This window comes from Trachurus trachurus (assembly GCF_905171665.1).
Source record: "Trachurus trachurus genome assembly, chromosome: 20".
Classification (NCBI taxonomy): domain Eukaryota; kingdom Metazoa; phylum Chordata; class Actinopteri; order Carangiformes; family Carangidae; genus Trachurus; species Trachurus trachurus.
In genome coordinates, this window is record NC_139911.1 from 15,096,589 (window position 1) to 15,356,650 (window position 260,062).

Sequence of the window (260,062 nt, forward strand, 5' to 3'; positions counted from 1 at the left end):
GCTGCATCATAACTGCATAGACGTTCATAAAAAATCAAACCGCTTTGAAATCGGACAAAAACTGAGCAAGTTGTGGGCATTATAGCAGAACATGCAGCAGAGGCTCAATGCTCTGAAGGAGAGAGTTGCCCGTTCCAAGATGGCCGCCGTACTGGCTACGCCGTGTCATTGGGAAACAGCTGTGGGTGAGTCATCTAGTTCTTATATATATCTATGTGGATCAGAGCTGGATACGTCCTCCACTCCTGTGGGGTTTCCTGATTGGTCGTTTCATACTACAGCACTTGTGACGTACGCGGAAATAGCCGTACCCGGCCACGAGCAGCTAAATGTGAGTAGCAGACGCCTGTCGAGTCCATAATATGAACAATATGGGCAGAATAAACGCTGTCATCAGACCAAACCTGTACGGTTATTTAAACAGTGCATTTATTACATTTTAATGTAAGAAGCCGATGAGTTGAACGGGACTAATGGTCGGCGATACGACCGGATGTTCATTAAGTATCACAACTTGTGATACTTAATGAACATCGATGGACAAGGTCCATCCATCGAGATTATTCTGGGGAAACGACCCCAACACAAAACAAATCCTGGTATCTCAATACCTGCAATGTGTTATAATGAATTCACAAAGAGCCAGTGCTCGACGACAGTCATAAAAACAAAGGGAGGTTCGCTCTTTATCTCTCATTTACTACAGTGCTCCCATTGCATTTGATGTTTTTAACAGCACACTAGTATTTATTTATGCTGCTTTACACTCTATGCTTTATACTCATAAAGTAAGTGTGTTTAATGTATATGTGCTAGCAATTGTAGCAATTACCACACAAATAGCAGATCGCATTACATACAATAGAAATGATAACATGACTTTTAAAAACTTTTAATTGTAAGTGGGTTGGAGGAATTTTGTTTGTCTTTCTGACCGGAGGTTTTTCTTTGTACAGATTGAAGCAGGTTCAACATGTCCGTTTTTCCAAGGATTTCTCTAAGGCCTGAAGTGACTGAACATCTTAAGAGTGTCTTCCTAAACAAGGAGGTAAGACTTTGTGTGTTCCTTGCTCATTTCTGGAAAACAAGAAATCTCTCATCAAATTAAACACTGCCTTCTCCTTCAATTGTAAAAAAAATATATAACTTTTATGGCATCGCTAAGATTTTTAGAATCATGAGCACAAACTTTCAAATATCTACTGAATTTCACATCTTGTATTTTGTGCAAATTTTCACCCCACACAGAAGCCTAGTCTACCAATACTGTATACGTGCCCTTGGTGCTCTCAGTAGGAGCTGTAACTTTAGCTGTTTATTTATTCTGTTTAATATGGGGGAATTAATAATTTGTACCCTTTTTAAGATAACATATTCCTCGATGGTGAGATACACAGTGTTGCAGCAGCCAAGTGGACAGAAAAAAATAGAAGAGCATCAATTAAATATAAATAAATAAATAAGTAAAAATAAAAAATAAGTACAACAACAATAAAAACAGTGGTAAGAATAAAATAAAACAAATTGTAACATTATGTGCCGGATTAATATTGGCTCTTTTGCATAAGATGTCAGTGCTACTGTGCATATTTTGATATTTTGTGTTACATGTGTAATGTTTTTATAGATAGATAGATAGATAGATAGATAGATAGATAGATAGATAGATAGATAGATAGATAGATAGATATAACTTTTCATCCCCAAAAGGAAATTCAGTTGTCCAGTAGCTCATAAAAACAACAATCAACACAACGTTGTGTAAAATATGTTAAAATAAGTGCATAAGTAGAGTTTAACTCAAAAATTAAAATAAAAAATGTCCACGCCACATTTTGGTCCTGTTGTTGTTGCAGAGGTGATGTGTGTGTGTGTGTGTGTGTGTGACTGAATTCACCACAGACCTTTAGTGGGTCCAGCCTCCTGTCCAGCACTGAGCCAGCTAAAATTAATTAACTGATCTTAATTTCATTCCCTGTTGCATTTGTTGCCTTCAGGTGTTGGCTGCAGTGGGTCACCAGGAGGCAGAAAGTCGTTTCCACAGGCTGCTCACATGTCTCTCACACCCGCCCTCATGTACGTGTGTCCGGGCCAGCACCCACCTCGCCTCGCTGGAGGAGATCAGACGCAAGTTAGGAGAGGAGCTGAAAAAGGTTGGGAGCAAAAGAAAATTGATCTGACTGGATTCGTTGTTGCTGTTTGTGGTCGGCCAAGTTGTGATCAGTACGTTATTGCTGTTGTTGTTGTTGAAGCAGCAGATGTGCGGCTCATCAGCAGAGGAGCGCTCCCTTCAGATTCTCCCACACCCACGAATCCCAGATGTGCTTCTTCTTCCCGTCGACGGGCCGAGGTATGTGAGGAACGCTGCATCGACGTCACAAGGATCTGAATCTGATGAATGTATCCTAACACACTTGGCCTTTAATCACAACCTCTGGCCAACAGCTGGGCAGATGTTTCCCATGACCAAACCCATGTGGGATGTCACATAAAAAAAATAACAGAGACATTTGGAGAGCAGAGATGCACACTTCAAGTTCAACTTTTTTTTTCAATTCACTTACAGAAAATTTTAGTAGCAGCACAATAAATATGTGTTTGAGTCAGGTACATGGCTTTAAATAGATTTTTCAGGAACTACAGGTAAACTGAAGGTCATGTTATGTGTCTGAGGACAGTTCTTCATGACTCTTGTGGTCATTCGGTGTTGGAGCTGGGATCAGTCTATCAGCATCTGGAGTGCACGGTGCAGTTCACACAGAGATGACGCCCAGAGACAGTGATTTAGAGGTGATAGATCTCTTCCTCTTTCTCCCCTCAGACCCGTGAAGCAGCTCAGCTCCGAGGTGGTGGTCGGGGCGCAGTGTGGCAACGCCGTACTCAGAGGAGCTCACGTTTTCGCTCCGGGGATCCTCGCCAGCCCCAAGTGTAAGAGTCGTTCGTTCTGTTATTATCTCATAGTGTGGGGAATGTGCAGGTCACAGCTTACACAACCTACTCCTAAAACTATAGGGATTAGGGCAATGGGCCCATTTGCCAAAATGTTGAACTATCCCTGTTTATGACTCAATAACACAGCAGTTTAACCCTCTTTCTTTTTGTTGATCAGATATGAAAGCGGGAGATGTAGTTTCTGTCTTCTCTGACTTGGAGGGAAAGTGCACCCGAGGAGCCACGAGCTTCCAGGGGAAGAGGGTGTTTGTGGGAAATGGAGTCGCTGAAATGGACCGGTCCCATATCTTCTGCACAGATGAGCCTCCCAAGTATGTAGAAGTACATTTTTTGTAATATATGTAGAGTGCAGTCTACCATGGTGTTGTAGCCTACTTAGTCATGAGCTTCAGTGTGATATAAACAGGAAAGTGAAGATCATTGTGTGATACAGAACTCTGCCCAGATAGTTCATCACAGTCGCTCTTAGTCTTAAAAGACAACTCTGTAGACGCGCACCAGGTACAGAAGTTCACGATTTAATTTCTTGATATAGTGACTGCATGTTTAATAACAAGATAAATGTGCATAGTTAATTGTGTAGTTTAAAATTCAGAAATCAGTAAAACTAAGTTGCTGTTTTTTTGATTTTCTTTTTAGAGGTGTCGGCATTCGGATGATGGAACCACTTTACCAGAGTCCGTCCTTCGATGGCGTTCTTCCTGACCTGGCTTTCCTGCAGGTATTTCTTCTATTATGACCTATAAGTAGAATACTGTAATTAGATACATTAGTGTCAGAATGATGAACAGGTTCGCTGACAAATGCTAATGTCAGACTTTTATTAAATTGTGCTGTAGCTTTTAGGACCAATCAGATCAGGGAACAAAAAAACATGTTCAAGTAACGCTCGACGCTCGATGTCTGCAGAACCTCCCCTCTGTGGTGGTGGGACACGTGCTGGGGCCTCGTCCCGGAGAGCGCATCCTGGATATGTGCGCGGCCCCCGGAGGGAAGACCTGCCACATCGCGGCTGTCATGGGGGATCAGGTACCACCGCCCGTCTTAATGAGTCTGCTGTTGGTGTTCGATGCTGTTGCTCCTTCATTTACAGAGGAGTTTTGTCAACAGAGATGAACATACGGTTTTATAATTTCTTTTTTTTTAAAGTAAATTTTTGGGGCTTTTTAGGACAGCTGTAGAGAGACAGGGAATGGGGAGACAGAGAGGGGGAATGACATGCAGCAAAGGGCCACTGGTGGAATCGAATAGGGGCTGCTGCGGCGAGGAATATAACCTCATACTTACATACAAAAACAAAAAACTACGGAAGAGCATTGGGGCCAAAAACTGAGATTTTTTTCTTTTTTTTTAAGATTGAAGAGATTTAACAGTTAAAAGTCAGAAATCATTTCGGAGATAAAAACTCTCTCAGAATCATGTTGACGTTATAATAAACCCAACAGACTTTACATTCAGACACCACCAACAGGTAGCATCTCCACAACTTCTAAAGTCAAGAGACATTGTGTCCCACAGTCCTTTCATTTCTTTTACAGAAACACTTCTGTTGTGTTATATATAGCCAACTTGATAAAGTTGTTTTCTGAATTTGCAGCACATTTGTTTCTTTGCATGTGTTTTCTTAAGTTGCTGTTGTAGAGATTGAGCATCTGTCTCCCACAGGGCGAAGTCGTGGCCTTGGACAGGATCCGAAATAAGATCGATCGGATTCGTCAAAACGCAGAAATGCTGCGTCTGCGGAGCATCAGAGCTTATTGTTTCAACAGCACTCGGGCTGTGAGCAGCGAGCCGGCAGACACAACTGAAGGTAGAGGAGGCGGCTGTGAATGTGTATGCGTGTGTGTGTGTGTGATCAATCCCAGGACTCAGCAGAGAGAGATGACAACACACATCACCTCTGCCTCTGTTCACACCAGCAGGACCTCCGTTCCCTCCTGAGAGCTTCGACAGGGTCTTGCTGGACGCCCCCTGCAGCGGACTGGGACAGAGACCCAACATGGCCAGCACCTGGAGCCTCAAGGAGATCTGCTCCTACCAGCCTCTGCAGCGCAAGTTACTTCATGCTGTAGGTTTGAAATCTGACATGACATCGGTGATGACTCCCTCCGGCCTGTGGGTGGCGGCATTTGACAGTTAAAGTCACATCTGAAACGGAAAATCCAACATATCTAAATGATATTTACAGAAGTTTTTTTTTTCCAGACTAACTTTACTCCTGACATTTTGATTTAGACAAAGGATGTTTTGTATAATTCTGCACTTATTCTGAATGCTGAAAAAAAACATGACTGTTTGTATTTTATTTTAGAAAAACAACTAATATCGTCTAAAATATGTTTTTATGGGACATGTTTCTCATATTTATGGCTGCTTTTTGTGTCATATGCACATAAATGTACTCTCAAAAGAGAAAAGCATGAGGATTGCGTTTCAGGGGGTGATTTTTTTTCTTTTTCTTTTTTTTGGCTTTAAGTATGGCTACTGGATGGATTACCACAGGGAGATTAGAGTCCAGTGCAGAGGACATAATTTATCCCAGTGAAACACAGTCCTCCATCAGCCTCCACCAGCATGTCCTCAAGGTTATTCAGCATGAATAAGAAGAAGAGGAGGAAGTAGGAGAGCCTCTGTGTGGAAGATATGTGTAGCAGTGCTCGTCTCCAACACACATTGCACTTAAACCTGCAGTAACTGATTTTCTCGGCTACTTGAGGGCAGCAGAGGCGAGATTTATGCTTTACAGGGAGAAGCGTTTTCTGTTTTTTTCAAAATCAGATTTGGAGGATGAGGACTGACTGGTTGGTTTGGCAATGGTAACATATGATTAACTTCCCGGAGTGTTTCTGTGGCGGCTTCCGGAAAAACAGCAGCAGTGAGTGTGCAGTGGGATTTTTAGAGCAGTGAGGATGAAGGGCGAGGAAAGATTGAGGTGATAATTGTCTGTAGATAAAAATGTCTTCATGAGTTGATGACACAAATGCATGAACAGGAGACGGTGTGTGTGTGTGTGTGTGTGGTTTGCAGGCGGTGCGGTTGCTAAAGAAAGGCGGCGTCCTGGTGTACAGCACCTGCACGGTGACTCTGGCGGAGAACGAGGAGCAGGTAGCCTGGGCCCTCAACACCTTTCCCTGTCTCACGCTTCAGCCACAGGTACCAATCACAACACACACAACACACAAAGAGACGTAAAAGAAACCTCAGCCCGACACTTCACGACGCTTCACTGTTGTCGTCTTTTCTCAAGGAGCCCCACGTCGGAGCAGAAGGCATGCTGGGGGCCGGCCTGTCACCTGAGCAGCTGCGCCTCCTCCAGAGGTTCAGTCCCGAGCTGATCTGGGACCAGACGGAGACGGCGGCGGCTCCCCTCCCCTGCCGAGCCGACAGGGACACCATCGGCTTCTTTATTGCCAAGTTCCTGAAAAACTGACCGGAGGGCTTGTTTTCTCTCACAGGCCTCACACGAGGCCGCAGACGGGAACAGTCGTGTTTATATTACGACACTCTGTGTGCTTTGACGGACCAGTGTTGACAAAGACGCTCGCTGCGCCGTTTACAGCATCTGCCTCCCAACAGCTGCTCTCTAAAACTGCGGGCCATATAGGGATAAGCTCTATAAACACCGAGGGCAGAGAGAGAGAGGGAGAGAGAGAGAGAGGGAGGGAGGGAGAAGGAGGGAGGGAGGGGGGCACGTGGGGATGGAGACTGAATGAGTATTGGCAAATGCAGCAGTGCAAGCGTTGCCATGACAACAGTGACGACACAGCTGCCATGGTGACAGTGGATTCGCCGGATCCGAGAGCGCGGATCAGGAAGTAGCGTGAGGAAAGAGGTCACGAGAGGTATTAACAATTTAGTGTCTTTTAGCGGCGGACGAGTCGAGCGGGACGTTTAATTAGTGTTTCTGTGCTCGTGTGTGAATCACTGCCGTCACCAGAGGGAGGCCACTCACACCTCTGCAACATGAAAACACAGGTCAAAGAAGTTTTTTTTTGTCTGTTTAGTCATAAAGATATTGGTCGAAAAACACTTTACAATACTCAGTAATTTAAACGTGTCTAAACTAACGTGTCAAAACAGTTTGATGCTTCTAAGCATCATATAAAAGGTTTATAACTCTCTAGATAGTTAAGTTATTATCATATTATAATGTATTTGATTTAATTTGTATCATCCTAAATAAATATAAGAACATTTAAATATGGTTTGTCAATGTGGAGCCAATTTAGAAACACATATATACATGAATATTGTATTAGTTACTATAAAATTTTAATTTAATCTAAAAAGTAACTAATAACTACAACTGTGAATTTCTCAGAAGTATAAAATACCAAGTGCAGGTCCCACAAAATGAAGAAATGGTGATATCTCCTATGAAGTTATTATTTATATTTCTATAACTGTTTTATTTTGATGTACTAATTAATGCTCAAATACTATTTATAGGACTACATCTACATTATCATGTTATAAATCCTTTATTGTTTATATAGTGCTTATGAATGCTAAATCAGACTTGACATGTAACCACTAATTTATTCAGTGCAATTTTAATTGTGTGTCCATTAAATTTGCACACAGTGTAATTTATAGATTGGTGCCTCCAGTGCACAAACATCTGGCCCGTTGGTCCGACTGCCTCGCTGTGTTTTCAGGACTTTAACTGTGACCTCGGCTCAGTGCCTCTTCCTGGGATTCTTATCAGTCCATCCACACATCTGTCTGGACCTGCACCTTTACTGGCTGCATTTGTGCCGTGTATTGTACGTTTCCTGTTTGGAGTGTTGCACTGAGGATTAAAATGGCTGCTCTACACTCTGCAGCGCTCGATGTTTACACAATTTCTTTTCTCTCCCCCCCGTTTAGCAACATTACAATTCTAAGATTAAAGCAGCTGCAGACTGGGAGTGATCGTCTATTTTGGAGGCATCTGTGTGTGGAGAAACAGCTTCCCGTTTTAGAAACATCCCCTCAGTACTGTCACTGCTGTCGATGTTGTCATGACGATTTAGGAGGCGGGCCGGTGAATCTACCTCAATTTTTCAGTAGAGTTTCAGAAGACTATTTATAGACACAGTTTCCCTCCTCTATCTGGGTCTACTGACAAAGCACACATCAGATTCCTCTCCCCTCACAGCAGTTCGTAGTCGCCAACTTTATTCTTTATATTTATGCATTATGTACATACACATGTACACTGTTAAAAAATCTGTAGTGCTACAAATGTAGCATAGAAATGGGAGTTTTCATAGTTACAATTGTCAGGCAAAACCAAAGAAAGTGAGGGGATGGGGTCAGTGGATTTGTAAACAGAGGGGCTTGGACTCAATTTTAGCTCAATCCTTTGTATTAGGCAGGGGAGTGAGAAAATGACAAAAATACAGAAGATTCACCAACTTTCTCGGGTTGACATTTGGAATTGTTTGAATTTTGTTTTTGTAAATGTATCTTTAAATTTTTATTTTTTTCCCGTGAGGAACATACTGAAGAAATATCCCAAAATGAACATTCTGTATATTATGAAGTGAGAATTAAAGTGGGAGATAAACAACATTCATTAGAAAAGGGGGGTCGGACTTAATAAAAGATGAACCGTTGTGGAGTTTTGGTAGTAAACCTACAGTAAGTTGCGATGTCATATCAAATTGCTTTTACATGAAACCAATGTGAATCAGTAAAAGTGCAGAATAAAGGGTGTATCAATGTTATAAAATGTTTCTGGACCCATACAAAGAGAACAGTACTGCATGTCAAAGAGGGAGCTATTGTAGAAGTTGTTTGTCTTGTAAGGCATGACTAAGGTGCACCTCCAAGGAGGCATAAATATGGCAGAACCAAATCTAAAACCAGGGACGCGGAATTTAAAAAAAAAAGGGGAACTAAGCAAAAAAAGATGAACATGTAATTAATGGAGTCGTGTGGCAGTTTGGGAAATACATATATAAGCTCAGTTGTTGAAGATTAATACCACTCTAAGATCCGTCTGTTCAACATGAAGCGACAGTGAGCAGCCAGTTTGCACAAGTTAGCTGAATTTGTCTCCTATCTAAAACCTATTTCATTTTTTTTGACAGTTTTTTTTAACAAAAAGATACAAAGTGTCAATTAGAGCTTTGGGCGCTGGTAAGTTTATTTCACCTTCAGACAGAGTCATAGTTTCCTCTGTTTCCAGTCAAAGCTAAGCAAAGCGAACCGGCTACTAGAGTTAGCTTCATTTCTACCAAACAGACGTGGAGTGGCATCGATCTTCTCATTTAGACACAGTTCGATGCAGTGAGTTCTGCCTCTGTGAAGGTTATAATATTCAGTTTTTGTTGAAACTGTTTTAGAGAGGTGTTTTTTTTCAAATGTACAGTATATACAGAGCACATACAGAGATGTTTCTGTTATTTAGCCTGCTCTCAATGATACACGAGAACAGACTAAATAATAGAGACACATGTCAGAGTAACACAATACAACCCAACAGCACCACAAATTCAACAGGAGTTGAATCAACACCTCTTGTAAAACAGTTCAAACACAAACTGAACTGAACGAGCTTCATGAAGGACGGAGCTACTTCAGGACTATTGTACTAGTTTCTTTCATGTGCTTATATTCAGTCTACTTCCCAAACTGCCAAACTATTTTTTTCTTAAGAAAAGACCTCTGCAAATACAGCATCAAACTAACTTGGTTAGTCGACTTAGCAGTCAACTCTAGCAGTAGTCTGAAGGAACATATTATTCAAGTGGTTGCAAGCAAAACAAAAACAAAACAATAATAATAAAAATAAAATAAAAAATGCTAATCACAGAAAGCACAGCTCAGTACAGAAAAAAAATTCTGCTTTTGTGTCATGCTTTATCAAACACAGGTTTAAAATATGCATATTTGAGAATATCCATGCATATCCACACATAAACAACGTCTATGCATAGATACACACATACATATATTTATATATTTATATTTGTATCTATGTAATCAAAATCCTGCCATTGAAAAAAGATGCAACAGCATTTACAAAGGAAGTGTACATAAATAGGATGCTGTGGTTTCAGGGTATAGCAGCACAATGGGAGAACAGACTGGAAGAGTCCACATGAGCTTCAGGAGGGATTTGGTCGGTCACTGGTGGATGTAGGAGTCTCTGACCCACTCCCCTGCGTCGCCCCTCTTTTTGGGAGCCACCTCCCCCTCTCGGTCCCTGTCTCTGTCCCGGTCGTAGTAGTGGTGGTGGTCACGTGTCGGCCGGTGGTGGTGGTGAGAGCGCTGCTTGTTGCGTTCGTTATGGTCCTGCTCGCGCTCTTTGGAGCGGTGGTGTCCCGTGCCGTGGCCGGCCTCCTCGGCCGCGCCGCGGTGATGGTGGTGGTGGTGATGGTGGTTGTGGTCCCGGTGGGGCAGCGGCTCGTAGCGCTGTTGCTGCTGGGGGTGCCCCTCCCCTAGATCCTCGTCTTCCTCCTCCTCCTCCTCCTCGTCTTCCTCCTCCTCCTCCTCCTCCTCCTCCTCCTCTTCTTCCTCCTCCTCCTCCTCCCGGTGGAGGAGCTGAGTGCGCGGCTCAATATAAGCCGAGTCCTTGCTCTCTCGGCTCTCTCTGCTTTCCCGGCTCTCGGGGGTCTCTGAGTCCAAAGTCTCCTGCCGCGAGAGGCCCCTGGCTCGGCTGCTGTGGTGGTGGTGGTGGTGGTGGTGGTTGTGGTGCTCAGTCCTGGTGGAAGACGACCGGTGGTGGATGTGCTGGGCTCTCCGGGAGGACTCGGTCCTCGGGGGCTTCTCCTCCTCGTTGGCCTCCCCCTCGGCCTCTGCGTCGGCGGCGGCCTGGTCCTGGCTCTGGTGGTGGTGGTGGTGGTGGTGATGATGGTGCTGCTGGTGATCCTCTCTGGAGCCCTGTCTCTCCACCAACGCCTTGTCTCCCTTCTGCTCTGCACCGCTGCCCTGAGATCAGTAAACACACATCAGTCAGTAGGTGACACGAACCAAGAACAATACACTACAAGCTCACAAAAGATTTTTTAAAAACCATGCAGACTAATATCCACTTCACTCTCGGTGGTTCAGGTGCATGTATGTTTGATTTTCCAGATGTGAACCACCTTTTTATTTTGATGCATATTGTACATACACAATTGCACTCACACAAACACTTCAAAACATGAAATGTCACACTCCACTGCACACACACAATGCTCCACTGACTGTTGCCTGTGGTCCTGCAGGGGGCAAACCTTATGTCAAAGGTCTCACCACACTAGCAACCACTGCCAAGCTCACTCCTGCTCCTCATCAATATCAGGGATTTCCTCATTTTCAGTCTTACAGTTCCCATTCTGACGGCAGCGGATGGAGAGAGGGCGGAGGTGAGGGATCACACAGCATCTTCACTCTCATGGGTGACATTAGGTGAAAAGACCAGTAGCTAATGTTGGGTAATATGTAAATACTAAATCACACCACAAACATGACAATCTGTCCTGCGTGATGCGTTATAAAATACACACGTGATAGTAAGAAATGCAGATTAACAGACTTCCTGTCCACTTCCTGTCTGACTGTATCTTTAAGTGTCTGCCATTATTCACCATTGTCCTCTGCGACACCTTGGACCTGTTGTTGGTGGTAATTCAGCTTTATGTAATTCACTTCAGTTGCTGTATAATGATGTTACTCCTCTCAGTCTCTGTGTGTCTGTATGTTTGATCCCACTTACTTTTCATTATGAGGAACTTAAATAAGACCAACAAAGCATCTCAGTGAGTCATGTATTTGCAGAAGCTGCAGGATGTCCTCATTAATCAAGCATGTCCCTGCGAGCTCTGATAAACCCTCCACATGTTTCCTTCCTTAATGAAGACTACAACACACACTATTGAATCCTGAGCTGAAATCTATCGCTTCCCGTGCTGTCCATCTAGGTAACCTCTGTTGGCCCAGTATCTGCTCGGTGCTCGGCGCTCATACCTGCACACCAGAGACCAAGGCCGGGTTGGAGGGCAGGGTGGCTGTGGGCAGCTTCGTTAGCAGTGGGTTGGGGGGGTTGCAGCTGGTGGGGTGAGTGCTTTTCCAGTAGGCCTCCAGGTAATCAGCCATATGCTCACATGCATCCTCCAGCTGGTTCTCATCGAGGATGATGTCAAACATCTCCTGAGATAAGGACAGGGTGCAGTCAAAGTTAAATAAAACGGAAAGCAGACATGATGAGGTCAACGAGGCAAGATGTTGCTGCAGTGTCATTTCAGAATAAAAAGACCCTGCAACGACCTGGGACAGTTTTGGGAAACTTGCAAAGAAATAACATAAAAATTATCTGTGGAGAAATCATGATTTATATCCATGTACAAAATGTCAAAACTATGTGAGAAACAACACAGTGAATCAAACACTAAATAGCATTAGGCATCAATTCTGAGAAATCCCTACAGATAAGGACTGCTATTTGAATTAAATTAAGCCTGCTCTTTCACAAGCCTGGGGTGCTTGCTTCATTTTCTAAAATAATAACTGAGCAGATTAGGGAAGAACAGAAATAGACCAGGCAGGAATAATGAAGCTATGATCCCTCCAAAAAATAGAAAAAATAATAATCAGAAATCAGATACGTGTGAAACCCAGAGCCAAAACCATTTCTGAAGGACAAAACTACAGGTTATTTTAAATGCCGGATTCAAATCAGAGATGCTGTGAGTTCACCGTGGAGACTTACGGGAGGGCACTGAGCCAGTTTGTCAGCTGCCACCATCTGGACATTGAGGTGTTTGGCCTGAGACTTGCCTCTGGACTTGATGAGCCGCTGCAGCACCTGAAGGGAAATAAGAACAGAGGGCAACAAGACCATTCAGATCGTTTTGCAGACAAACCTAAATGAAAGCTTTGTGTGGACAATAATCAAGCCTGTGAAGACAAATCTTATCAACCTTATCCCACAGTAAAGTGTACTTTACTTGAGTGCTTCCACTTGACGGAAAAATTAAAATGTATACAACATTTCAGAGAGAATTACCGTATTGCATTTTTTCCTCTGTTACATGTATTTGACAAGTTATTTTTCAGATCGGGATTTCATGTAAAAAAAAAAATGAAATGGTATGTTTAAAAGCACAAAGCATTATTCTAGATTAAACCAGTGGTTGAGGAACATTTCCTCTTGAAACTTCTCAGTTTCATTTAAAATTATCCAGTAATACATATAAAGAATGACTCAAAAACAAAGGCTGAGTTTTGATAGAGAAATTGTTTTTTCCTTCATTGCAACCTCATTCATCATTTTACACACCCTCAGGTCTATCGTTCGAGCCTTTGGGAGGGACGCAGCCCTTAGGTTGGGTACCACTGGAATAAAGTAGATAAAACTAGCTCCATCTTCAGTTACAGCACGATTTACACTGATGTATTGGTATTAACAATCAATGATGTAATAATCTCCGATGTGTCATTGGGGCCAGTTTTCTTATACTTTTGATTCTTTAGGTGCAGGTAGATGACACACCTTTACTCTAATGAGTGTTCAGATGCAGGAATTATACAAAACAGATTTTTACATTGTATGATCTAACTACATCCACTGCTATCTATGGCTCTCTCTCTCTCTGTATATATATATATTTCACAACAGGTTTTTATCCCTTTAAAATGAACTGGTGTAATTGAGAGGACAGGCAGTGTAGAATAGCTAATTATATCAGACTTTGCGAGTGATTCACACTGCTGTCACTTTGATTTAAAACTGACTTCTCTGTAGCTATGCTGTTTATAATTTTTGTGTTGCCAAAATATCTGTGTTTTTTTCAATCGATCAATGAATCATGAGCCTTTTTTACGCATGTTGAAGGTCGCAGTGATGAATCAGTTCCCTCATGCTTCTGCTCGCTTTTTTTAAATGAGCAGCCACGTCTGACATGCCTTATTTAAAAATCACAGCCAGGGAGCAGCTCAGTTACAGGAAAACAACGAGAGCAGTGACAAGACACATCAACAAGGCAGATTCATAAACCAGTAAGGTTGACTCACGGCTGTGAGAGTGAAGGGAACATCGCTCCAATTGTTTTCGCTTGTCCTCATTTTTCACAGTGTACGCAACAGGACGTTTCCTGTTTTTAGTTTTCCTGCATTCATCACTGCATCAGATTCAGTGTGTCTCTCACCTTGGGGGAGGTGATCTTGACATAGACGATGATGGGGGCGAGGGAAGTCTTCCCCAGCTGTGACGGGTGGTTGATGGTGTCAGCGTCCAGAACCACCAGCTGTAAGGTCCGGGCCAGTTCGAAGATCCGCTCAATCTCACTCTGGACTTCAGCTGAAGAGAAAGGGAGAGTGGGGGTTGATAATAAAGCTTTGTCTTTGCTGTCGACTCCTACTGACTAACAGTCTGGACAAAGTTTCAATACTATCATCTTTTGTCTTTCAGTGGAAATGTACTGTATCATACCAAACAAAACAGTCGTTGTCCTGTGTTGGCATTTCTTAACTTCTTGTTAAGAAATGTTGTATGTTGTTCTTATAGATAAAGAAAATTAAATGAATCCAAATGGTTCAGGAACTATGATCAGCTGAGAAGATACTGACAACATTTTACTTTTGCCTAAATATAAAGCACAGCTTTCCCTCTGTATTTAGCGTGCACTTGCCATATCAGTGCAAATTGCAAAGCACAACCATCTCCACTTGGTTTGTACTGCAGCCTGTATGTTATATTAATTACTGTCCTATTTATTGGATATTTAATATTTAATTGTGAAGAACTTCTTGAAAAGTACCATATGAAGAAATCTTTATTTACTCAGTGGATGTGATTTGAATAATTTGACCGACTTGCATCAGTCGCTCAGTGCCTGGCTCCTTTCTGTCTGACTTAAATATTCAAAAGACTCCATTACTTTAGGGACAAGGGCTTGGATACTAACAGCTCTGAGATGAAACAGTGAGCCATGTTCTGGTACCTCTAACAAATGCTGACTGTTACATCACACAACCCCCACTCCGGCAGATGACGATTGTGACTGCGAAAACAATCCTACAAATATCACAGCAGGGCACAAATCCCAGTCTGCGAGAATCATGGCCAGGCTTCATGACTTCCCGTCACGACGAAGGCTAAAGTACGCTGATAACATGAAAACATTCCAACCTAAAAGCTCATCTAGACGACAAGTGAGTCACAAAGTCTCATTTTCCTTCTCAAATATGCCTGTGGGGAGAGATAATGTCACTTGTTTCCAATGCTGAATCTTTCCTGAAATTGTTTACTGCATCTTGAGGCAACAGAGGATTAAACAGCAACAAGCCAATGCCAGTTCTGATTGAAAATGTTCATCTGCATAATAAACAAACATGTAAACCTTGCTCTTTTTGGCAGACGTTTTTGGGGTGGAAGTGAAGATAAGTCTCCACAGAGCACAAAATTGAGAAGGATATTCTTTTCCACATCGAGTGTGCAAATAAATGACCAAACAGACTCCAAGTGGCTTTCACTTCCAATAATGATCTCTCTGAAGGTGGTGGGTTTAGTGTCCCTCTTGAGCTTTTCTTCTGGGACAGCAAATGGCAGAAGAGAGTGAGGTCACGTCACTGAGGTATAGAGCGGGTAATCATAAAAACTGACATATAATACACTTTTTCCATCCAGCCTGTGGTTTTCCTGGGGCCTCTTGCTCTGCTGCAGCCTCTGATGCTTATGGCGATACATAGCAAAGATTAGCCTTGTCACCTCTGTTTGACTCAGGAATCTGTTTCATTCTAATCACATCTAAACCCCAATCAAGCCCAGTCAAATCAGAGCGGTTCTTGAACTTGTTATCGTGCGTTTATGCTCTATCTTTCATTCCTAACAAAAGAAACTGACCAAGGCCACTCCGGGCCGCCGGGAGTTATTACCATTGTCAAGAGTTTCTTTAATCGCTTCCTTCCTTTTCCACATGAGCCGGTCTCCTTGAAAACATTATGAATCAAAACACCAGATGTTCCCAGGCACTGCGCTGATATCTAGCCCAAGCTTACCCAAGTTTGAGCGTGTGTTGGAGCGTTCAATGATGGCGTGCTTGCTGGGATTGTTCAAGACTGAGCGCTTGGCAAGAGAGATGTCCGCTGTGACGCGAGTGATTGATATTCTGAGACAAGAGACCAGAAAAATGTCAAGTTAACCTGATAGCATGGACTTCATCTGATGTAAGATATACATCTACTGTTGGTGGACATTGAGACAAAACACAAAGACGCAAAGAACTCAAAGTCAAACCAACATGAGAGCAGAGAGTGAGGGTTAAAACATAACAAAATACAGGCATAGATTTGTTGAAAGTCATGTAAACAGACCCATGCATGAATATTCTAATATCTAAAGTTACTCTTTTTCTACAGGTCTAGTGAATCATGTTTAGATGTTTTTACAGCACAGAGTATGTATCCTCTTTGTGATGGACAGTGGATTCTGATAAAAATGAACTCTAACATTATGAAATATATTGTAATTATAGAAGATTTCATGAGGGATTTGTTTAATCAATTTCATCATCAATTATGAAGAAAGTCAGACAACAAATTGTTGTCTTAATATAATTAATAAACTAAGAACAAATACTCACTGAATGTGTTCACATGATTTCCATTTAAAATCCATGTAAAAATAATACAGTGGTGGAGAATGCCGCAGGACACAAAACTAACACTAACAACACATAAAGACAAATAAAATGAAATGTATGTCCCACAATAAGGCTTCTCTACACACCAATCAACACATAAGTGCAGTGATATAACTCCTGTTCTCTGTGCACTGCACATTGATGATACATTCACCCTAAGCCTGACACATCGAACCTCTAACGACATTTGAAGAAGCAGATCAGGTTGAGGATTAATAGGAGATTGATGACAACATGAAGCCTGCATTAGTTAAAACCATGTCTTAAGGAAAGGGCTCAGAGGGGAATAAACAGTATCATCCACAGCTGCCAATGGTCTGAGTGGATTTTAGTGTTGTTTAACTTCATGGCCTTTCTGCTGTAGATGGGTGGATGTACTCAACATTGAGTAAGGAGAATCCTTCCCTGCTCTAGGGCCCACTATGGCCTATTAAGGACATGGAGAGGGACTATTTAAAGCAGCAGCACACATCTCCAGGCCAAACAAACTTGTTACACACTCCCTTGGCTAACCTCGGGGGACAGATAAATACCAGCCTATAGAGTCAGGCAGAGACGAAGAATGAGGAAGGAAGCAGGATGAGAGCTTGTATTTTAAAATGTCACGGGGAACTTACCTTCCCTCGAATCTGTGTTTCAAAAAGTCAAACAGTGCTTTTTGCATCATGTCTGTCACCTGTAGACAGACAATTCACGAGATAAAAAAAACAGTTAAAAGGTCATGCATGTTTTCAAATAAATTCCCAGATGTGTTGGAAATATCAAAGCTGACGCACCTCGTAGCCCTTCAGTGATGGTCCGACCAGAACCACGGGCCGCATGGAAGGCACAACATCGTACGGAGGAATGTGTTCCGTCTTTAGAGAGGAGAAGAAGAACAGTTGCACTCATTTATGGAGACAGAGTAAACACTCACCATCACAAATCACTCGAGGGGTTGGAACAACAATGAACTAGACAATTTAAAAGCACTGGAACATCGTGAACCATGAGATGGGACGTCTCAAGATTTGATTTGCGATAGATTTGTCGGCTATTTGTTTCACAATTTTTTAACATCAAAATTTCAAAGTGGGTTACACAGAAAATGGCAAAGTTTCATGAAGCTTATTTTTTTTCTCATTTCATGGTTCAGACGTCACTGGGTTAAGAGGGAACCATATAACAGGAAAGGTTAGTCTGAGAGGGGACAGAAGCTTCGGCTGAAAAACTCGGGAAATTAAGACACGTAAACTTGCTCACTACTGTCGGGACAAAGTGGGAGCTCAGCTCTTGTAACGCTCAGTTTTAAATGTTTTTCAAATGTAGTTTTGAAATTGTAGGCTAATGATCAAGAAAAAAGCCTAAACTTGATTTAAAAAAGAGTTAACCAAAAGGTTGACATATGTAAAATATAAATCATATTCAATATAAATCTCAACATCACACAACTAGCTTAGCTTATCTTGTACAGGAGGAAACAGCTAGCCTGCCAGTCTAAAGGTGAAAAAAACAACTAACTCTATAGCTCACTTATTAATGGTTTATATCTCACATTTAGTCCTCACAGAAGGCAAAGTGTAAAAGTGACAAGATAGAGGATTTTTATACTTGCAACTTCTGTTGCAAATAAGCAAATTTCCCCAAATTCTCCTATTAATTTAAATCTGACTTCGTGATACGATGTAATGTGCGGGAGCTAATATTACTTTCTCAATTAAAATTAATATTATTTTGGTTGTACTACATGCTCCAGCTTCATATTTACCGTACAGACATTAGAGCAGCATCAAGCGTCTCCACTTGGCAAGAAAGTAAATAAACAAATTACTTCAAAATCAAAAGACCTTTGTGAGGCAACTACAGCATTTTTTGATGAATTTTATATCCTGCTATATAGACACACACACATGTCCACAGGATAAAAAACCTTCGTCTTCAATAATTTAGTAAAGAGCCTACCTTTAAAACCCTTAATTACGCACTCTTGGGACATTCTCTGGGGAAGTGCATTTCTGTCTACATCTGACGTCAAAGCAGCGAATCTGACGCTGCTGTGTGTTTGGCAGAGCAGCATGTTTGAAGAGTGTGTGGATAAAACTAGCACACTGGTGGAACATGAAAGTATGTTTTACTGCAACAACACCAGTGCATGATATACAGTAAGTCGAAGCAGCGTTGGGGAGCGGACTGCTGTGCAGCAGAGGGCTGACTCCTTCCTCCCTTAACAACATGAAGACTGCAGCACGACTCACCACACATTATTGTTTTATTTTCATTGTCTCAATCGACACGTATTTCTCGCTCATGTTTAAGCTGCTCTCTCAGTCTGTGCCATTTTCATGATGAGTGTTTTAGTAGACTACGTGTTGTCTCTTGTTACTCTAACGTTTGCTGTCGTCACTGGGCTTCCCCTGGGACATTGTGGGAACTGATGCACACTACTGCTGACTAACATGAGGGTATTAATGGACAGTGCGGTTCCGCTAAAATGCTTTTGGTAGCCTTAGCTCAACCTTGGATTTTCGGTCGGTGTAATCATGGGAAACAATGCCTATATTGACGATATTATCATGTCAGCGTTTTATAATATTACATTGTCTGAAGTGAACTGACTGATGAACTGTTACAGCATTTTAAATCAGTTTGAGTATTTGTAAAATGGATTTTGCGTATATTTGCTATAAGCAAATATGTTTTGGTAATGGAAGAAATATTTCGTTGAATTTCATATGTTGACTCTTAAAATGCCCAGCCCTGTAGCAAAGAGCATTTACTCATATATGGAGGCTGAAAGGAATCATTTGAAAATTCAGGAAATTATGTATTCTTACAGGACGTTCGACAAGAAGACTGATATCCCCCCAGTCATATCTGCCCATTCAATGTAAAGTCACAGCTGCCATTTCTCTCTCTTTCTTTTCCCCACACGTTAAAAAAATTCCCTAAGCACTTCTAACCGTCGCTTATTCTCACATTATATCATGTTTATTTATTCATTTATTTATTTTCTATCTGTATAAAAAAAAAAACAAGTTTTATGTGCTTTATACGTTTGGGTGTTAAAGTCCTATATTTTTTGGTTGGTTCTTATATGGATGAAATAAAAGAAAAATAGCACTCATTAATCAGTCAGCTTTAAAGGTGCTTGTTTGTTACCTTTAGACAGACTTATAGACCTAGAGCCAGGCAAGCTGAACCTGTACTGTATTTATACCAAGATAAACTGACAGTCTCCCGACTTCAGGTTATTGAATGGGAGATCTGAGAGTGGTACCGGTCTTATCATTTCACTCTCATCAAGTGTATTTTCCAAAATATTCACTATGTATTTTGGTAAGAAGCTGAGGTCTCACTGAATCTGAATCACAAGTTCACTTACAAACACATAAACAATCACAAACACAACACAGAGGATTGCAGGAGGAGTGATTAGGGCGAGAGGTCAGGACAAAGCCGAGTCTCTGCTCAGGAATCACAGGTATTTTACAGTTCAGACAACGGAGGTCATCCCCAGACCCTGCTGTGCCAGCAACACAGCAGACCACAACTTACCGACTTCTGCTTCTGCTTAGCTGTGGTGAGATGGAAGAGGAGAAAGAGATAGGTTAAGAACAGGCATGCATGCTAATGGGTGGGTACACGCCGAGGGGGCACAAGGACAGTGGTGTAGACAAACAGGACGGGGGCGCTGAGTGAGGCCGAGCAGCTACAGGCATTTTAGTCATAGCCGAGCGGACGGACAGAGAAGAAGAGAGGGTGGGGTTGTACAGTTTACCTTCTTAAAGAAGGGCATTCGTTTCTCTTTTGCTAAGGGCGACATGACAGTGTTTGGACTGGCTTTAGGGGAGCGGAGGTTGACGGGAAGCTCATTGTCCTCGGGGTCTAAGCCTGTGGCGTCTATATCAATGGCTACGCACACAGACAGACAACAGCACCGTCACACAGTGGCAAACACAGGAGGTCACAGGTAACGGGTACACACTAAAAACACTAAAAAGTACAGTATGAAACAAATTAGACAAATAACAACTTCACTGCAAGTAAAAAATATGAAACATCAAAGTGTTGACTCTTACCTTCAGCTTAAATCAAATGGTTAAAAGATTGTTCAAAAGGATAAAGTATACTTATGAAGTGTGAAGCTGGTGTTGCAAGATTTGTCTCTGAAGCTACTTACCAGACGAAGGAGGAGTAGATTTCCGTGAGTTAGGAACCACTTCACCTAAACTAGAAGATGAGTTTGCTCCCAATTTACTGAAATAAGAAGGATTATTTCTTTTGTGAAATCAACAAAATCAAGCATTTAGCGGTATAAATTAATTTTAGATGATTTCACAGGGAAAGTTAAGGACTCTTGAGTCTACTTACCTGGAGTGGAACTTGCCCTGTTTGGCTCTCTGCTCCTGGAGGATACGAGTGTTTTCAAGCTTCACTGGACTGGGGATGAAACCGATTTCACAGCCTTCCTTCACCAAACGTCCTATCCACCAGTCATTGTTAAATTTCTGTACAAAATAGTCAAAAAATATTGATGTATCACCTTTAACGTCCCCCCTCTTCCCCTAATTCATCATCCTTGTTTCCCCTCAGCTTCTTTAAGGTGAGTATCACCTCACTTAACAGCCCACCTCTTTGACATGGAGGAAGTCTTTAGCCTCAAAGGAGATGGCCATGCCTGGCACAGGGACGTCATCATCGTGACTCGGGCTGTAGTTGACATTTGTGCGAACAGCAAATGCAACTGGTTTGGTCTGCCAGGAAAAACAGAGGAAGGAGCAGATGTAGATGAAAATGTCAAGATTGTGCAAAAGATACAAATGTTTGTTAAACAGCAACAGCGTCTAAGAAACCCAGACCGAAGCTTTCCTCAGAGTTACTATAAGAGAGCGGAGAGACTGGGTCTTTCAAATCTTTTTTTGTGCTCTCTCACTGAGCTGTGATTCTTTTCTCAATGCGAGGTGTAAAAATAACCCTGGGTGAGGGGTACAAGCTGGCTCTGACTCATCCAGACTTTAGTCTAGCTATCTCTCTCCATGACTGATGTGGCTGCTGCACGGTCTCTCTCCACCACAGGCTAAAACACAGACGCTTAACAATTCAGAATAATGCAACATGTTGGCGTCTGCAGCGATTACCACTTCCACCACACCGATAGTAAAACAGGACTCTTGTCTTGTGCTCACTTATGAGTAGCACAAACAGCACTCGTGTAAATGGTTCATAAATCAATCCCACAATCTTTACAATGGCCGGATCAATACTGGCCCTTCCTATCTCATCACTGCTGACCTTCCTCTTTGGGACAAACAGTCAGTCCATTGAGATAATGCATGCAGCTAATGAAATGTTTCCTGTACCTCCACAGGCCGTGATATAACCACCTAACACTGCAGACTGTCCACATGCTCTGTGAAATAGTCATTTTCTTTTCTTCCAGGCAGATATTTTTCTTGCACAAAGCAGGAGGAAATTTCATTTTCCCCATAGTAACACATTACATCTCAACAACAACAAAAAGCACGTCATGAAAAAATTTAATTGGAGAACCATATGCTCATGGAAAAACACTCCAAAGTAGATTTCTGGTCTTGTGTTGCTAAAGACTAAAATAGCCACATAAGACACGTCCCTTTAAGAATTACATAAAATGCTTTTGGACATAATCTTGGAGCCGGCTCGGCGGCAATGGCGGCAACAGTTGGCAACATGGTCATGCCCTCAACCAGATTACATTTGCTCTGCCTTTGACTCTGTGACAGGCATGACACAAGTCAACTGAAAGCCAAAAACGAATGCACAGGGATGTAGCTTAGAGTAATCTCCCGGCGTGTACTTGCACGCTAAATATTTACCTGCAGATGAAAGGGAGAATGACGAGGGGAAGGGTGTGTAATTCAGAGCTGGAAGCCAAACTGAAGCCACTAGATCAGAGCTTTGATGCTGTAACTTTGTTGGACCTGATACAAAATAAAAACCCTTTCAAAGTTCACTCCAAACTGTCATGTCGCCGTTTCATCAGAGCAGCCCTGCAATTTCCCCTAAGAAACCTAAAATGTGAGTGTACCAACAGAACGGCACAGTTTCAGCTCAGAGTCAGGAGTGCACATAAGGCACGAGAAAAAAAAAGTAAGATAAGGTGAATATTTTTCATGCAGCACTTTATCATTCACCTTTATCACTGAGCAGGAAAGTGTGATTGATTGGATTTGCTTGGATGTGAATCCTACTTGAAGCAGACAGCAAAGCTTAGTGAAACTTACTATTATGGGAATAAATCATCAGTGGGCTCTAGGAGGGGCTTTACAGATGATGAGCGTTCTCCTTCATTATGGCTTTCACTGTGTCCACTAATGCCTCATTGACATACAACAGGTGTGAAGTGACTATGATGAACTATAAGGGATTATGAAAATAATACATTAGTGAAATCCTCCTGGAATCGTTTTCCTCGTGTGGACAGCAATGTAAATATTCTGTGGAGTGATGACCGTAAACTATGTTGTGTGTGTGTGTGTGTGTCATCCAATCCAGTATGTGCAGTGCTGGGACCTGCAGAGGACAGAGCGTCCTTGGTGTTTGCATGCATTGAGTCACATGGCTGCATGAAGGTACGAAGGTCCATTAGGACACACTTCTACGTATGTGTGCTCTCTCGCTTGTCTCATGGACCGCTGCCTCTTTCCACCCTCCCAGCTGCTCCGCTCGCCTTTATCCATCACGGGCTGCCTGTCAGGTGATGCTCTCTGTAGGCTTAATGACTTTTTACAGACCTATAGGCAATCACACACACACACAAATCGTAACGTGCTACCTTATATCGCAGGTGACTGCAGGATACGTACATAATGGCACCGTTATGCTGCCGCGCAGTATCTCTACATCTTCTGACCAAGCCCATACCGCTCTGGCGCTTGTTACGTAACACACGCTTTCATTATGGATGCCATATTGACTGCAGCGAGCGAGGCAAAAAGACAGGGGGTGCAGGGTTAGAGGCTGGGGGGAGAAGCACGAGAAGAGGAAGATGAAAAGGAGGAAGGAAGAGAGATGGACAGGAGGAGAGAGGAAGGGGCAAAGGGAGGGGTGGGGGGGCAGAGAAGGAAGCAGAGGAGGAGACACATTCAAGGAGATAAGAGGCACACTAAGGAAAAGATGGAGATAACCAGCTCTAGAGAGGCCCTATCTGTAACTGGGAGCCCTGGGAGGCAGCGCTATGGACCGCAGCCAATTAACACCACACAACGCTCGTCACAATATCACATCGCACCATGCATATTTCATCAGATAATACCTCCCAGTCCTCCCTGTGCTTACAGTGACTGAGCGAACACCTGCCCTTGCTGTTGCTGATTTGCCATGTAACATGCCGCAGCCTCTCCATTAGCAGCACACACACTGTATCTCACGCTATAAATCAAGATTCCCACATTGTTTCACCTTGAATGTTGTGGATCGATTCGAAATTAATTCTCTGAGCTCTGGCCTTAAGCTGCACAGAGAGCCTGTAAAATGTATTATTATGCAGGGGAATCGTAACCTTCATTAATTTAACGTGGGAAGATATTTCTATAATTATCCAAGATTGCTTTAATAAAACGTAGGCATTCAGGCATACTGCACACTGATAAATGAAGACTGTTTATGTCTGTAACTAAACCATCGCAGTTTCTTTTAAGCCTGGAATTTATAGCTTGAGGATGTTTATGCTTTGTTTTCTATCACAGATTGTATAATATACTTAAATGTGAGTGCAATAATTCAGCAAGTCAGATCCCATCCTGTATCCATTGTCAGTGATGAGTTACAGCTTGTGAAAGTATCTAAATACAGTAGGTTTTTGTGTTGATTTTATGACCTTTGGACAAATGTTCCCCCGTCTCCAGTGTTTATGTCAAGGTAATTGGTGGCTTACTGTAGCCTCATGTTTAGCATGCAAACATGAGAGCACTATAGAGTTCTTATCTACGTCTACGGTGTAAGAAAGCAAATAAGAGCATTTGAAAAGATGTTATTATTTCTTCAAAGTCACCCTGAATCTACAGCCATAAACTGATCTTGAAACTAACTGAAAAGTAAATCAGTAAATACACTCATTTAAATATCAGAAAGCGCTGATCTGAATAAGACTACAGTCTAATGACACCAGTCTAGATGTGGCACTTATCATATTGCACAAATTAGTAGAATCATTTGCAACACTTTAATGCTGGGAAATGAGACAATAATAGACAAAACATTAAAAAAAAGATTTATAATCACAAAAAAAATGTACCCATTTAATCCACAATGGCCCACAATACTTTTAGTTTGCACTTATGAATGCACTTGGTAACTCCAATTCTTTTGGGAACAACTAAAAAAGAAGAAATAAATGTACCAGAGGCCAAATAAAATAGGCATCTTTTGGTGAATCCTTCCCTCACTGGTAAAGTCCCTCAACTTGCAACTGCCCCATTTGAAATGCAGGGTTTCGGTTAAAAATTAATGGTCCCTGAACCCGCGTCGAGATAACCCCTCATGACATCATTTGGTTTATTTTTTTTAGACTTGCCAACACCCCACAAAAAGACATTAACAACTGGCTGAGGGCTAAGTAGTGATGCCAATGTTTGGCTTACCTCATTTTGATGTGTAAAATTGGTGGATTGACCTAGTTAAAGTCAATTAGAGGCAACAGATGGCGTTTAGCATGTGTGTGTATATGTAAATACGTGTGAAGAAATATATTGTGCCAGTGAGACCAAGCATATCCTCATTACTTACAAATATCAGTGGTATGTTAGAGAAGTGGCGGTGAATTACTGCCCATAAACACTCACAGTCAGAGAGTCTTGCACTTCCTCTGACCCCAGCCTGCGCTCTCTCTGGTGGCCAGACCACTGAGAGGCTATTTTTTACTAGTCATCTGTCATGTAAAATGCCAGCGGGGGTTATCTACGCTAGGTTATCTATAAAGGCAACTTATCTTTTTAATTAGTGAGCCAGAGAGGGTGACTCTGGAAAATAACAACAACATAGATCTGCAGGAATGATCTGTCTTTGCCAGCTCTGAGCTACTCTGAGACAAAGTGCAGGAGGAAAATGTGTGCTAGAGCGGATGGAGAGCCAAACGCTTTGGCTCACAGCTAATGAGCAAACTAGCTGTTATAGACACTTAACACCCAGTGAAAGACAATAAACCAATTTTTCAGACACTTGCTTGAATTAATATGCAAAAAATAAAACACAATGAGTTATCCGACAAGCTGTAAAGCAGGAAGAGGGCAGAATGTGCGCCCAAGATAGCAGAATTATTTTGCACATCAAAGGCATAAATCTTTACAGTGCCAGCGATTTGAGTGATTTTGTGGAAGTGAGCTCTGATTGCAATTCCTGTCGCGCAGAGGCAAAGCCTGTTCTGCCGTGTGTGTGTTTGTTTATACGCTGCTAATTGTGGCCCAGAGCAGACCAGAGCAGCCGAGGCTTGGCTCTGATAAACAGTGACGCTGAGCCCTCCGAGGCCCTAACCTCTCACATCAGTGGCCCCTAACGGCCATTTCTTCATCTGAGAAACCGGCTGAAATCATCTCTAATATCCTGCTTCTAGTACAGGCACCTAGTCTGTCCTGCAGCAGTGTCCACCAATCTTTTCCCAGGTTAAATAAAAACATCAAATACAAGAATAATTTCAAAACCTTAGGCTAGGAGAGCTGAGCTGGGGAAACCTTTTCTCCAATGCCAGGTTACACAAACTTTACACAGAAGTATTCATTAGAGTATTATTCTCAATGCAACAATATGGAGACTATTTTCTGTGTCCTACTGAAATCTGACTAGTCCTCCCCAACCAGACTGAAAATACAGAAGCAAAGCGTCTTGTAATTGTAATAGATGAAGAAAAACATGTAGGCCCAAAAAAAGAAACCAAAAAGGAAGCAGACTTAGTTTTTCCTCTTCCAATAACAAACAGGCCAGTGTAAAGTTTACGTTAGTATTTGAGTGATGCCTGCCATCATTCATTCAAGCATAATAAACCAGTTTTCGTCTATACAAACATGTTTGTACTGATATACTTGTGGGGACCCACACTGACAAAATGCATCCTGTTGCCTGTGGCCCGAACCATCACTACTACACATCTCACCCCAAATCTTGACCTTCTACTTAATGCAACTTGCTTGTGACCTTGAAGTCTTCCTCTTTGCCTTATTGGGTGCATTTCTATGCTTCATTCTGATTATCAATATCAACTGCTGTAATCGATGGATAGTTTCACAACATAAACAAAACTGGAATCTGCTGCTAAAGACATTTTCATGGTGCAACAAGTGGTCATGAGCTACTGAAGGTAGCTCGAACTCTCAAACAAAAACTGAGTGACGGAATTTTTCATCTTCAAGGTCTAAAACTCAGACTGTTCTTTTGAACGCACTGCTGGACCACTCACACTGATCCTGACACACTCATGTTGGAGCCTAGAGACGCCATGTCTCAGCAGCCATCAAGTGGACGGAGTGAGCTTAGCAGTGTTGGGTGTATGATACCAACCTTGGCCTTGTCGAGCTGTGCCTGAGCCTGTCGCTCTGCCTCTCTGCGCACTGCCTCCTTATCCTCCTCCAGGGACACATCGGAGTCTGATGGACGGCTGGTGTAGGAGTCGGCCGAACCCTGAAGAGACACAAACAGCAACACTTAAGAAACACACAGACACACACATACTGAACCTTAACAATGTCCGTTTGGACACACACTTCAGTGGGATTCACAGCAGCTTGAACACACTGGAGAGAAGTGGTTTGCTTTTCATTACCCTGCACTCTTCAAAGAAATGTTCAACTTTGGAGGTTGTGCAACTTGTGGAAGGACACCCACACACACTGAAGTGTTAAACTCCGATCATCAAAGGAATCTCAGATGATTTCGTGAAATAATGAGCGCGATGGCTGCGCTCAATGAAATGAGCAAGCGTATAATTCTGCAATCAATCAAATCACTGTAACAACTTGAGGAAATCACAAGAGCTCTGGATTACAAATAATGGACACTTCCTCTTTTTCTGGTAAAGCATGCCAAAGGACACAAACTATCTTTCGTACGATCACATTACAGCAGCTCTTTTTCGATCCTTAGCTCTCTCTCTCTCTCTCAGCCGCTCGCCTGCAGATTTGTTGTGATCTTTCTGTGTCAAACTCTTGGGGAAATGTTGACGAACACCAGGTCCCAGTATGTCTCTGTGTCTCCAAACAATGAGCCTCTCTCTCTCTCACACACACACACACACACACACACACACACACCAGTGTACACCTGCGATTACTATGTTACACACACTCTTGTGTACATTGCATCGCAACACCTACACACATCTATTGTTAGATGCGACTCAAAAACACTCTACTCTACAAAGGCAGAAAAAAAAACTAAGAATGGGAAAAAAAACTTCATAGGTTGGGAATTGGTGCTCGCCTTTTGGGAAAGCTGCAGAGTTTGAGAATGAAACAACCGTGTTAGTTAATGAAATAAAACGTCCTGCGTATGTAATTACTTTGACATGTATTCATTCTGAATTTACTACATCTCAGTGTGTTATTCTTGTAGCTTCACCATCCCCAATTATGTTTTCTTCTGGACTCAAGATGGCAGTTACTGCTACTCTGCTATAATTGGTTGTAATCCCACCTTTAGTTATCATGTAAAAAACAAAAAACAACAACAAGAACAACAAAAACGACCTTATTTCTGTGTGATAACAGATACAATTCAGATTCTGAGTTCAAAATCAAAATCTACATAGCCTATTCAAAAGTAAAGGAACCAGCTCTGGGTTTAAACGCCGCAGCTTAAATGTAGAAGAAGAATTTCCCATTAACAAATGAGTTTCAAACAGACATTATGTTTAAAGGAAGGTTTGATCTTTATCCTTACCTGCACACTACTATGCCACCCACACAAGGTCTTTCATTCATCTCACTGCACCATTACACTGTGTTGTCTGAGTTAAAAATAGCCTCCCTCACTCCCTGCCTGATTAGAATTACCCAGCCATCACATACATACAAAGGAGGTTCATGCCTCTCCCTCCTCTACCTGACTTATGTTTGGAGATGACATAAGTGTTGTGTTACCATATATAACACAGGGTGTTTCTTTCATATTCATGGCTGATATGAACCATGTTTCTTGTCAATTGCCTCTGTCTCTCATTGTTTCTCTGCTTTGTAGGCCTACCTGATATGAATAACTCATTTGAAAGCAAGCTCATTAATTATCCATGGGCTGTTTTTGCTGTCATCACATTCAGAATTGTACTCATTCCCAAGTGGCTTTCAAAACATCTACAACTACTGTATGTGTAGTGTCTTTTTTTTTAATTCTTCAAACGCTGCTCGTAGTTAATATGCAGAGTTCCCACATGAGGATATAAATGTCCTAAATTGGCTGTTTATAGCGCATTAGCATCTGTTTTACGAGCTACATCTGGCCCTGGAGAAGCGCAGGTGAATATACCTGGACTGTTAGGATTACTCCATCGGGTCACAGCAAACGATGGGGCGTGATGAAGAGCACCATCTCAGTGGGTCACAGGGAGGTGATATGGAGCTCTGCCCAGAATCTGACAGCCATAACATTTAACAACGCTCGCAGCTTCTCGTCATCACCGGGAAATACACACAAACCGTGCTACTACTGATTCCCGACGAGAGACAGGCAGCACATGCACACGACAACATCAACTTTCACAGTGTAAACATACTTAAAAAATCTGCTTACACAGGCGTCGGAGCTCTTGACGCGACCTCCCTTGGCTCGTTTCAGCAAGCGGATCCAGGTGGCCTTCATGAGCCACACTGGTCATTCAGTGTCCTGAGCCACTGCCCCCCCCTGCTGCTGCTGCTGCTACAACAACTACAACCAACTGCACTGCTGTGGGCACCTTTGCACCAGCTCTGCAGTTCCCGTCACCGCTCTGGCTACAGGTACATTCAACACTGTGGCTACATGGACAGCTGGTCCCTGTTACACCTCGGCTGGAAATGCTACCGTCATTTCTCGATAAATAAATAGCTTTGGAGTCAGAGCTCCTTGTTTTGCTGCAGCTCCAGCTAGCCCTGCTGCTGTTTGTAGAGCCACAGCTCCTGCTCCTGCTGCTGCTGCTGCCGCTGCCAAAGATGGGGAATCCACAGGAGCTCTCTGCCCCGCGCATAATCTCAGCAGCTCTCTGCTCCGTCTGCCCCGGTCTCCTTGTGCACAGACCGCCGCTGCAGGTGCTGAGGCTGACTCCCAGGTCTGAGTCAGGTGGCAGCGACGCTTCTCATCCTCCCTTCTCAAGCTTTGGCTCCAGCCTTGCTCTCCTCCTCTGCTGTAGCCACCCCGTGCTGCTCCACAAGCGGTAACAGCAGTTTATCTACATGAGTCCTGGTGAGGCTGCCTGTGACCGACTCTCCTCCTGATGCTAATTAAGCTGCTGCTGCCGGTGCTGCCTCTCAGGTGCTGCGAGCTGCCTCTTTCCTCGCTGTCTGTGTCTCAGCCTGTCACTATTTGTTTCTGCACATCTCACAAGCTCCCTTGTGCTTCTTCACTGATTCTGCCTCTCTATCTCTGTCTCTACCCTCCCCTCCTTCTCCTCCTCCTCTGTCACTCCCCTCATTTTTTTCCCTCACTTACCCCCTCACAGTCAATCCATCTGCTCGTTGTGTCTCACTGATAAGTGCTGGGCGATGCGTGCGCTGGCGGATACTGATACTAAGTGTCAACTGTGCACACTGTTCTACATATAAACACAGTATTTTCATCTTGATATGGGTTGTTTGAAAAATAAGTGTCACAGCTTATCGTCCGCTGAGAGGTGAAGAGCATCACTTTACAGTAGAAAACCCTTAAGTCTAAATCGGCACACTTGCTTTCATCGTGCATGATATCAGTGCAGAAACTCATCATTATTCTCATTATCAATTCATGTAGTGGCTCTCAAGCCTTTCCTTTCATGCCTTCCTTTGGAAGCCAAAAATAATTCATGCCCCCTTACCGCTGCAAAGCTAAAACTGATTTTAATTATTATTATCTCTGGAGCACTAACTGGATGTTTCTTTTCGTTTGAGCTATGAAAAGGCTACTGGGATGCAAATTCAACTACTATAAGGTTTGCCCAACAAGCCACCCCACCCCTCCCTGTATCAATTTTTTTCAACTGATTGATTACCTAATTGAAAAAAATGTTGAGAAACTGAATAATGCATTTGTTTTCCAATCCAATCACTGTAAATTCTTACAATAGTAAAAATCTGTGAGTGTTTTGCGTTTTCTTTTAAAAGATTAATTCAGTTTTCTATCAAGTAACTAGTAGAGTAATTTACTATTACAGTCCGAATCACATGACACGACTTTCAGCATGGGGAAAAACCAAGGCGAGCAAATAAAAAATATGACAGCAGGGCTTCAATGATCAGGTGATTTCCAAGAGAAATGTTGAGATACAATCATTTAAGTCGCTTTCCAAGCAAAAAATGCAAAACATTACTGGAACCAACCAAGATCCTGAGGTGAAAGCTGCTCTAAATCCTTGCCTGTCGGATCAGTGGTAATTCACTACACATAAGTGGGGCATCTCAAAGCCACACAGGACAAATGATAATAATTACAGTCTCTAATTAAAAATTTCCCATCCTCATAAAAAGGACCAAATGGAGTTAAACCCTGTCGAAGGATTATTCAAAATGTCCTTTTCCTTTTTTTTTTTTTTTTTGCTCTGCTGACGCATCACGCTCCTTTGTCTGACCGGTCATGAGGTTGTGTGGGGTCAGAGGAGGAAGGGGTCGGCCTGTGGGAGCACTGGTTGAAATGGGCTGGTTGGTTTATGAGCACCAGTCACTCCCTGAGGAGCAGTAACTGTAGATCAAAGGATGACATGCTAATCAGCGGTGCTTATCATAACCAATCAATTACATGGCTCAATCTGCTAGGGGTCTTTTCAACAAGACACGTGAAGTTAAAAAATTACATATCTTACATGAAAGGAGAGAATAATGTGATTTTAGCTCATTAATACTAATTAGTCTGACGAGGAGGGCGATTACCTGAGGCAGATGTTTTGAATAGAGATGGATGGGAATGGTGGACAAGATAAAAATGGATCTTGCAAACATCAAATAAATAATCACCTGAGCTACAGCAGTAAATTAGAAGAAGAAGAAAATATTGACCAGCATGCACTGCTTGTTTTTGGGGAACATAGTGCAAGGGTCACATATGGCTCAATGAGGCGACTTGACACTCGCCTCCAGAGCCGGCAGGGCAGGGCACAGATGCTCATGGATCTACAGAGCCCAGAGAGGAGGTGGTGGAGCTGTGAAGGCTGAACTCTGACGGCAACATTGACAAAGACTCAGAGCGACAGAGGGAGAGCCTTCGGGTGCCTGACATGACCGACCTCTAGACCTGCTGCCACACTGATAGTGACAGCACTGTGTCACCCACACACACGCCACTAATAATAATCTAACAGCAGCACTATGATACTGCGTTGATCCGTGAGGGGACGTCCTTTTCTTTTCTTTTTTTTTTTCTTTTTTGCTCCACCCAGCAGAGTTCGAGTCACAGCTGTGTGTGAATCTGTTGTCTTGTCCAAAAGCACTTCAGCATGAGCCCAAAGGATGGTTCAATTCCTGCAGGGGTCCTTTACCTCAGAAATTCCTGGATAACCTTTAGTTACAGCCTTCAGCCATGCTAGTGGCATATGACTCCAGACTCCGGACTGTGGTTAAGCAAAGACAGATACATCTCAGCACAGTAGCCACCGGCTGGAGTGAGGTTTTTATACAGACATTCATCCTGTAAAGCAAACAAACCACTACTAAATGGAGATTTGGTCCAAATATTCATGGACCCTGGATGATGTATCTGATGTATGAGCCAAAACTGTCTAATGATAAGATGCTAAACAAAGAAAATATTGTTGAAGTCCTTTACAACATCTACACATGGAAATTACAGGAAGCAAAACAGACTTGGCTGAGACTGAGAAACATTTGTCGTTAAACCAAGTGAACAACAGTAGCCTATATTTGGGTATGAACAATGACACCAACAATATGATTAATTAAAAAACAATGCAGTGTTACAGTCAGATCCACCATCACAACCCCTACACCCTTTGCCTTATTGCCACACACTTTAAATCAGCTCCCTACTTCTTGCATTAGCGCCGAATGTTGGCATTGATCCTAAATTGGGTCTTGCAGAATTGCCCAGTAGTAATCCTACACTCTGGGGAAACTGGGCTGCAAATGCACAAATAACCTTGGAGAGACAGAGGTGGTGGTCTCCAGGCGCTGGTCAGAGAGAGATGGAGAAGGGGAAATGAAAGCGCACCGGTCTGCGGTCTCTATGTTGTTCTTATTGATTCATTTAGACAGAGGGTCTTGCTGTAAGACCACCAGTCAACTCTACATGCAACAGTGACACAGTGATCATTACATTATAACATTAACAGGCAGCGTGGCTTTTACCGCAGTGAAATAGGAGGATGTGGAGGATGCAACTGACAGAATCACTTATGGTGAATGAAGCAGTTACACCGGGGAATCTCTTCATGACCTGAAAGCTTCTTTTTCATTTTCAGCCACTATAGGAGCTATTCTCTCTATAGTATGTGTCCTCTATGAAAATGGAGAGATGTGGTCATGCAGAAAATAAAGGCTGTGCGTGTGAGCTATTAAGTGCTTTCTGACTCGGCCTTAGATCTTTACCCCAATTCTTACACATGTGTAGGTTTCCTTCTCTGTCCTGCGTCTTCACCTGAGCCACGCTGCATCACCCATGTCTCCACTAATGTCCCAGATCCTCGTAGTATCTCAAATGCTCTCTCGCTCTCTCTTCTCTCCCATTTGCACTTCATTTCACCTTGTTCCATGGCTTCTCATCCAACCCCTTACTCTGCTCCTTTCATCTCCCATCTCTCCGGGGATTCCCAGTGGCTTTGCCTTTCTTTCTTCCCTGTATGGCTTCGCTCGAGAGGGAGGGGGGGTGGGAGGTTGTGCATTTCAAACAGTAACATTTAGCACTTGGTAAAGGCTAAAATAGTGGAATTTTGATGTTTTCTTCGATCTTAAAATGATTGATTATTAACACATCCATGTGCAAACAGCAACTACAAACCACAGTAATCTTTGCTCATTTATCAAAACTACAGAAGAAATAAACAGCAGCCTGCAAGTGACTCACTGCCTGTTTTTGAAATCACTATTACTGTCCGTCATCATTGAAAACTGCAGTATTGCTATTTGCTAACGTACATTTTGCATCTACTATAGGTTTGTTAGGCGGAATTAGAGTACACCCCATTTTTTTCCATTGTTAAAATCTTACAGGCATAAGTTTCATGCAGGGAATTGGGGCAGACAGTAAATGCAGAGCACTATATAGTAATAGGGAGTTATTTCACACACAGCCTGTAACTCCTAGGCAACGTTACACTTCTTGTTTACATAACCCAAAGCATTACAAGAGCTTTAAGATCCCAAATGTCTCACAAACCAATGGAAACTAGAAGCGTAGACCTCCACTAAGCCCAGCATCATCGATGCCACATCCCTCCATCAAGTTCAGTGCAAAATGATTTGGTATTCCACTCACAAGTGTGAAAATATAACCTCCTTGGCAGAGGTTATAAAGACAATAGTAGTGTCTAAAACTGGTCTGAATAAATAAAAATAAACTTTACCTCTATACAGTATCTCTCTATATGCTGTAAAAGTGAATTATACTCATTTTCTTTTTTCTGATGGTAGTCTAACTTTTCCATCTGTCATTTTAAAGTGTATATTGAGTCACAAATGAAGTCCAAGTGATCAGTTTTGCAACTTGAGTCCAATTTATAAGCTCCACAGTGTTCCCATATGCCAATGCCTGTGAACAGCAAGCAACAGCATTCAATCCAAAACAGCCTTGGGTTAAAGGGTAGTTTGCAGTTTCTTAGCTTTAACCACCCGTAACCCCAACGTGAACTCTAAGACACTTTGAATGTTCATCTTAAAAATCAGGCTTCCGACAAATTTTGGGGAAAAAAAAACAGCCCAAATTCAGATGAACGTCAGCAGTGGGTTTAATGAGGCAGTGTGGTCAGACTGCACAAGTATACTTCACGTTCTGCATCATGATTGAAGAATGAAGATTATGGCTCGTGCCAAGTCATGTTCAGTTCTGGCTGACGGACTGGAGCTGACTGCAACGGGCTGACAATGGGCTGAGCAAGTGTGCTAGCAGTTTCAGGCTTTGGCATGACTCACTCTTGGCCAGAACCAAAGCCTCTTTTCCCAGCCATCTGTCCATCACTGCCACTTCACTCAGTGCAACACAAAGTCAATTAAATCATAGGTGCACAAACAGCGTCTCCTTCATCAAACAGAGACAATTGGAGCAGACATGACAGCCAAGAGTGAGAGATGTGTGACTGCTACGAGGGATGTTAGTAATATTTAACACAGAACAGAGGGCTAAGCACCGAGTGAGCAAGAAAGTGCAGGAGAAACAGACTGTCAGTGCATCTGCGAAAGAAAAAGGGAAAGAGAACGTGAGTCTGAGAGAAATGAGGAGATAGATGAAAAAAAGAAAAAAAGGGGGTGGGGGTGGGGTAATGATCCCTCTGGCATGGCAGAAGAGGGATTGGCCGCATGGACGTCAAGGTGACACCGACAGGCCTATGAAAAAAGTGTTTACCCAGCATTCCGTGTGCCAGTGCATTAGATAAGTGCATCATCCTGCCGAGGCGATGCACTCACTGGCTGTCAATCCCATGATCCCAGAGAGCACAGTGGCTAACTAGAAACTATAGAAACGAGCCACGTGGCGAAGGGACTTCAAACTATTATGTCTTTTAAATATGCCCAAATGAAAACAGTAAAAAAAAAAGAAGAAAAAGTTATAATGATTGCACAATGATTCTTAGAGATTTATCGTTTCTAGAAGCAATTAACTCGGCCCGTGGGTGTTTGAATTACTTATCTTGCTCAACAAACAACCTGTGTTACAGAGATATACACCTTGTAAAATATATAAACAAAGAACTGTTTATATATCAACTGTTTTAGCACCAAATCACAGGATCCTGTTTAGCAGTTTTAGACTCCTCCACCCAACCACCAACCTAGAGCTAAATGATTACTTTATTATTGAACTACTGTTAACACTTAAGCGCTAATGAAAAGGAAAAGGAAAAAGGAAGGACACTATTGGGACTAGTAAGGGCTGGGTCAATATAATAGCCTCTGCAGCCAACAGCATGTTCATCAATTACAAAGTGATTAAAATGGATGTATATATTATTGAGAATACATTCTGTTCTCCAGATATGAGAAACATTGAGAACTCTGAATGCTCGCATGTTAATGTTTAGCACCATCTCATTTAAAATCAATTTGAAAATAGATGTTAAAAATAGCTTAGTGATTTAAATTCATCCTGAAGGCCTCATGATGATCCATCCAGTGGTTCCAGTGACATTTCTCCCAACAAAACAAAAACAAACAGAGTGAACCTCATGGGGAAAAGAGGAAAAAGTAGGGGACCACCAAAGCTGATCAATACAATCATTTTCTGGGGTCTAAAAATGTAGAGATTTTGCAGAATTTCCACTTTCGCACAAACCATAGATGACTTTATGCTAAAATTAAGGACACTGTGAAACCAGCCCCATGCAACAGATTAAACCTTATCCGGCAGCGTTGTTTGCTCAGCTGTTCTGACTATGTGACTTACAAAGGAACATGCGTTGTTTGGATGTTTGCTTCATTTCAGCTACGCTGCTGCTGCTGCTGCGCCTCACAAAGCGTTGTTCAAATCCCTGCAACATCATGGCAAGACAGACGCACAATGACGGGACCTCCACGGCAGAAAATTATGTACTAATCCTTTTTTCTTTCAGTAAACACTACCTGCACCCAGCAGCACCACCAGCAGTCCCTGAAGGGCCGTGGCTCTCATTAACAGTGAATCCCACCACCACAGTGAGATTTTATTATTATTTTATCTAGCTGCTCCTTCCCTCTGAGGTCCCTTTGGAAGCACAGCACCATAATAGGATGATGGCTGATCAACGGGATACAGTAAGAAAGGCCCCCGGCTGCTCTGTGCTGCTATTTCGTGCTTGCGTCATCAATATTCTGGCAGTTTCCTGGTGTATGAAGCAGGCTGTGGATGATTGATGAGGACTGGTTAAGAGAGCAGAACGAGCTGCTAACCATCTCCAGCGGAGCAAAACGCACCATCCTACAAATGGGACTGTGCTCGGGTGAAATGATTTCAGCCTCATTTATTTTAGCTCATACGCTGATAAATTATTTGCTTTGGACCATTTTCTGGCCAAATTTGTGATTTATAAAAAAAAAAAAACTGAGCTTGTTGCCAAAGAGGAATGGGGAATTCCCAGATTTCAGTGATAAATAAAACAAACAACAACAAAAAAATCTCTCTCTCTAAAAATGTCCAGTTAGTTTCAAGTGTACTCTAAATATATCTGGTGGAAGAAAGGCCCACAACAGGTCAATTAAGGTTCAAGTGATGTGACCTAGGTGCTTAGATTTTCTACATCATGTCCAAAAAGGCACCAGGATGATACAAGTTACACAATGAAAATAAATAAAACAACACAACTGTATATTTTATGCTTGAGAGGGAACCACCAATGTATTGTTGCTCTCAAAGACGTGCGGGTTCTCAATTTCCCAAGTCCAAAGGTTTTTTTTAATGGTTTACTGAGCATAAAACTTGTTATAGTTTTCTCAAGTTGTTAAGAAGAAAAAATGTATCACCAAATTTGGTGATGCATGGTTTTCACAAGATAGCACAGGGTAGGGTCTAGTTTCTGTTGGGTTAGTATCCTTAATTCTTCATTAATGATGATACATTGTCATGTGTCACCTTCATTGTCGCAGTAATTTGATAAAACTGTGTGAGTGGCTGGACACTGTGTTTTCAGCCCTGATACATCGTAGTTGTACAATAGATGTTTAACTTGGTACAACACTTAGCACTTGTCACCCAGCTGAAAAACTTGGCCTGTGTTTTGTTCTGCGAATCTCCACAACACCACTTCATAATCAGTGTTATTATTAACACCGCTGTTCACACTTGACGGTGACAGATGCTCAAGTCAAACACACACTAAAAAGATACAGGAAGTGTTTGCTTGACGAGGTGAACTCAGCAAAATGGACGCGGCTCCAAGAGTTTAGCGGGTTTCGTCACATAAACACTTGTGGACAGATTCCTTACAAGTGCTTGTGTGTATGAGAGAGTAAATGAAGAGCAGCCAGCTACAGACGGAGCGAGGAGCAGCTCATCAGGTCGTTTCTCATCAGCTGCAAAGACACACAACAGCATCTGCCGATCGCACTATAGCACTGAATAATACATGCTCAAATTGCTTGAACTGATCTACTCTGCGTCATTCATGCAGTTTGTATTTCAGGCTGGTCTCAGGTTGACCCATTCACATAGTTTCGCCCTCTTTGTTTGCTTTTAAGTGGCTTTAAAGTTGCACATTACTCCACTCCGTCTGACAGTATCGTGTTGCATAGATTCTGTATCATCTTGTTCCAATTCTTCATTCAAGTTGTAGATGTTTACACAGAGTGGGAGATTGAAACCCAAGACGCACGATGATTTTCCTGGCTGTATACCACAAGACGCTGGTGCACGGTGCAGTCGCTTTATGCATATTTTCTCTGATATTACTAGCCAAATATTGACATTTTTTGAAAACCTTGGCATCTCCACAAACACGTAAATGAGGTCCTGTGGGTTGGAACCGTGTTCGTTGCATGGACGGCTCTTATCAAACTTGCTTTAGAGGCTGATTAGTGATTAATACGAGGGTGTGGCTGATGACAACCACTGATTACTATCACTAGGAAATATTTGGACTAAAGGTTTTCCCTACTATATCATTCACACACAGACAAAAACATGCACACAAGCAGAACAGGGAAGACAACAACAACAACAACAGCAACAACAGAAAAAGAGTGTGGAAGTTATGTAAAGAGGAAGTCAAAACTTGGAGAGTTTGGAAAAATGGAGATCTTCTGTTTGGCTCATGCGGCTACAACAAAAATTTAGCATTTGCTCCAGGGTTTTGTGCTCTCTGCTAGTCTGCATAAAACCAAACTCATCCTGGCTGTTTACTTTATTTCCCTCTCTCTGCCTGTTAGCCCGTGTCTCAGCGCTGCACTTCCAGCTCGTAGTGGTCGTGCAGCTGTGCTCACAAAGTCATACTAGACTCTCAAACGAGCCTCTTCGTCTCTAAACAGCACGCCGCGAAAGACTTACCGTCTGCGCTTTGAGAAAGACTCTGACTTACTAACTTTCCGGAAAAGTGACAAGGGGAGAAAATAGGAAGACTATGTTTACGCCCCTTTAAATCCTGCACTAATAACCTCCATTCTGCTGCAGCCCGAGTCCTTCCTCTTTGTTCAGAAGACAGACAGGGGAAGAGTGAGAAGTACTGCCGAGTTCGGCTCAGAAAAGTTAAAGGGGATATAGTTTGTGTTGCAGAAAGTATGTTTGTACAAACTTACCAGATCTGACTCCTCACTGCCGGAGTGATACATTTCTGCCCCACCGACTCTGTACTTTTCAGCCCGGCTGGGAGAAAAGTCTCCTCAGCTGCTGCCCATCTCCTCTCGGAGCACAGGAACTCCTGCCAGCCCGAGTGCTTCACTCCTACAAATCCCCTTGTCCCGGCTCGAGAGGGGAACGGCTTTGAACGAGTGGAGAAAGTTGGGAGCCGGAGGAGAGAAGTTCGCTCCTCTCAGCCCTTCTTTGGCCTATTTCAGTCCCTGAGAGGCAGAGAAAAGACGAGCGTCTTTCCCACGCTGGGAGAACACTCCTTTAGAGTGCCGCGACCGTCCTCCAGCCCCAAAAACAAGCCCCCCTGCCCCTCTCCCCTCTCCCCTCCCACACACACACACACATATGTACACTCTCTCGGTTTCACACACACACACACATACACACACACATACACACACATCCAGTTAGGAAGTAAGATCTCTGGCCAACAGGGCTGGCCTGAAAATTCCAGAAAGCACCAAAAGCAGCTGCTGAAGCTTTTTATGTCTGTGTGCGAGTGTGTGATCTGGGGAGTTTACATGTGTTCCACTTTGCCTTAAACTCACTCTATAGTCTCGGCACATGTTGCCGAGACCGAAAAAGTCAGGAAGTAATTATCTTCACTACATCAACGAAATGCCATATTTGCTTTCATCATCACTGCACTGGGACAAAAGCCGTTGGAACGAACTGTTTTGTCATTTGATGGTGTGTAATCATGCTTGTAATTAACTTTACATTCAAGAATACGACAATTTCTCAGTATAAGGAGGACGGAGAATACCTACTCTACAAACTCATTCAACTATATGACATGTAGGTCACATAAAACTCAGTTAAGTAATCTACTAACAGTTTTTAGTTGCTGGTGCAGCTGGTGGCTTCTGTAAAGCAGCACATTTACTTCAAAGACGACATCGCTTTATGATCTGACATCAGAAACACGGGAGCTGTGATGTGTGCTTTGTGATCATGCTGCTAATACGTCAGAGCTGATGAAGGCTGGGAAGTTGGATATTCAATTCAGACCGTAAAATATGAGTCAAAATTGCTTTCGGAAAGGCTCCACAGCTGAGTCATGAGTTCATGATATGAGACCATAACTAATAAAGAGGCGTTCCTGTAATAAAACAGGAGCAGTGACAGAGGAATGCAGATATGTCACTAGATAAACACACCAAGTGAACAGCACAGATGACAACTGAGTAAACAGCTCTGAGTTGTTGCTTTTTTTTGTGTGTGCGGTCTGTAAGATCATACAACGATCAAACTACAAGCTCGGTACAAGCTTTATGTGACATCCTGGTAAAGCCCAGATTTGTATTTTCAGCGGGGAGAAAATGTTTTCCGGGCAGCCAAGCCTAAATCATAGATTATATTGTTTTAGATCAGGGTTAACCCCTTTCTGAGGATTATCATCCAGGGCATGTGCCTGGCACGTGACAAACTGTGGGATAGTTATCCTAATCTCACCACGACAATGGTTCCAAGTACTGGTGCATCAGTTTGGAGCCGACAAAAGAAATTCTGCTGATGTAAAACGTAACTACTTATATTGTGACTTTTTGAGGGAAATAAGCAGAAGAGAAGCTCTTGGGACACACGAGTGAGAATGAACATTCAATCTGCTGGTTATTTTTTCAATTTATCGTTTGGTATATAAATGTTACAAATATCTAAAAATGTTATGTCTTGCTCATAACACTGTACTTGCAAACTTGTCATTTGAGACTTTCAAAATTAAGGGTGGGGGTGGGGGATTCATGATGTGGGCTGTTTCCGATTCATTGTACCAGTGAGGTGTATGTGAGATGTATGGACTGTCGACCAGTGTTGTGTTGTTGTGGTTATTGTGTTAATTAAAAAAAAAAAAAAAGGAAAAAGGCTCAAAAACATATTTGAGAAAAAAAAAGATAAAAGCCTGTAGCTTGTAAAAGTTGACATAGTTACATGTATTGTTTTGTCCGGAGCTTAGGAACACAAAAGAGAAGCAACCAACCGATCAAACAAACAGACACGAATGTCAACAGTGAAGTGAAGTGCATCCCAGGCCTTCCTCTGGTAACATGAGGTCAAGGTAAACGAAGGTGAAAACAGACTCTAATTAAACTCCGGCCCGGGGGCAAAAACCTCCGCATGCTGAGCGTGATGACAGTCGATCAGGAAGTGTGATCTGGTGTCTCTGATTTCTCACTAAAAATGACTTCTGCATGTGAAGTCTTCATCGTATACTGCCATAAAACTGATTACGATAATGATCAGGAAACATTTTGTAAAAGGAAAGTCAACTGTGACTTTAAGTTGCCGCTCAATTAAAATAATGTGCAAAATGACTGCATGTTTATTGATCCTGTGTGGCTCTAGTCATCCCTGCCAGGATTTTTATGCTGAGGTCACCCATAGTAAAGTTTATGTGTTTAATGTGTGTAATGGGTTTTTAGCTAAAAGCCTCTATGAGCATATTCTGCACACAATATGTTAAATTAACAAAACTAGATAAAGCTCTAGCCCAGATTAGCTGCTTTATTTTGTGTAATTACTATAATGTAATGATATAATAGCGTCCTTCACTGCTGACAGCAATTATCAGCTCTCTCTGAATGGCCTCTCCGAATGGGATTTGACAGATCAATGTCTCCTGGTTCTGCCAGCACTGGGAAATGAGTGCCGGCATTGCCTTTGGCTTATTGATCAGTGCACATACACACGATGACGTCAGCAGGCATTCACACTGACAGGCACACTAACGCCAAGGATAGCTTACAAAACCAGCATACAGTAATTGGACCATGAGGGTGAATCAATACAGCATCCCAATGTGTTTCACATTTGAAAAAAATACATGACATCGCCAACAGTTGTTTCCTCTCGGTGCCTAGATACAATTGCACTTGGGAGTCACCTTGTACAGTGTGAAGAGTGTGATGACTGCTTTTCTTTTTATACAAACAGTAAAATAGATGAGAGAGACCTAGAAGTAATACGATTCAAGAGCTCCACAAGCTGCAGCCTCGAAAATGACGATAAAACACCTCTCGAAAACCGTCTCAACAAGACTCTTGGAAGACTGCTGTATTGATTAGAGTAAGTTCAGCTTAGAGGGCTGAATGAACTGGTAAATATGTGAATATTGATCACCAAGCAGAGTTGTTTAAAGTATCTGTAATACTGCCTTTTGTCAATATTTAGAATCCTCTTAAAAAAAATACAGCCATGTACTATTTATCTTCCATCTCTAACAATTATTGTCTCATTAATCCATCAGTTTTTTTTCATTAACAATTTGGTCAATTAAATGTCAGAATATGGTAAAGCCCATCACATTTTACCAGAACTCAAGGTCTTGCTTGTTTTGTTTGACAACCTTCAAAAACCCAAAGTATTCAGTTAGTTGGAAACAAGTGGAAACTTGAAAAAAATGAAAATGTATTAATAGATTATTAGATTTGTTGTAAACAAGTCTTCTTTTAATCAACCACTTGCTTAATCAAGTAATTGCTCGGTGTCTAATACAATTTCAAATACAGTGCAGAGTCAAAGCAACCACTCTGAACCTGAACCACTGAACCATCCATAGCCTTCAGGAGACGGCCTCGCAGACTGACACTTCATTGTATATTGTCTACATCAACCCATTGTAGTGGTCAGATCAGTTACAGGATGCTCTCTCCAGCCACCAGGCCAGTCTATCTCCATATCAGGAGTGGAGTCAGTGGACACAGGTGTCCGCCAGTTTCATGCAAGTGCGACTCTGCAGTGGCCACCGCTCGCATTAAAGTAAACAGCCCAAAACAAACCCTCTCTACTCTGCCAAACACACTTTACAGTGATAAAGCACACAGGATCATGAGTTAATCTGCCTTACATCAATACAAAATCATAACACTGAGGACATCATAACAGAGGATGAACCAACAGCACAAACTCATGATAATTGATTGATTCTGACCTGAAGCATCTCGCCAACGACAGAAATAATATCCAGAGACATCAGATGTGTTTTTTTTCTGCCAAATGTGCAATTGTGACAGGCCATGGTTCATACAAACGATGTTATAGACATTCAGTAAAGCTAAAAAGATCACTAATGGGCTAAACTACACCACAATTAGATCACTGAGGGTCTGTCAGAAAGGCTCCTCCAAAGGGTGTTTTGCTTTGCCAAGAATGCTATTACACAAATGAAACTCCCCAAGACGACTTCAAGTGCTGGTGGATAAATCTTTCCCTATACAAAAAAAACAAGCAACCATCCAGAAGACTACCATTAAATAAATGCTTATTTTGTTACCTTCCTTCAAGCACAATTTAAAGAATGCACCACATGTGTTTAGATGTATCCCGTAAGTAACCTTTAACAACCTTTCTCTTAAAGACAAATGATAATAATACTTTCAATTACTTTGGATGGGAGTAAATGCCTGAATTGTACCGCTAATGGAGGTATTGAAACTCAATACGTTTTGTGGACTGGCTGAACTCGGGGAAAATACGTTTATTCACTTTCTTGCGGACAGAAACAGTAAGAAGACACTCCTGTCTTTATGATATACATGTAGCCAGCAGCCAATCAGATAAGTTTAGCATAGACTTCAAACAGAGGGAAACACAAAGCCTGGCTCTGTCCACAGGTAACAAAATCTGTGTTTCAGGACCTCCAAACCTCACTAATTAACATCAAAACAACTGGTAAGAGCTGGTCCATGCCAAGAAATAGTTCAGCACATAAACTGAGCAAAGCTAACCCTTTCTGCTGTTTACTGTCCTAATGCTAAGCTAACTAACTGTCTGCTGACCGTAGGCTCTCGACAAGAACAACAAAATGTAATATTCCTCTTTTTGAAAAACAGTGTATTTGCAAAGGCACTTGTAACAGAAAAAAGAAAAGAAAATAAGAAATTAAATGATTCCCCGCTCTACTGAAAGGTTGTAAATGCAAAGATTGCATCTAGAGCATGACTGTACTGATCCTGATGCGTGATATCCAGATCAGACAGGAGAATCCACGCCAGGCCTGATGTGACTGTGATTCACATCTAATGAAACCCCCCGGGGCCGGCAGCCAGCGTCTGACTGAGGTTACCTAGCTACAACACATGGCAGGCCACTTGAGCCTTTGGGACCATCTCTAATTACAGCCAACGAGAGAAAGGAAGGAGAGAGGTAAAACGAGGGAGAGAGTGATAAAGAAGAAATAAGAGAGATGGGGACAGAGGATGAGAGTGAGAGAGAAGCCCCAGCTGCTCTGTTTCCTGCTGCCTCTCTGAGCGACTCGAGAGTTCGACTGCTGTTTCCCTCACTCCACCAAAGGGCATCCCACTGGCATGTGTACCAAACCTGAGAATAGCACTGAACCTGCGCTCACATCATACACATGAGGCTAAAATGTCTCCGTATAACTGAGAACAGAGGGGTAAAGTCTGGAGTACACAGTAAAGCCTTATAGCCTTGTAATGTGTAACAGTTTAGGTTAAAAGTGGAACTAAAACTCACCCTTCCCAAGATGTGTTTAGTCCGTGGAGACAAAGAGAGCTTGTCAAGCATGCCCAAGGGAATGAAAATCATGAGCTCGGAGCTGCTGGACAGCGGGTGCATGCAAAGACTTGATGAATTCTGAAGCGCTGACATGGACAACAGTGTACGATGTTTGGCGGCTGGGATGCAGTGTGTCGTGCTAACTGAGTCACTTCACGCTCGCTGAGCACATCAACACATCGGCTGTCCCACATGGAGTCATTGGAAAAACTCTTCTGCTGACTGTTGTCATGCATGGGGTCAGGCAAACACAGGCAGAGGGCGATACACTCACACTGTGTATGCATACACACTTAAACAAGTACAGAGCACAGTAACTACCCCCGACCTTCATGGTGACACGAACAAACAACGGACGGCAGGTGGGTCAAGAGACAGACACAGATCGTCAGTCGCTCTTATCACATGAATGGTTTTGGCACAGAGTTGGGGCTCTACCATTTTAATTAGTTAGATGTAAATGATATCTGGCAATTTAGTGATTGGGGTTTAGGTTACACAGGCTCTTCTCTTTTGCCAACATACTGTACATAGACAACAAAAATAGACTGAAAGCCCAAATTTCAATCTCCACATTTCACTAAATCCTGAGAGAAACATTTGTCTACTCTGCAGACAAGCTGCTCACAAACTTGCTGTAAAATACTGCTGTAACTATAGCTACCAGAAAACACAACAACACTTCGTCCCAAAAGGTTTATCTCAGGGGAAGCAGGTTTTATCAGGTTTAAGTAAATAATTAATGCATATTAAAGAGGAACTATGCAGGATTTGTAGCTTAACTATGCAAAATTTTTACCTTAAACAGTTTTTGAGTAATTGTGACAGTTTAATAAATGGCTTAACTTGTTACGAGGGAGAATGGAGGCTCTCTGCCTTCCACATGCGTGTCACTTGTTGCGTCTCTTGGCTGAAAAACAACTTTCCAATGATTGAGGTCACCGCCCCAGTGTCCCAGCTCTGGACTCAAACGTGGGCACAAACACACCCCGTAACTCATAATCTCTTGTTTATGACAGATTAAACTACACAAATTGTAACATCATATATGATATAACATTATTTACCGCTCTATTGATTGATTTCTCACATAGCCAGGATGAGGGTTAGCAAAACAGTTGAAAAGCGACTTCCTCTTTAAATGACTTTAGCCAAATTCCCCAGTAAATGTTTTTTTTTTCCAGTTAAAAAACCATTACACGGTCTAAATTACCATAAATAAACACTGTTCTGATTTTTAGCCACTGTAGACACCATCTCTGAGTTTTAACCTAAGATCCATGATTTTGAACACATCAAATAAACAACATGTGCAAGTTGCAACTCCTTTTTTTGTGCGTATTTGGACTAAAAAGGCCACTTTGGTGTCCTGCTCTGACATCTCTGATGGTTTTCTAATTCAAACAGTTAAACTGTCTGTTTCTGTGAGACAATAATCCGCTGTGTCGTCACATGCTCATCTTTCTACTGTAGCCTGCTCTGTCTCTACAGGAGGGAGACAATGATCCATGCTGCACATAGTAACACCCACGGGGGCAATTGCTTGTGTCCACTTGATCCCCTGACTCACTTTGTAATGATTGCTTCTCTTGGTAAGGAGATTTAAATCTGCTTCAGCCTTTAAACCAATCCAGGATTTACAGTAGAAGAAATGACTGACATGAAAAGTGGTCAGGAGCTGTCAAAAGCTGTTGTCTATACCTTCAGTTGACCACACTCCAGTGAACGGGTTGCAGATCAAGAGGTCAACAGGACAAATCAGATACATCCCACTCCCACGTCCCAGTTGGTTAACAGAATTAGCAAATTTAATAATCTGACCTGAGGTGTCAGAGTCTTGAAGTAGCACATCAAAAACCTATGATAATTTCAACACTTTACATTAAGGCTCCTTTTGTGATGAGGATAGAAAAAAATAGACAGCACAAGATTAGGATAATGGGCTAAGAGTTGACAGTGAACATGTGCATGTGAACACTGGGACAAAGAATGAATGGGTGAAGGTTATTCAAGTCTTTTACACCTGGAATAAATCCCTAAAGAAGATACCAACCAGCAAAACGCATCCACATGTCAATATCCACTGTGCATGACAATCTGATCACCAGCTGTGATTATAATGAGAACAGCCAGGTAAACACTATTACCAAGGCCTTTGAGTAGGAATCTGTTAATTTGATGCGTCATAATTTGATTTGCGAAATTAAACCCTTTGTTAATTGTTAGTAATCTATAACAAATGAAGCAGAGAGGAACAAATGCTAATCAAGACATTTCAAGTAAATAATATTTGATATAGGCTCACAATTTAGCAAGCAACAGGTCACTGTTTCCCTTCTAATCTAAGAGCATATAAAAGCTACTACATAAACTGGTTATAAACCATCCATAACTCCTTTGTAAAGGGAGTCTTATTGTAAACTGGTGCCAAATGTTTCCATGAGTTTTGTTGCATTCAGATGATGCAGCAGTACATTTGTTTTTCTCCATTTCTTAATTGACAATTAGTGGTGGAAACGCATTAATAGACATAGTAATGCCCTTGCAGCTGTCTTGTTTTGTCCGTAAAATAGACCCAAATGTTAAGATATTAACTTTAAAATTATATATACGGCAGGGAAAAGCAGAAAATCTTCTCATCATTATGGCATTCTTCCCTTAAAGAAATAATCACATTTTCAGATGATTTACTAGAGCTTGTATTTTACGAGAAGGAAAATGCACTGAACACATTTGTCAAGCTTCACATGCGCACACACACACACACACACACACACACACACACACGCACACGCACACGCACACACACAGTGCATTTAAGTGAATAACGCTGAAGAGAGCACCTTTAAAACCTCTAAAATAAGACAAAAAAATCACTCCACTGCTGTTGAAGTAGAAGATATTAAAGGCATCAGATGTCAAAAGGAAACACTGTCCTACATTGTATAAAATGACATGGATTAAATCACTTCGCTACACTTGATCTAAAAACAGTTAAAAGACAGGATTTAGCTCCATGAACAGACTCTTTCAGTAGACCTGAGAGATAAAGATGACCCTGCAGATTGCCTCTCACCTGCAGAAAAGCTTTGTGAGCGCCAGAGCCTTTCCACAGAACTGAAATACAGATATAGACCGGCAGCGATCCACGAAACTAAGCTCTACTTATACGACATGCAATTCTAACGGTACGGGCCTATGTAAGCAGACCTCGCATACAGGATATACGGCGGGTTGTGACACTCTTGATGTCATCACAAACAAAACAGCACAGCACACAAGCAAACCACAGCCACAGTCGAGGCAGTCTGAACTGAGACAGGACGGCAAAAGCTTTCAGAAAAGAAGTCATTGCTACAACTAGTACAAGGGTAGAGACCTAAGCTGCTGATTTACACAGAAACACAAACAGGTTGTGTGTTGTTGTTTAGTTGTTTTTTTTACCTTTGGCTTCTTAGACATGCTCGTTCTCCCACAATGCCCAGGACACCTGTGTCGCCTCTCCGTTCCACAGCGACTGTAATGAATTATGCAAATCCCCTGGTTTTTGTTCAGAGTACCATGACCCAAGGGTGCAAGCAGCTGACGCTTGGCATAAAAAAAAAAAAAAAAAAAAAAAAAGCCAACCTCTTTGCCTCAGCTAAACAGGGATAACTCTGACTGCCTGACTGTGCTGCCTGGCCAGTTGCTGTTAAACACAACGGGTGTCACAGCGAAGGTGATATCTGGGAGAGAAGAAATTAGATGTAGTCATCCTCAAGAGCTCGTCTAACAGCAAGTGTCATGCCTCATGTGGAGAGAAGCCGGCTGAGGAGTCTCTCTCTGGCAGAACACACGCACGCCGACATGGGCACGAGCGGAGACGCGCACATAGTCGAGTGTTTAAGCTATACGGTGTCATGGTTAGCTCTGAAGTGTTTTTCTTCAGCCGGTCAGGCATTAAGCTTTAATTTGATAGTGTGACATCTGTTGCGTGGTCAAACAACTACATGACATTACGCACGGCACGGCAGACTGGAACACAACACACACACGCACGCACGCAAGCACACGTTAAAACTCAAGAGACAAGAATCAACAAATACTTGCTCCAGTGATACTAGAGAAAAGCTTTGGTGCTGATGTGATGCTGAGCTGCTGCGGCTGCAGTGGCAGAGCTGACCGCTGTAGTAAAACATGTGACCTCCTGCAGCTGTGCATCCGTAGCCAGACAGACAGTCAGACGGTAACAGCACCATCTGGAGTCCTAATCCGCCTGCCACTGCCCACCCCTGTGATTATGAATGTGACCCTCAAAGTCATTAGGCTTATTGGATAGATGAGTAGATACCTGGGATCAGTGCGTTGCAGAGTCACTTCGAAATGCACGAGAAAAGTCAAGAGTTTCTGCAGAAGAAATCAGTGTTGTTCATGTACTGTAGCATGTTGTGGGTGTGTGTGGGTTGAAGCGAGAACGGTGTACAGTACGTATTTCATGTTTCTAACTGTTGGCATGGCTTGGTATGGATCTGGTGACTCCACAGGGTTTTGATGACCCATGACCTTTCCTCTTGCACCACCACCAGGCCAAAATGTGCACCTGTAATAATAATAATACATGGATAAATCCACTGTGTGTGCTTTTCTCCACTTTCACCCAGATCACAGAGTTTCTCATCATATCATTGGCAGACTGCCCTCAAATTATCCTAATGGACTGCAAAGTTTATATTTGCATGAATGTGTGTGAGTTTGTTCTGGCCAAATTTAGCATATTTTGTGGGACCACATCTTGCAAGGCACTGTTAGCAAAAAAATAATTAGCGTGTTGTTTACTGAGCGCCCTAGAAACCACAAGAGCCAGCGTGGGTTAAGTGATCAAACACTGTTCAGTCTCAGGTGGCTTCACATTTTCTTACAAAAGTTCACCTTGAACACACCAGCCAAGCACAACTAAATACTCAATAGCCTGCCAAATACAGCGTGCAAAATTAAGTGGAAATATTATTTGCTAGGGCCAAGTAAAACATAGTCTATTCAGTATTCAATTCCCTGTCTAGATGCTTTGGTTGACATTTCCAGTTATCTAAGAACAGTACATCAAGTATACAGTAAGTCATGAAATAAAATGAGTGGGTGAACATACCAAGGTAACAACTGTTTGAACTGTTGAGACTTGCTCAGACGATTCTTGTCTGGCACATTAAATGTGACTGAGAAGCAGCACTGTGCCATTCAGCGCTGAGGTACTTTAAGGTACTTTAAGGCAGCTCTGTCTGCGCAGCAATGATCAGGTTCATTGTGAGGACAGAGAGCTGGGCTGCAGAGAGCAGCAGCATGACATATGCGCCATATGGGAGGGTTGAGGGGAAAGTGGAACAGCGTTTCCCTCCGGAGGAAAACACATAAGTACATCTCTATTTATGCACACATGCACACATACAATATACTGGACCAAAAAAATGCAACGTTATCAGTGTCAAACATGAATGCTTGTTTAGGAGAGAGCACAACATATGGTGTATATGGAGGAGACCCTCAGGTTCATCACACCATGACTGTGCCACTTGCACTTGACATACAGTAACTCCGCCAAGAGATTTCGCAAATTACATAACAACAGGGCTAAGCTGAGTGGCTGGAGGTCATGCGACTGCAGAATCAGTCAGAGAAAATGTTTGTTTTTTAACTCCACAGAAAGACAGAGTAGATTCAGTAGTAAACCACAACTCCATCACATCCTCTCCTCTCCTCCCTGCCCCACCCCCCTTTTCCCCAAGTAGCTGATTTCATCCTCGCAAAGCCACTCTCACTCTAATCTCCCCTGATCCGTCTGCACTGGCAAAGAATCAGATCTCAAACACACATGTTAAAAAACTTGTGACAACATCATGGTATGAAAAATACTGTTTACCTACTCTTAGTATTATTGCTACGCATTTTCCTGAGAGATTCAGCATTGAGTTTCCTACGTTTATAGTTTCACTTTATCACATCCGTCATGTTCTTGCAACAGAGGCAGAGTTGGCAGACTGATAACCAGATTTCATAAAGTGGGCATGTAGTAGCTTGTAGTTATATAATACCTAAATCTCTAAGCCTCTCTTTGGAATAACCACTGGGCACAGGAGCATCAAAAACCAATGAAAATATACTGTAATAGTCTCCACATAATCTGTTAAACCAGAAAGTCTTATCAATAGTGATGCACAAATGTTGCATTGCGTCACTGACGTCCAATGGTATTGAAGAGACCACAGAACAGAAAGTAAAAAAAAACAAAACAAAAACCCACATTTAGCAGTGGCAAGAAGTTGCACCAACACATACAGTACCACTTACCCATGAGACATTTTTATTCTTGGCTTGTTTGTTCATGGCAACAAGAGCAGGCTGGTAACGTGGTGAGAGGAGCCCCCTCCTCAGCAGTGTTCAGCCCCACAGCCTGTTGCGTGGGCAAGTCTGAGCGGGATCAGGGGTGACGGCCGGGGGCACGCCGCGCTCAGCCATAGGTCATCGTCTGCCGCGCAAACCTGCAAGCCCCAATTGCCTGCTCTGACTGAATCCAGCATATGTCAGGAGGATCAGATCACCGCTCCACACACACACACACACACACAGGAGGAAAACAACTGAGTTTTTTCAGGCTCCTTCACGTTGCCAACAAAAAAAAAAGAAGAAAAAAAAAGAAAAAGAGAGTCAAGATCATGTAAGTTTATCCAGAAAACTCTGAGGCTCTTCTCCCTGACAGCACAAAGTGACCTGATGGACTGATTATGTATTCACGCTCAGTATGAATATGAAACATCCCAGCAGGTTTAACCCCGCCCTGCTGAGCCGCAGCGCGCACCCAATCGCGGAGCAGATCTTTGTGGCCGGCTCCTGAGGGTGAGCTTAGAGAAGCATCAGGATGAATGTGCTGAGTCTCTGGAGGAGAGGACGGGCTCTCGGATGACGGGCAGGTCACCCCCCCCCCCCCCCCAAACAAAGGACAGGGAGGAGCACAGGAAGGTGTAGGCTACTTCCCCAGGTCTTCACCCTCCGAGGGTTCCTCCTCCATTCATCACCTTCCCTTCTTTCTGTTTTACCTCCTCTTACTTCCACCTACTCCCTACACCTCTCTCGGGGGTACATCTTCTCGCCCGGCTGGGTAGCTGTCGTCATGGCACCTGTTTGCTAAGAGACGAGCGACATGAGTAAGGAGATGCTCGGTGGAAATGGGACTCGGCCTGCCTCTTTTTTTTTTTTTTTCTTTCATCTTTTGTCAGTCAGAGGTGGCGTTGTTCTCTGATCCAGAATTAAATCCACTCTCTCTCTGGCAACAATTTATCCTCTTCTTTCCCTCTCACTCAGCTTCACCAGCCTTACTCACTTTTGTCTTCTCTTCAATTCTGTGACTCCGACAACTTCTCTCCCTGCCGGTGTCTGTTTACACAAGTCAATCCGGATTACTTGTAAAAGATCAGTGAGGAGTTTTAAAGCTATCCTTGCTGATTTGAGTGGCTGCACTTAAGTGGTATTGAGCCACACAGCAGCTGCAGATCTCTTGATCGGTGGCAGAAAAAACTTCAGACTGTACATTAACAACCTGAGGAAATTGTGCTTTTAACTGGAATAAAAAGGGGGATGTTTCGACTGATCTGACAACATAGAAAAAAAAACTCTTCCAGACAAACAAACACTTGCATTCTGCTGAAATACACATTTCCTCGGTTTTATGTTTGTTGTTTGTTTTTTTGCATTAACAAGTGGCATTACTTCAAATGGCCAATACTTTGGCAAACATACACACTATTATACACACTTCCAAACACATACATTTCAGGGCTGCACCTAATCATTATTTTCATTATCAATTAATCTAGTGGGTATTTTCTTGTTTAACTGCATAAGAAGTCCTGGTAATGACTTCAGTTTGTTCATTTTGTCGACCTAAATCATTAAGATAATCAACCCCCTGTTAAAACAGGACATTCGCCACACCAGAACCTCAACCCAGAGTCAGAGACAGTTGGCATCGATCAGGAAATGTATTATTAAAATAGCTGCTAATTTTCTGTGTATCATCTAATTGTTTGATGTCCAAACATAATCTCTCCATATAATCATATAATCTCTGAGCCTCGCTTAAAATTTGTAGTTGCATTTCATTGCTGCAATTTTTATTATTCAAATTGGCTGCTGAGCACCAGTCCATTTCAATCACTCAGACCAATATCGGGGTTGAGGAGTTGACGTTTTGAAGTAAGACTTTACACAGCTCCTGATCCATTTTTAACGTCTGTTGCTCTAATTAATTGTTTCTAGTATCCATATGGGCCGGCAGCCCCCCTCTGGTGCACAAGGTTGTCTGCATCTCTGTGCTGTTAATTGGCCTCAAAGAACATCTGCTCCTGCTTTAAGTGATGCTCGGTTTGGCCTGGGTGCCCTGGATGTCTGACGTCTGAGCACACGGCACCTTCCCCTCACTAATGATAGCATGATTGTCCATTTCTTTGCAGACTTATGTAAATTGTGACTGGGATGAAGTGACACCATGTACAGTCAGCACAAGTCAAGTGGAACAAAGATGAGGAGGAGGAGGAATGAAAATGAGTTATAACTCAAAATCAGCCTTAAAGAGGAAGTATGCAGGATTTGTAGCTAACTTTGTTACATTTTTACCTTAACTGAACAGCTTTGGAGTAATTGTGATGGTTTAATGAATGGCTTAGCTTGTGACAGGGAGAATGGAGGCTCTCTGCCTTCCACGTGTTTGTCACTTATTGTCTCCTGGCTGAAAAACAACTTTGCAAAATCGGGCCCGCCGCCCCGGTGTCCCAGCTCTCGACGCTGCGCACCGCAACACCAACGTGCCCTGTAACCCATAATCTCTTGTTTATGACAGATTAAACTACACAAATATACACATCGTAACATTGTATATGATATATAACTTTATCTACCGCTCTACTGATTGCTTTCTAGCCGGCTTTGTTGTAAACAAATGCACATGGCCAGGACGAGGGTTAGCAAAACAGCTGAAAAGCGACCGGACTTACATAGTTCCTCTTTAACCTAAAACTAACGTCTCATATAACAAATTCCTACAGCTCCACCAAGAAGACACATCAGACACACACTACACCATCGAGCCATGTGCTGTTTAGTGTGGTGTTACAATGCTAATACAGTATGTAATTACTATAGACTACCGGAAAATGGTTGAGCCTCATAAAATGAGTGACCACTGATAACAGGGATCCAGGCGATGACACGCTGGAGGAGAGACACAGCTAAAATTATCATTCATCACAGGGAACAAATTGCCTTATATGGATCTCAAACAGCAAGTTGTAAAACTGCATGTCTTGAAGATATGTCACACTGTGTATTTATTGACACGGTCTACACTGTAGCTCCACATTCATACAGATACATGCACTGTCTTCATTGGGCACCTAATGCTATAGACACAAAAAGGGAATAAGGAGGGAGACGTAAAGATCCATAGTAAGTCATGTAGTGATTCACTGTGGTCTGACATTACTGTATATAATGAAAACACCTTTCATCCATCATCTTCTACATGCTGTATATTTTGTAGGGAGTGAGCTGCATCTTCCTCCCCATGACTTCACCATTTCCAGACTAGTGAGAGTTTTAAAAACCAGACTGATGCAGCCCAGTTGTAACTGAATCAGGGTCAGTGCACACAGTGTCACTGACATCAGTGTTTCCAGGCTGGAGTGGAGCTATACTCTACATATCGCTCCACAGATATATATCACACTTTCCAGACCCACAGTGAGGTGATAGATTATGTAAAAGCAGTAAAAAAAAAAAAAAAAAATCCAACTAAATCCGAGACATTCCTACGGGCCTCTGTGGCCAATTAGCTGCTCAGTTTCCGGACATTTTCATATTCTCTGGAAACGTGAAAGAACGCATGACTGCTGCCAAGGAAACCCTGCTCCAGTCTGCTCTTTGCTGGTCTGACACTCCTCCCTGGGCGTGCATCCCAAGGCCTGGAAAACTCGGAATTCCAGGTCACACTTTTGTCATGGGAGATGAGCTCACCACTAGCACACAAAGCTCAGTGTTTTCTGAGAAAATTAGTCTTCAGTCATGTTCAAAAATGGACCACTTCTCATTCTTCATGTGGTCACTACACAAAATATCACAACATCCAGAAACGTGTGGGTCCACAGATATTAATGGCTTCAAATTGATACATCTATCTTAAAAAAATACTAGTGTTGATTTGTTCCCCCCTCTAGTGCCACCTTAAGATAAACACAACACACTTGGTAACTTTGATAATAATCTTTTCATCATCTCCACAACCTCCGCAACTAATCACATTTCTATCCATCTTTGATGAGTTATGTCGACATGCTAACACGTCAAACTACAACAATGAAATTATAAAGATTGCACTGTCTTAACTTCCGTATGTTAGAATTTTCTTCGTGAGGATGTTAGCAGGCTAAAGTTATGAGCTTTTTGTGGAGCAGCTAGTTGACTGTAAGCTTTTAGTCTGGTTTTTAATTGCAAGCAAAACTGCGTAGATTCTTCAACACTGTGCAGAACTAAATGCTTTAAATGTCACTGACAATTAGTTTCTTATAAAACCAGATGTTTATGGGCCATCTGCAAAATATAGAAAGACCTCTCTGTATTGCACTGGCTCTCTGACGTGTTACTTAACCGACTCGTGAAACTGACTGTGAGCTCACAGACAGTCCTGGCTGCTGCTGCTGCTGCTGCTCCATCATGGCAAATAGGAAAGCCTAGAAAACAAAGGGGAGAGGTGGGGGTATGGGGTATGGGGGGGTGGGGGGGTGGGGGGGTGGAGCGGGGCCTGCTGTCTTCAATTAGCTGAGTTTCCGTGGAGAGTGTCTGGGACTGGCTACTCAGCCTGTCAGACGGAGTCCCATCCGGCCGGGTCTCCGTGCTCCACATTCCATCCAGAGCGGAATTGTGTTCCGCCCCATTTCAGACGTAAAACGGCGGTTTGGTGCTCCATATTGGAAACATGTGAGAGGAGTGTCATAGAAAGAGTGGCGTGTCACGGCAGCTGGGGTCCTCTCAAGGTCAGCGCTGGATACAGATACTACTGGACGGTCCTTTGCTGGCCAAAAGCTCTGGCTGCAACTGAATCATTATATTAATTTCAGCATGCTTAGTTTGTGCACGCTCATTAAACACAAACACATGTTGCCAATGATACTCATTCTCAGTGAATGGTTTGTTTTCATGCAAACACCCTACACATGGGGCTTAGACGGTCCAGTGTGCAGTATCAACAGCTGGTTCTGCACTAATCCACTCATCAGTTAAATTAAAGCTTACTCAGTTGTACAGTCAATGTTGATGCAGCCTACTGCGGCGTGTGTCACACAAAACCAGATTGTGTAACCGAACACTGTGCAGTAGTCTGCACAGGACCACTAGTATTTTTCCTTCTCCGTAATATCTGGGATGAATTTTGTTCCAGTTCAGGAGCTGGATGCTTCGAAGTCCACATTTGTAGACAGAGTACGTCATAATGGGCCCACAAGTCTTGGTCCCATTTCAAAGGCTTTTCCAAAGAGGAGCAGCCTTCCCTTGGATGACTGAGGACACAACTGGTATATTACTTGCAGCACTCAGTATCACAAAATCCACTGATTGCCCCGCAGCTGTTTCATAGAACTTTCAGGTCAGGTCCTAATTAACTCCTAAAGCTGGTAAATAACATTTTTTCATGATGTGTAACCGCTGACTGACGTGTCTACACACCCTGACAAAAAAATCTGGACAGTCCAAGGGCATCTGAGCATTCATCCCATACCTTACCGCCCTAGGAATGCATCCAGCATTTTCGGGAATCAGCAAGCGTACCAACTTCACATGACTGGCCAGAGTGTCCAGGTGTGCCAAGATGAGATGTTTGGCAGGATATCAGCTTCTCAGTTTCTTTTCTCATTCTTCACACAACTAATCAGTGTGTGTGGAAATAAGCATTACAGTGTGAATGTTTCCCACGCAAGACTGTTTTAAAGTATGCACAATGTTTATCCTCCATAATCAAGGCAGACTGGCCAATCAGTAAAGCACAAACCTCTGCCAAGGCTAAAGATGCTCATTTTGCAATGCTAAGTGTTGCTGTAAAAATCCTTGAATGCAATTCTTTGACCAGAGCCACACCAAAATTTGTTGAGTTCTGCCCTGGCCCATGTCCCGTTTCTTCTCCAACTTCAGTGCTGTTAATCACATGGTCTTGCCATCGTGTGAGTTTTATGGGTAAATTTACCTCTGATCCAGTGGAGTATTCATCAGTTGTCTACCATGTATTGAGGTTGATTGTCAAAGCCAGGTGTTTTATCAACTTATCCTGGTTCCCACTGATATTTTCCACATTGCCACAAAGATTAACTTCACATCATGAGGACAGTTTCTTTTAAGCAAATGTCTCCTTTTGGTCTGTGTGAGGCAAAGCAGTGTAAACTCCAGTTCAACTGATGTACATTGGGCTGATGTAGGTTTTTTGTTTGTTTTTTTCCACCCAGGTTAATTAAAACTCTTAAGTGGCATGACATGATTTATATCATGATATACGTCAAGACTAGACAACTACAACTAATGATTATTTTGACAATGAATTTTCAGATTGTTTAGAAAATTATTATCATCAAAATCTAACAAGGCTGCAAATTTGCCCTTAAAATTACAGGAGTACAATGCAGTGACAATGTCACATAATGAGGATGGCCTCACACTATTCCACAGACAGACTTTTCCAAACTGACATATCACTTTTAGTCAGTCTCACTGAGCTCAATACATTTTGTCTGAACGTCCATCGAGCTTCTGTCTGGGATCTGGGGATGACTTCATAACTTATTTCAGACAGACGGAGAGAAAAAAACACACCTCATTAAAACTATTTCTGAGCCTTAAGGGTGTTAAAGCATTTTCTCTCTGCATGGAAATGGTGTGTTCATGTGATGAAGTGTGGGTGCTTGTGTGTGAGTGATAGTAGAAGTGTTACGTGGCCATCTAGTGGCAAAACTCAATTAGAGAGGATCCTCTTGATCTGCAGTACTGGACGACTGTGAATGAGGGGGGGGGGGAACTGCCTGAATTTGTGCACAGCTCTGCTGGAGAAAAATGAAACCTAGAAAGCAGAAACTGTCTCTTCATTTGAGCTATTCACAAGAGAGTCTCTAGAAACCAACCAGCTCAGTGACAGAACTGTAGATGTAAAAGACAATATAGAGGGGGGGGGGGGGACACATCATCAAATTTCCCACCTCAGAAGTCACATCTGTTTGCAGATAAACAACCACGAATTTGCTCTCGCTGCATTTCATTAACCTGAGCAGCCACAGTTGACTTACCATGTGATAAACAGCATCAGACACTAGCACAAAACACGACACATGAAATAAACCAGCAAAGCCCAATAAAATCGCGCTGTCAACAGAGTGTGTGCCTGCAGTATGAACCCAAGCATTCGCCAAAAATTACAACCTCAGCCCTGTGTCCAAACCCTGGAATAAATATGAAATAAAAGATTTATTGTGTCTGCATGCATGGCGAGAACAGAGCTCTGCAGAAAACTGTCAGGCCGGAGCAACTGAATATTTCAGCTAAATCCTGCAGCACTCAGGCAGGACTGGTACAGGATAGAGATCTCGCAGGGAACAGTGATCAACACTGAGCTGGCAGGCGTCCACTGACTGTTGACTTAAGTGCTTTTGAACCAACACTGATATTTTCAGTAAAGTTGTCCAAACAGAAGAAAGAAATGACATCTCAATTATTCATAAAAGTAAAAACCCGTCGTGAACCAATCATCATGAGGCACGTTAAGCTCATTAGTCTGCACATGCAGGGTGAGCGTTGCCTTCATCAGCTTCTCTTCATCTATCTCACGCACACACACATACACACACACACACTTTGTCCTCTGACCCCCTGTGATAAATCAGCAGACTCACATATGGAAGCTGTGCTCTCCGACGATGGCCCAGCCCACAGCACGGCATGAAGGGGACCAGGGCGGGGAGGAGCAGACGGCCGTCTCACAGACTCCCTGTCAGGCAGCAGCATCCACTCAGCCTCGGTCCATGCCCGTGCACTCGGCCCACAGGGGCGCGGGCCGCCGGAAGACACAGAGGTGAGGACGAGGACACGGGAGACCACCCTTACCCCCTGATTGACGAGTGAGCAGAGGGAGCAGAGGACTGGCGTTTCCCCCCACCAGCCCGCCCGCCCCTGACTAAGGAACTCTCAGGATTAAAAAAAGTCAGGTCCTGTCCTGAAACCCCTTCCTCCTCCTCATCCTCTGCCCGTCTTGAGGCGGTTGCAGCAGAGCGTCTGCAAGGTGCACGTCTGTTTACACCCCAACTCGGAAAATCTGAAGCCACTCCTGAGCCTGATCCTCCGGGCTGCCAAATCCTCTGCAGTGCTGCTGTGCTGTGCCGTGGCAGAGATGTACAGTTGCAGGCTGGCACGCCGGTTCAGCTGCTGGTGGATTTAGACGCACTCATCATCACACATAAGTTCCTTCTCGGCGTGGGGAGGAGGTGGAGCTCCGAGTGTCCTTTATTGACCGCTGTCCCTTGCTTCCTAATGGAGGGCGCCGCCTCTACACTCCCCACCTCTTCTCTCCTCTCCCCATCCAGGGATCAGTCTGCTTTAAAAAACAGGATACACACACACTCTGGCTTTCTTCCTGACTTTGTGCCTCCCCCTTTCCCCCCCTTCCAGATTTTACCACCTCTTTTCTCTTTCTCTTTTCCTTTACGTCCTACCGTGCCGTGATTCACTCCTTATCTGCATTGCATTAACCTTCATACTTTCTCCCTGTGTGAGCCGTACAGTACAGATGGAGGCTCACCAAGCTACTGGTTGCTGAAGAAGCTGCACTATGCTTTCATGTCACAGAGTAGTGTGTGTGTGTGTGTGTGTGTCTCATGCAGAGAGCGGAGCAGCGGCACAACTCTCTGCCCGTGGTGCAGAGGGAAGTCTCTCGCACAGTTCAGTCATGCCAGAGAGTACTGAGTGTGAATGCGGGGCTGGTGTGATTGTTTCTCTCTTCCCTGCCGTCACACACACCTCTTCACCGTTTCCCCCGCTGCGTTCAGGTGATTGAGCCTGGACTGACTGACGTGCAGCCTCACTGCTGCGTCGTAACTGCTGTGTCAGAAATATCCATATTCTAACAGTGCTCAATGACAGATGCACACGCGGTGGGAGAGTTGCAGTGGTAATATTCATGTACACAGCATGACTGTACAGTAGATGTGTTTCTGCATTTCATCCAGCAGAAAGGGCAGTTGTGCTAAATTTCAATGACTTAAATACAGTAACTGACTTTAATTTTTCTTTCTTGCAATTAAATAATTTGAAATGTAAATAATGAGCAAATGTTAAGACTGAACTTACGGTAAATTAGCAATAATGATTTTTTTTTAAAAACACGCATGGATTTTAATAAAACCAATCTAGCAGTTAATTCAGTCCAGTTCATTAAACCTAACATACCCCAATTTAATAACGCTGCATTAATTGACTGGAAGGTACACCATATACACTTATCTCTGGTCTTTTCCCACCATATGCCTACTGTAACCTCCCTCATGCACGGTGCTTTATCTTTCTATTGAGCAGAGTTGACACGGACAATGAAGAGTCTAAATCTCTGTTCATAAAGAAAAAGGTCTTGTCTCATCAGTAGCAACACACACTCTATCAGTGTTGTCCGTCTGTCCAAGACGCCACAGAGAGACTGTGGTTTGTCACCAACAAGATAACAACATGATTTCTGCTGTCAGACACAACTGTGTCGAGATAAAGACAAACTCAACATTTGGTCTCTACAAATTAGAATTGATAGTCACTGTATTCACTCATTCAAAGGTCGTGCTCATAGAAATAAACTCTGGTACTATTATTTATCATATTGTGCTTTCTAGTCCAATCTAATCAGTCTAGTCTAGCAGATTTATAAGGAGGATATAATGTGTTGAGCTTTAGAGGGGCTGTTAGGTGGATTGCGTTAGCTTAGAGCAGCTATCAGTCCTTATTCTTAGGTAAGAAAAGCCAATTTAACCAAAAACCAATTTATTAAAAACATACAAATTTGCAAATTTGTTATGCTATAGCACCCTGATTTAACCAACCAGGTAAAATAATTTACCTAATCTAAAACAGCTTTATGTGGAGAATAAAGACAGACAAATGAGGGAAGGTCTTATATAATGTTTTACAGGCCAAAAATATGTGCCTTTATTTTCTAATTAGTAGCTCCTCTTTTATTTTTCCCATCCTCACACCATGTGGCAGTATTATGTATAAGGTCCATGGGTCATGACATTGTTTTGGTGAATACTTTGAGTGTTTCAGGACACAAGAGACCCTGTGCAGATGGTGTGTATCCTGTTGTAAAGCTCTGCGCTCATCCGTGATAGTATCAGTATCTATATATCTCTCACCCGGCACTGATGGACAGCCCAACATAAACCTGGCAACATCTTTCATCAGCGTTGAAGCTTCTTAGTTTACTGCCAATATTTCACAGGTTGGCATGTGTCTACTGTGATGGAGAGCCATCATTATAAACAGAGAGCTGTGCACCTTACAGTGAGGGGGAATCCTATCTATCAGTTAATCTGTCAGGGCCTGTCCCCCTTTGAGAAGTAATCATCCCTCCGCTGCTGCTGAAGCTATGAATAATACTGCAGGTGAACATGTCACCATGCTAAAATACTGCTTGTTTAATTTGGGTTCTTTATATCTCACTCTGGATGCAACCTCAAAGCTACACCTAAGGTTATTTACTTACAGGAACCACATTACCTCTTGCTCTCATATGCCTGAGCATGTACGCAACGCCATTACACACTGGTAGACAGAAATCCACTGTAAGTATGTACAATGGAGACGGGTCATCTACCCCCGCCTCAAGATCTCAATCAATCACAGAGGTGACAGATACCTGAAAACAAGAGCAAGCATTTAAGGTGTGAGAGGGATCTAATTAATGAATCAATTGTATGATGAAAACACAAAAAGCAAAGACCTGCCCAGCACAGACCTCTACATAATTGCTGAAACAACTAGTTTACTACTTGATGAATTATTTAAGTCGCTTATCAAGCAGAGGTGTCAAACACAGTTCTTTGTTCTAGCTTCTCGTCTGTGAGGATTCCCCGTTGTATGTGACAGGATAAAAAAAGACAAAGGCCTATTTAGAAAATAGAGCAGCTGAAGTAACAATATTAAACTCCAAGCACTACTCCGATGAATTCCATGGCGTACAAAGCTTACGATCCATGATTATATAAGTCACTTTTCGAATCAGTAGTTTAAAAACAGCCGCAATGGTAATATGCCATGTGTGAACTGGTATTTTTAAAGACTACTATTCAAATGGAGGACTTGGATAACCTACAGTAGTAGCAGAAAGCGATGACCTTGTCCACTAGGGGGGCAGTGCATCAACACAGTGCCAAATTAATTACGCCTTTGCTGTAACACAGTAGGATGTGGCAAGTGTGCAGGCTGAGAAAGTTGGATTTGGGCTGCGGCTGTAAATGTAAGCCTGGTTCTTTGATCAAAACCTTTACATGATCCTGTGTGTGTGTTTATTTTCTATTGCATTGCTTTGCTTTACTTTCATTTCACGTGTGGCCTTTAGTGTCAAATGTCTGGGGCAAAGACTGGGAGTTGCAGAGCTTTCATTATGATCACAAAATATAATATCATGAGATCATATAAAGCTTTTGCAGCCTGATTTCGGTACCCTTATGTATACTGGTATTCTAACTACCTGTATTTTGCCACTAGATGGCAGTCTAGTGCCACAGATATGGCTGACTGTGTACCAGCGCCGCGGTAGATTACAGCTGCCTTTCTTGAGTGGACATTTTCACATACAGTAAGTGCAGTATTTAAGGTATAATTACTGCAGTTTGTTGCCAGAAACATGGCTCTCCAGAAATACCTGCTATTGGAAAACTATGACTTATCATATGTTGCTTAAAGTTCAGACAAAGGTCTGGGGGGTTAATGTTACAGCTCACCACTCCATGATCTCTCTGATTGCAGGAACTTCATACCAATATCATTACAATACTGCATATCACCAGCAAAAGCAGCATGAGAGCTCTGATAGTTACCAGAGTCAGTTACAAAGTATTTCTCTCCATTAAGCAGAGAAAAAATAATGACGATGATGAAAAGGAAAAATGCCCGCAATCAGGGAGGCATTAAAGGGGTTTCCTGCCCTCGTCACACCCTGTCAGACAAGCCTTTCATCACCACATGGTTTTCTCCGACATGAATGTACAGACGTAGTAGTATAGACGGAGAGACACCAACTGCAATAATATGCCATGGAAAAGCTGGCGCAGTGGGAGACATGAAGAGACACTGTTCAATAGGTGAAAGAGACAGAGGGAGGCGGGTGGCACAGAGGGAAAGTGGAAGTCTGATGCAACCATTTACATAAATATAACAAGTATGGTAAATAGCATGAGGGTAATTATGACATAATGCTCTTTGAGGTACTGTCGTTCAGGTCCTCATTGTTTCCAGCGCAGCAAAAGTCAGCTCCAGTTATCCTCCTCTGAGCTGTTACACTATTTTCGTAGCAGATGCTTTCATACTGAATTGATTCAATCATTTATTTCCTGTCCATTCCTATTCCACAGTTGATTTTGGTCCCTTTTTGCTACAAAATGAATGAGGCCTTTACAAATGTAAAGTCAGGGACAAAGCATCCAGACAAAACCGTCTACACTTGGTGTTTTTAACTACATCTTTAGATCTAATATCTCAGACACTCAGGCAGAGCTCTTTACACTGTTACTGAGCCTCCCATTAATATGAAAAAATATGATCAGACATTGTTCTTCACAGATCCAAACAGCCTGACAGAGCTTACGCCTACAAATCAGTGTCTTTTTTTTAAATCCACTATGTAGAACTAACTTTTATAGACTCGCTTTCAAACAATCCAGCATTTAATCCTGTTTTTTTTATTCTGAGCTTTGTTTATCACTCTCTGCAAAGCACTTTGTTAACTCTGTTTTTAGAGAAGTGCTATATAAAGAAAGTTTATTATTATTCAGGGTCATGAGGGACTGGATTGTTTCCCAGGATGCATTAGACAGAAACAGACACTATAAACACAGTGCCCGTTTACAGATGGACAGTCACTCACATTTACACCTAAGGGGCAGTTTGGAGTTTCCAATGAACACGCTAGGCTCTGTCTGGTGAGTTTCAACCAAAACACACTGTCCAGACTGAAAGATGAGTGTATAAAAGTGGGTTTGGTTTATTTGCTTGATTAATATCACTTCAATATCTGCATGTTACAAAGCTAAATTTAGCAGCCAACTATCTTCTTAGCATGAAGACAAGACAACGGTTCTGGAGTTACAAAGAACCTTTCAGTCTTTGTGTTAAGCGAAGCTAAGCAACTTCTAACTACAGCATCATATTGAGGGTACAAACGTGAGTGTGGTTTGATCCTCTTTTCAAACACTCAGCAAAAAGGGAATAAAGATATGTTCATAAAAAATCTGCCTTTAAAAGTTTTGAAAGCTACACATTTTATTTTATTTAAATATTGAACAAAGCATGGATGCACCAACACATATTTACCACTATCATCCCTACCCTGAAACATCTGTTTTTATCTCACGGGAGATGAATTCACGTACAAATGTCTGGGCTATAAACGCGAGTCCACAGGGTGCTAAAACAGTGATGTAGAAGACATGACCATCTATACTATTTATCAGCATTTGTAACACTTCGACATGGGCAGAAACACACAGACACTGCAACACAAACCACCAAAGACTCGCCATCTTTGCTTACACTGCAGAACTAGACCACCTCCACATAAATAAAAATAAACCATCCACCTGATGCAGAAGTTTTCGAACAGATCTCTGACAGTTCTGCCCTTCCTTCTTCTCAATGGAGAGCTGAGCTCCAGTTAAACGCTGACCCTGCTACTCCCACGGCTGAGCGGTCTGGTCTGGCCTAGACCTCCACCCTTCCCAGCCTCCTCCATACTCCCCCTGGGCAGAAGGCCACAGCCACAGGGAACGTCTCTCATCCTTTCTTTCTCAACCTACTCTCTGTCTGCCCTCTGCCCTCTCTATCTGCTGGAGCATGAGTAACTCTTTCTTTTAGGAGCTGTTTATATGCTTTTACTGGAAAGCCATGTTCACGACGCTCATGGTTGCACCAGATCGATCACTCACTGACCTTGGAAAGCTCGAGATATGCTTGAGACGCCTACAGGAACCAAAGGACTGTGAGGCATAAAAACAACAGGTCAGACAGGAGGTAGAGCAAAAGAAAATATACAAAAGATAATTCTTAAATCGAGTCATGTAAACTTTCTTTAGCTACAGCTTCAAATGCTGACAGGGAAGAGAGAAATGATAAAGCAAAGACTGAAGATGACAGATTGATGAAGTGGCAGCAAGATAACCACACAGAGGTTGGTGGCATGCTTTCCTGGGACGGTGTTAGTATAGTGACATAAATACTGCTCCCACATTCTTCTGTGAAACGTGAAAATAATCACAGGCGACATGATTGAGCACAAGTGAGAAGAAAATAAGGTCAGATTAAATCTGTTGTTATGATAGCACAGTTGAAAAACAGTATTTACATTATTATCCAAACAGAGGGGAAGTTACTGGAAGTCTGGTCTGCTATTTCTGGGGCCCTCTTGCGGCAAATATCTAAAAGAGGATATTTCTGCCCGGCATGCTAGGGCCTCACTGACCCTCAAACACATCACTCCTCTTCCCTCCCCACACCCCGCTACTACCTCCTACTAAAGAAATGACATTTCATTTCTGTAGGATGTGGTGTTATATTGCAAATAAACAATATAAACATTGACTCTCAGCCTAATTATCTGTGATGACTCAGACTAAAGGGGAACTTCTCATTTGGGGAGGACTGTGGGAATGGGCATGAACTCCCCAGGGTGGCGGTAAGAATCAGGCAATTCTTCCCTAAGCAGATCCAACTGAGCTGTAACACTGATGATGAGACTGTAGCTGCTCATTCAGAAGTTCTCCATGACCTTGAGATGAAGCAGACAACAGGCCAGGAGGTGATGGTTTGCTGTGATCTCCGCCAGTTTCACATTGCTCGGCAGCGGCCTTGCCAAAGACGAGGAGATGTGCGCCTCCTCCTCCAAAAAAGGCAGAAACATTTAGGCAGCAGCGCGCATCCTTAACCCAGCCCATCCTGTCCCTTACAGGTCCACTCAACAAAGACCAGACACGGTGAGCGTGTACCTTTCAGGGTCTGCTTTATAACAGGCCACTGTGTCGCTGCTCTCACAGCACGGAGGATGCAGCTCAGGGAAGAGGCGTCCACTTAACATACTGTACCCAGCAGTGTTTACAGAGAGCTTTCACTGCAATGCACATCTCATCCTTGATGGATGATGATTACTGAAGCTGGACTCTTATGCCAGTTTGCATTTAGCGTCAGAGATTTACATATTCAGGCAGACACACACAAGTGTTACATTCCTTAATGAAGGCACTGTAGTCGAAAAAATACTTGTTCTTGTACGTGCACAATCCGATCAGACATTACCATCAGTACAATACAAATTTCTGTCTAAACTTAGTATGGCTAACAGTACAGTAGCACCATTTGTTTTTACTAAATGTGCTAGAGAATGGATTTGAAGTGAAATGTCATTCTTACCTGGCGAACAAGGCTGTTGGTTGTGGTGTCAGAGGAGGTGCTGCCATCTGAACCTTTAAAACGACCTTTTCTTCGAGCTCCTTTGCCATGAGACTTTAGAAAACAAAAAAGGAAACCATGGATTTGTTAAAGAGGAGGTTTTCACATTTTCAATTTCCTTTTGGCATTTTTTTTTTACTATTTCCTAACAACTTGTAGACCCAAACATTAGTGGATTAATCAATGAGAGTATTAATGAAATGACAGTGTTATTGTTTTAGTATCCTAATAATTGCTGTTTGCAGCCCTAAAGCCGTTTATCACTAACCAAGGTCAGTGCAACGGTTTCAGCTCTCTCTCAAATGTCTTTTTTTGTTGTGTTTTTTGGTATAAACTTCCCTCTTTGTTCCCCCAGAGAGTGCTTCTTTGCTTAGCTGCAGAGTAAATATGATGAAACAGACAAGGAACTTTAGTCTGAAATGACTGTAACTGTAGTCGATACAACATAATCTGTTGAACTACAAGTGCTGAAGGTTAAGATGAGCCTCAGATGAGCTTTAAAATGCTGTTTGAGACAAGAGAAGGGCTGATTTGTCTACCATCTTTTACATTGTAACTGTGTTGGGAAGGATAGCCTAAGTAATATAAAAATAAACTGGTTCAACATACAGTACATGTGGGCATGTGGGAATACTGCTTTTAAGACCTACATGGAAGAAAAAGGATATAAAAAGTGAATCTTTCCATTAAAAGCTGAAACAGAGTCTAACTGTGAATTCAATTAGTTAATAGCTCTTACTGTTTTATTTTAAGTGTAATATTATGACAGGTGTCATAAAATGATGGCAATCATGTGGGTGGTCCCTATTATACAAGCTGATATGAGGGGCTGGGAAGGTAGTGCACTCAGCTCAAGTGCTCATACAGCATGTGTTGCTAGTAGAGACAGAAAAACAGAAATTCATTTCAAATATGCCTTTTATTCTATCCGACTCCCCCAGGACATGTTAATCATGCACATAAACAGAGAAGGAAAGCTATTCTGTCTGTTTCCGTGGAGCTGACCATCTAAAACAGTTCGGGCTGCCCAGAGAGAGTCTGGAGGAACAGGATGAGGTTTAATTAACCTCAAACCAAATAGAAACAGCAGTAAACAAATTGAACTAATGTACTGGACTGCATGAGAAAGACAACATATAATCCATTGGATTTAGGATCTTCAGACTAGACAAAAACAATACTGTAAAGTAACTATTTAGTAGGCTAGCCTACTCTACAAGAGTAGTTTTTGAGTATTTTACTTAGGCTACACCGATTGCCGTCCATTTCAGTCAGAAATATGGTCATACTGTAGCTACCACTGCATTTATAAGACAGAAGATTAGGCTACTGATAAAACATCTGAACTGAAATCACTGACTGATGTAGGCTGATGCTTTAGCCTCTATTCAGCTGTCTTTTTCTGATAACACCTCTATACTTTTTTAATTCAAGACTTTGTTTTCTTCTGAAAATTTGGTATTATCCTTACACTACTCTAAAATAGCCTAGTTTCAATTTTGAAATACAAAACTATAGCCTAGCCTACTTGTCAAGTTAGTATAATGTCAAGTAGAATACGACTAGCAGCCAGACTTAACAACAATTAAGACAATTAATGAGGTCTTTACATTTAAAAAAAAAAATGTAATTGCTAAGCTACGAGCTGATAAAATTAATGTTGACAGTGACACACCAACCTGATCAAACGCAGGACTCAGCTGTAGGCTGACGACATTTTTTGTTTCGTTCAAATCAACCGTTAAAATTCAAAATTCAAACCTGTCCTCGCGGATAATTACGTAATCAAAACTTATTTTAGAACACTTGCGACCAATGGGCACGAGGAAGTGGACAGGTTGAGGGCACGTGAGCCTGTTTCTTTAACTTGAAAACTTTGGTGAACTATTATTACCGACCGTGACATAAAAACACCGGTGTCATTCAAATTAAATGAGCTTACTTGTAACATCGGATGTTCCAGCGAGTCCATGTGTTTGTCCAGAGGCGTTGCTGCTCCTGTTTTTGGAGTATTATTGACGACCATTACACCATTTGACAACAGCAAATACTCGACAAAACCTCTCGGCTTGGACAGATGCTGGCTCCCAGATGAAAGCTAAAGCGCATTTTTTTTTTTTTTTAACCCGTTCACCGGTTCATGTCAATGAGTTGAAGCTGGTGGAAGTAGAGACGCTGGCGTTCACCTGGCACCGCCAAGCCTCAAGTTTGAGGCAGGAGAGGTAAAAGGAGGAGCTTGTGCGGAAGAGGATAGTGAATCAGTTTTCCTCCACTTCAGATGATGATGATGATTGTGAGGGTTTGAATTCTCGGATATCATTGCCTTCAGCATCACAGAGCCTCCTCGTGAGTGCCCTCCTACCCACACTGGCTGAGAGCGCTGCTCCATGCGCCCTCATCCAGCGCCAATACCTCCTTCTCAGAGCAAAAGGATAGAAATGAATTAGGCTTACAGCATCCAAGCAGAAAATATCTCTAAAAAGAAAGTGTATTGTATAAAAGCCTTTAACCATTGAGTGACAAGAGTGGATTAAATCTTTCAACCTCTTAATTCAAGAATTTTATAGTGGAAAGTGGATCAAGCTGTAGTTTATTCTTAAATTAATCACTGTCTATAATAATAAATGAAAGTGAAGTCTACAGTAGGTGATTCAATTTAAAAAAACAAAACTTAAAGGTGCTACAAAATGTACATTTTTGGTATGACTGATCAGCTTTAGCATCTGTTTCTAGAAGATCTGTTGTAACTGATCTTAATTCCTTCATTTATGAACATCTGTCTCTAGTGGTGCAAAGCAAATACAATGCTAGATGTAGTCATTTATCATGAATGCTAACCAGCCTCTCCTTGCACATCCTTTCTTATTTGAAAACTATGTCGAGGATAAGACTAAAGCAGGAGAAGTAATGCTGCCCATACAGTATAATCTAACTTCTTGCAAACACAGTGATGGCTGAAACCTTTGGTAAGCAACCATTATCACCACCGTCCCCTACCAGCAACACCAGGAAGATGGAAGGATATATTGTCTGGTGCTAATAAAACTTACATACAGCACCTTTAAAGACTAACTTAAGACAAGAGTACCTTCCTGCAGTTACAATGGCCGACCAGGGCGCCGCCATACATCCAATCCATCCAATCCATACCGGAAGTCTCAAGCGGAAGTTAGTTAAACACCGCTCCGAGCTAAAACAAAATAAAAGCATGTACGTTTACACATAATTCTATGGATTTTTAACATGTTTATCGTAACGGTATGATTGACTGGTTAATTAACTCTGCAAGTTTATAGGCTACTGTAAAACTCAGAAGCTAGAACTAAACTATTGAAATGTTAACTTTTCATGGATATCATATAACTTAAATATCAACGTTATCACAAACGTTTGTGTGGTGGTGGTGGTGGGGGGGGTTCACACACACACACACACACACACACACACAGTAGGACTGAATAATGATTAAGATTGAATAGACTGAATTGTCATGTTAAATAGACCTAGGATTAATCGATCGTTAAATTGTTTTGACAGTTAATTAATATGCGAGTAATAAACGAGTTAGTCCGAACCTGTAGTCTAAATCACAATGGAAAATAAATCATTATCTGTATTTTGTGCGTTTTAATGAGAACTGAATGTTAAACATGACAGATGACCCCAGAACACCTCAGATAATGTTATCATGGCTTCTTACGTTTTTATATTTTAGTTTTCAATATAAAAGAAGTTGATGTGTAATATACTCTTCAATTTGAAGAGCATACACATCAACTTCTTTGCTGCACAGTTCCCAGTTGTCTTTACAGGATGTTATCATAAACTCAGTCACACGTGGTTTGTTTTTATCAGTCACACTGTGTGATTGAAGTGAATAAGAGCTCTTTGGAAAATGTATCTTCTTTTTAATAATTGTCTTACTGGTTGTGTTCATAGTTTCATCAAGCCTTCAGATGGATGAGACTCTTTGTTATACAGTTTAGCCTTACAATATTTCCACAACACGCAGAATATCAGTGTCCACTGCTGTTACAGAACCAGGTATTTTTCATTATATGCCCCAGACACAGTTGCAGATGTTGGATTTAGTTGGGAGAAGAAGAAAAAAGTCACAAGCATGTTTGTTTTTTCAAACAATTTAATAATATGATTATGAGTTTAAGTGATCATTTAGCATACTGACACTGAACAAACACACACTGACGACGGTGAGGAGGAGGAGGAGGAGGAGGACGTCCACGGTTCTTCCTCCGGCCCCGGTGAAGACGGGGAGCAGCTGCACCGTCAGGCCACACACACCGACCATGGAGGAGTGTGGAGAAGTCTCGGTTTACATTTTACCACCGTGGCATTAATTAAACCGTAAAAATAAATTAACGTGGACGTTGTGAACGGAGCAACAGGTGTTGGACATCAGCCGCGATGAGACACTGTTGACACACACAAACACATACAGCATAAATGACTTATCAAGCTAAAATTACTGAAAAATATGAGTTTTACGGGAGCAGTAATGTAAAACAGTCCGGTTTCACGTCAGTAAATGCAGTCATTACGAGGCGATCTCATCAATTAAAACGTTACGTTTAAGAATACGAGTTGACAAGAGACTAATAACAGACATTAACTATCATAAAGTTAAATTAACTCGATGTGACCAAACGAAAACTCACCCTTGAGCCGTGTTTTCCACTTTTCTTGTTACAGATCCATGCTTGGGACTTCTCTTCTTCTTCTTCTTTTTGTTTTACGGCGGTTTCCGCTTAGGACTTCCGGTATGGATTGGATGTATGGCGGCGCCCTGGTCGGCCATTGTATCTGCAGTTGGGTCCCTCTCACTTAAGATGATACTGAATTTTAAGTTGATTTTGCATTTCTTGTCATTTATCAGTGACATACCTCAATATGATAGTGAACTAATAATTTGTGAATATCTGGCCAACTCACTTAACACTTTATTGCTGTCCTTTACTGTAGTGACTTCACATATCTCTGATTTAGTGGATTATTTTTTCCGAACATATCTCTGATTTGTCAAGCCACCAGGATCGGCATCAGTGATGTGTTGATCTTAGTCTATTATTACTGAATTAGTATTCAGACTTGATCATCGTACAGTGCGTATTGTTTATTGTGGGAATACAAATACACTAGGCTCCATCTTATAAAACGGTGTGTAATGAACAGTGTGTGTAAAACTATATAGCCTACTGTAGATATTTACACACCTCATGTTATACATCCATTGCTGAAACTGAGGTGAACTCCTTCTGAGACAATATTTACCACAGATGTCCCTGAGGTTTTGTTATCTATTATTGCCCTCTAGTGGTTTCATGTGCTTTTGTATTTGAAAGGGGACACTCCACTGAATTTCCACTTCAAAGTGAGTTTATTAGCCATGGTTAAAACTACTCAACCCAGCTGTCTAATGAACTAGTGTGTGAGGCAGCCTTCCAAAGTCTGAAAAATTAACCCAGATGATGATATGTCACCAAGACCATTTAGGCTTGGGCTTGGTGACTACAATTACAAGCTTTTTGTTTCAATGTGGGATACAGTGTTTATTGGTAACTGATCCTACATGTATATTATTTAAAGGTCAGTTCAATTCAGAAATTGTCTCTCTGAATTTATCATACTTTATGGACGTGCACAACTAAATTGATAATGTATTCTTAGCTGGGCAATAGTTTTAGTTGAGATAATTAAGAATCTTACATGAAATAGGATTGCTGCTTGCCAGACTTTTTTTTTTATATAAATTCAACAAACTATTTGTCTGTTGGGTCAGACATGCTGCAACAACAGAAATGAGATGTCTGAGTACCAATATCCCATGTGGTTTTGTGTGACAAAGAAAACAGGTGCAAAGTATTATTTTCAAATCAAAGGGAAAACTCTTACATATCTATATTTCCTGTTTTGTGTCTTTCTCCTTTAGATTTTCCCATCATTCCTGTGTGCTCATGCTGCCCTGATGACCCTACAGCTGAACTCCTCTTCTGACAGGTCTCTGCTAAACAAGTGAGGATACTCAGTGTTCACACTAGCATGCCCCAGATAAAAAGCCCTTCCTTCCTCTATCCTGGCAGCAGTTGCCTCGAAACATGCACACTTGCCAGAAAATGTGTCTTTGGTACAAAAGAGCAGATTTACACACAGATCATTAGGTCCAAAGCTTTCCTGGAAATGCCAAAGGGGGTTGGCATTTCCAAAATAACAGCAGAGTTGCTAGAATAAGAGAAAATTCAATGGACTTCCTGCTATTGTTTTACAATTACTCGGGAAGTCACAGTAAACGGTGTCAGCTCTTCCTGACGTGATAGTCAAATAATCTCATGACACTGTCAATATCACTGACTTTGCACTTTGGTAGTAAGCTTAGAATGGCAAATTAACATAATCACCATGCAAATTCTGCAATGAAACTAATCCTCGGAACAAATAAGGCAAGTGCTTGACAGCTGTTTACTCAGATTTGACAGAAATGTGTTGATGCTGAGAGCACCCGAATCTAATCACAACAAGCTGATTAAATAGATGTAAAAATCCTCTCTTAAGCCCACTCATTCTCTCAATATCACAAATCCAATTTTATGTACAAATAAGTTGATTTACTGTGTTTCATTTATTTTATTTGCACTGATGTATTCATCACATCCTCTTCTTCTATACCACCTCCTTCTGCAGGCCCACTCTCGCCGTTAAAGAGCGTGTGCGCTGTGTGGGCCGGATCGCTCCAGAGTTCTTCTGTCTTTTACAGCTCGCATTAGTCATCCAGGTTGGTGGATGAGGAGAACAAATGGCTCAGGTGGGTGGAAGTGCCCTCATATTGGATCACAGAGACGCCTCAAAAACAAAGAATGATGCCTCTGAGATGAGAGGAAAGAGCGATGCTTCTGAAAAGAGGGCTTCAAAAAGTATTTTAAAGCAGCTTAAGTTTAACAAAGAGGCATTTTAACACCTAATATTAGAGTTTCCTATTAAGACAATCAGATTTTGTATATTTCTAAGTTGTTGAAGTCGGTGTATTTTGGTATTTACTTACTTTGACATGGGTATTTACAGGCAGAGAGGAACTAATGAAAGATGCACTGAATAACGATAACAGTATATCTGTGTTTATATATTCAAGTACAAGTTAAAAGGTGCCTTACAAAGACAGTAATAACAAGGCCAATACTAAATCACTGGGGTGTCCCTTTAAGTGAAATTGATTCATTGAAAGAGTACAAATTGAGTGCTGTCTCTATTTTCCTCAGAATTTGTACCAAACTTCACCGTCCTTGAAGGAAACATCTTGGAAAACACTCAGGAATGATGCAGAAATTACAGGTCTGTAAAATAAATCAATATATAAAATAAAACATTGTGCAAAACCCCAAAATGAACTAACTATCCTATATAATCTACGTAACACAAAAGTACGTACAAAAGAAGTAGAATTGCAGTATTTTGTACCTTGCTGGTGAGAATGCCTTCAAAATCAAATGATCCGATTGTCTGAGGTGATATAAATATTTCACAGAACAGAAATGCACAATTGCACCTGATAGGGTCATGAGAGTTTAAACTAGACATCAAGTGTCCAGATGCAGGAATCCAAGACACCTAACATAAAAAAATAAATCATCATGTATAAAAAAGGAAGGATTCATACAGCTATAAATGACATCTTTACTGCGTCATCCAGTGCTGAGACTACAACATCATGAAATACTCACTTGTTGACCAATATTGACTTGTTTAAGACATTCTGGTTGCACAAACTAACACTTGCACAAATGGAGCTGTGCACAGCAGCAGACGTTAATCAACAAGTCCAAAAACAAATCTCAAGCAACGCTAAAAATCAAGTCGACACTTGTTCCACTTCAACCCTGTCTGAATACATACTGTGTGCCATGTGCACTTAGATGTGAGTGTGCGTTTAGAACTTGAGTTCATGTTCAAAGAGCGCGAGGAGCAGAAGGCAGGCCCAACCCATCAACAGCCCAAGGTTTTGTAGGAGAAACATGAGACACGGTCTGTCGGTCTTCACTCGACTCATCTCTGGAAGCTGATGAAAGAAGAAAAAACACAGTAAAAACAAAACCATCAGTGTCTCAGTGTATCTCGCAATGCTTTCTAACTTTACCACTCAGCCCCACGGCCATTCATTTCTTCTCAAAACAGTAGAGTTTTGCAGTACGCAGACATCTTACCAGCACTGTGCTGTGAGCTTAATGCTAATGACAGCCTGCGGACAGTGCTTACAATGACAATCCTTGGAAAAAGTGGGAACGTGTTTCCACTTTTTTTCAAGTTTTCAACTCCATCGCCAGACAATCTGCGGTGTGCGTTACTCTTCTCCTACCTACAATGACAATCCTAACATGCTGATGTGTAGAATTTGGTGTATTCTGACATTTGTCAATCGGCAGTAAGCCCAAAGCACATGGTGAGGCTACTGGGAATGTCATTAGCCTAGCCATTAGCTTAGCATGAAGTCTCAGGAATGTCAGAATGATAAAAGTTGTGATGATTACTGGTGATTACAGTTTGTACTGAGGGGAACATGAATGTGTAACCCGGATTTCAAGGTATTCTTTTGAGATAGTTGTTGGGATATTTCACTCAAAACCCCAATATCAGCCTCACTAGAGGTAGATAAAAAGTCAGAGCATCATCTTAGTCAGTAAGCTTCATCCTGTCGGGACCGTGATTTTTTGTATGTGACTTCATGGAAATCCATCAAAAAGTCACTGAGATATTAAAGTTTCACAAACAGACTTACAATGCTGGGCATTGTAGTTTTTTTAGGGGAATTTTCTAAGTTTCTTGAATGTTAATCATTTTTAGACAACAATATTGCACTGGGAAATAAACTAACTGTATCAGGATCAATAAATTTGGTTTTGGTATTTTTCATTAGATCTGTTGACAACGACAGACATATAGCTACTGTATGTTATCACCAGCCTTTGATAAAGCTGTCTTACCATTTCTACCAGTGACAAGTAGAGGAAAATCCCAGCAGTGACAGTGAAGATCCACTGCTGCACCTCTGTCTCTGAGGAAACAAACAGTCCGATGTAGAGGCCCACAAAGGCAGTCAGGGCGCTGAGGAAGTTCATCAGCACAGCAGTCTTCACCGAGAGTCCAGAGCTGAGCAACACTGCAAAATCTCCTTTGAGACAAAAACCAGACAAGAGAAGTCAATCAGTCAAACAGAGTGTTTCCTGGCCTCAGCCAAAAAAAACAAAACAAACCAAAAAAAAAAGTGCTCACAAAGCAAGCACAGTGACCTCTCACCCATCTCGTGGGGGATCTCGTGGCACAGGATCGCCACGGTGGTTGCCATGCCAGATTCGGCTGAATAGGAGAAGGCCGCGCCGACAACCAGGCCATCGGCAAAGTTATGAAGGCTGTCTCCCACGATCACCATCACAGCCAGCAGAGGAACCCCTTGTCCTGGGAGTACAAAAGCAAGTCTGTGTTGTTAACTCTCATCCTCAGACCGTGGCAATCGCTCTGTCATGCCAGGCAACTAATTACTAAGTACATCACATTCATCTGTGTGTGATTGTGCAATTCGTATTGAAGGAGCTTACTCTGATGTGAAGGGCTCCTTGTGTCTGCATGCTCAGGAGATATTTCTGCACACTCCAAGTCATCCACGGGTCCCTGCAGGATCCACATAATTATCAACAGCACAGATATTTAAACCAACTCAACCTTTTATACTAATTGAGCCTGAGACAAAATGGGCAATTTTATGTAACACAAATGGTTGGAAAATAGGTCCATGTCTGAAGTTGACTTGGAGTGACTTGTCTCTGTGTCCAAAGTGTTCCAGTTTTGAAGGTATTTATTCAGCTGTACTTACATGATTCAACACAAATATGAAGTGCTGTCTGAATGATTCAATACTTATCATTCTCCAACATCCTACATGCCCTGTTCCCTCACTCCCTCCTACACCGCTCTTCATTTCCCGTTACATAACAGCAATGCTGGGAAATTGATTCAAGTGAATTACTGTTGATTTTTTTTATTTTCTGTGATTTTTAATAACGAGGATGGGATCAGAGTTGGGACAGTGTGCTGTGATCTGTCCCCAAGGTTGTGTGAAGCTGTGCTCTGAGTTACTGGCCTTCCTCCTGCAAACAGTGCCCTCTAGCACAACAGTACTGGTGGAGGAGTAGTGTGGGAGTGAAGCATCACTGGGGTGAATGAAACTATATTTGCAGTGCTACAGCGCAGTGAAGAAAACATTTAATCAATGCGAGGATTTAACTGCTGCAAGAGCTGCTTCTTGTTCTTTTGGAAATGGGGTATAAGCTCTGTGGTACAAATAGAATTGTTTTGTCCTCACTGGGTTCACTTATACAAAAGTATTATGATGACCTTTAGTATATTTATTTTAAAAAAGCCAACAAATTACAGCTATGATAAGTCAGTTGCTAAGGGTAGGCCCCTCCAACAACCTGAGTCAAGACACAAAGTCATACCAGGAAGGATAAAAGTGATTGGTGGGTTAGATTAAAATGCAACCAAGTAACATATTAATTTCAGGATTAGTAAAAAAAACAAAAACAAAAAAAAAACAGTGTAAATAGTGTCCCTTTATGGTGTTAAATTGTATATAAAATAAATCTGAATGAACACATTATAACCATGGCAGGTAGTCTTGATGAAGGATTACCTGGTACATCAGACTAAAAAGGTTGGGAAACACTTCAGTAGAGGCACAGTGTTTCATATTTATCTTTTCTTTATATTTTTTTTCTCTGTCTTCTGGGCACTTAATTCTTGGCGCTGTTTAACTTCCCAGAACTACCTTGTTATGATCCCTGTGGTCTACTCCATCACTATGTACATAATAGGGTTGATGAAAGGAGTCAGGACTTTGTGCCAAGAACACTTTTAAAACAACATAACAGTTAGCGATGACACTGACCAGCTGTATGGTGGAGATGGACTTGCCCCTCTGTGACGGACCATTGCAGCTGACCTCTAAAGGAAGGGCACTGGAATGACCCTGCAGACAAAAGAAAGTCATGAGGCCAGATGCAGCCTGTATCTCTCATGCAGCCATGTGATCTGGCCAGGTATAAGACATCAACCCCTTTTCATTCACACATTTTGGTTTGAGTTTTAGCAACAATGCAAAACTTACATGGCCATGAGAAGGAAAAAAAACGGAGAACATTCTCTCAATGAGGAAAAAGCCATAGATCCCAGCGATCATGCCCAGAATCTTCCACAGATAGTCCTTTCTTTCAGTGTAGTGCTCATCAGCATGGCTGTGAGTGTCGTCGTGTAGGCCCAGAATCTCCAAAGGAGACAAATAGGAACAAATTATTTACATTTATATATACATTTACTCAACAGTCAAGACAAACCAGTGGTCATTTTGATGACGCTGTACCTGCGGGATAAGGTGCAAGAGAGCATCTCCTGAGAGAGTTCCCACTGCCAGGCCCACAAACAGCTGCAGGATGAGTGTGTAGGTTTCCTGACAAGAGTTGAAGAAGATCAGGCAGATACCAAACATGGAGCCCACCGTGATGAGCAGGACGGCTGCCGTGCTGTAGCCGTACTCTGCAGACAGGAGAAGAAATCATCAGATCATCATCAACACCGACTGTAACACAGTCAAAACAAAAGGAAGGAAAACCCAGTCCCTTGCTTACAGTGCTGCACAGACATAAACAATAGAAAATACACAGTGCATTCACTCAGCAGAATGGTAACAGTGCAATCAAGAAGCAGTATAATATAATATAATTTAAAAGAATAAGGATAAAAGGGATAAAAAAGGATAAAAACTTATTCGATTATAAAAAATACTTTTTAAGGAAGGACACTGAGGTTGTTTGATGAGTTTAAATGTTTTAGTGGTGCAACTGGGCTTTCATAAACACAACTTGAATTCACGAACAAAAATGTAATACATCTAATATGTCATGACCAAGTTCTCATATGTTTTTCTCTTTGTTTATCCCAGAATTATGGTTAACCTTGTGAATTTGCCCTTTCTTTCTTAGTCTATTATGCATTTCAATTGAAGAACTAAAATAAAACATTTGGTGGAAAGGGTCTGTGTTTTCTGTCTGGTAAACAAAGTCACAAATCACAACCTTGTTTCTTTGGTTGCAGTTATATATTACATTTGTTTATGGCTGTGTTTTGAAGAGACAAACAATGAGGTAAAATGTCTTACTCTCAAGAGCAGTGGGCACAGCTACTCTTGTTTTCTGCTCTGCAGACTCACAGGCATTGCCTAGCAACTGCTGAATAATGGCTGGGCAAATTTGTCTGAAGTGCTCCTTGGAAATTGGCAAATGAGGATCCAGAGCAAAAATATCCAGCAACTGATTGGCTGAAAAACACACCTGATTAGATTCAAAGGAAGAGACAAATTTGACGGATGAGTAGGAGGCTCAAATCAAACTTCAGAACATTGAATGTGAATCATATATTTGTCTCAGCCTCACCCGTGTCCAATCTCTGCTTAGGTCTCCAGTTTCATGGTTACAGCCATCCACCTGATGCCCCACTGCTTTCTGCAGACTTCCTGTGATGCTCCGCCTCTTCCTGTTATGAGAAACAGTGGCTCCTTCCCGTCCCAGTCCCAGCTGATGAAGCAGCTCCTCCAAGTCTGAGAAGAGAAGTGGCATCACTGGATTATACACCATCAGACCTGACCAAAGGAGTCACTGGTCTGTGTATAAAATGTTTTGTTTTTATCAGGGTGGAAAATCTTCTGATGTCATATTTAGGAAATTTCCTCTTAATATTTGCACTGACAAAATCTGCCATTCTTTTTATTCAGTGACCAAGAGAGGAAATACCTTTATACACGATTTTAAGAAGAGAAATGTTAAAGAAACAGAGGTAAGTAAGAAAACTATAGATATAAACTCTATTCAACAAATTACAAGTATTGTCACTCTCCTCATCTAACTCTCGTATCTATATATAAAAAGAGAATAAAAGCAAATAATCTACTTAAAACTCTTCTTTTGAATAATAAATGGAAGCTGAGTCAGTGAGGACTCGGTATTAGCAGCCAACCACACAATCTGTACATACATTAAATAACAAGAACATGTGAGGTGATCAGTTTACCTAGAATCTGTAGGTTACTTGTGCGATTCAGGGACTGAAAGATGTAGTCGGTAAAGAAGGCTGGTGACGGGAGGTTCCTCTGTCTGAAACAGTGGCCTTGCAGGATATGGCTGATGATGGCTGCGGCCACTTTAGGCACAGAGGACTCACCCACGCCCTGATTTTCTTTTATGTCAGCATCTTCAAGTATTTGAGTGGCGTCAATACACTGTGGGATCAAAGATGGTAGTTTTCATATCAGGTCATGCACTGGTAATACATTTCCTTTATAAAACATTTCCTTACTTGTGAGTCGGATGAGGTTTCTTGGTTGGAGGGGTCATAGTGCTGATTGATGAGCTGCAGAATACTCTCTGTTTCACTAAGTGATAGGATGTTATTGTCCTCAGATGGGTGTAGATTGGTGAGGGCCAAAAGGTAGAACTGATAGTTCCCCGAAGAGGAGGAGGAGGAGGAGGAAGAGGAGGAAGAGGACGACAGGGAGGAAGGAGAGGCAGCGTTTGACACACACAGATCTTGTAAGTTAATGATGTAGTACAGTAGAACAGTTGAAATACGCTGGTAGTCCTCCTCGGTGAGGTAAGCCTTCCCATCATCCTCCAGCACAGAGAGAGCTATGTCTGGTGTCAGGCACTGTGAGGAGAACAGGGAAATGAGAACATATTTTAGGGACAGAGAGTTGAAGAATATCAGGTTATGTTAACATTATGAAAGAGAGTGACCTAAGATTTACATTTGGTGGAGAAAAAAAATAGGTCAACTTGATAAAGGGCCTTTTCTCCTTGTACACACAGTATTCTGTTTCTTAGAAAATGCCTAGCTTTGTGCTGCTGTTGGTTTTTGGGGCGAATTGAATACCAAAGCCAAACTAGACCCACACACAAAATATCAAAGGTTAAAGGAGAGTGGGTGAAGCACGACTTCTCGCCAGAGAGGGCAGACTATTCAGCAAGCACTGCTGACAAGTTAAAAATTGTGCCTTTAATTTCAAAATCTCACTTTCAAGGCCTAAAAGCTGCATAATCCCATTGTCAACCCACCTGCACAAACATGTGAAGTACCTCTAACTCCGTTCTATGGAGTTTATTATGTCAAACTCAGGGATGTCTAAAGCCACTCAGCATGAATGGCCCATAGAGGTCAAGGACTTAAGCCTCCACATTCACTCACATTCCAACCATAACAAGCACATTTCATGGAATAAGCAGACAGGAATGAGGTGAATAATAAGTAGTTAGCATGCTGGATGTAAAAGTTCAGCATCATATAGTGAAAGGAAAAGCGTAGAGCTCACCTTATCACAGATGTCCTGAGTGGTCCCAGTGCGCTCTGCACAGTGCACCGCTTGAAGCAATGTGGTGATCAGGACATTGGTTTTGTTCTTCTCGAGCTGAGGTTCGTTGTCCATCCATGAGGGCAGATCCGAGGCCTTGAGAGCCTCCTGCAGGTACCCCCGCTCCTGCCCTTTCACCCCCAGCACACTCCCCAGCAGGCAAAGGGACAGAGTTAACAGCAAAAGGGGAGCACTGCTCCTGAGGTGCATGTTCCCACCGGGGCCGGACTCGCTCGAGCTCCCAGGACTGGCTAAGAGCTTGAGACAAGAAGGAGGTGTTAGAGATAGAACATATAGAGAGGGGAAAGTGTGAGAGACTTGAACAAGTAGATGGAAGAGAAAGCTAAAATAGAAGAGCGGCGGATGTGTTCTTGCTGAGGGAGGCGTTAATAATAGGCCCGCCAGATCTGGTGGAGGACAGGAGGGCTCGCCACCGACCCTTACAGTGCCGAATGGTCAGCCAAAGCCTGGGCCCCTCAGTCCACAACAAAAAGATTAGTGCAGGCAAGTGAGAGAGAACAGGGGCAGGGAGAAGGGGCATGAAGGGGGAGACTGCAGAGAAAATAATTAGTGCAGAGGAAAATTAGAAGCTGTTATTAATACAAAACAACTCCTTAGGCAGAAAGAGATCCACATCTAAAACAAAGCAGGTCTTCTGAAGCAATGATCATGTCTTTGCTTCACTTCAAAATGATCAACCAATTTCCTTATTTAGCAACATCAATTGCTCAGGAAGCAGAGAAGCACTGGTGTTAGTGAGAGAGTGAGAGCACATTGTGTTTTGTTGATCACAAGCTCCAGACCCCCCCCACCACCACCACCCCTACCAACCCCATACAGAAAAGCACCAGTGACGTTTAGATCTAAGGTTCTCTTATTCTGTATGATCTCTGAGTCATCAGAGTTCAGACACACAGAACAAAACATGCCAGGCTTTCTCGCAACACTTTCCAACATCCTCCCACACGCTGCACCCTGCAGGTCAACTCCACCGCACAAGAAGAAGAACAAAACTGTTGTTGAAAAAAAAAAAATCCTACAAGCTGCAGCGTAATACCAGAGATAGAGAGGAGGAGAAAAAGAAAAGGTTTACTGGATGAACGAAGCTTACCATTCTCCCCTCTGCTCCTCTCAGCTGCGGTTACTAGGTTTGTTTTTCTCCTCCGGTAGGATAAGCAGAAGATCCAGTTGTTTGGGGAGAATTCTTGGGCATTGGTGCTGTTGGTAAAACCCTCTTACAAGAAGTAAGAATTAAGCTCCTGAAGATTAGCTGCGACAGCCTTAGAGGGCTCTGGTTGCCATGGAGAATACTGCCTCATTTTCAGCAGAGAGGTGAGGAGGAGGGGGGAAGGACAGCTGCTGGTAGGGGTGATTGAACGGCTGATGCCTGACAGAGCAATATTTTTGATGTCTTGAAATTCAGCACCAGACCTGCTTCTTTCATCTGTGTCCAGCAGAGATCCCAAAAGGTGATGCTGGCACTCTGCACATAAGCTTACATAACTGAATCAGCAGGAGTAGGAGATGAAAACAGGACATCATCTTTAAATAGTTCTCCTTTAAAAGTTGCCCTGGTTAGAAAAGTGGTTTTGATGATGACACTGATGGATCTCCCATCAAATGGTCTCAAAGAACAGCAATTTCCAAAAGCTTGTAACCCGACTCTTAAGTATCATGTAATCACTTAAATAAATGAAGTGCTGTGCATTTGACAATAATATTTAACAATATCAATCAAAAGTTCAAGTTCAAGCTCAAGTTTATTTATATAGCACGTTTAAAAACAACCATTGTTGACCAAAGTGCTTTACAAGTCACATCAGACACATACTGTAATATCAAACACATTCAGACTCAGATCCATATGAATGCACAAATAAATAGTTCCACAGCATACATAGCTGAGTTTCCCATATTAACCCATATTAAAGTCCAGCGAGAAAAAGTAGGTCTTGAGCAAAGACTTGAATTGCACAACATCTTCGGCAGATTTTATGTGTCTAGGAAGCTTATTCCAGAGCCTGGGTGCTGCTACTGCAAAAGCTCTGTCACCTCTAGTTTTGCATCTTGTTTTAGGGACCCCCAGGAGAAGCGTATTTGCTGATCTTGTTGCTCTGGGTGCAACTTGAAAACTTAAAAGGTCGCATAAATAGGGTGGGGCTATGCCATTTAAGATCTTAAAAACAAACAATAAAATCTTAAAATCAATCCTAAATTTGACAGGAAACCAGTGAGGCTAAAACTGGTGTGATACGGTCCCTTTTTCTCTTTCCTGTTAAAAGACGGGCAGCTGAATTTTGAACAAGTTGAAGTCGGTGGAGGGATGACTGCCCCAGGCCAGCATACAGAGAGTTACAGTAGTCTAATCTTGATGTAATAAAAGCATGAATAACAAAAAGAGGGTTGGTGGATTTTTGCCTAGCTATTAGGATGATCAGTGTTTGATAGAGCAGAGGTCCAAATCTAAATTTGAAGAATGTGAAATTGGGAACTTATGTCAACTTCCTGGTCTTATAATACTGCTATTATATAGTCACCAATATTATCACTCTGTTGGTGTGTTAAAGAAAAAACAAGCACATAGAGGACAACTCAGTTTTGTGTAATTCATTTTCTTTATTTAAGCATCTATTTACAATGTTGTAAGCTGGAAGTTGGTTGATGAACAGTCCATGGAGAAAAATAACAAGTGATCCAGTTCACAAAACATCTGGCTTATCTTTAACTTGCATGATGTGTTTGGCCAACAAATGTTTCTGGTTATGATGATTGGTACAGATTTCACAAATCACATAATCATGTTAATTCTTTATAGATTTTTCATTTACATTATCTTGTCTGTAATTCACTTAGTGCAGTGCCAGTGCTGGCATGAATTATTGAATAGTAATTATGATAATGATTCAGTCTTTTGAAGAGTCGGAAAACATACATTTGGTTGGATGAGTTCCTGGTAAATTGATAATCCAAAATCAAGAATGAAACAAAGATGGAAATCATCTTCATTGTGCAGATTCCCTCTGATCTCACGTCTGTCTATGCTTGTTCATTTTGCTCTATGTTGGCCACCAGACCCTTGGTGTCGACGGGGGCTCTGATGGGATTGTTGAAATATAACTTGTTGTCAAAGGTGGATTCTCCCAAGACAGTGGTTGGTATCCGTTTACGGAAGAGGAAGGCACCTAGTCCAGCTATGGCAATTACAACTAGTACAACAGCCACAGTGATGCCAGCAGACCCATGTGAATCTTCTGTAACAATAGGAGCTAAAGGAAAAAAACATATAGAAGTATTAACAGTGACTCAATGAAGCTTTGAAATGTCACAGTCCATGGATATCTCATATAAAATAACTTACCCACAACTGGAGGCTTTTCTGTTGGTGCAATAACTGATAAAAAAAAAAGATGAATTACTCAATGTAAGTTTCTGATTGGGCAATTAAAAATGACATAACAGCTGATTACGCATACCTTTAGGTGTTTTGCAGATGTAAAACTTATATCTGCTGCAGGTGGTTGTACTCCATTCTCCACTGTCAGAATGGATGGAAACACACGAATCTGACTTTGGCATCCCCGCCCTCCAGTTGGTGTAGTCCACAGCGCTGTTATCGATCCACATCCACTCACCTTTTGCAGACCAAGCGAACATAGAGTTGCATGGAGCATACAATGCACAGATGTTTAAGGATGTCCTCTTTGAAATGTCTCTACAAGAAATCGACATATTTAAGTGATATACTCACTTTCATGGTTCTTGTAGAGGCCAATCCAGAAGCTTTTTGTTTCATCCTGCAGAAGTTCTAGACTCTGTTGTATGAAGTGAGACTCCTGAGGGTCCTGGATACTCAACAGAGATGCACCTGACAAACACAGTACCGTTCGATTTCATTTGCATAACGATAGTCATTCATTATTGAAATTTCGAATATAATTCTTAACATACCCATTCTCATGCATTCAACTGAGGCGTGGGCCCAGTTCTCCATCGAGGAGATAATGAAGGCATAACAGTGACCTCTGAAAGGTATCCATGCTTTTCGCTTCTTTGACTCAGGACAGTTGCCAGGTAGCTGCGGGGGCTCAGTGGGAGCCACATCTGCAAAAGAGACAGCAGATTGCATCCTTGTCTGAGAGACTGCTGGGTAACAATGCTTACTGTATGTCAATCAAGAACACCAAAAGAGGGATTGTCTGACCTGGTGACCTCTTACAAAGGGAGGAATAGGTATTAGTACATGGTGCAGTCTTCCATGTTTTGTCGACATCCATATACACACAAGCATAGTTGTTTTTAGGTTCATCTTTGCCCCATTTGGTGTAAGACAGAGCCCAGTTATCGACCCACTTGAACCGACCCCCGGTCTGTGAAAAAGACATCAACAACTTAGATTTAAGAGAGTTTATAAAGGGCAGCAAAGACTTTAAAACCCCATTAGAAGTAGAACTGTGGAATAACTGGCGTCTCATTTACCACATTGCTGTTGAGGCCAATCCATACAGGCTCATTGAGTTTGGAAATCTGCAAAGTCATGTATGCCTGGCTAATGGGGTTCCGGATACTGGCAAGATCTGCATCATCTGCTTGGCACTGCCTCCTCGCCTCGTCCCATCTCATCTTCTGAGCCACCAGTTTGTAGGAATCATTACCAAGTTTGTAGAAAGCCTTCGGTAACACAGTGGTAGGTGCAACTACAATCTGAGAATCTGTGTAATTGGGACACAAGTTGTTAGTTATAATCACAAAACAAACCTTGAACACATGGTTCCATAACTGATATTTCACCCACCAACGTTTCTTTTACAGATGAAGCCTTTCTTTGAATAACAGTCCTCAACTTTCCAGAATCCAGCTTGTTTTGAGGTACCACCCACCATGATCACACAGTCAAATTGCTAAAAGGAAGAAAAAGAGACATTAGTTGACTTTGGTTGGGCCATTTAACACAGTTTTTCTGATGAATTTTAAAAAAAATGTAATTGCACATTTACTGTCTGCAACTTGTCTTTAACCTGACTGACATCCAACCCATTAAATTAGAAATTGAAGAAAAGCTTTGAATATAGTAATAAGTTAGATTTACCTCTTCTGAGAATGAAAAACGTTGATCGGGCACGGATGTGGGCTGTCCTTTTGCCCAGTTAGTGTATGATATGCCTTTGCCATCTGTCCACACAAAGTGCATCTCCCAGTTGACATCGTTCATGCCAATCCAAATTTCTTCATTGTAAGTCAGCATCTGTGTTGTTAGGAAAGCTATAAAAAAAGAGGAAACACTATTTGTATAACCCGTTACTACAGGCAGCCAGAAAGGAAAGAGGTCTGTGAACATTGCTGAAATGCTGATCATGTCACTCACCTTGCTCTCTCTCATTGACGATAGAAGCCAGATTTCCTCCCTGGTTTACGCAGTGCGCCCTGGCATCCACCCAAATCTTATTGTCCTTTCCCATAACAAATTTGTAGCACTGTAAAAACAAGATGACTCTGTCAGGAGATAACTATTGTCCTTTCAAGCTTAAACCCAATATGAGAAGATGTTTTATCAAAACAGCTCTTTCATCCAAGAATTTAATTGACTTCCTGAAAACAAGCAAGAAGAAAGCTTTGTCTCGATAAAAGATATGCATATTAGAGTCTCAGCAACATACTGGAGTAATCTGTGTTATACACAGTAATATGTAATTACCTTTCCTTGGAAAGATAGCCACTCTGGTGCACAACCTCCCCTTGGAACAGTTGTGGGGGCAGCTGTTGTATTGATAAAATCACTGCCTCTTTTGCAAATAGAGGGTAGCTCCAAACCACAATTAATATCGTTCCAGTACCCTACACATATGCAAATTTAACAGATGATAAATAAGAGGAACTTTATCAATAGGTTGTATGGTTTGGGCTGTATCTGCTTTAGACTCACCCATTCCCTTGTAGATAGTCACACAGTTCTCATCATTATTAGCAAAGTTGGGCTCATTTCTATCCCATGCAGTGTAAGTTACAGGAGTACCGTCCACCCAGCTAAAATTGGAAACAATATGAAAACAAATAATAAAATAATCATCACAACATCTGGATTTCTGTTTGTCAGACTAGTTTTGATGTATGACAAATATTAATAACCAGCATTTCCTTTAGTTTTGTAGTTTGAGTTACCTAAATGACTTATCCAAATTCACTGTCATGCCAATGTAGTATTGTGACTCTGAAGATTTTGCTATCTGTTGAGACATAATAACATGACATTGGGGTTCAGTCACTACATTTGCCATCAGATTTTTTTGAAAGTATGCAACATGTTTTACTATTCAATATTGAATCAAACATAAAATATTCTCTATTTCTTACCTGTTTCCAAAGGAACTTCCTCTCGCTCTCTCCTGTGATGACCGCAAGATCACCAAAGTTTTTTTTACAGTAAGCTCTTGCAGCTTCCATAGGCAGGTTGTCTTTGTTAATGAAATACTGTGTGTCATTGTATATGAGCCAGCCATCCTCTGTGGTATTGTATACTGTAAAGGGAACAAAAACATTACACGGTGTACCACAGGGGCCATATTTTGGATTCATGGAAAGAAGACACATCGAGTCTACAGCCATGCTAGCAGCTCAGCTGGGCTGTACCTCTGCACAGAGGCGCAGCACGCTAGCATGATTTCAGTCTTTTCAGATTTTAAATTAAGCTGTTTTAAGTCATCCATGGATGAAGTTGTGGAGATATTCAATTTAAAACTATAACTGTCTACTTCATGTTCATATTAGAGGGAGAAAAATGTTCCTTTTTCAGGAACATAATTTCATGGCAATGTATTCATGTCAGTTAGTCTGGACCAACAGACCAAGTCTAGAGCCGTGCCACAACAAGCATAGATAGAAACAAAGTTAAAGTGCAGTTCATTACATCAAGGAATTAATTACCAGTCGCTTTAACTCCCTGCTACAGAAACGTACCTGTTACAGCTACGGTAGGCTCAGGTTTGGGAGTCGCACCTGAAAACAGAAGAACCATGAGGGTATGATAGAAGCAGCATGCTCTAATCTAATGTCACATAGTTTAGAGAAATGGCTATGTCAACTGGAGCTACTTGGTATCACCTTTGGCTATCTGGCAGAGCCAGTCATTGTAGCCCTCACAGTACCCATCATTCCAGTGCCGTCCGTAGTAAATCTGGACCTCTGCACAGTGTTCATTGTCATTGTGATTATTTGGTTCCCCAAAGCCCCAGTTCTCAAAGCTGGTCTAGATCACAGTTGGAAATACACGTTAATATGCCATAACTGACAAACACAGTAAAGGTAAAGATTTTAGTGATGACAGTGAAGTGCTACGTACAGCAGAACCATCAGACCAGACAAAACCTGTACTGGGACTCATGGAGAAGCCAATCCAAGCTGGATTAGAGGCATGAAACCTTTATGATGGCAACAAACACCAGTATTAATTACATGGATGGCTGATTAGCATAATGCAAAATCTGACATATACAAGCTGGTAAGTTCACCTACGGAGCATTGCTGAGATCCTTCTGACTGTGGATGCTCATCAGGTCCCCACCAATCGCCACGCAAAAGTCCCTCGCTTCCTGCCAAGTCTTCCTAAGGTCTCTTTTTTTGCTGTAAAGCTTATGAAAATGAAAAATGGGTGAAGTTGTATGTCCTTGAAATAGGACAGATTTCACATTTGAGTTGAGTTCATCCTCCTACTTTGTAGCAGACGTTCCTTTTGTCAACAGGGGTCCATCCAGATGCACAGCTCAAGGCCGGGGTGGTGGGAGGAACCGTTGTCATTTCCACACCCTCTGCTAATTTCTTGCAGATATACTTCTCCTTGCTGGCGCAGGCGACAACATCCCATAATCCAGCGTAAATCCCAGTTGTCATGGCAACACATCCCTGTTTTCTGTCTTTGAGTATACATAGAAAGAAATAAGAAAAAATATAAGGTCAAGAGTAAGGAGTTACAATAATTTATCCCGTGGCTGACATGAATTTATGTGATAAATGTCATGGCAATCGTGCACCACTATCAATCTATGGGATGGCTCCAGAGGAAATATTGGGAAATCTTTGGGCACATCATCTGGGAACCATTAATGTCTCTACAAATAATCTGTACTATAGTTGTTTCTGGACAAATACACAGCAATTCTGCCATCCAAAACACCATGGAGATAGCATGAGACCTGAATTTAGGTGCTTTGTGAGTCGGCCAATCCAATCAGTAAATTATTTATACAGGTACATATAATTAGCTTCAGTGGATAATGCAAAATTTGTTAGTGTACAGTTTAAGAGTGGTTTTCTGTACCTGGCATTCCCACATTGAAATGAGTGAAGGTGACCTTTCTATTGGTGGTCCAATGGAACGTGCTTCTGTCCTTTGTGTTGGACAAACCAGTCCAGAAATATGTCTCTGGTCTTAAACCAACCAAGCTGATGAGGAAGGCATTCTCATATCTGCATGGAAACATATAAAGACACAAGGATGAACAATACAAAGACTTCCTGCCATTCAACACTTGTTTCAAGTTATTTCTGAACTATGAGGGAAAATTCCACATGAATATGAAAAGTTACCTGTCAGCCACGTCCACCAGGGTAGAACCATCCGCTGAGCATGCCTGCTTTGCCTCACTGAAAGTTTTTTTCTCAGGTCCAATTTTGTAACAGTGTGAACCAAACCTAAATGAACCCTTAAGATGATTAAAAAAACACAATGAGTTGACATCTGATCTCAAGTATTTATTATATGATAATCAAAGAAATTGACATCACCCACTAGTTTACATCCAGGGTTGGCTTCCTCTCCTCCGGTGCCTTCATTTGGTTTAATGGAGGCCTTCTTCTTACAGATGTACCCATTCGTCTTTTCACACATGTGATCTGCCCACCTCCCATCCTGTTTGAGCAATATTTCAGAGCTAAAAACTTGTATGATAACACAACAATATTAATATTATAATTTGAGAGTGATAGGTGTTACCCTTCCAGTGATGAGGACACAGTCTTCTTGGAGGTTGGTGGCATGAGACGGTTCATCACTCTTCCACTGAGTGAAGGTAACATGGGAGTGATCAGACCATTCAAACAGCATCTGGTTCCTCTGATCGTTCAAGCCGATCCAGAGCACATCTGTCGACCCTAAAGGTTTTAAATACAAGATGTCAATATGGTCATTGACTGCAGTTTTCTCTGATTTGATTTTTGTTGTCAAAACACACGTTTCTGGAAGAACACGTATTTGTTTTCTTTCTGTTTTTGTATGGTGGTGAAAAATTGAATAAGTTATTTATATAATTAGTCAGTATCATAATCTCATTATTTTGTTATTTAAAGTCACTAATACTAGGTACCAAGTCATTATTTTGGGAATGTTTCTCAGTTTCATTTATTTATTTTTTATTATTATAGTAGCAAGTATGGGCTTCCATATACAAAAAAAAAGGTGTAAAAAAAATTAAGTGCTTCTGTGTGCTGCTCTTCTTCTGGCCTGAAAAAGCACGATACTGGAGTCTCGGCTATGTAACAGTGAGAAGTTTCAGGAAGTTTCATTTTCACACTGTTGTGTGGATTGATCAAACATGTTACAGATGTGTTAGACATGTGTTAATTAGAGAACCAAAGGTTCAGGTTGATTTTACACTTTCAGAGCTAGGCTAATTGTCTCCACCTGCTGTTGATCTTAATCCTAAAATAAGGTTTGATATTCAATCTTCAGATTTCTGGTATCAATATCCCATAATGCCTAATTAATACATTCAGACAAGTGCAATTACTGTACTGTTCAACATTTTAACACAAAAATTATAATGATCATCAAGAATTAATTACTTTTAGTGTAGATTGCTGTACAAAACAATGAAACAATGAAATAAAACAACTTATTCCACACTTACTGTATCCAGATTGAGATATAATGAAGCTCTGCTCCTCTATATTGAGTATGCTGGCCAGATCTCCTCCCTCTTTGCGGCATGCAGCCAAAGCCTCCTTCCACATCTTTTTATTCCTCTCCAGGTAGTAACAGTTCCCTGCATAAGGAACCCAGTGATTGGAGCAGAAGCTGGGTTGGCTTATGCCTGTGGACAGAGACCAAAAGGAATGGCAAGATTATACATTAGCACCACAAAGACCCACTCTAATAACGAACTGGATTCTGATCATTGTAATGTGATTTTACTTGGTGGTGGGGGTAGACTGGTAGAGTTTCCTTTGCGACAAATGTAACCAAGCTTCTTGTTGCAATTGCTGCTCTCCCATTTTGAGGCTTTTGCCGCATTTAGGGTTGCACAGGTGCTTCCAGGCTCCGATGAGGGGTGACCTATTAGAAACATATAGTAAATCCATGCATTTTTATTTTTTATTTAAAATCCTTACATACTGTATGATAATCACAGTGTTTGGTTTTACTTACCCGGGGCCCAGTTTAAATATCTAAATGGGTTTCCATTGCACCACTGCCATCCACTCTCAGAATCCAAGCTGTTCAGTCCAATCCATAGAGATGTGCCCAAATTATTTGTCAACCCTGCAACAGAACATAAAGCCATTTATATCCAATAGTATAATGGTATGGGTAGCTGATACAAGGTTAATTTGGTACCTGAGATGTATGACTGCTCGTGTAGCTCTACGATGCTGAGGAGGTCGGCTCCCTGCTGCTGGCAACTCTTTCTGGCCTGATGCCATGTCAACACTGACTGCACGTTCCTCTGATACTGAACCCCTGTGACTGGGTCAGTGTCCCAACCTGAGGATGCTGGGTCATGGTTAAGACACAAGAAAAACTGTGAATTAAAAGCTGCACCTGAGTCGATTTTAAGGACAATAAGCTTCTCAAAACCGGCGACTCAGCAAAATCATCCACGTTCTTATCCTAGACTGTAGTAAAAGAGTAAAAGCATGCTTTCTTTTCCTGTTCTTTTCCTGCCCCAGTTTTAGAGCAACGTCAGGGGAAAGACTGGCTGATGAGAAGAGGAAAACAAGGACAGTGCTGTGTTGACAACTCATGGGAGGAAGTGGTATTGTTGTTCTGCTGTGGGATTGGGGGTGAGGGTGGGTCAGAAATCAGACCTGTCAGCAGTTACAAAAATGACTGAGAAACAAGATGATTCTAAGTGGTTTGGCAAAAAAGGCAAAAAAAAAAGCAATGCGACGTCTTCTGAGTGACCTCTGACTTTTTCGTAAAATAATTAGTCACAAAAAATAGATGTCACAAGCTGTAAATACATATGTTTTGTTAGTCACACTTACCTTGGGTTGGACAAAAGCCCCACTTTTTGGCTGTATCATAGTCTCTCTCTGTGGCACACCAAAGCTGTCCATCTGTTCGACCTTCCTTTGTGCATTCAGCATACCACTTATCCAAAAACTTAAAAGGGAACTGACACGGGCCTCCAAACGCATTGCCCCCTATTGTGAAAATCTCTGTGGAGACAGATTAATCTGTAAGTATGTTACATGTACTTACAGTACAGTATGTGAACTTGCAATCATTATACTGTTATATGTGCATTGGAGGCATTACATCTCTGTTATAACAGCCTCCACTCCTCTGAGAGGGCTCTCTGCATGTTTTGTGCTCCCATTCAGTCACAAGAGCATCACTGAAGCATGTATTGATGTTGGTTATGGAGGTCTGGCTCACAGTCCTTGTTAGATGGGGTTGAGGTTAGGACTTAGATACTTGCACAACAAACTTAGACAGCGATGCCTTGAAGGACTTCACTTTGGGCACATGATTGCGGTGTTGTAATGTTGTCATAAATATGTGCACTGTTGGTAAATTTGTTACTATTATAATACTAACTCTATATTTTTTATAGGTTTGCTTGCTGCCTGTCAATACCCTGTACTTCAAAGCTTGTTATGCGATAATGTATTGCGATTGCGATGCATTACCAACTATGCCATTCTGAAGTTAACTTTCAGCAGACTATAGCCCATGACACCTGTGTGTGCTCACTGAAAGCTGCCAATGCCTTGAACATTGCTTTATTTTTGAACAGGCATTTCAAACCTGAACAAAGGTTGGTTTAAACACAACTCTGGCTTGAGGTTTACTGTACATATGTTTTCTTTTAAATGCTGCATTTCTCGTTTTTATTCAATAAATAGCTATATCCAGGTTTTCATACTGTATGAATATGACTCTGAGGTTATTTCTGCCTGTTCGTATGATGCTGAGGTTATTTGCCTTTTCATTTACCATCAGAATGATAGTCTTTACAAATATCTTTAGAATCAGTAAAAAATGTTATACATTAGGGTTAGCCTAACTCTAACCACAGTAAAAAAAAAAAAAAAAAGGTATTAAAAAGAGTAGTATCATCACAGAGAGACTCTCATTTTGAAAATCAATATAGTGCCATGCATCAAGTGTTACACCTCATGCACAATGTGGTAAAGCATTGTTGCAAGGCCCTCTGAAATACAGTTCCAAACTGAAGCACGGCATTTATTATTACTTTGCCTTTTTTACATCATCTGTAGACCTGGAATTCCTACCTTGATACCCCTTTGAACAAAGGTCACCCTGAGTGCCATATATCCTCCAGCGACTCCAGAGCCCCGAGCCTTGATAGATCATTATGTTCCTCTCATTGCGGTTGCCCCAGTTTAAGTGGAGATCCTCATTTTTTAAGCCAAAGAGGGTCTCATTCTTGCACTGCCAGTGCTGGAGGTCGCTCTTCTCATCACATTCGAAAAGCACCACTTTCACCCAATCCTTTATCTCTGTGGCTGCCAGACAGAGCTTGAGGGACAGACTGAGGAGCCGTGACTCGGAAGCCCAACGAAACTGCTGCTGTTTGGCATGAGGATCACAAGAGGCCACGGTCACTGAGGTGGCACTATCCACCTTGATGCACTTGTTGTGGTTCTCGTTGTAGATCAGGAAGGATCCACTATCTGAAGTGGAATCAAACAGCTTCAACAACACATCTCATATAATGATTTCAAATTAGTTTACAAATCAAGCTCTACACACAGCCAAAGTGAAAAGATCAAAAAATGTATCAGGGTTACATACCTATGTCAGCAGTAATGCAGAGGACTTGCAGGAGACAGAGAATCACGGCTAAATTCAAACAAGGTAACATTATCCTTGATGTGGAGTTTGCACTCAGTGGTGGAGGAAATGGTGCAAGTGCTTTCCAGTCATGAGAGAGGAGGTCTGGTGTGTGCTAAGGTGTATGACATTGAGCAACAAAGACACAGAGACATGGCACTTTTCTCCCTAAATCACTCTGATGGACATCCTGTCACATGGGTGGTTGAGGTTGGTCAAACGACAGTGATTTCCATGAGCTTCCACAGAAGTTTAACATAGAACAGGAAGGCAGGAAAAGGGGAAGCAAGCAATATTATTGTATCATTTAACAAGAAATGAGAGTCACCAACGACAGCTTCAAATAAAACTCATTTAATGTCAGGGTAGGACAATAATTCTATTTTTAATAAATCAAAGGCAGATGCAGAACTGGTTGATGAATTTTGGGCATTAATTTATGTTCAGTATCAGGGATTTTTGATCTATTATAAATAGCCCTTCAGTCTGTGCTAAATTTGTGCATGGATAATGAACCCAGAGAGCAGATGTCTTTCAAGACTGACTGAACATGTTTTAGATGTTGGGAGACTTGGGTAAATCACATCTGATGATGAATGGAACAGTTTCATAGTAAGTGCCAAAGCAAATGAGCATTAAATGAGGTTTGAACTATATTGCTGATGTGACTTTTTTTTTTCGTGGGATAGCAGCCCCAGGAGGTCCACAAGGCTTCGGGTGAGGAGTGCAGTGATGATACAGGTCAGGAGAAAGAGGACAGAAGGAAATCCTGCTTCCTATTGAGGGAAGTGATGGTGAGCTGACCATTTTGGCCTCAAACTGCTTCTCTGACAAATAAGGAATAGCTAGATAAGTACCTGTAAAATACCTGCACAGAAAAAGATCAGAATCTGTATTTCACAGTTTTCCCAACTTATGTTAGGATTTGATATCCATAAGAACATACAGTATATTTGTGGTTTGCAAGTGGACATAGTTTTACATTTCCTCTCTCATTTGTCACTCTGGAGCTTTAGCAAGAAAATCATATTTTATGTTATATTATTTTTAGTCTTTAAGCCTTTCCTTTTGATTGTTTGATTGAGTGATGTGTACCCAGGCCAGACATACACAAGGGATTATACAGTAGCCTACTGATGCTAAAAATACAAAATATCACCAGTAGATACAAATGGTGATGCTGAAGAAAAAATAATCAACACCACTGGTCTGGTGGATTATAAACCTTGAGAAGGCTGTGCATCCTTTCTTGCAACCTGCTAAATCATTTTGGTAATGTGTTGATACAATTAAAACAACAAAAACATGTCAAGGTGGGCTGTGTTGCAGGTATGACTGAGAGCGATGACTACAAACTTGTGACATCACAAAACTACAAAAGATAGCACGTTTTAAGTCAAGATCCTCTGCTGCTGTATGTGTTTGTTCTTGGAGTTTTTTTTTTTTACACTGCTTTACAGGTGTATGGGAGTCTATAAACAACAAACAGTATGGGACGGAGTGGCTGTGTCCATTTTGTTGATTGTGTTTTCTTACTTGCCATGGAGTCTCCTGAGATGACCACTAGGTGCTGCCAAAGTTTGAAAATTTAAAATTTTACACACAGACTCTGACGGGTAAAATTCTGCATAATTTGTCTTGTAGAGCAGTTTTCCAAGAGAGCTGAAGGTCAGGGCAGTGGAACTGACATGTACTTAATAGTGGATAAAATATCACAAACACGTGCCCAGGTTAATGCGATCTTACACAACAGTCCACCATGATATCTCTTATCTCTCTCTTTGTTATTGTGCGATTTTGTCCTATCCTGTAAATGATAATTTCCATGTTGCTGCAGGAATACAGGAAGGGAAGGTATGAGAATGTTTTGCACAATAATGACGGGAAACCTCCTCTCGTGGGAACTTATTGGGAAGAAATTGGATACATTCCAGTGTAAAATGTCAAAAACATCCAGTGCTGCATGAAGCTTCAGTTTGTATCTCTCCGTTCTGCATTTAAATAAAGTGAATGAAACAAAAGGATATTCAAATAATTGTCTTTATTAACCTTACCAAAATATATTTATCAATGATACAAACTCACACTTTGTTTTCCTTTTTAAAATATAACTTAGCAAAGAAAAACCTAATATAAACAACATAGATTTATGCTTTTACATATTCACTGCACTTTATGATGGTAGAAAAAAAGTCTGCCAAAAATTCTAAAGTGACATTACAGGTACATTCCCAAAGTGCCATGCGTGGTGAGGGTGGGGGGTTTAGAGGAGTACGTTTGAACAAAAAAGGTAAATAATACATAACACAACAGCCATTGACACATACGTAATGTCCTTTATGGGAAAACATTCCTAAGAGCTCCCTTTTGGCCTGTGAAAAGTACCATCATGCATTTCATCAAAGTATTTTGTCTGTGTCGCACAAAATCATACTTTGGTTGGTTGCACCAGTTCTTCATAGTTATTACAAAGTTTGTCTCGTAGCATAACTTCCCAAGTATTATGAGTTAAGAAGTGTCTAAGCTAGAAATTCAACTAGTAAATGAGTCAGTGTAGCGTAACAACCTTCTAACCGCCACCAATGACACCCGCTTCTTTGTAGATACAGGAATTACTTTAGCTGTGTCCCACTTCAGGGCCTGAGTCTTTTGGTGGACCAGGTAGGTGTGGCCCATCATGGCTGAAATGAGATGGTCTGGTCTGCAGAGGATGTTCCTCCTTTTATCCTATGTTGCTGTGAAAAAAAGAGGGTTGCATTTTTTGACTGCATTTGAAGGCACCTTCAAAATGAGACCACCGCACCAATATGATGTAAATGGTCTTTAAATGCATCCTCTGGAATAGGTGCCCCCTGAATGAGGAAACAGCTTTTTTAAAATTGGGGGTGGGGGTGTGTGAGTGTGTGTGTGTGTGTGTGGGGGGGGGGGTATCAGTTGATTAATAACATTTGTTATTTGACGTATCCTATATTGTTTAAACATCATTTCATAAAATGTCAAATGTGTTGACCCTATTAACTTAGTCTTACTGTAAATGGGTGATGTAGCCTATTAGCAAGATAATGTTAGTTATGTTGTTAGCTAGCTCAGTTATCTAATAGTAGACTGAAGCTACATCCTTACCAGTTAGCTACTGAGTGAAAAAAGTACTTTGTGTGCAACCAGTCTTAATCAAGTGCATCACCACACTTAATTTGGCTGCGTATGAATCGAAAGTGCTAGTGCAACCCCCAATTGACTCAAGTAATCCAACAGATCATGACTGTGCCGATGTATTGCTCCTAATACTGTTGTAATGCTGCACTGTCTTGACTTGTGTTAGTGTTGGTCTTAAAAGAACATCCTCTCCGTGTTGAAGACCCTCAGCTTGGTCATGAAGTTGAAATAGACAAAGGCCAGGCACACCAACAGGTTCTTCATCAGATAGAGGAGGGGTGTGACAAAGCCAAAGAAGGCAATGAGGCCAACGCGCACAAAGAAAAAAGGCAAGTCCTGCAGAACTACTCCAAGTGAGGAAAGAAGGGGGCTGTGGGGCATTACCACCACACGCAGGCAGGACAGGTAGCTGAAGATGTAGATGGGGAACACCCAGCCTGAGTAGTAGACCAGGGGATGTCCAGCCACCCGCACCATCTCCACCGTATCCATCCAGAACATAAAACTGTCCACAAACACGTCTGCTCGGGCATCACTGGCACACAGGAACCTCAGTGGACCAGTGTAGGCGTATGGAGATATGTGGTACGCTGTGGTGCTCAGCGATCGTGAGCTCAATCCAGCGATACTAAATGGTCTCCCAGGAGTACCTGGTATCCCAGGGACTGTCCCGTTGGTCTCTGGTCGAGCTCCCGCTCCGTTCTGGTTCCTGTCGTTGGGCTGGCTTGCCCCTGGTTGTGCCGGTGTGGGCACACCTTGCCCGGGCGCAGCTGGCCCTGGCGCAGCTGGAGTGACGGGTGGTATTGGAGTTACCTGTTCCACATGTGTGAGGACAGTGGAGGGAATGTCAGCATCTCTCTCCATGTCATTAGCTGGAGAGACAAAAAAGATTGATTTTCAAGATGAAGAAGTCCGGCAAAACATGTATGAAATTGCATTTGCTGATCTCACTTATCCTCCTGGTTGTCTTGTTTTTATTCAACAAATGGGACAGTGTATCAGGATTACAACCAGCTCTTCATCTTGTGATAATAAAACTGACTGCTTTAGAACCACAGCTCCATGAAACTGTTCATGTTCAAAATTCTCATAAAAAACATAAATGTCAGTTAAACCGCAGCTTTTCTTCAGAAACCTTTCCTGCAGTTTTGTAAACTCATTATTGTGCTACAAGAAGTGGGTTGAAACCAGTATTTTTCCAACTGTAACTGGGCACAGAGCCAAAGAATAAGAAGTTCAATCATGTTTCTAAATTATTCTGGACAAAGGAAATACAGTAAAGAACTGCTTGCTGCATTTGTTGCCTGCAATGTAGGCTACAGTAAAGCTTGTGATCATACTGACTGCTTAGTAGTTGGTACCACAGCTCCATGAAACTGTTCATGTTAAAAATTCTCATTGGTAAGTGACTACATAAAAAAAAACATAAATGTAATTTTACTCAAACCGCAGCTTTTCTTCAGAAACCTTTCCTGCAGTTTCGTGAACTCATCACTAGGTCACAAGAAGTGGGTTGAAACCAGTATATTTACTTAGCCAAAGAATAAGAAGTTCAATCATGTTTCCAAATTATTCCAGACAAAGGAAATACAGTAAAGAACTGATTGCTGTCTACAATGTAAAGCTTGTCATCATAAAACTGACTCATTGTTTTTTTCCAAGTAGCTATGTAAAAAAACAACAAAGAAAAACGTCTATTTGCTCAAACCACAGCTTTTCTTCAGAGAAACCTTTCCTGCAGTTTTGTCAACTCATCACTGTGTAACAAGAAGTGGGTTTACACCAGTATAGTAACTGTGGGCACAGAGCCAAAGAATAAGAAGTTCAATCATGTTTCCAAATTATTCCGGATAAAGGATATAAAGAACTGCTCGTTGTATTTGTTGCCTCCAAGCTGCCTGCAATGTAAAGCCAGGCTGGGATCACTATATACATAGTTGGACTGGGGAAAGTTCAGGATCTATAGCAGTCAGTGAGTGATTTGTGTGATGTGTTTAGAGGGCTGCGCTCACCCTGGCCAGTCAGTCTGCAGTGGCGTATCCTCTCCACAACGTCAATACAGATGAGAGAGAAGAGCACTAGTGACACAGGGAGCTCCGTGAAGGTGTCATCTTTCATGTTGTTATTTATCTGAACCTGGGCAACCAACCAGAAAATAATTCATACCACATACATTTTGACCAGAACATTTAATGTAATTATCTACGTCCACAGTATAAAATTTCACCAGCAAATAACAATAATAATGGAACTTTGCGCCATGCATTAACGTTGAACTCTTTACACTTGTGACCTCCACAAGTTCTGGGTTTGTGGGCTAAATCACTTGCAGCTTTGGTATTTTCCTGAGTCAGGACTTCATGCCAACAGGACACAGAACAAAGCAGACAAGCTCGTTGTCTTCGTAGAATTTATGGCTCTTATGTAAAAGGCACCAGATAAGCAAGGGCCAAAAGGTCAGGCTGGGCTTTAGAAAGGCCCACATAAAACAGCAAAGGCTCTCAGCCATAGCCAGCAAGGAAGTGAAAATGTGCCTCATGGACAGATGATTTGACAAGGGCAGCTTGGACAGGAAGAGGAACCAAGCTGCTTATCAGCGGCTCCTTATCCATATAGCTGTATATTTCCCCCTGGAGAAAGCAAATGTTCCTCACTCATCATCACCTTTATAGCAGCCACAGACCTGGCCCTCTGATTTCACTCTTCAACAAAAAAAAAGTTGTATTAAATACCATTTATTTATTTATTTCCAATCAATTTTTTGGGATCATAAACACACCTATGTAAAATGACTGCAGAGATTCTGATTAATTACATCAAATGTTGTGGTCAAATTTCAGAGTCTTATACCAAATATCGTCAGATAAGAGAATTCACAATCAACTACGGATACATTTGTGGAATAAAACAAATGACAAGGAATCCACAACGTGTACCTCAGAGCTGGCGATGAGAAAGGCAAAACAGGGTAGTGTGGACAGGATCACATATACGAGGGCCACAGGCCTCCTGATAAAAGACAAAGGAAAGGAAAGACAAAAAAAAGTAAGGAAGGAAGACAAAGGCAGTTGCAGGACTTGCTAAATCATGATATTCACCAGCCAAGTGCAGTCCAAACCAGCTACAGGCCTGTTCAGACTCACACCAGCTGGGCAGGTCTCAGTCCATGCTGCACTGCCATCCCAGTTGCTGACCACACAACAGCAACAAACAGAGCCAGAGCCGTCCCCTCCATTTCTGGACCCACAGGCCCCTGGCATCAGAACAAAAGCAGGAGAAACTCACCACTTCTTTCTCCCAATGAGAAACTTCTTTTTCATGAAGACCATGTACTTCAGTGGTACCCAGACCAGCAGGGCGGTGGAGGTGACATAGGCGACGGAGGAGGCCACGATCAACCAGTAGGCTGTGCCGCCGTCGCCAGGAGGCTGTGCTGAGGTTTTCACCTTTGCTACGATTATGGCAAACCTCTGCATGACGATGAAGAGGGGCACACACAGGCCTGCAAACTGCAGCACCTCGCACAGGGCGAACTTCAGCGTCCTCCCCGAGCCCATGCTGTAGCAGTTCAAAAAAAGAAAAAGAAGGAGGGAGACGGGGGCTGTTGTCGCAGTGAGGCGACCCCTGTCCCTCTGAGGGCTGGTCAGGCCTCGGACCAGTGCATTGTCTGCCTCCACTAGCATTTTCCACACACCACAGCCCTGGCTCTCTGCTCACCCAACTGCTTACACTGCACTCGGCTTTGTGTACCTTGGTGTCACGATGATGTGGCCGGCCCTTTACTCTCTTTATATACAGGATATAAACAAAGGTTGTCCAAGAAAATATATGTACTACAGGCATCTTGAAAATAAAACTTCAATCCTACATTTTGAAGTTCTAATCTCACTCTCCTCTGAGATTGTGACACACAGGGAACTTAACCTGAACATGTTTCCAAAACCAGAAAATAAAGGTGAACTTGATGACCTGCACATCCAAAGCACCATCCAAAGACTTGTGGCTGCCACCCCCAAGACATAGAGGTAATAAGAAAAACCACTTGTGGCTCTTCTCACATTTCTACGTCGCCATCTAGTGGCAAAATCTTACAAGTGTAACATGTTAAAAGCTCAATGATGTCACAAACGTTAGAAATACTGTAAGTGGCTTAACATCGGAGCTCAATATAATATTTTTTCTCAAATTAAGATAAATTGAGAAAGGCTTGTCATGTGAAGTAATAACAGTGACATGTGCCCTTTTTTCTCAATAAACCAAAAGCCACAATAAGCCAAGCTAAAAGGGGATCAAACTGTCTATTCAATGCTTTCAGTTCCCTGCTATATGTCCCTTTGTGCTCTCTGCGCTGTCTTTAGTTTATACACATTTCTACATTGTGCTATTAAAAGACGTCATTTTAGATATCGTGTTGATGCAGGGCCTCAGGCAGCCCCACTATAAGAGTATAGGATCTCAGACCAGTGCAGATTGATACCTGTATATAAACACTATCCCTTGCATCGGCCCCCTTTCCTAGCAGGACTGGACTACAGTTGCTATGGGGCTGTTGTCCCAGAGAGTCCTAGGCCAGTACCATGCCATGGTTACATGAATCCTTGGTGTCATGCTTGGTGTTCAGCTATCCTGCTCATGGCCATGTTGCACTCTGCAAGTGCAATACAACACTAAAAATTACCTGAAACAGAGCTCCACCTGGCTCTTGGTGCAGGGCCTGGTTCTCTCTAACCATCTTCTGGTGGGCCTTGGCCTCCTGTTGTGCACAGAGAACCCCCATGAACATGGTCCTGTCTGGTCTCTGATGCAAGTCTGCTACTCATTGGTCCTCACTGGCTGACCCATGGTCGGCCAAATCAAATTCAAGTTACTAATGCTTGGCTTCGGACTGACTTCTAGATCTGGCATTGCTGCTGGCTGTACATCACAGGTTTCCTTGTAGGCTATAACTGTAATTGATATTTTGCACCTAAGCCGACATTTACTACAGCACTAAAGCTCTGGTGGTGTGACTCCACTGGAATGCAAAAGCAAAGAAAAACCAATGGCCAAAACAGCGATGGACTTGGTGGTTAAGGTGGGGGGCACAAGACTCTGTGTTGTCAGCTTGAGAATGACAAGCTCTGAATAGAGCTATAAAACCAAACCTCATCATTAAGCTTCTCCATCCTCAGGTTTATCATGATGTTACCATACTAAAGCAAATCTCAGATTCTATGTAAGAGGAGTGGTCCCCTGCAGTTTGAATAACACACAGTAGATAATATCTAAAATGTTTGCTTTATATAAATAAAACACTATTCAGTTGTGAGAGTAGGATAAAATGGGAACAACTATAGTTTCACTCTGTTTTTAGCAAACCTAAAATAAGTGAGGATTATTTTTGATGAATGAATATGCTATGACCCATCTAAATCTAAATGTATTATTTCTACACCTCAATGGACACCAATACCTGCTCTTTATTATCTTTTTCTACTCATGCAAATGTAAAAGGAAGGAGGAATAGGAGTTCCATGAGAAAATATCTTACTGATATAAGTTATGCATAATGAGTAGCCTAGCCATAGAAATCAGCGTTTCCAGTATGTTAGGGGAAATATTGTACTGATTAGACTTTTGAAGTCTTATATCACAGAGGGGGCTTTACCAGATCCACCGGCAGGCCACGCACTTGTTGCAGCACTAGTCCCGCGAGAGAGGGGGGATCCGTGGGCGGATAGATGGATGGATGACCCCGCTGCTCCCCTCCCTACCAGCCCCAGCTGTCAGCTCCCTTCCTGACTTCCCCACCCTGCCCCCGGTACCATGGCGTCCAGCGAGGAGGACGGCGCGGTTGAGGAGAAGGAAAACAACAACAAGAAGAGAGCGAAAAGCGCCGTCGCTACCGCATGGCTCACTTTCTACAACATCGCCATGACCGCCGGGTACGTGCTGTAATTCCGCCCCTGTCGCCTATTAATAAGAAAAGCTTATAAGTTCGCCGCTCTCTGAAAGCGGTAACCGTGTGTTGCTGTTTATAGGACTTGTGTGTCTGTGTCAAGTCAAAGCCGAAAGTGCCTGTTCAGCTCGCTGGGGGTTTCACCGCGCACCGTCAAAACCGGACATGGGAAAACAACAATAGTGGACACTTTGATAGTAAAAAAAATCAATAAAAATGTAAACACTATTTGTGTGAGAGGTAGAAAATGAATGAATGGCGTTGGGTTAAAGTGACAGACTGGCGCTGCAGCTGTGTCCAAATAGGGCTGACTGCACGGTGTCAGCGTCGAGGCCCACAGCGCTCCCGACAGTTGCAGTGATAAGTATAGCCGGGGTGCGCTGACACTGGAGCTCACGCCTGGGACAGTGAATTGCTCGTTGGGCAGATTTTTCAATAACAACATAACATTTTGCGGATTGAACGGAGATTGCATGTGTCTTCTTCAAATACGTAGGAATAAGTGCTTTGTGTGCTCATGTCACTCTCACTGTAGAGAAAAATCCAACAGAGCTGTCAGGTCAGTGAAGTGGCTCTCACCGGATCAATAAGGACTAAACGCGCCTCCACTTTGGCTCAGTGCGTCAGCTGTGACTACACCTTTATTTACAGCTTCATCTCCACCGGAATACATACAATAATCCACCCGTCATGACATGATGTGTGTATAAGAGTGACAGATTGTCAGTCATCACAGAGACAGGCCTACACTTGTATAAAATCGTATATTGTATATTTCCCACCAAGGCTACATCTAATTCTTATTTTCAGTCTCTTTTTTGTGTTTTTCTGAACCTCAAAGATGTTCAGTTCACTATGAAACACTGGGAATCAGAGCAGTCACATGTTGTAGAAGCTAGAAAGAGAGTAAGTTTTTGATTGCAAATTAACCGTTTAATAGGGATCATTCTCTCAACAAAAAAGGTTAATTGTTGCAGTTCTGTTTGACAAACTGTATTTACAGAACTGTGAACTTATCATGTGCATTGACAATGAGGTAGAAAAGCAATGATTTCAAAGTGTTAGCAGAAAGATGTTGTCTTTTAAAGTTTGACTTTCCATCACTGCTACATGCACTATATGATGATCACAAAACAAAGGGCGTCATACAGAATAGAACAGGCCTTTAACCTCAAATCAGCTCAAACTTTAATTATCCATCTGTGACCGAGATGATTAGTCGATTCCTTGAGAAAGTTTTATAAAAAAAATTTTTTTAAGTGACAGTTTCAGCTTCCCAAATGAGGTTATTTTTCTGCTATGCTAAATGAATGTGACCATATAATATCTTTGGGTTTTAGGACTATAGATCGGGTCAAAGAATTATAAAAAGCAACTGGCATTTTGAACTATTCAGCATCGGTATTCAGCAGGTTATGATAATAAATTGCAAGTCCTATCCAATCCAAAGTAGTTAGGACCAGTGAGTGTGCAAACAGTTCTGTGAGTGGAGTTTCTTATACAGGTATAGGATGTTGTCAAGGTGTTTTGTGTACTGATAAATGCACAGATTGAGTAAAGGCTTACTTAATGTACTAAACCCTAATGTTTAATTTTGCTATCCAACAGTTCAGCTGCTGTACTGTAGTTTGTGCACTTGCTAATATCTGGTGTTCCTTGTTATGGTATATTAGTGCTTATTAGGTGGGAACTGAGTTGTTATAATCACACATTTTATCTAAAGTCTGTAGTTGAGTGATTAAAAAATTATCAGTTTTAATAATTATTGTGGTCATTTATGTAAAAAACAAAGAAACAAAAACATTTGCTGATTCCTTCTTTAAATTTACAAATATTTCTGACTCTTCTGTTTTCTATCCTTCTATGCAAACAACTAATTTTAAATAATGTCATTTTAAACCCTTACCTTGAAAACAAAAACAAAAGAAAAAACTCACAGATGCAGCTCCACTGTGGATCAAGTGAAGAGATAAAGAACAATAACAAAAACCTTTAAACCTTAATTCAAGTCAGTTTTAATTTAATCTAATATGTTAAAGTTGTCATTCTTAATCATCCTGTCTGGTCACTTTAGCAATGGTTCATCATCAGCGAATCCTTAGTTCAGGGGCATTTTACCTCCACTTCAATAGCACATTTGTTTTTCTTAGTCTGACTAAATTAGGAATATAAAATTAGAAATGTCCACATTTGTTGCTCCTGTGTTTTAGTTCCAGAAACCGGTAAGATTTAGGCCAGAGGTTGTAGATGTGAAGAACCCGCTCTGTTTGGCACGAGAGAATGAAGCAGCATATCACCAGTACATCATACAGTATATGTGGGATTTGGTATTGATCTGAAGTGTACTGAACTTCAACTGCAAAAACAAAGACAAGGTCCATCATGTAACAGAGCTGAAACGGAAGAGCTACAGTATGAGTGAACATTTTTCACACAATTGAAGGCACTGAGATTTAATCCCATCAATACTGCACTGGTGCACACAGAATAATAATGAGTTTTATTCCAATTCCCATTAAATGAGCCTCTCTTTGTCTCTTTGTTTTGTCTGCAGGTGGCTGGTTTTAGCCATTGCAATGATGCGCTTCTACATCCAAAAAGGCACACACAAGGGTCTGTACAGAAGTATAGCAAGGACACTCAAGTTTTTCCAGACCTTTGCGTTAGTTGAGGTAAGAATTCAGATTGAAAACACTGGCAGATCATGCTCATAGAAAAAATATGATGTGATGAGTATAATGACTATATAAACAAATGTATGTGTGTCTTCTTACAGGTGGGACATTGTGCAATCGGTATGTGACCATTTTGCTCATTTTATGCTAAGATTTAAGCTCACATACGCACAAACACTTGTTCGTCCGTAAATGTGTTTTTTTTTTCTCTTGCTCTGCTGCAGGAATTGTGAGGACTTCTGTGATCGTAACCGGGGTTCAAGTGTGTTCACGGATATTCATGGTTTGGTTCATCACCACCAGCATCAGACAGGTAAAGCAAATGGAAACAGAGTTTTTTTTTTTTTTTTACTGTCTCAGTGAGAAATTACAGTTTTTATTGTAAGTTTTACTCTCGCAGGGTTTTTTTTAAAATTTTTTACATGCTTCATTATAGTTGTGTTTTTGTTTGTTGTGTCTGCTCCCGCACATTTTGCACAGCGTGTAAACCAGTAAGAGCAGCATTTGTCATGTAAACAATCTCCCCTCTTCCTCACTCTGAATTTAATGAAGATCCAGAACGAAGAAAGCGTAATCCTATTCCTGGTTGTGTGGACGATGACAGAGATTACCAGATATTCCTACTACACATTCAACCTGCTCCACCACCTGCCGTACTTCATCAAATGGGCCAGGTGGAGATGCCATTAGCCGCGGCCGGGGATGAGCTTGATTTGTCATTACAGTGTCGGGACATTGTGTCTGAGCATGTGGGCCTGATCTGGCGATTTCACCCCTGGCATGCTCCCCAACCCCCCGGGCCTAGACCGGCTTTACATCAGGAAGTAGTTCAGCCCTGTGTTGTGTATTAAGTATCGCCGCGGCTCACACAGAGAGAAGGAGCATGTGTGTGTTTATTGATTAACACCTCGTTAGCCATTCTCTGTCGATGTTGGGCGAACTAACCGCTAACATTGTGCTCCGATTGTACTGATAATGCAAAGCAGATGTGACAGAGAACAGCCTGACGAATAATCTTTTCAACATTTGGTTGACAATGAAAAAGAAAATAATCATTTTAGGAATGAAAAAAAAATCTACAGTAAATCCTTAATTGTATAAGGGAAATAATAATATGAGACATATCTGGTGGCTGTCAGTGAAATGTGGTGATCAACACATTTCTGGGCTGCACAGTGACATCATCATCATGCTTACTACTGTATGAGAAGTGCTTGTGAGTGGCACTCCGGCCTTGCATGTCTCTCTCTGCACTACAGTAGCTAAGCTGAAATCGGAGTCCTTGGGAAGAACGTCAGCTGTACACATTGATAGGCGTCCAACACACAGGCTTGGCATCTTACAGGCCAGACGGAGTTATCTCGCTTCAGAATAGTGAAGTTTACGTGTTACATCAGCTTATTTACCAGCTCAGACTCTGCTCTTGTCTCTTCGTTACCTCTGTTGGAGGCCTGTCAGCGGCCTGTCCACTTTCCTTCTGTTCTAGTCCAACATGTGATCCCATCAGAGGACAGTCGGCTTTTGTTCGCATTTCTCTTTTTGTTTTGGATTTTTGCACCCCACAGCCCCTTGCTCTCCCTCCTGCCCCCTCACTCACGTCTTTCTTTAAGCACGGAGGAGACGCCAGGCCCTCGGAGGGAGGGGGGCTCATGTTCAGCTGCTCCTGTTTTTAAGACCCATCTGTTTTGGTCATGGAATGTTCACCCAACATTTCTCTCACATCCGCTGAGACGCTCCCCCGAGCCTTTGCTGTGGTCTTGGCTAAATACAGGATCCCTATAGCCCTGAGTCATGGCACATATTGTATCAGAGGGACTTTGCTTCGCTGCAGGCTGACACACAGGCTACCTCATACTATTGTGCAGTGGGACCTTTGCAATAGACAGACAAGAAATTCATGGATCATTTTGAGTTGCACATAAAAGCAACCCTAACAGCTCTTTTCTGACTTTTACGGGGCTGTGTTTTGATGTGGCGTTCTTAAATTTGTCTGCTAAGCTATAAAAGCAAAGCCGAATTGCATCGTAAACAACTTGCTGTTAGCTAGAACAACTCCTATCTGCTGACGTTTGTGAATGAAGCGCTGCTCGCGTGTGTGCTTTTAAGTGTCTTTGCCAAGTTTTTTAAAAATGTAGCCATTGTCACCGTAGTAATCAGCCATTTAGTGCGACGATTCAGTTGCTCACAGTTGTCGGAGGCACAAGTTGCAGCCACAACCTGATCCTGCAGCTTTGCCCTGTGCCAAACCAAATCCTTTTTCACTGGGGAAGCCCAGATCTCTGTCCAAGCCTCAGTCATCGCCCATCATCAGGATTGGCGATCTCTCCTCACCAGCTGGTTTGCTGCACTACTGTAGGCCACGGTACATGGGAAATAATGTGTCATTTTAAAATCTAAATGCCTAAAAGTAGAATCTAAGACTTGGTCTTCTATTTGGGGACATGAATATCTTCTTTGCTTAAGTCTTTTGTCTCTTGACCACTTGTCTACAAAATGACATTACCCTCCCAGACTAAATTCATTTTGCCTCAAATCTTTCCAAGAATCTCACCTCCGTTTTCTCCTCCATCATAGTCCTACCACTCTCTTATACTGTGTCTCACCCCTTTACATACTCATATCTATAAATCATATACATTTGATTCTCTATTGATGTCAATGGACCAATATTTTAATCATGATCAGTTTTATTAATTATTTGAATTGGGAATACAAACAGGAAGTAGAGTTACATGTTGTGTTTAAGGCATAGTTAGTAGAGATCCTCAAGAGTTAAATCAGTTGCTGTTTTGGAGCCACAAGCTAAAGGATCCATGTATTTAATGTGTTCTTTTCATTTTCCACCGTGGACACATTGTTTGCATCTGTGTAAAAGTGGGATTTTTGCAGTATTACGTGGGGAAGCTTGTGTTCATTGTTGATCTCACTGTGTGTCCCCCCTCCCTCGGCCCTCCCTATCATGGTAGTCGCAGCACTGCGTGTTTTCTTGCATGTGAAGTTAACGTCCTCTGCAGGACTGTGTGGGTTGCAGTTGTGTGTGTGTGACAGCGTGTTTATGGCCCCTGCTGGAGTGGAACGGCGTGCGTCTCTCTTCCCCTCCCAGATACAACCTCTTCATCGTCTTGTACCCCCTGGGAGTCGTTGGAGAGCTTCTGACCATTTATGCTGCTCTACCGTTCGTGCGCAGAACTGGAATGTACTCCATGAGGCTTCCCAACAAATATAACGTGTCGTTTGACTACTACTACTGCCTCATCATCGTCATGCTGTCCTACATCCCACGTAAGCAGCATTTTCAGTCCTGCACTCTGCACGTTACTGTATATTAAAGACATGTGGAGCGAAGTCTAGACTTCCAGTGTATAATAAACTGGTTTTGTGCATCAGACCAGAGGGAGGAAGTCCTTTTTTTTAATTTATTTTTTTGCTGTGAGATCATCACACATTTCCTTGGAATTTGTATGTTTTGCTCTACGTTTCAAAATAAGAGAGGAGTAATTTTCTTATTTTGTATTGTAAAATGGGACTGGACACTTATCCATTATGTTGCTTTTAATTTTATATGGCTCATACTGCATATTGATGGTTGATTTTAGTGTAAAATTTCCAGAGAAACCAGTTGAGGAACACATAAATAACAAGAGTTCAAGGCATAAGTTTAGTCCCTCCATTAAACAATCCTGTCTAGTGATTTGTAACTACACATGAACAGTTTCATCATGTTCCCAGCAACTATGCAATGATTCATATTAATTGATTGACATGTGGCACCTTGTTTGCCAGGAGAAATCATCACATACAGAGGAATCAATACCAATATACGACACATGAAACAACAGCTGAATTATTATTAACAGAGATGTTTATAGTTGTCACCAGCATTATAATGAAGCTTTTCTGCTCCATTTACAGTCACAACAAACTAGTGTGACTGATCCTGTTTGTTTTTCTGCCTCCCTCAGTGTTTCCTCAGCTCTACTTCCACATGCTTCGGCAGAGGAGAAAGATGCTTCACGGGGAAGTCATAGTGGAGAAGGACGACTAGACAGAGCGCCACCTCATGCCTTTGTTTGAGCCAGCCTGCCACCACGTCGCCCTCACCCATCCCACCCACCCACCCACCACCAACAACCCACCCACCCACCCACGCCTCATCTCCATCTCCATCTCCATCTTTAGCACCGTCGGCTGCTACGTTTTTCATTGCACAGGACAGGGAGAGATGACGACCTGTCTGACGAAAAGCGACAACCGCGCCATAATAGCAACAAGCACGAGATCCTGAGTGTGTTTCTCCGCAGGATCTCACTTGTAATATTGGAAACATGTTTACAGTCCCACTGTTGCTGCTGGAGCTTGAATCAGAAGCCCAGTGCTGCGGCTCAGCGTAGAGAGATCCTGAGTCCGTCATTCACCCACCAGCCTTACAGCATCTGTTGCACTGAAGTCCCACAGCCTGAAACATGCACTGATAATGAAAAAGATACGAGCCACTACACTGCAACCCTGAAGAGGAAGGAGGCAAATGAGAGGCTTCCATGGAAATGTGAAATGAATCATGAGAAGAAGATTGTAAGTTGTTACTTTTGAGTATCGCCCCAAATCAACACAATTGGCGTTTTTATAATTTATTCCACCACAGATTTTTATATTAAACACAGTGTGGCTGTACAAGAGAAGGTTTCAAAAGAGAAAATATCAATAGTCCTATCATACCTCAACAATAAATTGACATTTAGACAATATGCTGCTTCTTTTGTGTATGTTTGTTTTGTAAATGTGAAAAAAAGCAGGTAATAGCAAGCATATTTCTTAAAGATAATTTATTCACACACTGTATCACTTAGAGCAAGCACAGCTCCGACTTAACGTTTTGTCTGCTTGGCTCAGCTCCTGCATTCTCTTGTGTTGCTTTATTGTTTACTATGTCAAATTCATTTACAGGAGTGCGTCCTAATCTAATTTGAGCCTTTGAAAAGTTGCAGCTTTTCTATAGAACAAAACCGCTGTACTGTAGGTGAGGCTACACTTTAAATTCATGTGAGCGCTGTTGTGTTTGTTTTTTAACACAGAATCTGATGTCCGTGTTGATAGAGAGGTAGTTAGATTCCCTCCGACTAAAGGTGCTATTGTAAGATCATTTCAATCTTCTGTGCAGCTGAAGGAGTGACTGTGATTGGAGTTGACCCTAAAGCAGGAAAGACAGGATGTGAAATGAAATGAGAGGAAATGTTAGTCAATGAACTGCATAGCCCGTGGCGATCGAAGAAAATCAACCGCTTTGCTTATACTCTGGGTTAAGAGGAGAAAAAAACAAAAAAAAAACGATAAAAGTCGATGTCAAAACAATCACTGGAAAAAGTTATTTTTCAAGAAGAGCAATAGAAATGTGAAAATACCTTTTTGTGCAAAGTCAATAAACTAAATTCTACAATACTCTGGAGAGTTTTGTGATGACCTTCACGCTGAACTACAGTATCACACTGAAATCAAACACCAGACATCTGATGCCAGATCTCTGGGTTTGAGTGTGAAGTGTATAAATGAGCCAACAAACACACTCGTCCCTTGGGTTTTATGTATTTATTTTTGAGTGTTTCCTTCATCTTTCATAGTGTTGAAAGTCAAGTGTTTTTTTTAAAACAGGAAATACCTGAGTGCAGAAAATGGTACATTTTATTTGTAGGTAGGTTCCACAGATTCTTATATATAAACATAGGTAAATTGGAAAAATAGATCTCATAATCACAAAATACTGTATCATACACAAGAGTATAAATGTAAACTTGACGTTTTGGACTAAAACTCAAGCTGATTGTGGCACTTTCTCCTGTATTTATGTGTAAGTACTTAATTTATTCCTACTCGTATAAAGAAAAATGCTATATAGACATTCGTGAGGTTAGATACCAGTTCCTCAAAGATAGCATATCAGCAACATATTTTTTGTGCATCATTTTGCACCTTTTATTCTCACTTTAAGGCAATTACCTGTCATGAAAAGCACTACGGTAAGTCCATTTGGCTTCATAGACATTTATATTTTCCTATAAAAAGTTGCATAATGATATATACATTCAGATACTCAGTTGCACGTGGAATACAGTTTTATAAAATATATTTAAAATAACCAGTATATATATACATGGATGATTTGGTAGTTTAAAAAAAACAGATTATCCTCCTTCTTTGGTTGCTCTGCTGTATTGCACTTGCTGGCTTCACTTTGGAGGAGAAAGGCGTCTCTTAAGCAACGGTTGAGACATTTGCTGCTGCAGCCCTGGGCTCATTTCAAATTTGTCCCTTTGCTCTCTCCGTATGGACTCTCCATGCGCCGTGTCAGTGGACCAGTGCCACATGGGTGAAGTCTAGCTGCTCACTGCAAGATTTGCTTTCACTTGCTGTCAGGACGTCGCTGCGTTCCAACTGTCGTTGCTGCAGGAAGAGACAGAGTGACATTAGGACATTTCTGAGGAAAATATCCTTGAGATGGAAGAAAACAGGGGCATGTGGAGAGGAAGAAGAAGAAGAAGACAAAAACAGATGTGGAGCAAAACAGAAATGGACGTACAGGTGTCCATATCCTTCTCGCAGATGAAGCTTATGAGGTCTTCACAGTAGAAATCGTTCCATAATCCTTCATGGATGAGACCTGCACAGTCTTCTCCTATTTCATGACCATGGCCCCAGTTGTCAGGCTGACCTGGCTTCCACTTCCTGCAGGCAAACAACAGGGGGCGATCACACATCAGATTTTACACAATCTCATTTTCGGCTCTGGTGGAAAACTACAGTGGTGGGACAGGGAATAACAGAATAATCTTGGAAAAAAATCAAAGTTGGATCACCTAATAGAAATTTGAACCACTGGCTATTCCTCTCTCTTCAAGACTTGGTGTTAACTTGGCTTCTGCCCCAATCGGTCCAGATTTTATTTAAAGCTGTGTTGCAATTTGGAAAGCTTTGATTTTTTTTCTTAGTGTTGATTTTTTTTTCATCTGTTGTCCAGTAAAGACAAAGACAGAGAAGTGCTCTCTCTGAATGACCTTGTGTAAATGAAGACTGGGTCAATTTGAAAGTATTTGTTTTGTTTGAAGAGGCAGCAGAAATTGAGAAGTTGAGTTTTACATGCAAGTTAATGCAATCAGAGAGAACCAGAAAGTTGAGATTTTCACAGGAATTTGAATGTTTATTTGGTGTTATTTCATGTAACTGAAAACCTACAGCTTAATGGTGCTCTATGCTCTGTCGGCTTGTTATTATTATCATTGGAAAGCAAGATTTTGCTCTGAAACAAAATATCCAGCCCCAAGAACAGAAAATCTTCTCTATGAAAGTACTGACGTGAAAACAGGTTCGGTCCCATCCAGCCAGCGCCACACGCTCTCTTCCTCCCTGTCGGTCAGGCCCATCCAGAAGTAACCCTTTCCAAATATCTGCTTCTTCAGCCACCTCTGAGGTCACATGAGGACAGGAGAAGCAGTGAGTCATTTAAGAAGAAATTACCTCACACATTACAGAGCGTCACATTCCCGGATTTTGTGTTTTGGTTTCAGGATGAAAAAAATCTAATCATAACCAGTCACCTGTTCCTCCATGTCACTGATGATAAGCAAAGTAGCAGACTTTGATTCGCATTGTGCTTTTGCATCATCAAAACTGTACAGGTCCTTGGAGAAGAAGTAGCACTTTTCTCTGTAGTTTTGCCACTCGGCAGGACATCCTGCAAAACAATGAGCAATCAGCAATTTCATTACATAAACCAACAAGAATCACGTTGGTCTCTGAGTTCAGATAAACTAACCAGCTCCTGGTTTCATACAAACTGTGCAAACATCATGAAGATCTTCTAGTAAACTTGTACCAAGGACAACTTTCTTTGATCAAGTAAAGTCATATTTATGCTAGCTGACTTCTTACAATCTACAACAGAAGCAAATTAATTCATTTTATCAAATTTATGTATAAACAGAATATAGGACTACCTAAATCAATAAATGCAGCTTTACCGGGGGGCCATAGCGTAGGAGCTACTGCCTCATCCTGCAAAGACACGGGGCCCAAAGGAATCATAGGCCCCCGGAACTGGATTCCTGGTTGTCCCGGTGGTCCCGGTGGTCCTGGAGGCCCCAATGGTCCTGGCAGTCCCCTTGGTCCCTGCTCCCCAGCTGGTCCTACTGTGCCCCTGATACCTGGTGGGCCCTGTGCCCCCTGAGGGCCGGACTGTCCATCTCTTCCGGGCAAACCGGCAGTACCTGGCTCTCCCTTAGCTCCTGGAGGTCCGGCCCTGCCTCCAGACCCTCGGGAGCCCTTGGACCCTGGGCTGCCGGGTACGCCTGGCAGACCCTTCAACCCTGGCAGACCTGGTTGACCTGGAATACCCGGCTCTCCTCTGGGTCCTCGTATCCCTGCAGACCCCTTTTCCCCTTTCTCTCCCTTTTGGCCAGGCTGACCAGATGGTCCTTGAGGACCTTTGTCCCCTCTCGGTCCTCTGGGACCAGGGGGGCCTGAAACATAAAACATACTTTTTAAAGTATTTTTCTTAAAGGGATAGTTCAACATTTTGGCAAATTTGCCTATTGCCATAATCCCTATAGTCATAGCAGTAGATTCATTACTTTAATTATCGGTGCATGTTGTTTTCAGATCTGCGGGGCAGGGACGTGAGCTGCTCAGCGAACACATCTAATACACAATCCAACAACGCCAAAACGCTCTCGTGGACAAGTTGTGACCTGCACATCCGCCACGCTATGAAATAATAATGTAACATTATGAGACAGAGTTGTTTTCGAATCAAATGCTTAGCCAGAACTTCTTTCCGGACACGGCTGCTGGGCGGAGTGATTTCAAAAGCGCAAGTAGTTCAAAGTATTTGCTTCATGTGTCATAATGTTACATAATTAAACATGATTATTTCATAGCGTGGTGAATGTGAAGGTCACAACTTGTCCATGAGAGCGTTTTGGCATTGTTGGATTGTGTATTAGATGAGTTTGATGAGGGTTAGGGGACCTGTACCATTCACCTCCATTGTGTTCGCTGAGCAGCTCACGTCTCTGCCCCACTGATCTCAAAACAACATGCACCGATAATTAAAGTACTAAACCTACTCCTATGACTATAGGGATTATGGCAATAGGAGAATTTGCCAAAATGTTGAACTATCCCTTTAAGCTTGGTACTTGGTATTTCGGCTTTGCTCCTGAGAGTTAGGTGAGAAGAATGACGTTACTCTTATGTCAGTGGGATAAAACTCTTGACCTAATAATTGGTCACATAACCTACAAACCATAGGCTAGCTACCCCAAGTTTCTGCCTTTGCTGAGCTAAGCTAACCGGTGGCTGGTTGTTCTAGTTTCATATCTACAATAGCAGACATGAGAGTGGTATATATTATCACAAAAAAACCTTTCAGCCATACATCCCTCACCTTGTAAAATAGTGAAGTTGGTTATTAGTTGTGAGTGCTTGGTGTCCACAAGTTTCATTTCCTCCATGACAATAGAGAGGTTGGTGACCTCCTTGTCCACACGTGATGCCAGCTCCTCCTGCTGGGACTTCAGAGTGGCTGCATCTGTCCTCACATCTGTCACACTGCCGTTGAGGTTCAACAAAAAGTCTGAGTGACGGCCGACCGTCTCGGAACAAGTGCGTAACTCGTTCAGGTTGAGGTTGATGGCGCCCAAGAGCTGCGTGGTGAAGCTGATGTTGCCGGTCACGCGGTCCATGCTCTGCTCCGACTCATCCAGCCGTACCTCCAGCCGGTCGAACTTGGTGGACGTGAAGTTGCCGAAGTCCCTCTGCTGATCCATAATCTCCCTCAGAGTCTGGTCGTGAGCGTCGGCCAGGCTGCTGGAGTTCTGGAGCTGGTTGGCTATAAAAGTGAGCTGCGATCCCATGTCCTCCAGAGTGTCGTTGTTGACCTTCGCCAAAGTCGAGGCGTTACCAGCCAAGGTTTGCAAGTTTTCCACTTTACCTCGGAGCCACTCGGTATCGGAGCGCGTCTGTCGGGTCGTCTGCTCGAGGCTCTGAAAGTCAATGCGCATTTTCTGGATGGCCTGGCTGGTGTCATCCACGGAGCGTTGCAGAGCGGCGATGAGGCCTCTCTGCTGGGCCTGAGTGAGGTTCAGGCTGCTGATGCTCATCAGCGCCTGGTTCTGGACTTTCACCTGCTGCTGGAGGTCTCTCTGCAGCCGGGCCGTGTCGTCCTGCAGGCTCTCGATGATGCCGCCGTACGACTGCAGGGTGCCATTTACAGAGCGCAAGGTGGCCGTGTTGGTGTTGAGCAGTCCCTGGATGGAGCCCTGGCTGCTCTGGAGGTCTGAGCCGATGCTCTGCAGCTGACTCAGCTTCACCTGATCGCTGTGGATGCGTTCCTCCACCGCAGACAGTTGCCTCTGGAGGCTCCTGATGTTGTTCTTAAAAGTCTGGATTTCTGTGGTGGTATTCTCCGACTTCTCCCCCGTTTGATCATCTGAGAAAAGAGATTTGTACAATAAATAACAAAAGAAATGTTCATTGTTGCTTATACTTTGTTTCAAACACAAACACTGCGTATGAAACTCACCTAGCTTTTTCAAATCAGTCTCAACAGCTATTATCTTTCCTCCATAGTTTGCGATACCTTCAGACACACTGTCGACTCTTTGCACCACTGTAACGAAACAAGACAGGTATAGGACAAAGGTTAGTGTCAGTCTCATTACAGGCTCCATCCTTTATTAACAGACCAGCATTGCCTGCAACCACAGACATCATATATAAAAGGGATCAGGGAGGAAACCAATGAGATGTGTCTACATATCTTGTAGGCATGTAATAATGGAAGAATTGATTGACATAATCTCTTTGTATAGACCAGTTCATGTGGGATGGATGTACACAGATGTAATGCAGTTAAATTTAGGCTGAGAGACTGAAAAAGGGTCGGGATTAAGAAGAAGGAAAGGGGGGAGGGAGGGAGAGAACTTTGATTCAGCAAAGATGGAGCGGGGTGGTCAATGACAGAGACTGAGGTGGTTGGAGGTGCATGGGGAGACACTGCTGAGGGCCCCCGGGGGACAGGAAGTGACCTGGGGGGTGTCTTCAGTAAACAGGCGGATCAAAAGACGGCCCGGAGGAGACAGACGCTGTGGCAGGGAGGCTCTTCACGCCCCCACAGGCGACACCAGCGTTCATTTCCTCTGGAATGTGTCTGGGATTCCAGGGAATCAGCCCACTTCTACCACCACCACCAGCCTCGCCAGGGGGACACGTCCTCCAACTGGGAACTGCTGCACGGCTCTCCTCTGCTGGGAAGCTGCCTGGCTGCATCCCAGCTGGCCGGGTACTAACAGACAGCACGAGGCGTCCACCACCTCCAGAGATCGCCACCACGAAGACAAAAGATGAGCTGGAGGAAAGTTCTTGCCGAGAGTTAGAAGAGACGACTCAGTCAGTCTCCTCATCACTGGTGCTACAGCGAAAAGCCATTTGATCCCCCTGTTCAATCTGTTCCCTTCCTCCACCCTTCCTTCTTTCCACAATCCTTTTTTCTTTCCTTCTTTTCTTCCTTCCCTTTGTCCTCATTTCTTCTTCCTTCCTCTTTCGATCCAATTGACCTGATCTGTTCCCTCCTTCCATCTTTCTTTCCATCCTTTTACCTCCCTTCTTTCCCTTCATCCTTACTTCTTCCTTCCTTTTTGACCCAATCTGTTCCCTCCCTCCTTCTATCTTTCCTTCCTTTTCCCCTTCCTCTTTCCTCCCATCTTTCCCTTTGTCCTTCCTTCCTTCCTTCCTTCCTTCCTTCCTTCCTTCCTTCCTTCCTTCCTTCCTTCCTTCCTTCCTTCCTTCCTTCCTTCCTTCCTTCCTTCCTTCCTTCCTTCCTTCCTTCCTTCCTTCCTTCCTTCCTTCCTTCCTTCCTTCACCCAGGAGGACAACAGGAGGGTTAACTCAGTATGAAACCACTGCTGCCAAGAAATCACATTATCTCAGTACAAGGCTCCAGACTTCCCCTAAAATCTGAGACAGTGCAAGTACATTTTTCATCTACTTGCACATGTGCAACCAGTAAATTTGCCTCTTTTCTTTTTTTTCTTTTTTTTTTAACTGTGGTGAAACATGGATGGGGCAACTCAAAGAATCTGGAATCTGTCATACAGGTGGCAATGTGTGTGAGGATCATGAATGAAAAGGAAATAAGTGGATTAAGGTTGTGTGCCCTATACATTTTCAGTTTGAGCCCCTAAAATTTTAGGTTAGGGGCTACTGTGCCCCTAGTAAAAAAAGTTATAGCAATGGCTCAGATATAACCAGATAACACAATAAAAACCTGCCACAAACAGTACAAGATATGATGCAGGATCAGGATCAATCTTTTGATCTGCTTCTGCAAATGAGCACATGCGAAAATGTGAATCTGTTTCCTTAAATCACACACTTCACTGGCAGAAAACAATCATTCCCTAGCCACCAGACTGCTAATACAGGAAATTGTTTGCTATTCTGGAAAAAACTGCCCCCGGAGTAATTGACAGTGAGATGTTTAGGAAACTTCAAATTGGAAAATGAAATGTTTAACCACTACGGTCAAAACAGGTTATTGTTTCCTGTCTTCACCCTCCATAAACCCACCTACAGGCGTCTCATGGAACAAATAAAGAGATTTAAAACCATATGTACTTCAGATTAGCACATTATTTTTAGTTATGAGAACAAATGGTGAGTTGGGGAGGGAAATATTCCACACAGAAAACTAAATGGGGCATATTTCCAGACACAGGATGTTACTTCACAGGCTACACCGATGGCACATTGTCTCTTTCACCGACACTTACACACACACTGTCCTGGATACTGAAAATAACACAAGCAGAAATTGCATCATCCTGTAGCAAAATCAACCATATGACACATAAAAATACAAAAAAGCGAAGGGAAGTGTAACTTTTGGCAGAAACATTACGGGTTCAAATGCTGTAAAAATGAACTGTTTTGTACCCAGCATGAACTCGTTCCAGCTCTCGTGTGGGTGGTTCCTGAAACTGTGTGATGACTCTGTCCGGGACGTCTTGTAAAACCCAACTTCCTTCATACTCATAAATGGTAGAAATAGCAAGAAAATGGTAAAAATAGTTATGAAGTGAGTGAACTGCAAACTCCATGGAGCCACATCTAAAACTCAATACACAGCCTGCACTGTGCTGACACTACTGTTATAGATGAGAAAGATATTTTATGCCTCCTCTCAGGCTACGTAGTAACAGCTGTACAGCTACAGCATCTGACTGCTGCTGGTCGTACCTGCAGCCACAACCCAGGGCTGGAAAACATCCCAAACACCTCTGCACATCTTCAGGTATTTTACTCATATTAAAGCAAATGCAATTGAACTTTGTTAAAATCACAAAAGTATCTGCTTCAAGTACTGCATTACACATTTATTTATCTTGGAATACAAATAGTAAATCCAAGGGATGTGGGATGGGACCACAAACAACAAATATGTTTCCCAGTGTGTTGAGGTTTCTGAGTGCATTAAAACAAGCAAGGGCGTGTTTCATTACTCATGAATTATCCATTTTGCTTAAAATGGGAAAGTCACTGATTTTGCTATTTGTGGTGTCAAACTTTATTTAATTGAAAGCGAATGCAAGTTAAATATTTAGTCAAAGCTTGTTAAATCAATAGCTCCGCCATAGACAGGGCCCACTCACCTGATACCTACTGACAACATTAAACCATCCACTTGCTTTACTTCAGTAACAGTTTGTGCTAATTTAAAATGAATGCATCTTTAAAAATAAGAGAAACACTGACAAAGAGGTGAAATATGCACTCCTTGCCTTTCCAGTTACTTTTACTGCAGTTTCTGGGGAAACGAATGGGATTTAAATCCTTGGGAGCCCACAGAATGACCTCATATTGTCTTTGGTCTTGTCAGTCAAAGCAACAGGCTGCAGGGAGAAGACAGAGGTCACTGATCCTCTGCCAAACATCTCAAGTTAAATTGCATCAAAACAAAAGCTCCACATAGAGGATGTTTCTCTGGGTCAGTGATGGAGGACAGAGAGAAGCACACATGTTAAGTGCATAGAGCACTCTGGGTCTCACTGCATAACCATCTGGAGCTGGGAGTGTGTTTAGGCTGAGCTGTGGTTCCCTTGACAGAGCAGCGCTTCAGTGCCAGTAAAAACCCAATTTCAGTGGGTTCTGCTGGAGTTGCATGGAGTTCACTCACTGCTCATCTGGGATCAATTAGGCCTGCATGAAAACATGCAGCATGGAACAAGAGGGACTGACTGAGCTCTGAGAGTGAGGGGACATCATTGTTAATGTACTCAAGACCAACAGATAACCCCTGAACATGTTAACTTCATGTCATTTTCACAAACTGAGAAGAAAAGGGGGACAAAAAGCAGTCGCATATGGGAATGTTTAGCACAATTACAGCAGGAACATTCAGAGTTCAGTACGCCGAGAGACGACCTGGAAAAAATGTGAGAAAGCCAACCAGGAAGTTCAGCTCCACAAAGCCTGAAGACCTTCCCCGGTTGGTGTGAGCTTCGGGGGTGTTGGTAAAATAAACTGAGACACGTTTGTGTGGTGGAGACAGAGGAGAGGGGACAGACAGACAGCGGAGACTGAAACTTAGAAGCTCTGTTGAACCATATTACAAAGAAAAGTGTTTTCTCATTTACCTCCAGTGGTACATGTAGATAGATTTAGGTAATTGAACAGACTTTTTTTGTGGTGCACTGCTCACAGTCTAAACCTAACAGCAACGCCGTCTTTCCCAAAATCTGCGACTCAGTCAGTTACTGTGAGCGCTTTTCATTGGAACTTCTTCCAACAGAAGAAATGGTCCCTATAAAACTGGCAGACAGTGAGGCCAAGAGTCACAGGATGAGACATATTGCAGAGGAATTCTTTAAATGTCATTTTCCAAAGCTCTGCACTGCAAAGTGAATTCCATTAATCTCCATTGTGACAGCAGAAATCTCTGAAAAATGTGTCTCGAAAACTGGACAAAAACTATTAATGAAACCATAACTACTGTACTTGCATTACCACTACTACTAATAATAATACATTTTATTTGTAATGCACTTTTCAGAAAAATAAATCTCAAAGTGCTACAGAGTAAAATCTGTGCATATGGTTTATGGCATATAAAATCAGCAGTAATATGCTCTTTTAAAAAGGTGGGTTTTCTGGCCACATTTAAAAGTGTCTACTAGAGGCTGCACATGTTAAAGGACATTTATCAAAAAATGCTTATTTGCTCTCTTATGAATTAGTTTGAAAAGACTGATACCACTGTCATATAAATATGTAGCTATATGAACCCTGAAAACATATCTGGCCTAGCTCTGTCCACAGGTATCCTTCTGTAACGTGGTCATTTGTCAGTCCTGAAGCCGAGACGCTGGTGAATGGTTTTTTGGGGGGGGATTTGAAAAAAGCTAGCTGTTTTTAGTCTTTATGCTAAGGTAGGCTGAGCTAAAATAAAGCGCAGCTGCCTCTAGGTTGATTATTTTATCTAAGTTGGAAAGTAAAATAATCCTCTGGTGAGTAAATGTATGTTTAAGGATGAACTCTGTTTGCATCTACCAGTGACTCCTGAAGTGTTTTTGTAGAAGGCGTGGTAGCGCTCTCCTCATATTTTCCATTAGTCAATAAATAATGACAAAGAAATGTCACATCATGCTTCATGGGCACGCAAAGGGACAAAGAGCTGCTTCTCGCCGTACTCATGAAGCAAGCTTTTCATTTCTTGGCAATGTGAGAAGAAACCAAATATCGGATAATTGTTGCGACGCCCACTCTCTCAGCACTCTGACTGAATCATTTCAACATTTTTAAAAAACAAACTGCTTCATCAAAGTGATGTTGATACATATTTGTCATCCTCCAATTGCAGCAGTTGCATCAGTGACATACTTAGGTTGTGGTTTAGTGAGAGAGGAACATCGTCTTACCTTTATATCCCAGTACAGCAACAGCGATGGTGAGGAGAGTACACAGCACATAGAGCAGAGCTATGGAGGTCTTCAGCGCCCATTCATTCTTACACTTGGTGCACTGGGTGCCCTCCTGGATCCCTGTGTGAAAACAACGAAGGATACCACATGATTCAACATGTATTTTTCTGAAGTGGAAAAGGTCTAAAAAGGACGCAGTGATAGCTAGGGACTCTCCACATCCAGGACTCCCACATCTGGACAAACAGTCTACATTAAAGAGTCCAGCAGTCCCCCCAGGGCCCAGGTGGTGAAGGGGCAGGGGACACAAAAACAATCCCCCCCAACTGACTTGTTTACACTCAGCGACATGCTTATTTTCCTGAACTCAGTCCTCACTCAACAAACCGCCTCTTTTTTGGTTGTTGTCTCTGTTGTGTGCAAAAATAATCTTCCCAGTGAGTGTTGTACACGAGAAACTGAAAGTCACTGGTGTATATAATGTATGTTTGTGTCACATAAAAACCTGCACCTTTGTAAATCTGCACTTTTTTTATTTTATTCTTACAGTGCCAGGACTGCCGGGCCAAACAGAGAGGCCTCAGCTTGAGGGGACACTTTATTTCTCTCCACAGATATCTTTCATGACAGGTGAGTGGCAGTAACCATGGCGCTGACAGTAACACAGCTGTGTTTCATTGTCAGGGCAGGGGGTTTTGGTTTTCATGCACCTGCAATCAAACGCACTTCACTCTTCCTCAAACATAAAAGGAATAGCTGTCATCTAACACGAACACAAAGAGGTCAATATATGACTATGACATATCCAGATGAACAGAAACACCACCGGAAAACCAGTCGGTTATCATCAACCTGTAAAGAGCAGGAACCAGGTAGTGCCAAAGAGTTCACCACACATCCAGTTCAAATGCATTTAAATGATGAGGTCATTCTTGAATAAATTTAAAACGCATTGCTGATTGGCTGGTCAGGGTCTCACTGCAAGTTTACAAGCCAAAGTTAACAACTTGACTCGCTCTTATGGGTGTGAAGGGATTGTTAATCATCACTAAGTGTTAGACCTCAGTTCAGCACTGAGTCCAGCTGGAAGCGAGGTCTCTTCAGCACCCGGCCAACCTGAGAGAACATTTACCGTAAAGAGCACATTCAAGATCGGCAAAAAAAAGTTGTAGTGGTTTTGATTTTTTGCCAACTCAAATGACACCACTGCCTTGCAAGCCAAATAACAGACCTACTTTACTTCATCTACGGTCCCAAACATGACGGTGCAAAGCTCATTAAACTCAGAGACTCACACAGTTTCTAGCAGGACATCTTTAGAGGAGCCAGACTGACCAGTTGGCCCGGCTGATATTGTGACAGATATGACCTTATTACAGTTAAAAATGGAAAAGCAGTGGGGTCCAAAAGTCTCTGACCTCATTCTCATTCCCAGAATTTGGGACCCCACTGCATGTTGTCCGAGAACAAGAAATTGCAATTTGCATGTGGAAATTGTGCCACCATTACTCTGCCAGTTTTCATCACATCTCTAAACCTTCATCAATTTCTTTTTTGGCCATTGGTTTATATGTCATTGCACAACAGTTGCCTACTGACTAATGCAACGGACAAAGAGTCACATTGGATTCATTTGGAGTTGTGTTGTGGGTGACTTAAAGTTCAATCTTCATTCACTTTTTAACACTTTTTTGCCCCCTGCCAAATATGTGACTCTTTAGCAACTAAATGTGTTCACCTCTGATTGCTAACTGTGTTAACTTTGTTGTTAAGCACTGGCACTGATTTTATTGGAGCTTTTTCACTTAAAGGAGCTTGTACTTTGCTAGCCAATGTTAGCTAACTGGCTAACGGTTAGTCTTCATGAGAGCTTCAGTCATTGTTATATTTGGGCGACTAGACAAGGGGATGGTGGCTAGCTGGTTAGCATGCTAACTTACATAAGAAAAGACGTGTTTGAAGTAGAATCAAAATAAAGGGTTGCATTAATGCTAATGTAAGCTATATAGTGATAGCATAACTGTTTAACTCGTTTGAAATGCTCATGAGAGCCACGAGAATGAACCAAAACTAGCAGGTCATAAAAACATTTGATATTGTCAAGAAAAAACTTGCATGCCTTTTAGATTACATTGTAATTTGACCAATATTTACAAAAAAAATATTGATTATAATGATAGCTTTAACCTGGCCTTTCTGAAGTGTTTTAATGTAATACTTCCACAGTTGCAACTCTTTGCCAACACAGATGACGGCACAGCCTTCGGGCCAAATAACTCTTCTACTTTTCTTTTTCTGCCCAAAACTGCATTGAAAGAAAGAAAGAAATTTTATCATGAACATGTGTTCCCAAGAATGGCAATGTAGAGGTCCATAAATTTCATCAGACTGTTTGAAGTCACGACATCTTTGCATAAACCAAATCAGCTTTTCGTGACTTTTGTTGGTTCCCTGCCAAAAATGTTCACATCTTCCAAAGAGAAGCAGGTCACTCTATGGGAACAAAGAGTTAGAACAGAAGTTGAGACGTGGAAAGTGAAAAGGCAAGATATAAGTATGAAGGAAGGAGTGGAGTGTTGCTATAGTTTTCTGCATGAATTATTGTACCACACATGAGAGTGACATCAGTGGTTAGCGCTCCAAAACATGGCTGCTGCTCATGTCCAAATCACGTAAAGAGCCTCTATGGGGCCCTGAAAATGCATTAACAAGTATTCATGCCTGAAAGACATTTGTCTTTAAAAGCTCAGCTCCAGTTCAGGGTGTGGAGCGAGTTAGTAAGCACAGAGTGGTTACCACAGCTGTGTTTGAGACGTCAGGAGTTACCCGTCTTCCCTCACCACTGGTTTAACTGTAAGCACAGAAGTGCACTCTGGGAATACAGCCATGACAAATGATTGCATTGAATCATTCATAACTGCTGACATGACATGTTTTGAAGTGTCAGCTCGTGCATGCTTCTATAATAAAGCAAGCATATCGGTTCATCAGTTCACAGTAATCATAGCTCTGCTGCCCAAATGTGCTGTTCCAACCCAAACACACTGACAGTGTTTACAAATCTGCCGTGCTGAAATGATACCAAAACACTTTGTAAGGGTATAAACGATTACACAGGCAAAAGGCTTTTCCATTTCACTGCACACATGAGTGATGATCTTCATATTCTTGGGGAATAACGGGAGAATTTTGGGTTGGCTGTCAAATACGGAGGACACCTGGCATAACAAAAAACACATGGCTGACAACACAACAACAAATGGAGAGATGTCAGCTCTGCAGCTTGTCTATGAGCACACAGAAAATGGACATCAGATGGAGCAGCTGTAATCCTTTCAGCCCCGAGTGTCGACACACCAGTGGGCTGTCCAGGGCTCCATCAGGGGTCGCGACCTGCTTGCTGTTCATTTCCCAGTGGGTCACTTCCTGGATGTGAAGCACAAATAAGGAAGGAGACAGATGCTGGACCAAACTATTGAATGAAGCTCCAGGATAATGGTGTTTTTTTTGTTTTTTTAAATGATCAGTGTTTCCTTTTTTTTTTTTTACATTCTTCCATGTGCTATTTTTTATGCCTCGCCGCAGAGGCATATTGTTTTCAGGTTGTCCATCCATCTGTCACATTCTCATGGACGCAACATCTCAGTAATGTCAGTAGAGACTTTTGCAACACAAATATTCACCAGGATGAACGAGGATGAACTTATAAGGCTTTTGGGGGTAAAAGGTCTAGGACATGGTGACCTCACAAAACACGGTTTTGGCCTTCTGAACCCCATATCTCCTCAATACCTTGAAGGAATTTCTTCAACTTTAATTAAAACATTCACCTGCACAAACTGATTGGATGGTCATCAAAGATAACAGTGAATTCACATAAATTCTATCAAGATTTCACACAAATGGTTACTATTTTACTAAACATGATGTCAGCTGAAACTTTTCTGAGTAGTGAAGGCAGACAACGATGATGCAGTAATCCTAGTTTTAAATATACAAATACATCATCAGCATAAGTGAGGATATCACAGCTCGTCTTCTTCCTATTCCTCTCTTTAGATTTTGTTTCTCAACTTTCATAGCTCACATTGCTCTGAGTATGTTGATATCAGCAGCAGCTAGATTACGCTTTGGGATTGGCACTGACATTTTTATTCTAATTATAGCCAGACTAATTAATAATGGATTTTTTGCCTGATTCTGATGATGTTGAAATACATGTGACAGACAGATATCATTTATCAAAGTGCTAATCAGAAATACACATATGATTAAATCAGAGACTGGTCATTTTGATGCTTTGAGCATGTATGAATCTTACTTACAACAAGTTAGTAGTTTCATTGATTTTATAAAGTCGCTGACTGGCTTATAACTATAATTTCAAAGGCATTTATATGATACCATTTGCCTGTGTTATGTAGGAATTACACAGGAGAGTGATATCATTGTGCACAGAGTGTATAAACATTTCCAAAGCTCATTTTTCAACTAAATTTAGATCAGTTTTAACTTTGACTCCTCGTTGTCCTTTAACCTGCAAATTACCAAAGCCACACTTACTGGGATGTGGCTTTGTGGTGTCATACTCATGTCCTCCTCTTCATGCTGCTTTTGGTAGCAGGGACAGAAATAGGTTATTTCAAGCTGGATTTGAAACATTTTGGGTTTCAGAACTACCAAGAAAGTAGGCTATGTATTGCATATGTAAACAATGAGGATCTAATAGGCCTTGATCCCACATGAAATACTATTGGAAAGCAAACATCATCATTTAGTAACACAGAGACACCTGGGATGTGACATGGCTCCACATTCTACAGCAACCGGCTGTTGACATGACAAACGGCCAGATGGAGATGAGACAGTCAGGACGAGCGTCTTTCACACATTCTCAGATATCTGTCACACTAATAGAGGCCAGATGCACAAATCCTAACACATGGATAAAATATCTTGAGGTTTATAGCACATGAAGTTTGGCTGCATGTGGAGTAATAAGTTCAGGCCTCATGATGCAGTAAAAAAAATGCTTCTGTGGGGACAAATTTCTCAATAAATATTAAAATAAGGAAGATGAGAACTTCAAGCAGACTGTGGAAAAACATACGTGAACACCGACCTCCTTGTTCACAGTTTAACATCAGAGTCTCGGTTTCCTTTAGTTTGGCTGCTCGTTCATTTAATCGGACACTGATTCGTCATCTTTCCCCTTCGCCTGCACAGTCAGGCGCAGCTGGATCTTACCAACCACAACCACAAAAACAACTATCGTCCAGGATGTTCAGACCACAGACTGACAACAACACTTTTACTGCTCATGGCACAACAAAAACGATGCTCCGAACACAAAGGGCCTTTCCAAAACAAGAACAACACACCAGTGGGGTTTCAATTTGAATGCTTCCCCTTTTGTCATTGTGTATTTTGGCTGGATAAAGACACTCATTGTTCCTGCAAATTCTATGTTGAAATGACATCCGGACAGCGTCCATCTTGGTGCTAATAAAGTGTCTCCAAGCCTGTGTATTTCATCCGCCTCGTTACATGAAACAAACGATCACCCAAACATCATCTTTTTCATCTCGACATGGCCATCAATCTGCCCTTGAAATGCCAAAACAACATCCAGGAGGCCATGGTTAAGCATCGCCGAAACATGGGCCCTGCTCATTAAAAGATAATGTTTATTTACTGTAAATAGCAGAGGGGACGCTATAGTAACGGATGAGAACACAAAGCAGTGAGCTGAGGTCACACAAGCTGTGATTTGGATCCCTGCCTTGCCTAACACACACTCAACCGCTTTCCAGTAACCAGAGTGCATTTCTACTCCAAGAGGGCAATCAGTGAATTATACCTGGCACCGAAGACAAAGAGAGTTCAAGACAAACTGCAACAGCGGATGAAGTCCTCAAACACTGGACCTCAGAGAAGTCCACGCAGCAACATCACAAAGGGAATATTCTTTGTTACAGCTAAAGCTCTGTGCTCAGTGCCCACAGCTAAAACATCAAATATTGTGGAGACGGACAGAGAGGGAGAGAGAGAACTTTTTTATCTTTCACTTCTTCTATTTTCACAGTGTCTGACTGGTTGAAGAAAAAAGAAAATAAAGAGAGAGAAGGGAAGAAAGAACGATAGGGAGGAATGAAGGAATGATTGAAGTTTGAAGAAATGAAGGAAAATGGAAGGACAGACAGAATTCAACAGTACAGATGAAAGAAGACTGGTATCATATAAAAGAACCATGCATTTGTGCTGTCATGTGAATTAAATTAGCAGGACAGTTGTCTGTTGATGTAGCATTACCTTACACTGGCATGTGTTTCAAGTTGTGTTTCAAGTTGTGTTTCTGGCCACCTGATGGATGTAAGATTTAATATTAACTGTTTTGGTCTTTTACAGCTGCTACATGCTCCTTATATGATGATAAAAGGAGGTTCTATGGGTTCAAACCCTCGGCCTGGGGCCTTTCTGAAGTTTGCATGTTCTCCCTGTGCCTGCATGGGTTCTCTCCATGTTCCTCCAAAGACATGCACATTAGGTTAAATGGTAGTACCCATAGGTGTGAATGTGAATTTGTTCAGCCCTATGATAGATAGATAGGCAATCTGTCCAGGGCATATCTCACCCTGTCTTTCACAAAATACTGTCATTTTTCTGCAAACAAAAGCGACTATAAAGAGCTCAAAATAACCTGAAAGATGCTAAAATCACGCAAAAAAAGTCTAGTACCTGAGTAAACTCCACCCTTCGACTCACATTACATCACAAAGACAGGAGGCAGCTGCTGCCCACCACATCGACCCATCTACCTCGGCTGATTGTGAAATACGTTTTTTTGCCGCGTGCCAGAGCTGAAGCTGGTTGTTTCAGAAAGCAGTCATCTACCTTGCCATCTGTCCTTCATTACTCAAACAGAAATAAGAGGTTTTTACAAGATCTCTGATACACTGTAATCTAAGCCAAGATGTTTTACAGTCAGGAGGGAGATGATGGCCCAGTGAATGACTCATACGCAGCTCGGCTTTCTCAGTGGCATGGTGAGGTGGCCTGCACTGTTTCATGTGCTGCGGCAGTGTGTGTGAGTGAGCGCACTGGTCCATGACTTTCAGTGTTTGTGCACATAAATCAGTGACTTTTAACCGTGGCTTAAATTTTGAAGAAAAATAACTCCTGTTGAATATTAGCAGTTGGTGATGTTTGATGTTATCCAGGACTAACTCTTTGCCGTACCAAGTCTCTCTCGGCCTGCATGCCGTAGAGACATTTAGTTCAGTTGGCGATTTCCTACTAATAAACATTTCCTAGAGTGTTTCAGGTGTGAACTTTATGTTTTGTTACTGAGATGAAGGAGCTTCTCATGCAAAGAAAATGTGGCTTAAAAAACTTTCTGGAAACGGCAAAAAGAAAATAGTCCTTGAAATGACAGTTAAATCACCAGCAGCTCTTGTAACAGCACTTTTGGGTCCACTTTCCACTGAAGGAACATGCATCGAGAGGTGTCGTGCTTCCACAGCTAATGCACAAGGCTCTCGTGTACAAGAGGTCCTGGCTGGATGGTTGCTCCACCTAATAACTGCCTGTTTAACAGCTTGGACAATGTATCCTGTCTTACAACATGCCCACTGCGCTCACTCCGAGGCCGTACCTGCCAATGATGTAATCAGAGGAAGTGCAGAATTAGGGTTAGAGGGTTCTGAGTTCATGGGATGGCTCTGGGGCCCTGCAGGAAACTGACACCACCCCAGCTCCATGTGTGGCCTGATTCAGGCTCCATCTCTTTTATTGCATGTGATGGAAACCATGCGCCTCATCACAGGAGACAGACAGGCATGAGGCTGGGGGTTATATGTGAATGAAAGAGGAGTGAGAGGATGAGTGAGGACAGGTTTGATAACACCGACCCCCATTCACACAAGGATGAATTTTGGAGGAGAACAAAATGTTCAAAAATACGCGAGACGGTTGGGAAACGGAGCGATTTAAAAGATCTTAGAGGTGGAGAGAAAGCAGTGATGGATGGAGTGTAAAAACTGTTAACGCCTGTCACAACCACCAGCAGCCAGCCAAGTGTGATGTAAGGACTGCAGGAGAGAGAAAAAAAACAAACACTGACAGGATCTCTCTGACTCCGCTTTGTATATCACATCCAACAAAAGGCATTGTCAAAATGTGAGGCAACCAACATTACAGCATCCAGCAGCTCTCCAAGGCTCCAGCTGTCTGCCACCTCGCTGCAGGGGAGAGAGGCCCAACTTTTTTTTTCCACATAAAGATGTAACACAGATCTACTTTGATCTGATTAGATTCATATTAAAACGAAAACACAACATTTGGGTTAGTTATCAATACATGGCAATAAATTGGCTTTAAATGCATAAAAGTTGTTTCCACAAGTGAAACATAATAAAACGTCTGAGCTTGTAAAGAGCAACATAGTCCTTTAAGTCTACATGTATATGCTGCAAACTGTCTTTGTCCACTTTAGAGAAACACTGAAGGACCTTATCATATCATATCATATCATATCATATCATATCATATCATATCATATCATATCATATCATATCATAGGGAATCCTCATTAACATTAACAGTCATTCAGAGCTGTGTTTCAAGTGAATGTAAATCCAGTATTCCTAGTAGCATATATTTTAGCTCTGTTTTTACTATCCACCAACCATTAATAGAGACATCTGGCTCTCTGCTGTTTACATGCTGTCATTCCGACATCCCACCACTCCGACATCCCACCATTTAGACATACCGCTATTCCGACATACAGCTATTCCGACATACAGCTATTCCGACATGCGAACACCAGCTAATCTCTAACTCTGTCTGTTGTTTGGTGCTGGAAAGTGGAAACTACACTCAAATAGGCAGTAAAATAACAAAAACAATAAGCTAAAAGACGTTAAAACATTCTCTGGAGTCATTTGATCAATTGCTAACATGAAAATATTAATAGGAAATAAAGTCCACAATTGATTAGGAGGTTATATAACTATAAACTTTCCTTCCCAATGATAATATAAAAGGCTGCATGCTAAAGAAAGAGTGAAACATCAAAGCAGAACAATCTACACCAACAGCTCCTCAGCTGTAATTAACACTGGTGAGACACAGAGCAGGCCAAGCGGCCCCCGCCTCTCATCCCACCAGTCAATGACTGATAGTAAATGTGGAGAAATAAACATTTCCAAAATGCTTTTCAGATGAGCTGTGGTCAGACGGAGGCTGCGACAGCATCCGTGGCATCTCCTGTCCTGCAGCACCACCCCCTCCCACGAGCCCGGAGGCCCCACTCGACTCTGCTCAGACTCAGCGCTCGCTGCAGTTACACAAACAGGTCGTCTTTCCAGAAAACTACATCAACAATGGAGTGGAGAGCGGGAATGGACTCACTCAGCTCAGGGATTTGGGGCCCACGGAGTGACTTGGGTTTTAGTTACAAAGCAAAACATCGGAGCTTAGGCACCCCAAACGTTGCAGCTCTGTAGTAAGTGTGTGTTTCTTTGTGTGTCTGTCTGTGTGTGTGTGTGTGTGTGTGGCCCACTGGTTAATGACCATCACATTAACATCCAGAATTCGATAGCCCTGCCTGCGCTCAACTACACCATCAGCAGAAAGAAGAGAGTTCAAAGTGAGAATGCAGGAAAACGGGACAAGAAAAACAGCAGAAACACTTTATCTGAGGAAAAACAAGATTCAAAGGCTGCTGGTCGTCACTCAGCTTCCATTCAACCGTAACAGCAGCGCCTCGCTATATATCAGTGCAGCTTTGGAATCAATAGTTTATGGGTCGTATAAAGAAAAATGCAACCAAAGACAAATTTGAAGTTTGAAATCTCATGCAGCCTGGACCTGGACCAGAGACTCAGCCTCCTAAACCTCATCTGATGGATGTCCACTCTCTCCTGCATGGGTCAGCCCTCCTGCCGGTTGCTTCAGGTGCCAGTCAAAACGTGAAACCCGCTACAAAGACTCTGAGTGCCGACTGAGTTGCTGGCAAGTACTTCAAGGAAAAACAAACAGCTGAATGTAACCAGTTGAAGAGAGGCAGAAATAAAATAAATAATGTGACATTTTCCCTCTGATGAGCAGCTGGGATAATAAACCACAAAATGGTATTTGAGGCATGCCCTTCTCTGACTCTGCTGCTCTTTTTGGTGATTTTGGAAATTCTTATGGGAAATGAGAGCAAGTTGGACTGCACGTTTTCTCTAGTTTATCTTCATTAGACCTCTCCAGGACACACACACACACACAATGTTTTATGCTGAGAAAGACTGAATGAAAAGAGAATCAGGGCAATGGATGGATGCTGGCTGCAGTCTGAGGGGGGAAAAAAACATGTTTCTTTGATTGACAGGTATCTCAACCCATCACGCTCATCAACCAAGGTGTGGTTGACCTTCCCACATCTCTGGCTGACAGATGTGCATTGCTCTTGCCATAATTATTACAACAAACCATAAATCATGAACCTGTTTTATATTGTTTCTGGTCAGAGTGGGTGTCATTGATTGTCAGCATGGTAACACTGTGGTTAAGATGACAAATCTTTGGGTTTAAGAGTCTGTCTTTATATTTGTGAAACTGTCTTACTGGCAGTATACACATCTACATTAATCCTGGTGTAACACTATACACACCATGTCTAAAATATCTTTTTGAATTACCATCTTAACTCAATTTAAAAAGTGATGCACAGCATTTAAAAATAATACATAAAACATCTCCATATGCCTGCAGTGACTGTATCTAACAGGGACCATGAGGTTCCAGTTAAACACTCATACATTTATGCATGCACGCATAACAAATCCCCAGATAAACAGAAAAGTGAGATGTTTCGTGTTTGATTCTTATCTTCTGTCTGTTTTGACAAGACTTAACAGTTTTCTTCTGTTTTAAATATCTTCGAAAAAAGAGATAAAAGAGCTGGTCTTAATCATTTTTCAGTCACTGTGATGTTTCACTCCTGCACTTCATGTCCTCCTGCTAAAACAATGTCTGAAATGTAAATGTGCTGAACTGCAGTTCCTGTGCTACGGAGGCGCCGGCCAGATAAAACCCTGAAGCAGCGAAAGGATCGTGCGCATTATTAGGATATTTAACAGGAAGCTTGTTTGGGGAAACTCTCCATGGGACAGTTCTTGTAAAGACTGTGCCCAGGATCGGCTAAAGTCATCCCCAACGTTTGGCCACGTTCACCACTGACTCCGCCATATGGACGGAGAACCGGTCTTCACCCGGTGGAGGAACATGTTTCCTCCTGGACTGATCCACTGTGGACTGATGTTCTCTACCCGAGCCGACGGTTTGCTGGTTTGTGCTCGCTACCACTGGTGTCGCTTGTGGGTAACGTTGGTATAACATTATGGTCATGGCGGAGAGAGCCGCTCTGTGATTTGGGGTTCAGGTTATAATAAGAGGCTCTATCATTTAACAGTGGCTTTGAGGGGACATGGAGGGCTGTAAAATATGGATCGGACTGTGGTCTGTGTGTTGACAGGTGGTTGAAAACCATAAAGAGGCTTAGAAGAATATCAGATACACTATGTGTAAAGGGAAGAGGTAGTATAATGAAGTACAGGATGTGATATGTAGTTTGTGGTTATATTATCTTAACATTAAGCATTTTTTTGGCTGTTATTTCAATGTGAAGCCATGACCGGTATCACTGTAACACTATGTAAGTAGAGGAGGAAATTTTTTGGACAAAACACGACTGCTCGGAAAGTGGAAAACTTCAGGACGGAAAGAAAGAAATTACAACCACTTGTGCGATTTGCTCTGCACAATAATTCATATTTCAGAGTGAGCGCAGACCACATGATGTTGAGTTATACAGAATTGTGCACTTTTCTTCCAAATGCTGAGAGGCCTCCAAAGTCAACAATATCAAGGAGCAGGTTAAAAGGCTGGTGGGGATGCTCTAACAATGGAAATGCCTTCTCTTTGCATGCAGCATCACGGGTGCTGGGAGCTCCCTTCTGGGTGGCCCTGCACATCTGCGTCGGATGCGAAGGCGTGGCGTCAGTGTGAACGACAACAAGCCACCCCCGGTCACGAGGAAAGAGGATGAACGACGTCTGCACGTTCAGGCAGACGCGCTGCGCTCCAGACATGAGGATGGCGTGCTGCTCTATAACTCGGTCTGGGAGATGAAGCATCAAGAGGGGGAGGAGGAGCTGTCTCACATCTGGGGTAGTGAATCAACCAGTTAGTGAAAGTGATAATCAGCACCAGACAATGGCTTTAAATTACACTCCACTCCACCATTGAGGAGTTCAGGTGATGATCATCACTGCTCCAAAAAGTGAGATCTATTCACCAAAAAAGCAATTTGTAATCACACTTCTCTCTTTCCCAGCAGCTGCAGCGTCGCCTGATTTGAAATATTTACATGAACATGATAGAATTTACTTTAGGGAACAATGTGACCTTTCAGCAGTAGTATTTTACATCTTTAGGAAAAAGTGTGAGATGTTTGTTTCCATCCAAACAAAAGAGATAAATGATACGAATCAGCTTGTCTCCATAGTGACAACCACAACAAGAGGAGAACATTTGTTCTGCTACTGTGCATCTGCACAAAGACACTTGTGTTGCTGTAAACTCTGACTGTTTCTACAAATTACTGTGATGCTGTGATCCTCCCATACATGATGGGATGTTAGAATCACTGACCATCGGATACAGACTATTGTGACCGTGATTGAACAATATTATTAACACAAAGTCTGTACGTCCAGAGAAGCTTTAGCTCAAAAGTGGAGTTCCCAGATGATGTTTGAAGTTTGACGCACTGTTCTTTCATAAATGTTTTGAATAACCAGATGCATGCATGATAAGCACTGTGCAGAGCTCCGAAAGGTGCCAGAAAGTGAATTTAGTGAATTCCCTCCGTCTGCAGGCTGAGCCACACATGGAAAATGTGATAGTCATTATGCATCTGACAGGGCTTTGGAGCCGAACACTATTCCTCTCCACTTCAACTCCCCTCTGCAAACCAGGAAGCTGTAGGTTGATCTTGGCAACCGTCGCAGTCGTTTTTTTTTTTCCCCCCCTCCCTTTCATTAACATTTTGGACTGTGAGGAACAGATTTAGTGGGTTTTATTACTTACACTAAAAGAGGAGGAATTAGAATCCCCAGATTCACTGTTAAAATGTGGCTGTGTGTTCGGCTGCCGGAGGTGTTGCGGAAATTTTAGCGTTTTTGGGACACAGGAGACTCACATAGATAAAAGTTTAAGGTTGTACTACTGAAGTGAGATGTTGTGTGTTATTCTAAAGCTGAACACACACACACACACACACACACACACACACACACTGGAGGGAATACAAAATGCCTATAGAAGCATGTCCCTTGCAGAACAAAGAAGTGCAGCCTTGCCAAAGTCAAACTCAGGAGACATTACAGGCAACGCAGGTGTCTTGGAGCTCTCTCCCTCTGTTCTGCTGGTCTTTTATTTAATTACTAATTCAATGACTCAGACCCCCTGAAAGGCTCTTAAATAGAGGTGACGCTGAACTCCAGAAACCACTCTCCTGACATCTGCACATGGGTCACATCAAGGACACTGAGGTTATTACAGTGTGTGAGCGCTGGAGGACGGGGCGGGGGGATCAATGGGGGTTCGCTGCTTTTCCTCACTCTTAAAGGGGGGAGTCGGAGAAGTCGCTGACACTCGGATGATCACAGGCCGGATTGAAAATAGCAGCTAACTACCAGCACATGTGCTCTGGCAGCAACATCAGCGATCGACGCCTGCTCTTTGCATTCATCGCCTGGAGTCGTGTTACTGCTGCTTCATTCAGCCTAATGAAGGTGTAACAGAGAGCGAAGGGAGAAGGAGGGGGAGGAAAGCTTGGACCCAAGTTTACAGGATATTTCAGAACCGACTCTGTGATGTTAAAACCATTTGTTGTGCTGGAGTTCCTCTACCTGCTGTCCAGTGGTGAAACATGTATCCAGATCATTTCCTTAAAACGACATTCCACCGATACAACACGCCAAAGCTGATTAGCCAGGCCTGACAGCTACACTCAGCCTGGGAAAGAGGTGTTGTGTAACATCTTTTGTGGATCAATTGATAGAATTCAGCTATCATAGGATTAGAGACTTTTTTTTCTTTTTTTTTTTTACAGAAAATCTGCAAAGTGTTTGCTTTGTGTTTGAAATATGTTGCATTAACCTGCCAGGAAGTGTCTACCACAGAAGTTACTCACAGCTCACATCAACATCCCTTCACACTCCTGGGAAAGTGAGACTAAAACCAAGCAATAGGGACACGTCACACTGTCCACTGTGATTTAATCCAAATTTAACTCATATTGTGTCAAAAAATATCAGTGCACATTATGTAATTGTACTATAATCACACAAGTGACTTGAAATGCTTTGATGATCAAAGTTGCATCATATGAAATATGTGATCCATATTCATCTTCAGTTGAGCAGGTCGTGTAAATTATTATTATTTTTTTTTACATCTTTTGCTGTTTAAAGTAAAACAATGAGCTAAAAGTTGCTAAAATGCTCCATCGAGCTGAAGGGAATTTGAGATTGGACCGAGGATGAATCCCTAAAGATTTTTTTTTTTTTTTTTTTTGCCGCTCTCATCTGATTCATAGTTAATAGAAAATCATCTAATCTGCTCGTAGACATCACTGCCAAAGGACGCATTAGTCTTCTTGAAGTTGTGTAAGACTGAGTTGAGTAGAAGCGCCTCAGAATTATACTTGAAAATAGCGTGCGTGTAACTCGAGGGAAAAATAAATGATAAGTTCATAAAATTCCTCAGAGCAGCTGCCATTCTCCTCCTGGCTGCTTCTCTCTCTCCTCAGACAGTTCTGTTGGATTCCAGGTTGAAAGGATTGAATTATAACAGAGATAAGACTCTGTCAAAATGTCTGCGAGCGAGAGGAATGAAGGCCTGTGACGAGCCGCAGCACACAGCTAATTATTCTCTAACTGCACTAATGTGGGTGCAATATGCTCTTATGTCATAAAGGTGTGTAGCTGGTGCCTCAGATAAACACTTCCAGCTGGAACTTGTACCGTTACGACTCCCTCCTTCGCTTTATCTGCTGCCATCACGCACACACTCACACGGGCCTTATCTCCTCACAAAGAACTCCTCTCATGCTCCTCCAAAGCCATCCATCCACTTCCTGCTCTTCTCTTACGACCGGCTGCGTCTCCTCCACCTTCTCCCGCTTCCTTTCCCCTCCCCTCCCACCTCCGGGAATGAAATACCCTCTCTCTCTCACCCAACGCCCCCCACCCACCCACCCACCCCCGCTCTTCGTCATCATCACCGAGCATCTCGGTGTTATCTCTCCTCCCGTCTGTCCTGTGGTCTGTCCTCTCCCAAAACGAGATAGGAGGAAATCCCTGACCCCAGGTCTGCACATCATCTTATTGTTTACACCCCGAGGCCTCAGTTTCAACAGCTCGCTTCAACAATCTCTGCGTGAACTCTCCGCTGCTCTGAGAAAATAAGACTTAAGCCTGACGTGAAACTGAGACCTGTTGCTGGTTTCTGTAAGCCACTGACTTTATTTTTTTAATCACATTATACTTCATTATTTCTGGCTGTTTCCTTGGGAAACATAATTCGTAGCGTTGGCTGACATTCATCTCGCTCTCTCTCGCACCAACACGCACACTTAGATCTCGTCTTTCTCTTCTGACACCACCTTAATGTCTCCCTGGCCCTCTAACGTGCTTTTAGGAGATTTTTGGGTGAGTCTGAAAGCTTTTGGGCGTGGACATTAAAACCAAATAGAGAATCTCCTCCACATGGCACTAGATGGCACAAAGAAGCCAAAATCAAAATACTAAGATTAAAAAAAAAAAGAAAAAGAAAAAAGAAAGAAATTGCTCAAGAAGTGCTGAAAGTGCAAGAACTGCAGCAGACGTTTTGATTCTCTGAGGTCAAAGAGAGCAAGAGCACACACGTGTGTTTATACTGAATGAGCATAACAAGTGAACAAGTCAGGGGGAAGCAAATCAAAGATAATGAAGAACAGGTGTTTTGGAGGACTGATACATTTCAATAGGACTAAAAACTGCTTCAAAAGGCCTGAAAACCAATTTCTTCAATTGATGTTCCCTTGTATTCTAATTATCGTGAAGAGCCAAGTGGATGTGTTATTATGTGTGTTCTGTATTAATGTCTATGGAGCAGGCATTTAAAGATGACTTCCCCATAAAGATAGCAGGTTACAAATGAGACCGCTGTGGTATCCAAGCTTTTGTCTTTAGGCATGAGCCAAATTTGAGTTCCTGATCTTTGCCAGACAAACTCTGTTTTACTGCTGGTCTGTGTCAGGGAGAGCGGGAGGCTGCACTAAGTGCTTCACCATCTCTGTCTGCTTTCTACAACAGGTGTTTGACCTGCCGCGAGCTCAGGTCAACTTTACCCTTTAAGTACATCTCAGTCTGGAGCATTCACAAGAGCTCAGTCTGAAGCACCTCACCAAACTTTAAACTTGCCTCCACAGATTTTTGGCCATTTTGGCTAAATACAAACACATTTACATATTCCATAAGGTACTTTAACCTTATCTTTTCAGCAAGCAGTTGCTTGTCTTTCAGATATGGAGCAACATTATCAGTAATTTGGGGTTATCCACAATGTCCTTATCCTACTACTACAGCTACTTTTTTGCCTGTGTTTGATTATGGCGATTGTGTATATGTGTTTCAACCAGCTGTCTACAACCCTTGACTCCGGTCTACCAATGTGCACTGAGGTTCATCACTGGTTGTAGCCGCCTCACCCACCACTGTGAACTCTATGCTAAAGCTGGCATGCCTTCCCTGAACGTGAGGTGGTTCACACACTGGATGACTCTGGTCTACAAGGCTCTTCTTGGCATGGTTCCTGCTTATTCATGTACTTTTCTTTGGAGAACTGGAAGCTGCCTTACGTTCAAATTACATTTAGTATCTCTCTGCTCCTGAACTGAAATGGGAAAAAAAGCATTCAGTTTCTCTGCTCCCTCTCCTTGGGATGCCCTCCAATCTGAGCTGAAGTTATCAGAACTTGTTTCATTGGGAGTTTCCCGCTCTGTCTTAAAGGTGTACAGAAATGGCCGTTTGTCCTGTTTGTCGCGCCGAGTTGTCCCGAGCTGCAACACGAGTTTACCCGAGTGAGGAAAACGAATTTGATTGGTCGTTATCGAGCGGGCGGGATATTCAAAGCTTGGGGCGAGCCCGAGCTCCGTGTGTGTGTGCGTGTCTCAGACGTTGAATGACGGATTACGGATCCAATATCAGTGGCTGGTGAATCGTGTACAGGCTGACGTATAATCCGTGCGCCTGCATTATCCAATGCGAAAAAAAAAATACACACTTTCATCCCGGATTTACTCAAAAATAGAATTTTGCACAAAGTTTGGCCTACAACGTCTGAAAGATGAGTTATCACATTAATTTTATCACCCAAAGTGGGCTCAAATTCAATTTTCTTTTCTGTACACCTTTAAGATACCAACAACGGAAATCCTTCGAACAGTGCCTATGTTCATAAATTGTTACTGTAACAATAACAACTGCACTTTATTTGTCAAATTTGCTCGCACTTTATATTTCAATGTTTTGTTATTGTTGTCCATACCTGTCTTGTTCATTATGATGTGTGCTACTGCCTTCTTGGCCAGCTCTAGCTCTACTTTGGTCTCCAAGTTGCTGATACATGTCCATTAGCATTTATCAGCTATAGCTACATGGTCTGCTGTTCTAAACTGGGCAGTTATTTCACTGAAAGACTGCCTGAAACTGGCACAACAAAGTTATGAACGATTTAACCAAAATAATGAGCTGAGAGATGCTAAAACGGTAATTTAGCTGAATGTAATTAAGTATTATGAAATGCGAACGAGAGTGAGAAAATGCAAACGTTAGCATCAAAGAGAGAAGAAACAAAAAAAAAGAAACAAGTGCGAGCCTAACACAACCACATAATGATAATAAATGTGTTTGCGAAGGCATGCTGACTAAGTCTCAAGGCCAGAGGAAATTTTTTGACAGTGGTATGGCAGACAGTGGAGAAATCTTTGTACATTTTACAGAAGTATTAAGTGATCAAGAAGACCTGCCACAAAATGTTTTATATGAAAGAACCAAGAGGCAGAATTTCAGAAAACCACAACACAACACTGCGAAAAGGCCAAAAAGCCACAGCAAAGTGCACAAAAATCCTCATCAGACTCTCTGACAAACAAACTGCAAAATCTCACGAGACAGTTTGTATTAAACGTGTCAGTGTCTGACAAGGGCAGGCTAGTGATGTTAACACAACCATGTTAACAGGGATGGATGAGGTGGCGGGGTGAGCTGTCATTATGACTACGGCTAAAGGTGCCTGTGAAGCCGGGGGAATGCTCTTTGCCAGAGAAACCCACCGGACCGAACCAAGCCCTGGCGATGCTGACACAGCTGGTTCCAGGCACACAGACACCCCAACGCCGCACTCGGCTCCAGGAATGTTCCAGGCCATGCTGGAGAAACCATAACAAGTGCAGGAAATAGATTAGTGCACTCTGGGTTCCACACCGGCCACAAACCTCCTGAGTCCGGCTTCTCCGAACCCACATGTGTGGGAACAGCAGACACAGCAGCAGAGGGAGTAAGACCCCCATACAGACATCGGGGGAGATCCCATGAGAACCTGCTGCACGGAGCCATCAGGTCTCATCTATTTCACTACTTGCTCTGACTTCTACCTGGAGACCAACATGCAACTTCCAGTAACCCCCCACCACTCCCCCTCCAGGGCCCATCGTCCAGTATTAGCATCCAGCCTCGCATGGCATGAGATCCAGCACAGTGTAGTGGTGAATGCCATTTATGTAACTGTAACTTTACTGAACTGTGAAAAATTACATCTTTTATTTGACAGGGGCGGCTTGCACTTTACTTTTTTGGTTCTCTCGCCTTACCTCCTCCCCTGTATTTCCAACTCAGGTCTCATTCCTTTATAGAACAGGGGAAAACACATTGCAACAGTTTAATTTAATATTGGACATTTGTTTGTATAAGCTGGGAAATAACTGCGGGCCTGTTTCATGAGGTTTGAGTTGCTCGCTAACTTAATGTGGCCTAAACACAGGGTCAAGACCAAAGCTACGTATGTGTCCAAAAACATTAAGTGACCTTGGTGGACCCCATGTGTACATGTTTTGTTTTTAAGGCTCAGTGATGCAGCACATTCAATTTGAAACAAAACACTGACATAGACTTAATATACTGAAATGCCAATGTCTGCGTCATTTATAGTGGGTTTACATTAATATAGCAAGAAGTGAGAAGGAGAAAATGGCTTTTTCACGCATCGTGCCCAAAGTTTGTAAGTTATCGGACAGGCGATCACGTGACGTAAAGTAAAAAAAAAAATCATCAGGTTTAATATTACATGGAAAGTCCTTTGCCTGCTTTAAGTCTTTGAGCCACAGACTTAAGCAGAAGACGCTCTCTCAGGACTCAACTGCAGCCTCCTTCAGCTCTTTCATGTTGTGTGGTCTCTCCGCCTGAAGCTTGGTCCTCAGCGAGCGCAGCGCAGCTCAACTGGATGGAGATCAGTCGAGGTTATTCCACCTCTTCCCTCTGAGAACTTCTTCGGTTGCCTCGGTCGTATATTTAGATTGTTGTCCGGCTGAATGATGAAATGTTGTCCTGTGAGTTTCCTGTCTTCCTCTGCACTCGTCCTGCTGCTTCTGTCAGCGGTGGGATCGTCTCTGCTGGCCGGGGTGCCAGTTCAATTGGCAGCAAAGCCGGTCCAGGCAATAACACAACCACTGCTGTGTTGGACTGGTGAGGTGGCGGCTGTGGGTCATTAGTTCTTCTTTATTTTCTGTACCGTTCCCTCTTGAATTTAGTTTCATTCAATCATGGGACTTTGAACTGTAGCCTGGCCTTTCTGTTTCTGAGGTTTACTCAGGGTTTGGATCTTGTGGTGACTCCTCTGAGGTTCTGCTTCTGAAATCTTCACTTGATCGCTGACCAAGAAATTCACCTAAGACCTGGAGATCAGTTTTCTGAGTTTTCCATTTTCTGCTGCTCCACTATTTGTGGAGAAACTAACATCTTGTTCCTCTATTTAACCAGACAACTTGGCTGATTCAGTCTAACTTTGTGTTTGTTTGTTATTTAACTGTATTTTAAGCTGTTTTTCTGTCTTATTTGCAGCTATATTTGACATAATTCAGTTTATTACCTTTCATTGATGTTACTAGAATAATACACACGTGTGCCAAGAAATACAGAATCAACCAGTAGCAGTTTAGTGGTTAGTTTCTACAACGTACCAGTCAAATTACCTCACAAAACAGGCACCACTGGGAGCTCAGTGACTCATGGTCTCATTTGCTACCCTGAAAAAAGTTAATACAGTTAATTAAAGAAAACATAACATCCGTTTTCTTTCTACAACTGTCTGCAAACCACAGTCTTGTGGAGCTCCATTTCCTCGCTGGTTTACAAACTAGTAAACAGGGGAAATCTGTGTATCGAGGTTGAAGTTCCTTTTTCTACTGGTTGCATTTCAACGCTTGTTTTCCTTAATCTAGTCCGACTCCAGTGTTTACTGATCTCTGTATTCACATATCCCACTGAGGTTCAGTCAAAGTATACACAACCACCCACGCCACCTCCGCTCCTTTTTGTATTTGTGACACAAACTTTATAGTGATTATGGGTTTTAAGTGACTCGTGGGCCCATGGGTCGAGTTGGGCCGGGGGCATCTGCTGACTGCCAGGGACCAATTATTATACCAGCTCTGAAAGAGTTCAGCCAGAGATCAGGTAGGTTTTGTTATTATTCTGATGGCCTTCTTGTGTCAACCCCCCACAGAAAAATAAATATGTTTAAACCTTGAGCACTGTGGAAGCAATTCCGGCCTGGCTTCAACTTGGCAGGGAGAGAGATGGGATTACCATATGAATTCACTCAGTCCCTCAGTTTCTGTGTGTGTGTGTGTGTGTGTGTGTGTGTGTGTGTGTGTGTGTGTGTGTGTGTGTGTGTGTGTGTATTTCCACTTGTATACAAGCGAGTGGAAAGTGTAAATATACATGTATGCATGCCTTCTGGATGACGTTTGTGTAATATACAGAATCAGAAACAGTTCACTTTGTTGACAATGTGTGTGCATGTATATGCATGTGTGTGTGTGTGTGTGTTCCCATTGGGCTCCTTCTGACCTTCGGAAAACTGATTCGTTACTTTGCACGTCAGCAAACAGCCCCAAAGGTATTTTTAACGATATTTCAACACATGGTCACGATGTGTTACTTGTTACATGTGTGTTGATTACACATTGTACTATTTAATGCAAACCTGACTCCCTACAGAGAGGCTGGGGGGAGGCGTGGCTGAGTCTGCTGGTGTGGGTGGTGAATTACAGCCAAAGCAGCGAGGAAAGTGAATGAACGCTGTGTTGAAATTTTATTACAACTGCATTAGTGTATTTTCGCAAAACTCAGATCAGTGCATCTAATCTGGGAATTCCAGGAATGGGGGGAGAGTTTTGTAAACAACCTCCTTGGAAGATGAGGCTACCAGGCATTTCACTGCCTCTTTATCTCTCCTAATGCATTCTTTATAGAGAAAAGTCAAAGCACACAAACCACAGTCTGATTTTCTTTTATACCACAGCTCTGAAGCATCTAGCCAAAACGGGTTTATACATGTTTTAGCCTGTTAACTACAAATCTCACATACTTTACAACACTGGAGTCCATTTTCCAAACCATATAATGCATTTCAAAGAAATCATTGACTTCAGTCAATCATTTCAGTATGGTATGAAAATCTACTCTAAACTGCAAGTACATTTTCATACCATTTTCAGATTTCAGCACAAAGATGCACACTTTCCTTGTGATATGTTCAAGTGCTTGTGTGAAAAATCTGAAAAAAATCGAATAGTCTCAGAAAATATACACAATTCTTCTCCCTATAGCATCTTTGTTTCATCATTTGTTATTTCTTTGATGTCGGATTTATGTAATAATTTTAAAGTGCTTTCCAGTTCTCATTCTCTCTCACGCCCACACAACACATTGCTCTTCAGCAGCTCACTTGCTACAGTAATATACAAACTTGCAACATCAGTATCTGAATTGTGTGTATAAAAGAAAAGCAAAAGCCCAGTGGCTCTCTGTATGTAGTTTCTAACCAATGTTCGCTGTGTAAAAGCAGCAGGATAGAGTGTTCTCTGTTGCTGTGTTAACTCATCCATTTCTCGGTTCACAGCTCTGACATGTCACAATAATTTAAACCCTATCTGTCCCCTGGGAGAGCACAGCGAATGAAAGCAAAATATTCAGAGAGGAAATAACTGTTTGCTTATTACTGAGATTACAGTGCTAATAGTGGAAGAATGAAGGGTTGCATGAATGCAGCTCTGTTGCACAACAAAGACTTTTTTTGGGGGGGGTGAGGGGGGGCAGGCCCTTGGAGCCGACCCCTCCAAACAGCTGCCATGTCCCTGAGAGGACAGACAACACTCGGCTCAGAGTTCAACAGCTCTCTCTTCCTACTCCTCCGAATGTCAAGAGTTCATTTGAATAAAGTTAAAAGTGAGCTGGATTTGGCTCTCCTCCCCACAGCTCTCTAATCTAATCCATGAGCGGGACTCACACGCGCCCACAGAGCAGGACAAACAGGATGCCTCTACTCGGGTGACTGGGATGAAAGAGATTGTGTTTTTTTACACAGTTTGAAGTCGCCTCTGCTGGTGCTGGGTTCAACAGCGCTGTCGTCCGCCGCCTTACATCCACTCTCATGGACCTCGGCTGAACTGTGTGTGAATGAGTCATACTGCAGCAACACCCTGAGCACAGAGACACAGAGGCTCCTGATCCCAAATCAATGTTGAGTCAACAGAGCAGTGATGGAGCACGAGCTCTGTCTCTAAGGAGAATAATAATGATGTGTTTGAGTGCCTGTGTGACACGGCGTTTGCCCTTTGCTGATTTTTTCCCCCACTTTTTTTTTCTCCAAAAGCATGATGCATTCAATGGCAAACATGCTGCCTCAGAAATCTCCTGAGCAGCAACTGCAGAACAAACTACACTGTGCAGGCAGAAAGAAAAAAGAAAAGAAAAAAACACTTAAAGGGATAGTTCAACATTTTGGCAAATTGGCCCATTGCCATAATCCCTATAGTCATAGCAGTAGGTTTGTTACCTTTAATTGTCGGTGCAAGCTATTTTTAGAACGGCAGAGCAGAGCCGCGAGCTGCTCAGAGCTACGCTATGGAGGCTCATGGGATTTCTTGGTTTTCCTCATCAGACTCATCAAATAAATAATCCAACAACTCCAAAACACTCTCGTGGACAAGTTGTGACCTGCACATTCACCACACTATGAGATAATGACGTAACGTTACGAGACAGAGTTGTTTTTGAGGCAAGTGCAGAGACTGCTTGCCGAAAAACTGCCCCTGTCGGGAACACGCATCAGGGGTTTTGCATGAATTTACCTGGAACAACTCCGTCTCGAACTGAACTATCCCTTGAAGAAAGATAAAGTAAACATGCATGTTCCATGAGATCAGGCGAGGGGAAGGGCAGAATGTGCCGTATTACGAGTTGGCGAGACGGGAAAGATGGGACTCATTTTAAAGAGTCAACTCAACCCTATTGTAAAAAGGACATAATTTTCCTTTTTATAGGACATATTGCTCATGGGAATTCATTGTTTGGTATGAAATACGCCCACAACTTCAAAAACTCCAATGAATTGTGTTGACATTGAGGTCTGTGGATTACTCTGAGTAATGAGAGCACATGCTGTTGTATTTTATATTTTGAGAATCAAAATTGTAGTTTAATGACGAGTAAATGTGCATCATTTGTTTGTGTGTGTAGTCGCATCAATAGCTTTAGTTCAAATGTGAGTGCTTTATTTTTCCTCATTTGGCAGGAGCTCTTATACAAAGCCACATATAGATAAGGGACTCTGCTCAGTGGGAGAACTTGGCACTGGTCTATGTCTGTTTAATAAGCGCGAGGACATGGGAGGTGGTGTTATCTAGGCATGTTGGGGTGTTAAAGGTTTTAGGAGAGCAGCATGCAGAAGCTTGGAGCCATAGTTGAGAAACAGTCTGGTCTGGACTGAGTGCAGGGATGCAGGTTCTTTGGAGGAATGACTTTTATGATTGAGTAATGCAAGACTGACAGAGATCAGGAGACACGATGTGGGTAATAAACAAGAAGCTATTGAGAAGACGTCCAAAACATCTTGTAGAATAAAGTTCTGCAAGGTAGGAAGCTCATGTGTTTTCTTTTTTTTTTTGTAGTTCAGTTGATCACCACCAGTGTATTGAGAGGCAGAAATGTGGGAATGAGAAAACAAAATCTAAACGATACGCTTGGCTGGATATAATGTGAGGTATGTGAGAAAGTACAGTATGATTGCATTTTGTCATTTGGGTGAACTGACCCTTTAAGCGTTTTAATCCTTATCATTCCGATCTTGTTTGGATCACTACCGACGTACAAGTCAGTGGGGAAAACTTATAAAAACCTCCAAATAAGAGTCCAGATGGCCTTTGAACAACTAGGACTGAGTCCCTGGCTGCTTTGAGTGACATGCATGAGTAGACAAACCAAATGCATGTGTCGTCTTGTCTGCACGAGTCGCACCACAACAGTCGCTTACACCACGGCATGCAGGACCGTAGTTTTTGGAGTTCGAGTAGCTCCACTTTTTTTTTTTTTTTTCGGAGGGGTCCTCGCTGCGTGTTTGTGTGAGTCAGCAGCAGCACGAGCGGATGAAAGACGGAGGAGGGTTTCTGAATCTTCTTGATCTGGGGAGCTCTGTCAGCGGTGGTCGGGCCTGCGGTGAGCCGGACCTCACAGACTGTCAGCCGCACTTATGTTCAACCCAAAAGAAGCAGAAAGCATCAGTGACAGAGACAAATATCAGCACAGATGAAGCTCCGCCAGCCTGATATGAGAGTTAGCCTATAAGTGTTAACTAGAGGTTGTAATTAGACCTGATGCCCCCTGTAAACAGACAAGTCGAAAGCCCACACACGTAACCTTTTAATTCATGACGTCTAATTTTGAAAACAATAAAAGTTTTACTATTGGAGCTCCAAGTGTGCTGACCTTTCTCTCTTCCACCTTCAGAAAAAGGAAAAAAAAATAAAATCGTCTCACTCACCGAACCTCTTGTATCCAAAAGACTGTACTTCCTCCTCGTCTGCAAAGTCGTCTGCGTGACATAATCAGAAACATATGACAGAAATAGGTCATACGCACACACCACTGGGGGCACATTGTGTTTAAAGCAGGCGGTAAAAGACTCCACAAACAAAAGTCAAATCACAGAGAGACACTACAGGGCCAAGAAGACTTCATCATGTTAGCCTTGAATACAATGATTTCACTTTAGGAGAGAGGAGGCAGCCAACAAGGCTTAAAGTTGGAGATAGCAAGAGGATCATCTCTGGTCTCTGTATGTGTGTGTGTGTGTGTGTTTGTGTGTGTGTGTGCAGATAGGAGGTCCAGAGAACTGTAAAAGCCACAGGCTGCGGTTTCTCTGGGTTGTTGATAGTAAACCCTAATTACACTCTGCTACACTACACTGGAACAGAGCACAGAGAACATCACTGGTAATGGTGAACAGATGGGACCCGGGGTGGTGGTGGTGGTGGTGGTGGGGTTGGGGCATGGGAGACAGGGAGGGTTGGAGCGGAGAGTGTGTTTGTTGGTGGGCAGTCAGAGGGGGTTAGACTAGATGAAGAGGCGGCGATGCCAAGTAAATCAGACCTGCCACCTCGGTGAAATCATCATAAAAACACTGTGTTGTGCAAGTAATAAACTGGCTGCTTGCTTCAGCACAAACACAGCAGTTAGTGATGAAACTGTGCAAACCACACGCTCTACAGGTGGCGATCTTTTCCATGGCACGTTAACGTTTGTTTTGGTAGCTGTATCTAAACCTCTCTTCTTGTTTTAGATGCCAAAAATGAGCTTAGTTTTACTTGGGATGTGCAATGTGCAAGGCTTGTTTTGTTTTGTTTTTTCCAAATGTCTTGCAAGTATTTCACAACTTGCACTGAATTATAAAAGAAACAGATTGAATCAATTTCCAATATGTGACTTTAAATCAAACTTGCATGCACAAACTACTCACCTTTCATGGCGTTTTATAACTCGGTGAGGACTTTAGAAGAGATGAGGACCCCTGTCACTTTATGCGCATCTCAGCATCCAGTGCAAAGGTGTAAACTTGTTCCACACACACACACAAACACAAACAAACACACGAGGGCTGTAAGAAACACTGAAACTACAGGTGTGTCTTCATGTTGAGTGTCCAGGTTAAAATCCCATGGTCTCCGCTCTGCTGCTGCTGCTCGCTGTGGACCAGAGGAGTTTGATGCAGAAGTGGTGTGATGTTCCCGGAGCCTCGTCCAGCTGCGATCAAGGAGGGAGAGGGAGAGCAGAGCTGTCACTGCCCCTGTGAAGCTACACACAACGACAGCGTCAACTTCCGGTGTGGCTTTCAAAATTAAATCGTTTTGTCGTCTTGAAGATGTAGTGGTACAAATGTGTTATATTTCGCATGAAATCAATGCAATATTTACTTTTTGAAGCTCCGTTTCCTACCAAACACAAACTGCCCAAAAAGTGACAGTTCAACAATTATTCAAAACGTTATGTCACGTTATGTTTTCAGGCCTACATGCAGTTCAAAGAGCTTCACCGATTAATGATAAACTAAAAGTAACTTACATAATGAGAACATCAGTCTCAGTAGGCCTGTATCGTGTCGATATCATGGTCAATATCTTGCATATGAGGATGGCTACGGCCAGGAAAGAGTTAGCTTAGCATTACGAATAGAAACAGCTAGCATCAATTAGTGAGATTTAGACGTACTTATAGGCTACTTACTGACAGGTTTTGTGCATTTTCATCATGTTTCTAATCTTCATGCAAAGGCAACCAGTCTGCTGCACTCGACGTCGAGCTGTAAGTTAAGTTAGCTAGCTTTTTTCAACAGTGGTGACAACAACTTATTAGGCTACACATTTGTAGCATATCAGTCCTTTATATTAGCACAGCAGACTGAAACCAGTTAATAGTTAAAAAAAAAAAAATCTATTTCAATCTACCGGTAGTTACTGTGGTGTGTGGGGTCATTTTCTGACTCCTACAGCAAAAACCCGTGACTTTTATTTTGGCAGCCGAGCAGCTTCATTTCCGGTATTCTCCAAACTTTCTCCCCAGCTTCCTCCGTCTAACTTGATGCTGCTTCTCAGCAGTGGCCACACAGCCACAAAGTCAGTCAAGTCAGTCAGTGAGTGTCCCCCCTCACTGAGTTAAGTGAAGTCATACCGGCGACTGTCCCGTCCTGGTCCACAACACTCCCGCTGCGTCTCCTCCCGAGGACCGAGAGGAGACGCGGCCGCTTTCAACACCGCGCAGCCCGGACGTCGTGCGGAGCTGCGCTGATCCAGCCGGAGATGAGATTAAGTTACAGGGGGGGTTGATGGCAATCGCGTCCCCGGGTGAAAACCTGGTACTCATTAAAGATCATTTCAAAGGTTTGGGTTGGGGAGGTGGAGGGGAGCGAGGTCTCTCTGCAGTTCTTCTTTCCCCCCGCCTTTCTGAGGTACTCTGTAATAGCTTAATTATGTGGTTTGGGTATGATTTATCACAATAAACCCACAATGCTGTAATACGTCATATTTTATATTATTTCCATAAAACAAGAGTAGGAAAATAGATTATTTAAGAGCTTTGTCAAACACAAAAATGTGTTGTTTTTTTTTAAATGACTGAAAACAATTATTTCTAGACACATTGCATCACTAAAATCAGGAAAATGGCACATGATATGAGACAAGGGGAAACAAATGAATGCATTGTGCTTCATTGCCATGTATAGCCTACTATATTTCCTTTTCTTTGTGAGAGAATACAAATTTAAGACTAAAAATATAATTGACACGATAAGATGGATAGTTTATTTACATTTTATTGCTGTATTGTTTCTAATTCCAATCTATGTTTGATAAAGGAAACAAGATGGGTTTTATAAATAGCATGCCCCCTGAAGATGATTTATGGGAATATATATAACTTTGTTTACAGTTGCCTTAACAGGTGATTTTTCCTTTAAATGGTCCTAATAGAGCTGCACAATCTGTCAAAATTGGACTTTAACCAGCAGCTTTTTTCCCCTCCAACTCCTCCAGGTGCAGCGTTAATTCCAACAGTTCCTGTGTCCATAATCTCTGCGGCCCTGCAGATACAGATGACTGATCAAAGGCCGAAAACAGCTGCATCCTCCCACACTAATGAGGAACATCAAAGAAATTAGACAGACCCCCGCGTCATGTCTTCACAGTAGGCCTACAGGTTAGTGTCACTGGGTTACATGATAAGGCCCTGATGCTAATCATTTCACACAAGCTCATCTCAAAACCAATTGATTTACAGGAAAAGATACGGTTTCCACCAACTGTCTGACTCATTTCTAAAATCCTCAGAGATTTAAAAACAACAACACACAACTAAGTCATCAAACCCAAGTCTATTTTTCTTCTTTCTTTGAATAACAGAGCCTCCGAACTGGGGTTCCGTGCTAATAGCTCTAGTCTGACCCAGTCCACCACATATTAGATTCCAGCGCAGCCTGAGATGATAAAGTGACTAATTACTTGTTTTTGTAAAAGCTTCAAAACTGTTATTTTACTGTTGGCTATAATTGTAGCAGCGGGCTGGTATTAGGGCTCAGATCGGGATCATGGCGAGCTGATAAAAAGCAGCTGAGGGTCAGGTATCTTACATCCAGGCTCCTGCTGGTCCTCATTCAGAGGTTGGGACCTCATTTGCTGGGTCAAGGCTTTCAGCAGTGGGCTCGGCTTAACAGGAGGACTGAGAAAGCACACAGGAATTCCACATTTACCACGCTGCTGCCATGTTCAGATATCATGATAAGAACAATGGAGCAGATCATCTTATATACAGAGTGAGAGCGTTGCTGGTGGAGGCCAGAGAGACTGGAAGTATGATGTTTTAGATGATGTTAGCTACTTGCAAGCAAGACTGAAGTTTATTTTACTGATATATTAGTAAGATTTGTGATCATATAGTGCTAACTAACTACAATCCTGCATATGTTTCATAAGAATGACTTTATTTAAAGCTGCAATAAGTTATCTCATTGATCAGCTATTGTAATACACAGCCAGCAAATAATGCGGTGCATCTTTATCAGTTTATGGGTTGAAAAAGCAATGAGCTGAAAGACACTAAAACACTGTGGAGGTGAGGAGATTCACCACATGTTTTTCTTTTTACATCGCAAGTCACATGATTCATTGTTGATATAAAAATATTGATTATGGACAGTTAAAATGCAAGATATTTAACTTATATGGAGATGAATGCATCAACTTCCAACTGTTTCTCTGTGTTTATGGGCTAAGACATTCATATGATATATGAGGTGAGAAATAGGACAGGAATATGTTTATGAGTGAAATAAAAATGCAGATCTTTCCCTGCAGGCTATCAAGAGGGTCATTAAGTGCTTTGATGAGTATGAAAATGACTATACTCTATATCTAAACTTTATGTGTCTGCCACTGGAAATCATATCATACAGAAAAGACCAGAATCCACTGTCAGGTTTAGTCGTGAGAAAATAAATGATTTGTAGCTACATATGAAACAGAAAACAGATTTCCTCTTAAGGGTTAGTACAGTATGCACATGTGCCTGCTTTCCTCGTGCTCCTGCCATGCAGAGCTTAGCCCATGACTGAGACCATGCCAGTGTGTGCGAGGCCTCTGCAGGAGGCCCGGGCTCACTGCCAGTCTGATGGAGATTACAGCAGAAAGTTTTTACCTGAGGAGGGCTCTGACTGCAGCTAGTGTGTTGGAGACAAGGAAGTGAGATGGACCTGAAAAACAAATGAGCATGTTATGTTTACCGTACATTACAGCCCGCCTTAAGCTGATTTGTAACTATGCTGCGCGCATAAGGCTTAATTACAGATAAATAGTGCAAACACACTAATAGGATCTGTGCTGCTGAGTAGATCCATAAAAATAGAACAATCCTTAAAGGAAGTGTCCGGCTCTGTCTCTCACTCCTCACTCCTCACTCCTGCTGCTCTCATTTTCTGGAGGCTGATGTGTCATAGCTCCTAAGGTAAATGCATCTTTTATTGTTTTCTATTTTGCATGCATCATGACAATCCAGTGTTTAGGTGTGTGTATATAGGCTTTATGCACAGCTCCACTACTTCCTGAACTTAAACAAGCTCATTTATTTCCTGTCTTACATTATTGGACATTGGTGTCTGACCATTGTTGTGACCACTGAGGTACTGAGTCAGACACACCTGGATTAATCAGTTTGTCCAATAATGTAAGACAGGAAATAAAAGAGCTTGTTTAAGTTCAGGAAGTAGTGGAGCTGTGCATAAAGCCTATTGCTTGTGGAAGTTTCTGTAAGACATATTGCATTTACATACATAGGCAACATGCATAACAAACATATGGCAAAATTGCATTGTTGTACAACCTCACCACTATCATTAGTCTTTTTTGATATGTACACACACACATACACACACATGAGAAATATAGTACATAAAACAGCTGCCTCCAGTTTCTTAATGTCCAGGATGTAATTATCCTTGGTGAATGTGCACGACTGTCATTTATTGTATTTATTAATTATAAAGAGTAATTCAGTTGTACAGTATTACAGCCATTATCCTTGTTATGTAATGTGATAGTGAATACCTAGAAACGTTAGTTGACTGTTGTAGCTTTAGTTAAAGAGGAAGTCCTTTTGGTAATCATGTTAATTGGGATTGAGGCTGATGTTGTGTGCACTAGATTCATTAATTGTCCTTGTTACTGTAGTTATTTATAGATGGCATCTAACTTGAACTGCTTGTGTAATGGCTCCCCCTTGTGGAAAGTGTTTTTATTTAATTTGTATCATTTGTATCAAGATCGGGTGCATTATAATGCTCTATAGCAGAATAATGAGTATTTCCTGTATTTTCCACAGAGCTGAAAACAGGATGAGGAGGCTGCTTGTTCAATTTCTCTGCCTGGCGCTCTCTCAGGTGGTGCTGTGCGCCACTGACCCGTCTCCACTCAGCGAGGACACGCTGCAAAGTGAGGCCTTCAGTGCTGCACTCATTCTGACTATTATCTGCATTAAGTGCTACAGAAATTAACCACATCATGTTTCACTTGTGCGTGCAGAGCTGTCTGCAGCAGGAGAGCAGTATGTGGACGGGGAAATCAAGCGGGCTTTACTGGGCGTGAAGCAGGTGAAGGAAATGATGGAGAAGAAAGAGGAGAAGCACAGACACTTGATGGATGGCCTGAGACACAGCAGTGACAAGAAGAAGGTAAAACCTGTTGGTGTGACTGGCATTAACAAGCCAAATAAGAAATGCTTACATTCTGTGTTTTAGTAGGCTACAATAATTTTTCGCAGAACATGAGCAGTGTAGCTCAGCAGTTACATGCCAGTCTTTGTGAATTTGTGAGTCCAAAAAACCCACCACATATTTTCTGCCTCATAAAGGCAAAGCCGCATAAAGCCTTATGGTGAAACCTCAAAGCAGACAGTGAAGAATGAATGTGGGAGTGAGGCCTGGGGAGGGTTTGAGGAGTCGAGGGTGTAGTTTTACAACAGTCATGATAAATGAACTGTCTGTGGATGAATCTGTTTTCTAAGTAATTTCAGAATACCCCCACATCCCCACCCCCAAAAAACCCACATCTAATCCACTCTGACTTATTAAGAGTCAGTGTATCTGCGGCTCAACTTTCTGTGTCTGTTTCCATCAGGGGGCGATGCAGCTGGTGCGGGAAACGGAGCAGAAACTTGAGGAGGCAGAACTGCAGTGTCAAGATTTGACCAAATCGTCCTTTGAGGAGTGTCGACCCTGTCTTGAAGATACTTGCAAGGCCTTCTTCACCTCCGCGTGTCGCCGAGGCTTCGCGTCTTTCTCTTTTAAGGTTTGATTTCAGCTTATTCCATTTACAACCATGTAACGAGTCCAAAAGTGTGACTGACCCCAAATATGTGGGAGTAATAGCCTTGTGGTTATGGAAAGTATTCAACCCCCCTTCAGTTGGCAGCTTTATGTTAAAATCAATAAAATTCTTTTTTTTCCCTCATCAATCTACACTCAGCACCCCATAATGACAGCACAAACCCAGAATTGTAGAATTTCTTTGCAAATCAATTAAAAAAGAAAAACTGAAATATCACATCAGCACAGCTGGACTCAAATGAAGGTGTAGAGCCATCTCAAAGATGAATGAAAGAAAGAGCAAAGGGTCTGAATACTTATGTTCATGTGGTATTTCAGTTTTTCTTTTATAATTTATTTGCAAAAATTCTATAAGTCTGGGTTTTGATATCACAATAGGGTGCTGAGTGTAGATTGATGAGGGAAATAATTAATTTTATGGATTTTAACATAAAGCTGCAACATAACAAATAGTGAAAAATTGAAGGGGGTCTGAATACTTTCCGTACCTACCGTATATTCATCCCATCCTCTTTCTGCAGGTGGAGGAGTTTTTCAGAAAAATGGCTGCCCAGTTGGAAGCCACTGAGCATGTTTACAACCAAAACGAAGAGAGCACAGCTCAGACCAGCCCAGCTCAGAACGAGGGTAAAGCTGAACAGGAGATACTGCAGGCAGAGGGTTCGTTCGGCCAGCTGCTGTCAAACATGAGCCTCCTGTACAACCAGAGCATCACTCTAGTCAAGAAGATGCAGCAGAGGTTCGGCCATTCCTTTTTTGCCGCCTTCACCGCGGAGCTCCGGCCCAGTGCGCTGTCAGGCATCCAGGACGGTCCGACTGCAGACTTCTTCACGGCCGCAGGTCTGGATCACATCCTCGATTCAGTTTATGATTTGGGGAGGAACGTGCTGGAAGAATTCAGCTCCACGGTGACCGATGTGTTTGAGGAGATACAAGAAGCTGAGGAGTACCTTCAGCAATCAAGCAGAGGTTTCTGATGTTATTTAAATCACTACTTTTGTATTCACCTTTGCCTTCACGCCCATGAATGAAATAACAGTATAGCTTTTCTAACAATTTGCTCTTGCACGTGTATCTCCAAAGATCCGGGGTCACTCTCTGCTTTGGGACAATCTCACAGCAGATACATGTGCAGACGCCTCCGCAGACAAGCGTCAGAGTGCTGGCAGCTCCAAGACTTGTGTGAGACATGCAAGGATTATCTGATAAAAGGTAAATCACTGGCATGCGTGTGTATTTTTTAAAGGAGGTTTGGTTTTTGACCTGTCTACCTCATCACACCACATGGTTGCATTTGCACATACAGTACAGAATATAAATGTTTCAATCTGGACCTCCAATCCAACTCTGGCCTGAATAATAAACTTTTTATTAAAGGGATTATTCAAAACTAAATTTCAAGTCTTATGATGAGGTTGTATTTCGGCCCACATGTGATGTCCTCAGGTTGCTGGTTTTGTCTGACCAACAGTCAAAACCTAATAATTAAAAACACAAGTGGAAAAACCTGTGTTTTATGAATTGGAATTACATTTTGAGCAATAAATAAGTGAATAACTGTTGATTGTTGATCAGAATTGTGATTCATTTCTCCTAATCAACTAATGTATAAGTAATTTCAAAATGTATAATTGATGGAATATGTCACCAACGTAACTGATGGCAATGCAATTACTCAGTAGTCCACCGATACAATGATCTGTGAAGACCGAATGTGGTTGAGAAAATGAAATGAAGGTCTTAACTGATGTGAATGCACATCTGGATTTATCTCTGCTTGTGCTGTTACAGAGTGTCCCAACGTCCAGCAGTTGCACTCTGAGATGGAGGAGATGCACATGCTGCTCAACGCCTCCCGTCAGCAGTACGACGACCGGCTGCAGATGGTCCAGAGACACACGACGGACACACAGAGGTGGCTCAGTAGCATGGATGACAAGTACGGCTGGATCAGCCAGCTGACCGACAACAACACAGCTGGTCCACACAACGTCTTCAGCGTGATCACGGTAGGTTTGTCACTGTGTGATAATGTCTTATTTGGATTATATCGCTGATCCTACCTGCATCATTTCAATTTATTCATTTATACAGTCTTTGATCTTTGGCAAAGACATCTTAAAATAATCCCAGTCCTCGAATTTTGTCAGATAAAAGACTTGATCCATGAAATTACATTATATTACATGACAAACAAAACCCAAATCCTATCATGTTTATTAAATGTTTACCTGGATTTATCGACTATGAAAATGTATGCAACAATTTGAGTGGCATGAAATTGTTTGGTAGGTTTTACATGTAGTTTATTAGTGTTTGGAGGTTTGTCTAGAAAGTTGATTCAAGTAGATATCTGACTGATAGATTTGAAAATCTCCAGTTTTATAATTAATATACATACAGAATATCCTTTATTGTCATTGTCACAAGTACAATGACATTTAAAATGCCAAACCATTTGGTTGAATGTTGCATTCAAGGTCAAGAAAAGAAGATTATAAAGGAGCATAAAAAATAGTTAATAAATACTGTTAATAATAACTAAAACAAAGCAAAACAAACATCTTACATCTCATTTGTCACATTGTCTAATTTTTCAGGTGATTCCACAGGAACAGGTGAAGAATATCATGCCTAAACCAGAGAGTAGTGTGGTTGTAACCATACTGGACTCTGCCCCATTCACTGTGCTGGTCCCAGCAGACATAGAGGTGGACGACCCCGCCTTCATCCAGTATGTTGCTCAGGAAGCTCTTACACTACATAAACGACAGATTAGAGGTATCGATCCAAGCAGTACTGTGGCTCAGTAAAACTAAGTGTCACCTGGCAGAGCTCCAACCTGAATATGAGCAAAATGCAATGTCGTCTTCACACCACGACAGATCCCTGTGCATTATTTCAAATGAAACCTTATTCAAAGAGAGACACAATGCAAAAGAGATTATAAGAATGATGATGACACATAGTCATGTGGATATTTAAGACTTTCTTGCACACCTCTATCAGTTTAAATTGTGGTTATATTTTTCTTTAAAATATGTTTTGTTGGTTATTTTATACTCAGGAATGAAGTAAAACTGTGATTCAGCATCCAGAGTGTCCTCAGATGCTGAACATGCTGTCCAGCAGCACTAAGTTTCTTGAACAATTAAGTTGACATCTGTAAAACTTGAAAACGCACTTTATAGACATTTTGAACATTTTCATGCACAGCTTATATTCTTTTATTCTTGTTAAGTTATTTCTTAGGATTTAAAATGTTTCAATAAAACAGTGTACAATCTGCTTGGTTGATTCTGTTTTGTCATCCTAATGAGGCACATCGTGTAATCTAAACATCTAATGGCTCCATTTTCCATATGTAGAGTTTTCAGTTGAATATTAGCATTTATTTGTATAAATAAAACATATATGAATTCATTTGAGCACCTTTTGCAATGACATGTTTTCTGACTGAACAATCTTGACATGTTAATCTGAAAATATTCCTTGGACAAACCCTACCAAAGGCTGCATATTTGTTTCCAGACAGTAACAAAAAGCCATGGTCACTAGTCTTGGTCTGTCAAATGGGGGCTGCAGCAGAGCAGAAGAAAATAAAAAATATATTTTATCTGTGCTTATTTTTTATTCATATTAACCCAGTTGTAGCTACTGTATGTGTTCTGCATAATTAAGTCACTGTGTGTGAAGTTCATGGATGTAGATTAGAATAGATTAGAATCAACTGTTATAGGAAAACAAGGGGGATGACAGTCTGTTTTCTGTGGGTTCCTGCTCATGCAAAGGCTGAGGGTAATGATGATGTACAGTAGGTCATAAATCTGCTAATATCTTGTAGGCTACCACACTCCAGTCCGGTAGGTGGGGCAATGCACCTGTAACCTGGATGCCAGCCGCCAATCAAACTCAACAGAAGAAGAAAGAGGAAGAAAGTTTTTATTCTTCCTCGCCCTCCTACATACCGATACACTGTAAGGGAGACACTGAAAATGATCTTCAAAACAACCAGAACGATCAAAATGTATCTTCCAAAGTATGGCAGCAACGTGGCTGCAAGATCTGCCTTGACCTGCCATAGATGAAACACGCTGCTGTTTGTATATCACCTGACGTTTAAAGCAAAACCCAGGCTCAGTGATGCTTTAAGGTAAATAAGATTGTATCCACCCTCTGTTAACAAAACGCGACAGACCTTATAACTGTGTAAATACTGATACGCCCTCCGAGCTTTTCAAGATTGTTCATCGCCTCACCGTCCGAAGCAAAAGAAAGAGTAAAGAAAGTAGCGAATCTATGGTTATCTTCGGCCACTTTTGAAGGTCGTCCTCCCACCCCTCAATTTTAGTAGGCGGTGGTATTATGATATTGTCTCGTTTGAACTGCAACAGGTGGTGGTGTTCCCACATGTTTCATGTCTCTCACGCTCGAAGAAAGTGGATTAGCACATAGCATACATACAGCTGTTAGCATGTAAACAAACGTCACTTCCGGTTCGAATCGTAATTCAAGCCCAAAACTGAGCAAAGATACTCTACGGCGCAGTCAGGGTAGTAGTGAACTTCTTAAGGGACACTGTTTTCTTTTGTTTTGTTTGTTTTTTACGATATAGGTAGGTTAGGAGTTGTGTAGGTACCAGTAACTGTTGTGGGTCTATTATCTGGTCCACACCATAGGTCCACACTCCAGAGCAGAGGGGGGCGGTAACGTTACAAAGAAGAAGGAAATGGGCGGGGCTTTGCACTTAGTGGCGGGTAAATTCAGATTTTGGAGCGCGTACCGGCATTGTGCAGCAGTCTTGTGCAGCAGCAGTCCTGTCCTCACCATGCCTGCCACCTCAGAGATACACACCGGGGAAATATACGCACAGGGGGAAGACAAGAAGCAGACAGAAGTGGGCCCGGCTGCAGAGAAGAGGAGTTTCTGTGGTTTCTGTGATGAACGCGGATACCTGGACCAGATCGAGTACATCTTACAACACGGACACAAGAAGGGGGACCGGACCGGGACAGGTGTCATCTCTGTGTTTGGTACTCAGGCCAGATACAGTCTGAGAGGTCAGTCTGGATTTGGAGTTTACTCCGAGTGTTTTGGTGTTTTTTGTTCAATATATACAACTGTTACTACTGCGAGTACTGCTCCTGTCGTGACAAAGACTTCTGCTAACTATGCAATATAAGTAAAAGCCCTGGATTCAAAACTCAAAAAAGGAAAAGCATCCGTACCTGCAAAACATAAGTTACCTATTAACTTATAATTAGTCAGAAAGAATGTCATACAGTTATAGTATTAACAGTGCACTTTTTACGGTCATGCTCTGTGTGTAAAATCTCAAAAGTAACTAGTAAAGTTAAGTAACTAAGTGTGGTGGCACAGTGAGCCGTATAAAAGGATAAAAACAGTTGCAGTACAAATCAGTGGGCGCTGCTGTTGCCGGTGTGTTTCTTAAAATTAGCGGGTTTTCTTTGAGTTGGCGCGTAACTCTGAACTGTGACGACACTCTGGCCAATCAGTGGTCTGCCCTGCAGTCGGTTCGGCTGACGTCACGTTTGACTTGGCACAGTTTGCTTTTGTGTATTTATGGCACTAACAAGTTCATTTTGTAACTGGATCTTCTCCTGTGCTTTATCTTGTTCACACATTCATGGGCTTTTTTAAATATTGTTTACATTAAAATAGGTTAAAATAGAGATATGATATGAACTTAATCTGTTTTCCCTTCCATGTATCTCTTGCACGATGGTTGAAATAAAGCCAGAGAAATACAGTCCGTCTCCCCCAACTTTCTCTTTGTGAGTTTATAATTCATACAGCTGAAATCACACCTCAGTCTTTCATTTATGTGTTTGGGGATTTTGTCAGATGGTATTGCAGTTATAAAATCAGAATATGACCATAGGTGGTTTTGAACTAGTCTTGTCAAATATCATATAATGTGTTACTGTCAAATAACCTATTTGTGTTTTCTTTTTTTGTAGATCAGTTCCCCTTGCTGACAACCAAGAAAGTGTTTTGGAAAGGGATCCTTGAAGAGTTGCTGTGGTTTATCAAGGTGAGGATGATGATGCTGATGATGATGATGATGATGATGATGATGATGATGATGATAATAAAATAATAACTTTCAAGGGTGAATTCATTCAAAATATATATATTTATTTTTTCATGTGTGTTACAGGGATCAACAAATGCCAAAGAGCTCTCGGAGAAGGGGGTGAAGATTTGGGATGCCAACGGGTCCCGGCAGTTCTTGGACAAACTTGGTTTCACAGACAGAGAGGAGGGCGACCTGGGACCTGTGTATGGTTTCCAGTGGAGACACTTTGGTGCAGAATACACAAACATGCATGCAGGTACAGTACATCAACGTCAGTCACAAAGTCTCTCAAGGTTTTGGGTGGTAAGATAGTATAGTATCAACTCAAAATTCTTGTTCACAATACGTCTCTGTCTTAGGGGCGTTATTCTTAAAGATAGAGATGTCTTTTATAATCCCATTACATAATAGTTCAAAATGTAAAATCATACAGTTGGGTAAAAAATGTTTCTAAGTTTTGTCTTGACATGTGCCTAAAATGGTGAATCAATTATCGACATCATTTTGGCAAAAAATCACATAAAATGATCAATCTTGCCTCAAACAATCAGCTACAGATATCTAATTTTGATAAATATGTTCCTTCAAAGAGCTCATGTATGCTTTACAGCTTGCACAGCAGCAGCTTCTCAGATCACTGGGCTTCAGATCTGTATTGATCCTTGTCACTGATTCCTCCTTTCAACAGATTACACAGGACAAGGTGTTGACCAGCTGCAGAAAGTCATCGACACCATCAAGAAGAATCCAGAGGACAGACGCATGATCATGTGCGCCTGGAACGTCAAAGGTGCAGCAGATAAACTCCACTTTAATCATCTGGGACAGGAATTTTTTTAATTTTCATGTTGTTGAAGTGTGATGAGTAAAATTCAAACCTCTGCCCGCTCATGTGTTTTCAGACCTGCCCCACATGGCTCTGCCCCCGTGCCACGCGCTCTGCCAGTTCTACGTGTGCGACGGCGAGCTGTCCTGTCAGCTGTACCAGCGTTCAGGCGATATGGGTCTGGGGGTGCCTTTCAATATCGCCAGCTATGCGCTCCTTACCTACATGATCGCTCACATCACAGGACTCAAGGTAAGAGCAGTGGACTCACATTGGTGCTCACAGATCATCCTGGTGGTGGTGGTCCCCTGTCCCCTGTCCCCTCAGCTGACATGTGTTTTCTACGCTGTCCCTTCAGCCTGGTGACTTTGTCCACAGCCTGGGCGACGCTCACGTTTACATCAACCACACCGAACCGCTCAAAGTGCAGGTGGGTTAGTGAAATCAGTTTTTGATGCCTCTCTGTTCTCTACTGGATTTTCAACTTACACCAGCTGATCTGTTTCAATTCCCAGCTCCAGAGGGAGATCCGCCCCTTCCCCAAGCTCAAGATCCTGAGAAAGGTGGAGAGTATCGACGATTTCCGTGCAGAGGACTTTGAGATTTGTGACTACAACCCCCATCCTCACATCAAGATGCAGATGGCCGTGTAACAACTCGGGTGTCAAGGGACTTAAGTAATGAATATGGGTCCGGTTACAGGGAAAACAAAGTGCTCTTATGTATTTTTACTATCTCTGCTTCATTCTCACTTATTACCAGGATCAGATATCCATTTAAAAGTACCTAAATCACAGAAAGTTATTTTTGGGGGTACGACTAACCTTTAAGTATTTTCATGACATAGGTTTATCAACTTCTGAGATAGTTTAAGTTTTGGGAGATTTTTTAGCTTATTTTTTATGCAAATCTATTTTTGTAAATAAAATTCCATTTGTACTCAGAAATTTAATTAGTTAAATGTAAATGTAAATTTTTAATGCTTTCCGAGACACTTTTCATCTTCATTTGGTCATGTGCAGCTTCCATGCTTCTCCTTCAGGGTACTGGTGTCTTTGCACCGATGACTCCACCATCTCACAGGAGTAGCCTGGATCCTGTAACAGTAGTGTATAGAAGCTGTTTGAAGCAGTGAGTGTGAATAATATAAAGCACAGAGTTTTTATTTCAGAGGGACATAAATGAACTTTGTGTTAGTAATTTCTAGCTTGTGCCTACAGTCTGTTGTACCTTTGGGGGCATGTAGTGGGCGTCTCGAATCACCACAGGACTTGTGAAGTGTTGGTGGAGGTGGTCCACGTACTCGCACATCCTGGAGAGGGAGTTGTGATGTTGGTGTTAATGTTTTTTACTCTCTGGGTGTTAAGAGCTCCGACTGCACATTAATATTCATCTCACTCCTACCGGTTGCTTAGACTGGCAGACACACAGATGTAGTCAAACAAGATCAGGTGCTGGACGAGCTCACAGAGACCAACTCCTCCAGCGTGAGGACACACCGGCACTGAGGAGAAAGACAAGGTAGCATGTGCACATGTTGGCCACACATTTTATTTATTAGAGTATAAACCTTTTAACTTTGTAAATATGTTTCTATTTTTTTGGTATTTGTTCCTGTTAAACCTTTTATCTGTTTGATATTTTCATTTTTTTGGAGTAATTGGTATTGGAAATGAAAAAATGTTTTTCACAAATAAACTTGCTTAAACAAAACTGGAATAATTCTTGAAAATAAATATTATTCAAATTAGTTTAAATATTTTATTTTAGAGGTAAAAGACAGACTCATAACTATTGGGATTAAGAGAAAGTGTAAAGCTAAACACAATATTTCTTTTTACACACCATTTTTCATAATTTTGCTAATAGTAATAATGTATTAAGTATTTTTGACTTCTGAAACAACCTTTTAGTGCCTTTAGCTGCTTCTAATGCACCATAAGTAAACTCCATATGTGACTGAGATTGTTTTCCTGTTTTAACTCTTACCCTGGAACTTGTGGGCCATCAGCAGCACAGCCAAATTCTCATTGACGCTGCCCAGCCGACAGCTGTCTATCTGAACAAACTGCAGCGCAGAGGCCTGGAGGAACTGCTTAAACATCACCCTGTTGGCACACTGGAGAGGGGACAGTCAGCCAGGCAGACGTTTAATGACACTGTTTAATAAAACAAGACAAACAGTATGCAGCCAAGAACAAATGTGGGCTCTGACCTGCTCTCCTGTTGCCACTCCAATCCCGAGTGGAGCCAAAGCCTGCAGCAACAAAGTCAAAACACCTCGTATCAGTCTTCAACCATGGACGGATTGAGTAGTAGGCCTACAGGGGACAGATATGAAGGTATCTGGGAACCTTTAACATGTCTGTGCCCAGGAACCTATTAATCTTCTACTCTGTCCATGTCTTATGATATATAAGACCTTGAGAAACCCAACTCCTGCTTCACCTTGGAGATGGCAGCGTGACCCAGGATGTCGTCTGGAGACGTCGGCTCCTCGATCCACAGAGGTTTGAACTCTGAGAGCCTGGACACCCAGCTGATCGCCTCGGCTACGTCCCATCTCTGGTTGGCATCGATCATCTGACACGCACATAAACACTTGAGTTTGTCACTTCCATGAATAACGACAACGTTCTCGACGAAGACAAACATACCAGCGTGTTATTCGGTCCAATCATTTGCCTGATGAGTCGACACCTGCGTACGTCGTCCTCTAGGTCGGCGCCGACTTTCACCTTAAACTTGGTCCAGCCGCTTTTAAGTGCATCTTCGCAGAGCTGCAGAGAAACACAGCTTATCATTAAAAGCCCTTTCATTACAGACGTCAAGACGCTTCATGTATTTTATGGCGCACAGACCTGTTTGAGCTGCTGGTCCGGGTATCCGAGCCAGGCGCAGGAGGTGGTGTACGCAGGATAACCCTCTTTCAGCATCTGATCCTCTGGCAGGCGAAAGAAAAAGTCCACACAGGTAAGAACACTTAAGGACAAGTGTCTTTTAATGGAGCAATTGTGGAGAGTAAAGGCCTATTATTCAGGATAATAGCACCCCTGTTAGTTTATAAAGAGGTCATTTGGATTCCACTAAAGCCCATTAAACCATGAAATTTATGATTATTCTTCGGGTGCTCACCTCTCTGTTTCTTGCCTTGCTGTGCCTTCACAAGTATGTCTGAATTAAAAAGAGAAGAGATGATTGAGTCTGTTGCTTTGACCACTCTCTTTAGGATGCAGGGTTTCCTTCATACCCATCTCACCTAGAGCTTCCTTCTCTGTGAGCGCATCAGTGATGTATCGGAAGTCAATGCATGAGACGATCTCTTTAGGATCCTGAATTGACACAGGGAACACAGTATTTCCCCTTGTGATCACATCCTGGACATAAACCTTCAATATCAAATCTTTTCTGTGACTCACCATGTCAACAAGCAGCTTCCACAGAGGCTGTGGAAAGATGATGACAACAGGCTGTGAGTCATAATGTGTATGTGTTCTGGACACTGTGAGTGTATATATATATATGTGTGTGTTTTTCCCCCTAATAATGCCTCATCTGATGGCCGCACCTTGCCCTCGGCCCTCGCCCACAGGTCCCACACTGCATTTAGAACTGCAGCGGTAGCCAGGTGGATCACTCCTTTCTCTGGTCCCAGCTGTTTCAGACAAGACAAGACAAATTTAGAAAAAAGTGGAGTGTACTTAAAGTTAAAAAAAAACAAAAACCCACATGAAGTCCTAAAGAAGTTGATTTTAAGCGTTCAAAGTGTTTCAAAGGATTTCAGGGACAGAGTTTTAAGATGTCGTCTGATTCAGCCAACACAATCAATCAGTTAACCAGAACTCTGTGATCTTTTCCACATTTTATTATCTGTCTGAACTGCTTTTTCTTGCATATGAAGTATCATGTTCTTGAAACAACCCAAGGATGAAAACCCATTCAAACGAGCTGAAAAATATTGTCTTGACCAAAGAGGAACTACAGGTCCCAGCAAGTACATAAAGTTATGATGGCAGAGAATGCAACCAGTAACCAAAAGGGCTTCATGTGGCTCTGGCCCTTATCTTCTGATACAGGGAAGTATAATATTATTCTGGATGAGGAGACAGAAGCTACTGATGTCTTCAAACACATGATAAAATAAGATGATGTGAATCACTCTCTACATTGGAAAATACAAATAGGTCATGAGGTTGAATGGCTCAGTGTTCCCTGTATCAGTTGTTGTGACGTGTGTCACCGTGTGCCTGTTCTTACCCATCTCATCTGCCCATCACTGGTCAGGAGGCGGTAGAAACCACGGAAGTCGCTCACAATCTCCTGCAAGGATTTTCCAACAACCAGTGCTGACAAGGCCTCCACAGCTCGCACCACTGCAGGGTGACACAGGCCACAGATCAGCCCAACATCACTACACACACAGCACCACCACAAGGTGGCAGCACGGGGTTCAGCTCTGCAGGCGAGGCAATGGCACAGGCGAGGTAAGGGGCGTAAGCTTCAGGTACCGTTACCTACATGACAACCCCTCAGTTACTTGCATTTTTTATTTTATTTTATTAATAGGTAATATATTGTCGTTATGGCTTTTTTAATATTATATTTGTGATTTTTTTATTGCATTTTTGAGTGACAGTCATTTATGCAGATGATCTTTAGCCTCTCTAAAAGACTGATTTATCAATAAAATATAATGCAATTAGCAGATACAGCCCATATGTGTATCATTTGAATCATTTTGTTAACGCTTTGGAATAATTTACAAAAAGTTGCATTCACGCTCCTGAGACTCGAAAGTCGGAGCTTATTGGGAGCACTTGAACTCAGCATCACATGTAGAAGTGGCCGTGTGGTTGAACGGGTTGAACTTGAGAGTCTCGGAAGTGCTTCGTGTTTTTGCGTGACTCTTACCGATGTCGGTGCCTTTTCCTAAAGTAAACGTGAGGCCGAAGCCTCTCAGGCCGCTGTCCGTGTCGATGACCACATAAGCGACTGAGTAGTCCGGGTCAGTGTGCTGCGGTGTGTAAAGTTACAGTCAGTCAAGCAACAGTGGCGTCCTACTACTACGTGTGTCTGCAGCTGCAGAAAGTCTCTCACCATGGCGTCTGAGCCGTGCTGCTCCAGAGACGTCTGAAACCTCACATCCTTGACTGACACACTGACGATCCTGGGCAACATTTTCACACCGAGATCCAGTTTGTGTTGTGATTCAGACCCTGGTTTACACAGTTTCCCCTCAGGTGACTTGTGCACGTTGATCCCACCCACCTCCTTCAGTCATTGGTTTAAACACTGAAGTGCCAAACACTTAAAGGAACATATCAACGCATTTGATTTGTAACAAGAAGAGGGGGAAAAAGGTGTAAAATCACATTTTTTTATTGTACAAATACCCCAGATGAGACTCCGCCCACTCCCCCCTCCCTCCTAAATATAATATGCAATCTTGTCAATTTCATTAATAATAATATAAAATGAGGATTTTATAATATACAAAGCCCTTCTTTACAAGCGCAGTCAATTATCCAATTACAATATTGTCCAGATGAGTCCATACAGGAACAAAATCCAAAGAGAAACTCACTGTTCAAAAAAAAAAAAAAAAATCATCATCACTGTACTGTACAAGAGTTAATCAGCAGTCACATTTCAAGAGGACATGATGGTTGTTGTTTTTTTCAGGTTATTTTGAGGCATCTTTTTTTTTTTTTGCAGGTCTGCAGCCAGTAAAATCCTCCTGCTCCTGCATGCTTGGCTGGCAGCAGTTTCATATGTGTAGTGTCATTCCAGCTTAGCAAGAGGCCACAGCTCTGTTGAGTTTCATTTCATCACTGTTTAACTGGTGTATTGCTGTAAAAACCGAACCCCGTGACACATTATACAGGCAGGTTTTTATATAAGCATGTTTCTGTGGTCATCATCGCCGTGAGGTTACACAACCGAGTCTTATCAGAGATTTCTCATGACGATGATGGACGGTGAGGAAAGACTTCAAATGAAGCTATAAAACCGATGTCCACATGATATGAATGAAATCTGGCAATAATACAATTCTTCAAGGAACATAATAGGCCTACAATTTCAAAAGCAGAGAACAGAGAGGAATAGCCTGCAACACTGTCAGTATTCTTTTCTTCTAGTCACCCATTTGTAACAAATTAAAAAACTGCACTGCAAATGATAAAATGTAAATGCAGTGTGTGGGATTTTGCTTTTTAATAATCACTGCCAAATGGACTGTGATAATGACCATCAGCCCCCTGAGAGCTTCTCCCTATTAGTTTAGCATATCGTCTCTGTCAATAATTAATCACTCTGATGCATAATTTACTAATCTACCACAAAGACTGTAATTTGGAGAAACATGGGAGAGAGCTTCTCACTGAAACATATACCAGACCTGTTAACTCTCCGTAAATACCTGTGTCTTTTGTGAGACATCGTCACAGCTTATTTATTTCACAGCAACAAGAGCTGTGCTGATAAAACATGGTTGAAATGAATATGTGTGTCTCCCTCCAGCATCTGCCATACATGATGATTAAATCCACATGAACAGTTGAGACTTGACTTATTGGAACTGATAGGATAGAAGACATTCAAATGAAAAATAAAATTCAAATACTATTTCATTTTATTGTCTCTTGTTGGTTTTTGATAGTTGATTGTAGCGTCTGGGTTTGGTCTTGCTGTTGTGTGTCGTTATCACCGTCTTACAGTAGTTAGTTAGGCTTCTGTTCTTATGATGATGATGTTGCTAAATGAGGATATCTGTTGCTAAATGCCGACTTTTACTGCACACTCCTCTGTGATATTACATATGGTATACAACATCATATTGCAGCCTGTTAATCAGCTGACTGTTGTCGTTCCTCAGGCCTGTTGGTTGGTCTTTGAAATGCATATGGTTGTATAATCAGAGTTTTATGTTAGCATCATATTTAATCTTTGCGCTAAAATACACAAATCAATTTCTCTGAGCTGTCAAATGAGTCCGTGGGAATCTTAAAAGTAGCAGAAAAGTGGCTCTCTGATGATGCTGAAATCCTGCCAGTGCCACCGTTGTGTCGTACCATGTATGAAAACAAAAAAATATGTAAATGAAGATGTTGATCGACACTGGACGCAGACCCAAAAACTAGAACGGAGGAGAGCAAGTAGTGATTCATGCGACTGTTCATCCTGTCTTAAATGTGATTTTTCTACCCCCCCGCCCCTTGTCTTTAAACTCCTCGTGGGACTGCACAGCTGCAGGCAGGCTATAGGTTCTCTCCAGGCTGATACTGTGGCTCTGTGGCGGTGAAGTAGTCCTCCAGGAAAGACTGCAGGTACTCGAACGTGGGCCTCTCGTCCGGGTCCTTCTTCCAGCAGAGCTTCATCATCTCGTGCAGGGACTCGGGGCAGCCCTGGGGGCAGGGCATGCGGTAGCCTCGCTCCACCTGCTCCAGCACCTCTCGGTTCACCATACCTGAGGAGGAGCAGACGGGACAGGGGGCGGAGACGGCTGTTAGGGACTTTTAATTAAACTGAGTGTTTTCAGGCTAATAAAAAAAGGACAGAGTGATTATATATTCCTGACTATGGGCTACTGCCTGTAGCTTCATAGTGTACAAACATGATATTGGGATTAATCTTCTTATCAATTGCAGGTTTGAGTTTCTCAAACATGGAATTTTTTTTTTTAAATACATTTTTCATCAATATCAGCAAAATATCAGCCATGATCTGATATTTAGCATTAAGGATCTTGGGTTTACTAAGGAGGGAAACGATGTATGGGCTCTATGCTCTACTACTTCCTGAACTTAATGCTGCTCCTTTATTTCCTGTCTTACATTATTGGACAAACTGATTAATCCAGGTGTGTCTGAGTAGTCACAATGGTCAGACAAACCTGGATTAATCAGTTTGTCCAAATATCAGATCATGGCAAAAATTCCATGTTTGAGCAACTCAAACCTGCAATTGATAAGAGGATTAATCCCAATATCATGTTTGTACACTACATATGAAGCTACAGGCAGGAGGTGGTTAACTTGGCTTGTCACACTGATTGAACTATTACACATAATATTTGTGTCATTATTCAAACTAAATATAATGTGTGAATTATTGAGCTTTAGAGATGCTGGAACGCAGAGCTTGTTAGAGGCTAGCTGTTTCTCCCTGTTAGCAGTCTTTATGCTAATTTTTTGTATATTCCTTTAATCAACTATCAAAATTATTCACTGTCAATGGACTAATCTAATTATGTTTTCAGTGCTACGTCAGATATTAAGTGGAGCTGTGTGAAAGTAGTGCAGAACACTGCAGGCGCCGCTCCCCAGGGCAGTACCAGTCTGGCAGATGGTTATAAACAAGAGTGGTGTTCAATCTCCTGATCGTTCCCCACCAGATGGTCCCATCTAATCCCAAATATGTGTGTGTGTGTGTGCGTGTGTAAAGGCATCAGTGTGCGTGTGGATGTAAGTGTTACCCCTGCAGAGGCATAAACAACCACCCTAGACAATGTCAGACAGGCAGCTTTACTTCATCCTCTGACATTAACAAACACGCCAGAGCTGATAACTACCACCATGATTCACCACCTTCTGATGATGCCATCTTTTTTTTTTTTTTCTCCCTTCCCCATTCAGCGCATGCATCGCTGTGTGTGCGCCAATTGTGATTTTTTTTTTTACCTGGATAGGGCACTCTGCCTTTGGTGACAAGCTCGGTGAGTAAGATGCCGAAGGACCACACGTCCGACTTGATGGTGAAGCGTCCGTACAGTGCAGCCTCGGGGGCCGTCCATTTAATAGGAAATTTGGCTCCTGGATGTGATGGAGGGTGAGAGGAGAGGAGAGGAAACGGGAAGAAGAAGGGGGGGGGAGGTGTCAGGTGATCCCACTAGAGGGCGTATGTGCTCATTTCTTTGGCATTCATTAATTTTCAGGAAACCACAATGACCCACAATTACATCATGAGGGCCAGTTTTCTTTCCCTGTTGATTCCATCATTCTGGTTCATGGAGACAGACAGGAGGCCAATGCACTCCACAGAAAAGTATTAATATCTCAAAGAATTTAGAGCAAGACATTGAATTAATGAGCAATAAAACACACCCTTACTCAATTTGGTCTGGCCTGAGCACTAGCTCTCAGAGTATAATATCGAACTATTAGGCTTTAAGTGGAATTACTACGTTCTTTTTCTGCCTTTTTGACTTTTTAAGACTTGTGATAATATAATAATTTAACATTTACTCTTTCCTTGATTATCACTTGTGGCTGCAGTGAGCATCAGAGAAGTTACACAGTCTTGGTTTATGTTATGAACAAATAGTAAGTGAAAATATAAAGAGCCACATCCATGCGCTTGTGTTAAAAGGGCTGTTGCTCTCAAAATATTGAATTTTCTCACTTTCCTATAATAGTAGCAATCAGGAACAGCACTTGATAATATTAAAAACGGTTAACTGATCCAGCTATGCTATAGATTTGAATGAAGCCCCCTTGTTGCTGTATCAATGAATCTTTGTCCATGCTGCAAGTACAGGTACATGTACGTGTGTAAATCCTAATAATCACAGCGAGCCTGACTTTTCATCTAAAAACATCACATTTTAAAAACTTAAGTTTAGTTTAGTTCATGAACAAAATAAATAACCTTCAGCATTAGCACAGCTTTAGACTCTACAGTCAATAGCCTACCTTTGTTCTATGTCTTGTTTATGCTGTTAAATTTTTCTGATTTCATTGTAATTCAATTCAGTTTCATTGTTGCCTCTGGTAGAAATTCATATAAGCAAACTGCTACTTGAACCTATTGTAAGCATGCTTGCCTCATATACACGAAGGCAAAAATTTTTTTTCAAAGACACAAAGCTCAAAGCAAGGACCTATAAAACAAGAATTATCAGCATGCTGAAACACCACAAAGTGAGAAAACATTTTAGTTAGAAGGAGCCTTTCAGCAGCAGACAGAGCACAGAGCTGAATTCTCCCAGCGTGTGAAAAGCACAACTAATCAGAGGGAACAGGAGCATCTGGTTTCCACTATTAGCCTAATACACCATGATAGGAGACAATGGGGAGTCGTCCTAGCTGTGAAGTCGCCTCGCTATCAATTTCTACCTTGACGCCTCGGTCACCTGTGACTCAGACTGTGTGTGTGTGTATGTACCAACCTTGCCTGGCTGTGTACTCATTGTCCTCTATCAACCTTGCCAGACCAAAGTCTGCGATCTTGCACGCCAGGTTGTCGCCCACGAGGATATTGGCAGCTCGCAGGTCTCTGTGGATGTAGTTCATCCTCTCGATGAAAGCCATGCCATCAGCGATCTGCAAACAAAAGAATTTTGACAGTCTGCCGCCTCAGTAAATCATTTTTAGCTTCTCACCCTCCGAACATCAAAACCCCTTTGTCAGACAATGAAAAGGAGAGTAAAAGTGAAAGAACGAAAGCAGAGCGTGCCAAATCTACCTGAGGCTGTTGTTCTTTTTTTAACATCTGAAGCTTAAAATAGAGCTCTAAACTTAACAGCGTGATTCACTGACACAATTTCTGCTCTCGTGAAACAAAAGAAATCGGAGTATGCTTTGTCTCACCTTTGCGGCCATGTCCACCAGCAAGACAAGCTTCAGGAATTTGCCATCGCCTTCTTTGAGAAAGTCAAGCAAGCTTCCTATAGAAACAGTAAAAGTAAGAAGTCACACAGGGCAGCCATGATGGACTGGGAGTGAGCTGCATATCAATATACAGTAGTGCTATATGAAATGTTAAATATTTCAATTAAGCCCTTCGTCCCTCCAATTAAACTGCATATTACATTAAGCCTGAATGTAATTTGGTATGCATGATGATATCTAGTCAGTATTTCCCATTTAGTGTCGATCATATTTTTTCCTGCGTGACGAGTAGAGGAGCTGTGTCAAATAAAGCAGTTGCTCTATGAGATCACAACAAACTGTAGGCATTTAGACACGCATTCTCACACACATGCATGCAAACGCACACGCACACAGGCATATGTCATAGAGTTAACATTTACACACATAAATCTAATTACTCATAAAACCTTGTAAAAAAAAAAAAAGCGCATTGCAGCTGAAGCTATGAAAGCCTCCCACAAAACTACTGCAGTTTTCAATTAACCATCCCAGTTTCAGACCCCGAGCAACCACATGGGATTTTCAAGGACTTTCAATCTGTACAGCGTATTAATTAAAACGTCCATAAAATTTACATTTTTCCTTGAAAAACCAAGGCCGCGTGATCCTTTTTGTGCCTGGAAGGTCCATGGGCTCCGGCATGATGTTGTTTAGCGTTTCTTTTAAAAATAGACCTCATCTGTGTCGCGTAACAGGAAACAGCTGAGTTTTGTTATTCTCCAGGGTCGAGGGTTCACAGAAAATCAAATTGCTGATCAAATATTCCAGTTTTCAGCTTTCTGAATAGGTTTTTTTTTTTGGGGGGGGGAATGTTTCGGGGACTGTATCTGCATTTACCTTTGGACATGTATTCAGTGACGATGTAGATGGGTTCCTCGGACACCACGGCGTACAGAGGCACCAGTTTGTCGTGTCTGAGCTTCTTCATGATCTGAGCCTCTTGGAGGAAGGCCTCAGGTGACATGGTTCCCGGCTTCAGCGTCTTTATGGCCACCTTTGTGGTGCCATTCCACGTGCCTGCCGAGACAAAGACGGGGGAGAGAAAAGCCCACGGGCCACATGGGTAATCAGGGGTTGTTAATGGGATGGGAGCAAGACAATATCATTAATTAGTTCTTGTAATTGCCCAGACATGTGCTGTCATGCGTGCACTTCTCGCAAAAATATCCCTGGGATGAGCAGATACGAGCTCAGAGTTCAACCAGGAACAAATACATTTGGCCGGAGCTGTCCAGCCTGAGACAATCTCTGGAGATAAAGAGGACACAACAAACAGAGGAAGCTACTGCAGGAAGTGGATAAGTTTGGACTAAAATAGACACAATAAATATAGGCTTCAGAGTGTTTGTGTGTGTTTGATTTATGCGTATGGCGTCTTCATTTCCTACATAAGTTTGGGCTGATTTTGTATTTCCCAGTCTAGATTATTACCAGTGGATAATAAACAAGTCTATGATGCTAGAAGTGTTTATATGATGTTGCTCTTACCCATCCAAACCTCTCCAAAGCAGCCCTGGCCCAGTTTGAGCTCCAGTCGCAGGGACTCCCGGGGAATCTCCCAGGCATCCTTAGCGAGCCCCTGAGTCTGAGGCTTGACCGTGGGGCAAACCGTGGTTAGCTTGTGGCACAGCCCGTCGGCATGCTCTGTGATGAAGCGAGACGCAGAGATCAAAACGCTACATCGCACCCAGCGGTGCCACACTCACCCACGAGTCTCTGAACCAGCTCGATACAGCGCTTTAAAGCCGGTCTTTTTCATGCATCGATTCATTCCATTTGATGTTGATGAATTTAGACGCTCTTATGCTAACTGTGATGAAATATAAATGAGATTAAGTGGCTTTTTAACAGACCAAAACCCTCTCTAGACTCACTTTGAAATGGAGTGGCTTCATAGCGATTTAACCTCCGCCCCCCTCAGGCTGAAGACAAGGTGGGAGGCTCCAAATCATAAATGCACCATCAATTGTTATTAAAATTAACGGCTATTCATCTCCCTTGGAAACACTGGGGCCTATTGTAGGCAGTACAGCTAACTGCATGGTGGCACAGAGCGGCGGGTGTGACTCAAAGTAATTTTCAGGATAATTCCTAGAGCTGTTATGAAAGACTGTGATGAATAATGAATGAGGAGAGAAAAACAGACCGAGCAGGGAGCGTTACACACCACGTACCTGTATAGTGCTTGACGAGTTTCTGTAACGTGTCAAACTGCGCTCGTGTAGTGATATAGTATCCCCCGTTGTCAAGCTTGCGGATTTTGTAGTGTTTCACATTGTCTCCTTTGGCTTCATCCCAGTCTCGTATGGAGAGAGAATAAGCACCTGGAGCGGGCAAGAGAAATGTTCCTTATCCATCTCAACACAAAACTGTGTCGAGGATTTGACTGTGAGGTGTAAAAAGAGCGGAAGTTTAAAGTGGGGCAATTTTAACATTGTAAAATCACAGTTTTCAACATAGAAACATTTGTTTTTCATGTAGGCTTTAAATAGTCCCAAAAAAGACAAAGTGTAGATCGTACAAATCCAGCTTTTACAGGTTGATCAGGAAACAAACTGAAAGGAGAAGTCAGATAAAATCACTACACTGCAGCTCCAGAATTATTTGATAACCTTGTTTGACAATTAAAGTTAGACTGAAATGTGGTGCTAAATCAAATTTTCAGGCAGCTGACATTTGCTTAAATAGAATCTTAAAACCCCCCTTTTTTAGCTTTGCTATGCCTTTAATTCTGTCACTTCTAGCCAAAAACAAACCAAAAACATTGGTGATACCAAAATGTTTCATATTGCAAGATTTTCCAGTCAAACCTAAGATTTCTATTAAAAAGCCAATCCTGTATTTTTTAGACAGCATACACACATGCACATATTTGTATGCTAACACTCTTTAGAACTTAGATGGTGAACACAGTAAACGTCATACATTTCAAAGGAGGTTAAATCGAAAGCAACTGAACTTAGTTATTTGTAACAAATAACTAAGTTCAGTTGCTTTCGATTTAACCTCCTTTGAAATACTATGACCTGGACAAATGAGAATATGCACCGGCTTAAACGTCATACAGTACAGCTAACATGCAAGTTAGCCTAACCATTGTGAGCATGTAAGCATGCTGTCATTGGCATATCCTATGACATATTATGGAAATATCACTTTTTGAAGGCTCTTTAACATACAGTATATTTGGGTTTTTGGCTTGCTTTCCAGCCCCCAAAATGTGAGAATTGACACAAATCTGTAATTTGTGCTGAAATCCATGTGGTTTTATGAGGTGTTCCCTCAGTTGTCATTCAATTTTTCGACGTAATGATTAAATCTGGGAAGCTTTGTGTCCACTCAAGACTTACACTGCTAGCAGGCTAACATCCAGAAACAGATCAGGACAGAAAATAACTTTATAGAGAAGCCATGATCACCTTTAGTAGTTTCACTTTCTCGCACCAGGAAAGTTCCTCGATGGTTCCCCGTGTTCAGCAGCAACCTCTCAGCGTCTTTGCGGCCCATTTTACCAAAGTACCACCTATAAAAACACATGAGGGAAATGTAGCTGCTCATCAAGACGCACAGTAACATTAAATACTCTGGTGCAGAACATCAAAATCACATTACGGTGCTTCTTCCAGGTTGTGAAACTGTTTTAATGTTGCACATGTGTGGCTTTGATGCAAGCCATGTGAGATGAAATCATGCTAGTGCCATTAGTCTGCTTGTGCTGTTGCTGTAAATGGAGTAATGAGGTTAGAAGCAGCAACAAGGCCTTACTCTTCAGCCTGGATGGAGTCGGCAGGGGCCACGTAATTGCTTGGGATGTAGCCTTTCTTTCCTGTGTTGATGGAGCGAGCCTCCCACCAGTCTCCCTCTCTACACCAGGACAAAGACACAGGAGAGATGAGACAAATGATTTGTTCTTGTAACAGTCAACCAAGGACTCATACTTATATATCTATGATTAATATCTGTGGTGAGAATCAATTAATGCTGGGTAACAATTAATAATTTACAGGTCAGCCTTATATATAAAAAAGTCTTTCATTTCTATCTGCATCTACCTTAATGTTATAACCTCAGGCAATGTGTTTCTGGCACAGCGCTGTGCAGCATCAGGAAACAAGCAGTGATCAACTCATTTAAAAAACACTGAATAGGTGCAGCTGAGTTTAACCGTTCAAAAGACATGAATCCCGCAATCACTGCACCATTTGTGCGGATGCATGTTCAAATCCATGTCCCATAAGCTGAGAGAGAAACTGCAGAGAATCTTACGTATTATTGATGATCTGGAAGCGATCTCCCTTTTTAAATGTGAGATCGTCTGATGTTCTGGCTTCATAGTCGTACAAGGCCACGAAGAATGTAACGCCACCTAAAAACACAAGGACAGAGCCACAGATGAATAAAATACTGCACAGTTGCACACACAACAGCAGACAATTACGCAGGTACGGGAAATTATAGTGCCGTAGCGGACACAAATCAGGAAGTAGCGGGTTTGTTTCTGAGTGACTGTTTAAAGATCAATTTAAGGTGATAAATGTGTCTGGCCAGGGGCAGCACACATTTTATTGATCTTCTTTGGCTTGCAGGTTTATAATATAAGTACTTCTCCTGCATGGAAATATGACTGTGTCTAGACTCCAGGAAGACAGTTAATGCCACTACATGTAAATAAACTATACATCAAACTGGCATCTCTCCCAGTCGTTATCTAGATCCCATCAGTCACATTCAAGTATTTGTTTAGTAACTGGTACAAGAGCTTAAATGAAACACTACGACACATGGTTCAGTATTATTACAGTGTCCACGCTCATTCTGCCCACTGTGCCCCCTCACGCTCAGACAGATGACATTCATATACCCACCACTGACAACAATGCTGTCAATAGTAATCCCATTAGCTCCTGCAGAAAGCAAATACCACGGCAATGCCACCTTCACCCCCCTCTGAAAGCAGATAATCCAACATGGAGGATGATTACAACCTAAATCCCACCTAAACAGTAGGGTTCAATCTCAACCTCATCTCTTTGCTCTCTGGATTTGCTGTAAGCTGCTCAGACACGTTAGTGATCACAGCTGATACTGTAGCATGACCTGTGTTGAAATAACAATAGATGTGGTGTGGCGTTATCTTACAAGTCGGATTAGCATAACTAAATAATTAGCACCAAGCTAAGACAAGTGTTTAGTATGTTAGCATGGTTAAATCAACTTATTGTTTACTCTGAATTACTTTTGTTGATTGCCCCTCTGTTCTGTTGTGATTCTGTACATATATAGCCTTTGATTTCCATTAAATTCACCACAAGAACAAAGCAGAACTACCCCCATGCCTCGGTTACATGCCTCCACTGACCGGATCAGTTGCAGTTAATTAGGCCATGAATACATGAGTTATGGCCAAAAAATGTGTTTGTGACCGCGATGCGACCTTTGACCACCAAAATCTAATCAGCTAATCCTTGAGTCCACAAGTTTGTACCCAAGTGAATAGATTTCTGCACATGGCCTCACCTGTTGCCAGCACAGCTTCAAATCTGCTGTTAAGAAACTGGCTTTATTCAGGTCATCACAATAAAACATGATGTTATTGTGTCTAAAACAAGGGGGCAGTTGTTGGTCTGAGAAGTGAAGCTCACTTCCGCTTTCAAAAAACTGCAATCCCCTCGGCTGCCACTGGGGGCTGGTGCCAGAAAGCAGCAAATCTCCATAGACCCCCATGTTAAAATCGCCAATTTTACATCCTCAATAAACATGATCAAAGCCTGGTGCCATCACGTTTTTTGGTCTCAACCGATAGTTTTTACCCCCGCACACACTCTGAGGGAGGTGAATTTTTTTTTAACTCTACCGTTTTACTATTATTAGGTTTAAAATTCTCTCCAATTAGGGCGCGGAAACGTTGAGTGACAGGTCCAAGCAGGTCCGGAGACAGGCTGCTACGAGGCCAGTGGGCCGGTTCTCGGCCGGTAAATCCAACATGGCGCTGTTCAGGCCACCATATTTGAATCACAAAAACGACTCCCCAAAACCAATGGGTGACGTCACGGATGCTACGTCCATATTTTTTACAGTATATGGTCTAAAAATGACATGATAGATTAACCCATCTGCAACAAGTCAAGTCTCCACATGTTAACCTGAGTACCATAGAAACAGGTAATACCACATGGAATAGTATAACAGAAACAGATTACAAATGTTATTCTGATAGTGGTAATACAGTATGTGTAATGTTCTCCAGTGTTGCAACAACAACACAATATAAAACACTACTCACTTGAGACAGCACCAGAGAATGAGTTAGACACGGGGCCGGTGAAAGAGGACGTCATCCCTCCAAAGGGAGTCATGGCAGCCGAGGAGCCTCCAAAAGGTGTGAGGCTGTGGTTGAAAGTTGCAGCTCCAGAGGCAGATGTGGACGAGGGAGGCTGATTCTGCTGTAGCTGGGTGGGATCGGGCCCGTAGTGACCCACGTGAGGGGTGGTGACGGCGGTGTTGGGGTCCGACACCAGCGAGTTCTCCGGCTGATACTTCATTGAGGGACTTTTGTCCTGTTTGCTCTTAATGCAACCCATAGTCTCCTGCCCTGTCCTGGACAGACACAACACAAAGCTTCAATTTACAACCAGCAGATAGAAAAAAAAAATATAAAAACAGCTTCCAACTCATCTTTGGCCTTTATGATGTAAAATAAAGTGACAGGCCAGGGAAGTTCAGGATTAACAACAGCAACATAAGGCCCTTAGGCACTCAAACATGCGTTATGAAATGAAGATTTAATGACCTGATATTATCATGTGAGTCATTTTGTTGTTGTCGCAGGCGGTAAGACTATAAGCCATGTGGTAAGTGGGACATATGGGTAAAAGCTAAATCCGCTTTGAGTCACTCACAAGTCAAATTTGGCCATGTAGATTCAAGTGTATCCATGTTTTTTTTAGGTATGATAGTGCAAAACAGTGGTAAAAAAGCTGCTTATCAGTTTATATTGTCGTGACATTATATCATTGTTGTTTCAAGAGGAGGTTTTGCAGTCATAGACGCGGTTGCATGTGGGGTCAGGACTCGGGAACTGTGGACCCGACAAAGAGATGCAAGAGACACAAAATTACTACAAAGAAGACATAACGCAACTAACTACAGACCATAATAACCACAGAAAGACTAAAAACACCTCCAGAGGGTCCCAAACAATTATAAACAGCTGCAAAACTACAGAGACAAAGACACAAAATAACCACAAGGAGATGGAATTAAATCAAGATACATAATTATCACAAAGACACTAAAAACAACTACAAACAGATAAAACATGGCCACATAGAGACACAAACAACATCTCTGACTTGTTTTTGTGTCTCGTAGACCCACAAAATGACTGTATTGTAGTTGTTTTTTATGAGTTTGGGTGCCTTGCTCCTTGAGGACGGGGTAAAAGGCCTTTAAATTGTCTCTGATTGGACGTCAATCGTCTCATAATCAACCCAAGTCTAAACCTGACCACGCTAAAAGATTTAAAACATCGGTGCGTCTCCATCTGCGTGGTTGTCATTCCTTCTTCTAACATCATTTGGCTGGAATCACTGGGGCATTCTTCTGTGAGGTGAAGGCCGCGGAAAATGTGGAGGCAATCAGACACGCTCGTAAAAAGAAGTCTAAGTTTGGGGGAGATCACAACGTTTTCATTCCTCAAGAACAGAGTTGGCCTTGGTTAATTGGTGCTGACACATTCAAGTACAGTAAGACAATAGAGAGCGGAGGTGAAACAGACGGTTTTACTCAGAGCAGAGAGGCTGTGGAGAATTAAATCAGATGAAAGCCTGGTGCGACTGAGACGCATTGTGGCACAGTGGGGAGGCAGTGCACCGACTTACAGCCTAACAATCACACATCAGTTTAAGGGAAGAGGATCTGCTGTAATACATCCTTCACAGATTTTGGAACAGTGGCCTTGATGTTGGGAGGTGGGGAGGGGAGGGATTTTTTTTCCTCATCAGAGAGGGGAGGGGCGTAATCGAGAGTTCATCGAGTTCTCCAGCTGAACTGCCAAGGAAATCAAGAAAATGGGGACAAACCGCAGAAGCCTTCCAAAGATTCACAACACTTTTCTCAAATAAAACCGTGCAAAACCGGTTTAAATTGCAGGTTACAGCTCGTGCTGCGCGCCGCTCGGATTCTACAAAACCATTTCACGAGTGGTCAGTCACTGGAGATGTGTCAGAGGGAAACAGATTTCTTGAAAATCACTTCAAAGGAGCTCTCCCAATAAATCTAATCCCACAAGTTAAATCTGGAGCCAATATGTTGAGAATGTTGGCATGAAAAAGAAAAGACTTTCGGGGTCAGAGCCAGCCTTTTCCTTTAACACCGAGACAAAACCAGTGTCGTGGAAAACAGAGGGCTTTGCTCAGTAGCTCGCTCAACGATGGCGGGCTTGTATTTCATCATCAGACACAGCAGAGCCTGGCTCGCCGGGTCAGCAGTGTACTCACCGCGCTATAAAACACTGGCCCCCGTCCCAGGAATATCTGCACTTAAAACTGCAGAAAGTTTTCCCTTCCAGAACGGAGACATCAGCCGTTTCATAAAAAGTGACATCACTCTTCCAAAGTCATCACAAATGCACAAACACACAAACCTCCAAAAATAATCATTTGGAGAAAAATAAAACTATTGGTCACTAACTCAGTAAAAAAAAAAATACACAAGATTTACCAGTTAAAGTTTTACTAAGGGTGAGAAGTGTCCGCTTCAGTGTCATGACTTCAAGAAACTCTTAAGATTCACATATTTAAGGTCCCATATGGATAATGATAATAACTCCACAGATCTAGTAACTTTTCATTATTAGGACACAATTTTAACCCCTTAATGCCTGAACCATCAAATAATTGGCAGAAAATTCAAATTCTTTGAATATTGAGCCTTTATTGGACCTTCTAACAAACAATTTGTAAAAAAGAGAAAAAAGAAATAGCAGTTTGCATATTTAATTTTCATTTGTATCATACTTTATACATCTGGCATGTTTAAAATGTATGTCTTATACATAAGATATTTCAGAAGAAAAAGTATGACACTGATGATGGAGAGGTCTCAAAACTGTATGTATGATACATTTGCCGTTAAGACATCCCATACAGTACATTAAATGTTCCCTTTTTATATTTCTACCGACAGTAAAAGGAAATATGATATAACGTCCACCAACTCTACAGCATGAATAAAATTATATCTACTGATGACGCATTGATAAATGCTAATATTACCTCTGAAAACTCATTACTTTAATGCCCATAAAACACAATATCTGCTCTGATTCCTGCCAAATCCATAGGTGTAAGTGGAGAGCTGCAGTGGTGGAGAATAATGCAAGTGGCTGCGTGGGCATAAAGAAAATCAAGAGATCTACTGAAAAGGAAGAGGAGAGAAAGCAGGTTGGCTGAATGAGGAGGAGGAGGAGGAGGAGTGGGGGAGTGGGGTGCACCCAGGCAGACAGTGGCAGCTCCACCAGCTTGAACTAGGAGGATTTACCCTAAGAGGATAATAACAGAGCACAAAAAAACAGTGAGTGACCAACAGAGCCTGGAGCTGAAACACCGCCGACCCCCTGATTCCAACTGCGCATGGTCACTTTGGCCTGGAGTGACCTTCAATATTTGTAATGTGAAAAGCACAAACAGCGAGCAGACTTTCAGAGCTGAGAGGGATCTCTGTCGGAGGGCTCTTAAAGACTCTTGGCTGTGATGACACGATGCAGGCTGGCTTTTCCCGGAGCCTCTGAATCGGCTCAGCGAACCTCCTATCGGTGCCATATCACTTAAATCAGCCAGCCATCACGTAATGACACCACAGGCTTTGTCTTCACATCAGATCCTGACACCAAAGTGAGAATGAGAGTTGAAAAAGGAATGCGTTGAATAGAATCTGTGTCGTGTGGCATTTAAGGGCTTAAAAAGGACAGGAAGTCTTGATGAAACTGTCAGGGAAAAAAATCCACAGTGACACAAAAGATGACACCTTCATTTATAAGAAGCATAAACCTCAAACTGTGCAGGCAGACTTTGCTGCGGTGGATCTTTAAAAGTCAAAATGTCTCACCGCCGGCTTTTTCTATCCCAGGCCACAAAAATAAGATCATTCCTGAACAGCGGAGCCATGAAACCACAAGGAAAATCTGCCTTGCTACTATTTATAGCAACTTATTCTAATTGCTGACAACATCCCATCCACTGCCCCCGAGGAAGATAACATGACCTACAACAGCACATCGCATGCAAACACATGGAGGACTTCCAGTTGCACCCGTTATAGCTGCGTTACGTGGAAACAATGAGGGAGGAAGGTGAAGAGTTGAAACACGGAAATTTTTACATGTCATCACACATGCACGAGATACAAATACAGATGTATACAAAGAAGCTCCTTCCTCAGTCTGATTTCGAGAAGGCGTGGTGCTATTGTTTCAGCGCTGCAGACGGAGACAAAACCAGCACAAAGTAAGCCTGACTTTTCAATCAAAGCGTTGTGATTCAGTGCGGGCTGAAATGATTACAGCTGGAGGCAAACATTTCTCCCTTTTTTTTTCTCCAGCCTGTTTGACTGTGAAATTCTTTGAAATCTTAAAAACAAAGACATGTATTCAATGCAGTTAGAAGCATCCCCTTCACTGTGAGTGACAGAGAAATGAACTCATCAGTATTTGTGATAAGGACACATGAGTTTTATGTGCCACAGGATAGACTATCTTTGTTTTATATTCCTCTTCCAGTGAAGACAGATTGCCCCTTTAAGCAACTGTAAAGACCTGAGAGCTCAGAGACACTGAAGCAGAGCAGGTGCATGGTTGAGACACAACAACTACAGCGGCTGGTTGCTGAAAGCTGAAAAGATTCTCACAGAAGCTCAGAGACACTTTGAAAGCTATCATCATTTTTTATGAATTAGCAGGATTTGGTGAACACAGTCTAAGCTATGACAAGAATTACACACTTCATTGTGAGCACACGAGAGTTTTTCAACAAAGGCTGCAGCATTTTGTTCATTTTGCACATTTTTTGTTGTATATAACATGTAGCTTTTTGTACATACTGCCTCTTATTCATTTGTGCATATTTTTCTTTTCATTTGTAAATACTTGTTCTAAAGTTATGTGCATATGTTCACTAAAATTATTTGCACTGTGTGTGTTCTTGCTTGCGTCTGTGACACAATGATTTCCTGAGATCAGTAAAGTAGACCTTCATCCTAAATATTTTAATAATCTTAATATCTATAAAATCTCAAAAACAGTACGAAAGGTGCCTGTTACAAATACCCAGAGTCCAATTAGGTGATGTCATCACAAGCATCAAATTCTCACATTTCAAACACCATGTGTGGCATTCAGGGGCATGAAAGAAGAAGTGTGCAGAGCAAAAAACAATTTACAGGAACACAAAAGATGACACCTCGGTTTATAAGTGACATAATCCAAAAAGTGTGCGACCAGACTTTGCTGCAGTGGATCTTTAAATGTCAAAATGTCTCATCGGCTTTTCTATCCAAGCCTCACTGCAGCCGTGAAACCACAAGGAAAATCTGCCTTGCTGCTGTTTATAGCAACGTAATCGCTGACAACATCCCATACTCAAACACCAAAAGCATCGAATTCTCATTTTTGAGAGCCTGGAAACAACAAACTTTTGGCCTTTTTCCTCAGTTATTGTATCATGGAGTAATTGCTGATTAATTGTCTGGTTGAGTACTGTTGAGTAACTGGGTAACTGTTGCAGCTTTACATCTGGCTCTTCAACAATAGAGTTTCTGCACCAACAGTTGTTTTGCATTATCAGACTCTCCATTGCTGTGCGTACAGCAGCAACATTTCTGGCAACAGGCCCAGCAACAGGACGCAGCATTTACATTCACATTTACTCATTTGACAGACGCTTTTATCCAAAGTGACTCACAAATGAGGGATGACAAATGAAGCTTCAGTCCTGCAGGAGACCTTGGTACTTCGTACTTATCTATTCAGTAAGTGCACAGAGATATTCTGAGAAGAACATAATGAGCAAATAAACTTAACGTATTTGTTGACGTCTGAAAGCTCCAGACGTTCCCCTGAGGGGCCAAAAGAAAGGTTTTTTCTTATGACCCTTGACCTCTTGTTCCTACTTGTTTTTGCTTGGAACATATGTAGTTTTATAGACTTTTTAAGAGGCATCCTTTGATGCTCTCACTTCTACAAACTTTAGTGTGTTTATGTAACTTTCATCCATCAACTTTATTTATGTAGACTCATATAATCCTGATTTCAGACAGTGCATACCCATACGATGAGTACAGAGGCTTGGAGGGAGCTGTATGTGCTTAAATGAAAGCAGAACCCAATGAATCAGCCTCCTTTTTGGAGAAAAAACCCATTTACTATAGCTGTTCAGACCATCTCTGTGTGACCCACAGATATGAAATCAAAACTTTTTATTTTCTTGTGTTACATTTATAATCTGAGCCTGCACCATCCTTATCAACCGACCTGCTTATGGGTTCGCCCCCTACCCCACCCCCCTCCACCCAACTCCAACCACAGAGTGAGAATTCCACACAGGCTTCACAAAATGCTGATAAGACAGATGAGAGCTCAGTCTTTTCTCCCTCACACTCTCTGATAAGTGGAATAGTGAAAACGTTTGGCTGCTCTCAGTGGCCATGGTTCAGAATTTTAAAGAGCGCCGCAGAGACAAAGTTGAGATGAGTAAGGTAAAAGAGCAGATTCATCCGGGGACGGTGCTACCTGCATTCACAGTCCTGGTGGTCAGACACAAGGTGACAACTACAGTTTTACTAAGTCCTTACTTGACCCAACAGAAATCTTTCTCACTCTTGTTTAGCTTTCAAATGTAAAGGCATTTTCCTTGTTTAAATCACTTTGCACTCAATATGTTTGGCTTTGGGATTATTAGTTGGATAAGTGTTTCAAAGGATTAGTCAAAAGTTAATGATCAGCAAATCAATGATAATGGCTCCATGGCTTCACTAACGACTCTATGAGGCTGAATCTAGGCACAGGCTAAATGCTAACCTCAACATGCCAACTAACCCAAGATGACAAAGCTCATGTGATACTGGAAGGACAAATCAACATGCTGTTGATTAATGGGTACAATGTGTAGCATGTTCAACAGTATCATTTTTGTGCTAACATTGGCTAATTAGCTTGAAACATGATGCTAAAACTAAGCAGAGCGCAGAAGGAGTGACGCTCTATCCTCTGAGAAACATGGATGTCTTTCGTACCAATCCATCTAACGGTCGTTGGGGATTTTTAATCTGAAGTAAAACAGTTTACATCACCATCCGTTAGAGCCACGTAGCAAAATCTCACTGGTGTACCTCCTCAAACATTAAGATTAGTTGCTATTTCTGATTTGAATCACTTCAAAGTGAAAACTGAAAGGTTAAATGACGAATCAAACTCGACAGATGAATCAACCCTGAAAGTTATCATTAGTTGAAATGTTAGAGATCAACTGATGTTTTTAGATTTCAGCCAAGACGACACTCAGACAGTTAATGTTAAAACTGTAAGTCATGTGTAAACTGTGTTTTATCTTATCCAGAACTGACAGAACATGTATTTCAAACTTTTCCTTTTTAGATGTGAGACTGTTAATCTTGTTTGAAAAGCGCAAATCATGCATTATTAATGAACTGAACTGAGTCTTTTTAGCATCTTACTGCATCAAACAGCCTCCGCTCCCCTGTGATGGTCTTAACTTTTACGAAGTTGACATTTGGCTGAGAGTCAGGCAGACGAGCTGAGAGGAAGTACGGCGGTGGAGTTTCTCCATCCATCAGCCGGCGGTCTGAGTGAAACCCTGCCCAGCGTCTGGTTGGACAGCTGTTAGCGGCTGACGCGGAGGCTGCAGACGGGGAGGGTCTCTGGAGCTTTACTGGGCTTCAGATCTGCAACAGATGCTGCCCGCCACCATCCACCACATTCCTCTGATGCCAAAGGGTTAAAAACTGGGGCGTGGAGAAATGTTGTGACACTGTGGATGTAATGCCTCAGAGCGTCAAGAGGAATATCAATAAATGGTTCATAATGAGATTTAGACTGTAGCGAGTGGGAACAGATCCTGAGGCTTATAAACAAATTGAGGGCAAGAAAAGACTTGTAAAGTAGTAAAAAGAAAATTCTCTACACTAAACCTCGCTTTTGGTATTATGCTGTCAGACAACACACAACACACAACACATCGCACCACACACACAACAGCCCTTATGGGAATACCTGAACCCTGGCACCTGAGCTTTGGATAAACATGAGTTATTTTGGGAATCAGAGTGTGTCTACAAATCATCCATTTGACAGCACAAAACTAAGGCTGGCTGTTTGGATGTCAACATCTAATAGAGTGACTGTAAACCCCATGTGCTGGTCTGGATTAGGCCGTTTGTTCAAGTCACTTACATGTGATTCTTTTAAGATTTTGTAGTCAGAGGGGAGGGCAGAGGATACAGGAGACCTCCCAGTAAAACCACTGTTTAGACATCTTCCTAAGCAGTTAGTGATTTGCTGCCTTGCTCTGCTCAAGACTGGTATTGGACTGGTACTCAAGATATCCTTAGTAGTAGTTGTAACTGTGTTCATTGGACCATAACATACTGCACTGCACTGTCACATTTAAATAAAGCGTATAAACTCTTAACTTACAACCTCGTACTGCTGAGCAACAACTGGTGTTCAGGAAATCACCAACAAGTTATGGGATTTGTTTCGTTTTGCTTTGAACTCTTCTGAATGATTGTAAGCCAGCTGTGTTTTATGAAGGGAAGTATTTGTGTGGGAGATTTTATTTGTGGAGACTGGGGCAGGAGACAAAGCTTTTTGTTCACAATTTAGCTTAACAGTTTATTTTCATGTCTGACAAATGTTTCAACAGTGTAACTGCTTCATATGTGCGCTGGTAGTGTTCCTTCACTTCAACTTCACCAGCAATTTCAACAAGCAGAAGTGCCAGACCGTTGGGGACGCTGTGTGTCTTTTATACGCATGTTATCCAGTCACTTTAAGTGTGACAGTCAGTGAGTTCACTTTGAGCTGGCTTCAAAAACCTATGTGGGTAATGAGGACAATTCCCCAGTCCCTGCCCTCAAAGAGGAAACGGATCAGTGGGACTACAGCTAAACGAACAGTAAAGGAGCAGCACAGAGAGACGAGCACACAGAAACTGTGACTCAGCCCTTTAATCAGTCAGTTTGGATTCAGACTGCATGTGTAAACCGACTACATCACCAAAAAAAAGCCAGAACAACCTCCTCCCCCTCCTCCTCATCATCATCACCACCACCATCAGCCTGATGCTGACCTCAGAATAATATGAATCAACATGAGTCAAACACAGGGTTAGGCTGAGGTGGCACTTGTGTGTCATGTGTCTTGGTCTCACTGAAGTCAGCTGGACTTATACTTTAAAACAATAAATGAGTTAACAATGGTCAAAACAGTGTCTGATATAATCAATTAAATCCATTGATTATCAGTTTATAGGAGATTGATTCTTTTCATTTACAGCCACAATCCTTAAGTTTTATGTTAACAATACTTAAACCATCTCATGTGATCTATTTAAAGTGTTTTTATGGTGTGTTATTGTAATGTAATGACCTTGTCCTACTTTCAATTATTTATCTGCGATCTGATAGGGCTATCATGATGCTGCACTGGGATTTAAAGCACATGCTGTGTCCACTCATATATTTTTAAAGCTTTATGTAAATGATCTAATAAATTCTCCATGCAGGGAAAATCGCACTACGAACTATGACCTAGAGGCAGGTAAATGTTTTTTTTTTTTTATTATTAGGCTATTATAAGTCAGCTTCATTCCTTTGTTGGTGTCAATACGAGACAGACGAGCAGCTGCTGCGTTTCGGCCCATCCTCATCTGCTCCTGCATCTCTGACAAAGACCAGTTTAATTTGTGTTTTTTTTATTATTATTATTTAATTTTACCTTCACAGATATCCACGTCCTTCTCGGATGTCTTCTTTTTTTTTCTTCTCCCCCTTCCCCCGTCACCTTGAATCAGATCCGGGAAAGAAAAACCAAATGAAATCTGCTGCTATTCCAAACGGGACCGAGGCGCCTTCATCCTCACTTCATCCATCCACCAGAGGAACAACTGTGGTCAGATTTAGTGCTGAAGTTAAATCAAAGCAGCCCAAGTGTCACAGTGTGTGAGGATGTCGGAGCTGATGCAGGAGTCGCTCATTGTTTCCACCGCCGAGAGGTCAGAGGGGATGAATCCTGCAGCAGCATGACACCGATTTAAAAAAAACAAAAAAAAAAACAAAGTGAGAGCTTAAAGTATTCCACCTCTTTGTAGCCTCTACTTCCTACTACTAAACTTGCATCAACCCCCACACAACAACATGGCCGACCCTGCCTGCGGGACTGGAGCCACACAGCTGGAGATACAGACACAGATCGGTCCAGTGCAGCTGATCTGGGAGCAGCGCGGAGACGGTCACAGGAGAGAAACCGGCTGAATAAAGATATGGCAAAAGACGAAAAAAAAAAAAGGGGCACAGCTTCTGTCAGATCAGAAAAGGAGAAGGAGAAGAGCGGGCCGGCCGAGTGAGTGGAGGATGGTTTCACAAAAAAGGAGCGTCCTCAGTTTGTAGGCTACCAGAGACTGTAGCAGCTACCAATCCCAGGCACTAATGCAGAGCTCTAACGCCCCCTGCTGGCTGCGAGGCGGCTACTGCAGCTGTTAGGGCACATCTGCAGCTCAGGGAGGTCTCACAGCTTTAGTAGGCTACATCACAGCAATATAGGCCACACTGTAGACAAATTTACTGTATTTTACTGGCTTTTTTTCTACAGTTGCTACATTGCTGTATTTTGAAATTATAGCATTTTGCTGTAGACAAAGTATTATGCTGTAAATTTACAACAAAACACCATAGGCATTTGAATTAACATTACAATTTAAACCTTTTACTGTAAATTTACAATATTCATTGTGAAATTCCTTTTCACAAAGCCTATTTATTGGAATTAAAAAGCTGTAAATCAAACAAAACAGCATTCATCAAAAACTTACTGCCTCTACACTTTTATCTTTTATCTGTTTCAAAAATTAAATGACAGTGCATTTAATTAAATGACAGTGAATGATATTCAATCTCGCCTTTTTTTTTTTAAATAAAGAAACTAAAAATGCATCAGTTTCCGAACCACATTAAACTTGCAACATCTCAAGAAAAAACACTGATATTTCAGTGAGGAAACACTTCCCTGTGTGACATCTGCCCTACAGTCATAATACATAATACGCTCCTATAATGACTTGGTAATTTTGCAGTGACTTAAACCAAATATTAATTAATAGTGACAATTGGAAATATAGATACAAGCAGGGCAACAACTCACATTCACATATGGGATGTAAAGTAATTTGATGTATGTTGAGTGGCTGATGTCATATCAGAAATAACATCTTGGATGATAATACTCATTAATCACAAATTCTAGGCTACATATTGTTTTAAATTTTTGATGATTATTGTTTATGGTTTGGAATTACTAGTGTGGCATATTTATTGTGGGTGTTTGCTGACCTGAGTGGTAAGATGTAGATTCCTCTTTGCAGGGATGAATATTGTATTGAGCTGAATTGGACAGTGACTTTTATTGTTGTTTTATCATAGCTTTAAAGGAAGACTGAACAAAAACAATATTTTGACAGTAGAAATCAGGTTCTTCCAACCTTTCACTGAAGCTACTGTACATCAGAGTACAGCATATAATTGAACACCACAGTTTGAGAAAACAGGATGTGCTATTCTCAATTAAAAACCCCTTTACTGGTGGAGGTAACATCCAGTGGTATAAAATGAAGATTAAATCAGTAAAATAGCTACATAAACATAAATAAATAAAATCTTCTTTTTTTAAAGTAAAGAATAATTTATGTGAAGTTACTGTATGACAGCATTCTGTTATCTGTGAAACTTGTAGTGTCAACAAGGCTCTAGTGATTGCATCCTCTTCAATGCAGTTTCAATACAGCAGGTCACTTCCCTCTTTTACAGTCTCTGTTTGATAACATGCCCAGGTTTAATTGGGCTATTCCCATTTACAGTGCTTGGCAAGAAGCAGTATACATTTACAGTCATAACCTCTAATCTATTGTTCAATATCATTACTATAACAAGTAAGACATATTAAAAGTATGAGTACATTAGAATAGCACACATTTAGTTACATTACATTTACTTCTACAGAATAATAATGATATTCACATTATCACAAACTGTACAATTTACAGGTTGCTGGAAAATTGTCCTGGTAAAAGTGTTGTGTGACACTTCATTTTACTGATTTTGAATTTTTAATGATAAACTAAGGGATTACGTTTTCATTACAAACTGTATATTATTAATAAAGTTCAATGGATCACCCAACAAATGCATAGTAACAGTAGTAACACTAACATAACAGCTTTTTTCTTCACTCCTGAGGATTGACATCTGAAGATGTTGTTTATAGTCTATATAAGAGTAACAGCATTTATTCACAGCAATAAACAATAAACATCCACAAAATTAATCACTTAGCAACTTTACCCCAACCTTAACCCAAGTCTTCATTTTGAATAATAATAATAAAAAAAATTGAAGCTTTCTGTCACAAAATGTCCTCACAATTCAGAAATGTCCCCACTATGATGGTTTCAAACTAAAATCTGTCCATACAATCAAACAAACACATGCACACGCCTTACAAATTAGATTTAAAAAGCCATGTTCTGTCAACACTCTGCGCTGTAAAAGCTGAGTATTGAAGCACTTGAGTCATGAGACTGGAACTCCAATAAAACTCTTTAAACACCATGTCAACACCAGTAGATGCTATAAAAGACAAACAATGCTAAAATTAAAATGAGTCATACGTTCTTCTCCTGTCTTCTTCGGTGTGATAAACCTCAGTAATACACTGTGTGATTACTCACAGCTCTCTTTCCAAGCAAGAGATATTAAATTGTGTGAATGTAAGGAAGCTCTTGTTTGAAGTCCCATCCAAACAAACAGAAGCAGATCTCTTTTACCATACACAATTAGGCTACACTATAAAATGCTATTGATTGTTTTAACAATAAAAACGATGAGTCACTGTACGGATACAGTTTTAAAACTTACCATATGTAAATGTTATGTTGCATTTATCAGATATTGTAATCAGTTATGGGAAGTCATTATAACAGTAGTGTGACCAGAAAAGCAACAAGCATTTCAATCAGTTTTTCAGCAGGAGAATAAAATGCTTCTGTAAACGTTTACAGAGGCAAGAGGGTTTATTAATATTCCCCTACAGGAAGGCACTTGATGATGAGTCAAGCATCAGGTGATTACAGGATAAATATTCTTATCTAATTTATATTCTCAGTAATTAGATTCAGAAAAAACGATATCCTGGCAACATCAGTACAAATATTTTTAAAGTGTAATTAATAGATGAACGAAGCTGCATCACTAATCATCATTTTATTGTGATTACTCTGGCTACTTTAAACGTGGAATCATGATTATGTGATTATGTTACTTTATCATCTAATAGCTTGTGAACATAGGGCCATTGAAAGACAGGTCACCAGTCTATTAGATAATAATTTTCCACTAACACATACCAGTGTGCAAAAAGAAGTCAAAGTATCATATGTCATATGAAAAGGAGAATCTTTCTTTTTCTTGTGTATTTAAAAAGTTGTATTATTGGAGCCATTCAACAGTAATTTTGGCTCTGTAACTTTATCTTCTAGTTCCAACGAACAAATCAAAGTACATAAATGCTAAATTTTATGTATAAAATGAGGTCAGACCATTAGGCAACATTCAACCACAGTCTTCTTCTATCCATGGTGTTACCAGAGCTTGGGAACTGCTGTAATACACTAAAATGCACTTTCCTCTGATAACCACTTGGGTGCAGTGCTCCCTCAGACCAAGAAAATGACTGTATCAGAGATTTCTTTTCCTTCTACATTTTTAGAGCCCATAGTAAGATATTTATTTGCGCTAAGCAAGCCGTCACATGACGTCAGCAGCAGAAACGGATCGACTGCTCTGAATCACCTACAGAGTCAACTCATGGTCCAAATATCCTGTGTGGATAGAGGACACTGCTGACTGTTAATGAATACTGCCCATGCCAGAAATACAAACATAAGGGTATGTAAATGAGACAAATTCAAGAAGGAAAATTAAACTTAAATATAGTTTTATGTGTAAGTTTAAATCAGTTTACATATTCAGGAAATTGCTGTTCTGCATTAAGGGACAATTTTGAAGAACTCGTACTTAAATGATTAAATCAAGGAAGTAAGGATCATAGTTAGTTCACCACTACATTTAGTAGGTTAATTTTGAGATGACTAAAAACTTTTAGTGTGATGATCTATAAGATTTGAGTTGTTCCCAAAGATTTTCCTTCTAAACTGTTAAAACATACATGGAGGTATCCAATAAGAAAGCATTAAGGCGTTTTAGGCCTACTTTAACCAAAATGAGATTTGATGAGTATGAGTATTTTTCCATTGTCCCACAAGTAAACAATCCATGTACTTTTCCATCAGTGTATTATTGGTGAATCACTGATGGTCTAAACCAGATGTGTCATACGTCACTTCTGTAACATCAAAGTCAAGAGTTGATCCTTCAACTAGGTGACTCAGCTTCACTAGCCTATATGGAGCCTATACGTTTCATGTATCTGGTTCTATGAATGATCTCTGAAGAGATGAGTGGAACAAGGGAAGACGACGTGGGAGAAACAGTAAAAGTTATCCTGATCAATGACGTCAGGCGCCTCAGTTTGGGAAACTTACTTTCCGGAAGAGAAGCTGTCAGTCTTACTTCAGCACTGGACAGCTCCACGAGACAGTAGCTATTAAAAGCTTTCCAGTAACCTTTGCTAAAGAGATTAATAGTTATTTTATGGGTTTGGGAAATTCACCTTTCTCTTTAAATCATATTAAACCCACTAGATTACGACAAAGTTGTGACAAAGCTAAAATTAAGCCTACGTACACTGGAGATGCGTGGTTCTCTTAGGGTGGTGACATTTTATCAATATAATAATTATATATAATAATAAAGAAATGATATTTCCAATATTTCTTCAGTCAGATGACTCAGTTTCAAACAATGACAATAGTCTAGCACCTATAGCTGAGCTTGACCTTTAGCCCTAACAGAGGGGGGCAGCTGAAAATCCCACCAGGCTTCAAAGGCCATGCGATCCTATTTATGGCGTGACGTCAAAAGTTGATATTAATTCACACTGTAATTAATGATAATGTTTGAAACCAAGATCCATTCTTGTTTTTTTATGACTTGGCTCAGGGTCCTTCATTGACGCGGAAGAAGGATGCTCTCCAATGGGACAAGGGGGAGTAGGGGGGGGGATGACGCAACCACCCACCTCCTCCCCTCCACCCCCCTCCTTACCTACGTGACAAGTGAAAAAGGCATGCCTTTCGGATCCATGAATAAAAAACCAAGAGGAGTTAAGTTCACAGGACGCAGGGAAAGTTGTCCGCAGACCGATACACGGCGCTCCTCTTGACGCCCATGACAGAGTTCACGCAGGAACCTCCGAGAACCGAGCTGCGGAGGAGCTGCACACTCGGCTGAGACGCACGGACTGAAGACCGAAAAGGCGCTTCACTGAGGGAGTAGAGGAAGGGGGAGAGAGAGAGAGGAGAGAGACTGAGGTAGAGATCCTATCTCAGTTGAGATCTTCAGCGGATCGCGTCCAGCGCCTCGCAACTGGTAAGAGGAGGCAACTTTCCGGGTGGTTTTACGCTGCGTAAAAGTGCGGAGAAAGTGAGGTGTGGCTGTTTTTTTGTTGTTTTGTTTGGTTCTCAGTGAGTCGCAAGTGTGATGCTAAAGTTCTAAATGTCGCGGGAAAAAATAAAAAAAACCTCCTCAATGCATCAAATAATCGCTCTCGTGGGTAGTTTGTCCACTTGCTTAATGTTTTCTCTCTCTTGCAGGAGGACAATGTCTAGTAAGGCGACTTTAGCCTTACTCATCTATGGAATCATAATGCATTACAGCGTCAACTGCTCACCTGTGGGGCTTAGCTTTCCCAGTGTTAGGTATGTACACATCTGCTTATCATTTAAGTGTTCAGGTGTTGATTTCCTTTTGGATTTTTTGGCTCGGCATGGGAAGGAGTTGCTGCACTCATCATCATCATCATCCTCAGCAGCAGGAGCAGCAGCAGCAGCAGGGCGCAGGGTGAAGACCACATCTGCCTCACAGATAGTTCTGTCTGTGGCTATAAAAGCCTATTGGATTAGCTGCTGGGTAACAGCATCTGACAGACAATCCATAGGGCTGCTCACACAGAAATAATCGTGGAGAAACATCCACCAGGGAGCGGCTGTAATATGATTTAGTCTACTGAGGCAGTGAAGTACAGTGTGTCAATCTGACCTGCATCTAAAAGACCAATTTATATGGTTAGATAATTAATAGAAACCTTTTTATTGAAAAATCGGAAGGTTTTAAAGAGAAAATGTCAGTTTTGTACATAATTTATGTAGAGGCGATTATGAAATATAATAGCTACTTCTATTTATTTTTTCATTCAGACTGGACAGTGAGGTTTACGATGAGGATGGGAACTCCTTACCGTCCCTGGATTATGACAGAGACCAAATGGAAGTGAGAAGTCCCCAGTCAGTGGCTGACGACGTCTACACTTTGTATTACCCAGCAGAGAAAAGGTGACTATCATCTCCGTCTCAGCCCAAACTCCCCGTGTCCAACAACATCCCATTATTACCGTGTACAGCCCTCTCTGTCCCTGTGCTGCGTTTGTTGTGCGTCGTTTGTGTGGATCAATGTAACGTGTTGTCGAAATGTTGTCAGTTAACGGAGGACAGACTTCATTATCACTTTTATTTTTTATGTACTTTTTTTTCTTTCGTGGATTTTTAAAAAAATATTTTGGCCAAGTTAGTTCGGTTTCTTTTTAACTGAATTCCCAGGGGAACTTAGTCGCTTTCTTTAAACACGATTGGACGTAAATAATGCACAATAATACACAATCATTATAATCAATTGGGGAAAAAAGGAAATTTAAGAGTAACATCATCTTTCTTAAGAAAAATATTTGCCAGAATAAGCAGAAATTGTAAAACTGTATTATATAAAATATTTCAGGCCAATAAAAAACGAGGCTATTGTCTAGTAATACAGTCTTTAATTCACAGTGTCTCTCAGGCCCGATATGTTGAGGTAGAGGTTTCTTTGCAGTGCAGCTACAGTACTTGACATTGTTGCCTCTTGCGCTGGGTGTGTGGTGACTTTACTGTGTGGCTATCTATCATCCCAGAACGGAAAGGCATGCAGACGGCATGTTTAATAAAGCCTACAGGAAAGCGCTGGGTCAGTTATCAGCAAGGAAATATCTTCATTCTCTGATGGCAAAACGTGTAGGGTAAGAACATCTTCTTGGTTGTCACCTTTTCTTTTTCTCTACTGAATGTTTCCTGTCTTTTGTGCGTTATTGTTTCTTTGGACTGATCCCTCCTCCTTATTTTTCTTTAAATGACCATAATTCACGCTGTTATACGTACTGTACGTGTCTGTGGTCCCATTATTTCCCAGCATGCTGCTAAATCCGGCGCCCTCTCGCTCTGAATCAGCCTTTTATTAATGCTATAAACGCGTGAAGGGGGGGAGCGCTAACGGGCACTTGATTGATTTGGGAAGTGTCACTCTCTGAGCCCGCTGCTGTGTCGTTATAAGGCGCAGAGTGAGGAATTAACCCGCATAGGCTTATATTTATTTCCATATGAATAATTTATAGGTTCGATTCCCAGTGGTTCCCGATGGAAGAAGGGAGGGATGCAATTACTCCAGTCTCATGAGCAGGCCTTAATGCACGTCGAGATATATGTGCCAAATTGCCCTGGGATGGGCTGAAAGTTAAACAAAAGGGGAATTTAACTCCAAAATAAAAGCCCTTTTTTGAGTTAATTTTGAAAAGATCCTTTCTGCAACATGACAATACACTTGCATGGTTTGTCCTGGAACAAAACAAATCTAATTTTATTCCCTAAAATGCTTTGGAATAAGGACTCAGATTTGCTCCTTTGTTCATCACTCCAAGCTGTATTGTTCTGAACAAAATGGGGAATCTGATTAGCTAAATACCCCCCCACCCCCACCCCCCCAGATGGTGACACAAAGATCCTACTTCAAGTGTTCAGAGGTTTCACCCCAGCACCACAGGCTGCACACGCAGAGGTCATGTGAACGCACGTCACATGCACAGCCCTGTATAGTGAAACCTTCCTGTTGTCTCTCCCTCTCTCTGTCTCTCACAGCGGGGGGAAGATGGAGGAGGACAGCTCAGAGCCCCTGTCCAAGCGACACTCAGACGGGATCTTCACAGACAGCTACAGCCGCTACCGAAAGCAAATGGCAGTCAAGAAATACCTGGCGGCAGTCCTTGGGAAAAGGTATAGACAGAGAATTAGAAACAAAGGACGCCGGCTGGCATATTTGTAGCATCCTCCCCTCCCTTACTGAAAAACAAACTAAACAAAAACAAAAAAAAAACTTAAGTGTGTGCAGCCCCAGATGAAATCATTTTGAGATCTGAACAATCAGTGGATCGCTTTTGTGTTCTTAAACATGTATTTATGTATGAAGTAAGCCATTAAAATGAATATTTTGATAATAATATTGTTTTTTATTTTGTACTTAAAGCACTTGAGGACACATATCTACTTTGTGGACTATTTTTTTGTTCATTATAAGAAAACAAATAGCCTCTATTTATGTATTCATTGATTTATTTTTCTTAGACCTATTTATTGAGGGGAGACAATTGTTCATGTGACGATATGCTCCAACAGCCCTGTCTTTTAAACATTTAGCAAAGAGATATGATTGTGAGGAAAATAAATAGTTTAAAAGACAATCAATGTATTGAATGCTGCTTTTTGTAAAGTGACATTAAGAGTTTAGTTGTCTTTATTCACAACAGCCTTGAAGACATAGGTATTCACCATTTCCTACAAGGCATAGACTTTGATGCCCTCCCGGACGGGGATGAGTTTGAGGCATTTTTGGGAGATTGGCTGAAACAGTTCTCTCCCGAATTTCCGGTGAGTTTCAGGCTCTTTCCTGAGGCCGTGTGTCCTTGCAGGGATGTCTCATGTCCCACCCTTTTTTTCCCTCTCACCTATAACTCTCAACCTTGTGATCTTGCTCCAAACACTCCAATCCAACTCTTCTTCCACCTCATTTGTGCTCCTGTCTCTCTAGAGTCTCACAGATTTTACCTTTAACCTCACCTGTATCGCCTCGTGCATGCAGGCTGAATGTGGAGAGACTTTGCTTAGACTGATATGTTATACATATCAACGCTGATTGATACGAAAGGAACAGATTTATGATAAATCAGCATCCTGTTTATGGATGCAAGGGTGATATTATGATGACAAAAACTATTTTATTAGATCTGGTTTAGACCTGATGTAAGCCCTGCTGGCTTTTCAAAATGAAATGCCAGTTATTCATTTTTTTTTAAAGTCAAGATGGGACGCTTGTCAAGAAAACAGAAAAAAAAGGCAAAAAAATCCCAAATCTGAGATGAGGACCAGAGTACTTTTGAGGTTTTTCTTGTCCTTCTCTTCTGCAGTGTTTACAGAGTGAGCTTACACCTTTGACTCATGTAAAGTGCCAATCTTGTGTTTCTATCAACTGGTTTCTGTGTGTTTGGAAACCTCTGATTCTGCTGAAGGTTTTCTCATGTCTCTCTGCCCATATAATAAGTATCACTACCATTTAAAGCAACATCAGGCAAAATATAAAAAGCATAAAAAAAAGGAAACAAAAAAGAAAAAGAAAAGAAAAAAAAAACGCCAAGAAATGATACTTGTTACATGGTAACTTCACAATCGACTTGTTCTTTGTGAGAGACATACAAGGCAGTTTGAACTCTTGTGTTTGAACCTTCTGGGTCTATTGTGCTTCCCTTTTCTGTCATGTGAACCAATGTAAAAACTACAGTAGATTGCATGATTAAAGTAAATGCACTAGCCACCGCATCTGTGCAGACGACTCCAACTAGATGGTGCTTGCTTTCTGACTACTGCAAACATATATACCTGTCATCTCTAGATGTTGTTTTGTGTTCTGTTCTCCTCACTGACATTTCTACACAAGCTGTGTGTTGAACATTGTCCTCCATTGAAGAATTACTCTGAATGTACTTCTGGCAAGAATCTCTCAGTCTAATGTCTCTACAGTATAGCCTCTGTTACTTAACCAGCTGGAGCTTTTTGTAACGCACTGTATATGAAGAAAAAGCTGTGATTGGACAATTAAAGTGGTCATTTTCTATCATCTTTATCTGCAGTCTAGCACAAAAACTGCCATAATTAACACAATTTAATTGATGTGATTTAATTTAGAGAGCAGGAAGGGCGCAGTTAGTCAGAGATGTCAGTAAAGGGAGCAAGGATGGACTGCAGGACCAAGAGGGAACAAGATTATAAAACCACCATAGTAAGACTGAAAACCCACAAAGATCAAATACCATTAAAACAGTCTAGTTGTATGCACACTTCCTCCCAGGTACTGAGGAAATGATACTGGTACATCAGGCACAATTTTGCTAAAAAAAAAAACCAAACCAAAAAAAAACCAAGTTGATCACTATAGTTTTAGTCTGCAGGGTTTAAGTTCTTCAATTTGTGTTTATTGTATCAATCTTTCTTTAATTTTGCATTCTCCTCTAGGCTTTGTGACGCAGGAAGCAGTTTGCGGCTGTGGTGCCTTGCATCGACTTTAAAATCGCCATGAATCACAGATGGCTATTTAGTGGCCCTACAATGCTGCACATCATCAGCTTACATTTCACCCTTTTGTTGTTGTTCTTGTGTTGCGCAGACGTTTGATAGGATCTCTATAGTACCATCCAGCTTAGACGTCAAGCATTCTTGCTGGCACTGCTTTCTTTTGCACTTTGTTTTTAGAGCACTAGAGTAGATTTTTGTGAAAACAGAGAGAAGGATCAGTTTCCCCTCTCCGAGAAACATTATATGTATGATAATGAAAGCGCCAATAGCCTTACAAAAATGAAATCATCTTCAAAGATATATATATATATATATTTACTGTGTAGAAAGTGAATATTAGATTACTACTTCAAATGACGATCTGCAAAGGTCAAGTCAATAAATGTTTAAAAAAAAAAAGTGTTGTAAGATTTGTATGAATAAATTTTTGTAAACAACAAAAAGTTCGTCTAATCTTTGAAGCCAATATCACCATAAATCAAGACACATTTAAGAGGATGGAAACAAATAAGGAAAAACCTAAATCACTGGAGGGAGAATGTGATGTTAAGGAGAAGAATCAGCTTGTGGACATCAGTGAGGGAAACAATGGTGAAACAACAAACAGACCACACATAGTGAGAAAACACAAGGCAACGCAGTGCAAAAGCACAATTACATGTACATCTATATGTATAGACATATATGTAAAAATGTATTCAATTCATGGAAGAAAAAGAGGACTATCCGTTATTTTTTGCCTCCCCATCTGTGTCAAAAACTGCACGATGTTACAAAATAAATCAGTAAAGCACAGAAACAAAGGATCCGCCGGTGAAAAGGAGAAGACAGATCCATGTCTCGGCCCCGTTTTCATACTGACTCAGTTGGTTTGGCGGATAAACAGTGACACCAGTTGGTTGGGTGTCTACCTCCCCTCGGGACAGCATGAGTAAAGAGACGTGGGAGGGATCACCCAGCCTGCGCCACACACTGCCTCGCTGCACTTTACACCTCGCCAGGACTTCAACAGTCACCACCAAAGGCCTGAAGTACTGGTGGAACAGTTGGCCAGTCTCAACACTGGTACATTCACTTTGTGCCAAAAGCAACATCCAAACGTGAAGCAAACGAGCTGATGCTGGCTGGGTTCAACCAAACATGCACAAATGAGGGAACATATAGGCCTACATAAGAGATATAAAATATATATCTTTTTCTTGATGAACATAAAGTTGAAGATAATTGATCGTTTTATATGGTTTCACATGCCTTTAAAGTCTCCACCATTCAGACTTCACCATATCCCCCCGTAATCTGCATTTGAGATAAAGATCATGCTTAAAAATTCTCACCTTTAATTTATGTTTTCCAAGATTTCAAAGTTGTTTGTCTTGTAATTTCCCACCCGCTCAACCGATCAGTTTGAACAGATAAAGACTTCTTGCTAAGTTGAGGTAGGCTATACCTAAACAAGCAGGCATAGACCCTTTGATAGTGAAGATAAGATTCAAAGTCTATGTAGCCTATTAACGCAGATTTTCTAGCTAACATTTTGGTATGAATCAACATGTTTTTCACTGCATTATGAAATTAAGATATAATTACCTGTTCCTTACAAGAAAACAGTAACAAACATGATAATTAACCTAAAGTGGATGCAGGATTTACAGAAACCACGCAATTGCAGTTAAAGCTAATTTAGCCAGTAATTGATTTTTGTTGTTTTATTTAATGTTATTGATAGCATTAGTTTGCCCAACTAAAGGCTCATAATTTTCCTCAATAAACACGTAAGTAAGCTAGTTACAGTGTTGTATTGCTGGTCAATGCAACATGATGCAACTGAGTCATTGCTAATGTATAGCTTAACCTCAGTCAAAAATATCCTGCGCAATGGGCTCTATGCACAGCTCCACTACTTCCTGAATTTAAGGTTGCTCCTTTATTTGCTGTCTCACATTATTGGACAAACTGATTAATCCAGGTGTGTCTATAGTCACAATGGTCAGACACACCTGGATTAATCAGTTTGTCCAATAATGTAAGACAGGAAACAAAGGAGCTACCTTAAGTTAAATTCAGGAAATAGTGGAGCTGTGCAGACTGCAGACTGCAGAGCCCATATTTGCTGTATCTATGTATACAATTGATGTAAACTTTCTACCAAAGTCAGGAGTCGTATGCCAAATATTCATCATTGTTGCAATTTATGCTATAATCACTATGATGTAATGATGAAACAAAAAACATGGATGCTAGTGATGGCTTCTGCTGAAACTACAGGGAATCACCCACTGTAGGTGCAGTGGGTGGCATTTGCAATACTGCCACCCACGCAAGTCTGTTGCCTACATAAATATGTCAATCCAAATTACAGTTAATGACTTTAAGTAGGTCCCCCATATTGCACATCATCTGATAACAAGTTGCCACGGAGCTGGACCCGTTCTAGACACCGATGGTTTGTCTGTCCGCCCCAGACCTGCCATATTTAGTGCCTGAAATCTCTTTTTAAAGGGTTCAATTTCAATCATATCACTTGCAACTGTGGGTAGTTGCAGCATCACACTGCGACGTGCGGTATGGGATGTCAGACTGAGAAACCACACAAAGCCTGCCGTGTCTCTGTCTGCTCCCCTGTGTGCGTAATAACCCCCTCTCAGACATGATAGCAGGGCTTTGATTTTGTGGCCGCGGCCTCAGCTCTCAGAGGAGCACACACAGAAGATGATCAATGGGAGTGATCTGATTCCTCCGGCCCGTGCCAGACCCTTTCTTAACCTTGCTAACCCAATCAGCCAGTGTTGCCATGCAACCGCTCCCAGGAGGATGCGGTGGGAGTGGGCAGGGCGCCGGTGGCCTTCCTGGGCACCAAAAGATCACGCTGGATATATTTCACTCAGATGGCTTCAGTGTCAGCTATGTTTTCTCTTATTGGCTGAAATTGCAAGTTGCATGGAGGGGCTGATATATAGGCTCTCAGAGAGAAAAACAGAGGTTGAGTAATGTGTAGTGATTCATAAAACTGCACAGACATAAAGAAAAACGGAGAGGCGCACAAACACTGTAACTAATGCTTACACAAATTAATCACACAGCTCAGCAAAAGTCAAGACACATTTGGCAATGACAGAAAACGCAGCTAAAAGTAAAAACAACTATATCCTACTGAGAATATTATAGAGCCGTTTTAATATTTAATATAGATGTAGGATTGACCCACAAATTCAAGGAGGAAAACTTCAAACAAAAGACAACTTTCCAAGCAAAACCTCTCCAGTCAATTGCAGAAAAAATGCAATTCTTGAATAACCTATCAGCAGATTATTCCAAATCAAAGATGAGCTAAAATAAGACACAGGCACTGGGATCAAACAGCAAGTATATTCAAATGTACGTGGTGCTTGTGTTCAACAATGTTTCTATTTTGGTCAAAACCAACTTTGCTGTTGGCAAACTGCTACCTCAAGTACTCAGACTGTCTCTCTTACACGTTCAAAACTCCACAGCTCAAACTCCGAGCTTCAACCCAGGATCCCCCCTGCTCCTCTGGGGGCTGAGTGAGTGACAGGTTTCTGGAGGGGGAATCCACATGAAGCCCTTTCATCACTGCCTCCCCCTGGGCCCTGCTTGACTGACTGCAGCACAGTGCAAAAGTTCAGCCATTACAGAACACCATCGCTGTATTTACACCAGGTAAGTGTGTCACTTTGTTAATGTCAGACCTCTATGTAAGAGGCATTTCTTACGTGAGTGGACTTTGGGTCCATCATGTTCTATCGAGAAGACATCTTCTCCATGAAGGTTAACAGGAGCTGATGTGTTTGGTTTTGATTAATATCATTTATATCGAAGCTGTGATTCACTTATATTTTACACCAGTATTCACCATCTCACACACTCATAAGAGAAAATGACAAAAGTCTGATGTGTCAAATGTCCAAGTGAAAGACTTGAACATGGAGTCTTCTTGTCCTTACCCTTCATACTCTTTACAACTTCTGGTAGGTTTTTCTATTGCTGCTTTAGCATTAACCGCTGTTTACTTCCCAGTCTAGAAGTAACATGTTTTTTTCCAGTGAATTTGGACCACCTACTGTATAGCCTCCAAGCTGTCCTGAAGGTGTGGATGGTGAGGTGAGTACATATTATAACCTCTGCTCACGTCAGGAGGCAGAGAAAACATACAAATAGCTCCTTTAAATTTAGGCCTATAACTTCTGAAAGATGAAATAACATATTTTACTTTTACTAATGACAAAATAATTCAATAATAAACCCTATAAATAATGAAATACATACTTAGGCTACACTGCCGTTTTATTGTATTTAATCCCATTGTTATTGGATAATGTTCAACACATTTTTTTTTTTCAGAATTTCAAAAGTGATTTTCTTTCTTAATACACATGTGAGCATTTATGGTCTTGTTTTCAGATATATACTGATACTAACTGAAGCTTGTGCCAATCTTCAGCCTCTTTAGATTAAAACATATTCATGATAGAAAATAAGAGGAAACTGCTTGAAAATGCCTTTGTGAGGTGAATCTATTTATTCTAAAAAAAAAGAGTAGAAAACGCATTTATTCTCTTTCTACAAATGAAACACTGAATGCATAGCAACAAAAGACAGCCTTGCTCGGCTCAGTTCACCCTGGGGTTTGGCAGCTGTGTGTACAATCAAATGGCAAACTTGAGGTAGATTGTTGTGTAACTGACATTACTAAGTCAGTTTGCTGACTTGAGCTTCTGTTAAGTGCAACACGCACCGCGTCACACATCTCCTGACACCCAAAGCACACAGAAGATGCAACCAACAGTCAAAACGAGTTGTCAGCTCATCACCAGGATGTGATAGAATTGCTGCTTTTCTGGAGAGCTTACAGGGAAACAGGAGGGCAGTGGCAAATGCTTACATGGTTTGTTCACTTGTGTACGTAGAAAACTGAGTGCTGGTATTTTAATGGATTAAAAGACCTTGCAATAATTATTGACACTGTGACACCAAGTTAGACCCCCCCCCCCCCCCCCCCCTCGAGAGATGAAGTCTGCTGACCGCTAGCTTCTCTAGTTGTAGCAACTTTAGCAATGACCGCACCATAACAAACAGCGCAGTCTAATTTATCCAAGCACAAACCGCGATCAAAAAGCCACTCATAGTCACAAATACTGCTCAGAACAGCACCAAACTTAATCAACAGTACAGACAGGGTCCATAATATGAGACATCAAACATCTGTTAGCTTAGCCTGGTTTCTATTGAAAAGAGATGAAAACAACTCACCCACTGCCCTTCAGTAATACGTTATGCAGCAACTTTCCGCGTCCAGCATTGCGTCCAGCATGGTCCAGGCACTGACAAAACACGTCCGAGGCCGACTGGCAGCACAAATATTCAGTTTCAGCGGCCACCGACAGGCAGTGGCCACACTGACCACTTGATTCCCCCAGGTCCAGCACATCCACCGGCATCTCTCCCTCTTTCACTTTTCTCCTCCATTTCCTTCAGCTCGTCTTCAGTAAACTCTGTCTCAAACTGATAAGGGCGCCCATCGAAATGAAACCAGTCGCTGTTGTTCTCAAACTGCAAGCCTTGTTGTCCCTTCTGTGATGTCTGCTTCACTATGTTACAGGCAGTCTCTTCCGGCAACAAACGTCGTCCTGATCTCGCATGACGTGACGTCACTCGCGTCTAATCTCGCGCGTGTTTACGTGATTTTCCCCCCGCAAATATCTAAAGTTAGAAATACCCGATTCCGTTCATGTCCCTGTGAACACTCGATAATAACTTTTATAAACTGATAGGCAAGATACATAGGAACTTTGGCTGCATTGCATGGAGTAATAATCACACATTTTCATCCTTGAGCTGCGGGACTCTACTTCACTCGGTAATCGCCTCCACGCCAGCTGACTACCTGTAAACTGTAACCATGGCAGTAACAAGCAGACATCACAGAAGGGACAACAAGGCTGAGTTTATGGAGTTTGAGAACAAAGACGACTGGTTTCATTTCGATGGGCGCCCGCCGCGCCCCTATCAGTTTGAGACCGAGTTTACTGAAGACGAGCTGAAGGAAATGGAGGAGAAAACTGGAAGAGGGAGATCGGCGGTGGAGTCTATGTGCTGGACCTGGGGGAATCAAGTGGTCAGTGTGGTCACTGCCTGACCATGGCCGCTGAAACCAGTCTGACTCCGACCGTGAAGTTGCTGCATAACGTAACCGGAGGAGAGTGGGTGAGTTGTTTTTGTTTCTTTTCAATAGAAACCAATGTGCTGGGACCCTGTTTGTACTGAGCATTATGGCTTTTTGAATGCGGTTTGCACATGGAGAAATATGCGCTGTTTGTTATGGTGCGGTCTTTGCTAAAGTTGCTACAACTAGAGAAGCTAGTGGTCAGCAGACTTCATCTCTCGAGGGGGGGGGGGTCTCTTCTCGTTGTCATGGTGCGTTGGACCATGGGTTAAATTTACACCGGAATATCCCTTTAATTGGAGTAACATGATCCAACACTGTCCAAAATCTGCATGAGATACACCTCTTGTTTTTACATTTTAAATCTATTCATAATTCTTTTTAATTTTTATCTGTAGATAGGCTATCAGCATTTACTCAATAGCTTCCAGGTCATGTGATCAATTGAAACACAATCAGTGTGGGGTCATACAGTAGTACTCCACTGGCTGCATGAGATACACCTCTTGTTTTTACATTTTACATCTGTTCATAATTTTTTATTAATTTTTCTATTTGTAAATATGAGCATTTTGGCTCAACAGCCTGAAATACGAAATGTTGGCGTGGCTTGTGAATGTCTGTCGAATATCCAACTTAAAAATAACTTAAGTGCGGTTCTCCCAATTTCTGGACTCATTTGAATACTGAAATATTATTATCAAGATGTTTATGATCAGGACAGATGTGAGTTAGTTTAAGCCTGCACCTAAAGTTCACTAACACAGGATCTCGCCTATACACTGGACGCTCAGGTAGTGATGACAATCAGCTAATCATTTGTTACTTCCTATGAATGCGGTTCATGTTCCAAAGCCAAGTTCTGTTAGCAGTAGCCTCTCTTGGGGAGATGTTTGCACTTTTAGAGCAGCTGCAGGGAAAATAACAAACAACTTTTCTTGGTCTTGAGAAGCTGAAACCTCTTCATTTACTGACTCACTGCAGCCCAGACTGTACATTTACTACTATATTGACAATTTTGTGTTAACCTTCTCCTCTGCTCTGCTACATTCACTGATCACCGTCACCTTTTTTACCCCTCGATTGTCACGCACTGCCCCATTCCCTATGGAGCAATGCTCCACCGTTACCTTCTACATACAGTATATGACCTTTGAAACGTGAGAAGAAGGTCTGTGCGGACTTGTTGCATCAGTTGATGATTCAAAACAAACCCAAGATGATGCAGGATATCGCCATGCTGATGCAGTATGTGAAAGAAAATCATTATCGGCCTGTTGATATTGGCGATCATGTGAAATTTGTAGCCATTGCTGAGTGAATATATTAATAATAATAATAATAATATTGGTGGTGGCATTTGATAAAGCCGAGGCAGCTGGCGGATTGTTTGCACGAGCCAGTCTCACTTACAAAGTGAGTGTGTTCTCTGTTTAGTGTATAGGGAATAGATAGAGCTGAGGGCAGTTCACAGCATACCTTGTTAAGCTGCTGAAATATCTGCTTTCATCCCCACCTGTCTAGCTGAGCCATGGAGCGCTGAAGGCACATGATGTAGTTTTTATTAACAATATCTCTGAATGCCGCCTGAACAAAGACTTGTGTTTAAATCATGAATTCCCAACATTTTATTCCCATATTCTTTCTAAACCTTGCGCTTCATGCAGCTAACACCCGGCCGTTCCAATTTCTCATGTTTCTCATCCACCTTCCCTCTCTCTGTGGATACCGTACAGCACATCAGAGCCCAATTAGCATTCTCCTGGCTCAGACGTCATGACAATGCGGGTTCAAAGGCCAGAGGTAGAGGAGCACTTTCCTCGATTTGGACTCAACATTGTACTCATTATTGGGCTGTCAGCTGACCCCTGATGTCATTTTCCACACATCATTAGAGTTACTGTAGGTCTCAAGGCTCAACTGCACACACGCACGCACACACACACACACATGCACACACACACACACACACACACACACACACACACACACACACACACACACACACACACACACACACACACACACACACACACACACACACACACACACACACACACACACACACACACACACACACAATCCACAGTGCCATTAATATGCATCTACTAACATCACAGCATCGATCGATCCATTAGCACTGTATTACCTCATGAAATCATCACTGAGAGAGTGGCTGTAACTTTGCAAGCTCACAAGACGGATGTCCCAGGCATTTTGGGAGATATGGCAGATGTGTAAACAGTTAAATCACACATCTCGCTTCATATTACAGTACGTTCCTGCCCACTGTGTTGGGACATCGTAAAAAAAAAGGGAAAAAAAAGAAAAGAAAGAAAAACAAGGCTATAAAGTGGTGGTTTTCATATCTAGACGTCCATCATTCATCTGACACCAATGAGATGGTGGTAATAAATCAGTTCAGCTGCTCACTCTAAATCTTGCTAAAGATAGAGGTTGTTAATTTATCTCACTTCTGCTGACGTGGATATACCTGTCTTCTCTTGTTGCGGGAGGTTCTCTGCAAGCACAGATAAATCATACGCGACCAGAATAGAGCATTCAGTCATCTTTTAAAGAAAGAGCATCAGTTACTTAAGCACACATACACACAAACACACACTTTTCTTAGCTAATTCCTTTGTTCCTTTGTCGCCCATTGACAACATATTTTTACCTGAAGAACAAACACTTATTTCTTTATTTGAAATAAAAGCCTTACATACAGTACACTAAATGAACTGACAAGGCTAGGCCAAGGCTATGATATCATCCTAACCATAAAAATAGTTTCTTTTCTAAAAACAAAAAGCTCTGTAAAACCCAAATCATTACAAATGTGGGTGGTTGAATCCGCACTGATCCTATGAGGAGACCGTTCATTGTTCTTACTTCACATCAGTACAGCAGTTGCCTTGGGCTGGCATTTCAAGAAAGGCTCCTGCTGTTCATCTTCATTGGAAATTTCCTCCATCAGTCTTCCTGGTTGCCGAAGTGAGTGGCAGCCTAATAAGATTTCATGGATTCCTTTAACCCTTTTAAGCGGACCACTTTCATAATGACACATAAATAAACAGGTGATGAATAAGAAAGGTAATTAGATATGACTCAGGCATATTAACATATTTCTAAATTAGCCGAGCAATAGCTGCATGACCACTACAATCTGCTTTGTGGAAGAAATTAATTTCCTGTCATATATGATTAGACAGATTGTTTTGAATGTGCTCCTGCTCAGGGTTAAATAAATGAGTCATTTATCCCTCTTTGGATTTTACACATCATTAACATGCTTTGCAATGTTGCCAAATGTTTAACTGGTTTACATTTCCTTGATGCTCATTGCTCATATTAGAGCTCCTGTTAGTCTGGAGAGTTTGTAGTTATTATGTTAATGGGAGGCCTTGAAACAAGCAATGTGGGCTGATTTTAATGGATTTATGTAACAAATCAGTGAGTTAATGACCAAAAACAGAGGCAGGTTTGTTTTTCTGATGTTAGCCTAATTTGCAGCTTGACCGCTAATCAGCAGCTAACTAACCTTTGTCAATTAAACATCCATAATTACTCTCAGGGTTCAGTGACTGAAGATAACCTCTGGATGTAGAATCTGCCTTGTAGTCTTGCACAATCTGAATGAGTACGCTACCATTCATCCTCTCCTCTCTTTCATATGTATCTTTAATATCTCCAGTTACTAAAATAGAGCCTCTATCTTTAGCTGTTCACAGTTCATCTTAGCAGACACTGACTGCTCCTGGGAAGAAGGAAAAAAAGAGTCTCTTGTCATCTCAGATTCCTCTGAGGTAATGCTGCAGGGCGGAAGTGTTGATGAAGCAGCAGGGCGCACAAGACTGAGAAACCAGACTGAAAAGCATTGACATCATCATTTTGAAAGCTAAAGATAAACGCTGCCAAATTAAGACATCCTAAAAACAGAGGCAACTATGACCAACTCAGCACACCTGGCAGCTGGAGACTTTTTAAAGGTGTTAGGATTGAGAAAAAAAAAAGTTGTATTCCTTTCATAAAATGCATGCACACTTTCCTTGAAACACTGAGTCTTGAAAAATGGATGATGCTTGTTTATTTGTCCCCTGCACACACTGAAAAATTCACTGCTGAGCAACAAACAACCCTTTATGTCAGAATCAGCACTATTACTGTCTAACAGTGAGCGCTACTGTTACGCCCTGAGCTTATTAAAAAAGACTGAGCGTGCCTGTCTGCTGACGGCCCTGAATCAGTCACCAAAGCTGGTCCCTTAGTGTTTTTGGAGGGGCGACACTCCTGGGTGTCATCCTGTGTACTCTCTGTTCTTCCTTTTTCCTGGTGCTCTGTTCGAACCTGTCTTATTACGTCATGTGTTGTGACGGCATCATCCAACGTCAGGTAGATTGATCTTTTTTTAGATAAATGATCACATTGTAAAGGGCATGCTCTTAAAGCAGAAGTAAGTGATATATTTGTGTTAATATAAGTCTTAAATAGTTATATCTTCCGACAGCAATCACTTACATAGAGTGTTTGGACCGAAACACGGGTCTGTCAGTCACTCTGCTCTGCTCTGAGCCGAGGAGAAAACATTTATCGTATCCTACAGTTTTTATCCAATGAGGAGAGAGAACGGCATGCAGGGCTGTGTGTGCAGCCAAGGGACGCCGTGAATGTGGTGACGTAGGGACGAGGACTGTTATGGTGCGTTCAAGGAAACTCGTAACTCGTGTTTTTCCGACCTGTGAAGTCGTACCAGTTCGATCTGGTACGAGTTCACGGGTCGGAAGTTACGAGTGGCCGTTATAGTGACTTTCACCGGTAAAACAGGTCGGAGAAACACGAGTGGGTTGCCTGGAACGCTACAAAGTCGTAAGTTGTGACTTGAAGCTGTAATTTACGGTTTCAAAAGCCTGCCTGGAACGCAGCATTAGCCAAAACGACTGGGTCGCTTACTTCTGCTTTAAGTATATGTGTTTCTATCTTCTCATGATGTTAAAAAGACATTGGAAAACAGTGAAATGAGTTTTCTTTTTGTTGTTTAAGTTTGTCTGTCAAAGGTGGTTGAGAATGGATACCATGAGTGAACAACAATTCCAGCATTGATTTGTCTGTGGTTGTTTGAGCTTCCACAGTTTTAGGAAGCACTACACTGAATTTTGTTTTGATTAAAATTTTGCTGAAATTCAATGAGCAATGAAAAATTTACATAAACATGTATCCAGCCCCGTGTCACTAGATGCTTTGCCATAGCAGTTTTAGGCAAAGTAGAAACATTTTTTTTTGAATAGTCAACAAAACATGGTTGTGAATGTTATGTGAGTAAAGAAATTTCTCTTGTCATCATTCAAATTAAACTTGGAAACAGATTTCCAGCACCCCCTTGTGCTGGGACTGATAGCACTTTAGGTTAAAAATGACATGGTAACAACATCAAGGCGTTGTGTCAAATTGCAGTATATTTTCTAAAATAACTGACCATTAAATCTAATGTACAGTAAGAGTCAAATTTAGGCCAGATTAGGAACATGACATTTCACAAAACTCAAGCCCACTGTTTCTTTATTTCCGGAGACATCACTTACTGAGTAATACAACTCATGTTTATATATTTCATCCCAGCAGAAATGAGTGTTATTAACACATCTCTCAGAAGCTAGACACATACTTCCATGACACCTGCTCATCATCACTTTATGGATTCACCTTGAATTCACATATATTAAATATTATTCACACAGTATGGCGTATTGGTAGAATGAAAGAGGGCGAGCTGGGGAACCTCCAGTCTTGGTCTAATATGAAGAATAATTTCCTCTTTTTATATGACCACGTTTCATATGTGCATATATATCAGTGTTTCATATGCAGTCTCTGCAAACGTCACTAAACTCGTTCAGTCAACTATTACCTAGCAATTTCACAGACATCTTTTATATTTACATACATTTCTTGCAACTCCACTGTCACTCTGTTGTTTTGGTCCAGACTGAAATATGTTAATATGAGACAAAAGCTAATCTTTTATTATCTCATACAGAAAGGAAGATACACTGGATGCCCTACTGGAGGTTAAAGATAAAGTGTATTCTGCCTTATTAATGGAGGGTTTACGCGACAAGGTTGAGTGACAGCAAAAGTCCTTCCAGTTCCAAATACACATCGTCTCTTTCCTCGAATAACGATCGCATACAGTTCAGGGTCACACCACCAAGTGACCCAGAGGTAAAATCCTATGATCCGAAAGGTGGATGTGCTACTAATAGTGCTCGTTATGGCGTGTGTGTTTTTGGGGAGACATTTTCATTTGAGCACGGGGATGACTTTACGACTCCTCTAATGACAATGAGGGCATGGTGCCCTCACCTCACCCACCTGAATTTCATCAGCTCATATAGCAAAAGGGTATCCAATCAAACAAAGATCTACCTGGAGGAAGAATACCCCCCGCAAACTCAGTCAGCATTTTACCACCAGCTGTCATTTTGACCTGTAGTGTAAATTACACCGCATTATAAGACCTCAGAAAAGAATAATGGAAAGAAAATACCATTAAAAGTCTGTAATAAAAGTGTCAGCGAGCTTGGTGTAATTATGTCAAAACCTTTCTTCATGCAGTTGTTAATTGAGAGGAGGCATAACCAGGATGAGTGTTTTCCTCTCCTCTCTGTTTTGTATGGACGAGGACTTGCTCATTATTGGTCAATTCAATGCAAGGGTGTTGTAGTGTCAAATGAGATTTGTCTCACCATTACAAGAGGTAATTGTTCGAGGCTCTCTCTGTAATTTACTCTCAGCCGGTGCTGCATTGCTTTATGGTGAATAATTGCTCCTGTCTGGATCGCTACTGTTATGGGCAACACGAGTGTGGAGCCCTGCAGCTGTGGGGACGACCATCCGCAATTGAGAGAGGACTCCAGCTCTCATCTGTTCTAATCTATGGAAGCTAAATGCCTTTATTTTGAAAACTCAGTTACTATGTTGTTGTGAATGCTGGCAGTGAAAATGAGTAACTATTTGATGAAGTTAGAGAAGGATTTATGCTTCTTCCTAATTCGTGGTGTCAGGGTGTTATTATCACCTATAAAGGTTGAATTTAAAAAGTTCTCTCCTGGCAACTTTGTGTTTATGAAGCTAAGTCTTTTAATATCGGGGCCTCTTGGTGATAAACAGCCATGGTGAATGATTCCACGCTCTCATTTGATGGTCATAATGTGTTCATAAGACAAGCTCACAGCACTATGGATAATGCAGGCACACAGACATTTTAATAATACAGAGCTGTGGTTCCCTTTTCCCCCCAAAGAGCCCCACTTGAATAATCTCACTGTATACTGATGAGCTGAGTCTTGTCATTAAAGCAAAGTGGAAGAATATTATACCAGAGACCAGATTTTCCTTGTCTGGTGGATAATCATTAATCACCATTTGGGTTTGTTACAGCATCATGTGATATTCGAAGCCTAAAATAAAATGTCATCCTTCCTCTTAATGTCTAGAAAAAACTGGCAAGCTTCAAGTTTGTCTCATTGTACATAGTTTAATGTATTTTTGTCTTGTCAGTCGGTCTTTTATCAGAACTTTTTTATTTTATTTTATTTAACCTTTATTTAACAGGTGAGTCATTTAGAACAAATTCTTATTTGTAATGACAACCTGGCAAAAAGCAAGGCCCTGCAGCTTCAGTAAAGTAAAGTAAAGAGAAGTTAAACAGGAACTAACAAAAACTTAACATTTCCCAAAATGTCAACCTTTTCTTTTCACTAATGTTACCATATTCCCATCGGCAAAATTGGCAGGTCCCTAAAACTAATAATGAGAACAAACTACTACAGTGAGATCAAGTTGCATGTCTCACTGTGTTCTTCCTTTTACATCCACTGAATCTGAAGTGTGTCATTACATTTCACTTTTTCCACGGCTGTTAAAAGTATTTGTTACCAAAAAACATGAAAGAAAGAAAGAAAGAAAGAAAGAATGAATGACATAAAAACTTTATGTAACCATGTCTTCACCTCTGGTCTCTTGAGACTGTTTTTGTGCCACACTGTGAATCTAATGAAGCCTTATGTAGCTCTCTTAACAGTCCCTGAAGACATGTTGGCCTCTATTAATTCAAATGTATATGTGCTGTAGTTACAAGCTGGAACAATCTAAAAAACACTAAAACTGGACAATTTCATCTCCAAGTCAACATTCAAAGTCTCTATTATGAACATCCTCACTGATACATACAACTGCTTCCAGATCCACTAACAACCTGTTGCTTGATTTCATTTGTGTTTTGTTTTGAATATTATATGATTTTACAAGTATAATTCTAGCTTACTTGTATGTATTATCTGTTGGGTGGGATGATACCTCCCAAAGATTGTGCCCCATTCAAACTGTTCATTTGAGCTCTTTGAGCTTCCCCACACACCTTCGGTCCAATAGATCATGTGCACAGCCCCTTCCAGTTGATTCACTGTTGTATGAAACTGTGATTGAAAACAATTCATCATATGTGTGCCACATGATAAACATGGACCTTGTAGTAACTTGTTTTGGCCACTAGTCTAAAGTCTCTCCACTACCCAGCTCTGCTCCTGGTGACTCTGGTGAACCAGACTGTTTCCAGACTTCCAGCTGCTGGCGCTGGCGCCATAGACTCATATTAATCAAGGAGACATGACGTTGTTATTGTTCTTCTCATCTCATTTTCCACCAGAAAGTGAAAGGGCAGGTTTATCAAAATCAATCTGTTCCTTCAAGATCTAAACTTGTATAAAACAATCCAATCACCTCTCATCACTTAATACGACAGCAGCTGCATTTTAGGGTCATTTGCATAAAGCATAAAAACCTTCTCAAACACAGCAAACACAGCATTAAATGTATTCAGTCTCATATCACCCATTATTAAAACAAGAGTTTCTATATGGCAGACGGAAACCTGTGTTCTCACTTGGCCACAGGCCACAGAGGAAACGGGCCCTCATGGTATATTGATGGCCTTGGCACAGATTGGAGTCCTTCACTGTCTGCTAGCAGCGTCCTGGTTATACATGCCTCACAAATTTTTAGCTTAAGGATAGGATTTGAATAAAACCGTCAAAATGATTTAGCGATAAAAATGTTCCCGTCCTGATGACGCGCGCCCTTCTCTGTGTGAAACCATTTGGCAGGCTCTTCACAATGAGCCTCACCTGCGATACGACCTTGCAGAATCTCAAAAGAACAGCGGAGTAAAAGCTTCATTTGGAGCCGAGGCTCGGAGACATGATGTTTGGAAGTTGTTAAAAAATGAAAGAGTGAGGGGGGGAAAAACAAGAACTATGAGGATAATAAGGGAGCTACAGACATCATCATAACTTCTCCCCTCCTGCTTAGCTTTAAGGCTCCAGAAGAACTCTGTCAAATCAGAAGGTTAAATGTGAAGGCCACAAACTGTTTGCCTGGCGAGAGCTCATTTCTAAGCTGGGATTGACAGATCTGCCAGGCGCCTAAGAACTGGGAGAAAAAAATGTATTCGCGATTCTAACCACGGGCAGCAGGCACAGGCTTGAGACATGACATTCAGCGTGGAGAGAAAACAGTGATACTGCACCTCCACTCATTAGCCCGGTCATCATTGTTAAATGTTTGAGAACCTGAAGGTCAAAGAATTTGCAAATAGCACATCAAATTATGCTGCAGTGTTTTTTTTCTGTTATTAAAAGTCTTCCTCTGATTTTCAAGGTATTTAATTACAGATGCAGCTAATTGGACAAAGATCTAATTAGTATTAACAGTGGACAGAAGCAGGTTTCCTTCCGGTTACATCCTGAGGGTGTGAGTTATCTGCAGGCCAAGACAGAAGTGATAAGATGAAATAAATAATGCAAGAATCATGCATGTTGCATGTCCGTCTCCCTGCGTCCGTTGATGTCTGCGACACCTTGACACTTTTATGAGCAACATGTCTGCTCACACAGTCAATATGTTGCCGGTGGTCCCACGGTGACGCCTCGGTATAACTTATGGATCAGGTGCTCGTGGGGCCGGATGAAGTGCACTGATAGAGATGGAGACGGAGGCAGAGGAGGGAGGGCGGCGAGAGAGAGAGCCAGAGAGAGTGAGGAGGGCCATGACAGTGAGAGTAGCAGGGTAATTTGCTCATGTCCATTCATTACCTTCATTAAAGTCTGAGAGGCAGACACATGCTCACTGTCTGATTTATTCTGTCAGTCACAGCAATGATAGGGCAGCCCATTACTGGCCCTCCTCCAATCAGATTGTAGTTCACAGTTTCATTATGCTGCAAGTGTTAACATCAAAATATTCAGAGGAGATGGACGGCGCGCTACGCTGAGGATGACGCATACCGGACTCATCTGTTTTTTCACGTCTGTTGAAATGAATCACTGTCTTGTGCTTCTCCCTGACACTGATTCTAAAAATCATCCTAATCTGTATTTTAGGATGGATTAAAAAATGATTTCTGATGTATCTGATTGAGAAGTTAACCTTCTAGTAAATGCTATCGAGTGTCTGACATTGTAAATGTCATGACCAAGTTAAATATTTTGTCCACATGACTGAGAGCCACTGAGGCGTTCCTGCTCAGCTCAGGCAACATCGTCCCAGCAGAGGACAAATTGTCTCCTATACAAAAGATAAAAGACAAAAAAAATCACACAGCACCTTTTGGGCTGCACTGTTCAATAAGACATTGATGTGCAATGATTTACAATGTGCAAATTAATGATTACATAATACAAAACATTATAACTTTATCATAGGCCATCTATCACAAGCTGATATGAGTGGTTTACAACTGATCTGTGAAGCATTTTTTAAAGCCATAGACAAAAAAGCCATTATTTTAATCTTAATGAATGGCAGCATATCACAGTTTGGAGTATTTATTGTGACCCTCAGAGCTCTACGCACAAAACAAATGCAAAGACACAGATGCACTGCAAGAAATCTTTTTGTCCATTTAACAACACATCCAATTTATCAAAGTAAAGTTAAAAGATCAATAATGGAAAATTATGGAAACCAGTTAAAATAGTAATTTCAAAGTGGCTGTAGTGGTTGCACATGCACATAAAACAATGCAAACTCCTGCCTCAGAAAGAAGTAGCACAATGAATCAACACCTATGTGACACAGGCTGAGAGTTTATGAAACTAAACACCTCTCAGTTTAACTTGGTGTCAGACAGGACCCGGCTAATTAGAGGTTACAAAGCAACCTCAGCTGTAATCAGTCCAAAGATCAGGGACCACTTCATTGTGAGTTAATTGAGTGTAGTGTGTCCCCCCTTGCTTCCACCAATGTCAAGGAGTCATTTTCTTAAAAAGATGGAACTGAAACCATACAGGAAACAATATTTGATTCATTTCCTATTTTTCAGCACTGTCCACACAGTATAGATGTAGCACAGTGGTGCTCCTAAGGGCCTAGAGGCTGAACTGGATGTCAGGCTGAGGAAGGGTGAGCTTGATTGGAATTAAGGCTCTGTTGGTGGAAGACCCAGCGGTGATGGCCGCAGGAGGCTAATTGGTCTTTGGCATTTAGCATATTGTCGATCAAGGTGAACGGACACATTTCCCCCTGTGCTTTGACTGCAAGGTTTGCATAAAAGAGCAGAGAACAGCGTGAAAGGACACAGTATTTTCATACATGCGCATCAGCTCGATTAGATGACACCGGGCTCGCAGATACACGCTTCATCTTATTAAGCAGCCTTTGTTACCTGATGACAAACACATCAACAATGCTGGGTGAATATTTAAAACACCAAAAAATAGTGTATGGAAGGGGCTCAAAATAAACTGTAGTGGCTGCGCTAATGAAAGAACAGAACTAGTGCAATGGTGTCGCACACTCATGTGTTTTGATTGTTCAACAATAGATGACACAGATTCATAATATCAGGTTATTATCAGGCCTCATGAACAGTTTTTGTTGTTTGGACCAGTTCATCGCTAAACTGAACCTCTATGGCAAAAACAACACATTCCAGCGTACAGCATTGACCTGTGTTCATCTCAGTGCTGCCACTGCACAGAGTAAATCCATAAAAACAGAAACCTGTATGTTGTATACTGTACATATCTCTCACGCACACAGTACCATGGGATTTCAGAGCTGCTTCGCTTTGACCTGCTGGCATTTCTGGAGGCAGAGCAGAACAGATCAACTCTCCCTGCAGCCTCCCTGCTGGGCAACACGGATCTCACTGAGCCGTGTGTGTGTGTGTGTGTGTGTGTGTGTATGTGTGTGTGGGGGGACTGTAGTTGTCCTCGCCGCCACCAATTTCCACAGAGTCTGTCATTCTCAATCAGCTTGCTGTGACTGAGATCATTAACTGTGAGTGGCCCACAGTGCCAAAGATCTGGGAACTAATTTCAAATTATGTTTGAGGAAACTGTCTGCAGTGATTGTAGTGTACATGTCAGAGTATAAAGAAGATATAATACGTGTTTTCTCTGCCTTTGGCTATGATTTAATAATGCACAGCCTCTGTTACCTCAAACCTCTACTGCGTGTGCACACTGTGTATATAATACACGTGCTGAACAACACCTGCTCTGAAAATTGGCATAAGACCAATATTAGGCTATACCTTATGCACATGTATTATTCTCATGCTGCGCAACATAGGTTTCACATCTGATATTTATGTTGATGTAAGCATGTATGCACTGCTGCAAAGATCGTGAGGACACGTGTTACACTTAACTGCCTCACCTTTTAATGTTTTACTTTCATTAAACATTCTTGCTTTTGTTGTTTAAATGAGTAATAATTCATTTGTACTGATTCATGAATCTGAGCGTCTGACTTAACTTCTTCGACCCTCGCACGCTATTTCATCTACCATTGCTTTATTTCATCACAAAAATAGTCAATAACTCTGCTGAGACAGTTTCTTTCTTAAAACCTCGCCTTTTCATCATTTCATCACTTACTCAAAATCACATGAAACATTCACTCACCACGAGACATGGTTGCTGGTTGCTGTTTAGACTTAAATCCACATTCACGGCGATGTCACCTGGAAGTATTCTTGTTATGTTGCATTTTGTTCACAGCTGTTTCATGCTCTGATGTAATCATGGACAAAGACTCACACAGTTAGAATCAAATGCCCTGACAGATATCTAAACTGCAAATTGTAACAAATTTGTTTCATCCATTTATTTTTTATTTATTTTATATGATGGAAATGTAGATTTTCTGTATCGAAAATGCTTCAGATGTGTGTATGTGATGCTGATATAGATGACTATAACAAAACAATTTTCCTCATGTACCTTAAGAAAAGTTGTAGGTTTCATTTAGTTTTAAACAGACTTTGCTGGAAGACACACAGCATCTCATTATGTGTGAAGAGGAACCGATGAGTTGAGCTGGACGTCAGCCTGTTCTCTCAAAAGACAAAAGTTCAAACGTCACTGTCTTTAATTAATGGATCATGTTATTTGGATGGTAGCGCAAAAGCCTTGAGGAAAAAAAAGAGCCTCATCTATAAAAGTTGGCTTGCATCACACTACTGTAAAACTTGTTAGAAAAAAATAAACTTAATGACATTTTTCAGCAAAATTCCCTTAGCACTCATCTGATTTGTATTGCTGTCACATAACCAGCAATAGAGTGATAAATCATGAATTATATAACAGTGGTGCAAGTCTTTGCTGCTAATTGTCTTTCCCTCATATACACACGTATTTGCTGAGTTTCTGGAAAGCTTAGTTATCATCAGTTTCCTCCATTTAGCCACTTCCAAAGACCTAAAGTCTAACAAAAACATAAACCTTTATTAGAATATTTCATTAAACGGATACAAACAGAGACAATCCCTGTTTTGAATCATTATCAATCACATTAAAATGCATCCAAACTCTTCTCTTGTGATCATTAATGCGTCCCTTGGTCAAGTATTTTGTTTCATTAACCAATGTCCACCTGCCACATTTTCTACCTCATTAGCAGCCTGCTACTTCAGCTCGCTACTTAAGCTTGCAGTAAGCGTAGCACAATGGTCTCAGGGGAGAATAGGTGACCGGTGTGGCTCTGCAAAGGATGCGTTGTTGCTTATATGGATGAATACCAATGAGTGCACAGGTACGTCCTTACCATGTTAAATTTGAACACTGAGGAAAGATGGGGCAAAACAAACGAGACAACACAAGCTGTTCACCCCAAGTTGAGATAAATATTGATTTTTATGTCAAATAACACATTTTTGGAGTTTACAGAGTGATCCCCACCTGCATACATTTTTAATATCCATCATCACTATTCCCTGCCTTCTTGCAGTTTGTCTTACCACTCAGTACAAAGCAGGGTCATGAGATTCAGCACGCTACGTCTCTCAAAGAAAACACTGTTGCAACCAATTAGTAAATAAATAGATGGCAATGATTTCCATGAAGACTGTATGGGCTTGGAGAGAAAAGAAAATGCAGCACAGTCAATTAACATGCATTTACTGATGTAATGACAGCATCATCCCACTAAACCCACACATACTCATCCATTCAGTCAAGGTCTACCGTTCCCTATTGATCTGATTGCTGAAGAATGTTGTGCATTATGCGCTATTCATCTCAGTTCAATGGATGTATTGCAGCAACAAACTACAGAAAAAAGCCTTGAGGGAAAATAAAGTTAATATATGTGCACAGGAGGTGATGCTATGGTCTGTATGTTTGCAACTCGATGAATATTGTCCATCAGAGGTGAAGTGCAGTGAACTGAGACTTCATTTTACAGTATAAAAAACTATTATGCCGGAGATATATAGGTACATTTCAAAGCAAAACTGAAAAAGCTGCACAAAATGAACTCTCTCTCATTAACACTTTTACTGTATATCTTAGGCCCCTTCTCTATGTTCTTCCAAATATTCTGCATAATATCCCATTTCTTTTTCCTCTGTTTTTCCACATGGAGACAGAGTTGTGTAGCCGAATAGGGACACTGGTCCATTAATTAACAGAGCAAATGTGGACAGACTCAATAAAATGTAAAGAATTGGTGGGCAGAGATTTCATGTCAATTATGTCTTGGGAAACCATGCAGGGGGAAAAAAATAGGTCATAAATATAATATGAAGAGACTTTGGAGTTGATGTAATTAATATGAGCAGGAGGGACTGATTACGAGCAAATTGGTGTTTTGGGGTGTTTAGATTAAATTGGCTGAACACTGAGATAGAGCTCAGGTGTGTTTTTAGTGATGATTAAGAAGCAACAGCTGAGCTCCCTGATCAAGGCCGAGCTGCAGTGAATTCCCATGCTCCAAAAGTCGGCCTGCGCTGATCAGCAGCAACACAGAGTGCACGGACCTGCCAGGTTAATATCGCCTGATATTTCCAAGGGTGAGTACAGAGAATTAAATAATAAGGATAGGAAAGTTTTGACATCAATATTACACACCTGACTTATTCAGAGAAGTCTGAACTTATATGGTTTCCATGACAACTAATGTTCATCCTCCACGTAATAAAACATTGATTGCGAAACAATGGATGTGAATACCAACAGTCAACAGCGAAAGAATGCACCAAGCAGAACTGAATAGAAATCATATAAAGCTGGCTAAACATGACTCAGCTAAAATCAATAGAGGCTCAAGGTCAGTCTTTTGTTGGGTATTGTTGTGGCTGGAAAATGTCAGTGTGCATATAAGGTGGTTTTCGGCAACAAAGCTCCCAACAGATTGAATGAAACAGATCACATCTGACTAAGCAGGATGACGCTCCAGGTGTAGCCATAAAAACTGACAGTGGGATTATACAACAACAGACACAGACAGACGACTGTCCACCCTCTGATGTGCTGTTTAACTGCACCGTAGTTGTATGTCTGGATCTAAAACTAAACAAAATGAAAGATTCAGTTTGGGATACAGTTTTAGCATTGATGAGGCATGTCAAGGTGATGATTTATTACAATATGTATATTATAATCATCTTTATTTGAGCTAAACATGATTGAAACATGCTTTTAAGAAATTTCATCTAAGCATCTGTTATTAATTAACTTAATTTTCATGTTTTATATAATATGAAATATGTCATGTATGGAATACCCTTCAAAACATCACCAAGCCTTAAAAACAAACTATCCCTGAACTGAGCAGGTCAAGGAACTTGTTGGACAATGACACACAAATTCATGTTGTTGACTCCTGAGAGTGTCGAGGGGACAGAGAGATCCGTAGCTTGTGATTGTGAACTTGTAATTGTGTCAGTTTACTGATGTCCCAGTTAATCTATTAAAAAGGCCTACCGCTGTGGCATCATTAAAAACACTGCTTCAAGGAAACAAGCTAATCAATAACAGGCTTAATGCGATAAACCAGTTTTTAGGTTCTGAAGAAAAGAAATCGTGACATTTTCCACTATATATTATTGATAATTCTGCCCTCAATAATAATTGTGCTGTTTTTAAGAAGTGGGTTCTTCATTTCCAAGCACTGTAATTAGAATCGGGTGTTAATGAACAAGCTGCTTGTTAGTGCCACAATGACACAATAAACCTGTTGTGTACTGAGAGGAATGTCTCGAGCAAACAAACCTCCCTCAGCCTCATCTGGAAGTATTGACGTGTCGCCATAGCAACCCCGAGCCACATTCAGCAGAAATGAAAACATTTCTGAGAAGAGACAGAAAGCATTGATGAATCCCCTCAGACCTAACACAAAGAAAAGTTATAACACTCACAAATGCTGAAGGACTTTTCTCCTTTTACTTGACGGTGGAGATAAAAAAACAAACTTAATTTTGGACATTCATCTCCACCATCTTCATCATACTTAACTGTCTAACTTGGGGATGTCAGGTAACAGGTAACACTTTATTAACCATATTACAGCAGTCATTTAGTGACCTCAATATCATTTTCATTTTCACGTTGCTTGGACTAACACAACATACGCTGAAGTGTCAAGGCCCTCTAGTGGCCTTTATAATTACAGCTGGAGCACAGGAGGTAGACAGCAGGGTGGGGCGACCACAGATGTCCCATAACCTTCTCCAAGTACTTAACAAGTGGTAACCTAAACAAATGAGGCATTTGTACCCAAACCATCTTTCCTTAATCCCTTAAAACCCACTGGTTGGTGGGCCCAGCATGCATTAGAAGTAATACAACCCACAGGCCAGTGGGTGTTAGGAGGTTAAGGATTGTGATTTCGATTTAGAAAGTTGGTCCCTCCATTGAAAAAGGTGAGACTTTCTAAGAAGTAATTAGAAAAAATAACAAAGTGTTCAGTTCGGTTTGTCCTGGCTTCACATCACATTCATCTCCACCATGTCAATCTCCAAGTCCTTGTGCTAATCCCTTCTCTGATTCCCCGTTCATACCTATGACTAAAGGCCAATAATCTGACCCCCACTTGAATATTTTATACTTGTTTGTGCTTCCTCTTCTAGGGCTTTGAAGAGATTTGTCGAGGGAACGCCTGTCATCCATTATTCATTATCCTATGTCAAAGTCACCATCACTACTCCCTCAGCTTCAGCTGCCACACAATATTACCTGCTGCTCCACCCACCGCCAACTGAGGTGAGTTCAGGGATACAGAGATTGGACACTTTTCTAAAGCAATGACAAGTAAGACTTTAAGTGCCTGGGGCAACTCTGGCATTCTGGTATTATGGCAATAGTTTGAGAAGGACATTGTCACCTTTTTCACTCTGTGACTTCAGATGTGTCAGAGTCTTTCTATTGTAAGGACAAGGGTGGTATAAGAAGTTGCTTCTTTATACACCTTTCCCATCCATTATCTGATATTTGGGAACAGGATTACTGACATGGCCAAAATCTTAAAATTCTAACATAGGATTGGGTTAGATGATTATTTTAGTTAATAGCATGCTCACAAGGGGCATAATCAAATTAGCATCTAAATCTAAAGCCTTGGTCAGTGGCGTATCTCAGGGTCACTGGACAAAAGGGTTTCTGGATGATGAGTGTGGATGAGTGTGGTTGAGGGCTCACCTGGGGCCTACAGCACATTTTTGCCCTGAGGCCTTCCCGTGGGTTGATCCGGCCATGAACAAAAACAAAAGACTTCAATTTCAAGTTGAAAGTGGAAGTTCATTTTTTTACCGTCCAGGTTTTAGACACAATTTCTTTTTGTGCCCATCCTTTGGTCTGACTGTTATAGTTTTCCTGAATGTTTCCCTTCAGCTTTCAGAACTTTATTGTGAGTTCAATTCAATTCAATTTACTTGTTTAAGAAAGAAGGGACCATGCATATTTATGAACATTTGAATGTAAATATGCTAGATTGTACCCCCAGGCTAATTTCCATCTGTGGTCCCTTAGCAAGTTGATGTTATGAGGAAGAACAAGACAGCATAGAAAAATGGGACTACTAGTATACAGCGTTTACAAAGTGCCCAGTGGTAAAGTGCCAGAGTGGTTGGGAAAGACTGAACCATCAACAGACTTACAAAATGCCAGTGCAGTATTTGGGTTAGGGTGGCAAGGTTATTGCACATTTGTCAGTTAAACATAAATCAACATATATTTACACAAAGACAAATGTCAGTTTCAGCCCATTGTTCACAACTCAACTCCCACTTCTTTCAATGGAAAAGTTTTACAAATCAATTTTATATTGATGACCTAGTCAGCAATAAATGGCAAAACAGACATACGATGCACAGTGGAGCATTTAGCAGCTAAAAGGAGGATTTTTCTCTCCAAAATTGGTAGAGACCAGAAACAGAGCAAAAAGACAGTGAATATTGGACTAAATCAGATGGACAGTTCCTGATGATGCCAATATTTGAACAAATTTTGTTCACTGAATCACTTAGAAAGACGAATAACTAGACAAATAACTAAGTCCAGTTGCTTTCGATTTAACCTCCTTTGAAATACTATGACCTGGACAAATGAGAATATGCACCGGCTTAGAAAGACAACAACAAAATTTTTTTTGCACATACAGTAGCTATAAACTTAAAATCTCTGAGGTGAGATTATTTTCTCTGTTACGAAAAGATCCTTTTTTCAGCAACATACCACGCTCAACATTCATCCAGAAGGAAATAGGTGTACATTCATGACCCTTAAACCTTGTAAATTCCTGCAGTAGCCATGGTACAGTACCTTTGTTTTGTTAGGTGAAGTGCTCTTTTCCACACTGACAACAGCCCTGCAATCGGCCATGACTGTATGATGTTCACATATTCATCCAGTAACAGTGAATACAGTCATAACAGCATCATCGACCGCCTACAGCTTGGCTAATTGGCAAAGGCTTGGGTCCTTGAATATTTCATATCAGACATTAGATTACGATCAAAATGAGTCTCTATTTGCCTATAATGACCCCCAAAAGGTTAAGGATTGGCTCACTACTGAGGCACTCTCTGTGTGGCCAGGGACTACTGGCTCAGCTAATGACGCTCACAAGTCCATTAGAAGAAACTCTAGAGGCAAACTAATTCAGGCAAGTGAGTGAAACACATTCTCTCTAATTTGTCATATTTAAGTTTCAGTCACCACATTATTCATGTGGTCAGATAATGGCCAGTTGTGAAGGAAGTAGGTGTATTGGAAATACCACAACGTCAAAATGCCTCATGACATCTGAAAGACTTATTCACATCTATTTAGAAAAGAAACAAAAGCTGAAAATGCTTATTCATGTTCACAAAATGTTATATCATTATGTAAAGTGTATGCTATTAGTGAATAATTATCATTGATGATTGTGAAAGAAGCATTCTAGCTGGTTTGGATCTGCAAAATATCTGGCTCAAAGGTATAGGGTTGGAGATCCTGGAAAATGGTTCTAGCAGGCCACATTTTGAAAATACACACGTCCAAAGTCCAAGCCCTTTTCTTCAGACTTCTCTCCAATGTGACGCCTCCAGAGCTCAGGAACACGCAACGCTTGTTCAGCATTGAGTTCGCATCATGGTGAAGCCGCAAAGGTATCATGCTTGTGGCAGGGGGGCAACCGCCATTCCGACATCCCACCAGTCCGACATAGGCCTCTAATTGTCTAAATGGCAACATTTAATTTTCTATCAAATGTCCCATCATTCCGACAATTTTTGCCTCCTATGGCGAATGACGGTATTTTTTTTCTTTTTTCAAACATCCTGCCTTTCTGACAATTCCTTTAATAGCGTATTTTTCCCCCCCTTCTTTTCACCTTTAAGGTGCTAAATGTTCCAAAACTTAGTTTTTTTTTTCAGTGTTGGTTGCACTACAGTGGATTTTTTTTTCTCTCCAAAAAATCTGGTTGATGGGAACGGTGAGACTGAGCTTAAAAAAACAAACTCTGGAGAGATGAGAGGAACTACTACTCATACTAGTACTAGATCCCTTTTATATCACACAGCTGCTTCTGTAATTAATGTGAAAATATTGATCAGAGCGGCTTTAAGTAAAGCACATGTGTAAACGTGTTTGCCTTTCACCACGGGCAGGCTGTATGCTCATCCAGGTGATCAAATAGGCAAACATATCCTCAGTTAATTGGGCTCTTAATGACTCTCAAACAAGCCACACAAAGTGTAGAGTGAGTTGTAAATTTATTACAAACAGGAAATTTGAAAGAGTTCTTATGTTTGCGTAATATTCTGTTGACCTAAATTAAGCAAACATTGTGCGGCTGTAATATACATGTAATTGCTGCTATTAGTGTCACAGTGAAATCTGAATACAGATGAAAGGGAGCATCTGTGATTGTGGTAGACAGAGGGTCACAGGTGACTTATTCCCCCTGTTGTCGGGATTTGTTGCACATTTTGGACTGAACAACAAACTCGTCCCCGTGCCTGCGCGAAAACTTTCTATGATGCTCAAGTGCAGGTCAAATATAAACTCTTCATGCGTCATTCACGTCCAAATATAGTTTACACAAATACTCAGTGATAAAAGAAAAAACTGTATGCTGTCAATGTTGCCTCTGGCATTTCAAAGAAGATGAAAGAGCTGCGTGGCAGAAATGTCAATGTTTACTAAATATTTCATCTATCTGACGTGACCACTGAATAGTCATGTAGCAGGGTATAATCTCTCAGGAGTCAAATGTACGACTGAATTAGCTGTTCAATTTACATATCAAAAGCCATCGCAATTTCCCAGCTCAGGACTTGGGTGGGGTTTGAAACGGTGCAGGCGAACGGGGCAAATGCAAGTCTGCGCGTGTTGTTTCGATGTGATTGATATGCGGTGTGATTATTCCGTGCTGACATAAATTGAAACCTGGTTGTTGTCACTTCACCTCCAACATGTGACATCCTGAAAAATTGTGAAGGAAACAAGTTTTATATTAAAAAGAATGCATTAGGTATCACACCTGTCTCTTCCTCGGCACAGACACAAATCAATTCCCTCACTTCTTCTAATGTTTGAATCCATTTTAAGTACCCCATGTGCTTTTTTGTAGAGATTGTCATATTTCTTATTGAGTTTTTTTCATTATGTATGAAATATATAGTAGTTGTGCTGTTGTCAGTGTGAGTATAAATGTGTTGAATGTATTTTGCTCTGTATGAAACACAAGGTTTGCAACATGTAAGGTTTACATCCACGTTTACAATCTTCTTCCAGGCCCAGTTAGATTTTATTTGTTGACATTGATCTTTACGCTATGAACTTGTCCAACATTGTAATTCCTTTGACATGAGCTGCCCCACACAGACTTTAACAGTTTCATAACATAAACTAACAGGAGACGTTTGATGTCTGTTCAGAAGGAGAATTTCTTATCTGTCACTGACAACGACCGTAGAATGAGCTCGATTCAATGGTCACTCAGAGGAAGCTTTATAAATACTTAATAGGTGGGGTGAGTGATTTATTCATCATAAGTCATCAGGCATTCCCGCCACAGTATTGATTTCTGATGGTCTAGTTGGCTGAGTGATGATCAGATGCTGTCACAACAGTAATTGTTTTATTCGATACCAAGTAACAGGGGATTCAATAGATATCGATTTCATAATAAAGGGTATGATATGTCCAATTGGACAATAACTTACACAGTGTCAGTACTTAAAAGCACAGTTCACAGTTTCTCAGACATTACTTCATCAAGTCTCTCTGCATCACCACAAGTTTAACTTATTGGAACAGTTTACATATAATCCTCATAAAGACACAAAAAACACATCTTTTCCTTGTTTTATCATTTCTGGTGTCACTGTTTCATAATCCTGTATAGCACTTCGAGCTACTGTATGTCTGTGCTAATATGGTACAACAATAACCTGACATTCTTCCATTGGAAAACAATGGATTAGGGCAAAATTAACTAACCATTTCATCTTAAAGTGTGACATAACACCACACCAGCCTCCAAACAACCCACAATAAATCAGAAAAAAAACTGTCCAACAACACACACTAAAATGCTGTGGGAAATTACAGTTAAGAATTAACAGAGAGCTGTCACTATAGGCAACCTGCTTCATATTACACACCGTGATGGGATCCATTGTTGATACAGAAACATTGATTAGATTAGCTTATATAAAGGAGTATGTACTGTACACACTCATAACCACAGCGAGTCAGTGGCCAAGGCAAGAGCAGTAACATTTCTTAATCACTTCTCACTTCTCAGCTAAACACATTCTCATTTTTGTTCTCCAACATTTCAATTCTCCTTGCATGCTACTGCCGTGATGAGCGTGTGTCCGCGTGTGCCATTGATTGCCGACACGTTGAGCAAACAACAGCCGCCTGCAGCCGGGCCAGTGGAGAAAAGACTGAGCTGAAGTCTGAGCACACAGTGTGCCGGTGAACAGGGCTGACCTTACGGCAGGGAGACCTGCAGAGAAAGTGAAGCAGCCTCTGCCTGCAGCTCTTTGTTCAGCAGCTCCAAAGTAGCAGAGAGACAGGGAGGGTTTATTTTTGTTTGTTTTTCATGTCAGGAACCACCCAGGGATGCGACTGAGCCTGGTTGTTTTTAATTGCACACACCACCTTCGTGCTTTAATTACATTATGTTGAAACTCATTGTGCTGCATCTTTTAGAGGTGTTGGATTCAAAGCTATGCTAATGCTTTTGAGGGGGTTTAAAATAAAACCCGGGTTATTCCTCTCAGCCTCATGAATAAACACCGAATGGCCTAGTTATCCCACAGATTTGGGACAACAATAGTAATGCACTTTAAGGTCCTGTAGCCATGGGAGCATGTGGTGGAATACGTTACATCTTTACTGCCTGTCTATGAGACTGTGCACAACCTTGACTCATGTACTTTGACCCACAGAGATAAGGCAGCCCGTGCATGTATGTAGGCATCCCTCTTAGCAACCTCTCCACCGTGCTCTCCAAAGACCGACCATCTCAAATTTCATAATCCCACTGTTTGCATGTATGAGCATGCCCATGACCGAGTACGAGAGAGGGACATCGCTCGCTGGATCTCCATGATTGTCCACGAGTGTCTCAGAGAAAAAAAAGCAATTTAGGTTTTTGATACTCTGGAACATGATGAATGAAGTGTGTTGAGAAATATGAGATTTTGATTAAAAGAGATGGAATTGTGATTCATGACGTGTCTGTGAGTGTAAAAATTGGAGATCAAGACAGTTCAATGGGATTTTAGATTTTTCAGATAGAGGAGAACTTCATTATCGAGTGAGTTATTCCTTTGGAAAAGCAACATTGTTTCATGCAAAACTAAAGTGTATGTGCATTTATTGGATTCATAGCCAACTTAAATACATCAAATCCATAACTTGCCTGAGGATGTTGGGGAGCATACATCAGTCCGACTGCCCAAAAGTCCGACGGCTCATTTCTCCGACTACCCATTCTACAGTGTTAAGGTTAGGTTTAGGGTAAGGTTAAGGGTTAGGGCTACTTAAGTCGGAGAAATGGAAGGTCGGACTAATGGACGCAAAAATAAAGAAATGTATGGTCGGAGAAATGGGTAGTCGGACAGACGTCATGCGCCCGAGGATGTTGCCCCAAAGATACTGAAAGCTTCATGGATATAATTTAAATATACTCAAATAAAACTCAGTGGCACAGTGAAACAGAGCACTGTTTCTGTCAGTATAGGTTTGTTACATTGTCACTGCCATTAAAACTTACATCATCCTAATATGATGAAACTTAAGTTTGAGATATTTTTTTTTTTTGACATTTTAGAAGGAGATCAAACTCACAGATATGTAGAGTTAGCACAGCACTCTTGAGTCCAAAGTGTTTCTCCAACTGTCTCCGTTAGTTCAAATAGAAGGCTGTAATAGATAATAGTAAATATTTGACCCTATGATCCCTAGAATTAGATTTCATATTAGATTTGGTGCAAGCATGCACAAATACCCTGTTAAATCTGCATCAAACCTGGAGAGAGGTGCTGCATGATGGACACACTCAGCGACTAATAGTTGCTGATGTGAGCTCCACATACCACACAACTACGCAAGCAAACAAGTTGGAACCAGCAGCGAGTTAAAAGAAGAGCCGTCTACACAATGACACAATTAGACAAACATACTGTCACATAACAGCATTACACCACAGGAGGAATGTTTACATCCTGCAGGCACTGGAACACATCAAAAACACTAACATAAAAGTTAAGTATAAAAAAAAAGTAGACTTATACTAATAACGTGTAAACTGGATTTTAGTGTTGTGGTGTCGTGGTTGAGTTGGAGCCGCATAACTGTTTTTTATGGTGTTGCAATGCAATGTAGAGCAGGAACTCATATTTGGATAGTGGGGTAAAAATTACTTAAATAACACTCAGCCCGAGTATAATTTAATTGCCCTTTAATTAAGTACTGTATCGAAGTAAAAGTACATAGTAACATTGCATATTGCCTGGCATTATGCTCAAGCTACGTATAGTTGAAGGCTGGAGAGTGGGTTAGCCTCTCCATCCACCCGGCCCCAGCAGCCCTGTTTGTTGTGGTTGAAGCTGGTCAACACTTTGCTTCTCTCCTGTGTTAGCCTAACATGTGTTTAATTGCTGATATCACATTCACACTCCCGCATGCATTTGTTTGCTTTCCCTCCATGTGGTGGTGTGTAGGTGGAAAATGCAAATGTCACCAGTAATATGGTGTACCTACCTCAGATAGCACTGAACACACACACGCAGGTTTATACTGTGCATATGCAATGATACGTATAACTGAATGATAATAGTGATGTAAAACCAAAAAATGACAATGAATTACAATGACCTGAGTGAATGAGACTCACCATTCAACCTTGACATACATTCTTGACACACTGTCTCATGTCTCGCATGTCTCTTTTTTGTGCTGTCTCACACCTTTGAAGCACACCTCACCTGCCAATTTCTCTTTCTCTGGGCTGTTAAAATACACAGCCACAGGAATGAACCTGGAAGAGCAGAGAGGAGGGGAGATTAATATGGCTTCAAGCCTGGTGTTGACCGCAAGCTTGACATTCAGAAAATGTGAAATGAAATACGTAATGGTGAGAACAAGGCTGCAAGTGCGGTAAGCAAAGAGAAATTACCTGAACTTTGTCAAAAAAATAGGTGAAAGTATGAATTTCCTCCATTTCTCCTTCTTCTTAGATTCATATGCACACATTTATCTCAGACTACAGTACGTTCTCACTAAGATTTTCTTTTCTGCAGACTTTCAGCCAGTTTTCTACATCTAATGTCTCAGTCGGCTTGAAAAAAAAGATAGTTTATGTAGCATGTTATGAAAGTAAATGTGCTGCATGAAGAGGTGCTCAGTGTGTGTACAAGGGCGTACAGAATAGAAAATTGAAAAAAAGAAAGAAAGAAAGAAAAAAAAATCCTGAACTAGAAGTTCAGGCCCTGCGTCCTCTCTGACCTCCGTGCACCTGGCGGCTAATTGCTGAAGTGGGCATGAATGTCAGTGTCAGTTTTGAAAAGTGCAGCTCTCACACAAAAATGAAGGGTCTGTTTCACTGTCTCACAGGTTTTTTGTTCACTCAAATTTTCCCAATATCACAATATCTCCCATCTCCTAACAGTACTGTAGTTGGCATACGAACAAAGCAAGAGAGACAACCTTGTCTGGGCTTGTAGCTGCTACAGAGGATGAATCTGATACATTTTAATGTCAAGGAGAACATTTTGTTGAGATGTTGCACTGTGGAAGGAAACAACCTGAAAACACAGTGTGGTCACATCCATTTTCTACATTTTTACTTCACTAATTTCAACATAATTTTCTTGTTCCTCTCTTTCACTCTCTCTTAGCAGACTGCTCTCGATCTACTTTGATCATGGCCGTCTTTAAGTATCTCCTCTTACTTCACACACCTACTCCACCTCTATTTGAACCTCCTGCTCTCCTCCCACATCTTAAGCTCTCTTCGTTGTGGCTCAGTCGCCCTGCTGCCTCTCCCCTCTCTCTTTGCCATGATGAGCGCCTCTCTCTCCATCCACTCCTAAGCCTCCAGATGCCACAACAAGACACAGACAGCTGTTCTTGTGTGTACAAATAATGACAATGAGCCAAGTGTGCCATGAATCAACACTTGTGGCCCTTTTTTTCCAAGTAGCTGAGTTTTGCTGATGTTGTTTCTTAGGCACTCTTTTCGTTCACTTCATTGAACATATTGGTCATTCACATCATTTACGCATTCATAATGTTGATGACAACTGCGTTGTGCGAGCTGAAGCTAAATTTAGAGTGTTAATTAACCAAGGTCTCACTCAGGCTCTGGTTGTTCTTGCAGTTTGATTTGTTTATGTCACTCGGCAGAGACGCCTCCCTCATGCTCTGCTGGCGATCTTGTTGTGCATTTGAATTTCTGAATGTAATACAGATCCATCATGGCCGGACCAGGTCTGTCAATACAACACCTATTGAAGACTTTTTGCTTTTACTGTGATCATGATGAAATCAACAGCTTGCAGATATACTGCAAATAATATAAGTTTTCACACACTTAACCCTCTCAAAAAATAGTTATTATGTCTTGATTTCTTTCACCTTGGTACACGGATGTGTTGATTAATTGTTGCTAAGCAACACTGCATCTTAACCACTACAATAGTGTCAGCCTGGACCAGGCAAACACACCTAAACCTGAATATCAATGCCACAGTCTGACATTAACCATTAATAACATCTTAGTTTTTACATTTGACACATAATATTCAAAACCTTTAAAATATTGTGTGCTGCACTGGTATTTCAATACTTTTCTTATATAGTTCAATAACTGGTTTTTATAGTAGGTTTTTCTAATCTTTTTTTAATTAGGTGTTGATTTTTCTCTACAGCAGTTTACATCCAATGAGCAAAATGTATATTACGTGATATCAAATAGTAATACACCCTGAATATTTGTAGATTTAATTCTGACACTCTATTTGAAATATGTTGGTTACATTTTGTTAACTACAGTCACGAGCTCCTAGGTTTTACCTGACAAATATCCTTTATAGGATTAGGATCAGACCTCCATAACCATTGTTTAATGCACACCGGCTTTCAGGCTGATTAGACCTCCTCCCTGTTTGACGGTGGATTGTGCTCTGCCGAGAATCCCATCAATGTCAGGTCAATGAACTGTACTAATAAGGACAATAAAGGTGTAATTTGTCTTAACGAGTGCAACAAAGCTAATAGGAGGGTGAGTGCCAATCACACACGACCTGAACATGCCCACAGAGTCCAGAGGTCTAATCAGCCAGAACAATTAAAGTCACCTTTGAGGGGAGATGTGTAGTAATATTCAGCATCACCATGATGTTGGTAAAAAAAATACAAATTCTATCAGAAATTTCTTCTCAGGATTTTTCTTCTTCCTTTTGTGATCGGTGTAATGCACTTTTTGTAGCTGCAGTGGATGTTCAGACAGTACTGTCACACTGCTAATTCACACCAGGACGGAGGTGGAAATTTCAGGTTTTGTGCTGCTGCACTTTTAACAAAAGACGGACGTAGCTGTATCAAATAAATGTCGTCACACCTTTGTCCGTGTGCACATTAATTACTTCAGTAAAACTTTCACAGTGGGTCTCTCTCTCTCTCTCTCTCTCTCTCTCTCTCTCTCTCTCTCTCTCTCTCTTTCTGCCCCTGCTCTCATGACTACACAACAGTAAGTTTCAAGATGTGCTTTGTTGCTACTTGATCTCCTTTCCCCCCCAGGAGACATTGAACAGAGAGAGCAGTGTCTGCCTCCATCTCTGCGTGCATGTCAGCGGCATCTGTTCCATCTCTGCTGGTTTATTGGTTGATGAATAAACAGTCACCAGATTTGTCTTGGCTGTGTAATATCAATGACAAATCTGGCAACCCCCGAGACGCTTGTTCTCATCTGTCAACAGTGAATTGTTATGGAGATCATTCATTCAACCCCCCCCTACCTCTGCCCCCAATCCATATACCAGTTTGCTCATTGTGTAACTTCTCCACATGGTCATTCTTTCCTCTGATAAGATAATTTGACAGCATAGGATCAGAATCTAAATTCTGAACCCATGACAAAGTAAATACTACAATATAAATATTTTGTTACTGTATTTCAGTCATGATTTCTAGACTGAAAATATAGAAACTTTTGGAGAGCTTTTCTCTTAACAAGGATTAATCTGAAATAATGTCCAAAAGCTTTACTTCTTTAAATATCGGCAACAACCATAGACTGTAAAAAGAATGGACGTAGCGTCCGTGACGTCACCCATTGGTTTGGGGGAGTCTGTTTTGTGCCGCTACTACGGGGGTTTGAGCCGCGCCATGTTGGATTCTACTTGCCATATTTGGAGCGGTGCGGCCGTTGGCCGGCCGAGAGCCCGCCCACTGGCCTCGTAGCAGCGGTCGCCGGACCTGTCACTCAACGGTTCTGCGCCCTAATTGGCCAGAACTTTAAACCTAATAATAGTAAAACGGTAGAGTTTAAAAAAAATTCACCCCCCTCAGAGTGTGTGCGGGGGTAGAAACTATCGATTGAGACCAAAAAAATAAAATGTACCAGGCTGTAAATATGTTTTTTTAAGCTGTAAAATCAGCTATTTTAACATGGGGCTCAATTGGAGTTGCTCCCATCTGGAGCCAGCCCCCAGCGACAGCCGGGGGGATTGCAGCTTTTTGAATGCGGAAGTGAGCTTCACTTCTCAGACCGACAACTGCCCCCTTGGCAACAACTAATAAAACTGTTTTACATGTGAAAAACCTTACTGAAGCCCCTTTGTTGTACTTTGGCTTCACTCAACTGAAATGCTACTTAGGTTAAAGAGGAACTATGTAAGTCCGGTTGCTTTTCTGCTGTTTTGCTAACCCTCGTCCTGGCCATGTGCATTTGTTTACAACAAAGCCTGCGAGAAATCAATCAATAGATCGGTGGATAACGTTATACGATGTTACAACGTGTATATTTGTGTAGTTTAATTATTGTCTATTATCTCATAACCGAGATTACGGGTTACAGGGCACATTTATGTCGGTGTGCACAGAGATGAGTGCTGGGACACTGGGACGGCTGCGCTGCTCTTGCAAAGTTGTTTGTCAGCCAAGAGATGCAATAAGTGACAAGCAAGTGGAAGGCAGAGAGCCTCCATTCTTCCTCATAGCAAGTTAAGCCCTTTATTTAACCATCATAATTACTCCAAGGCTGTTTAAAATGTAAAAAATGTAGGATAGTTAAGCTACAAATCCTACATAGTTCCTTTTTAAATTCTTACAGGATTACTGGTATTGCATTTTCTCTCTCTGTCTGTAATAACTACTGTATACCAAATAATCAATGCTACTAAATGTTTTTCTTTGCATTGCCTACTTTGCAGGGGCTTCGTTACAGTAATGTTGTTTTGTGTCATTTATTTTATTCTTTATTACACTTTGAATTGTATTGTGAATGGAAAAGCCTGTACAGACTTCTTTAACCTGTGGGTACTTTTATTGGGGCAACCTTTCGACCAGCGATGTTGTTCAAACAACAAGAGTCAACAATGTATAACATGCTATTTTTTTTTTTTTTTTTTTAAATCTTAGGAGAAGTAATTAAAATATTTGTTTTGTTTTAGTTATGGTTCATCGGCCATTTCCTTCTTTGCAGTTAACCTGAAGTGTACGCTGGGTGTCAGTTTGAGATGTTTTGAATTAACTAAAAAAAGGGAAGGGGAGCTTTACTGTCACCCAGGTCAAGTAAACATCTGTCGCCCTCCAACCACCACACACACAAACACACACACACACATTAGTAAGGTGTTATTTATGGACTGAGTACACTTCCTCACCTCTTTGTCTTCTTCGCAATCCTCCTGAGACTGAGGGGGTTTCACTGTTCTGGCAGTTTTGTCCTGTTAATAGATGTTCATTAAAATCCAATTGCTATGTTTTGATGTGTTTTTGTTTTCTGCATTTAACGAGCACAATTAAAATGTATTCAGTGATTCAGTTCTATTGTCTCTGTGGACCTTTAAAGCGTTTTGGCCAAAAACACTAATTAGTGTCAGATTTCCACTGTAGATTAATTTACTCTTTTTTTTTCCACACACAGAGACAAGCTCTGGTCTCTCTAATGAGGCCTGTCTAGGTCTGGAGGAGGAGAGACTAGAGGAAGTACAGGTGGCAGCTCTCTAATTATGTCCCAAGTGGATGACTACATTACCCAGGTACCCCGGGCCTCTGGCAGGTGGGTGGATGGATTGGAGATGGACCATCACCAGGATGAATGACAGTCTTAATGAATCATTATTCCATCGGGGAAGGGAATGGGCCAGTGTCTCTCCTCTGTTAATCACAGTACAAGTTTCAAGAGGATGATGTGCATTAGTTGTCTCTGCACAATGTAACTGAAACCAATGGGAAGACGACAGAGCAAACTCTTTTCCACATTGGCCATGTGTCTTAATTTTTCACCAAGAGGATAAATGTTTTATATATTTTCCTGCTCGAAAAACAGACCTGTAGTATTTTCCATGCAGGCATGGATCTCTGGGTCTGACTGACAATAAGGCAGCTTGTGGCAATGTGGCAAGAAGCCAGAATGGAGGCTAATGTTATAGCCATTTTAATTTGAGCACTCCCTACATTATGACTCTGTAAATTACTCTGTGTGTGATTAAGAGAAGCATGATAAGTGTTGAGGTTACAGAACTTCCTGTTGCTGTTAAGTTTGACAGTTTGGTCAGTTGCCATTAGCACAAATGGCCATGTGAAATAAAGACTGCTAAATGCTAGCTGCACCCCTGATATTAATGGTGTGAGATGTGTGTATGTTGAGTTGTGACTTTGCATATTCTTTGCCTATTTTTGAGTGAAAAGTTGAGTTGTGACTTTGAGCGAGAAGTGGAATTGTCCCATTGGTTGGGCTTAGGCAATGAAGAAAGGAGTTGGTTCAGTTTAGTAAAAAGACCAGGTAGAGGCTATAGACAGGCCAGATAGAGTCCATTGACCTTTTTTTTTGGAAAAAAAAGCCCTGTTCCCCGATAACAGCAGGGAACAGGTACTGCCACTCAGGGCTGAGGTCTCGCATTAACTATGTACCACAAGCGACACAATGACACGTTCATGAATGACACGACGAGTGTGTTGTTGACCGAACGTGCTACTGAAAGTAGTGTTGTGCTGTTTGTGAATGCGTCGTTATGTAGCTTGTGTCTGTGCCATACGTTCAGTGACTGTTCTGATACTACAGTCAGTGAGCATACTATGTTGTGTCGCTCGCGAACATATTAGTACGTTCACGTAACGTAGTGAATGTGAGTCTCAGGGCTGAGCATGAACTGAATCATGAATCATTTGGCTGTGTATCAGTTCAGGGAGTCAGACTTTGCACCTTGCAGCCAGGGCTCCTGCCAAGCACTGAACAGATTTTTTTTTTTGAATGAATCATTTTAATAAACTGATTTTGGTGATTCAATACTCTCTAAAGAACTGCTTTTCCCAACACTGTGGGATGTATTAGGCAGCAAGTGCAGCAAAAAATGGGCAAGCGTAACGAATTGTTGAGTTTGACAAGGGCAAATTGTGATGGCTAGACAAGTGGGTCAGAGCATCTCAAAATCTGCAGCTCTTGTGTGGTGTTCCTAGTCAATATCTAAGTGATCATAGGAGGGAACGGTGGTGAACCGGGGGCAGGGTCATGGGTGGCCAGGGCTCATCCAAAGAAGTTAATGCTGGTTCTTATAGAAAAGTGTCAGAATACTCAGTGCACCACAGTTTGTTGCACATTTGGCAGCGGCATGGCGAGCGAGCAACACAATATTAGGCAGGTGGTCATAATGTTATGCCTGATCAGTGCACTCCTATCATGTGTTTCTCCACCACTGGATTGTAACGTCTCAATTCTCCCACATCCCCCCCATTCCCTCATCCCTGGACTTGACTCTTGTTTGAGTAAACAGTAGTTGTCATTTTGAAACGGTCACGGGAGCAGGCTGAGGCCTCCTTGGCAGTGATTTGTGTGGAGAGAGTCAGGTCCCATCTGTTCCCTGTCCACGGGGGAGGTTGGGTTAGCCAGCCAGTCTCCGCCACCACACCACCTCCTTCCCCTCCCCCTCTCCACTCCTCCTTAACACCCAGAGAGAGGATAATGAGAACAGGGAGAGGGTGCACCACACATCACCGGGCAGCATGCGTGTCTGAGATCCCCGCTTCGTCCGTCTCGTCCCCTGCGCCCTCGTCATCGCGTTCCGCCGTGACACCGGGCCTCAGCTGGTCTCCTGTGATCAGAGCAACGAGGAACAATTCCTCGGATGCAGATGAGCTGCTTGACATATGTCTCGGTGACTGTGAGGCTCGTGCCTTTTAGGAATATGAGTGAGCTGACCCTTAAATCGGAATGTCAGGTAATACACAAGATCCTGTTGGATTGTATTTCAAATCCCATATTTCAAGTTGCCTATCTTAGAAAACTAAAAGTATTGCTTCCTCTACATTCAGTGGTACAAATTCAGATGGTCCGAAAGACAGCTTGGAATATTTAATTAAAAATATTTAATCAAAAGGAGAATCTGGCAGAGGAAGTTTAGTTGAATTTTTTTTTGTTATTTTTACCCACATATTCAGAGCCATTGAGCCAGAGCAAGATGTCAAACTCACTTCTCAGCATGTGTTGCCATTTTTCTGTATAACAGAGAATCAATGGTTTCTCCCCTGAGAGCAGCTTGGACGAGCCTTTTAGTAAACACTGTCTGACTTGTGACTAAGAGGCCACCGTGATTTGTGCTTGCTGTGCCCCTCCCAGATGACGTCTTTCATTACCTCCCCTCCTGCACCTTTCGGCCCACAGAACGATGACAAATGTTAATTCTTCATTCAGAATTAGACCGAGCACTAAGCCACGCTGCTACACCTCTCATTGTCCGGACACGACTCGGATACAGCCAGGGAGAATTTCACAACTTAACAGTGCGACCAGATGTTCCGGTGACCGTCCGTCCTGCATTGGTGGTGTAACAGATGAGCTCAGCCGTCGCACTCTCTGCTGGCCAGAAGACGATGAGACACACTCGGTGACACACCCACCCACACATAGGACGAGGAAACCTCCTGATGGGCTCTCTCTGTCTGAAAATGAAATTCCCCTCACTCCGCCTGCAAAACACAATGCGCTGAGATTTGCATGTGTGAATGAAAGTATTTTTGCCGTGCACGCTTTCTGAATACAAGTAATATTGTATTCTTATTCTTTTCACCCGCTCTGCAAGATTAGTGTTGCACAAAAAAACAGATTCGACGTTTGTATATTTGTGTAATTCTTCAATATCTCATTCTGCTCTACTTCACATTCATGATTGCAGAGTTTGGTTGATTGCTCTTCCTCACATAATCACATTAAACAAAAAGCAAAACAGCCACAAAACACCCAGTTCTTTTCTTGGGGGCAGACTGAAATTAGAGGGTGTATGCATGGTGCACGGTTCTTCTGGGACGCGGGTCAGACTGTTATTAGAATATTGATTCAGACAGTGAATAGACTCAGGTCAGCCTGGCACCGAGATTCTTTGCAGGATATTATTTCACACACACACAAAAAAAATTGCATTTGTGAGTTCATTTCAGTTTTAATTTGCACATCGGAATTAGTGTAGCTCACAAATTCAGACATCAAAGGAGAGGGAGAAATCATTCAACAGTCTCATATAGGCTATCATCACGACTCATATCTAGCACTTTGTCCTTCCTGATGTTCTCCTGCTGCACATCTGCCCCTTGTTGCCCCTAATTAATCACTTATACATACTGTATACTGCCCCATTAGCTCACTCTCGTTGCCAGATTGTCTTGGCCACAGAGGTCCTGCCTTTGTTCTGTGCGTCTGCTAATGACCTCAGCAAATTTTGGGGTTTTGCCCATCAGCCTATCTGCTCCCTCTTCTTCCAGAGAAGTGTGTAGGACTATAACTCTGCCTCCTGGTCAAAACAGTGTGCGACTGTGTGATGGATGGATGGCTGCAGCAAGTATGGTCAATTGACAGGTTAGTTGAGAGACACAAGGGAGGCAGAGAGAGGGGCAAAAGGCCACCCAATGCAGGATTTGAACCAGGGCCGGCTGCAGAACTGTAGCATCTGCACCCCCTGCTCTAGCTTCAGGATAACTTTAAACAGGGGAACATGAATGTCTTTTCATTCAGTTTACTACATAGACTTTTGGGAAACAGAACTGAAAATGTATTCTGTAAGACTTTGGTGGAAAATAACATTAAAGATACCAGAATTAAGCTGTTGTTTTCTGCTTTTTGAGTAAAATCTAAATAGTTACAGAACTGTCACACATTTACATTACTTGTGAAAGCAAATGGGGTGTGAGACGATATAGGAACTCATCACCAAAGCTTTTTTTTTTAGGCAGTTGATTAAATTGCCACTCCCATTCATCTGAACCACTTATTCCCCTTTTTACTCCTTGTCTAATCCTGGTGCCCATATTACCCAGAATGCAACTCAATCATTCAATTCAGAAATTTGGGTACAGTATGTTATTACACCAGTAGTGGCCCTCAGCCCCTTATGTCATTGGTTCAAGGTTGTAAAATCCATAAGGTAGAGACATTAGTATGTGTGTTTAGCATTATTTAAAATCCCCTGGGGCTGTTTTTGTTGCACGAACATGCATGGATCTACACATCCATGGTAACATAGCGCGGGGCAATTGTCGACCGAGTGACATACTGTATGTATCACAGGTGTTGAACACTGTGATGTGTATATAAGCCCAATGTCATTGCACTTTCCCATTCAGGTAACTTTGGCTGCTGCTGTCCAATTGCAAGTGTATTAAACCAGCAAGCTCATCTTGTTTGTGAGTACTCAGTTTTTTTGAAATTTGGTGAACAATTTGGTGTTGGAAGTGGGCAGCAGTGAGGCGCTGTGTACTTCATTTTCAAACTATGGTCCAGATAACATGTGTTTTGTTGGTTAGATTACGTAACAATGTGGAAATATGTCTTCATGCACACAGCATAAAAGAATCATAAAGGTGCAACACATGCCTTTGATGAAAGAACTAGTTTCAGCACACACTGGCCTAAAAACATGTATTGAACAATTTCTAGGTTAAAATTATATGAAATGTTTAAAAGGGAATATCTAAATTCTGTTGTTTTGTCACAATAATCCATTAATTAGTTAAAGCAGAAGTAAGCGATCCGGTCGTTTTGGCTAACTTCTTGTCAGCCGATGGAGTTAGCAGTCCCCGCCCTCGTCATGGATCTATTGGTCCTCGTCCCTACATCACCACATTCACGCGCATCCCTTGGCTGCACACACAGAGAGGACCGCCCCTTCATGCCGTTCTCTCTCCTCATTGGATAAAGGTTGTAGGATAGAAGGAAGTATACAAGAAGTTTTCTCCTCGGCTTACAGCAGAGCAGAGTGACTGACAGACCCGTGTTTCAGACCAAACACTCTATGTAAGTGATTGCTGTCGGAAGATATAACTATTTAAGACTTATATTAACACAAACATTCCGCTTACTTCTGCTCTAAAATTCATATCAACAGATCGTTAAAAAGTTTTACTATGTTTTATAACATCTGTTTATTTTTGTATTGGCTGAAAGCTCAGAAATGAGTGATGTGTTGCTGTTTTAAAATGGGATTCTCTTGAGTGTGTTGCAGAAAAATCCCTCCTTTACAGTATTTGATAAGACATGTGAAAGCCTCCTGTTCAGATTTTAATTATGCTTCATGAATCTCGCATGTGCAATGAAAAGTACGCTCAGTGGAAAGTGTCTGGAGTTATGTAAATTGCGGCATTAAAACCTCTCTTAGTGTTCACTATCCTTATGCTTTTCTTTTATGTGAGAAGTTCATGAATTATGCAACCAGGACAGTGTGAAAGAGGTGTAAATTTGTTTTTTCGGCTGGTGTGAGAGCTGCTCAGGGTTAATTCATTTACACTCGTTTATATTTCACCATCATTTCCCCCTTGGTTGTGACACACACCTACATCTGCCTACACGCCTACTCACCTACACACACACACAGTAAAGGATGTTAATAAGCTCAGAGGTCAGAGGGGCAGTGGAGACACAGGAGAAATGGAGTGAAGCTTTGAGTCACTCTCCTCCTCCAGTCTCTCAGTGTCCTGCTGCTCCTTCATACCTGATGGGGACGCCTGACTGTTTGATGTGTGTGACAGCGGTACAGAGAACACCACACCCTGCAGTTCTGATCTGGTCTAATCATGGACCCACCCCCGCGCTCTCCCACCGATCCGCATCCTGTCACCTGCAGGGAAAAAGGTCAATCCAGGTAACATCACAGCTCGCAAGGCAGGTAACTCACGATTATTTGTATCGTCCCAAACAAACAGCGGCACTCGGTGTACTTTTCAAATCCACACCTTCGCGAGGTGCTGGGCGCCGCAGGCTCGATGCCAAGAGGTCGCCATTATGAGTGCTTCAATACACTTCCTCTCAGTGGCGATGGGAAGCTCATCTGTAGTGCAGCATGTTTCCAGTCAAGAAAAAAAAAAGGATTTCTAGGATGGGAGCTGTTTGAAAGCAGAGAATTCATTCTTACCTCCAGGAGAGCAGTGTAAACAAGCTCCACCTGGAGTGATGCAACAATTGAGTTGGCCTTTTGAGCTTAACAGGAAATAGTTGTAGGTTACACCATTTACCCATCCATGCTGCCTTATCACTGATAAATTAAATTTGATTGCAACTATTTTTTCCTGGACATGGACGTTGGGGCAAAGTGTAGCAATTACGTTTTTATAATGAAATATCCAGGTTATTAAAACTCAATTAAGTCACCCACCTTCCTGCTACACTTCTCCTGCACAGAACATAATTTATTAAGCAGCAATTAGATAGAGAATAGTATATGTCCATCCATCCATCCATCTGCGTTTCAGTCAATTTTCCAATCAGAGTTGTAATGCGAAAAGCCAGCAGCTTTGTATTTACTTTCACTCTCTTTGGGGATGTCCAGGTGCTCCAAGGCAAGCTTTTTAGAGATGTGTTGTGCCCTGGGACCGAGAACCAGAGAAAAAAAGTGTCTTACAATTTCTTTTTTTTTTTGATTTCCTATCTGTTTGGCCCTAAAAAAACACCTTACAATTTTATTTTTTTAAAATATATTTTTAATTTTAATTTTACAGCATGTCCACTGTAGAGGACAACAGGACGATTTCCGTGTGAAAATACAACTAAATTTAGATAACTATAATAATATAATTATAGTAGTGTAATAGTGATATTAACCCAAGAATACATTTAATTAGATAAAAAATACTAACCCACACACCTCCAGCTGCTTCTTGCTAATGCAGAAGCCCTAACAAGTCGATTACCGAATGCAGTTGAAAAGTGAGGAGTCACAATTAGTTCCAAAAATGCACGCACACTTTGCTGACTGACAGTATTAGCAACTCAACCTGTTCATTTCCCTGTCAATACCTGCTAGTGTTATGTTGAGAAAACAGAGGACACACTGGTTTAGTGTTAGGCTAATGTGGCCATGTTTAGTTTTTTCTCGAGCTCACCACAACCTGGTAGGCCTGCTATGGCAGCCTCGCCAAAAGTCAAAGTAAAAACAACAGGGTCCATACTATAACCAAGTGAACTAACTAATTAACTAACTAACCCAAATACTAACTGAGAAGCATATCTAACTTAAACACTTAAACTACTTACTTAAACACAACAACATCTAGTTATTGTTAGAAACAGATAGGGAAGACAGATAGGAACATTGATGCATTTGGTAATCGACTTGTCAGGGATTCTGCATCAGTAGGAAGAAGCTGGAGGAGAGTGGGTGAGTTGTGTTTTTGTTTCTTTTCAATAGAAATCAGTCAAACCTAGCAGGTGTTTGATGCCTTGTGTTATGGGATGGGACCCTGTTTGTACTGTTGATGTAGTTTGGTGCTGTTCTGAGCATTATTTGTGGCTATCAGTGGCTTTTTCAATGGCGTTGGCTCGTGGCTCCATAGACAGCAGTGTTTTTCTATCTGTCTGTGCTGAAGTCACTACAACTAGAGAAGTTTGCAGTCTGAAAACTTGATCTCTGGAGGTGGGGTTCTACTGGGTCTGATGGTGCATTAGACCATGGGTTAAACTTGTGCCGGAATATCCCTTTAATGCCGTAATTTAATTCCAGTGTGGATGTGATCTGACTCCCTACTGACCAACCTCATAAGCATATTTTTTTTGGCAATTTGCAAATAACAATAGTGACACATAGTACAGCAATAATCTAACAGATTTAAATACGTCAACCTGAAACAAAAACAAAACAAAACATAGCCTACAAGTTGGTCTGGCCAACAGTGCATGACGACTTCCCCGCTCCCTTTCTGGCTCTGAGTCTGTCTCATCAGATTCTCCTACATCTTCTTCCTCTCCTTCTTCATCACCATCTTTCCCCTATCATAGGCTGATTCTCATCCCCATCCCTTTCCTCATCTCATCATCTCTCTATTATCTACTAGAATCCCCTCTGCTTCACTTCTTTCTCCTACAACAATGTGCAGTCATTAAATACATTAAAATGGTCCTGGTGTCCACTACAGTTGACATTCATAAGAGGACTGTTATTTCAAAACAGAAATTATGAAACTGTTTTCAGATGTAATAATATTGTTATTGACATGTTAATAAACAAGAATACATATAATTATCATGGTGAAAATAGCAATAGATAACAAATATTTGTGTTACCCCTCCTCTCTCCATGAAATGTGTGTTTTGGTATGGCGGCCATCTTGATAGAGAAAAAAAGTAAAGTTCCCACCATGCAAACCCATCACATGACACATCACTGGAAAGCCCAGGATGTCCTCTACAGAATACTATAGGGCTTGATAGGGTAACTCCAAATACTTAAGGAAGATACAGGTGAACAAAAGGTCCACCACAGAGGACATACATGCATGGGCCGGGTCTCAGGAGGTTATTTGTCGTGCCTGGAAAGCATCCAAAATAGGGGAAAGAAAATCCTAACAGATGCTTGGACAGTAAGGTCCTTTCAAAATGCTGAACTCCTCACCTTATCATGCAGACTGAGGAGCAGAGGCAGGACCCGAGGCAAACATTTCACTGTACACACAGGGCTTAACTCTTTTCAGCAACATGGTCTGATCTAATGGCTGTGCCTTCAGTCTCCTGATGACCCAGCATCTTTTGACACATAAACAACACATCAAATGCATAGACATGAAGAATAATTATTTCATATCTGTAATTTCAGATTACTACTATAACAAACTCTTCTCAATTGCCCAGCTCCTTTTGCTTTTAAGAAACTGATCAAGTTTGAAACACTGACCAATCAGCTACTTCTAAATATAATATAATCACATCAAGTTCTTTATTCATGCAAGTGTCTCTTGAGTTAAAATCAACTCACACTGCTTGTATCTTTTTTACCTCTATTCTACTCTGTAATCATTTGCTATTCTGCTTCATTGTCCTTAACTATCATCCCAAATGTCGTCACAATTAAGAGTTAACAGCACAATTGCTGCACTGATCAATGAGATGCTTGTGTTTTTAATGGAGGACCTGTTGATAAATACATGAAATAAAAATGTCTCTCTTCCGTTTGACCTCTTATATGACAAAAGAAATCTAAGTTAAGTACTCTGGTACTCAGAGAACAATCTGAAAATGTTAGCACCTCTTCCATTGAAGAAAACCCAGCTCAAGATGTGAGGAGGCTACATTTGAGTTAATTCAACCAAAGTGCAAAGAGAAACTTTTCAGGCGACATGCTTTATGATAAAGACTAGTCATGGATATGATCATATTTAAAGGGATAGTTCAACATTTTGGCCCAAAAAAAAGCAGAGACTGCTTGCTGAAAAACTGTCCCTGAAGGCAACGTGCATCAGCGGTTTTACATGAATTTACCTCTAAAACAACTCTGTCTGGTAACGTTCTGTTATTATCTCATAGCGTGGTGAATGTGCAGGTCACAACTTGTCCACCAGAGCGTTTTGGAGTTGTTGGATTGTGTATTTGATGAGTTTGATGAGGGAAACCAAGAAATCCTATTAGCCTCCAAGCGTAGCTCTGAGCAGCTCGCGGCTCTGCTCCGCTGTTCTAAAAATAGCTTGCACCGACAATTAAAGGTAACGAACCTACTGCTATGACTATAGGGATTATGGCAATGGGCCAGTTTGACAAAATGTTGAACTATCCCTTTAAAGCAACACCGTAGGTCCACAAAGAGAAGCTCAGTGTAAAGCTTAATCTAACATAAAGTGCACTACAAGAACTAAGGCTGGACAGAAAGTCACACAGCTCACCTCATATAAAAGCCAATATATCTTAAACACATTACAGGGTAGATGAGATTGGAAACCCTCATTTACAGAAAAATAAAACAACGAGACACATCATCAACCAGTAAAAATGCTAATTTTTTGTATGCTGCAGGAATTAAAAATAGATGAGAAGGTGTTTTCAGTGCCTAGTGAACAATCATGGCCTATTCCCTGAGGTCTCTGAAAGGAGTGTGAAGGCATCTAGACTGAGGCTGAGGTGGTAAAATGGTCTTCAGATGGGGGGGGGGGGGGGGGGGGGGGGGGCAGCACAGATAAGATGAGTCCGGCAAGATCAAGGCTATCATAGCCCACCACCGCGGTTCTCCCCAAGGAAATAGTCTGAGAGCTTTAATTCACAGAGACTCCTTGTGATCAAGAAAGACGGGAGCTGCAACAGCTGGAGAAAATGAGACACCTCGAGTCACATTTAAATTTGCCCACTCTCACAGGGGCAGTTCTGGTGCTATCATTTGCATCGATCCTGGTCTGTGCAGTCTGTGAGGAGACATGTTGTTTTTCACCACATTAAACTCATCCTACCAGAGAGGAGTATGAGATGCAGTTTCTGTTTTGTGAAACTAAACTGAAGTTTCAAATCCTTTATTTTGAGGTTTGAAGTTACATCCTGTGATGAACTGAACATCTCTTAAAGATGAACTATGCACAATTTGCACCTTAATTAAACAGTTTAGGAATAATTGTGATGGTAAATGACTTATGGAGGCTCTCTGACTTCATCCTAGCGTCCCTTGGCTGAAAAACAACCTTGCAAGATCAGCGCCTCTGACCCGGTGTCCCAGATCTCGGAATGTGGATTGCTTTACGGCACTACGACACAAACATGGTAATCCGTCATCTCTTGTTAATGATACCCACCTCGGTAGACATCGCTCCACAGATTGCCTTCTCAAAGGAGACACACAAACCCCATGCAATATGTAAACTCTGTTAGCAAGGAGTTATGTCTACTTTAAAGTTGATAAATTGGAACGTTAAGGGGATTTCAAATAAAACAAAGAGATATAAGATTATTACCCATCTGTAGCAATGTTGTAGGAGACTCATTTGAAGGATGCTGAGTGTGTTAAACTGAGACAGAGATTGGTTTGCCGGGTCCATTCAGCATGTGTTCTGGAGCCTTTAGGGGTGATAGCATTCTATAACAAAGCAGGTGTCATTCACACTCTCTCAAATAGTTACTGATGAAGAAGGCAGATATGTTATCATATCAGGTCATTTACAAAATGTAAAATGCACATTAGTCAAATGAGTATTGGCTTGTCCTATAATAAGGACAAGTCAATACTCCTACAGTAGCATTGACTAATGTGCATTTCATTATATTATTATATTTTTTATCCATGCTGAACTTGGTTTTGTCACAATTTTCGTCAGATCCAATATTTATGGGAGCAGATTAATGACCCGCTGGTAGACAGATCAGGCCGCCCTCTGCCCTCAAAGCAGTCAAGTTTTGTTTTGTTTTGTTTTCTTTGTTTTTGTTCTTGTGTGCTGCACATAGGGATGTGGTTTTCTTTCTGTAATAATTATCTCAGTGTCAAATTTGGTTGATGTATGAGTTGACAAATTTGTTTGGAAAAGAAAAGAAAAGTCCATAAAATTTTTTTTTTTTAAAAGCGACCAACTTGCATAGTTCCCCTTTAAAGAAAAAATGACTAGGAAATAGGTTTTATTTTGTCCCTTTCTTCCGCAAGAGAAATCTCAAAATGTGCTTCAAAGCCTTATTTGAGCTACAAGAAAGTCTGTTGTTCCCGAACCCAACATGTGAGAAAACATATTTTCCATATAATAAAGCCACATAATGTATTTTATTGCCAAGCTTATCGATGTCTGTTTGATGATCTCCATTGAGGTCTGTTTAATGATCTCTGTTCCTCGTCTTGCTATAAGCTGTCTGTCAAAATTCAATTAATTTGTCAGAGGTTATTGGCCTGTCATCACACTGTATTTTAATAAAGCTGAGGAGCTTTGATAAGACCTTGCTTTAATTGACAGTGAGGAAGCGATAAAGCCAGCTTTATTTATTCCCTCCTTTTTATTTTGTCTTGTACAGTCGAGGATTCTCCAGTGCAGATGGATCAGTGTATTAAGGACGCATCGTTCAAACCCTCTTGAAACTGCGTCTAGAGTTTTCAGTCAGTATACTCTTTATTTGAAATCTCCTCTGGGTTTTGGAGAAGGAGAGTGGCATCCCAACACTGGGACCGGTCTTCCCTCGAATGTGCCGTCTACTGTCACGCCGGTATTCTGAGCTGACACGTCTCTTTTCCATCAAAGCGGCACATCTGGCCCTCCTGGAGCTGTAGTCAAATGTCACCCAGAGCCACCCACAGAGGGATGCCAGCCCTGTGTAGGGTTACTCCACCAGATATTTAAGCATTCGAGTGTCATTCTTGTGTCGCTGCCCACTGTGATGCCCATGGCTTATTCTCACATTGTAAGAATTGTTATATAACTATTTAACAGGTTATCACGATGCACAAGGCTTTTTTTATGATTAAGGGTTAACTTTGAGATTCAGTATCTGCAGTAGTGGAAAAAAACAGTCTCTGGAACAGACTGATTGTATATGGTACAGTATGTACTGAACATGAAGTGTGCAAAAACAGAGTAACTTTGTGTTGACCATATCATTACCCTAATAACAAATTAAAAGGCAACAAGGATGCCATTCAAAAAGCCATTATTGCCTTCCAGGTAAATACGTAACAAACGTAGATCCCCAGAACACACATTGCATGCACATACCTAAGAGATATAGTGTCACAAAAAAAGTATTACAATAACATAATATAAGAAAGTATTGTTTGGGAAATCCATCTTTGTTGAGACTGGCAGCAACTCATGAATACAATTTGTGCAGTGTTTATAGAGCGGCCACAGCCTGGGATTTATGACTGTGTAGCTAGCAAACATGTCAGCCGATCCGCCTATGCTCAGCCTCAATGTAGCATACGCTGAACTGGGTACATTTCCATTGCCCAGGTTGGTTTTTCAACTATATATGTGTCTGCAGGCAGATGTTGCCTGCTGGAAGCAGACACTGCATCATATTAAAACAGAGCTCTATCAATTTTACAGCCACACCTCGGCTGCTGTAAGACAGGTACGGCTCCGACCTAACAGCTATATAATGTCCTATGGGACTCTGGAGGTTCTTTATAAATATCCTGGTGATGTCATCAGGAGTTATTTCAGTATACTGTAGCTCTAATTAAAGATGCTAATGAGTAGCAGTATGAATCCAGTGTGTTTTGTAACTTGACACTGCACAATTACAGTACAACACTTGAAAACAGAGGACAACAATTCACAAAAAAGTCCTTCAGCCCCAAAAGAGGAAGACATATTAAACTCAATAAAATGTCACTGGGTTATTATAGGCACACGTTACAAGCCTGTTCTGTGTTGCTTTTTAAAGGAGATTCTTGATATCAAAGGGATATACCCTTGGAACATTACAGTTTTCCATAAATAACCACCTAGCAACCAGGCACAAACATCATCTACACTCATTTCCCAGGGGTGCAGCTATTCTGAGAAACCTTCCTTTCCTTCTTTTTTTCTGTCTTATCATCATTCACAGCGGAGGTGGGTTGAGGATCAGATTTATTTGTCATCTCTGCTGCTTCTCAGGGAGCTCGTCTCTGCAAAGCTCTGAAGAAACGGTCAGCGTGAAGAGCTTTTGCACTCAGATGGATCCTGAGCTACGTACGTGTCCTGCAGCAAGACTGGTAAATGCCTGGGGATAAAAATACACCCAAGCCCTTTGATCCCCTCAATGTTTCATTCACCTCTGCACTCTTGTCTCTTTTTTATTTTATTTTACACCCATAGAGGCTTGATTGAGTAGTTCTCAGACTGGCCTTGACAGGTTAAGTAGGTCACGAGACACAGCTCTCTGCAGGTCCCGGCCCGCTGCTAACTCACATTACCACATACATCTGTTTAAAGACTTTTCTTTAAAGGCCAATAAGTCATGATGTCATGGGCACTTTTCCCTGAGTGGAGTCTCATTTTGTCCACAGAAGACTTCAGCCTCTGCAAATGGGTTTGGAGCTAAACAGCTTGTTCTCTGCTTGTCCAAATTGACTCTGGCATGTTTGCTTGTCCAATGCCTCATTTTGTGATTCAGGATAACTCAATATATTATGAAATCCCACGCACGGCTGTGGTGTTTCCTCTGGGCTAATCATCTAATCATTTGATGCAGTGGGCCCTTGTCTTGTTTAGACATCTACTGGTTGAAAATCATAATGTGTTGCATAAACCACCCCAGCTAGAAATTTTTTGTTCTAAAAACATTCTGACAATGTTACCTATAATGTTGTTAGAATGTTTTTAGCGGGAAGTTTTCTTTAAGTTCCCAGAACGTTCTGGAGGAACGTTCTCTGAAAACATCTTAAAAATGTTTTGTGATAACCTTCTTAAAATGTTGAAAGGAAATATTGTTATAACATTATACCCTAATGTTTAAATGATGTTTTTAGCGGGAAGTTTTCTTTAAGTTCCCAGAACATCCTGGAGGAATGTTCTCTAAAAACATCCTAAGAATATTTTGTGATAACCTTCTTAAAATGTTGACAGAAAACAATGCTATAACATTATACCCTAATGTTTAAATTATGTTTTTAGCCGGTAGTTTTCTTTAAGTTCCCAGAACGTTCTTGAGGAACGTTCTCTAAAAACATCTTAAGAATGATTTGTGATAACCTTCTTAAAATGTTGAAAGAAAAATATTGCTATAACATTATACCCTAATGTTTAAATGATGTTTTTAGCTGTAAGTTTTCTTTAAATTCTCAGAACGTTCTAGAGGAACATTCTCTAAAAACATCCTTAAAAATGTTTTGTGATAACCTTCTTAAAATGTTGAATGAAAATGTTGCTATAACATTATACCCTAATGTTTTAATGATGTTCTTAGTGGGAAGTTTTTTTAAGTTCCCAGAATGTTCTGGAGGAACGTTTTGTAAAAACATCCTAAAAATATTTTGTGATAACCTTCTTAAAATGTTGAATGAAAATGTTGCTATAACATTATACGCTACTGTTTTAATGATGTTCTTAGTGGGAAGTTTTTTTTAAGTTCCCAGAACGTTCTGGAGGAACGTTCTCTGAAAACATCTTAAAAATGTTTTGTGATAACCTTCTTAAAATGTTGAAAGGAAATATTGTTATAACATTATACCCTAATGTTTAAATGATGTTTTTAGCGGGAAGTTTTCTTTAAGTTCCCAGAACATCCTGGAGGAATGTTCTCTAAAAACATCCTAAGAATATTTTGTGATAACCTTCTTAAAATGTTGACAGAAAACAATGCTATAACATTATACCCTAATGTTTAAATTATGTTTTTAGCGGGTAGTTTTCTTTAAGTTCCCAGAACGTTCTTGAGGAACGTTCTCTAAAAACATCTTAATGAATGATTTGTGATAACCTTCTTAAAATGTTGAAAGAAAAATATTGCTATAACATTATACCCTAATGTTTTAATGATGTTCTTAGCGGGAAGTTTTTTTAAGTTCCCAGAATGTTCTGGAGGAACGTTTTGTAAAAACATCCTAAAAATATTTTGTGATAACCTTCTTAAAATGTTGAATGAAAATGTTGCTATAACATTATACGCTACTGTTTTAATGATGTTCTTAGTGGGAAGTTTTTTTTAAGTTCCCAGAATGTTCTGGAGGAACGTTCTCTAAAAACATCCCGAGAATGATTTGTGATAACCTTCTTACAATGTTACAAATGAAAACATTGCTACAACATTATGCCCAAATATTCTTGCAAAGGGTTACAGCTGACAGTTTTTAATGTTTCCAGAATGACAATACTTAGGGACTCAATAACATGCTTTGAAAAAAAAAATCCACAAAGGTAATATTGTAACATTTCATTAAAATATTTAAACATTGAAATATGACATCATCATTCAATTTCAAGATTACACTTTCCTAACAGACCACTAGGATCACTGAGAATTTACTTAATAATGGAACTGGACTACAAGCCTATGTCAATGTTTGACAACATTAATTTATTTAAAACATTTTTTGATCTACTTCAATAAGCAATACAAAAGTACAAGGTCATCTACTGTATGATTTGAACCATTTTAAATATCAATCACAAGGAAAAAACCCTAACCCAAAAATACAAAGAAAGGGTATGTGTTCACTGTTCATGTGTCAGAATCCTCTGACAGCAGTGTGGGGCTCACACACTGCAGGACAGGAGTCTTCCTCTGTGACAGATTGTCCAGTTGCCTTAAATCACCACCTGCATTATGACAAAAAAAATCATAAAATCAGGATTGTTTCGGCTTCATTAGATGTCTTTTGGTTATCCTGTAAATTACAGACTATTAATAATGGAGTTAATACCGGAAATAACCAGTTATATCAGCAATATAAGTAAAGTAGATAAAAAGTGAGGTATGGTAATAGTGGTAGTGATACAATGTCTAGTAATTACTCTACTATTTACTAGTACTATATACAGAATTCCAAAAAACTTGTTAAAGGGATAGTTCAACACTTTGGCAAATTGGCCCATTGCCATAATCCCTATAGTTTTAGCAGTAGGCTTGTTACCTTTAATTGTGGGTGTAAGCTATTTTTAGAATGGCGGAGCAGAGCCGCAAGCTGCTCAGAGCTACACTATACGGAGGCTAATGGGATTTCTTGGTATCCCTCATCAAACTCTGACCATTGACTGATGGCAGGACCCTATAGGTAACAGATTCATTAATGGAGTAATAGAATTTAGAAGGCGTGATTTCATAAGGGCTTAAGATCAATATTAAAAGTTGAATAGAAATGTGAAAATATTACCATTATCATGTCTTATCATAAGACATTTATGTAACATATTTAAACACCAGCTATAGCACATATAACAGATTGCACTCTTGAAATGCTGTTCAATCAACCACAAAAATAAATAAATAATAAAAAATACTATTTAAATAAATCAACTGTCTGCACTAAAAACTAAAAAACAACTGCCTGGTGTCTCTATTGTTAAAGTCTAGCGTTATTTCTCAGAGATTTTTATTTTTTTCCTCAGAGGTTTTTGCAATCTGAAGTCACGTAAAAGTAACGTAACACACGGCCAGTCGTCATAGAAACGAGACAGTCACGGATCTACCAAAGATACTCCATCTACTGTTTGGACCAGAGTGAAAACAAACATGTGTAAACGCAAACCTTACGAGCTGCAAAATTAAACAACAGAATGGATCATTTTCAGATCTGGTGAAAGCGTCTCGGCTCACAGAAGTCCGGAGCTCTGACGTTGTAACTTCACATCACAACTTCGTTGGGCATAACGGGACATGTCACGAAGGAGAGGCCGTTACGGATACGTTACGTATTAAGTATTATCTGTTTGTTACCTCAATAAAGTCATTTCTATTTAATTTGTGTATATATCTTAGTCATTAACACTCTCTTTTTTGTAGTAAAAATAAGAGTGAAAGGTAAAAAAAAAAAAAAACTAAATTCCCCAAAATTAAAACGGAAAAAATTATTTTATAGGGCCCCATTTGTATTACAGCTATGTTTACAAACTTGGCGACTTTCTTTAAGTAAACAAGCCCCTCGGTGTATGTTTGAATAGCCATCTGACGTTGTCTGTGGGGGGAAAAAATGTGGTTCTTCCTTTGTTTATAAATTACATTACACAAACATTCTATTTCTGATATGAGGCATAAATAACATCCTGAAAACATTTTCAAAATATTGCTTTGTGCATATTCTTCGTTTATCATCATATAACATTGTAAGAAAGTTTTATAAATAACATAATATAATCTGAGGCCTTAATAACATAATTAAAATGTTTTCTGGATGTTGCTTTGAGAATGTTCCTTTGTGGTTTTCCTGTTATATCAGGGAAATGTTCTCTAGAAGAACATTCAATAATCCATTAACTCAACAACATCGGCAGAACATCCTAAACATGTTTAGACAAATGTTCTACATTTGTTAACATATCACATTGCAGAAATGTTTTGGAAAAGAACATTGTGTAATCTGAAGTATCAATAACATCCTGAAAACATTTTTGAAATATTGCTTTAAGAATGTTCCTTCTTTGTTATTGTATAACGTTGTAAGAATGTTTTTAAAATAACATATTCCAATCAGAGGCCTAAATAACATCCTGAAAATGTTTTTAAAATGTTTTTCTGATAATGTTTTTCCTTTGTTATTATGGAACATTTAGGTAATGTTTTATAGAGGAGCATTCTATAATTGTTTACCTCACCAACATCCCCAAAACATCCTTAGAATGTTTAATCTAAAACGTTCCATCTTTGTTAACATTTAACAATACAGGAACATTGTTTGAAATAATAAACATCATTATAATGTTCTTTAAACATTAGATGAAAATGTTTTCTTTAAAACACAAACAGAACTTGTAGGGAATGTTAGCCAAAGTTGTGGGAACGTTCCCTGCTAGCTGGGACTGCTTATGTGACTTGAAGCAAACAGTTATTAGCTTCATTTGTCAGTAATAAAAGCTCACTGCTCAAATTCTTTTATAAGCAGTATGGTTCAGATTTTCATTAACACCTCAGTTGATTATATAGAAGCCCTGAAAGGCAAGTAATTAAAAAAAAATGTTGTCAGGAAAATCACAAATCAGCCAAATTGATACTACTGACTTGTCTTGCCCTGACTCTTTTTTCCCCCACATTCACCATCATAACAGGGAGGAGCACAACCTGACAGCTGGAAATCAGGAAATATGGCCGTCATATCCAGACTTTCCAGAATAGTTCTAGAAAATATATACCTGAAATTAAGTTAATATGCTTAATTTCCATCATTTAGATACCCTACCAGAAATCAAATAACAAAATCATCCTGAGAACTCAAGACTGAACAATTTTTGTAACGAAGACCAGAAGCATTGACTTGCTGAGGGTCACAGTCAAACCAACACAGAATCACAGACAGACGGAGGCATAAGTTAAGCATTAATGCAGAGACACTACATCCAGATTCCTTACTGGTCGGTGAAGAGCTCCATCCCATCAATGTGTGTAAGAGCAGAGTCGGAAGACCTGACTCTCTGCGGGATTTAAAAAAAAAAAGAAAAGGTATTGGAGATGTGTGCATCTCTATTGTGTGTGAGTGTGTGTTGGACTTTAGGGCAGTTGTTCCTGCCGGTCAAGACTTTATTTAAGGCGAGAGTAAATGCCAAATGGGCCCAAAAGGTGCCTAATTAAGCCGTGTGCTGGCTGTCAGGAGAGCTTAGTGGTATAGCTTTGCCTTTCACTTCCTCTCCTCCTCGGTGAGCGAGTGGGGCCTGTGATCACTAATGAAATGTTATGGATGAGTCCCTGAGGGAAATCCTCCACCGTGTTTGCATGAGTATCAATCATGTATTGACCGTGTTTGTCCAAAGATGGCGGGTGGTGGGCTGCATCCTGCGAGAGGAATATCTGAAGTTCTGGACCGAAGCGGCTGCCCCCTCCTGTCTTTACTCTGTAACAAGCTGTCCAACGTGTCTGTGCTGTTGGGCCACACCTGTCACTTTCCTACGCGTATCAAACTGAACCAATGACATTTAAGAAAGCTGGACTCAGGGCTGACAGTGTTTGTCAAAGCAGACATTCCTTTACTTCAGCTTGTCTTTTACTTGACTGAGAGATGACAGGAACGTGTCCCACTTGTCTGTCTTCCCCTCTGGCTTCCAAGGACTCAGATAATAAGCGTGTACATAGATTGAGCAGGTTGAGTCACACACTTCTTTTCTCCGTCATTACTCCCTTGTGAACTGTTCAACTAAATGAAACACAAGTGGGGAAATGTATGTCGCACTCAATGGGTTGTTGAAGACCAGAATACGGTGTATGCTGATGTTTTCATTCATTATCAAAATGAATTTGCGGTGATCCATCTTTTTTCGGGCAGAAATGTTATACACAAGGATTGTTCTAGCACTACACTTCATATTTTCTCCAGTTAGAGTGTTTTCATGATCAGATTAAAAAAAACAAAAGATATTCTTTATTTCACAAAATAGTTTTGTGCAACAGGTTCTGGCCTTCCTCAAGCTTCGCTGGCACCTCTCGAGTTTCGACTGGCTAACGTGAATCACCACATCAAAGGAAATATAATAAGCTCCCCAAAACGATAACAGGCAATTAATCCTCTGTGGAACGTGTGATAATAAAACAGGAGCTGAATACTAAATGAAATGACTGAAGCCAAGAGACCTGAACCTGTTGGCTGTTTTCAAATAGGACAAGGACACGCTGTGAGGAGGCAATAACATAAGGTCAAGTTATTTGGCAGTGTGTGTGTGTGTGTGGGACTGTGTATGTGAGCAATTAGCGTGTAGTTTACAGATCCACTGTACAGTCCACAATAAAGCAGTGTTATGATGCCCAGGTGCCTTTACAGCAAATTAAACTGTCCATTAACTCCTTGGTATTTAGCCAAGAGTCGTTATCATGGATATTGTTGTTGAAACTCAGACTTTGTAACTTTCTTTAACTGAAAATGAAACTAATGAGGTGATATTGCATATATTCTGGCATACTGATGAATTTCTGTTCCTGTGTTAATGTTTAATACACTCCTCATTTCAGGTCATTTTCAAGCTAAGGTACTTCTCAATTATGTCTATAGACGGTGCACAGTAGCCTACCATAATTTCTATGTGATTTAATGACACATGTTCTATAGCACTTTGACTTGGAAAAATGTAAACAAAATGTATTAACAAAAGGTCATTTCAAAAATTCACTTCTTATTGATAGGCACACAAAGTTTGACAAATATGATAGAAAATGTCTGTCATTGCCACTGGGAAATAAAGACACAAAAACTAAACCACATACTGTAGTGCTGAGCTGAGATCATGGTTTGGGTTAAACTTAGAGGATCTTATTAATAACCATATTGTAAATATAAGGGAACAGTTGCTTTCATGATTAGAGGAATAATGTGTCAACAGGAAACAAACATCCATCTACCTTGTCCCTCTGTGCTCTTTGTGGCTCAATTAAAACACCACACACTTCCACTTCCACTTCCACTTCCTCTTTGCTCTCATGCAACAAGAATCATAATTACAACAGTGGCTTTGATCCCTTCATGTAAGCAAATGGCGTTTTTGGATATTGCTGACAGGACTGATGGAGTCAGTGGTGCAATTGTTTGGCCACAGTGACGCAGTTGAACTTTTTCTCACTTCACATGGTTTTAATTCACAAATCTAACGGTTTTGAAGGAGGAGAAAAAAAGGAAAAAATATTTTTCTACATGATTTGTCCTCTCTTGTCTCTCTCATACTTGCAGTCAGTTTCCACGAGTGTCCCTCCTCTCTACTCTAAAATAGAGCTCCAGAGCCCTGGAGAGCGGATGCTGAAGTGACGGCATGTCATCTCTGTCCCATATCAGTGACTCACTGAGGCCTGTGTGCCCCGGCCTGTCACCAGCCTGTCGCTCTCTCTTGCTGCGCCGGTTGGCAGCACGATGTCTCACCACCTTGGCGTTGTTAACGCCAGCCTCAGAAATCCCTACCTCACCCCATGAAGAGTTTCACAAGAGGGAGCACCTCCAAAATACCTGTCTCTATCTATCCTCATGTCATACAGTATGCATCATCCCTTTGACACAAAGCCTTAACTTTAACAAAAGATCAGATACACTGTGTTCACACTTGTCCAACTGGAAGACCTGGATGTTTCTGCTGCTTAATTTGGTTTACAGCCACAGTCTTCCCCTGTGCCAGAGGGTAGAGCGATTACAAATGTCTGAAAATGGATTTCCCTAAACTGCTGGAAGCACTATGTTATGTCATTAGAGGAGACATATAAAGCACCAGATTTGCAAGCTGAGGAATCTCATATAGTGTGGACTTGGAAATGTTACTTAAAACAAACAAAGAAAAGCTTTATGTGGCATGGCAGCTGCTGCCGGGCATCCGGTCCCCAGTACCGAGTTAACTATCTGAAATTGTAATTTGTGGGTTAATAAAAACAATAGAAAAAGAAACAATAAAACAACAGGATGTGGGTGGCTCTATTTCTTTGTTGTTGATATATAGCAATGGAAATTTCAAAACACAGAGGGATAATATTTTATACAGCATGCCTTGTGCTGCCTTGGGCTTGTTTGAAGAAATAGGAAGTAGAATTAGATCATTTTGAATGTTTAGTCCAGTATAGCTCAAGTTTAAGACCTTTAGTCTAGTATAATAATCTAGTGAATTGCCATTTAAATAAAGTAATCACTTTCAAACATTGATTAAGTTTTTCTATATGTTGAGGGGTCTCAAGGCTAAATCATAAATCCAAAAAGTTGCTCAAAGTACAAAATCATAAGACATTAGAAATAGATTGTTAAATAGATTAATTAAACCTCTGTAATGAAGCACATGGATAAAAAGGCACATCGGTCTGCCACTGCACACTACTGTTATTTGACCTGAAATTCATTATAGTTGGGTCAGTTTTCATCACAGCCACTCAGCATTAAAGGTGAATCTCATTAGAACTTCTCCACCTTGTTAGGGAAGGGTCTTCACAGGACTGATCACAAAAGATACAATAGAGCCTGTCAAGACAAGAAGCTGAACAACTTGCCAGCAATATTGATAATTGAAAGGAAAGAATGATATTGATGCTCAGGAAATTACAGGATTAAATCTAAATGTGAGATTTTCTAGTTTTTATTATGAGATTAGATCAGATGAATAGATTTCATCGGGTGTATGGTCTCCTCACCATCGCTTTGTTCTGGTTGCTGTTCCTGACAAAATTGTACATTTCAGTTTAGCTACATTTATGGTTAAAGATGTAGCCTACTTCTGAAATTCTTTGCAATTGCTGAAAATCCTCTTCACTTCAGACAAAGCACACTTAAAGGATGTAGCCTAGCCTTTATTTTCAGGTTGAAATAACCATTAGACCTTCTGGTCGATATTATCAACTGCAGCTAACTTGCTATTTAAGCAAACATACTGTAGTAGCTAAACAAGTGTTTTTTTTCTCTTTACATTAGGTTGAAGAAGATTAAACACTTGAAATTATAGCAGTTTGTTGTTGTTGTGTTTAGCTGAAATAACTGTTAGTAGCCCATTTTTAGCTGTAGCTAGCTATTCTGACAAACATCGTCTCTATAGTATCTGTGTAAAACATTAGGTTCAAGACTTTTTCAAGTGAAATTTTCTCTTCAAATTACCTAAAATTGATTTCTTGAAAAGCCTATCTTAACAAAACCCTGTTTGTTAAGATAATTGATTAAAAAAAAGAAAGAAAAAAAAGCAATTATTAGTAGGTAAGCTATACTGTAGGCCTACTCCCTTAGCTTTTGATACAGAGGCTGACAATGAGCTGGGAGTGTGTCTTGTGGACATAAAAATATGCATTTTGATATTTTGAAATTGTGTATTTCAACTTTAAAGTTACTCATCACTGTGTCATTTATCATGCTCCTGCTTCCCTGTGTCCACACTCCTTAAAGGTCAAAGTAGGAAAAATAGAGGTTGTTGTTGCTGTACTGCAGAGGTGGGAGTTTAGGCAGGCGTAGACAAACCACTGGGATGGTGATTGATGGAAACCTCCTAGAATGACTGTGTTTCTGGCCCTTACCGACAGCAATCTGCCAGAGCTGCACCCTAGTCAACACAAACCCACATCCTACACTCACAGATTTACTCTCTTTCACACGACCACAGCCACGCTCATTACTCTGACATCCTTAATACTTCATGGCCGTAACAAATCACTGGTCTTCAGATAATCTACTTCCTCTCTATTTTTAACCCCTGTGAAGGGAGAATCCAGGTGTGGTCTCATCTGGCTTTTCCTCAGCTGCATGCGTGGGTTTTTGTTTCGGTGCATCAGGAGAGCCGATGGATAGCACTGGAAAATGGTCTGGTCTGATGGAAAGAAGAAAACAACAATTTAATCCAGAAATACGTGAAACAGGGAATTAGTCTTTCAGTGTGCAACACGAGCCTTTGCTTTTCTTTCTTTCTTTTTTTTAAATTCTGCCCCACATAGTTCGCACCTACCTCACCCTACATGGTATCAGCCAAACAGATGGTGTTGGACAGTTGGATTAAAGTTGGAGTTAAGCACAGGATCAAAGTAGGCAGTCACAGTTTGCTGCCTCATGCCACTTCTCTGGTCTGCAGGTCACAGTGGTGGTTGCCAGGTTGTGTGCATCTTAAATGGCAGTAGGGCTGCAGAAAGTCGATTAAAAATGACCTAAATTTAATCTTGCAGGCAATATTTTTCAGGAATATACACTCAGTGGCCTCATTGTTATGTACACCTTTAATATCTAATGCAATAAGTAAGTAAATCCAGGGTCCAGTTTTGAGTGACACAGTCAGAAAGGTATTAATTTAGCCATATTTTATTATTGTTGGATTCCATTGTACTGAGAGGTGAAATGCCCTTTATGAAACCAACAGAAATGCCTCTGTGTATAAAAAGCAGTGAACAAATAAACTTTGCCTTACCTCATGAAAAATTCAATCCAATGTCTACATGTCTTTTATGGCTGCGCAACAGTTTAATATGGATATATTCAAAATGTTCTCTGCATAATGTCGTACATATTTAATCCAACCTGACATAACTGGTATTTTTAGAAACTTTGGGATCTTTACCAGAATTGAAAATGAAGGTTTGTTTAGCTGCAGTCATTACACATTCTGCTCAATCGGATTATCAACTGAATTTTGAGTATTAAGTGTTGCTGATTTTCTCTGCCCCTCTCTGCATTGCTCTGTGTCATCCTAAAAACACCAACAAAGGTAATAGGCTCTTTCAAAGCATGCATGTTTAGAGAAAGCATGTTTACAGGGAAGAATGGTCCACTGTCATGCTGAGCTGTGTTTTGAACACCACTGCCCTTTGCTTGGTATAGATGGCAGGATTGGTATTCTCCAGATGAATCTGACAACGTGCTTGTGCTGTTACTCCAGAAACCAA

General features: G+C 41.5%; 11 protein-coding genes across 12 annotated transcripts; 5 read left to right on the forward strand and 6 right to left on the reverse strand.

Moving 5' to 3' along the window:
• The first annotated feature begins 311 nt into the window (after nt 1–311).
• nsun6 (NOP2/Sun RNA methyltransferase 6) lies at nt 312–6,586 on the forward strand. The gene is made up of 12 exons (XM_083995076.1): nt 312–331; nt 957–1,048; nt 1,998–2,153; nt 2,256–2,350; nt 2,822–2,928; nt 3,110–3,263; nt 3,592–3,673; nt 3,862–3,981; nt 4,618–4,762; nt 4,875–5,020; nt 5,980–6,105; nt 6,200–6,586. Exons 2-12 carry the CDS (start codon nt 974–976, stop codon nt 6,380–6,382), a joined length of 1,389 nt encoding a protein of 462 aa, XP_083851202.1. The 5' UTR covers nt 312–331; nt 957–973; the 3' UTR covers nt 6,383–6,586.
• Nucleotides 6,587–8,148: 1,562 nt separating this feature from the next.
• cacnb2a (calcium channel, voltage-dependent, beta 2a) lies at nt 8,149–39,401 on the reverse strand. Its single transcript, XM_083995046.1, has 13 exons — nt 39,104–39,401; nt 27,081–27,200; nt 21,182–21,304; nt 20,922–21,058; nt 20,731–20,807; nt 20,329–20,462; nt 17,348–17,428; nt 17,189–17,247; nt 15,928–16,037; nt 14,076–14,227; nt 12,638–12,733; nt 11,896–12,078; nt 8,149–10,872 (listed from the first exon to the last, which is right to left on the reverse strand). The coding sequence occupies exons 1-13, from the start codon at nt 39,134–39,136 to the stop codon at nt 10,069–10,071; spliced, it is 2,109 nt and encodes a 702-aa protein (XP_083851172.1). The 5' UTR covers nt 39,137–39,401; the 3' UTR covers nt 8,149–10,068.
• A 34,957-nt stretch (nt 39,402–74,358) lies between these two features.
• LOC311003310 (zinc transporter ZIP12-like) lies at nt 74,359–81,087 on the reverse strand (the record flags this gene model as incomplete). The annotated part of the gene is made up of 12 exons (XM_083995033.1): nt 74,359–74,487; nt 75,410–75,597; nt 75,723–75,881; nt 76,022–76,094; nt 77,371–77,451; nt 77,590–77,745; nt 77,842–78,014; nt 78,637–78,808; nt 78,911–79,074; nt 79,545–79,752; nt 79,830–80,177; nt 80,839–81,087. The coding sequence occupies 12 exons, from the start codon at nt 81,085–81,087 to the stop codon at nt 74,359–74,361; spliced, it is 2,100 nt and encodes a 699-aa protein (XP_083851159.1).
• A 2,537-nt stretch (nt 81,088–83,624) lies between these two features.
• Nucleotides 83,625–100,659, reverse strand: LOC311003998 (macrophage mannose receptor 1-like; the record flags this gene model as incomplete). Its single annotated transcript, XM_083995928.1, is given in 34 exon segments — nt 83,625–84,143; nt 84,236–84,268; nt 84,351–84,509; nt 84,626–84,742; nt 84,826–84,978; nt 85,079–85,244; nt 85,354–85,586; nt 85,670–85,775; nt 85,964–86,136; nt 86,240–86,348; nt 86,570–86,709; nt 86,798–86,898; nt 87,034–87,098; nt 87,226–87,389; nt 87,829–87,867; nt 87,973–88,117; nt 88,211–88,289; nt 88,384–88,499; nt 88,582–88,781; nt 89,186–89,334; nt 89,455–89,570; nt 89,657–89,776; nt 89,861–90,018; nt 90,774–90,956; nt 91,058–91,198; nt 91,292–91,405; nt 91,481–91,636; nt 92,131–92,304; nt 93,385–93,786; nt 97,451; nt 97,454–97,974; nt 99,115–99,238; nt 100,039–100,111; nt 100,388–100,659. Coding segments are annotated over 34 exon segments (5,232 nt in total). The 3' UTR covers nt 83,625–83,913.
• A 2,119-nt stretch (nt 100,660–102,778) lies between these two features.
• hacd1 (3-hydroxyacyl-CoA dehydratase 1) lies at nt 102,779–111,151 on the forward strand. The gene is made up of 7 exons (XM_083995950.1): nt 102,779–103,026; nt 105,595–105,712; nt 105,817–105,835; nt 105,940–106,028; nt 106,268–106,389; nt 108,819–108,997; nt 109,678–111,151. The coding sequence occupies exons 1-7, from the start codon at nt 102,908–102,910 to the stop codon at nt 109,758–109,760; spliced, it is 729 nt and encodes a 242-aa protein (XP_083852076.1). The 5' UTR covers nt 102,779–102,907; the 3' UTR covers nt 109,761–111,151.
• Nucleotides 111,152–111,377: 226 nt separating this feature from the next.
• LOC311004012 (collectin-12-like) lies at nt 111,378–148,114 on the reverse strand. Of its 2 annotated transcripts, none has more exons than XM_083995949.1 (10): nt 147,859–148,114; nt 146,884–146,934; nt 121,678–121,800; nt 116,286–116,372; nt 115,149–116,192; nt 113,725–114,222; nt 113,302–113,438; nt 113,060–113,169; nt 112,287–112,432; nt 111,378–112,150 (listed from the first exon to the last, which is right to left on the reverse strand). In XM_083995949.1, exons 1-10 carry the CDS (start codon nt 147,863–147,865, stop codon nt 112,110–112,112), a joined length of 2,244 nt encoding a protein of 747 aa, XP_083852075.1. In that variant the 5' UTR covers nt 147,866–148,114; the 3' UTR covers nt 111,378–112,109. The 2 variants fall into 2 exon arrangements, with proteins under 2 accessions (XP_083852075.1, XP_083852074.1); XM_083995948.1 differs by having other exon boundaries at nt 113,701–114,222.
• Nucleotides 148,115–152,778: 4,664 nt separating this feature from the next.
• LOC311003515 (clusterin-like protein 1) lies at nt 152,779–156,581 on the forward strand (the record flags this gene model as incomplete). Its single annotated transcript, XM_083995283.1, has 7 exons — nt 152,779–152,875; nt 152,966–153,114; nt 153,560–153,730; nt 154,290–154,737; nt 154,852–154,980; nt 155,560–155,777; nt 156,369–156,581. 7 exons carry the CDS (start codon nt 152,779–152,781, stop codon nt 156,579–156,581), a joined length of 1,425 nt encoding a protein of 474 aa, XP_083851409.1.
• Nucleotides 156,582–157,705: 1,124 nt separating this feature from the next.
• Nucleotides 157,706–161,384, forward strand: tyms (thymidylate synthetase). The gene is made up of 7 exons (XM_083995495.1): nt 157,706–158,828; nt 159,750–159,823; nt 159,950–160,124; nt 160,557–160,658; nt 160,771–160,946; nt 161,053–161,124; nt 161,210–161,384. Exons 1-7 carry the CDS (start codon nt 158,498–158,500, stop codon nt 161,345–161,347), a joined length of 1,068 nt encoding a protein of 355 aa, XP_083851621.1. The 5' UTR covers nt 157,706–158,497; the 3' UTR covers nt 161,348–161,384.
• A 271-nt stretch (nt 161,385–161,655) lies between these two features.
• enosf1 (enolase superfamily member 1) lies at nt 161,656–165,937 on the reverse strand. The gene is made up of 15 exons (XM_083995494.1): nt 165,792–165,937; nt 165,606–165,708; nt 164,952–165,067; nt 164,263–164,349; nt 164,114–164,140; nt 163,954–164,026; nt 163,830–163,868; nt 163,556–163,638; nt 163,352–163,474; nt 163,143–163,277; nt 162,910–162,951; nt 162,684–162,813; nt 162,099–162,198; nt 161,925–162,006; nt 161,656–161,791 (listed from the first exon to the last, which is right to left on the reverse strand). The coding sequence occupies exons 1-15, from the start codon at nt 165,870–165,872 to the stop codon at nt 161,699–161,701; spliced, it is 1,314 nt and encodes a 437-aa protein (XP_083851620.1). The 5' UTR covers nt 165,873–165,937; the 3' UTR covers nt 161,656–161,698.
• Nucleotides 165,938–167,953: 2,016 nt separating this feature from the next.
• LOC311003976 (tyrosine-protein kinase yes-like) lies at nt 167,954–187,413 on the reverse strand (the record flags this gene model as incomplete). The annotated part of the gene is made up of 12 exons (XM_083995903.1): nt 187,356–187,413; nt 177,630–177,943; nt 175,613–175,712; nt 175,112–175,210; nt 174,766–174,869; nt 173,521–173,670; nt 172,835–172,990; nt 172,184–172,363; nt 171,284–171,360; nt 170,863–171,016; nt 169,376–169,507; nt 167,954–168,162 (listed from the first exon to the last, which is right to left on the reverse strand). The coding sequence occupies exons 2-12, from the start codon at nt 177,925–177,927 to the stop codon at nt 167,954–167,956; spliced, it is 1,659 nt and encodes a 552-aa protein (XP_083852029.1). The 5' UTR covers nt 177,928–177,943; nt 187,356–187,413.
• Nucleotides 187,414–193,048: 5,635 nt separating this feature from the next.
• adcyap1a (adenylate cyclase activating polypeptide 1a) lies at nt 193,049–196,616 on the forward strand (the record flags this gene model as incomplete). The annotated part of the gene is given in 7 exon segments (XM_083995126.1): nt 193,049–193,177; nt 193,402–193,506; nt 194,005–194,139; nt 194,751–194,855; nt 195,748–195,882; nt 196,413–196,560; nt 196,563–196,616. Coding segments are annotated over 6 exon segments (675 nt in total). The 5' UTR covers nt 193,049–193,177; nt 193,402–193,408.
• Nucleotides 196,617–260,062: the final 63,446 nt, after the last annotated feature.

What these genes read in the sequence shown, in the direction of transcription:
- hacd1 (XM_083995950.1), top strand. Translation starts at nt 102,908, where the DNA reads ATGGCGTCCAGCGAGGAGGACGGCGCGGTTGAGGAGAAGGAAAACAAC. An exon ending in TACTTCATCAAATGGGCCAG is followed by an intron (nt 106,390 to 108,818) that starts GTGGAGATGCCA and finishes TTCCCCTCCCAG; the next exon opens with ATACAACCTCTTCATCGTCT. An exon ending in CATGCTGTCCTACATCCCAC is followed by an intron (nt 108,998 to 109,677) that starts GTAAGCAGCATT and finishes TGCCTCCCTCAG; the next exon opens with TGTTTCCTCAGCTCTACTTC.
- tyms (XM_083995495.1), top strand. Translation starts at nt 158,498, where the DNA reads ATGGGCGGGGCTTTGCACTTAGTGGCGGGTAAATTCAGATTTTGGAGC. An exon ending in AGTTGCTGTGGTTTATCAAG is followed by an intron (nt 159,824 to 159,949) that starts GTGAGGATGATG and finishes TGTGTGTTACAG; the next exon opens with GGATCAACAAATGCCAAAGA. An exon ending in ATACACAAACATGCATGCAG is followed by an intron (nt 160,125 to 160,556) that starts GTACAGTACATC and finishes TCCTTTCAACAG; the next exon opens with ATTACACAGGACAAGGTGTT.
- nsun6 (XM_083995076.1), top strand. Translation starts at nt 974, where the DNA reads ATGTCCGTTTTTCCAAGGATTTCTCTAAGGCCTGAAGTGACTGAACAT. An exon ending in GATCCTCGCCAGCCCCAAGT is followed by an intron (nt 2,929 to 3,109) that starts GTAAGAGTCGTT and finishes TTTGTTGATCAG; the next exon opens with ATATGAAAGCGGGAGATGTA. An exon ending in CGGCTGTCATGGGGGATCAG is followed by an intron (nt 3,982 to 4,617) that starts GTACCACCGCCC and finishes TGTCTCCCACAG; the next exon opens with GGCGAAGTCGTGGCCTTGGA.
- cacnb2a (XM_083995046.1), bottom strand. Translation starts at nt 39,136, where the DNA reads ATGTATCACTCCGGCAGTGAGGAGTCAGATCTG. An exon ending in CAACACACGCTCAAACTTGG is followed by an intron (nt 14,228 to 15,927) that starts GTAAGCTTGGGC and finishes CTTTCTCTTCAG; the next exon opens with CTGAAGTCCAGAGTGAGATT. An exon ending in CCTTGGTCTCTGGTGTGCAG is followed by an intron (nt 10,873 to 11,895) that starts GTATGAGCGCCG and finishes TACTGATCTCAG; the next exon opens with GGCAGCGGTGCAGAGCAGAA.
- enosf1 (XM_083995494.1), bottom strand. Translation starts at nt 165,872, where the DNA reads ATGTTGCCCAGGATCGTCAGTGTGTCAGTCAAGGATGTGAGGTTTCAG. An exon ending in AGCACGGCTCAGACGCCATG is followed by an intron (nt 165,709 to 165,791) that starts GTGAGAGACTTT and finishes TACACACCGCAG; the next exon opens with CACACTGACCCGGACTACTC. An exon ending in GAGTGGCAACAGGAGAGCAG is followed by an intron (nt 162,814 to 162,909) that starts GTCAGAGCCCAC and finishes TCCCCTCTCCAG; the next exon opens with TGTGCCAACAGGGTGATGTT.
- LOC311004012 (XM_083995948.1), bottom strand. An exon ending in GACTGATTTGAAAAAGCTAG is followed by an intron (nt 116,193 to 116,285) that starts GTGAGTTTCATA and finishes CTCTTTTCTCAG; the next exon opens with ATGATCAAACGGGGGAGAAG. An exon ending in CGAGAAGGATATGGACACCT is followed by an intron (nt 112,151 to 112,286) that starts GTACGTCCATTT and finishes CTCTTCCTGCAG; the next exon opens with CAACGACAGTTGGAACGCAG.